At 34.8% G+C, this 275,098-nt stretch overlaps 48 protein-coding genes across 69 annotated transcripts; 26 read left to right on the top strand and 22 right to left on the bottom strand.

Annotated features, from left to right (window-relative positions):
- Positions 1-9,002: 9,002 nt before the first annotated feature.
- Positions 9,003-11,742, top strand: LOC148766624 (uncharacterized). Its single transcript, XM_088827145.1, has 3 exons — positions 9,003-9,184; positions 9,385-9,514; positions 10,836-11,742. Exons 1-3 carry the CDS (start codon positions 9,052-9,054, stop codon positions 11,716-11,718), a joined length of 1,146 nt encoding a protein of 381 aa, XP_088683271.1. The 5' UTR covers positions 9,003-9,051; the 3' UTR covers positions 11,719-11,742.
- Positions 11,743-18,523: 6,781 nt separating this feature from the next.
- On the top strand, positions 18,524-31,661 carry LOC105967547 (transcription factor MYB16-like). Its single transcript, XM_088827149.1, has 3 exons — positions 18,524-18,656; positions 29,488-29,617; positions 30,999-31,661. Exons 1-3 carry the CDS (start codon positions 18,524-18,526, stop codon positions 31,018-31,020), a joined length of 285 nt encoding a protein of 94 aa, XP_088683275.1. The 3' UTR covers positions 31,021-31,661.
- Positions 31,662-62,108: 30,447 nt separating this feature from the next.
- LOC105967544 (transcription factor MYB106) lies at positions 62,109-63,557 on the top strand. 2 transcript variants are annotated; one of them, XM_012992144.2, is made up of 3 exons: positions 62,109-62,267; positions 62,342-62,471; positions 62,571-63,557. In XM_012992144.2, exons 1-3 carry the CDS (start codon positions 62,144-62,146, stop codon positions 63,394-63,396), a joined length of 1,080 nt encoding a protein of 359 aa, XP_012847598.1. In that variant the 5' UTR covers positions 62,109-62,143; the 3' UTR covers positions 63,397-63,557. The 2 variants fall into 2 exon arrangements, with proteins under 2 accessions (XP_012847598.1, XP_088683272.1); XM_088827146.1 differs by having other exon boundaries at positions 62,562-63,557.
- A 705-nt stretch (positions 63,558-64,262) lies between these two features.
- Positions 64,263-68,746, top strand: UCP3 (Mitochondrial substrate carrier family protein). Of its 3 annotated transcripts, none has more exons than XR_001173667.2 (3): positions 64,263-64,679; positions 65,265-65,921; positions 68,383-68,746. XR_001173667.2 is itself a non-coding variant. In XM_012992145.2 (2 exons), exons 1-2 carry the CDS (start codon positions 64,320-64,322, stop codon positions 65,808-65,810), a joined length of 906 nt encoding a protein of 301 aa, XP_012847599.1. In that variant the 5' UTR covers positions 64,263-64,319; the 3' UTR covers positions 65,811-66,711. The 3 variants fall into 3 exon arrangements, 1 of the variants encoding a protein (XP_012847599.1); XR_016035101.1 differs by lacking the exon at positions 68,383-68,746 and adding an exon at positions 66,517-67,950; XM_012992145.2 differs by lacking the exon at positions 68,383-68,746 and having other exon boundaries at positions 65,265-66,711.
- A 1,662-nt stretch (positions 68,747-70,408) lies between these two features.
- LOC105967546 (transcription factor MYB16) lies at positions 70,409-72,418 on the top strand. Its single transcript, XM_088827148.1, has 3 exons — positions 70,409-70,584; positions 70,910-71,039; positions 71,586-72,418. The coding sequence occupies exons 1-3, from the start codon at positions 70,452-70,454 to the stop codon at positions 72,262-72,264; spliced, it is 942 nt and encodes a 313-aa protein (XP_088683274.1). The 5' UTR covers positions 70,409-70,451; the 3' UTR covers positions 72,265-72,418.
- Positions 72,419-74,706: 2,288 nt separating this feature from the next.
- On the bottom strand, positions 74,707-76,357 carry LOC105967542 (Arabinanase/levansucrase/invertase). Its single transcript, XM_012992142.2, has one exon. The coding sequence runs from the start codon at positions 76,202-76,204 to the stop codon at positions 74,855-74,857; it is 1,350 nt and encodes a 449-aa protein (XP_012847596.2). The 5' UTR covers positions 76,205-76,357; the 3' UTR covers positions 74,707-74,854.
- Positions 76,358-76,827: 470 nt separating this feature from the next.
- On the bottom strand, positions 76,828-78,002 carry LOC105967425 (putative F-box protein At3g23950). The gene has a single exon (XM_012992019.2). The coding sequence runs from the start codon at positions 77,962-77,964 to the stop codon at positions 76,828-76,830; it is 1,137 nt and encodes a 378-aa protein (XP_012847473.2). The 5' UTR covers positions 77,965-78,002.
- Positions 78,003-79,013: 1,011 nt separating this feature from the next.
- LOC105967702 (uncharacterized) lies at positions 79,014-81,326 on the top strand. Its single transcript, XM_012992323.2, has 3 exons — positions 79,014-79,422; positions 80,593-80,666; positions 81,012-81,326. Exons 1-3 carry the CDS (start codon positions 79,171-79,173, stop codon positions 81,088-81,090), a joined length of 405 nt encoding a protein of 134 aa, XP_012847777.1. The 5' UTR covers positions 79,014-79,170; the 3' UTR covers positions 81,091-81,326.
- Positions 81,327-82,233: 907 nt separating this feature from the next.
- On the top strand, positions 82,234-87,475 carry LOC105967707 (phosphate transporter PHO1 homolog 10). The gene is made up of 14 exons (XM_012992326.2): positions 82,234-82,632; positions 83,528-84,115; positions 84,320-84,635; positions 84,723-84,771; positions 84,862-84,933; positions 85,242-85,371; positions 85,498-85,618; positions 85,720-85,978; positions 86,083-86,187; positions 86,263-86,307; positions 86,396-86,545; positions 86,622-86,900; positions 86,977-87,113; positions 87,201-87,475. The coding sequence occupies exons 2-14, from the start codon at positions 83,593-83,595 to the stop codon at positions 87,328-87,330; spliced, it is 2,316 nt and encodes a 771-aa protein (XP_012847780.2). The 5' UTR covers positions 82,234-82,632; positions 83,528-83,592; the 3' UTR covers positions 87,331-87,475.
- A 2,006-nt stretch (positions 87,476-89,481) lies between these two features.
- On the top strand, positions 89,482-90,440 carry LOC105967711 (uncharacterized). The gene has a single exon (XM_012992331.2). The coding sequence runs from the start codon at positions 89,570-89,572 to the stop codon at positions 90,197-90,199; it is 630 nt and encodes a 209-aa protein (XP_012847785.2). The 5' UTR covers positions 89,482-89,569; the 3' UTR covers positions 90,200-90,440.
- Positions 90,441-91,215: 775 nt separating this feature from the next.
- LOC148766623 (phosphate transporter PHO1 homolog 3-like) lies at positions 91,216-95,463 on the bottom strand. Its single transcript, XM_088827024.1, has 13 exons — positions 94,741-95,463; positions 94,100-94,499; positions 93,933-93,981; positions 93,770-93,841; positions 93,476-93,605; positions 93,227-93,356; positions 92,890-93,148; positions 92,665-92,769; positions 92,534-92,565; positions 92,239-92,401; positions 91,868-92,146; positions 91,646-91,782; positions 91,216-91,509 (listed from the first exon to the last, which is right to left on the bottom strand). Exons 1-13 carry the CDS (start codon positions 95,330-95,332, stop codon positions 91,410-91,412), a joined length of 2,448 nt encoding a protein of 815 aa, XP_088683150.1. The 5' UTR covers positions 95,333-95,463; the 3' UTR covers positions 91,216-91,409.
- Positions 95,464-95,961: 498 nt separating this feature from the next.
- Positions 95,962-100,340, bottom strand: LOC105967527 (phosphate transporter PHO1 homolog 3). Of its 2 annotated transcripts, XM_088827021.1 has the most exons (13): positions 99,349-100,340; positions 98,763-99,150; positions 98,586-98,634; positions 98,420-98,491; positions 98,189-98,318; positions 97,972-98,101; positions 97,604-97,862; positions 97,402-97,506; positions 97,248-97,292; positions 96,979-97,128; positions 96,599-96,877; positions 96,340-96,476; positions 95,962-96,246 (listed from the first exon to the last, which is right to left on the bottom strand). In XM_088827021.1, exons 1-13 carry the CDS (start codon positions 99,938-99,940, stop codon positions 96,147-96,149), a joined length of 2,436 nt encoding a protein of 811 aa, XP_088683147.1. In that variant the 5' UTR covers positions 99,941-100,340; the 3' UTR covers positions 95,962-96,146. The 2 variants fall into 2 exon arrangements, with proteins under 2 accessions (XP_088683147.1, XP_088683148.1); XM_088827022.1 differs by lacking the exon at positions 96,979-97,128 and having other exon boundaries at positions 99,349-100,079.
- A 3,627-nt stretch (positions 100,341-103,967) lies between these two features.
- On the bottom strand, positions 103,968-108,582 carry LOC105967524 (EXS (ERD1/XPR1/SYG1) family protein). Its single transcript, XM_012992122.2, has 13 exons — positions 107,805-108,582; positions 106,867-107,266; positions 106,687-106,735; positions 106,521-106,592; positions 106,276-106,405; positions 106,043-106,172; positions 105,697-105,955; positions 105,485-105,589; positions 105,349-105,393; positions 105,065-105,214; positions 104,671-104,949; positions 104,421-104,557; positions 103,968-104,318 (listed from the first exon to the last, which is right to left on the bottom strand). Exons 1-13 carry the CDS (start codon positions 108,409-108,411, stop codon positions 104,219-104,221), a joined length of 2,463 nt encoding a protein of 820 aa, XP_012847576.1. The 5' UTR covers positions 108,412-108,582; the 3' UTR covers positions 103,968-104,218.
- Positions 108,583-114,091: 5,509 nt separating this feature from the next.
- LSMT-L (Rubisco methyltransferase family protein) lies at positions 114,092-116,798 on the top strand. Its single transcript, XM_012992124.2, has 5 exons — positions 114,092-114,633; positions 114,777-114,805; positions 114,955-115,166; positions 115,814-116,344; positions 116,432-116,798. Exons 1-5 carry the CDS (start codon positions 114,161-114,163, stop codon positions 116,645-116,647), a joined length of 1,461 nt encoding a protein of 486 aa, XP_012847578.2. The 5' UTR covers positions 114,092-114,160; the 3' UTR covers positions 116,648-116,798.
- A 166-nt stretch (positions 116,799-116,964) lies between these two features.
- Positions 116,965-120,541, bottom strand: LOC105967525 (O-fucosyltransferase family protein). The gene is made up of 8 exons (XM_012992123.2): positions 119,806-120,541; positions 119,128-119,195; positions 118,964-119,052; positions 118,721-118,883; positions 118,359-118,648; positions 117,827-118,031; positions 117,590-117,747; positions 116,965-117,473 (listed from the first exon to the last, which is right to left on the bottom strand). Exons 1-8 carry the CDS (start codon positions 120,059-120,061, stop codon positions 117,200-117,202), a joined length of 1,503 nt encoding a protein of 500 aa, XP_012847577.2. The 5' UTR covers positions 120,062-120,541; the 3' UTR covers positions 116,965-117,199.
- A 2,103-nt stretch (positions 120,542-122,644) lies between these two features.
- LOC105967682 (transmembrane emp24 domain-containing protein p24delta7) lies at positions 122,645-125,564 on the top strand. Its single transcript, XM_012992300.2, has 4 exons — positions 122,645-123,161; positions 123,790-123,999; positions 125,076-125,152; positions 125,261-125,564. Exons 1-4 carry the CDS (start codon positions 122,943-122,945, stop codon positions 125,403-125,405), a joined length of 651 nt encoding a protein of 216 aa, XP_012847754.2. The 5' UTR covers positions 122,645-122,942; the 3' UTR covers positions 125,406-125,564.
- Positions 125,565-126,292: 728 nt separating this feature from the next.
- VIK (VH1-interacting kinase) lies at positions 126,293-129,338 on the bottom strand. Its single transcript, XM_012992329.2, has 11 exons — positions 128,795-129,338; positions 128,475-128,549; positions 128,273-128,389; positions 127,944-128,038; positions 127,702-127,822; positions 127,500-127,579; positions 127,352-127,411; positions 127,140-127,261; positions 126,969-127,054; positions 126,774-126,889; positions 126,293-126,623 (listed from the first exon to the last, which is right to left on the bottom strand). Exons 1-11 carry the CDS (start codon positions 129,098-129,100, stop codon positions 126,497-126,499), a joined length of 1,305 nt encoding a protein of 434 aa, XP_012847783.1. The 5' UTR covers positions 129,101-129,338; the 3' UTR covers positions 126,293-126,496.
- Positions 129,339-130,891: 1,553 nt separating this feature from the next.
- LOC105967686 (plant/protein) lies at positions 130,892-133,660 on the bottom strand. Of its 3 annotated transcripts, none has more exons than XM_088826786.1 (6): positions 133,059-133,660; positions 132,563-132,662; positions 132,364-132,487; positions 131,372-131,467; positions 131,141-131,296; positions 130,892-130,910 (listed from the first exon to the last, which is right to left on the bottom strand). In XM_088826786.1, exons 1-5 carry the CDS (start codon positions 133,414-133,416, stop codon positions 131,159-131,161), a joined length of 816 nt encoding a protein of 271 aa, XP_088682912.1. In that variant the 5' UTR covers positions 133,417-133,660; the 3' UTR covers positions 130,892-130,910; positions 131,141-131,158. The 3 variants fall into 3 exon arrangements, with proteins under 3 accessions (XP_088682912.1, XP_088682913.1, XP_012847757.2); XM_088826787.1 differs by lacking the exon at positions 130,892-130,910 and adding an exon at positions 130,971-130,998; XM_012992303.2 differs by lacking the exon at positions 130,892-130,910 and having other exon boundaries at positions 131,048-131,296.
- A 253-nt stretch (positions 133,661-133,913) lies between these two features.
- Positions 133,914-135,993, bottom strand: LOC105967467 (glutelin type-D 1). Its single transcript, XM_012992065.2, has 3 exons — positions 135,544-135,993; positions 134,334-135,054; positions 133,914-134,246 (listed from the first exon to the last, which is right to left on the bottom strand). Exons 1-3 carry the CDS (start codon positions 135,737-135,739, stop codon positions 134,093-134,095), a joined length of 1,071 nt encoding a protein of 356 aa, XP_012847519.2. The 5' UTR covers positions 135,740-135,993; the 3' UTR covers positions 133,914-134,092.
- A 253-nt stretch (positions 135,994-136,246) lies between these two features.
- On the top strand, positions 136,247-138,324 carry LOC105967694 (11S globulin seed storage protein Ana o 2.0101). The gene is made up of 3 exons (XM_012992313.2): positions 136,247-136,692; positions 137,187-137,907; positions 137,998-138,324. Exons 1-3 carry the CDS (start codon positions 136,497-136,499, stop codon positions 138,149-138,151), a joined length of 1,071 nt encoding a protein of 356 aa, XP_012847767.2. The 5' UTR covers positions 136,247-136,496; the 3' UTR covers positions 138,152-138,324.
- Positions 138,325-138,866: 542 nt separating this feature from the next.
- Positions 138,867-141,692, bottom strand: LOC105967697 (vesicle transport v-SNARE 12). Of its 2 annotated transcripts, none has more exons than XM_012992317.2 (6): positions 141,476-141,692; positions 141,185-141,304; positions 140,240-140,298; positions 139,963-140,148; positions 139,252-139,422; positions 138,867-139,157 (listed from the first exon to the last, which is right to left on the bottom strand). In XM_012992317.2, exons 2-6 carry the CDS (start codon positions 141,279-141,281, stop codon positions 139,005-139,007), a joined length of 666 nt encoding a protein of 221 aa, XP_012847771.1. In that variant the 5' UTR covers positions 141,282-141,304; positions 141,476-141,692; the 3' UTR covers positions 138,867-139,004. The 2 variants fall into 2 exon arrangements, with proteins under 2 accessions (XP_012847771.1, XP_012847772.1); XM_012992318.2 differs by having other exon boundaries at positions 141,185-141,299; positions 141,476-141,615.
- Positions 141,693-143,977: 2,285 nt separating this feature from the next.
- Positions 143,978-150,562, bottom strand: GN (sec7 domain-containing protein). Its single transcript, XM_012992165.2, has 3 exons — positions 150,205-150,562; positions 148,378-149,183; positions 143,978-147,905 (listed from the first exon to the last, which is right to left on the bottom strand). The coding sequence occupies exons 2-3, from the start codon at positions 149,110-149,112 to the stop codon at positions 144,285-144,287; spliced, it is 4,356 nt and encodes a 1,451-aa protein (XP_012847619.2). The 5' UTR covers positions 149,113-149,183; positions 150,205-150,562; the 3' UTR covers positions 143,978-144,284.
- Positions 150,563-152,269: 1,707 nt separating this feature from the next.
- Positions 152,270-153,666, top strand: LOC105967666 (putative xyloglucan 6-xylosyltransferase 3). Its single transcript, XM_012992283.2, has one exon. The coding sequence runs from the start codon at positions 152,270-152,272 to the stop codon at positions 153,575-153,577; it is 1,308 nt and encodes a 435-aa protein (XP_012847737.2). The 3' UTR covers positions 153,578-153,666.
- Positions 153,667-153,709: 43 nt separating this feature from the next.
- Positions 153,710-154,773, bottom strand: LOC105967667 (uncharacterized). The gene is made up of 2 exons (XM_012992284.2): positions 154,217-154,773; positions 153,710-153,985 (listed from the first exon to the last, which is right to left on the bottom strand). Exons 1-2 carry the CDS (start codon positions 154,661-154,663, stop codon positions 153,881-153,883), a joined length of 552 nt encoding a protein of 183 aa, XP_012847738.2. The 5' UTR covers positions 154,664-154,773; the 3' UTR covers positions 153,710-153,880.
- Positions 154,774-157,202: 2,429 nt separating this feature from the next.
- AGO7 (Argonaute family protein) lies at positions 157,203-160,875 on the top strand. Of its 2 annotated transcripts, none has more exons than XM_012992215.2 (3): positions 157,203-157,921; positions 158,147-159,326; positions 159,408-160,875. In XM_012992215.2, exons 1-3 carry the CDS (start codon positions 157,558-157,560, stop codon positions 160,828-160,830), a joined length of 2,967 nt encoding a protein of 988 aa, XP_012847669.2. In that variant the 5' UTR covers positions 157,203-157,557; the 3' UTR covers positions 160,831-160,875. The 2 variants fall into 2 exon arrangements, with proteins under 2 accessions (XP_012847669.2, XP_012847668.2); XM_012992214.2 differs by having other exon boundaries at positions 157,369-157,921; positions 158,144-159,326.
- A 6,190-nt stretch (positions 160,876-167,065) lies between these two features.
- Positions 167,066-168,986, top strand: LOC105967685 (uncharacterized). Its single transcript, XM_012992302.2, has one exon. It carries the CDS (start codon positions 167,650-167,652, stop codon positions 168,721-168,723), a length of 1,074 nt encoding a protein of 357 aa, XP_012847756.2. The 5' UTR covers positions 167,066-167,649; the 3' UTR covers positions 168,724-168,986.
- A 2,341-nt stretch (positions 168,987-171,327) lies between these two features.
- Positions 171,328-172,612, top strand: LOC105967426 (uncharacterized). The gene has a single exon (XM_012992020.2). The coding sequence runs from the start codon at positions 171,449-171,451 to the stop codon at positions 172,385-172,387; it is 939 nt and encodes a 312-aa protein (XP_012847474.2). The 5' UTR covers positions 171,328-171,448; the 3' UTR covers positions 172,388-172,612.
- Positions 172,613-173,381: 769 nt separating this feature from the next.
- On the top strand, positions 173,382-174,409 carry LOC105967427 (uncharacterized). Its single transcript, XM_012992021.2, has one exon. The coding sequence runs from the start codon at positions 173,444-173,446 to the stop codon at positions 174,407-174,409; it is 966 nt and encodes a 321-aa protein (XP_012847475.2). The 5' UTR covers positions 173,382-173,443.
- Positions 174,410-177,159: 2,750 nt separating this feature from the next.
- On the top strand, positions 177,160-178,355 carry LOC105967499 (uncharacterized). Its single transcript, XM_012992097.2, has one exon. It carries the CDS (start codon positions 177,219-177,221, stop codon positions 178,230-178,232), a length of 1,014 nt encoding a protein of 337 aa, XP_012847551.2. The 5' UTR covers positions 177,160-177,218; the 3' UTR covers positions 178,233-178,355.
- Positions 178,356-185,519: 7,164 nt separating this feature from the next.
- LOC105967429 (uncharacterized) lies at positions 185,520-186,422 on the top strand. Its single transcript, XM_012992023.2, has one exon. The coding sequence runs from the start codon at positions 185,520-185,522 to the stop codon at positions 186,420-186,422; it is 903 nt and encodes a 300-aa protein (XP_012847477.2).
- Positions 186,423-186,547: 125 nt separating this feature from the next.
- On the bottom strand, positions 186,548-190,697 carry LOC105967599 (DHHC-type zinc finger family protein). The gene is made up of 9 exons (XM_012992205.2): positions 189,738-190,697; positions 189,541-189,654; positions 188,660-189,070; positions 188,507-188,575; positions 188,344-188,415; positions 188,110-188,238; positions 187,921-188,001; positions 187,628-187,810; positions 186,548-187,527 (listed from the first exon to the last, which is right to left on the bottom strand). Exons 1-9 carry the CDS (start codon positions 189,777-189,779, stop codon positions 186,805-186,807), a joined length of 1,824 nt encoding a protein of 607 aa, XP_012847659.2. The 5' UTR covers positions 189,780-190,697; the 3' UTR covers positions 186,548-186,804.
- A 5,060-nt stretch (positions 190,698-195,757) lies between these two features.
- Positions 195,758-198,966, top strand: LOC105967537 (uncharacterized). 4 transcript variants are annotated; one of them, XM_088826228.1, is made up of 9 exons: positions 195,758-196,409; positions 196,633-196,880; positions 196,968-197,054; positions 197,122-197,458; positions 197,555-197,717; positions 197,827-197,955; positions 198,075-198,269; positions 198,369-198,491; positions 198,676-198,966. In XM_088826228.1, the coding sequence occupies exons 2-9, from the start codon at positions 196,679-196,681 to the stop codon at positions 198,787-198,789; spliced, it is 1,350 nt and encodes a 449-aa protein (XP_088682354.1). In that variant the 5' UTR covers positions 195,758-196,409; positions 196,633-196,678; the 3' UTR covers positions 198,790-198,966. The 4 variants fall into 4 exon arrangements, with proteins under 4 accessions (XP_088682354.1, XP_088682355.1, XP_088682356.1 ...); XM_088826229.1 differs by having other exon boundaries at positions 195,804-196,186; XM_088826230.1 differs by having other exon boundaries at positions 196,174-196,226.
- Positions 198,967-199,025: 59 nt separating this feature from the next.
- On the bottom strand, positions 199,026-201,966 carry LOC105967534 (putative WRKY transcription factor 3). The gene is made up of 4 exons (XM_012992134.2): positions 201,239-201,966; positions 199,990-200,597; positions 199,753-199,911; positions 199,026-199,664 (listed from the first exon to the last, which is right to left on the bottom strand). Exons 1-4 carry the CDS (start codon positions 201,680-201,682, stop codon positions 199,367-199,369), a joined length of 1,509 nt encoding a protein of 502 aa, XP_012847588.2. The 5' UTR covers positions 201,683-201,966; the 3' UTR covers positions 199,026-199,366.
- A 2,741-nt stretch (positions 201,967-204,707) lies between these two features.
- On the top strand, positions 204,708-209,022 carry LOC105967535 (Amino acid kinase family protein). 2 transcript variants are annotated; one of them, XM_012992136.2, is made up of 12 exons: positions 204,708-204,921; positions 205,470-205,688; positions 206,425-206,522; positions 206,890-206,932; positions 207,252-207,313; positions 207,447-207,503; positions 207,762-207,797; positions 207,884-207,961; positions 208,186-208,252; positions 208,333-208,395; positions 208,557-208,660; positions 208,747-209,022. In XM_012992136.2, exons 1-12 carry the CDS (start codon positions 204,843-204,845, stop codon positions 208,840-208,842), a joined length of 1,002 nt encoding a protein of 333 aa, XP_012847590.2. In that variant the 5' UTR covers positions 204,708-204,842; the 3' UTR covers positions 208,843-209,022. The 2 variants fall into 2 exon arrangements, with proteins under 2 accessions (XP_012847590.2, XP_088682781.1); XM_088826655.1 differs by lacking the exon at positions 205,470-205,688 and having other exon boundaries at positions 204,742-204,921.
- A 207-nt stretch (positions 209,023-209,229) lies between these two features.
- Positions 209,230-211,196, bottom strand: ELF5A-3 (eukaryotic elongation factor 5A-3). Its single transcript, XM_012992137.2, has 5 exons — positions 210,818-211,196; positions 210,099-210,221; positions 209,950-210,006; positions 209,783-209,857; positions 209,230-209,686 (listed from the first exon to the last, which is right to left on the bottom strand). The coding sequence occupies exons 1-5, from the start codon at positions 210,938-210,940 to the stop codon at positions 209,585-209,587; spliced, it is 480 nt and encodes a 159-aa protein (XP_012847591.1). The 5' UTR covers positions 210,941-211,196; the 3' UTR covers positions 209,230-209,584.
- Positions 211,197-211,992: 796 nt separating this feature from the next.
- On the bottom strand, positions 211,993-216,772 carry LOC105967538 (Transducin/WD40 repeat-like superfamily protein). The gene is made up of 9 exons (XM_012992139.2): positions 216,577-216,772; positions 216,307-216,440; positions 215,302-215,384; positions 214,495-214,746; positions 214,086-214,158; positions 213,506-213,586; positions 213,344-213,425; positions 212,902-213,002; positions 211,993-212,308 (listed from the first exon to the last, which is right to left on the bottom strand). The coding sequence occupies exons 1-9, from the start codon at positions 216,679-216,681 to the stop codon at positions 212,269-212,271; spliced, it is 951 nt and encodes a 316-aa protein (XP_012847593.1). The 5' UTR covers positions 216,682-216,772; the 3' UTR covers positions 211,993-212,268.
- Positions 216,773-217,538: 766 nt separating this feature from the next.
- On the bottom strand, positions 217,539-219,894 carry MINE1 (homolog of bacterial MinE 1). The gene is made up of 2 exons (XM_012992276.2): positions 219,598-219,894; positions 217,539-218,381 (listed from the first exon to the last, which is right to left on the bottom strand). The coding sequence occupies exons 1-2, from the start codon at positions 219,688-219,690 to the stop codon at positions 217,785-217,787; spliced, it is 690 nt and encodes a 229-aa protein (XP_012847730.1). The 5' UTR covers positions 219,691-219,894; the 3' UTR covers positions 217,539-217,784.
- Positions 219,895-220,302: 408 nt separating this feature from the next.
- RRG (sporulation protein (DUF155)) lies at positions 220,303-224,379 on the top strand. Its single transcript, XM_012992301.2, has 7 exons — positions 220,303-220,844; positions 221,159-221,267; positions 222,101-222,260; positions 222,817-222,965; positions 223,518-223,669; positions 223,799-223,913; positions 224,028-224,379. The coding sequence occupies exons 1-7, from the start codon at positions 220,540-220,542 to the stop codon at positions 224,166-224,168; spliced, it is 1,131 nt and encodes a 376-aa protein (XP_012847755.1). The 5' UTR covers positions 220,303-220,539; the 3' UTR covers positions 224,169-224,379.
- A 564-nt stretch (positions 224,380-224,943) lies between these two features.
- Positions 224,944-226,624, bottom strand: LOC105967636 (DUF538 family protein (Protein of unknown function, DUF538)). The gene is made up of 3 exons (XM_012992248.2): positions 226,282-226,624; positions 226,081-226,135; positions 224,944-225,566 (listed from the first exon to the last, which is right to left on the bottom strand). The coding sequence occupies exons 1-3, from the start codon at positions 226,381-226,383 to the stop codon at positions 225,187-225,189; spliced, it is 537 nt and encodes a 178-aa protein (XP_012847702.2). The 5' UTR covers positions 226,384-226,624; the 3' UTR covers positions 224,944-225,186.
- Positions 226,625-227,427: 803 nt separating this feature from the next.
- LOC105967634 (ERAD-associated E3 ubiquitin-protein ligase HRD1B) lies at positions 227,428-231,125 on the top strand. Of its 2 annotated transcripts, XM_012992246.2 has the most exons (8): positions 227,428-227,771; positions 228,727-229,273; positions 229,361-229,537; positions 229,651-229,800; positions 229,894-230,090; positions 230,187-230,346; positions 230,449-230,602; positions 230,708-231,125. In XM_012992246.2, exons 2-8 carry the CDS (start codon positions 228,741-228,743, stop codon positions 230,828-230,830), a joined length of 1,494 nt encoding a protein of 497 aa, XP_012847700.1. In that variant the 5' UTR covers positions 227,428-227,771; positions 228,727-228,740; the 3' UTR covers positions 230,831-231,125. The 2 variants fall into 2 exon arrangements, with proteins under 2 accessions (XP_012847700.1, XP_088682779.1); XM_088826653.1 differs by having other exon boundaries at positions 227,606-227,771; positions 230,187-230,602.
- A 7,182-nt stretch (positions 231,126-238,307) lies between these two features.
- LOC105967623 (T-box transcription factor, putative (DUF863)) lies at positions 238,308-242,084 on the top strand. 2 transcript variants are annotated; one of them, XM_012992231.2, is made up of 4 exons: positions 238,308-238,696; positions 238,852-238,937; positions 239,478-239,716; positions 239,793-242,084. In XM_012992231.2, the coding sequence occupies exons 3-4, from the start codon at positions 239,480-239,482 to the stop codon at positions 241,881-241,883; spliced, it is 2,328 nt and encodes a 775-aa protein (XP_012847685.2). In that variant the 5' UTR covers positions 238,308-238,696; positions 238,852-238,937; positions 239,478-239,479; the 3' UTR covers positions 241,884-242,084. The 2 variants fall into 2 exon arrangements, with proteins under 2 accessions (XP_012847685.2, XP_088682385.1); XM_088826259.1 differs by having other exon boundaries at positions 238,397-238,737.
- A 594-nt stretch (positions 242,085-242,678) lies between these two features.
- On the top strand, positions 242,679-244,872 carry LOC105967501 (Pentatricopeptide repeat (PPR) superfamily protein). The gene is given in 3 exon segments (XM_012992099.2): positions 242,679-243,131; positions 243,134-243,939; positions 243,941-244,872. Coding segments are annotated over 3 exon segments (2,076 nt in total). The 5' UTR covers positions 242,679-242,782; the 3' UTR covers positions 244,862-244,872.
- Positions 244,873-245,159: 287 nt separating this feature from the next.
- Positions 245,160-247,840, bottom strand: LOC105967710 (Tetratricopeptide repeat (TPR)-like superfamily protein). The gene has a single exon (XM_012992330.2). It carries the CDS (start codon positions 247,589-247,591, stop codon positions 245,327-245,329), a length of 2,265 nt encoding a protein of 754 aa, XP_012847784.2. The 5' UTR covers positions 247,592-247,840; the 3' UTR covers positions 245,160-245,326.
- A 514-nt stretch (positions 247,841-248,354) lies between these two features.
- On the bottom strand, positions 248,355-251,138 carry LOC105967639 (uvrB/uvrC motif-containing protein). The gene is made up of 9 exons (XM_012992252.2): positions 250,987-251,138; positions 250,136-250,526; positions 249,960-250,019; positions 249,787-249,881; positions 249,508-249,680; positions 249,245-249,357; positions 249,070-249,115; positions 248,925-248,965; positions 248,355-248,818 (listed from the first exon to the last, which is right to left on the bottom strand). Exons 2-9 carry the CDS (start codon positions 250,469-250,471, stop codon positions 248,663-248,665), a joined length of 1,020 nt encoding a protein of 339 aa, XP_012847706.2. The 5' UTR covers positions 250,472-250,526; positions 250,987-251,138; the 3' UTR covers positions 248,355-248,662.
- A 988-nt stretch (positions 251,139-252,126) lies between these two features.
- Positions 252,127-258,214, bottom strand: LOC105967626 (appr-1-p processing enzyme family protein). Of its 3 annotated transcripts, none has more exons than XM_012992236.2 (15): positions 257,991-258,214; positions 257,141-257,514; positions 256,920-256,997; positions 256,229-256,284; positions 255,472-255,591; positions 255,303-255,373; positions 255,070-255,163; positions 254,743-254,952; positions 253,833-254,084; positions 253,404-253,512; positions 253,217-253,284; positions 252,929-252,998; positions 252,763-252,837; positions 252,560-252,651; positions 252,127-252,483 (listed from the first exon to the last, which is right to left on the bottom strand). In XM_012992236.2, exons 2-15 carry the CDS (start codon positions 257,450-257,452, stop codon positions 252,408-252,410), a joined length of 1,683 nt encoding a protein of 560 aa, XP_012847690.2. In that variant the 5' UTR covers positions 257,453-257,514; positions 257,991-258,214; the 3' UTR covers positions 252,127-252,407. The 3 variants fall into 3 exon arrangements, with proteins under 3 accessions (XP_012847690.2, XP_012847689.2, XP_088683308.1); XM_012992235.2 differs by having other exon boundaries at positions 257,141-257,527; positions 257,991-258,139; XM_088827182.1 differs by having other exon boundaries at positions 257,141-257,534; positions 257,991-258,112.
- Positions 258,215-259,442: 1,228 nt separating this feature from the next.
- On the top strand, positions 259,443-261,950 carry LOC105967699 (uncharacterized). Of its 6 annotated transcripts, none has more exons than XR_016034823.1 (5): positions 259,443-259,820; positions 260,488-260,577; positions 260,663-260,759; positions 260,873-261,099; positions 261,171-261,372. XR_016034823.1 is itself a non-coding variant. In XM_088826652.1 (5 exons), the coding sequence occupies exons 1-4, from the start codon at positions 259,571-259,573 to the stop codon at positions 261,009-261,011; spliced, it is 576 nt and encodes a 191-aa protein (XP_088682778.1). In that variant the 5' UTR covers positions 259,470-259,570; the 3' UTR covers positions 261,012-261,041; positions 261,171-261,372. The 6 variants fall into 6 exon arrangements, 4 of the variants coding, with proteins under 4 accessions (XP_088682776.1, XP_088682778.1, XP_088682777.1 ...); XR_016034824.1 differs by having other exon boundaries at positions 259,470-259,820; positions 260,488-260,552; positions 260,638-260,759; XM_088826652.1 differs by having other exon boundaries at positions 259,470-259,820; positions 260,488-260,552; positions 260,638-260,759; positions 260,873-261,041.
- On the bottom strand, positions 261,638-263,412 carry LOC105967488 (uncharacterized). The gene is made up of 6 exons (XM_088826648.1): positions 263,152-263,412; positions 262,902-263,031; positions 262,622-262,788; positions 262,274-262,553; positions 261,995-262,161; positions 261,638-261,801 (listed from the first exon to the last, which is right to left on the bottom strand). Exons 1-6 carry the CDS (start codon positions 263,258-263,260, stop codon positions 261,656-261,658), a joined length of 999 nt encoding a protein of 332 aa, XP_088682774.1. The 5' UTR covers positions 263,261-263,412; the 3' UTR covers positions 261,638-261,655.
- A 520-nt stretch (positions 263,413-263,932) lies between these two features.
- On the top strand, positions 263,933-268,006 carry LOC148766622 (uncharacterized). The gene is made up of 6 exons (XM_088827353.1): positions 263,933-264,062; positions 264,165-264,297; positions 264,482-264,648; positions 264,769-265,048; positions 265,146-265,312; positions 267,906-268,006. The coding sequence occupies exons 1-6, from the start codon at positions 263,933-263,935 to the stop codon at positions 268,004-268,006; spliced, it is 978 nt and encodes a 325-aa protein (XP_088683479.1).
- The last annotated feature ends 7,092 nt before the right edge of the window (positions 268,007-275,098 follow it).

Here is a 275,098-nt window from a genome sequence, read left to right as displayed (position 1 = left end):
GTCCATGACACATACTATAGAACCAGTACGAAAAATACAATAAGCCTATTTCCCATATCCTATATGAAACCCTTGTTAAGACTCAAAATACTTTGGGGACATGCTAATGTCACCGAAGAATAATACCCATGAGGAAACTGTTACAAAATCATGAAATTCGACAACAAATAAATGATCTTTGCAAACCCAAACAACAGAAAAACAGATATTGGAACCGATTTAATGATTAGGGAAAACACCGAATAAAGTCGAGGCATAATACCCATGAGAAGATATGTTCAAAATCATGCAATTCTACAACAAATAAACCTTTTTGCAAGCTTAAGCAACACCCAAATGGGTCTGTTTCCAAGAAAATGAAAGAAAAAAAAAAATCAAACCTTGTTGTTTACCCTGCTTCACCATTGTCGAGAAATGGGTTTGTTTATTTTTATTTTTCCTTTCGTTGTATAATTTTTCTGCGTTTTGTTGATTCTTCGTGCTTCGTTGTTTCTTCCTTCTTTGTTGTTTCTTTGTTCTTCGTTTCTTCTCCGTTTCTTCTTTGTCTGTAAATGGGTATAAACTGAACGGTGGTTTTTTTCCTGCACCTTTTTAGCTTCTTTCTTGTTGTTTGATTTTTGAAATGTAACGGGCAAAGAGCGTGTAACACAAACGGCGCGTTGGAGGTTGGAAATAAGTTATGTAAAATTAGTATAAAGTAAAGGGTATTTTAGTATTTGCACATTTTATTAGGGACTGAACTGCATGTTAGACAGTAATATTAATTAAAATATTTTTGTAGAAAAAAAAAGTCAATTAACAGTTAAATTACTGTCTCCGACAGTTAAACAACTGCTGGAGACAGTAATTTAGCAGCCAAGACAGTAATATTAATTAAAATACTTTTTTTAAGAAAAAAAAAAAAAAGTGTCAATGCCGGATACTCGGCGGTCAACAGCAGTTGACCGTCCGGAAAAAAATTTCAGGAAAATAAAGTTTTCCAAAAAAAAAGAGTCAACGCCGGTCTCCGGTGGTGACGGGTCAAAATTGGGGTCAAAATTGAAATTAGGGTTAAAATTTGTTAATGGATGAAATTGGACTTAATTTGGGTGTAAATCATAAAATTGGAGTTGAATTGGGTTTCAATGAATTTGGGGTAATTTTTGTATATATAAAAAGATTTTCCTTATTTGAAAATAAGTTTGAATGAGCTGAATTTATTTAAAATATAAAAAAGTTAGATGTCCATCTTTTAATTAAGTGCTCTTGTATAGGCCTTTTTGTGATTAACCCTAAAATAAAACCTGGACCCAGAACAAGAAAAGTCAAAATTCGTAACTAATTGAAAGTAAATTTAGGCTATTTAGGGGAAAAACGTAAAATCAAGACCAGAGAATGTTTGTGGATTTTGAAAACTTAAAATTAATTATATATACAAATTAAAAGACGAAGAGATCTCAAAAATTGCCCACCACACATACATTGCATTAACTTAGTTCCTTTTGTTTCAAAAAACACCCCCCACCCCCAACTTGATGTAATTTCATTCAAGTTTTCTTACAAAGGTGTTCCAATAGCACTCCACTATGATGCATTTAGTATCTATATCTATGTATTATATTCAATTTTAGTATCTATATCTATGTATTATATTGAATTACTTTTGTCATAAATATTAGTAGAAGTAAACACTCCACTATGATGCATGTTTTTTTTTTTAATACAAATGAAGTTTGCTAAACATAAATTTAATCATCGGAGGGGTTTGCTGATATTTACAACTTATGAAGGTTTTTTTAATAATTAATTAGATATGATCCCCTATTCACTTCTTGTGCATACTCGTATGAGGTATGGATGACGTTCAGACGGTCATGCACTCGAACGTAAAGAAGGAGTTTGACATTTACTAGGGCTTTAGTCGAAAAAATAATTATAAGTTTTTTTTTTGGATGATGATATATATGGCAACGAACCCAACGATTTTTCAAGATAGATACACATCAATTGAAGCAGCGTGGTAGAAGATATTAAAATTAGAACCTGGTCTTCGATAAAGGCTTCCTTCTCTTACGGGATTCCTAATTTGTTCCCCAACCCAATGGATCGGAGTGTCTTTCACAACAATTATTTGATATATATGCATGCCCAAATGGTAAGGAGTTTTTAATTTGTGCGCTTGTGAGACGAATGTGTGCTTGTAATGTAAGTTGACATTTTGCACATCTTGCGCCATTTAATAAAATTTTCCGATAAATAAAATAAAACTAAAAAAAATAGATATGATCTTAAACAACGGGGTTGCTAATTAATGCAATAAACACTCCTAACAGAAATATTAATGTACTAATGGATATGGTCACGTGACCATCACATGCTCAATAATATATGAGTGTGTGTTTAAATTAATTAGGGTGATCGTACGTACTTTGTCTGGGTAATTTATATGAACCTGATCACTCGTCAAATTTAATTTAATTTAATGCATGTGCTACTTTGTACTTGGGTGTTCATAATATTTAATTTATACACCCAGAGGGGCTTGACTTTTCAAAGTGCAACATTGGACTTTTTCTAATTAATCACGTGATTAATTAATTAGTCACACGAATTTTTAATTTAGTTCTTTTTAATAGGGTAAACTACAATCATCTCCTCATGTACGGTCAATTTACGAAAAAATCCCTCTTGTTTGGATAATTACATTTACCCCCTTAACTATGATTTGTTAATACATCCCCACCCTTATGGTGTTAAATTCAACATAATCATCTAGATCTCATACAATGTGTCTAGTTTGTACTCGTTTTGAATACAAATACCGTTTTTGATGCACCACAGTCTAATAGATACAAGCAAAAAAACACATATAATGATCATCTTGCATCAAAATGTGGAGTTCGAATGGGAGAAAACGGGTACAAAAGTGACAATATTCCATATAATCTCGAAGATTCCACTAAATTTGAAACCGCAAGAGTGGACGTGTAAGAAGATTTATAGTTGAGGGGGTGGTTATAATTACCCAAACAGAAGGGGGGTTTTTGTAAAGTAACCATATCTCAGGGATGGTTGTAATTTACCCTTAATAATCGTGTTATGCATGCAATTTGGGCCTAAATAAAATTTTAATCAATTTTGAGTTGTCCGGACTCGGATTTATTTTGTATTCGGGCTTTATGTTTTGACCAGACCCAGAACCCGACTAGTGTGGAGGGTATTTTTATGAATCAAAGCCCTAACTAACTTTGTGCGCTACATAAACACTCGCTTAGGGTACGCGGAAATTAAATAGTTAATTAGGTGAAAAAGAGGTTCTGGGCAGTGTGATTATGATAAGGGTAAATTACAACCATTCTGAGGTATGGTTATAGTACAAAAATCCCCCTCTTGTTTGGGTAATTACAATTAGTACCTCACCTATAAATATTCTTACACGTCCACCATTGTGGTTTCAAATTTAGTGGAATCTTCGAGATTATATGGAATATATTATCACTTTCGTACCCGTTTTCTCCCATTCAAACTCCACATTTTGAAGCAAGATGATCATAATATGTGTTTTTTGGCTTGTATATATCAAATTGTGGTGAATCAGAAACTGTATTTTTACACAAAACGAGTACAAACTAGAGCACGTTCCACGAAATCTAGATGATTATGTTGAATTTGATACCATAAGGGTGGAGATGTAAGAAAAAATCATAGTTGATGGGGTAGATATAATTATCCAAATAAGAGGGATTTTTTCGAAAATTGACCATACCTCAGGGGTCTTTGTAATTTACCCTTATGATAATTAAACTTTGGGTAAATTCTGTTTCCCCCCTTGTACTTTGGCTCGATATCATTTTACCCCATTTTACTCTCAATTGCATCGGTATGTGTCAATTCAATGAAGAGAGCTTGCAACCCGCAAAGTGGGCCTTTTCCCGCTCCATGTCATGGTGCAGATTTTGCGCCCTTATCTCAGACACTGGGCCGAATGTAGTCACATATTCCACCTTCTCAGATTGGGCTTTACGGCACTTGAGCCCGTATCACAACGAATGGTAGATAAATCAAATGGAGAAGTATTTATTTCTTACGTAGCAAAGTAGTTCGTGATAATTTATTGCTTCATTCAATATATGGCTTGGAGTTGGGGCTTGAGAGAGTATTCGATGAATTATTCGTCTATTTTCTTTAGTATGAATTTGATGTAGAAAGTTATATAAAGCAAAATAATTCAAAATTATGTATATGCATGTAAAGAGAAATTTATTTCATGGAAACAAAAAAATACTTGAGAAGCTTTTACAAACTCAGTAAGAGCATATGCATTTCGTTATTAATTCGTCTAATAACTCGTCGGAATTTGTTTATGCATGTAACTGGGAACCCCATTACGCCATATATATATATATATATATATATATATATATATATATATATATATATATATATATATATATATATATATATATATATATATATATATATATATATATATATATATATATATATATATCAGGAATCGCAATACAGCGTACTAAATTTTCTCCCTCGACATTCTGTTAAAACGAGATCTAATTAAACGATTTTTTTTAATTAGTTTTCAAAATGAAGAAGTTTGTTGTTTGAGGTGGGGAGGCGGATGAGCTGCTGGTGCGGCGGCAGAGGTATGGAGGAGAAGATGGTAGGTGTGCGTGATAATTTATTACCATTTGTTTTGACTTTTTTTTATATTTAGTATATTTCTGTTTACATTTTGTTTACTTAAAATACAAATATTATTAAAATAATAATAAGGGTAGTTCAGTCATTTCATGCAAGTCAACGACCAATTTCGAAAAAAGGGAGAGTGTACTAATTTTTTTAGCATAAGGATTTTTTCAGCACACTACAACAAAAATGCCTTTTCGAGATGTATACATATGTCTCAATATATACCATTTTGAGGCACTTTTACTTCTAGGGGCATTTAAAACATATGTCGCATAGTTGTGTGTTGCGTTAGCTCCTGAGGCATTATTTTATACGTCCCAATAGAATTTTCCTTTCAAGACTTTTATATGTGTCTCGATAAAGTAGTTTTGAGGCACACATATAAGCCTTATAAGAATGCTAATATTTATGTACAATTTTTTTATGGGACACTTACTTTAGTATGAGGATATTTATATATGTCCGTAAAAAAGAATAATAGGATATTTATAAGTGTCTTTATATATATTTATACGGGCATCACTAATTGCCTCATAAAACTTTTCTGGGGACATTTGTTTCAAAATTGAATTGGCTTTTTAAGACACTTACAGATGTCCTAACAAACATTTAAGGACACTAAAAATTATAATATGTACAAGTGTCCTAACTAAACGGTAGAAAATTAACGCAAAGCAATATTTTATAAAACAAAATAAAATTAATTGCTAAACATCATTCATAAGTTTCATCTGCATTTCATCAAACGAATAGTGCCCTAATATATCATCCTACTATTTAATTGAATTTTTAATTGAATTTTAAATGCCCCAATAAATTCTATTTTTGGGGCACAATGTAATTAGTGTCCTAATTTGTCATTATATTACGAATAATAAAATAATTTACATTTTAAGTGCCTCAAACAATTATAGTTTTGGGACATAATTTAATTATTGTCCCAATATTTTACTTTTTGGGATACATGGTAAAAATTGTCCCAAACAAAATGTCGTAATATATATCTTTTGTTGTAGTGGCAATTCAAAATTACACAGTGCGTTATGTGCAATTAACTCATATATATATACATATATATATATTATATATACGTGAACGAAAAATGAAGCTCACGTTAATTAATGACAATATTTATATATGCCCACGACGTACGCTCTATGCTCCGTTAAGTGAAGTATTTGAAGCTGTAAACTTGATAGATAAAAGTCACTGAAGCCATTTACTTTAAAACGACGTTAAAGTCGTCGAGTAGGGTAAATTAATAGTAATAATTGAGTTGTCAGTTATATGAATATTATCTGATACGGTTTCTTCTAGTTGAGTTCGATAGAAAAACTCGAATTGCAGAGAAAAAAAACATGTTGGTGAGAATATTCAAAGCTAGCAGAACATATAGTACTTGCTGTATCTGCAGTTAGAATGTTACAAGTCTGCAATAATAATAATAATAATAATAAAAAGAAGAAGAAGAAGAAGAAGAAAGGGTGAGGTAATAATTTGGAGCATAGATGATAGAACACACAAATTGCCAGATGATGATTTGTAAAAAAAACCTGCAGTTTTGGGTAACAATAATATTTATTTTTTTAACAGTTATATGCAAGTACAGGTAGCAATATTTATTTCTGTATATATTCATCTATACATATTGTACAATTGCACTATTAAAAGAAATTAATATATGCAGTTGATAACAGTGTTGCGTCTTTTACTCTCAGTACTAGCAGCCTTCACTTCTCATAAGTGTGGCCATCCTAAACCTCGATAGGTTTATATACTCGGTAAATTAATAATCTCGCTTATGTAATAACATTATATTTCTCTGTCCCGACTCGGTGAGAATGTGCTAAATTATTAACTCGTATATAATTTAATATTTCGCTACATTAGTATAATTTTCCTAGTCTCGACTGATTGCAAAATTCCTTACAAATTAATCATTAAAATATTACTCCCTCCAATCCTAAATATGAGTGGTTTTTTCACCTCGTCAGAAGTCTTAAAATTTTCAATACATATGTTTTGATTTTAGATAAATTGATATTGATGGACCAAAAATACCCGTGTTTACTAATTAATACAGACAGAGTGTTGGATAGTTAATAAGGGTATAATTAAAAAAAATATATATAATTAATGCAACATTAAAATTGCAAAGTGAACAAAAGAATTTGTCAAGAAAGACAAATATTGTGGAACGGAGGGAATAATTTGATTTTTTATCCGCTCATAACTTACATTTGATAAAAAAAAAATGGCGGAATTTAATTGATTTAGTTATCTTCCAATTACTGAGGTGGGAAAATGATTGTTTCATCATCATGTACTTACACTAATAAATATTCGTACATGGCTCTGAATTATGGCAGTTATTCCCAACTGCCAAACGCAAAACATTTACTGCTTAACCAAATTCGAATCTTTCTCAAAATTTTTAGGTTTGGAAGCGCAGGTTCTAAGAAAAGGTGATTTCTCAAAGGATAATATGTGCCCAATCCCTCTATGTTTTTCTATTTCTTGCGTAAAACACCCTTAGTGGTTTATTTTACTTTATACGAAATCCTCTTTTCCGTTAAAAAGGGATTTTCTTAGTTTTTGTAAATATGTCTATTAATTTAAAATATAAAAAACTAGGAAAAATAAAAATTCATACATTAATAAATTATATCATACAAAAATCGTTTAAAAAAAATATTGATGACACCTATTAAATTTTTATTTACCATATTGTTACTGAATAAATGTGTTCAACTTAATTTCAAAAAATAATATGAAATTTAAACAAATAAATTAAATTGTGCATAAAATTCCCTTGTATTGTAGAAAATTTGCACAAAATCCCCCTTTGTTATGAAAAAAATTGCATAAAATCCCCTCTATAGTTAACGGCGTTAACTTTTAACACAAAAGGGGATTTCGTGCAAAGTATAAATAAAACACAAGGGGGTTTTACGCAAGAAGAAAAAAACATAGGAGAATTTAGCGCAAATTTTCCTTGACACAAGGGGGTTTTATGTTGTTTACCTGATTCCCATATGAGGTCAAGTGACACTATAGTTTATTTACTTCCATCCCAATATATATATATATGTTTTTTTTATTAAGATTTTTAATATTTGTGCAGAGATGAAAAATGACAGTTTATAATAAGGAACAAATAGAGTAAATGCCGAAGCCAATGGTGATTATAATAGGTAATTTTACCTCCATTTTTTTAACGGTCTAGATCTAATTCATTGATATTAATGGTAATTAGAGGAGGTATCTCATGTGAGGTAGAACATCAGATATCTCTCTCTAGAAAAATCGTTTGAAAGTTAGTTAACAGTTAGGGTTGGCAATGATTGGACGAGAGCTTACGTAAGTACTTATAAAGATCAATCCAATCAGTTGTTTCATTTCTTGAGTTCTTGTTAAATTAAGTCATTCTTTAAACATCTTTAATTTGCATGTTGCATTCAGATTCCACGATCGATTGCTTTTAAAACAGTTAATTATCATATATATAATTGGTGACAATTATTTTAATATTTTTTTCGGGTAATTAATTTTCGATTGATATATAAACCATGATACTCGATATTTGATATTTTTTTTACACCAACGCTCCTACTAAAATAGGACAAATACTGCAAATTTATTTTAAACTAGCATTTTTTCTCCATGCGATGCACGGGATATTATTTAAAAACTGAAAAAAAAAATAATATCAATTTAATACATAGTAAACAAATATAGTACATAGTAAAATTTAATAATGTAATATTATTCATATTATATATATATTTAGTTTTTTTAAATATTGCATATTAAGATTTATAATCAAAATATATAGATTAAGATTTAACAAATCGATTTAAAAAACATGATAAAAATATTGCATATTTAATATATAGATTACAGAAACACCATTTGAATTTTGTAGGTTTGGCCGGCGTTTCTTTCTTTTATATATAATAAAAATATGCAAAATACTAGAAAATAGGAAGCATGCATGCATCTATCCACATCAGCTCATATGATATACCCCACTTAGCTACTTAATTTTCTCATCTAACCGGATTTGAATTCTGAAACCTAATCATCTTTATTTTGTCCCCTTGGCTTTCACTATTTACTCAACATTTTATACACATGTTAAAAATAAAACAGCTGGTTGTAAAAAAAACAAAAAACATCACCTGCATTTTATATATGTGCGTGTCTGTGTGTTTTAGAGACCTACTACGTACATTCTATGCACACAGTGACACACCATTAATATAAATAGCTAGTCTGTCTATATATATATATAGAGAGATATATTTGGCAGCTTAATAGGTTACATATTACTTGCAGGTAAATAATAAGAGTACGTACTGAAAAATGGGAAGGTCCCCATGCTGTGACAAGGTGGGAATGAAGAAAGGGGTATGGACACCTGAAGAAGATAATAAACTCTTTACTTATATGCAGCAGCATGGCCATGCAAAATGGCGAGACCTCCCTCTCAAAGCCGGTACGTATGTTCGTATGTAATTATATATGCATATGCTTTTTTTTTTTCCGAGAGTGAGGTTTTCACAGTGCACCTCTATATATATATATATATATATATATATATATATATATATATATATATATATATATATATATATATATATATATATATATATATATATATATATATATTGCATGGTTAACGAAACGTATATATAGGGCTTCGAAGATGTGGGAAAAGCTGCAGATTAAGATGGAATAACTATTTGAGGCCAGATATAAAGAGGGGAGAGTTCAGTTTGAAAGAAGAGCAGACCATCATTCAGCTGCATGCCCTTCTTGGAAACAGGTGATAATTAATTAATATTTATTAACGGCTAACTTAGTTATTTAATTTGATGCTACATAATTATATACTCGTGATTTTTAATCGTTGATCTGCACGTAATTATCACACGCACGCACCCTTGTGTGTATATATGTATGATGGCTATTTAACACCATCAATGGTTAAAAATCCTGTGTAATTATGGGTTGATTTGGAATGTTCTTGTCAGCGTTGAAATTTGTTTTTTTTTTTCATAAATTAAAGAAAATGTGGTTAATTAACTGGAATATTTCTAATATATATATATATATATATATATATATATATATATATATATATATATATATATATATATATATATATATATATATATATATTTATATGTATATAAGTCACGTGATTAATTTTGGAAGACATGCAACAGTTGTAAATTGTAATTAACGAAATGTTGGCACAAAAATAGACATGGACTAAATCACACGTCAGTGCTAAGTATGAAACTATGTTGGGTAAATTACACTTATATATATATACCTCATCCGAGACTAGATATAAATCTATCATATAAATGTGAAGGAGGTAGGTAGAGTGCAATGTGTAAACAAAGATATTATTTTTGTAGTATTTTACAAAAGAAAGAAAGAGCAAAATTATTATTTCTTTTAGAAAATATTATAGAAATATTAAAACTACTATACAATTATGAGTTAACTAAACATTGGAGGTTTCTATAATATTTTAAAATACAAGAGGCGTACATGTAATTTGACATAATTTCATGGGCGGACAATTTACTCATCAATATTAGCTATAGAAGTTCCAAAAAAATGTCAGATTAGACGAGCTCTCATCAAATACCACTATATGAGATGCTCAGTGCTACATAAAACCAGTTAAGTCAACACTTATTTTGAACGGATCGAGATTTTTATAATTCTCCGAACCCGAGAGATCGATCTTGCTGCAGCCTGCATGCAGTACGTTAATCTAACGAAAGTTAGGTGTGATTTATCCTCTTATCTAACATAAATGCTCTATATATATGTACAACATATATAGCAGAGAGCTTGCTCGATCGTATTCCTACTGCATGTGTACATGCACGAACAAAATAAATGTGGTTCCATGTGTGAAGTATTAAATGCCACTGTACAAACAAATATTCAGTACGTCAATTAATTAAGTATTACCCAGTTGATTTTTTATTTTTATTTTCTCTTTAAAGCAGGATATATATAGTTAATATGTTATGTTAATATTATCAATTAATTGATTGATTAATGTTATCTTAACTATGAAATGATTATTGGATTTTTACATTTTGTTTCGTGTAATAAATTAGATGGTCGAGGATAGCGCGACACTTGCCGAAGAGGACCGACAACGAGATCAAGAATTATTGGAACACAAATTTAAAAAAGAGATTGTCTAAAATGGGGATTGACCCAACCACTCATAAACCCATCAACTGTGTCCTAATTGGCCAGCCAAGGGACCTTAGCCACATGGCCCAATGGGAGACCACTCGGATCGAAGCCGAAGCCAGGATCGTCAGCGAGTCCAAGCTCGCTATCTCAGACGTATCCGCCACTGCCACCGCCGCTGCACCACCACCACCACCTTTTGTGGACATACTAAAAGTATGGCAAGGGATGACGTGGACAAGTCCCGGAAGAGGCCAAATCATAACGAATAACGATTTTTTCGCCTCAGACAACATGCTAATGACCATCTCGAACGAAGCCACCGCCTCCGCTCCTTCTCCTCGTCCACCACCACCGGGATGGGCGCAACCTTGTTTGGACATGATAGATCCCAAAAAAGACGACAATGTGGTCGTGACTACAACCACCCCTAACGTCGGATTAAGGGCCCACGAAAGCGCATTCCCGAACAACGGTGGAAACGACTATGCGGTTGGGAAAACAAGTGGCAATTATGATCAAGATGTAAAGATAAATGGCATATTAATCGAGAATCCATCAATATTGCAGCTAGAAGATCATATCACCACAGACCCTATAATTAGTAATTCTACTAATTATAATATTGATGGTTACTTAACAAGTTCTTCGAACTTGTTAGCCACCGATCTTCAAGCTAGTATTAATGCTTCCACCACCGGGCCCAACGATGATTTTTTCTTCGAAGATAACAAGGGTAACTACAGCTGGAGTAATATTCTAAACATTGTTAATTCGCCAGCGGATTGGCCGGTTATCTAGACAATAAAATTAAGTGCATTGCAATTTTCATACATTGGATAATGCTGGCGTTATTCCTTATAACAAAGTTTGATTAGGTTCGTATTGAGTTTAATAAATTGTAACACTAGTTATCTTAATTATCAGGTTCAGTATTGATTAATTTCGTCTTCCATCAGCTAAACATTCATTTTTAGCAACGAATTAGTTGTCCGTCTCTAATGTCTGTAACAAAATCTCCTAATAGTGCGTCGTCCTTATTGATTTTAATTTGCGAGATATCCCGAGGACCGTTTGGATAGAGACAATATTTTGTATTGGAAGAGGTTTTAGCTAGGGAATGGTTTAGATAGAGGGCCTAATTAGGAAATTTAGCAAACAAAATACATTCTTAAAGACAATATATATCCAGCAAAATTATGGTAAAACCACTTAAAAGCTGGCCGAGTCATTGTTCGAGCTTATTACATCTACTATCCCTCTCAAACTCACAATTAGCATAAAAAAATTAGCAAATACTCCCCCTGCCATAAAAAAATTAGCAAATACTCCCCCTGTGCTTATAAGTCAAAGCTGAAAACCCCCTCGAAGCTGATGGTGTGTCGGGGAATACGATGCTACACCCGGTGATTTTTACCGGGTGGCTCTTTTCTTGACATGTGTCCTTTTTTATTTATTTTATACTTATATTTTTAAAACCCATTGGGCCATAACTGAACCCATAGTGGGAATCTTATTAATTAGGGTGCCTGGTTATATTCGTGTAGCATAGAATTTCTCATGGTGTGTCTCACTCGTTTCTTCTGCGTTTTTTCCTCTTTTTACCCAAAAATGACAAAAATACCCTTGGGGTTTATTGATATAAGAAAAGCCCAGTCGAAGCTGATGGTGCCCTCTGTTCCGGAATCCGTAACCAGAACGGTGTTTGCACCGTGACTCCTCGGAATGCCGAGAAATCGGTGGGATGGGCAAGACGGAGCCATGGAACGGCCCCGACGCGGCCGAAACGGCACCGGAACTGTGCCGGAACAGGAAAAAAGAATTTGAAAAACAAAAACAAATTTAACTAAAAAAAATACGGAAAAAAAAAACATAAAAGAAAAAATAAATAAATAATATGATGGTGGTGGCCCCGTTAGATAATGAAGATTTCCCTGAATCACAGATCTTTGGCCTCACTCTTCAGTTATATCCTACACAATTCCAGCTCGGTATTCTACTTGGTATTAATATTGCTTATATTTTCATAATATTCTTTGTAATATTTATTTTTTAAATTGTAATAATATTTTGCATATTGTTACTAAAAATATATTTGAAATATATTGTATTTTTTTAACAATTTAATTAAAATGTGTTCGTTCCGGCCGCGACGCAGCCGCGACATTGCAATGGAACTGAAACGGCAGTGTCCGCGACAATACACTGTTCCGTTCCAGCGAACCATGAACAGCAATCCCCCTCTCCAACCCCACATTCATCTTTGTTGATGAACCAAACTATCGGAGCAAACTAGGAATCAGATTCAAGCAACAAACACCTATCAAAATCCGCTACAAAACCAGCAATCGAGTCAATTTGGATCATGATCAATTTGGTTCTAACCGTTTGAACCGGTTTTTGAAAAAAGAAAAAGAAAATTGATTTCCTAGCGCGCTCGCTCGCTCGCTCGCTCTCTCTCTCTCTCTCTCTCTCTCTCTCTCTCTCTCTCTCTCTCTCTCTCTCTCTCTCTCTCTCTCTCTCTCTCTCTCTCTCTCTCTCTCTCTCTCTCTCTCTCTCTCTCTCTCTCTATATATATATATATATATATATATATATATATATATATATATATATTGGTTATCAAATTCAGGGGGAGTTCAAGCAATGACTCAGGGGGGAGTGTTAAGTGTATACTTTTACACTTAATTGTACCTTTTAATTGGAGCTTTTGATGTGTTTTAACGATAATTGGTGCTTAAAATGGTTGTTATTTGTATTTTAGGTACAAATTGAAGAATTGGCAACTTAAGGGGTAAAAACTGCAAATTCAGAGAAAAAGTGGGCCAAAAGTGAAAAAATCAAAACTCTGAAGAATTAAAGACCGGACGGCCGTCCGGATTTCAGAACTAATTCTCGCACGGCCGTCCGGGTCAACGAAGTGGCGCATGGAAGGAATTTTAATTACACAAGGAACCGCCCTTTTATATTTTGCACCCTATTTAAAGGCCAAATAGCACACAATTAGGAATCGATTTTTACACACGCAATCGAGGAGCAAGAGAACGGAGCAACGAAGACGAAGACTTGACGAATCTTCATCATAGTTCTTCCTTTACTTTTATTTCTGGATTTTTATGAACTTTCATATTTTAGTTATGCTTTTCGTTAAGAACATGAGTAGCTAAAAGTTTTTATTCTAGGATTTTGTTGGAACCCTATGTGGTGATTCGAACCTATTTTTCCAATATTATGCAAGTTTAATTTCTTCGATTATTTCTCCTATTTGATCTTATTTAGCGCATGAAAGTAGCTAATTTATGTTGCTATATGTTATTGTTAGAATTGATTGACAGATCGTTTTAATAATTAGAACAAGGATAGGAGAGCCTTCGAGTAGTTTTCACCGGATGAGTGTGTTAATTGCATGTATTATCGTAGACATACAGATAATACCTTAAGTAGCCGTTTACGAGACTTGTTATTTTAATGTTTTATTCATACTAGGTTTGCATAGACATATAGTGAATCGTTTATGAATAATAGACTTATAATACACGCGACAGCGGGTTATGAGTAATTTCGTGTCTTGGGTTAATAATCGGGAATCGTAACTTGCATGATAGAGGTGTAACTGGGTGATGAATTACCGCATAGGGGGAAGATAAAATCCTAGATTCGTTTTATATTGATATTTTCTCGTGATTAATTGTTTTCTTAATTAGTTTAATTATTTAATTGATTTAATTTGACATACTTGCGTAGGCTGGATAAAAATCATAATTGTTAGAATTTGGTACTTAGGATTATGTAATTTGCGTATTCCCTGTGGGATCGACATCCGACTCTCACGAGTCCACTTTTACTACTTGTTTGCGATACGTAAACTTGCGTGTTAGGTATTTAGCACCCAACAGTGAGTTAAGCTAAAATTTAGTTTTGATCAGAAAGTTAAAAAGGGGGAGTTTGAAACACGTGGATTTCCACAATGTGTTTTTAACTCTCTTATTTTCTAACTAAATTTTAGTTATGGAATAAGTAGTGCTTAGTGGGTTAAGCATAATGCTTAGTGGACTAAGTATAATGCTTAGTGGGTTAAATTGAGGATATTATCTTAACTACTAAACTAACCCACTAACTCATGTTCTTGAGTGTTCTTGTGGTCGGTTTTTCTTGCAGATCATGGGCTGAGGAGTGGAAGCTTGGAATGTCTATAAATACCGGCTTCAAGACTCAAGGAAATTTAAGGATTCTAAGAAACAAAAACCGAGAGCTGAAAAGAATACATGAGTGTATTAGTGTGTTTTTAGAATTTGTTGTACGTACTCCACATGAGTACATTCTTTGTAGTCTAGATTTTTAGTATATAGTTTGTATGTTTCTAGATTTGGTTGTAAGAATGATCAAGATAGTGATTCATTCATATGGAAGAAGTTCTTGTACTTCTTCTCTTTGTATTCTTGTAATACTATTTTAATATAAGTTTTACGTCCTTTAAAGGGCAAGTTCACAAGTTTTATTTGTGAACATTTTTAAATATGAGTATTGTTTTTATATTTTCGCTGCATGTTTATACAAGTATCATAACACTTAATATACACTTCTGTATTAAACGAATTCGGGACCATAAATTGTTTTATCAAGATTGAGCTTTAAGGCACTTGAGGCCGTATCACGTTAATTAATGACAATATTTATGCCCACGTACGCTCTATGCTCCGTTAAGTGAAGTCTTTGAAGCTGCAATGCGTTGAGCCGTTGAGCATCTGTAAACTTGATAGATACAAGTCACTGAAGCCATTAATTTACTGTGAATAAATTTATTTAAAACGACATTAAATCTGATACAGTTTCTAGTTGTGTTTGATAGTAAAACTCGAGTTGCAGAAAAAACATGTTGATGAGAATATTCACAGCTAGCAGAAGTACTAGTGCTTTTTCAGGCAGTTAAAATATCACAAGTGCTCTATACATGTTGCAGAAAAAACATGTTGCCAGATGATTATTGGTATACCCTCAGTTTTGGTAAAAAAAATATTCATCTATACATGTCCGATTGCACTGTTGAAAACAATTAATATAACACAGTAGTACTGTTGGGTGTTTTACTCTCAGTACTTGTAGAGTAGTAGCGTTCACTGCTCATAAATGTGACTACCCTAATTTCTAGGCTGTATTTTTTTTTTAAAACATACACACAATATTTTTACAGAGTTCAATTAAAATAACATATGTTTTAAATAATATATATATATATATATATATATATATATATATATATATATATATATATATATATATATATATATATATATATATATATATATATATATATAATATCGATAAATTAATATGATGCATCTTGATTTAGGTTAAAAGTCCAACCCCAAATCAAAATTGACAATTTTGCTTTCACTAAAATATTTATTTTCAATATTAAGACCACAATACTAAGGTGTTGTTTGTAAAAGCTTATTTAAAAGTATAAGTTAGTGATTGTGAGTGAATTTTATATTAAGTGATTAGGGTGAATTACGGCCACCCCCTTGAGGTAAGGTTAAATTACGAAAAACCACCTCATGTTTGGGTAATTACAATCATCCCCTCAACTATGAATTTTCTTACATGTTCATCCTTATGGTGTCAAATTCAACAGAATTTTTTCGGTTCCGTGAAACTTTCTCTAGTGTATGCTCGTTTCGTGCAAAAATGCAGTTTTTGATGCATCACAATCTAATATTTACAAGTCAAGAAACACATTTTATGACCACCATGAATATGTGGAGCTCGAATGGGGTCAAACGAGTACAAACAGGAGAATATTCCATATAATCTAGAAGATTTCACTAAATTTGACGCCGCAAAGATGGACGTGTAAGAAGATTCGTAGTTGAGTGGGGTGGTTGTAATTACCCAAATATGATTTGGGTGGTGGGGGGGGGGGTGTTTCGTAATTTAACTATCCCTCAGGGGGTGGCCGTAATTTACCCTAAGTAATTATTTCTAAAAGTTTGGGGTGTTTGCAAAAAAAAAAAAAAAGCTCATAAACGATTTTTAAAATCTTTTGCAAACACCACTAAATCACATTTAATTTTTGGTATGTTAGAAATTAATTAATTAATATCGAACCAAAGTACATGGGGAAAATCGATGTAATTGAAAGTAAAAGAGGATAAAATAATATCGAGGCAAAGTAAAGGGAAGAAATTGAAATTGACACTAGCGCCCGTACTAAAATACGATAAATACTGCAAATTTATTTTAAACATGCAAAGTAAGAAGCATCTATCCACATCAGCTCATATGCCCCACCAAGCTACTAAGGCTATGTTTGGTAAGCTTTTGGGCTTCTATTTCCATTTTATTTTGGAGAAAGATGTTTTGGGAGAAGAATTTGAAAATTAAATAAAGTTTGTTTGTGTTTTGAGAGGAGATAATTTTTACTATAGCAAGTCAAATCATGTCTGAAAGGTGTTGGGAAAATGTATTTTGGAAGAAGAATTTAAAAGATAAAGTGATTTGATTTTGTAGTTTAGTGAAGACAATTTTCACTGTAGCGGTCAAATCATGTTTGTTAGAGAGAGAAATATTTGAATTTGTTTTGGGGAAAATTTTGAAAACAATGTAAAAGGATAATTTTCATTTTGGGGAAAGTGTGAAAATAATTTGAAAACGTTACCAAACATAGCCTTAATTTTCTCATCTAACCGGATTTGAATTCTGAAACCGAATCATCTTTATTTTGTCTCCTTGGCTTCACTATCTGCTCAACATTTTACAGACATGTTGAAACTAAAACCGGTTGTAATAATTAATAACCAGAGAAAAAAAACATAACTTATATATATATATATATATATATATATATATATATATATATATATATATATATATATATATATATATATATACTAGCAATTTTCCCCGTGCGATGCATGGGTTAGCATTGCGAAAATGAAGAAAAAATAAGTATATGATATTTATATTGTACAAAAAAGTGAATTATATATTATTAAAAAAATTAGTTTTGAAATTTAAATTACTAAAATAACACAAAAAAAAAATGTGTTAAGTCAGATAGCTAGGGGAAAACAATTAAAAATATTAAAAAAAAAATTACCCACGTGTATAAAAAAGAGAGAATTATAAAGAAATTACAAAAGAGAAAAAGCAAAAGACTATTCGAGAGGATAAGGATTTTGTTAGCCGCTTTACAATCTGATTTGCTATGAGAGTAAAAAGCTGGAAACTATAAAATGGAAATATGTCATTAGGGTTTGTTAGTTTGCTTTGTTTCGTATTAAGCGGCGTCGAAGGAAAATTCACACAAAAAACATAATTAATAATTAATAGTCTACTTTTTAATAGAAAATCCCTAAATTACCATTTGCAATACTATTAAACGATCGCCTAGTAATAAATTAATGAATTTGAACAATCAATGATAAAGGGTAAACTTTTGAAAAATAAATTATTGTTTCCTTCAAAACCTAAAGCGTAATATGAGATTTTCTTTTCTTTCTTTTTTTTTGTGGCCAAAAAAACGCCACTTAATATACACGTAGCGACGCACCATTAATATATATGTAAATAGCTAGTCTATATATATATATAGCTAGACTGGAAAATGGGAAGGTCCCCATGCTGTGACAAGGTGGGAACGAAGAAAGGGGTATGGACACCTGAAGAAGACAATAAACTCTTTACTTATATGCAACAACATGCCCATGGCAACTGGAGAGACCTCCCTCTAAAAGCCGGTACGTACGTACGTACGTACGTATCTATAATATGCATACGTACGTCTTTTTCTTTTTCCAAATACATATATATATATCGCGTTATTGTGCAAGCTATATTGTCCGACAGTGAGGTTTTTACAGTGCACCTATCTATATGCATGGTTAACGAAATGTTTCTTGGTTCGTAAAAAATAAAAGAAAATTTTACATCTGCTAGCTGCAATTATATATATTTAACTAGTAATCTAGTAATTAGGATCAGTAACTTGTTTTGGGATATATATAGATATATATATATATATATATATATATATATATATATATATATATATATATATATATATATGGCATAATAATCTAAAAGAACAATAGTCTTTTAGATTATGACGATTGACGACCACAGGATTCGTGTAATAATATATTTTTCCATGCATGTTAATGCCACATAAAAAGGATTTAAGTTATAATTTTCCATACGTGGCCCGTGACGAGGGATCGGAGTTTGCAACTCGATGCGGTTGAACAATAATTTTTTGTAAGTTTATCTCTAACGATTGAAGTTTTTTTAGAGAAGAAAGATGCAATGACGATATATAGGTGGCAATTATGTGTGAAATTAAAATGTGAAGGAGGCAGGTAGAATGCAATGTGTTAACAAAGATATTATTTTATTAGTATTTTACATAAGAAAGAAAGAGAAAAATTATCTTCCGTAATTATTATTTCTTTTAGAAAATATTATAGAAAGATTAAGGACTGGTTCGGTTACCGCTATAAGGTAAATACTGACTAAATAGTAGGGGCTAATAGCATATCCGGTTGACAAGATTCACATTTTCTCAAACCCGCTACTAAAATTAAAGCCCGCAATTAAATGGTGCTATTTCATTAAATTAATAGCACCCCTCCCTCTGAGATTAATTTAATAGGGGTGACTAATAAGGAAAAATACAATTTTATCCTTATAATTATATTTTATTATTGTAAATTACGTGGTTTTATAGACAATTCATATACAATTACTGATTTTAATAAATTTAACAGAAAATCCAATCTAGGAAACCGAACATGCATTAACTAAATAATTTAGTCAGTAGGGAGTTAATCCAATCGCCCATGTAATCTAATCCAATCCAATATATGTAACCGAACGAGCCCTAAAACTACTATACAATGAGTTGACTAAACGACATTGAATTTTTAAAGGAGGTTTCTAAAATATTTTAAAATACAAGGGGCGTACATGTAATTTGACATAATTTCACGGGCGGACAGTTTACTCAATATTTAGTTATAGAAGTTCCAAGAAAATCTCACGAAAGTTAGGTGTAAAACATATCGTCTTATCTTACATAAATGCTCTATATGTACAAGATAGTGAAGACAGCTTGCTCGATCGTTTTCCATACTGTATATGTACCAACAAAATAAATGTGGTTCCATGTGTGAAGTATTAAATACCACTGTACAAACAAATATTCAGTACATCAATTAATTAAGTATTAACTCGTTGATTTTTTTTCATTCTTTTTTTCCCCTCTTTAAAGATGGATAGTTACTGGTTATGTTAATATTATCAATTAATTGATTGATTAATGTTATCTTAACTATCAAATGATTATTGGATTCTTACATTTTGTTTTGTGCATGTAATAGATAATTAGATGGTCAAGGATAGCGCGACACTTACCGAAGAGGACCAACAACGAGATAAAGAATTAGTGGAACACAAATTTAAAGAAGAGATTAGCTAAAATGGCAAGGGATGACGTGGACAAGTCCCGGAGGAGGCGAAATCATAACAAATAACAATTTGTTCGCCTTAGACAACATGCTAATGACCATCTCGAACGAAGCCACCGCCTCCGCTCCTCCTCCTCCACCACCACCGGAATGGGCGCCACCTTGTTTGGACATGATAAAAGTATGGACAAATCCCAAAAAAGACGACAACGTGCTCATAATGAATGTAGTAGTCACAAGCGCGTTGTCGTCTTTTTTGGGATTTGTCCATACTTTTATCATGTCCAAACAAGGTGGCTATGCCGGTGGTGGTGGTGGTGGAGGAGGAGGAGCGGAGGCGGTGGCTTTGTTTGAGATGGTCATTTAGCATGTTGCAGTGCGGACAAATTTTTAGACATTGGATAATGTTGCCGTTATATTCCTTATATCAAAGTTTGATTAGGTTCGTATTGAGTTAAGTACCTAACTTGCCTCGGATAGTCGGATTGTTTTCTTATATGCATAATAAATGTAAGTATGTAACACTAGTTATCGTATCCGGTTCAGTTGTATTGATTAATTATGTCTTCCATCTCTAATTCTGTCGCTAAACTTTCATTTTTAGCAACGTATTAGTTGTTCGCCTCTAATTCTGTCACTAAACATACATTCTTAAAGACAATATATATCCAGCAAAATTATGGTAAAACCACTTAAAAGGAGGCTGAATCATTGTTCTACTACACTTGTTTAGTATCTCATTAATCCGAATTACTGAGTTGAAGAGAAACATAATTATGTGTTCGGATAATCAAAAATAAATGTCGAAAATCTTTGATATAATTCTTAAATCTTGATTGTATCCTTTATCACCTCACGTACAACAGATTGCAAGAAACTTCTGGATGGTAGTGAAAATTCAATCTAAGTTTTTAATATTACAGTTGAATAATATACAAACTATCATTAAAGCCCCAAATTTAATTTTAGAACAATTCTTTAAACCTTGAGAAGTAGAAATAAGGGTGAAATTGTAAGTTATGAAATTATTTCTTTACTTTAAGAGAAATAAATTAAAAAATAATTAGGACTAGATTGCAAATTTTGAAAACTTGAAAAACTTACTCCAGACCACAACAGGAGGGGGTTTTCGTAATTTGACCATAACTCAGGGGTTGCCGTAATTTGCCCATATATATATATATATATATATGTATATATATATATATATGTATATATATATATATATATGTATATATATATATATATATATATATATATATATATATATATATATATATATATATATATATATATATATATATATATATGTATATACATATATATATGTATTGTATATACATATATATATGTATTGTATATACATATATATATGTATATACATATATATATGTATATACAATACATATATATATGTATATACATATATATATGTATATACATATATATATGTATATACATATATATATGTATATACATATATATATATATATATATATATATATATATAAAGATTAAAGGGGAAAGAGAACCTCAACTTGTGAACTAGTACATGCATGGTCTACCGGTTTAATTTTGGCATGCATAAGCCTGAAACCGTTACGCTTCAATTGATTAGGACCTATCAAATATTTAACTTTAATGTGTCTTTTGGTAGTTAGGTGTTCATAAGATTTAAAGACTGATCCCCATATGTAGGGGCTTGACTTTTCAAAACCGCATCTTAGCTAGCTAGACAGGTTCAAATTATAGAGATCCGCGTGTATGTATGCTTAGTGGATGATCAGATTTACGGTTAAAACTCACCCGATAAAGTTCATTAGTAAGTGTTTTTTTTAATCTTTGGGTTAATGTTGTTTATAAATATTCATGAGGACAATGATAAGTCATTTTCTTCAACATGCATGAAGAAGTAGCAGAAGCTGCAGATGGTGGCCGGATCCTCTCACTCACTAATAATTAACAATAAGGTTCCATTTGATATACACCCCTAGAATGGAAAATATATAGCGATAAATCCACTCCTAAAATTCTTCATTTGAGATCCCCTGGAGATGCAAAAGTACTATTGTGCCCTTAAGTGCAATTTTCGCCCAACTGCATTCAGTATTTTCGCCCATATATTCAGCATAATGCTGAACTGCATTTAGCATTTTGGGCCTGCATTTATCATTTTTATAGATTATTTTAATAAAAAATATAAATTCTTATTTTATTATTATTTTATATAAAATAATAATAAATAACGAAAATCCCCCTCGCGTTCTCGTAATTACGAAAACCCCCCTTGACATAATAGACATTTCACGTTTTCGGTTAAAAAAAATCGGTCAACCGTTAGTCAAGGGGGGTTTTCGTAATTACGAGAACGTGGGGGGATTTCCGTTATTCAGACTTACCTCAGGGGGGTTTTGGTAATTTGCCCTAATTTTTAATATTTTAATTTTTTTAATTTTTTTTTTTGATAAATTTACTGTACTGAATTGACTATATATGACTACAGTATACCACAATCATATATATTTATATGTAATCATGTACTGTTTTTTTACCCCAAAATTAATCTACACCAACAACAAAATTCACAATTTAATCTTGATATTATAAATCAACTAACCCAAAAAAAAGAAAAAAACACAATCACATGCATATAATCTTCAAAACATGAACACGCATTACTATCCATTAAAAAACCCATAACATACATATAAATATATATTACTACACGTGACTATAGTTATATACAATTATCCATAGTTATATAAGTGACATAAGTCTGGAGTACTGTAGCATGAATCCAACTTCACAAAGGCACTTCATCGAATTTTATTCTCTGCATGTCATAAAATTATAATAAAAGCAAAACCTGCGACAAAAAAATACGAGTTAAATATCAAAATGGAACATGCGAGTTAGATTACATGAAAAATACAAAAAAAAACATGATTTTTTTGTAGATAAATTTGTTGAACTAAAATCGACTACAAATGACTATAGTATACTACAAGTCCTATATATAGTCATGTATAGTTACATGTAGTCATGACTATACATGACTACATGCGACTGACTATATATGACTGTATATGACTAAATATAATTGTATATTCACCTGACTCAAATCACCCATGTATGTATCCCCTACTGGTTAAATTTCTATTACAGACAAACAAAGCTCTCACACATTAGGCATTTCAAATCATCTTCAAATAAATACGAAAAAAATTACATATGATTTATAATAAAAAAAATCAAATTACATGAAAAATACAAAAAAAAACATGATTGTTTTTGTTGATAAATTTACTGAAGTAAAATCGACTACAAATGACTATATTATATTTATACTACAAGTCCTATATATAGTCATGTATAGTTACATGTAGTCATGACTATACATGACTACATGTGACTGACTATATATGACTAGCTAGTATCACTACAAGAAAAGTGACTTTTAACAACTTGCATTTAACAACATGCGCCTAAAGTCCGTTGTAATATTATCTATTTTACAACGTGTCTTGAATGTATGTTGTCTATAGTGTCAACAAAACATGTTTAGCAACATACTTAATTTGCAAGTTGTGAAAAATACATACAACAAGATGCACGTGCATGTTGTAGAAATGCTCGCATATAACTAGATACAATGCATCTTGTAAATGTAAAAATACATACTACAAGCAGCTTATGCACTTTGTAAAATAATTAAATATAACTAGTCACTAAGTATGTTGTAAAATAATTCAAATTTCTTTTGAAATGAAAAACTAATTATAATTTTATTATAAAAAACTGAAAAATCAAAATTACTTGAATCCCATAGATCATTATGCGTATAGTTATATCCATGTATCATTATTCTGTACATAGTTAATTAATTTTATTATAAAAAAATTAATTATAATTCAAATCCATGTATATCAATTAATTTTATAGAAATAATTATTAAACACATTTTTACTTGTAAGATTAAAATTATTATCGAATATGAAGTTTCATTTTAGCCTATATATAATTTAATAACAAAAACGACTTAAAAATATTTCTAACTTAGCAGTAAAGAATAAGTTGAATTTTTGTTTTCTCCTAACATTCCCTTTTTTTTATATAATTATAATTAGAAAAGAACAATATAATAATTATAAAAAATAAAACCAACCCCTCCACCACTTTCCATGCCCCATTACCCAAGTATTCGACTGGACGGAAGAAAAGAGCAAAAACTGGAACGGTTGAGAAAGAAATCAAGAATACGGCGACTAGGGCATCTCCATTTTCGACAAGTACATACCAAGGTAACTATTCCACCATTGATTTATCCGATTTCTTCAATACCACAACGGCAGTTCCAAATTGTAATTGAGCCATAGGGCGGAGTGGCAATATTTATTAATTAGGGCAAAATTATTACATTTTTATTCTTTGCTGATGATATTTTCTCTTGACGGGACTTTTATTAGCGTATTGATACAATAATTTTGTTTCTAGTTAATGAATTGTTAGATCATAACATTCATTTGTTTTACTGTGTTCGTACTAGATTTAGTACTAATGCTTCACCCGTAGTCGGGTTTTTCTTTTTAGATTTTCGCTTTAGAAAACTATCATTTATTTCTCTTGATTTTTGTAGATGATTTTAATCTTTGAATTTGATTGGTCAAGAAATATTTGGTTAAGGTTTACATCTTTTCAGGATTCATCTTAGTTTGACTCGGCTAAAAGGAAAAAAATGATACCGAGCTTGTATGAGGTATTTCAAACAGATCATCATAATTGGTCCTTGTATATGCACATAGTGGAATTTTGTGTAATTGGTCCTTTTATATATATATATATATATATATATATATATATATATATATATATATATATATATATATATATATATATATATATATATATATATATAGATAGATTGTTCTCTTTGCAACCTTTGTTTTCTTATTCAGGGGATTCCATATTTGACTAGGAATATGATTCAGAACAGGCAATCAACCTTTTAAGGTTTGAAACAATTGTTAATTTGTTGACTAATCATCCATGTTTATTTCAACTGATGTTTTTTCTTGACCGTGAAGGTTGCTATGCAAAACATTTGATGAAAACAAATTGTCAACATGATGAAGTCAAAACTTGTTTCAGCCTCAGGGAGGGTTGAGAAGGGTAGTGTGCTTTATTAGTATTTTAACTTCTATCCATACAGTTTGCTTTTTTTTTTAATTAGTTTTTGTTGAATCGAAAAATTGTAGATATGAAATGAATATGGACCAGTAGAGTGGGAAACTGGTGCTTCTGGTTAAGTGGATATTGCAAGGGCAGCAAAGTGGTTGTTGGACTTGATACAGATGTTCCATAGATCATGTGCAAACAAGAAACTACCTCTAATCCCATTGTAAGAAATTTCATATTATGTTATACAATATAAATATTTGTTACTTAAATTAATAATTTATATCTCAGTCTTAAGTTTAAAAAAAAAAAAACAATTCTTCCATGTTTATTACATTATGTATGTTTATCGTGTCGTTTGTTGCTTTTATCTTTTAATTACATAATTTGTAAATTTCTTGTTTGTATTATAGCTGTAAGTATGACATATACCCAAAATACTGTCAACTGGGGTCTAGTTGTGTTTTCTTGAATCTGAATTTCACGTTTTGGATATTTTTTCAGAGAGATAAAAGAATACTTATTTGCTCCATTTATTTTTTTCTTCTACGGACTTGCTAACTAATTGTTTTAACTTTTCCAGATAGATACTTGCAATGGTTTCTAAAGGCTTCACTCCTAACAAATCTTACAAGCTGAAAATGAGGATTGAAGTCGGACGGCTGGTAATTAATCAAATTATTAGTTCTTATTTTATACATATATACGAAAATTCTTTGAAGTCTTTTATATATCATTCAGCTTAGTGATAATTGATAAGACTCCTAATTCTGAGTTGACTCTGTATGCAGCACTGCAATGAAGTAAGAAAATAGTTTACGGTGTTATTGCTACATAATTCTCCCTATTAAGGTATGCTTTACTTATCAGTTTCATAGTAGCACCATATTGTTAAACATTATGATACAGAAGTCTAGTGTAGTAGCTTTTGTTTATTATTCATTTTATAGTTAATAAATGCGTGAAGAGTTTGTCTCGTGAGTAATAACACCTGTTGAAATTTTTTGAGTAGATTCTGGAGCACTTGACTTCTGTTGATCATAATTGAGTCATGTGGCAAGGCAAATGAAAGATGAGCGTTGGCGGCTGCTTAGAATTAGTCACACGATTATAGTACTCTTGGGGTCCATTTGGATGGAGGGATTTGGGGAGGGATTTGATTTGGGGAATGGATTTGAAATGACTCCAATTTTGGAGTCATTTGAAATCCATCACTATTGCTCCAAAATCAACTAAAAAGGAGGGGTGGGGATTTGAAATCCATCTCCAAATCCCTCAATCCAAACAAGTTCGAGGGATTTGTTATTATGGATTTGAAATCCCTCCCCCAAATCCCCCCATCCAAATGCACCCTTGGATAATTTTGTATTTCAAGGATTTTGATGTATTGGATGGACAATATTGAGTTGGATTTGAAAATCCGATTTCTTTTATGTTTTATTTATTAAAAAAAAATATTTTTTTTTGTGAGCTCAAGTAATACGACAACATGCATCTTACCTTGTAGTTAGATTATCTACAACAGTCGGATGCACATTGTGGAACATTTATAACCACAGTCGGGTGCATGTTGTATCTTGTGTATGACAACATGCGCAAAAGCCTTGTCGTAAAGATTACGACAATGCGCCGCTAAATGTTGTTAATTCCCAATAACAAGATTCACATTGCGTTGTTGTAAATCTTATACAACATACATTTATATGTTCTACAACTGGCAATGCACGTTGTCAAATATACCGAGATTTAACAACATGTTGGTCAACAATGTACCATGACGCGTTGTTGTTTCCCTTTAACAAAACACACCGAGTGTTGTTAAAGGACCTTTTTCTTGTAGTGTATATGACTAAATATAACTGTATATTCACCTGACTCAAATCACCCATGTAAATAACCACTACTGGTTAAATTTTCATTACAGACAAACAAAGCTCTCACACTTTAGGCATTTCGAATCATCTTCAAATAAATACAAAAAATAAATTACATATGATTTATAAAAAAAAATCAAATTAATCCAAAGAAAAATATTTTAATATTAATTGTTCACAGATCTTCAAAAACACAGTAGATCTGGGTTTTTTTAAATAAATGCAGTAAATATATCCAAATCGAACACCACCAATTCCAGATCTGAAATTCACCATTATATCTGACACAATTTAAAATTTTCGAATTCAGTTGGTTTCATAAAAAAAACAATAAAATAAGGTGAAATAGTGATAAGAATTAAGATCTTCAAAAAATAAATTAAAAATGGATTGGCATTCATAAATTAAAAAAAATAACTTAAAAAAGTGAAGTGAATGGTTTAGTACCGACGGTGGGAGGAGCAATGACCGACGGTGCAAGGCGGCGGCGGAGCATCGGCGAATGGCGGTGGTGGAGCAGCGGCGAACGTCGGTTGTGGAGCAGCGGCGCAAGGTGAATGGCGGCGGCGCAGCAGCGGTGAACGTCGGTGGCGAAGCATCGGCAAATGTCGGTGACGGAGCGGCGGTGGGGGATCATTGGCGAGCGGCGCAAAGCGGTGGAAGGAGCAGATCTGGCCGCATAGGGTTTGACGATAGAGAGAAGTTAGAGAGAGAAAGTGTGAGAGAGAGAGAGAGATGAAGAGAGATGGTGGGTAACGGCTGATAAAGAGAAAGTGAGAGAGAGAAAAGTTAGAGAGAGCTCATAAGTTAGAGAGAGAAAGTGAGAGAGAAGGTTAGGGTTAGGGTTTTATGTATTGAATTAAAATTAAAAAGGTAAAACAGGTATTTCAAGTTATCTAGGGGGGTCTCACTAATTAAGATCAGACTTTGGATTTTTAATTAACTAGGAAGGAAAAATTTAGTGGACCTCCTCATATATATTTTCAAAACTAGGGGGTTATCACTCATGTCCCCATTAAAAAAATTAGTTTTGAAATTTAAATTACAAAAATAACATAAAAAAATAAAGTGTACGTTAACTTAGATAAGACAAAACATTTAAAAATATTAAAAACATTAATAGAAAAAAATAACCCACGTTGGTGAGTATAAGAGAGAATTATAAAAATTACAAAAGAGAAAAAGCAAAAGACTATCCGAGAGGATAAGGATTTTGTTAGCCGCTTTGCAATCTGATTTGCTATGAAAGTCAAGAGGCTGGAAAATAGGAAATGAAATAATAATAATAATAATAATAATAATAATAATAATAATAATAATTAATTCTAAAAACAATATAAATATGTCATTGGAGTTTGTTAGGTTGCTCCGTTTCATATTAAGTGGCATCGAAGGAAAATTCACACAAAAAACATAATTAATAGCCTACTTTTTAATAGAAAATCCCTAAATTACCCTTTGCAATACTATTAAATGATCTCATAGTAATAAATTAATGAATTTGAACAATCGATGATAAAGGGCAAACTTGGTAAAATAAATTACTGTTTCCTTGAAAACCTAAAGCGACGCTTAATATGGGATTTTTTTCCTTTTTTGTGGCCAAAAAAACGCCACGGGGGCAGTATGTGTGTTGTGTGTGTGTGTGTGTGTGTGTGTGTGGGTGGGGGGGGGGGGGGGTGGTGGGTGGGTTGGTGGTGGTTGCGGTTGTTATGAGACCTACGATTAATATATATGTAAATAGGTAGTCTATATATAGATATATTTGGGCAGCTTAGTAGATTGCATATTACTTGTAGGTAAATAATAAGAGTACGTGGTGGAAACCTGAAGCAAGGGGTATGGACACCTGAAGAAGACAGTAAACTCTTTACTTATATACAACAACATGCCCATGGCAACTGGAGAGACCTCCCTCTAAAAGCCGGTACGTATATATGTTCGCATGTATTATATGCATACGCTTTTTTTTCCAAATACACATATCGTGTTATTTGCAAGCTATATTGTCCGAGAGTGAGGTTATATATATGAATGGTTAACGAAACGTTATATAGGGCTTCGAAGATGTGGGAAATGCTGCAGATTAAGATGGAACAATTATTTGAGGCCGGATATTAAGAGGGGGAAGTTCAGCTTGCGGGAAGAGCAGACCATCATTCAGCTGCATGCCCTTCTTGAAAACAGGTGATTAATTATTTGATGCTACAATATATACCGGTGATTATTAATCGTTAATCTGCACATACTCACACACACATCCATGTATATATATGCTTAATGGATGGTTATTTAACCCCATCGACGGTTAAAAATCATGTTTAATTCTGGATTGATTTGGAATGTTCGCGTACGTGCAACTTTGTCAACGTTGAAATGTGCTTTTTTTTAATAGATAAATTAAAGAAAATGTGCTTAATTAACTGGAATATTTTTAATATATATATATATATATATATATATATATATATATATATATATATATATATATATATATATATATATATATATATATATATATATATATATATATATATTCTATATGTAATAAGTTTGAAAAGTCTTTGATGAGATGTGAGTTATATTAAATATTCAACCAAAATTCAACAAATGATATATATTTTTACCCTTACTAAAATATTATGTTGTAGGACGACAAATTTCACGGTCTATTTTATGCTATACTAGGTAGATATTTACCATTTATATACACATAAACACACACACCTTCCTTTAAGTTAAGTTTAGTTACATTTATAGTTTTCCATACGTGGCCCGTGACGAGGGATCGGTGTTCGCAACTTGATGCGGTTGAACAATAATATTTTGTAAGTTTCTCACAAACGATTGAAGTTTTTTTAGAGAAGAAAGATGCAATGACGAGGTATATAGATAGGTGGTAATGTGAAGGAAGTAGGTAGACTGCAATGTGCTATCTAAAGATATTATTTTTATTAGTATTTTACATAAGAAAGAAAGAGCAAAATTATCTTCCAAAATAATTATTTCTTTTAGAAAATATTATAGAAAGATTAAAACTACTATACAATGAGTTAACTAAACGACATTGAATTTTTAAGGGAGGCCGTCTCTATAATATTTCAAAATACAAGGGGCGTACATGTAATTTGACATAATTTCACGGGAGGACAATTTACTCATTATTTAGTTATAGAATTAAGTTCCAAGAAAATCTCACGAAAGTGAAAGTTAATTAGGTGTAAAACATATCGTCTTATCTTACATAAATGCTCTATACGTACAAGATAGTGCAGACAGCTTGCTTGATCATTTTCCATACTGTATATGTACGAACAAAATAAATGTGGTTCCATGTGTGATGTATTAAATGCAACTGTACAAACAAATACTCAGTACATCAATTAATTAAGAATTAAGTCATTGATTTTTTTTCAATTCTTTTTTTTTTTTTCTTTAAAGAAGGATATAGTTATTGGTTTATCAATATATATGTTATGCTAATATTTTAAATTAATTGATTGATTATTAATGTTATCTTAACTATCAAATGATTATTAGATTCTTACATTTTGTTTTGTGCATGTAGTAAATTAGATGGTCAGCGATAGCGGGACACTTACCGAAGAGGACCGACAACGAGATAAAGAATTATTGGAACACAAATTAAATTTAAAGAAGAGATAGCTAAAATGGCAAGGGATGACGTGGACAAGTCCCGGAATAGGCGACATCATAACGAATAACGATTTTTTCGCCTCAGACAACATGCTAATGACCATCTCGAACGAGCCACCACCTCCGCTCCTCCTGCTCCACCACCACCGGAATGGGTGCCACCTTGTTTGGACATGATGAAAGTATGGACAAATCCCAAAAAAGACGACAACGTGCTCACAATGAATAATATAATGTAGTAGTCACGAGCGCGTTGTCGTCTTTTCTTGGATTTGTCCATACTTTTATCATGTCCAAACAAGGTGGCGATGCCGGTGGTGGTGGTGGTGGAGGAGGAGGAGCGGAGGCAGTGGCTTTGTTTGAGATGGTCATTTAGCATGTTGCAGTGCGGACAAGTTTTTAGACATTGGATAATGTTGCCGTTATATTCCTTATAACAAAGTTTGATTAGGTTCGTATTGAGTTAAGTACCTAACTTGCCTCAGATTGTTTTCTTAGATGCATTATAAATGTAAGTATGTAACACTAGTTATCGTATCCGGTTCAGTTGTATTGATTAATTATGTCTTCCATCGCAAATTATGTCACTAAACATTCATTTTTAGCGACGTATTAGTTGTCCGTCTCTAATTCTGTCACTAAACATACATGCTTAAAGACAATATATATCCGGCAAAATTATGGTAAAACCACTTAAAAGAGGCTGAATCATTGTTCTACTACACTTGTTTAGTATCTCATTAATCGGAATTACTGGGTTGAAGAGAGACATAATTACGTGTTCGGATAATCCAAAATAAATGTCGAAAATCTTGGCTATATTCTCAAATCTTGATTGCATCATTTATCACCTCACGTATAACAGATTGCAAGAAACTCCGGATGGTAGTGAAAATTCAATCTAAGGGGACTACGAGAACCGAAGCAATGTGTTATGTCCAAATACTCGGAAGTCAAAAAAGCAAGTATAGCAGCGAATTCTCGAATAAAAGTTCAATTGTACTCGGAGGTTCACAAATAAAATTAGGGCAAATTACGGCCACTTCCCTGAGGTGTGGCCAAATTATGAAAAACCTGGCCTCTTTTTTGAGTAATTACACCCACCCTCTCCTTCTAAATATTTCAAGTTGTCATTTGGTCGATAAATGCATCTAGCATTTTACATATTAAAATTGTTGCAAATGAATTCTTTTTTCTTTTGTGTTTAAATATTTCCATGCACAAATTTAGATGAGACAAAGATCATTTCATATAAGTCACGCCGTTATACAATAACCGGCTTCTTATCTCCCCCTTAACGGCGGGAATATTGTCTCATTAAAATGGCAATTGATAATGTATGCCATAAAAGTATCTCACATTAGGAGTGCAAAATATTGCATAGCATAAATAATAAACAAACCACATGATATCATGTTATGTGGCTGAATATAACTTCGTTTGAGAATCTATCAGATTCAGAACTTCAGAACATAAATGGTCAAATTTCAAAACTTTGAAAATTCTTGGACCAAACTGTAAATTTTGAAAATTTAGGGACCAAACTGTAAATTTGTAAAAATTCAGGATCAAAGCTGCAATTTTAAAAAATCAGTGAAAACTGAAAATTTTGAAATATATTCATAATTGCGGATGATGAATGGAACGAGCTGCATATTCTGAAAAATATTTGGACTAAATTGTAAAATCTTCAAATCTAGGGGACTAAAATGATTTTTTTTTTAATTTGAAGGAGTAAACTGTAAATTTCAAAAATTCAGAATATGCATAGGATTTTGAATTTCAACAAGAAAATCAGATCCTTTTTTTTTTTACCCGTTTGGTTTGAAATTCCATCTTATCTAGACCAATAAAAAAAAGGGTTTTTTTGTGATAACGTCCCCAACCAAGCATGTTTATTATTCTAGGTATAGGGGATATATCTCTTTCACCAATAAGCACATCCTTTAATATCTTATATATAAAAGAAAGAAACGATGGGCAACCCTAAAAAATCTTAATGGTATCGATGTAATTAAATATTTTTAATATTTTTTTCTCTACTAATTTCTAACTATAATTTTTAACAATTATCAAAATTAAAACTAAATCCCGAAGAATCCTATCTAATGGTACTTTTGTAACTATTTATTTTTAATATTTTTCGTCTACTAATTTTTTAACTATAATTTTCAACAATTATCAATCTCATATTTTTCATCAATATATCTCAAATCTTAAGAGATAAAGATAGAAATTTGATCTATATATTTGGATTATAAATCTAAATATGTCAGATTTAAAAAAACTAATAAAATTAATGTTATATAAAATATAAATAATACTACATTATTAAATTTTATTATATTAGTATACTATATTTTCTTATTATGCATTAAACTGGTAATTTTTTTTTCACTTTTGAAATAATATCCCGTGCATCGCACGGGGAAAAAATGCTAGTTTATTATAAATAAAAGAAACACTCTTGTATATCCCAATATTACCCTTTACCATTTATACTCAATTCTTAATTGTAACCTTCAATTTTGTCCACAAAAATCCAATTTTGACCCAAAATTTCACAAATTATTCAATTTTGACCTAAATTTTTTTTTCCACAAACATTTTTTTTTCAAAAAAAAAAATTACTGCCGGATTCCGGCGTTGACTTTTCTTTTTTTTTTTCTATCGGGTTTTTTCGTCGGTTTTCGGCATTGACCGGCGTTGACTTTTTTTTTTTTTTTTTTTTTGCTTTTCTCTTTTCTTTTCTTTTGGATTTTTTCGCCGATTTCCGGCGTTGACTTTTTTTAGTGTTTTTTTTTTGTTTGTTTTTTTTTTACGTCCGCAGCTAAACGTTGACCGTAATTGTGCTGTCACTGACAGTAAATTAACGTAATTATACTATCAATGACAGTACATTGACATAATTGTACTGTCGTTGACAATACATTTATGTAATTGTGCTGCCGTTGATAGTAAATTAATGTAATATTATTATTATTATTATTATTTTTTTGTTTGATTGGTTGACAAGTCAACGTAATTATATTACTGTCGTTGACAGTAAAATAACTGTAAACACAATAATATTACTGTCAACAACATCAATATTATTATTTTTTTGGGTTTTTTTGTTTTTTTAAAGTTATTCACGGAGTAACGTAATAATATTACTGTCTATTATTGTAATATTACTGTAAACACAATAATATTATTGTGGTTGACAGTAATATTACTGTTGTTATAGTAATATTGCAGTCAACCACATCAATATTATTATTTTGTTAGGATTTTTTGTTTGTTTGTGATATTCATGGAGTAACGTAATAATATTACTGTCGATTATTGTAATATTACTGTGGTTGACGGTAATATTATGTTGTTATAGTAATATTACTGTCACTCACAGTAATATTAATTCTTTTGGTTTTTTATTATTTTTACATTTGTTGACCGGTCAACATAGTAATATTACTCTATTACACAATAATAATGAGTTTTGTTGTGTTAATATTACTGTGCTATAGATTAATATAGCAATATTACGTGTTAAACAGTAGTTTAGTTTAATTTTATTGTGTTTAACAGTAATATAGTTAATATTACTGACAATCACAACAATATTGTTGTTTAAACGAAAAAAAAAGGTTACAGAAAGAAAAAAAAATATCGAAAAAGTCAACGCCGGAGACCGGCGTTGACCGCCGGAATCCGGCGAAAAAATCCGGAAGAAAGAAAAAAAAATGAAAAGTCAACGCCGGAATACGGCGGGAAAAAAAAAATTGAAAAAAAAAATTTTAGGTCAAAATTGAATAATTTGTGAAATTTGGGGTCAAATTGAGGTTAAATAAAGTTACGGATGAAATTGGAGCATATTTAAGTATGAGGGGTTATTTTAGTCCTTTACAAAAATCTGGACCATGTGTGGACTTATTGGTAAAAGAGTTTTTTGTCTCGATCTCTTTATAAATAAGTACCCATTGATGGGCTTATTTGTAAAGACCCCTAAAAAAAATACATATACATATCTCTATAGATATGGATTTGGAGTGAAATTTACATCACTAAAATTTTGTGATTCAAACTCTTTAATTGAATTGGTCAATATTGTGACACCAAAATCAACGCAATTTATTTTGCTCTTCTATTGGTGCTTGATAAAGCTTATCAACATGTTTTATCATAAAATGGATATGACCAATCATTTTTCATATTTCTCATCTCTCTTCCACTTGTAATGATGAGATAAAATTTATAGTAAATAAGCTTTAGCACCATGATAGTTTTTCATGTCAACATATCTCTTTGAATTTTTTAATATTGTTGTTTTCACTTTCAAAGAATAACAACAAAATTGAACGAGCTTTGTATCATTTCAATTTTAGCTCAGAACTCTTGCTCTATTACAATATGCAATCAAATTTCTTGATTTTGCTATTATGAGTGCAACTTGAGTTTTTATGTTGACATTTCATGATCATAATATAGATCTATAAATTAGAGAATATTTCCTCTTACAATTCTTCATTATATGTATATATCTTCAAGACACATATATCAGTATGAAATATTTTACTTGTCGTTTGCAAAACAACAAGTCAAGATTTAAAGAGAGCAAATTATAGAGAGGATCAAATATCTATCTCTCTTCTTCTTCATAAGTAACTAGATGTAATGTTACTTTTACTTATGTGTTCAAGACACATACCCCAAATTAAGTACTCGTTGCTTGAAACATGAAACAATAATATTTTGCTCGGTGTATTCTAGACACATTTTCATTGTGAAATATTTGACTTGTGTCCTCAAGGCACATAACAATAACACAAATATTTTGTGATATCATGGGACATAAATCGATCTTTAACTTCAATATCCAACGCTCATAGTTACATTTTTTCTTGAGCTATCAAAAATAATTTTGAATTGTGCAATATATCTCAAATCATTGAATTACAAAGGAATAATCCTTTCGAGTATATATATATATATATATATATATATATATATATATATATATATATATATATATATATATATATATATATATATATATATATATATATATATATATATATATAATCTCAAAATTAGAATTTTATTCCTTAAAATTACGTACTCAATTTGAGCCTCAAGATTTCATAGAAATCATTATATAGTACTTGTCATGAAATAATAGTACTATAATTAACTCAAATCTTCATATATATATCATTGAACAACAAACTCAATAGTTCTTTCGAGTACAATATATTATTCAAATATCAAGGTTTGAGTTTTATACCTTGAATTCATGTACTCGATTTAGGCCTCAAGCCTTCATAATTGGTACTTAGTCGTAAAATAATAGTACCTTGAGTGGGAAATACCCATTAACTTAAATATTCAATTTTGAATATTATCACTTAGACCTTGAGTCTAATATATTCAATCGAGATATCTAACCTTCAAATTTAATTCTAGGCCTAAAGCCTTTATATTTAATATTCCTCCACATAAGCTTTCAAGCTTTCATTTTAAACTAGGCTTATTTGAGCCTAAATTTATGAACTTCGAGTTCTTTTTTCGATTGATAGAGCTTTTCAAGTTGCATAAACTAGAGAGCAAGCGGTTTTTTTTTTCTCTTCTTAATATACCACTCAAATCTTCGAGTCACTTGATTGCACGTGCTCGATTTGGGCTTCAAGCCTCAATATATTATAAAAATCGTAATAGTACTTGGATCATGAAAGAATAGTACTATAAATGGGGAATACCCTCTAACTCAATTGTTCAAGAGTCTTATCATTTAGACTTAAAGTCAAATATACTCGATCAAGAATTTTAATCTCGTATGTAATGTAGGCTATAGGCCTATAATCGTCCTTTTTATTTGTAGAACATCATGTTCAAAATTCGCATAAGGGACAGCTCTGGCAGAGCTGAGTATTTTAAGCATATCTCTCTTGATCGAGATTCGATTTCGATAATTCAAAATGTTCCGAAAAGCCAACAGAAAATTCTACAAGTTTCGTATTTTGAACTTTCTGAAATTCGGACAGTATCAGGTCCAAAACAGACATCCAGACTCGTGAATTGCACGAAAATTCACCTACAACAAAATTAAGATGGTTAATATTTTATCAATTCAAAACAACAATAAAATATTTCAAAACAACTCTCTTTTCATCTTTTATGGATAAGAAATTATCTTCCTTGGATCATCTTTACTCGATTATGAAAATAGAACAATCGTGGTGATAACGTGTTGAGAAACTAGGAAATAATATACAAAGAAAAGAGAGCAAATGTAGGGAGAATATGTAATATATTATTCCATAGCTTAAATGTATAATACTTCTCATCTTAATTTGCCGCCATTTTGTAAGCTTTGAACAGTCGTCACTAGTTCATTGTTCATGACCCGGCATTAGTATGGTCTTGGGCCGGGTCTAAAATATCTAGCCCGAAACCGAAATACATCGAACAACTCTTTCTCTATATATAAATATTAAAATATTTATTTGGGCCGAACTTGAATTTTTTTTCTTTTATAGATAAAAGGCCCAATTTGATAAATGATTAAAAACTTTACACAAAATTCAAAACTGCATTTTAGAAGTCTTTTTTATTTTCTCAAAAGAATTAGTCTTTTTTATTTAAAAAAAATACATTAATTATTTTAAACAGTCATTAATTAAAATATTACTATTAATTTATTGTAAAATTAAATTCCTTATATGTCTGCATCTGTATTCTGTGCGCTACACATAAATAATTTAACCTGTTTAATATAAAAGAAATCCTCTTAGTCTCAAAATAAAATAATGGGTAAATTACACACACCCCCCTGAGGTAAGCTTAAATAACTGTAAGGTCCCTGTGGTATTAATAATTACACTCAGCCCCCTGAAACGTAGTCAGAAACTCTAATGGGATAATGAATTGGATACGTTATTCCGATAGGGTTCTAACGGACTATTGGTTTCAGAAAGTGGTGGAGACAACAAAGAGCTATGGGTGATTTAAGAAATGTTCGGAAATGTTCGGGGAGCCATGTCACCCCATAGCTCTTTGTTGTCTTCACCACTTTCTGAAACCAATAGTCCGTTAGAACCCTATCGGAATAACGTATCCAATTCATTATCCCATTAGAGTTTCTGACTACGTTTCAGGGGGCTAAGTGTAATTATCGATACCACAGGGACCTTACAGTTATTTAAGCTTACCTCAGGGGGGTGTGTGTAATTTACCCTAAAATAATATACATTTTCTTTTAAATAGCCTAAGACTTTGGTTAAAATTTCTACAATTAGATTCCGTTTTGGCTAAAGTTATTTAAAACATCTTATAAGCTCATACATCTGATAAGATATTTTAGGAGCTGATAAGCTGTTAGATCTTATTTTAAAAATTATTGTTTAAGGTGTTTGTAATATTAGTTCTTATAAGTTGTTTAGGTGTTTGGAAATAAAAGGTATGTTTATTGTTATAATGACAAAAAAGTAAATGACACCATTATAAATATTAAAGTTATTTGACTCAAATACTTTTGTTCCTAAAATATTATTATAATATTTATAAATTAATTTTACAAATAAAAATAATAATATAAAATTAATATATTAATATAAAATAAAGGTTGTAAAAGAAATGTAATTTTTTTGATGGATGAAAGAAATATAATTTATTATTGAGATAATAAGAATATTCGAGTGTTTTATATACATATAAAATGTAAATAGAGAACAATTTTTTTTGCAATTACTATGATAATTATATTTTAACTAATAATTAATATTGATTACAAGAATACGTTTTTTTGATAAAATATAAATGTTATTAGTATTCGTGTAATATAATAAAGTATTTTAGGGTAATTTCGTATTTTGAGCGTTTTAGTAAATAATCAAGTAAGACCTTACAGAAAAAATGTGGGGTAGATGTACTTCTCTAAAAATATCTTATAAGCTCTCTAATAGCTTATTTTTGGAAAAAAAACATAAGATTTTTCTAATGTTGTTACTAAACAGTTTTAAACAGCTTATAAGCTCTTAACCATCTTATAAGATATTTTTAGAAGCTTATAAGCTTAGCCAAACAGGCTCTTAATCCTACAGTAAAGTAAATAGAGAATGTTAAGTAAATTATATATATATATATATATATATATATATATATATATATATATATATATATATATATATATATATATATATATATATATATATATATATATATTATTATTTCTATTGTATCAAAGTAAGTCATGATAATTTATGATACCTCATCCAACATATATAATTCGATGTAGCAAGATAAGATATCAATATAATTCAAAATATAGATATAGAAAGATAAGAAAATTTATGCTTTCAAGAAAACCAAAAAAAAAAAAAAAAAAAAGCCGTAATAAATTCTTTTTAACTTTTACTGAGTTAGAACATTTCATAATAAGTTCGTTGGAGTTTGTTTATGGAAATAACTTGAGATTAAATCATACATATATATAATATATGTAGGGATTGTTAGCAAGACCCCCTCATCTAGGAAATATAGTTAAGGAAACTCCCCCTCCCAAAAATAATTAGAGAAAACCCCCTTAGTTAGGATTTCACCAAATGTTATTTTTATAATTCCAAATCTACCCTTATTTGTCAATGTATTATTTTGAAACCCTAATTTCTTTCTTATTTTTTCAGCATCTCAGCCCCATCCATTCTCCCCGAAGATCCTGCCCTTTCATTCTCTAGACTCAACGCCGATGAACTGGACCGCCGCCGTGGCAGCCACCGCGGTCAATCCTTCAAGCACCACGCTTCCTCCGCCTTCGTATCCATCGGCGCTGCCTGTGGCTTGCAACAAACCTCCGACGAAGAACTCAAGTGGCAGAAGGAAGACAAATGGCACGTCGTCGCCAAGATGTGTGAACAGCCCATTCATCGCCGGAAAATCTGCAACTCCTCAGCATCTGAAGACGACCTGCCATTTCTGCCGCCGGCTCCGCCGCCTTCTTCGGTTGAGGAAAACTACTGCTGCGGGAAAAGTAAGAACAAGAAGAAGAAGAAAAATAAGTATAGTAACATCCCGAGCAGGCATCACACGAGCACCTCATCGGAGGAGAGCGGGTGGTTCAGCAGCGACGGTGGTGCCGCCTCCGCCGCCGCCGCTGCCGGAGAAGAACATTACAGGGAGGAGACAGGGACATTGGTGGAGCTGAACATGCTCAAAACCTGACGGGTTCGGCCATGGCAGAAGCTCTGGGTGGTGTGGTGACGATGGGGAGGCTGTTTTTTGGTTTTTTTGTGGATTGAACGGATGAAGGCACGTGTAGAGAATTTCGGGCAGGCTGTTACCTTAATCGACTATGTACATGATCATAGTCGATTAAGCTAATCGACTATGCTCTGGTAGTCGATTAAGGTTCACCGACTCCAATTTTTTTTATTTTTTTTTGGATTTTTTGTTTATTGTTTTCAATTGTATAAATCATTTATAATATTTGTATATTTTTTTGTTTTTGTTATATATAGTTGATTTTGTTTTTTTTTTCGCAGTTGTAATTTGTTATTTTTAGTAGCAGATTCTTAATCGACTATGCTTCACATCATAGTCGATTACTATAACTGATATAAAACAAAAATTAAAAAAAAAATAATAATTAAATAATTAAATAATTTCCTTAATCGACTATGAAGCATAGTCGATTAAGGCTTAATCGACTATGCTTCATAGTCGATTAAGAAAAAAAACGGAAAAAAAAAAAAAATTGTTGAGCGTGACCCAGTGATGATGTGGCGGGTGGGGGCAAAGCTGGAAAGCATAATGGCTGAAAATGAGTTTGAACTTTTCTCAAATGGACTAAAATATTTTGGGCCTCCCTCAATTAAAAAAAATAATGAGGGGGTTTTCTCAAAGAGCCCCATATATGTAACACTTGTAATGAATGATGTGTGTTATGTTTTTTCTTGGCATACCCATCTTAAAAACCTTAATTCAAATTAATACAATAAAAAGTTAAATAAAACCTTGACCAAAAGCTATAGTGAACAAGATAAGTCAAAATTCATAACTAATTGAAAATAAATATAGGGTATTTAAGAGAAAAACTTTAAATCAAGACCAGAGAATGTTTGTGGATTTTGATAACTCTTCCTCATATAAAATAAATAATATACAAAATGTCAGAAACCTGTTGGCGTATATCAAGAAACAATGTCACCTTTTTGTATGGTCCTCTTTTTTTTATTCATAATATATATATATATATATATATATATATATATATATATATATATATATATATATATATATATATATATATATATATATATATATTAACCATTAATATTACATAACCCCTCAAACACTAGTCACGATAATGGCTATGATTATGAATTTATGAGTCGGAAATTGGAAGAATATGAAATATTTTGTTTTCCAGTGGTTCATTTGTATGTGATAAATATATTTTTTTTGCAACGTCGATTTTATTGTATAAAAATATTATAAAAAAGTAAAAAAGAAATTACAAAACACATGCATCTACGCTTTTAATATTACAATATACGGGCAAGTAGTTTTTTTTTTTAATTTAAATTTATATATTATGCGACGTAATTAATTATATATATATATATATATACAAATTAAAAGACGAAAAGATCTCAAAAATTGCCCACCACCACACATACATGGCATTAACTTAGTTCCTTTTGCTTCAAACACAACTCCCCACCCCCAACTTGATCTAATTTCATTTAAGTTTTCTTACAAAGGTGGTCCAATAACACTCCACTATGATGCTTTTAGTATCTATATCTATGTATTATATTCAATTTAGTATCTATATATTATTATTATTATTTCATTAATTATATTGCATTTAGTATCTATATCTATATATTCATTATATTGAATCACTTTTGTTACAAATATTAGAAAGCAAGGAACTCAACGATTTTTCAAGATAGATATATACACATCAACTGAAGCAGCGTGGTAGAAGATATTAAAATTAGAATATGGTCTTGGATAAAGACGTCGAATCCACATTCCTTCTCTTACGAAATTCCTAGTCCGTTCACTTATAACCCAATGGATCGGAGTGTCTTTCACAACAATTGTTTGATATGTACGCGTGCCCAAATGGCAACGAGTTTTTAATTTGTGGGCTTGTGAAATGTTGTGCTTGTAATGTAAGTTGACATTTTGCACAATTAATTAATAAAAAATCCGAATTTTTTCGAAAAAAAAAAAATTGGATATGATCTCAAACAACGGGGGTGCTAATTAATGCAATAAACCCTCCTAATCCAAATATTTATGTACTAAGGGATATGGTCACGTGATCATCACGTGCTCAGTATAATATATGGTCTAACCAGACATTAATTATCTATGCAGAATGCTTACAGTGATAAATTATGAGTGTGTGTTTAAATTAATTAGGGTGATCGTACGTACTTTGTCTGGGTGCTAATTTATATGAACCTGATCATAGCTTGTCAAGCTAGTACATGCATGAATGGTCTATACTCTATACTGGTTTTGCCATGCATAAGCCCCTGCTCCTATTAATTAATTAATTAATTAATTATTTATTTATTTAATTAATTAATTAATTAATTAATTAGGGCCCATCAGTTTATAACTCGTTGATATACCTAATTGGGCCGACCCAATGGGCCCCAATTCATTTAACAATTAGGCCCAATACACGAAAGTATTTGGGACCATTACGCGAAAGCCCAAGCACCTTCAAAATAAGGCTTGGGCCCAACAAAATAAGCCCAACTCAATCAACGACATATAAATAGAAGTTTTATTCATTTGTAAAGGTACGTTCTCATTATTGATTATCCACCACGAGTTTATTCTCTCTATTCCCTTTACGATTCGTACATCTGACTTGAGCGTCGGAGGGGTTTCCGCCGGATCAACCCCCGGCTTAGTTCACGTGTGCTTATTTTGTAGGGACCTCAGGAGCATCGAATTGACTAGCTACTGATCAGCTTTGCTCTCCCAACTTGTTTCCTATACTCCCTAGGTGAGCTACACATTAGCATCATCATTTAATGATATACCTAATTGGGCCGACCCAATGGGCCCCAATTCATTTAACAATTAGGCCCAATACACGAAAGTATTTGGGACCATTACGCGAAAGCCCAAGCACCTTCAAAATAAGGCTTGGGCCCAACAAAATAAGCCCAACTCAATCAACGACATATAAATAGAAGTTTTATTCATTTGTAAAGGTACGTTCTCATTATTGATTATCCACCACGAGTTTATTCTCTCTATTCCCTTTACGATTCGTACATCTGACTTGAGCGTCGGAGGGGTTTCCGCCGGATCAACCCCCGGCTTAGTTCACGTGTGCTTATTTTGTAGGGACCTCAGGAGCATCGAATTGACTAGCTACTGATCAGCTTTGCTCTCCCAACTTGTTTCCTATACTCCCTAGGTGAGCTACACATTAGCATCATCATTTTGGCGCCGTCTGTGGGAACGATGCAAACCAGATCACGTAGCCAACAAGATCCTCCTGAGGCATCAGCTCGGAGAGAAAACGACACAGCTAATAACCTCCCCACCCGTGGAGGATCTGGCATCCCACCTCCTCCACGCGCCGCGGAACAACTTCCTCCACGTGCTACGGAGCCAGCTCCTACACGTGCTGCAGACCCACCTCGCGAGGTTCAGGTGATCCCTCCTCGGGACCCACCACTCGCCGATCCACCACTCCCTGCTCCTCGAACGGTTCAAATAACCGAGGACGCGCTCCAACGCATGATAGCGGAAGCTTCTACTCGCGCCGCCACGGAGGCCGTAACTCAATATATCGCCACGATGGGAGCGAACGCTCCCAATGCGATACCGGCACAAGCTCCACCTATAGTACCACCTGTGGCTCCACCGCCAATCCAAAATCAAATAAGCGTCTCCTCCTCTACGTCGGACCCACGGTCCCGAGTGCAGCTATCTACTAACCACAGAGGAGCACAGCCCAGACAGCAACGTCGGCGCTCACCCCTACGGGGGAACGCATCACCACCGAGAGTCCCTCTCTTTAATGAGGGAGAAGGCGAAGTAAACAGCCGAATGTCTCGCCAAAACCCTTTCTCCCAACCAAATAATCAAATGGGTGAAAGAATGCCTCTCCCAACAAGACGCAGTCCTTTCACCACAGACATCCTCAACGAGGTATTGCCTCATGGAGTAAAGATCTCGGGGTTACCTCAATTTGAAGGGACCACCGACCCACAGGAGCATATAGAGAAATTCAGTGCCATGGCGGATTTGTATGGCCCAACAGATGCTGCGATGTGCAAGATGTTCCGCACCACTCTCTCCAAGAGGGCAATGAATTGGTTCAACTCCCTACCCATAGGGTCCATAGACACCTTCGCTCGGTTGTCGACCCGATTCACCAACCAATTCGCCATCAACAAACAATACGCCAAGACCCCAGCTCATCTTTTCTCTGTAGTACAGAGAGATAACGAAACGCTCCGCAACTACATTAAGCGTTTCGTAGAGGCCGTCCACGAAGTCCCCAGTGTGGGGCAAGACATGCTTTCCGGGATTATGCAGCAGAACTTGAAACCTGGTAGATTCAAAGAATCTATCGCCGGAAGACCCCCAGGCAACTTAGAGGAGTTGCTGAATCGAGCCGAAAAATACGTCAGGATAGAGGAAGCCTCTACCCACGCTCCTCCTAAAAGGAAAAGAGAAGATGACCGTCAAGACAATAGGAGACGTGACGACCGACGTCCACCACTTCCACCTCAAAGCCAACCCTCTTCCTCCTACAATAGATTCACTCCGCTAAACGCTCGCCTCACAGAAATCCTTCACGTGATAGAGCAGAAAGGTTTAGCAGAACCTCCACGTCCTATGCAGCCAAACGCAAAGCGAGAAAAATCGGATCGTTATTGTCGATTCCATAAGGACAGAGGGCATACTACGGAAGAGTGTGCACAACTTAAAATGGCGATTGAGAGGCTGATCAAACAGGGCCATTTAGGCGAATACGTCGATAAGCCGCGAAATAAACGCCGTGATGATCCTCCACGCCGAGATAACAACCGAGATCAACAACAAAGACGAGAAGATGGGGGTCACCGACGTGACCTAGATAACAATGATAACCAGCCTACCCGAGGAATCATCTCCTTCATCTCCGGGGGACCGGCGGGAGGCGATTCACATAATGCAAGACGCACACTCGCTCGATCAGCGCGCATGAATCAAGAACGCGCTTCTCCATCCGAACGCGTATATCAAATACGAAGACCTGATCACAGTATAGTCTTCAACTCCTCCGACCTTGAAGGTCCAGAGGAAGACCATGTCGACGCATTAGTGGTAACAACAACGGTGGCCAACTTCTTGGTCAAGAAAATATTAGTGGATGGTGGGAGCTCAGCTGACATCATGTACCTCCATGCTTTTAAGCAGCTAGGCATAGATAATGCCCGTTTTAGTCCCATCTCCACACCCCTGAAAGGGTTCACAGGAGAAGGCATTTTGTCAATGGGAGAAGTGGAGCTGCCTGTTTCTTTAGGGGAAGACCCCTGTCGAATCACGAAACTAATCAAGTTCCTCGTCGTCGACAGGCCATCACCCTACAACATCATTCTGGGGAGGCCAGCCATCCACACATTCAAGTCAGTACCTTCCTCCTACCATCAGAAATGGAAGTTCCCTACTCCCTATGGAATGGGAGAAGTGCTTGGAGATAGACGTCTCGCTCGAGAATGCTATGCAAGGGCCCTACGAGAACCCTCAAAGAAGCCTAAACCGCCCGGAAAGGGAGACGATACCCAAAAATCCGACAAACGGAAGTGGGTCAATGCAATCATTGAGGACAATAAAGAAATCCTCATCAGTGTACCAGACGATAGCATCAAGCTAGCAGCTGTCGAAGAGCTTAAGCTCATAGAGCTCACACCTGGAGATGATTCCAAACTCCTACGCATCGGATCTGATTTAGATCCTGAGACGGAGCAGCAGCTAATCAACTTCCTGCGACACAATGGAGATGTGTTCGCATGGAAAGCCCAAGATTTGTCGGGCATTCCCCCTCAGGTAGCCCTACATCGACTTAACGTCGACAAGAGGATGAAGCCAGTCAAACAGAGGAAACGAACGTTTGGACCCGAACGCAACAAGCATATCAAAGCAGAAGTGGCTAAACTTCTAGAGGCAGGTCATATACGACCAGTTCAGTATCCTGAATGGTTGTCGAACGTGGTGCTCGTTCCTAAACCCGGAGGAAAATGGAGATTATGCGTAGACTTCACTGACCTCAACAAAGCCTGTCCTAAGGACCCATTTCCTCTACCCAGAATCGATCAGCTCATCGATTCGACCTCGGGGTGCGAACTCCTCAGCTTCCTCGATGCATACCAAGGATATAACCAGATCTTACTTACACCAGAAGATCAAGAGAAGGCTAGTTTCATCACTGACCAAGGCATCTACTGCTATCAAGTCATGCCCTTCGGGTTAAAAAACGCAGGAGCCACCTACCAGCGTCTAGTGAACAAAATGTTCGCAGATCAGATCGGGAAAAATATGGAGGTGTATATCGACGACATGCTCGTCAAAAGTGTCAAGGTCTCGGACCACCTAATTAATCTGGATCAGTGTTTCGCCACCCTGCGAAAATATAAGATGAAGCTCAACCCCCTCAAATGTTCATTCGGGGTTAAGGGAGGCAAATTTTTGGGTTATATGATTTCGCAGCGAGGAATCGAACCTAATCCCGCTAAAATCGAAGCAATCACCTCCATGGCTCCGCCAACATCGATCAAGAAAGTTCAACAACTCAACGGCTGTTTAGCATCCCTGAATAGATTCATTTCAAGATCAGCGGACAAGGCTCTCCCATTTTTCAAGATTCTAAGGGGAGGAAAAAAGTTCGAGTGGGATGAGGCATGTCAAAAAGCCTTCACTGAGCTAAAGTCATACCTCGCTTCACCACCCTTGCTCACAAAACCTCAGCCGGGAGACACACTCATGTTGTACTTAGCTACCTCGGCTGATGCCATCAGCGCGGTCCTCATCCGAGATGGAGGAAGAGGTCACCAACCCATATACTACATAAGTCGCGCTCTTCAAGGGGCCGAGCAACGCTATACCAATATGGAGAAGCTCGCTCTCGCCCTCATCAACGCAGCCCGGAAGCTTCGACCTTACTTCCAGTCACATCAAGTAGTGGTTCTCACCAATTATCCACTGAAGCAAATACTAAGGAGTCCCGAAACGTCCGGACGATTAGCAAAATGGGCTATAGAGCTAAGTGAATACGGAGTAGAATTCAAACCCCGCCCAGCTATCAAAGCGCAAATACTGGCTGACTTTCTAGTCGAAATGACCACAGTAGAAGAAAGCACCTCTCTACCTACTTGGTCCGTCAGCGTCGATGGATCTTCTACTACAACAGGAGGTGGAGCGGGCATCGTACTGACAAACCCCGACGGAGACGAATTCGAGTATGCTCAACGCTTCGAATTCACAGCCTCGAACAACGTCGCTGAGTATGAAGCGCTGATAACAGGAATCCGCCTCGCCCTAGCAGCCGGAGCGCGCAAGCTCCTAATCCAAAGCGACTCTCAGCTCGTCGTCAACCAAGTACTTGGAGCTTACGAGGCTAAAGAAGACACCATGGCCAAATACGTAGCTCTCGCGCACACTCTCTTATCTAAATTCGAGAGCTACGAGATAAGACAGGTACCTCGCTCCAATAATATCCATGCTGACAAATTAGCTAGGCTTGGAAGCTCCATGGCCAGCATCGGAAGTCGGAAGGTGACGCTCCTCACCTCACCTCAGCCAGAGATAACTTCACCCACAGAAGTACAGTACACCGAGGAGGATGAACCATGCTGGTTCACTCCAATCCTGAAGTATCTCAAGAAGGGAGAACTTCCAGCGGAATCCACCGAAGCGCGAAAGTTAAAAACGAGAGCCGTTCGCTTCGTCATAGTGGGAGAAGAATTATACAAACGAGGGTTCTCATTCCCTTACCTCAAGTGCCTCGACCCGACCACAGCGGATTACGTACTTAGAGAAGTACACGAAGGCATCTGCGGAAATCACTTAAGCGGGAGAACTTTAGCTCTCAAACTACTGAGGCAAGGCTACTATTGGCCAACGATGCATGAAGACGCGAAGAAGTTAGTCCGGAAGTGTAAACCCTGCCAAGAGCATGCAAATATCACTCACCTACCAGCGGCATTAATGCAACCGATTGACAGCCCCATCCCTTTCGCCCAATGGGGGATGGATTTGGTCGGACCATTCCCGCCCGCCACAGGAGGACGTAAATACCTCATCGTAGCAGTGGACTACTTCACCAAATGGGTGGAAGCTGAACCCTTAGCACGCATCCGAGAAGAAGAAGTCATCCAATTCCTATGGAAGAACATCGTCTGTCGCTTTGGGATCCCACGCTCCATTATCTCAGATAACGGAACCCAATTTTGTGGTGACAAAGTAAAGAATTGGTGCCTCGGCTTAGACATCAAACAGTTCTTCACATCCGTAGCCAATCCACAAGCTAACGGCCAGACGGAGGTCACGAATCGCACCATACTCCAACACCTCAAGACAAGGCTTGGAAGTGCCAAAGGGAAGTGGGTGGACGAATTGCCTAACGCACTATGGGCTTATCGCACAACCCCAAGAGCAGCAACTGGAGAGTCTCCCTTCAATCTAGCTTTCGGAACAGAGGCAATCGCACCCGTCGAAATCGGAGAACCATCTTGGCGAGTCACCAACTACGACCCAACAGCTAATGAAGAGGCTATGCGGGGAAGCCTAGACCTCGTAGATGAGTTACGTGAGATCGCATACATCCGACAACAGATGTATAAATCACGCATGGCCAAGGCATATAACTCAAAGGTTCGCCCTCGCTCCTTTCAAGTCGGAGATCTAGTCCTCCGAAAAGCTGAAGCCTCCCACCCCATCGGAAAGCTTGACCCAAAGTGGGAAGGACCGTATAAAATCACAAAGGTGGTCAACACTGGAGCATATCGCCTCGAGAACATTGACGGAGACCCTATACCCAGAACATGGAATATAGGGAACCTCAAACGGTTCTACGCCTAAGGTATACATCTACCTTACTTCTGATCAGTTGAGATCATCAACCATATTTCTACTAAAGAAAAATTAATTACAAATTGTCACCCATGCAGGCTCCACAATCTTCCACGTCATTCGTCTTGCAAAGCTGCTTAGACATGGTTGGAAATTCCGCACCACATAACAAGGTGCGTTAATGTCCCTCCTAAACTGGGGGGCTAGTAATTGCTACTTACATCAGAAATTCATAATCACATCCCATCGTCTCCTTACAGGTCGAGAACCTACTACGTGAGGATGTATATTAAGCAATCAATGCGCTGCTTGCTCGGCAACACTCCATACCACATCGTCAAGGGTAACTATACTTCTATTAGAACTCAACACACAGATAATCTCATTTACGATTACTAACGTGACAAAATAATCCCACTAGCAGGCACGATCGCATAGCAACTCGCGACAACTCACAACTTCATTTCATGTCTTGGAGTGCGAGAAAGAAAAATCAAATCCGTAGTAGGGTACGTGAAAGCGCAATACGCATCCCCTATGCTTCAATTACTAAGTCTTCAATACAAATGCTTAGACAAAATTCTTTTTTCTCAATTATATTTGACAGGCATAGAAACGCCAAAGGAATTCATTTTACCATCAACGCAGCAAAACGAACGAGTACAAGCAAGACGTGGAAGAAGAAGAACAAGTGTAGTACAATCACTTAGAACAATTTTTATCAAGTCAATTTTTTTTTCTTTCTCGCTCCACCAGTAGTTATTTACCTTTGCCTCACGTAGGCCCATCGCATTAGTCATTTACTTACATTCGCCTCACATAGGCATGTAACAATTCTCCTATGCTATCGTTGAATAAATAATATTTTTCGCTTTACTATCTACGCCTTTACGTCTATACAAATAACCTCTTACGATCATCTGCGACAACTCGAGGAATTTCTACATGGACCTCCTCACGAAGCAAACCACTTGAAGAACCTCCCAACATAGAAGGCACATTCTTCGATGCCTTCTTCGACGTCTTATTCGCTTTAGCTTGAAGTGCCGCAAAGGTGATACCCCCATCTACAAAAGATAACAAACACATAAGAGACATGAGGTATATACTACCACGGAACTAAAAAAAAAAAAAAAAAAAAAAAAAAAAAAAAAAAAAAAAAAAAAAAAAACACAAGTCAAGGCAACAAAAGGATATACAACGCTGACCCTTCGGCTTTGGTATTAAAACCCTCGGGTCAAATTCCACATCACACAATCCCGACTCTTCAATCCTTTTCGCCATATTCGCAGTTATCGTGAAACTCTCGCACGAAGGATTCCAAACAACAGGAACTTCAAAACTGGGAGCCCTCACATAAAAAAAATGGGTCTTCCATTTCCCCAGAGACAACTTCACACTCTTCACGAATCGATAAGGAACGCGAGGATGAAAACAAAAGAAAGGCGTCATATTGGGACGATGTAACGTAAATAACGCCTTGAACAAACTCACGGTCATAGGCAAACCAACTAAAGACAACCTATGGTGAAACGCCTCGAACGTAAGAACTGCAGTCGGCGTTAACTGACTGTACCCTATCTTAAATTCCTCGCAAACCTTCAACAAGGTCGGATGCGGTGTAATCTGAGATGTACACGTCAAGTAACCCAAAAACACCGTATGAAATCCATCGGGTGGTGAATACAAACGGTCACCCTTCTGAGGCAACAACAACTCAACATTCCTTGGCGCTCCAGATAAGCGACGAATAAAGTGCAGATGCTCTTCCGTCAACGCACTATCAAAATCAACTAAGTCCAAATTAATTAGCTTCTTTTTCTTTTGCCTCCTCTTATCAACCTCAACATCACCTGCGGAATATCATCTTCCACCCCCTCGTCATCCGTCGGCTCAACTTCACTACTTGACACCGGATGTTCACTCACCAAAGGAGCTTCATTCGAATCATCACTATCGCTCCCAAAATCTACGACTCGACGCCCATAGCGACGTCTACTAGAATCCACATCATCAACAGTAGGGCAAATATTAATATTGTTACGCATTTCTACATCGTCACTCCACGATTCAATGATTTCTCGCCGATCAAAACTCCCTCCATTTAAAACACCACGCACATCGTCCCCCTCGGAAACTCGCCCTTCAATTACGCCCGAACCGGACCAAAAACCACCCACCGACGCGCCCTCACGCGCGCGCGTCAGCACAGGAGCAACTGCTCCACGCGCGCGCGCGTCTGCCAACGCAGAATAGCCGCGTGGCACCTTCCCTGCATCACACGCGCGGTCACGCGCGCCCAATCTCCCCAGCGCGCGCGCGTCACCAGCCCCCACACCATCCGCCACCGACGCGCGCGCACGCGCCCCGTGATTGGGCAGCGCGCGCGCGTCAGCACTGCCACCACCAACCAGCACGCGCGCGTCGGGACACGGTCCAATCCCGCGCGCGCGTTTCCCCACCTCCGACGCGCCTGCAGCAGCAACTGGCCCACGTGGCCTGCTGTTTCTCTCTCCTCTCTCCTCGTTCTCCGTGCAAGCCGCCGGCTCATCATCTCCTCTCGGCTCCAAAGCCGCCTCGACGCGCGCGCCCACACACACAATTTCACGGCTTCCGGCGCGGCTCAAGCCAGCAGCCCCCCTTTTCTCCCTCATCTGCACAAAATTCCGTGCATCTTCTACTGCGGATTCGATTTCCTCACCCGATACCACAAGTTTCTCGCGTTCTACACCCACCGTCCCAAAGGTTTTTCTGCCCCCTCCAACCGGATCTCGAAGTTTAATTCGTAATGAATTCGAATTACCCGAGTTCGACATCAGAAATATTTTTCCCCAGAGAAGCACTCAAGAAAACAACAGATTTTCTACTCTACCGCAAAAAAAAATTTCCAAGAGAAGAATAGCACAGAAGAAGATTAAGAATTAAAAATACATACCCATATATATTTCGCAGGAGTTGAAGTTTAACGCTTTCCACCGAAAAAGGAGTCTATTTATCTGGCCCTAGTATATTATTTACAACCCTTAAATATATACCTGGCTGCCAAATAAATACAATAATCCCTTATTTAAATTAAGGAATTATTTCACCACCAATTCAATAAACGACGCAATTAACTCTCGACACGACCCGGATACCTCTACACAAGTTCCCATCTCGAATCGAGAGTTGGGGGGCTTAATGATATACCTAATTGGGCCGACCCAATGGGCCCCAATTCATTTAACAATTAGGCCCAATACACGAAAGTATTTGGGACCATTACGCGAAAGCCCAAGCACCTTCAAAATAAGGCTTGGGCCCAACAAAATAAGCCCAACTCAATCAACGACATATAAATAGAAGTTTTATTCATTTGTAAAGGTACGTTCTCATTATTGATTATCCACCACGAGTTTATTCTCTCTATTCCCTTTACGATTCGTACATCTGACTTGAGCGTCGGAGGGGTTTCCGCCGGATCAACCCCCGGCTTAGTTCACGTGTGCTTATTTTGTAGGGACCTCAGGAGCATCGAATTGACTAGCTACTGATCAGCTTTGCTCTCCCAACTTGTTTCCTATACTCCCTAGGTGAGCTACACATTAGCATCATCACTCGTCAAATTTAATCTAATAATGCATGTGCAATTTTGTACTTAGGTGTTCATAAAATTTAATTTATACACCCAGAGGGGCTTGACTATTCTAAGTGCAACACTGGACTTTTTCTAATTAATCACGTGATTAATTAGCCACACCAATTTTAAATTTAGTTTTTGTTTTTAAGCAAAATTAGCAATTGTTAAACTACTTGTGAATGAACATTTGTATACTGTAGGACTCTCATATGAATTCAAATAATATATAGGCCCAACATACGCCAAACATTGCCATAACCGGGCTTTTGGTATAACATATAGGGGTAAATTACAACCAACCCCCTGAGGTATGGTCAATTTATGAAAAAACCTCTCTTGTTTGGATAATTATATATATCTACCCCCTCAACTATAATTTTTTTCTTACATCTCCACCCTTATGGTGTCAAATTCAACATAATCATCTAGATTTCGTGGAATTGTGTTCTAGTTTAATTTGTACTCATTTTGTGTAAACATACCGTTTCTGGTGCACCAGAATCTGATATATACAAGCCAAAAAACACATATTATGATCATCTTGCTTCAACATGTGGAGTTCGAATGGGATAAAACGGGTACAAAAATTGATAATACTCCATATAATCTCGAAGATTCTACTAAATTTGAAACCTTAAGGGTGGACGTGTAAGAAGATTTATAGTTGAGGGGTGGTTGTAATTACCCAAACAAGATGGGGTTTTTTTGTAATTTAGGCATACCTCAGGGAGGTGGTTGTAATTTACTCAACAGAGAGAGAGAGAGAGAGAGAGAGAGGAGATATTGCAAAGGATTCAGGGCAATGACAAGTCATTTTCTTGAAGATGAAGCAGCACAATAGGTGTTGGATGGATCATCACTCTCACTAATAAAAATAATAAATTGCATGACAGAAGGGAGGGTGGAGATCCAATGTTAGCCTTTATATTTGACATGACTCATTTGGCATACCTTCCCATATTACGTCATCCTTACCTCACAACCCCCCAACCCCACCCTACCCCTACCCCCCACCCCCACCCCCACCCCCCCTCCATTTCTTGTCCGTTTCTGATCATTTATAACTTGACACCATCAGTGCTTAAAATAGACGATCACAATAATAAGGGTAAATTACCATCGAGTCCACGAATGTGATACATGATGTACTTAAATTTTAGCCTGCACTCGAGAAAATATAGGACCTCTGTGTGAAAAAATAAAAGAATAGGAAAAAGAAAAAAGAAGAAAAAAAAAGGGTTTTTTTTGCATAATTAATAATAATTGGGGCTTTTTTGTATTAATTTGAATTTTGGATGGGCTAATTAATAAATATTGGGTGGGCTTAATAAATATATAGGTATAATATGGGGAAAATTTAGTAATATAAGGGTGGGCTTAGTTCACCTTCCCAAAGGGGTGGACTTGTCCCTGATTACAACCACCGCGGAGGTATATGATCAAATTACGAAAAAAACCATCATGTTTGGATAATTACATTTACTCTTTAACTATGAATCTTCTTACATCTCCACCATTATGGTGTCAAATTCAACGTAATCATCTAGATTATGTGGAATTTTCTCTAGTTTGTACTCATTTTGGGCAAAAATAGAGGTTTTGTTGCACCACAATCTGATATATACAAGCCAAAAAACACATCTTATGATCATCTTGCTTCAAAATGTGGAGATATAATGGGATAAAAACAGGTACAAAATTGAGAATATTCCATATAATCTAGAAGATTCCATTAAATATGAAACCAAAAGGGTGAACGTGTAAGAAGGTTTATAATTGAGGGGGGTGATTCTAATTACCTAAACAATAGGGATTTTTTGTAATTTGACCATACCCTCAAGGGTTGGTTGTAATATTCCCTAATAATAATAACATCTTTAAAATATGATGCAATTTAAAATCACACCAAGATATAATTATTTAATCTTTCAAATTAATATATTTAATTTAAAAAAAAAAGTTTAATTAGGAGGGTTAAAACTTCGAAAAAAGGAAAAGGGTAATACCGTAATACAAATAAATGAATGAAGACGACGACGTTGCATAGAGACAGTTGTCCAAATTGGCATAGAATTAAAAGCGATAGGGTAACAGGATATCATGTGTATTTCCATGAATGGGAGTACAGAATCCAAAAACCCTCCCACGATCTACTTTTCAACTATTTATTGATCATGTCGTCACCATGACGTCATTCCTCTTAAAAGTAAGATTACGCATTTATTATCATACTCAAGTACTCGGCCAATCTTTTTTAAATTAATTTAATGCTTTTACTTTTCTTCCCATTATTATTATTACTATTACTTTTTTTCCCATTATTATTATTTCATTTACTTTAACAAAATCGGTAGTCAGATGTTACACATGTTTATTTATATAGGGTGAATTTGAACCGTAGATTTGATTAATAATTATCCTAAACACACATACACGTACATGTGCGATATTATATGTAGATCTATGGCTTAAATCTACCAAAATGTAAACGATAGGGGTGTGTACGGGTCGGTACGGGTCGGTTTTTGCAATAATCCAAACACGTACCGATAATATCGGTTTTCCATATTTTAAAACCGTGTATGTCGGTTTTTTTTCGGTTCGGTACTAATCGGTTTTTCGGTTTTCGGTGAACGGTATCGGTATCAATTCGGTTTATTTTCGCTTTCGGTTTCGTTATCGGTTCGGTATAAAACCGGTGTATAATTAACGGTGAATTTTGACTTCTATCACATTTCTTTGAGAAAATTAACAAGTAACAATAAAAAATCAACAAATAAAATAAAAAAAAAATAAAAAAAAAAATAAAAACCTGCTGCCATAAAAAAACAGAATGAGATTACAACTAATAAACTTGATGTCATTAATGTCATCTTCAAAAAAAGTTAACATGTTGCCTAACACAAAAGAAGTTCAGATTAAGTATCTGAGTACCAAAAAAACTTAAACAATGTAGCCACAACCCAAAAGAAGTCAAATTACACCACATATTAATAAGTCTCTAAACGGCAACAGAAACAAGTTTCAAAAAAACTTATATGGTAATTTAAACTTGAGTACTGATGAAGAATTGATTGAATTGTTTTGTATTCTTAAATCGGTTCGGTTCGGTAAATCGGTTCGGCAATTTTCTTTTTCTCCATACACGTACCGATTTTCTCGGTTTTTCAAAAAATATTTACCGTGTATGCGGTTTTAAGTCGGGACGGTATATATCGGCTCGGTTTTTTCGGTTTTCGGTTCGGTTTTTCGGTTTCTCGGTTTTTATGCTCACCCCTAGTAAACGACCAGGTGTAGCATCTGATTTTCCAACGAATTCATCTCCCGGGTGCTTTTTCAAATGAAAATTTAAAAAAATAATTCCATGAATTTATCTTTTCTTTAAAATGATTTAACTTCTAAAATAATTTCTTTCACTAATACACGCATAGTAGAAAAATGACTATTTACTATAATTTTTTTTGCTACGGTAAAAAACCGTAATAATACGTGACAGTCTTAGAGTTCTAGTAAATGCTAGAATTTACCGTAACAAAGTTTTTGTCATGTCCGTATATACCGTATATACAACGATGCAAACTCGTATGCATAGCAAAAGTCATTTTACTACCGCTTATGGTTGCAGTAAAAAATCATTATCACTAGTACATCTAGGATGCCGAAAAAAATGCAAGTTTAAACACATATAATTTATGGATACACACTTATAATTGACAGTAACAAATATATTAGTGTTTGGAATATATTTTTAGAATTTGTGAATCTGTATATAAATTTAATATTTAATATTGATAAATACATACTCATATTTTTTTTAGTACTTCGAGCATCTTCCACCCTTAACACCAATTTTTCATCAAATTCTATTTTTTGTGGTGAAAAAATGGTGTTATCTCCCACCCGTAGCACAACATTCTATATTTTTTCTATTTTTAATAACAAAATAGTGTATTTGGTCTCCCACCAATTCTATCAAATTTTACACCAAATAATAAAATATTAATGTTTCACCATTTTACCATTTATATAGAATAGGATTTGGTTTGGTCTCCCATGGTATTTCACCAAATATGTTATAAAATTATAAGTTTAATGTTAATTGTAAATTTTGTCTATTTTATTAACAAAATATTGATTATGAATTTAATTAAAATAATGATTTTATTAACTATATAATTTAAAATTTATGATAAATATAAAAAAATTATTGAAACATGAATCAAAATCGTCTTAAATTATTATACATATGGCAAATTACGGCCCTCCCTTTGAGTTATGGTCAAATTATGAAAAGTCCATCATGTTTGGGTAATTAATAATTATAACTACCCACATCAACTATATATTATCTTATGAAAATACCCCTCCAAATGTGAATTTAAGGATGTTAAATCGGTAAAATCGAACATTTTCGGTACGCCAACATTTCATACCGTTTATGTTTTTCACCAAGTTTCCATATTCATTTTTTTATAAATAAGGAGTTTATTTATTTAATTTATTTTATTTTTATGTTGATTTTTTTACCATGCATGTTGTCTGTTTTTTTCCCAATTCCCCATGTCATATATACCCACTCATTGTTTTATAATTCAGAGAAGAGATACTGTGTACCCTGTGGTCTTAGGGTCAACGGTGATCGATAATACCTTTTTACTGTTCATTATATTGTTTTTTTACTTATCTACAGTCACATTATATATAGTGATCATTTATATAAAAATCTGATCTAGGCAGCAGTTGAAGCAGAAAAAAATAACATTAGTACTGTAAATTAATTTGAACTTTATTCAATTGTTTATATTGATTTATATATAGTTGATTTCGAACAAATGGTTGTTCTTGTTTGTCGCCGTATTATTAATTATTTTGGCTCGATATACCACGGTAACGGGTAACAGCATATATATACAATAATGCAGAAATGTTATGTATAGATATTCAATAATTTATGAAAGATAAAAGAAGAAAAAAAAATATTAATATAATTATATTAATAGTGATGAAAGTGAAAAGTCAAAATGATAAACAGTTAAAACGTAACTATAATAGTGACTGATATAATTGGAGTACTGGGAGTTAAAATATTATTCATGAGGTAAAATAACTTTATAATTAATTATATAGCAGGTGTGGTTGGTGATGCTCTTATAGATATTTTTCAATGCAATAGCTGTAAATAATAATTACTTACTATATATTTTCAAATCTTTTTTACTGTTTGACTAGTATATATACTCAGTTACTCACAATCACTGGCTACATATATTCTTGAAATAAAAAAAAAATATTAATAATGATTAAAAAAAAAAAACATTTATAGATTTATATGCTGATATTTTGGAAAATTCTGCCAGAGGAAGTAAATGAAAAACCTACAAGTTTCAGTTTATGTTATTTGTTTACCTATATCGGATAAGTTTAGATTAGAACTCGTAAACGTCCAGGAACTGCGCGCGTGTGCGAAACGGACACCATTTCCAGTTTCCACGTAATATTGCATTAGCCATGCAAGAACGAACCCCTGGTTTAATTTTCTACTACGTTTACAAAATCTAGTACTTTCAGGCCCGGCGACGGAGGAACGATAGGGGGCCGGGGCCCGACAAACTTCAATGCTATTCACGCGATGTCAGTACCAGGGGGCAGTGGCGAATCCAGGATTTTTGTCAAGGGTGTTCGAAATTAAATATAGTAAAAAATATAATGATTGGCTAATAGTTTACGGGGGTTCAGGGGCTGCGCCCCCGATTTTTTTTTTTTTTTGAATACTATACACATTAAATAATAAAAAATCTTTAAAATTTTTAAATTTAAAGGGATTATTTTACCATTTTTGGGCAAATTTAGGAAATATTTAGACATAAAATTGGTGAAAATATTAAACGAGTGGTAAACATATTATAGTTGCAAGTGACAAAATGTACGTTTCATTAGCAGATTTTGAATTTTCAAAAAGAAAAAAAAAACCCACATAGTTGTAAATATAGAAAAAAATTGAAATAATACACATATATATATATATATATATATATATATATATATATATATATATATATATATATATATATATATATATATATATATATATATATATATATATATATATATATATATATTCAATATTTAGAATTTTGGAATAATTTATATTATATTTAATATTAAAGAAATGGTAAATAAATTAAAGTTACAAGTAGCAAAATATATGTTATATTAGGAGATTTTTTTTAAATATTAAAAAATACCTACATATTCAACATTTTTTAAAACAATTGAAATATTGAATTTTGGAATAATTTATATTATATTTAATATTAAAGAAATGGTAAATAAGTTAAAGTTACAAATAGCAAAATATATGTTATATTAGGAGATTTTTTTTTTAATATTAAAAAATACCCACATATTCAAAATTTTTTAAAACAATTGAAATATTGTATGTAATTGAAAATTAGGAATAAAAAAGAAACAATAATATGAGAGGTTGAGACTCTCAGGTTTCGAACCCTGTACCTCGGACGAATTCTATAGAGCACTTAACCAGTTAAGCTACAGCATGCATTGACAAAGTTTTACATTTGCAGTTATATAATGATAAATATATAGGAAATAATTTTTTTTTAAAATCAAGGGTGTGCAGTAGCACACCCTTGGACCACACTAGATACGCCACTGCCAGGGGGCGTCTAACCACAATGGTCCATGCACAACCTACATTTTTTTAATTTGTAATATATAATATATATATATATATATATATATATATATATATATAATAACAATTTAAACATATATCTACTTTTTTCATCCTCAATACACAGAATTCAGAAAATTAATTATCCTCACAATCAATTTACTCAGTTACTCAGACCTTCATTCTCATACATAAATGTACCCTGTACAGAGTACACCCATTATTAAAAATAAAAAAAATAAAATAAAATAAATAAATGTACGCGTATATACATTGTAGGAGAATAGTATAAGCATCTCCCGCGAACTCAATTAAACACTCGACTCTCCTCGTGTACTAACCCATCAGTTTTAAAACAGCCGCCGCCCCCCCACCCCCACCCCCACCCCCCAAACCACCCACCCACCCCAGACTCCTGGCTCGTATATTTATTGCAAGAAAATCATTGTTGCCACAGGGGGTCCAGTTCATGTTGGGGATATAAATGGTATCAACCACTTTCTAGGGTTTCTGGTTCGAACCGGAATAAATTTGGAATGCTAGTAAATTAATTATTTAAATTAAATAACTCCCCCCTTCGAGCAATCAAGAGCCATCATGAATTAGGGGGCTTCTCTTTCTCTCTCTAGCTAATTGCCATGCATTCAGTTCCTTAACGGTTCGTCTAGCTAACTAGTACTATTATTGAGTTGTTATTATTTTTCACGTCGGACACATCACAAAAACTCAATAATGTCTGCTCTTCTTGGGAAAGTTGTAGTAACCAATTACACCGTTTCTGGTTTTTTTTATTATTTATTATTATTATTATTATTATTATTATATATATATATATATATATATATATATATATATATATATATATATATATGTGTGTGTGTGTGTGTGTGTGAGAGAGAGACAATGAATCATATACTCCCTCCGTTCCTAAGTGTCTCTTTTCAATTTTCACAAAGATTAAGAAATTGAAAGTCGAGTTAATAAGGTTAAAACATGATCAATGGATTTAATGCAGTATTGGAAATGAAATATAAAGTAACATATAAAATGAAATAAAAATAATTTTAAAAAGAGACAGTTATTGTGAAACAGATGGAGTATGTTCTACTTATCGGGTGTTAAAGATATTTCCTTATACCAAACTAGTAATTATTCTCGTGTGCACGGGCTAGCATTCCAAAAAGTAACAGAATAATTATTACAATATATGAAAAAAAATACATGTTGTAATACGAAATATATTACACTAATCTTGAAATAACTATTTGTGAAATTAGTATTATATATTAAGATTCTAGTAGATCTTTATATGGTATTTCATTATAAAAAAAAATGGGGTAATCTATAAAATAAATTATTTATTTGTTGAAAAAATGGAGTAATTAATATTTAAAAAAATACAAAGATGTCATTAAGGTTGGTTAGGGTTGCTGAACGTTTTATTCTTTTATTTATAAATATACACCGTACACAAGGATACTGTAATATATTTGGTCGTGGAATTATGCCTAAAATAGTTATTGCAAAAGCTTTAGAAAATAAATCATCAAAAATATTTTGTCAAATTTAAGCTAAAATTTAGATTTATTTTGCAACCACATAAACTTATAGATCATTTATCTGCTTGAACTTAATTTGTATTAAAATTTACAAACACTCTCAACTGTTAGAAATTAATAAACTGTATATTATATATACTATGCTGACTTTTACTCATAATCACTAACGTCTAATTTTTTAAAATATTTTGCATATATACCATGTTCAGGGTTAATGATAACTTCTTTATGTAATCACTAGCAATTATCATTTGGCAAACAAAAAATTAATTTCAAAAAAGAAAAGAAAACCTCGATTAATATTAATTAATTAATTTGTTTTTTGTTTTCTTCTAGTTCTCCATGCACCTCCACACCGAATCCTGATGCAAAATCTGAGTGGCCCAAGTTTTAAATACCAAAAAAAGGACAGGTGTAGCAACTAGCAATTGCATCCTCAAATCCACAAATTCTATTTCGTATCTTGTTTTTGAATGTGATATTTTGTTTTATATGCATAATTAATGAAAATAAATATTTATTTATTATAAGCACGTACTAATAGATATCAACTGATATCCTTATACTAGGATACATATGTTAATTAACTTAACACGCATTTTATAAAGTTAAATACAAAACGGGAAAATATTAATTAATTTACACATACATAGTTTGAATATTTGAAAAAAAATTAAAAGATTAAAAAATTAAAAAATAATTTTGAGGAATAATAAATTCACAAGTGGTGGACAGAGTCCCTCACACTGACGTCATAATTCAATAAATGCACCCGACAGTATTATTATTCGAGTGGGTTGTTTAAAGCAAACATTAAATTTTTGTCTCATGAGATTGAATAATGATGATTCACTCTTAACTCTATTTTAGATACACATGCAGGTAGTTTCCCTCATAAATCTTTTAGGTAAACTATTTATAATCTTCCCCATTATGTAATTATTCAATCCCTTATTTATTATCTCTCTCTCTCTCTCTCTCTCTCTCTCTCTCTCTCTCTACATATATATATATATATAGCTAGCTAGGTTCTTGCAAAGATTAATTAATTAAACATATATCATATCACCCCACAAAAGAATTGAATACTGTCTGAAAACCCTAAAATGGAAAGAACAAACAGCAGGGAGTTAAAGAAAGGGCCTTGGACTAGAGATGAAGACCAAAAGCTGCTTGCTTACATTCAAGAACACGGCCATGGAAGTTGGCGCTCTCTTCCTGCTAAAGCAGGTATTAATTATTACTATATATATCTTTTTAATTATTCATTGCATTCTTAATTAAAATTAATTGTTTTTTTCTAGGGCTTGAGAGATGCGGGAAGAGTTGCAGGCTGAGGTGGACAAACTATTTGAGACCTGATATTAAAAGAGGAAAGTTGAGCACGCATGAAGAGAAGACAATTATTCGTCTCCATGCTCTTTTAGGCAACAGGTATATATATATATACATCTATATATATATGTGTATATATATGTACATATGCATATAATATGGTTGTATTTATTAATTAATTTGGATTAGTGCACTCAGGTGGTCGGCAATAGCAGCGCATTTACCAAAGAGGACCGATAACGAGATCAAGAACTACTGGAACACCCGCCTCAAGAAACGGTTGACCCGAATGGGAATCGACCCGGTTACCCACAAGCCAAAGAACATCCCCGGCGGCTCGGCTCAGGCGGCCAACCTCAGCCACATGGCTCAATGGGAAACTGCTCGGCTCGAAGCTGAAGCCAGGCTCGCTCGCCAGTCGTCGTCCAAACTACTTCCGCCACCCAACGATAACCTCCTCCTCCTACATCAGTTCCACCGCAAGTTCAACGCCGCACCGCCGCAGAGGCGGAACCACCACCTGGTGGCCCCGCCGTGTTTGGACGTGCTCAGAGCGTGGCAGGCCACCACCGCGGTTCCCGACTACAGCTTCTTTGGCTCAGCCGCGAACGTAATCGAGTCACCGACTTCTACCCTGAACTTCTCCTGTGGCAGCAGTACTACTCTTACCGTTCCCACAGTCGGTGCCATTATTGAAAATGACGTCATGCCCACGTTCAACAGCTACGACGTGGCGTGTGTGTCGGGGGAGGAGACCGGGTACGCTGACGTGGATGGCAAAATGGAGAATTTGATGCAGCGCCACGACCAAAATAGTAATCTTGCTTATCCAGTCGATTTATACGATTGTGGTGATGATATGACCGCTTCATATGACTTCGCCGCAGATAATTACAACCCTAACCCGTCCGATATGTTCTCCGACAGCGCGGCTGGTGCCCTTGTCGGAGAATTTGACGACAGTAAGAATTATTGGAACGAGTTGCTAAATTTGGTTAGTAGCTCCCCCATGCCTATGTTGTAGGGCGTGACTAATTAATTAATTAATTAGTAGCTCACGACAAATGTATTACGTGTCAATTGTTTGACTAGTTTGACTTAGTTCTTAGGTTTGATGATGCATGTGATTTGCAACGTACTATAAATGTACGACCATTATAAACTGTAACTAGGGTTAGTGTTTCCCTGCAGGAGATTAAGATCTACTTGCATATGTTACCTTTAATTTGCATGCACTTAATTAATTTATGATGATCTTCATATATAGTTGTTTTTATTTTTATTTTTATTTTTATTTCATTATTAAAACCTCTCTCGGGTGAATCAAAGGTATCGATCTAGAGATTCTTACAACCAGTTTTTCGATTTGAAGCTAGCTATCGATTGATCTGTTATTTCACATATCGATCTCCCTCTCTATTATTTATTTGTTTTTTAGCAAAAACACAAAACATGAAATACTATAATCCAAATCGAAACTATACATACATGTTAAATTGATATACAAACATAAAAAAAAAAAAAATCAAGAAATGTACTTAAATATAGTGACAATGGAAATAGATTATACCATCAATTTAATGTCATTTAGCATTATTTTTTGTTTTAAGTTCGTCCTCGTCCCATTTCCTTTGACAATATATTCATTTTATTTTATTTAATATTGCATTATTCGGTATTTGAATTTAATAATATATATTTTTTAAATTTAAAATATAATTATCACTGTATTATATATATATTACAATTTTATAAGTAATATTTTATTCAAATAAGCCTGGCCACATTTCCATTGGGCCTAAATTACAACCCAAGCCCATTTCCATCCGGGTCGACCCATTAAACCGGCCCACTCAGTTCGTGTATTTTAAAGTAAGTAGGCCTAATTATATCTGAAGAAGGGCCGCAATTTAAAAATATCGCCATCACCAAACCAGCAATCGGAGAATGGCCGCCGGCGAAAGTGACGTCAGGAGAATCATGGTGACCTCACTCTCCGCGATGGTGGCGGAAACGACGACGTTCCCGATCGACCTTCTCAAGACTCGGCTCCAACTCCACGGCGAGTCGACTCAGTCAGTCCGTCCAGCGTCTGCGTACAGAATTGCCGTCCAAATCGCTAGAAACGACGGCGTTTTGGGGATGTACAAAGGCCTCTCCCCAGCTATTTTCCGTCACATGTTCTACACTCCGATTCGAATTGCCGGCTACGAGCATTTGCGCAACGTTTTCGCACAATCGTCCGATCGTCCTCTTCCTTTTTACAGTAAAGCAGTAATTGGCGGAATTTCTGGCGCGATTGCTCAGGTAACTATTTATTATCGCCGACTTAATTTCGCTTGCCGGAGTTGAATAAGAAATACTCAGTGCTTTTCATGGTGTGGCTTTGCTTAGTAGAACAAAATTAGGTTATAAGGCCGATTGATTCGATAATAATTATTCTTAGATGAAGAGATGCATTGCTAAGATATACTTCAAATGATCTACCATTGAAATTAGTATAGATTCAAATATTTGTATCGACTGATTGTTTCCCTATCTAATTGGCATGTTAACACCAGTCTTACTTAAGCTAATAACTAGAGGATGCTAATAATTAGTGGGGAGCTTAAGCAATTTATTCCCAAATTCGTTGCTTAATCGATGCCATTGCGTATCCATGTTATCTGTAATCGATGTCTGGTGCTATGAAGTTAGACTAATTGAAATACTATGGATGATTGCTAGCACTTTTACGCGTCGCTCTCTCGAACAAAATTACTGCTAACCATGTATGAAATACTATCAGCAATTCATCTTGTACTGATGGCTAAAAACGACAAGTGTTGCTCCTATTAATTAGTTCTGTAGCTTTTACTTTACGCGAGCGCTTACTTTTGCCTTTCAGCATAGGTAATTGCTAGCCCTGCTGATCTCATCAAAGTAAGGATGCAAGCAGACGGTCTTATGGTCAGCCGAGGTCTTCAGCCCCGATACTCGGGTTTATTTGATGCCCTAAACAAGATTATTCGCGCCGAGGGATATCTAGGCCTTTGGAAAGGCGTGTCTGCAAATGTCCAAAGAGCGTTTTTGGTAAACATGGGAGAATTAGCTTGCTACGATCATGCCAAGAGATTCATAATCGGAAACAAGATTAGTAATGACAATATTTACGCCCATACTCTGTCTTCTGTTATGTCCGGTCTTGCAGCCACTTCGCTGAGCTGTCCTGCTGATGTCATCAAGACTCGAATGATGAATCAGTCTGCTGGGGGTGTAATAACCAATATTAAATATAGAAACTCGTACGATTGTCTTGTGAAAACTGTTAAGGTGGAAGGATTGAGGGCTCTGTGGAAGGGATTCCTTCCTACTTGGGCTAGACTTGGCCCGTGGCAGTTTGTCTTTTGGGTCTCGTATGAGAAATTCCGACAGATTTCTGGGCTACAATCCTTCTAACATTTCGAGTACTAAACAAAAATATTTCTGGCCCGAATGAAAAAAAATATTCTGATATTCTGATATTCTTGGTCGGGCTGATGCACAACACAACACCATAGAGCATTCAAGGTGCGTTTTCTTATTAACTTCGCTCTCTAATGGAACTATCTGTATTCTTGCACTACCTTTGAATCTGAAATGTTGGTCATTTTGAAAAATAAGTTTATCGTATTTTTGTCTTTGGTTTCGTCTATGTCATACCATCTATCTCACTTCATCTAAGCCACTCGGTCCACTACATAACTCTGTCTACATCACCCTCCATTCATGTAAGTGTAGAGAATTTTAGAGCCCAGATTAGAGTTTTGAACTTTTGAGGTATTTATAGGAAAAGGTAATTCCTCGGAGCCCAAATCGGTTAACTTGGGCTTGCTTATTTGGCCCAGTTAGGATAATACTTGGGCCTGTGTCATTAACTCGGGGACTAACTCGATAGGACAAGTCACTGAACCCTTTAATGACCGACTTTATTTGCATAATTAAAGTGACCGTGGTCCAGGGCGAAAAAACTAAAGATCAGATATCTGTTAATTTAAATGAAGATATGGTTTCTTGTTGAGTTTGAGAGAACAATATTTGGAATGCAGTAAACTTTGTTGGTGAGGTATTGATAGCAGTGCAATCAAGAATAACAGTGCTTCTTTTAATTCGTCTGCTGTTTTAGGTAAACCGAAAGCTCCACACGCTATTTCTGCAGTTAGAATTGTTTGGATCATACTGTGTACACAATTGCCGGATTGCATGCAGTTTGGAACCACTAACATTTATTTTTCAAATGTGCTGTGCACTCGTATCGAAATATATTTCCTTATTCATCTCTGCAAGTACGAATGCATAAATAAACCATTCATTTTTCCGATTTTGCGTATGGCAATTAAAGCGCATGTTAGTAGTTGAGGAATAAAGGCCGGGTGAAAAAAATACGTCGATCCCCCACCACGTTTACGGAGACAATTTTGTTAATATATCTTCAATTCCCAACAGTTTTTGTTTTTTAATCAACATAATCGTCTCTATTTGATAATATTAGTAGGGTAAAATTACGGCCAACCCCAGAGGTTATGTCAAATTACGAAAAAACCCCTCTTGTTAAGGTAATTACAACCAATTCCCTCAACTATGAATCTTTTTACACGTCCACCCTTATGGTGTCAAATTCAATAGAATCTTTTAGATTCCGTGGAATGTTGTCTAGTTTGTACTCGTTTTTTGCAAAAGTGCAGTTTCTGATGCACCACAATCTGATATCTACAAGCCATAGAACACATCTTAAGATCATCTTGCTTCAAAATGTGGAGCTCGAATGGGGTAAAATTGGTACAAAGTGGAGAATAATCCACATAATCTAGAAGATTCCACTAAATTTCACACCGCAAGAATGGACGTGTAAGAAGATTTATAGTTGAGGGGTGGTTGTAATTATCTATCACGAAGTGTTTTTTTTTTTTTTTTTTGTAATTTGACCTTAACTCAGGGGATGGCCGTAGTTTACCCTTATTATTATGCATAGAGAAATATTAAAATAAAAAACAATTTCAACTTTTAGTGCATGTTATCATACATAAATGTAGATTACAATTAACTTACACATATCCACGTTTAATACGTGTAACTAGTATTTGAAAATGGATGTTTATTTTTTATTTTGTGGTAGTTGAAAACTGAATATATTTTTTCTAAATTGAAGCCAACATACACTTGTTATTTTTGGACACTAATTGGGACCTTGTTCAGCTTTTCTTTAAAGCACTGTTAATTACTTTGGGCCATACTCTCATAAACAAATGACTACCTAACGAGATTTACGTGCATTGTACTACAGAATTTGTTACAACTGAATACCATTTATATAGCTCAACAATAACCCTGACAAGGTAAATAAATAAATCTTCATATATACAAGGAAAGTTATTTGTGTTAGGTAATATGTGTTTACCTGAAACTTTGTGATAATAGATTTTTTTTTGGGAATATATGATAACTTTGTGATAATAGATTTTTTTTTTTTTTTGAATATATGATAGTAGTACCGATGTATTGCAAAATCTTGAAAAAAAAATATATTGTTTAAATAATATATAGTTTCACCCTGGCTCAAGCCAATATTAATTCATTAGGGGTAGAAATTGGACGGATCGAATCGGAATTATTGCTTTCAGGAGGATTTTGTTTTTCTGCAAGTGAAAAACTAATTCCCAATTTCGTTCAAAAAATCAGAAAAATCGGAATTTCGAAAATTGGATCAGAACCACCACAATTCGGAAAAGAATCAAAATTTTCAGATTCATTTTTGAAATTAAAATCGGATTGATATATTCCTATTTTATCAAAAAAAAAAAATTTGAATATCGACGGAAATTGGAAATGCCGTTCAATCTTGTCACTGCTGAATCGAACCGTGCATATATAAAAAGATTATATCATTTCGTGAATTAAAAACCTCGAAGTTTCTATTTAGTTTTAAGAAAAGTTAATCCCAAATGAAAATTACTTGTATCAGAGGTCCTTGATCAGTCATTTTGTAAATCAGAATGAACGTGCATGAACGACTGGATTACGAGAAAGAAAAGCAACGATCCAAGGACAAACCCCGCGATATTTCAATAGAAAATTGCCCAAAAAGACGTTCGAACCTGTATTAACGGAGAAATGATCGATACATCACTTCAGCTCTTACCACCGTGGGGCAAGTTGTCATTTATTATTTCTATTACAGGTGACAATTGGAACATTTATTTATTTATGGAGATATTGATCGATAATATACAGTTATGGCAACAATATTATTTTAATTTCGAAAGTTTTGATTTTTTCTAATCCGATTTTTTTTATTCGAGAATTACAATTATAAATTATATATTTTTATCAATTCTAATCCGAAATGTTCATTCCAATTTTGATTTCTAATTTTGTTTTTCCCTTTTTCCTTCTGAAAGTGCTAGATCTGATCAGATATTACACAGTATTGAATTTGCATGCAACTTAATTCAATTTGCATGCAACTTAATTAGCCAATTCGCATAATTAAGCAGCAACCATATGAATTTAATTAAGTGGTCCAAATATAGTACTAAAATCTAAATTAATGTACAGTGCAAAGTTATATTAATTTAATAAAAAGTATAAGTAACTGCGAAGACGACGTTGCCCGATCGAGTGGTACTGGGGTGTGAACGGTAATATTAATTTAATAAAGTTGATTAATGAATGTTGAATGGTCCCATAATTAAAATTGTTTCCAATAAAATGGTCCTAAATTTGGTGAAGTACTATCATTTATAATATTTTATTATCTGCACAGATGAAGAAGTGCATGTCTCAGATGAAACTCTCAAGTTTGAAACTCACAGTTAAAAACATAACATTAAGTTATTTAATTTGTTTTCTCAACAACAAATCTACTTAGGTGGTGTTTGCAAATGCGTTTTCTAAGTGATTATGCGGTTTTTTTGCTCATAATCTGTTTTTAGGTGTTTGCAAAATCAACTTTTGCTTTTGCTTCTCTTAAAATAATCTGCTTTAAGCTATTTTTTTAAAAGCACCCCTAACCCTGCTTTTTCAATTTTAGTTCATTTTCCGAAATATTTGCACACACCCCCAACTTTTAGAAATAAGCACTAAAAACTAACTTAAATCACAATCACTAACTTCTGCTTTTAAATAATCATTTGCAAACACCACCTTAATTTAAAATACATTTAAATTGGATTTTTAAAGATTTGGGTACATTTCCCTATAACACGGTTCAAATCCTCCCGCCACTTCTCCTATTTCCCCAATTTGTAACAGGATTTGAATTTTTCAAAAAAATAAGAAAGAAAGAAAGAGCCAGTCATATTTCTCAAAAAAGAAAAGAAGAAAAATTACCATCTTATTCATTATGAAATATTAAAGTCATTACTTATTTATTATATTAATTAATAAATTTATGGATTCGTCACACCGACCATCTCTTAGAATTGCAAGCCGCGATAATGACTTGATCAAGGACCCAAGGGTCATAGACAATGGAGCAAGAGAGCTAATATCAACTGACCCGAGTTCGAATCTAATTGCCATCAATGCACTGTAAGTCCAGCGTATAATTTAGATCCCTCGTGTGATTTTCAAGTTATTGTATAAGGGTAAAAATTTATCCAGTAGTACACTTATACAGTTGGCTTCGAGTTCCTTCGTGTAAAAAACAAAAAAAAAAAGAAGCTTTTTGCATGTTAAAAAGTAAAACCTAGTTGCCATAATTCACCATGCATGGCACCACATTCTTCTCTTACTAAAATAAAACAGATATAAAGTTACATCCGATCCGCATTAAATTCTTGATCGTTATAACTTCTATATATATATATTCTATGAACCATAGACATATTACACACACACCATTCATCTACTCAATAGAGCAAAAATTAATTAAAGCCCACCCGGCCATATATATATATATATATATATATATATATATATATATATATATATATATATATATATATATATATATATATATATATATATATATATATATATATATATATATATATATATATATATCTGCAATTGTAGATTTATAGAATATTATTTGAATTTGTAGGGTAAGTGAAAAAGAAAATGGGAAGGTCCCCATGCTGTGATAAGTTGGGAATGAAGAAAGGGCCATGGACACCTGAAGAAGACAACAAACTCTTCTCTTACATCAAACAACATGGCCATGGTAGCTGGAGATCCCTCCCTCCTAAAGCTGGTACCACCCCTTCTCGTTTAATATTTTTTCTGATGGGAGTACGGAGTTTACATCTCTCGTCTGGTTTGCTGTATATTTAGTTACTTGCATGCAGCTTAAGCTCAATTAAGTAGCATTAGTGGAGTCAGAATTTTAGGTCCAGGAGGGCTGAATGCATTAAAAAAATTATGAGGGGGTCGGTTATGATTTTGCACAATTTTTTTTTTTATGTAATATAATAGAGATTTGAAAAATGTTGTGTGGGGAGCCATGGCCCCTTGGCTCGATACTGGCTCCGGCACCGATTACGGCACTGATTAGTAGTATATATATATATGTATAATAGGGCTTCGGAGATGTGGGAAGAGCTGCAGATTAAGATGGATTAATTACTTGAGGCCAGATATCAAGAGGGGAAAATTCAGCTTTCAAGAAGAGCAGACCATCATTCACTTGCATGCATTTCTTGGAAACAGGTGATTAATTATAATTATATATATATATATATATATATATATATATATATATATATATATATATATATATATATATATATATATATATTATAAATTATGTTTATTCTTTTAATTTCTTGTCTAATAATATAGTAATTTGGAATATTCGTGCAGTGCTAAAATGTGTGGTGGTTGGTTAATTAATAAATACTAATTGACATTGGATATTTTTATATATCTCATGTGATCAAATTTTGGAAGACAATGCAACAGTTGAAACTGGCGAATTGTTGGACTTAAAATAGACAAGAATTAATTACTGAGCTTATGAAATTCACATGTGTTAATTATATGTAATATTATAAATGCTCTCTACGTACAAGCCAGCAGTATACATGCATGTGTGAAGTATTGAATGCCCACTGTACAGCACAAATCTTCAGTACGTCCATTAATTAATTAATTAATTTAATCTAAGGGTTTGTTAATTACTAATATTTTATCAAATTATCAATTTGATTATTGGAATATTTAATTTCTTACATTTTTTTTTTTTTTTTTTTATAGATGGTCAGCTATAGCAAGTCATTTGCCAAAGAGGACAGACAATGAAATCAAGAATTACTGGAACACACATTTAAAGAAGAGGTTGACTAAAATGGGTATTGACCCAACGACCCATAAACCCATGAGCCATGCCCTAATCTCCCAGCCGAAAGACCTTAGCCACATGGCTCAATGGGAGACGGCTCGGCTCGAAGCCGAATCCAGGATCGTCCGCGAGTCCAAGCTGGCACTCTCTAACCCTAACCCTAACCCTAACCCTAACCCGAATTATTATTATCATTATCATTATTACAATAAAACCGCAACCGCCGCAGCCGCTCCTCCACCACCACCACCGCCACCGCCACCGCCACGGCCACCGTGTTTGGACATACTAAAAGTATGGCAAGGGATGACGTGGACAAATCCGAGAAAAGACCATACCATGGTTAATAATAATAATAACGGGGTTTTCACCGCAGATCACGGCATGCTAATGGCTAATTATACGCCGGCGCCGCAGAGTGACGGACTAACAATCCGTGAAAGCGCGTTTCTGAACGACGGTCGAAAAACAAGTCATGAAGATGATCAACAGATGAAGGAAGTTATCTTCTTCGAGGATAACAAGGTTACCGACTACTGGAGTAATATTCTAAACGTCGTGAATTCGCCGATCGATTTGCACCACTGTTTCTAGCTAGGGCAAGATTCATATATGGAATTGGATCCCTTTTAATTTGAATTTGTTTGCATGCAATAATTATTCCTTAATTACTGCTTTTATCTATATATATTAGTGTGTGTACGTTCATTACATTAATTGTCTGCCATGAATAAAGTTTTACTACGTACGTACGTACTGTGCAATAAGCTGTACCGATCGAACATGGCGACGATTAATTAATGGAATAAATAAATAATGCATTAATCATGAAGTAATTGCGTTATATAAATTACTATGATTAAATAACAAAGTTTGATTAGGTTTTGTATTGAGTTATAATTAATAAATTAATCAATCTTCAGTAGTAGTAGTAGTACGTAGTATTGATTAATATATAATAAATGTAATATGTATAACTCCCCATATGTCAGACGACAATCATCATTTGTACACGTGTCCTTATTAATTACTCCTATGTATTAATTTTAAGGCTCATTTACATTTTTGTAACGTTAAAATTTACATATGTATGGTCGTATTTAGCCTCCTATAGTAAAAACAAAAATTACAAAACGCCCCCTATTTTTAACGGCCAATAGTCAAAATATTACAAGGTTAAGAACATGTTTCAAGACATCTTATAAGATGTGTAAGAGCTCATAAGTTATCTTAAAAAGTGTTTGATGTTATTTTTTAAAACAATTAAAAATTCAGTGACTTCCATTGCCATGTATATATGTGTGTGTATTATATATATATATTATCGAAAAAATAATATAATATTTTTCTTGGATGAAACATTTTTTTTTTCTGTGTGTGTGTTTCAAAATGGCAGAGACATTGATCTTGGTTGTTTTAATGGAGTACTGGAAATATGCACAGTTGAAAAAGCTGGGGTTACTATTTGACTCTGTTGACAATTTAGAATTTAGTGGAATATAATGAGTACATTTTGTCAACAGTGAATTGGTAAAGGAATAGTATTAATATTTTTATCAAAACATATAATTAGTTTTTATGTACAAAGTTGCTTAATTACATCTTACATCAGGTGCGGCCGTATTTTGCCCAAAAATAATTGTGGTATAAATATAAAAATAAAAAAAAATAGTTGAAGGGTGATCATAATTATCCAAACAAGAAGGGTTTTTTCGTAATTTTATCTTACATCAAGGTGTGGGCCGTAATTTACCCAATGAATCAATACCTAAATAACAGAATAAAAAGACCTATTCTGAAAGCCCATTCTATTTGGGCCTTCCAATAAATCTTTTCTCCCACCTAAACCCAAGAACACAACATGAATATCACAAAAATCAAACATTTGAGTTCATATGATCAGTGTACACAAGTCCTGTAATATTAATGAAGGGCAAATTACGGCCACCCCTGAGGAGGTATGGTCAATTACTAAAACTCTCTCCTGTTTGAGTAATTACATTACAGTCACCCCTAGACACGGCCACGGGCCGGTTTTGGGCCCGGAACCGGCCCGAACCGGCCCGTTGACGGCCCAAACCGGCCCATTGACCGTGTGAACCGGCCCGGAACCGTGAACCGGCCCGTCCTACCCGGGACGGGCCCGGTTCTTAGATTTGGTGAACCGTGAACCGCCGGGCCGGCCCGGCGGTTCACCCGAATTTAAAAAAAAAAAAATTCAAAAAAATTCAAAAAAAGGTGAATAACGGCCGGTTCACCCGGTGAACCGGCCCGGGTGAGCCGGCCGTTATTTACTTTTTTTTGAATTTTTTTCCCCCCCAATTTTTCCTATAAATACCCTCACACCCCAATTTTGCTTTTTTTTGAATTTTTTTTGCCCCCAAACCCCCCCAATTTTTCCTATAAATACCCTCACACCCCAATTTTGCTTTTTTTTGAATTTTTTTTGCCCCCAAACCCCCCCAATTTTTCCTATAAATACCCTCACACCCCAATTTTTCCTATAATTTACCTATTCATCAAATATTTCAAACTTGTGCTTCTAAATTGACTTTTCATTTATTTCCTTTTCCTTTATCTATTTAAAAGTATTTCTTTTAATTTACTTATTCATTAAATATTTCAAAAAAAAAAAAAAAAAAAAAAAAAATTCAAAATTTCCGGGCCGACCCGGAACCGGCCCAGATAGGCCCGTGAACCGGCCCGAACCGACGGGCCGACCCGGCCCGGTGAACCGTGCGCGCCACGGGCCGGTTCCGGTTCCGGAAAATGTGAACCGTGAACCGGTCCGAACCGGCCCGGAACCGGCCCGAACCGGCCCGTGGCCGTGTCTAGTCACCCCTCAACTATGTATTATCTTATGAAAAGATCCCTCTAAAGATAAATTTAGGGATGTTAATTCGGTAAAATCGAATCGAAATTTCGATATGCCAACATTTCATAGCGATTACCGAACTAAATATACAACTTGGTTCGATAAATAACCGAATTACATAAATTTTATGTAAAAATATTTAAAAGAAGGGGTGCCTGTAATTATCTAAACAAGATGATTTTTTTTCGTAATTTGACCATACATCAGGTGTCTAGAATTTGCCCTAATAATGAATGATCAAGAATTCCAAACAAGACAAGTAAAAAAACATACAAGAATCACACAAAGCAAATGAAACACTAAACAATTTCACAAACCAAAACCAGTCCATCTCCGAAAATCATAACCACCACTTCCTTGAGCAACCGCCATCCCGATCCCGCTTCTCCCGCCTCTCCCGATCCCTCTGTAGTACAATCTCATCTCCTCTGTTTCTCCGTCCATCTGAACCAGATACGGATATCCCACTCCTTCGCAATCCCATCCGCCGTCGCCGGATTGCTCCAGGACAGGATTATCCTGCACCCTTGTCCAATCCTTCAATCCGTCCAACGAAACCGCCATGCCAATACCCCTCCTCTTCCCGTTCGCACCGACGCCTTCGTAAACCATCGTGTACTTCCCGTCCTTCCCATTCTTCCTCAAGACACGAGCGTTGACCGCACCACACTCGTCGAACGAGCCACGGGCCCCCGCTCCGAGAATCTTCCCCAGCTTCACCCACCTTATCCCGTCCCTCGATCGAGCGACCCCGACGGCGAATTCCCCGTTTTGGACATCGAACGAGTGGTAGTACATTCTGAGATCGCCACTACCGTGGAAGACAACCTGCGGTGAGGCGAGGAAGGGAGAATCCCAGTCGCCTTCGGGTCCCGCATCGAGCAACGCTCCGCTGTGGTGATCCCCTTCGATTCTTGCCCAATGCCTCCCGTCTTGGCTCATCGCCAAGCCGGGCAACGACTTGGGAATCGGGGGTGAGTTAGGCAAAGATTGGACCTTTTCGGAAGAGAATCCGGTGTAGTACATCCAGTAGACGCCGCTGTTGGCTCTGACTTTATTGCTGGACATTATCACAACCTCGGATGGCGTGACGCCGTGGGTGTCGAACGCCCACCAGTCTTGACTGCTTCCCATGACCAATCCCACATCGGCATTTGATCGAACAGGTCCCGTGCCCCTTTCCCAGTGGATCCCGTTGCTCGAAACAGCTAACCCGATCGAATCGGAATCCGGATTCTCGCCGGACCGGCCGTGGTACCACATGTACCACCGCTCCTCCTCGTCGCCGAGGTACCTTTTCACGACCGGCGAGCCGATTTCGGCGCTGTCCCAGGAATTGTCGGGGCCCAAATCGAAGATCAAACCCCTCGAGAGCGACGGATTTGAAGGAATCGGTGGAATTGAAGTGGGCGCCGGCGTCGGCGTCGGCGTGGATTCTTGTAGTTGGATTCTTGAATTGGGAAGCGACCCGCTGCTCGAGTGATTCTCCTCCGTTGTATCTTTGTTGGCGTTTGGCTTCGTGGAGCAGTGGGCGAGAAACAGGGGAATGTTTTTGCTCGTGGGTTTGGGGGAAGTGAAATTGAGGAATTGGGGCTTTGTTTGCGGCCATTTTGAGGTTAAATTTGTCGGTATGTGGTGTACTGCTGCTGTGATTTCCATGGCTGCAGAGAATTTTTGAGAGTTCCAAGTTTGAAGGGATAGGTGGAGTGAAAGATTAGTTAGTACTTTGTATAGGTTTTGTACAACCAATAGGATTTTGACACGTGTACACTTGTCTAGTATGTTGTGTATTTTGGGCAATTTTACCAACTACTTTTTCTTTTCTTTGTTCTTTTACTTTTTTTGGAGTTTCAAGTCATTCTAACTACTTGAAATTAAGAATTAAAATCAAAATTAAGAATTAGATATGACTATATGAGAGATGAAGTAAGTTTCTTCATATTGTATAGCATAATCAAATATTATTCCCCAACTTCACCTTAAATCAAATAGTAAAATGTGTACAGAAATCCACGTCCATATTTACTGTACGGATGAACCAGTTAAAGACGGTCTGCTCCCGAAAAATTTAATTCGGAATCTTTTCAAGTAATTATCAAAGAAAAGAACCTTGTGATTGGACATAAGTAAATGAAAATTGTCCCAAATAATTCATCTCAAGTAAAAAAGAAAAGAAAAAGGGTAAGGAGAGTGTACTTGCCTCACAAGGAAGGTATATCATTTGCCTACTATACCAATTTGTATAAGGATAAAATTGGAAAAATCCTTTTGCGGCTCATGAATTATATCTTACTTGAACATAGAGGAATTAACAGAGGAAAGATTTCCCACGTCGAAAGCGTACAAAACGTCGAAAACACATCTTCGTCAAACCACCCTGTCTTAATACTAAAATTCAAGATATAACCCTCGTACCAAAAGTACACTACGTTGCTATTCCACGGATGAAACGCCACCGGAAAGAGAGGACTATAACTCGAAAGCAAATTACACAAAACCCCAAACGAATCGATCTTTCTCTCTCCCGACTCCCGATCCAAACTCCATTCCCCTCTCTCGTAGTCTTTCATCACCCACAATTTCCATGCAGGCAATTTATAATCTTGAACAGAGATTCCACTCATTTCAAAATAGCACAATTTTCCACCCGAGACCCCCAAAACCGCGTTCTTTCCGTTCATATGGTAGGCCCCGTTTGGCACGCTTATGAACCGGCAAAAACCGTAATTTTTGCTGCAAGGATCATATGCCAAAAGGGCTGTCATTTTATTGCAAATCCAATGAAGAACCTCTCTAAATACAACGCACGGTCTTGCATCGAATTCCACTTTAGACGTGCAATTATTTATCACCGCCTTAGAATTCATCCACTCTCCTTTCTCGGAAGAAAATATCTCGAGATTTAGAGAGGATTTAATTATTACTCGTACGACATTGTAACTTGTGATTCCATCTTCGACATTGGAAATCAATCCCGTGGGGCCAGAACTTCTTCTCTTGCTATGCATTGGAAGCGATATAAATTGCTTTGTGAAAGGGTTGGCTAAAAAATACACGGGTTGATGAGAATTCTCTGATCGATACAGAATCAAGTCGTTGTTCGTTGATTCGATTTTCAAGGGCGGAATTTGATCGTGCAGTGAAGTGAGATTTTTTAACGTATTTTTCTCGGTGGAAATGAAGAAATGTGCTCTGGCGGTGTTACTACACTGGAAAACGAGCGCAAAGGGAGGCGAATCGTTGTAACTAGACCGCGAGTTTATGTAACGAGGGAAAAACGAAGGTTCGGAAATCAGAGAGAACCAATTCTTGGAGACACATTTGAATCGGAAGATCGATTTGACGGGGAGTTTGACAAGAATTTCGAGCAATGTTTCGTCTGGAAAATGATCATATGTTTTTTCTTCTCTGGTTTCCATTTTTTGTTTTTGTTTTTGTTTTTCATTAATGGATTCTGTTTCAGACAATGTATCTTCAAGAAAATTATTATATGTACCCCTGCCTGAGACAAACTGGAATTGCTGTTGTGGTTTGCACGATTTCGTAATGGAATAAATGGACAGGGATTTTTGTGTGTTTTTATTTATTTATTTAATTAAATATATGGGATTATGCAGTGGGACTAGCATTTTACGTGCAACAAATTATTCTGTCTCAGTGTTTGTTTTGTCTTTTAATATTTTTAAACAAAAGCAATTTGCCCTACTCATCAACTTGAGGGTTTTTTTCGGGTGGTTAGATGCTATGCCTGATTATATGAGGTGGATTTGAACCGTAGTTCTAATTAAATAATTACCCACTAAACACACACACATACATATGTGTGTGTGTGATCATATGTAGATCTATCGGTTGTTCAAATTCAACAAATGTAAATAATCAGTTGTAACATCTAATTTCCCGATTTTATCTACCTTACTTTAATGATTTATTGAAAATGTTGATTATGGGTGAAAAATGCGTATAAATTTTTTGACTTTCATTGATTTGGATATAAATTTATAGGTAAATTGCACCTACACCTCTGAGATATACTAAAATTAAGGTTCTTGTAGTATCGGTAATTACAGTCACGCCTGAAACATTGTTAGAAATCCTAACGGAATAATGAATTGGATAAGTTATTCCGTTTGTAACGGACTATTAGTTTCATGCATTGGTGGACACAACATAGAGATAGAGGGTGTGACATGACTCTCCTAACATTTCTTAAATCCTTTTTATTTTATATAAGATTTATAAATTTTCGTCTATGGTAGCATTAACGGCCCCGCAGGAAACAAATATAGTGCATATCGGTCTCCGGGACATGATATCTTGGCTTCGATAATTATTTCAGGGGTGTGGCTGCAATTACCAATACCACAGAGACCTTAAATTTATTTTAGCATACATCAGGGATGTAGGTGTAATTTACCCTAAATAATTTTCAACCTTAAAAATAAAATTTATATTAAAAAAAAAAATCAAATTCATTTTCGATATTGCTCTTTTCCTCTTCACACTTGGAACGCCGTCGTTTCACTCTGTACCGCACTCACTCGCGTACTCTACCCTTCCTCCTCCCTCTCCCTCTGCTAATCGCCGACGACTAATTTTACGCACTTAACGTGCGCCGAATCGATATGGCTTTGCGGCTCTCGATGCTAAGAAGCGCCGATAGGAAAGCGGAGTACGCCCTAGGTGGCATCCGGCGTTTTGCCCACGCATTGGCCCAACCAGCGCCGCTAGATACTGCAATCACCCACCGGATCAACACCACCTCGCCACCGTTGGCTTTGCCGGAAAATCATGACGACAAAAACACGAGAGTCGAATTTCCGAATTTACCATATTTTGGTGGAGCCATGGAACTCATGGCTGTTCCCAAGAGGAAGGTGAATTCCGCTTGCATTTATTATTTTTGGCTGAATGTTTAAGCTTTGAAATATATTTGAAGATTTTAGTTTTCTCTGGTGTTACCGCCGTCTGATATTTTCCGACGATTTAATTCTGCCTTCATTCTCTTCGTTAGGGTTTAGGGTTTAGGAAATATTTTCGTTTATGGGGTTAAATTGCCGCTTGATTTAATGAATCCGTGACCTTTGCGTTTTCGATTTTATTAGCTATTGGTGATTTTTGTTTCACCAATGTCTAGTTTAGTACTAAATCTGACTGTTTTTCGTTGTATGCGACTGTTGCTTCTTTAGCATATGTTGTTTCTTCTCTCGCCGACTGTTGGAATTTTAGACGAGAAAATCAATAATTAGAACTATAGTATAATGTCAATATGAGTTATGGATTCTTTTGCTCCAAGTAAATGTAGCTGGAAATGGTGGAGTTTGTTTGTAGCCAGGTCATTCTTCGTTTATAATAGTGGATCTTGCTACAGGTTAAAATGTGTCTTTGGCTGTGGAATATAATGTTCCGGATATTTACACCGATGCAAGATCTATGAGTTCCTTAAACCTTGTTTTAGCTAAAAGTTTACAGATAGCGTTGTTCAAGCATTACGTGACTTGATCCAATGACTTTGGTTTCGTAATTCATATTGTAAATGGTGTGGAACGAGTCCTATATAGAATTTATGTTTCCTGTTCTTTCCATGATTTCTTCCTTTTTAATATGTGAGCTTTGGACATATATTATCTTTGCAAAACTAGAATATCGTAATGTCGTAATCGTGCCATAGTGGAACCCAAAACTATCAAGAGCAGTGCAGTGCTTGAAAAATCTGTTGTTGTCTTCTTCCCTTGTGTTAACTTACTATCTTACGTAGTCTTTAATCTGTGTTCATTTGACTCCTTTCTGATCTATTCCGATTTCCGAGACTTCACAAAAGGGAATGTCTTCGTGCACTTGATTTAGAAACCATATTTATCTAAATCCCTTCTTTCTTTTGTACTTTCATCTCCTATCAAACTATGTCAATGGTTCATCCGACACCCCCATACGGCCATATATTTTTTGGACTCGTTTTTTGTGTTAACAGTCATTTGCTCAGTGCCATGTCAATTGTTGAATGCTACAATATTTGGTACTCAAAGTTGAAATGCTTCTTCTTGCAGACTACTCCACACAAGAGAGGTATTAGAAACGGACCAAAGGCTTTGAAACCTATCCCGGTAATCGTCCGCTGCAAGTAAGTTGTTTTTTGCAATTTCATTTTGTTCCGAAGTTTATCGACTATGTTTTGAATTCGTGACAAGAAAATATTTAAACAACACTATATTTGTGTTTCTGAATTTATATTTTATGCCTACGTATTTTAAAGCATATTCAAGTTAAATAGAGCATGCAACTTAAGAAATGACTCGGCAAAAGCCTTATCCCCTTTATGAATGACGTATAAAAATTTGTTGTTGATGGGGTTTTAAATAAAAGAATCTAGATCCTACAGTGGGCCGTAAATCACGACTGGCCGTTATCTTCTATCTATAACTTCTAAATCTTGGCAAATTTATTACAATCGGTTGTATCTTGGCAGGGCTTGTGGTCGGGTGAAGCTGCCACACTTCTTCTGCTGCAGTGGGATCAAGCAAAATCCTGAAGAGAACAACAGTTAGAATTTATTACTGTGCTCCTGAGTGTCGAAATCTTTTTGCTACATGATTCAGCGTATTCTTGTTTAAAAATTGCCGGTTTTTTTTTCTTTCTTTGGGTCAATTGCGAGACATAATGCCTTACCTGCGGGTTCTATCTCTATAAACTAGACATGTTTAAAGTTGTTACTTAGGTTCAGTTTTTGCTGTTGAATAATGCTTAAGGTAATAATTAATTTTGCATTCAGAGTCGTTTGAAATTCTTAGTTCTATTCCTCTCATGAAATCCAAATCTTTTAGTCCAAATGTAACCTTAGCAAATTAATATTTTATAGTGAAATTCTGAAATTGAATATTTTTACAAAATATGGCAGCGATATTTTTATGATTGGCGGAAATTTGATTGAAATTTAATAGTGTACTTCTGAAATGAGTTGAAAATTGATGGATAAATTCTAAAACAGGTAAGGTCAAATTACCAAAAAACACTCTTATGTTTAGATAATTACAATCACCCGTCAATTATATATTATATTACAAGTCCACTTTTATGGTGTCAAATTTACTCTTAGAAATTGATTTTGTTTAACAATAAAATTACATTTACTTTCCGTTAATTGTAAAGGATTTGTTCGACCCTACACCCAGTTAAAAATACCGTGTGGGTCTTCTGCTGCCACGTGTCTTTTTTTGTATTTTATAATAGATTCCGCGCTAGGGTTTACCTTTAGGGGTTTTAGAAAAAAAAAAAAAAAAAAAAGAACACGTGGCAGCAGAAGACCCACCCACTGTTTTTCACCAGGTGTAGGGTCGAAGGAACCATTGTAAAGAGGGCAAACTACGGCCACCCTTGATGTATGGACAAATTACAAAAAACCCCTATTGTTTGGGTAATTATAGTCACCTTTCATTTTAAATATTTTTACATAAAATTTATGTAATTATATTATTTACCGAGTCAAATCATATTCAGTTCGGTAAACAGTATGAAATATTGGCTTACCGTAATTTTTGTTCGGTTTTATCTATTTAACATCCCTAAATTTATCTCTAAAGAAATATTTTCGTAAGATAATACATAGTTGATGAATGATTGTAATTATTACATAAAAGGAAGCTAAATTTCGTAATTTGACGGTAAGTAATTTGCCATTATAAAAGAGACGCCGTCAAATAAATAATAAAATACAGACTGAGTGTGACGACTGTACGATAGCGTGTCAATACACGGTGGGACGCAAGGTGCCCTACTAAATCTAAAATCCGAGTCATCACACAAGTATTTATCCCCTGCTCTCTCACCCACCTTAAGCAAGCCATGCACTTTCGGCAAACCGCGCCATTAAATATCATGAAGCTCTGTTATTCGTCCACGTGTCGACACTTTGGGTAGTCTCTCCTGCAGGCAATCCTTTTCTTCACCTCACGGAAAAAGCGGTTTGTTTTTCTGGGGAGTAGCAAATTAGCAGCAACAGTCAGTACTTGTGCAGATTTGTTTTCACATAAAACCATTTATCATCTCCCAAAAGTATATCCGCTGCCATTTCCCCCAATCAACTTTTAAAGGTAATTCAAATTTCAATCTTCTCTCTCTCTCTCTCTCTCTCTCTCTTGTGGTTCGTCTTGTGATGTTCAAAGTCGCTCTTCTATTATATTGTAGAGATTTGTGATGATTGTTTGTTTGAATACGAATCGGTTAATGCTTTTTTTTCTTTTTTTTTTTTTTTATAATTATTTTCCCTGTTTTCCGAGTTACAGTGATGATTGATTGCTAATGTGTTTTAGCTATAGCTAGTGATGATTATTGTTTTAGTTGAGCGATTTATTGAATTTCTTTCTGATTTGGTGTGTGTGTGTGATTGTGGATTGCAAAATTTGCAGTGCCAGTTGCATGCAGCTACAGTACTGATAGTAGTATGAGTTTTTTTTTTTTTTTTTTTTTAATGATTTGGTTAATATGGCTCCTGAAACATTGGTTGAAGGCTTGAATCTTTCCCTGATTTGACTGAAAGTGGACTTAACTGGAACAATTTTTTAATTTTTTTTTTTATAATTTGTTAGTCTAAGATAACTATATGAACTCGAATTGTCGTCGCTATTAGATTTCCGACAGTCTGAATGATGACGTACAAACTGAAATTTTAGAAAATATTTAGTCGATATTTTGGAAGTTTTGAGGTCAACTATTTATACCTGATGTAAAATTTTGTCAATGCAGTTTGTGATCATTTACCTGCAGATGAATGACATGTCCATATTTAGGTGTCTAAATGTTTTGACTAAACACTCATGTTCTCAGGAACTTGATTGGATTATATGTACATGTTTCGAAATTGAAGAGACGTATCTCGTTTATACTGCCTAAATTCCTATTTCCTGCAGATTATTATTGCAACGTTAATACCCTAAATATAAAGAATCTCTGTATTAATTTACATTTATTTTTTTGTGGCATGAGCAGTTCCACCGGAGGCAGGGGAAGTATAAAGACAGACTCGAACGTAGTTGTTAAATAGGAAGGCAAAAATGAAGTTTGGAAAAAATCTTAAGAAACATAAGGTACCTGAGTGGACAGAGGCCTATGTTGACTACAACGGACTGAAAAGAATATTACAAGAGATTCGAAATTTCATACGAAACAAGCCAAATACAGTCGGTGATTCCCCGAAGAGGTTATCACTGTTCAGGGAATTTTCTGCTTTAACTCGACATGACGACAATCTCAAGAATCAAGTGGATATTGAGAATCCAGTAATATCTGTTCACACCGTGCAACAAGAGAACTCCAGAAAGTTATACAACACCAAGTTGCTCTTGTCCCCTGAAGAAGGAGAAAGCGAAGAGAACGAGAGAATATTTTTCGAAAAACTTGATAACGAGCTCAACAAGACCAATGATTTTTATAAGGACAAGGTAGAAGAAGTGATGAAGGAAGCCGCTTTGCTCAAAAGACAATTGGAGGCTTTGGTTGCATTAAGAATCAAGGTCACAAACCAAAGCTGTTTGGCCCCGTCGAAGACTAAATCTCCTGTCAGATCAGACACTGTCGGTAATCTCTCAGCATTTTGAGCATTTTTCCGACCAATTTGATAATATAATCGGTGGTGACAGAAAAAAAAAAAAAAGGTGTAAAATGACGGTATACGATTGAGGTTCAATCATGTTTCATTGGTTGAAGTCACCAATAATTTGTTCATTTTTTAAGTTCAGTAACTTAATAATGTATTCATAGATTTGTTCTGGTTTGACACAGAAGTGGACTCGAGCTGTCAAGTTCAGCACTCTGATAGTGTCGCTAAAGGCAATAATCCTCCCACTGAAAATTCTTTACATACCGTAACAAATGAAGAGAATATCGATGAACAAAACAGTTCTCATTTAGACATCCTTGATCGTATAAAAATTTCAAAGACATTCGACAGTCCAATTTCAACGATTAAAGGAGTTCTCAAAGACTCCAGAGGAAACGGTTTGAGTTACAACAAAGAAGAACTGAAAGAAGTTGAAGAAAAGTTGAAGGTTGCATTTGTCGAGTTCTATCAAAAGCTTAGCCATTTAAAAAGTTTCAGGTAGATGACAACGTGCAAACACAGTCTTGATTTCCACAAAATGTCCTGCTTCTTTTAGTAAATATCACAAGTTGAATGTACAAACAGCTTCATGAATCTCTCTGCCTTTCTGAAGATCCTGAAGAAATATGAAAAGGTATGATAGCCGTTGATTTTAATGCTTTTACTATGTTCATAGTGGTCTGAGTATCTTTAAATGTTTTATTTACTTATAGCTTGAACGCAGATAACATCAAGGAGAGTTGCGAGCTTATACATGAAAATTGTGGATAACTCTTATCTTGGAAGCTCGGATGAGGTACTTCCGCTTTTTGCTATTCTTTAATTTTAAGAAGGTACGATGGAATGATATGGTGGTAGAATACAGTATTTTAATGTTTCTACTCGCGAATAGCTTATTAGATAAGCATGTTTGTTTCCCATATAGTAGAAAGTTTGTCTGTTTTTCCAACCACACCCTCCAGTAATATACATGCAAAAGTTTGTGTGTGTGTGTGTGTGTGTGTGTGTTTTAATATAATTTTGAGACTAATGAGACTATATACACACCATATACACATATACAATCTTTGATGAGACTTTAAAATTTTCTTCGGGTGATCACAGGTCATCAGTCTCATGGAAAGGGTAGAGGCGGTCTTCATCAAGAACTTTTTGAATTCTAACCGTCGGGAAGGCATGAAATTGCTGAGGCCAAAACAGAAGATAGAAAAGCACCGTGTAACATTCTTATCGGGTAAGTGACGTGACAAATTACATCACACTTTTATCGTAGATAAATTCCATTTGTAGCTGAAAGCTGAATATTACGCTTCCAAAAATGTCAACTGATATGTAACTTCTAACGGATTTGTGCTACCAGGTTTCTTTTCTGGTTGTTCGATCTCTCTACTAGTTGCTGTTATTCTACTTATTGAAGATCGGAAATTGATGCATAAAAAGGGGGCGACTTCATACATGTATACTATCTTCCCACTGTATAGGTAAGAAAACTGTACTGTTTTTGTCTACTCTATAATGATGCTGGAATTAAATTTAAACTATTTCTAGTATCGTACTGAAATTAAATGTAAACTTCTTGCAGCTTCTATACATATATAGTTCTTCACATGCTTGTGTATGCTGCAAACATATATTTTTGGAGGCGTTACAAAATCAACTACCCGTTCATATTTGGATTCAAACAGGGGACCGAGTTAGGCTACCGAGATATTTTTCTCCTCAGCAATTGTCTTGCAGTGGCTGCCCTTGCCACTTTCCTAGTACACTTGCACGTAAAGATGGACTCGAAAAGTCAACATTATGAAACTTATGTTGAACTTCTCCCTTTAGGCTTGATCATTGTAAGATATGAAGAAAAATATAAAAAAATAGTAGCACCAATCATTTGATCTGTCATTACTCCACGTTTTTCCTAACTATGTTTTTTTTTTCTTTTTTCATGTAGGTTCTTGTTGCTATTACATTTTGCCCCTTTAATATAATCTATCGTTCGAGTCGTTTCTTCCTTATAAAGTGCGGCCTTCGTTGTGTTTGTGCTCCTCTTTATAAGGTAAGCTTAACATGGATATTGTTTATGTCTCGATAGCATTGCTCAAATTTGATTTGGTAATCCATTTTCCTGTAGGTTACACTGCCTGACTTTTTCTTGGCAGACCAATTTACTAGCCAGGTTTTTTTGTGTTCTGCTTATTGTCATTTTGGTACATCTTCGTACTTCATATCATTGTTAAGTAACATGTTCTCTGTTTGATTTGCAGGTACAGGCAATAAGGAGCTTTGAGTACTACATTTGCTTCTACGGCGGGGGAAAGTTTTCTCGAAGGTTGAGCAATTGCAACAGTCATGATGTCTATAATGTCTTTTATTTTGTTGTTGCGGTTATACCATATTGGTTTCGCTTTCTCCAGGTACACAATTTTTTATTTATTTATTTTTATAATGTTTCTGAAGTAATACTGAGACATAATTCATCAATCGTTGAAGTGTGTTCGTCGGTTGTTGGAAGAAAGAGATATCGCTCATGCATACAACGGTTTGAGATATTTCGGTACAGTTGTTGCTGTTGTCATTAGAACAGCTTATGAACTGAGAAAGGGAACATTATGGAAAGTATTAGCTTTGGTAAGCTCAGTTATTGCTACTATAGCAAATACATACTGGGATATTTTTGTTGACTGGGGACTTCTTCAAAGAAAGTCGAAAAACCCGTTTCTGAGAGATAAACTTCTCGTCTCCCACAAAAACGTCTACTTTGCAGCTATGGTAACAACATCAAGTTCACTCTATACCATGTTACTTGATCGTCCTTCGTCACCAACTATTTCGGATTTTACTGCAGGTTTTGGATGTTGTTCTGAGATTCGCTTGGCTACAAGTCGTCTTGACATTCGATGTACATTCATTACAAGGAAAGACAATAGCAACAATCTTTTCATGCCTCGAAATCCTTCGGCGTGGCTTATGGAACTTCTTCAGGTAATCTATCTTATTTAATTACTTCAAAATGAAAAGTAGGATTGGTTTGTGTACTTGTAAAATTAAACTTGATGATTTGTTTATTAGGTTGGAGAATGAACACTTGAACAATGTTGGCAAGTACCGAGCGTTCAAGTCGATGCCGCTTCCTTTTACTTACTACGATAATGAAGATGATGACGATGATGATGATGATGTCATCGATAAGGATGATTAAGTCATCACTGCATATTCTTCCTGAAAATAATATGGAGAATTTTGTTTCCAATTTTATGGAATTCAGTCTTCTTTTTTAAATTTTCTGAGTAATTTCCGAAATAATTGAATTTAATTTTCGAAAATGCTATTTTTCATCCTTGAAATTTCCACCTGTAGCCAAAATCTTTTAGGGACTGTTGGTTTTTTGTCTAAGCAATGACAAGCTATGTAGCACGGAAACGGCGATATGGTGAAAGGGGGAAACGGATACGGGGAAACGGCATGTTCCGAAAATGGGATAGGGGAATTTGGGGGAAAACGTATAAATAATAAAGGTATAGGGGTATATTTTTAAATAGTTTATATAAACATATATAAGTTCTTTTTTTATATATAAATTCCTTTTATATATTTTTATACAAACATATTCAAAACAAGTTTTACTATCAATTTGCAATTGCATTAAATTAAGTGAATAATTTGGGAAACAATAATTTTTTTTGAAATTTTGCTACTCAGACATGTTTATAATTTTTTAGAAATTACAAAGTAGTTGTAAAATGACCCATAAGGTGTTCGATATGTGTCTTCGAATTTCAGACACGAAACATTTCCTAAACGCGGAGACATTAAGAAGTTGAAGTATTCGTTTTACATAGATGACAAGTGATTCACTGCGACTAAGAGAAATTATAATAATAATTATTAAAGTTGAAATTATATAAAATTGGGTAAATTACAATCACCTGAGGTAAAATGTAATTACAAAACCCCCTTTTGTTTGAGATATTACATCCAAACTCCTGCAATTTGTAATTTTTTTACATTCACACCACAAAAGGGTATTAATGTAAGACAGTTACAAATTTCAAGGGGATGGATGTAATTATTGGAAAATCAGGGGCAATTTTTTTTATAAATAGACCTAGGGGTGGGTTTTTTTTACCAAATTGCCCTACCAACCCGATGCCCTACCGTACCGTACCGATTCTCTACCGAAAAATCTCTACCGAATTATTACCGTACCCTACCGTACCCTACCGAAATATTTTGGTAGGGCAACGGCACTTAACATTATTAAAATGGTAATGCCCTACCGTACCGAAATATTATTAATAAATAAAATTTTATTTTAATAATTCAATTTATTATATATAATTGATGTTAAAAGTTTTTATGTTATAATTTTATTTAAGAAATATTTTACATTATGTAAATTTAGAACATATATTTAGGACACTTATATTTTAAAAATTAGTTTTGTACATTTTAAACATGTATACCTTGAATTGCTTGCAAAAAATGATATTCAATTTGACTTAAATAATAGATAATATAAATTGGTAATTACCATTACCACACCCTACCGTACCGAACTTTTGGTATACCGAAATCGGTATACCGAAGTTTTTGGTAGGGTATTGGTAATGGATTTCATAATACCGAAATTTCGGTATTGGTAGTGATTCGAGGGGTTTGGTACGGTTGCCCTACCAAACTCACCCCTAAATAGACCTTACTTCAGGGGATTATGTCAACATATTTACACAGTAATTAATTTTTGAAGGAATTGCTATTTGCGGTTTGAAAATTGCTATTTGTAGTTTATAACAAAACCCCTCAAAAAAATACTTTATCTCTCTAAAACCCCAAAACTTCTCAAAAAAATCCAAAAACCCCCCCAAAACCCGTAAAAGCCCAACTTGGGCGCCCATTCATGCAGTGCACGCCCAAGTTGGGCGTGCAAGCAGCATTTGGGCGCCCGAGTTGGGTGTCCAGTGCAAATTTTTTTTTTTTTAATTGAACGCCCAAGATGGGCGCCCAAGGCGTGTACGAACGCCCGGACACGCCTTGGGCGCCCATCTTGAGCGTTCGAACATTTTTTTGCGAAAAAAAACAGCCCTACAAATCGATTTATAGGACTTTTTAACATGAAATTGGTTCCGTAATCGACCTACCCAATACATATTACACATAAAAAAGTCGAAATTACATCAAAAAATCGAAGCCCAACCCTTCTTCAAGCTTGATTTCGATTTTTTTTTTTTTTGCTATTTGAAGTTTTGGGGGATTTTTGGATATTTTTAAAAGTTTTGGGGGATTTTTGTATAAACCGCAAATAGCAATTTTGTGATCGTAAATAGCATTTCATTTTTTGAATAGAAAAAGAAAAACGTAGAAAAGCGAATAAAGGAGATTAAAATATTCTCAGAAGAAAAAAAAGGGGTTTAAGAAGAGGGGTTTTAACTCCAGCAGCCATGGGAGACATTTTCTCCACGCCTTCACAACCAAACTCCAGCTCCTCCCCCAACGCCACCTCCGCCGCCACCGCCACCTCCGCCGCAAGCCCCACCATGTCTCCTCCAGATTCCCCGCAACCGCATCCACCCGAACCCACTCAGCACCACACAAACGAAGAATCAGAAACCCCAAATCGAGATCCACCAACAGATACAAAGTCTGCCGAAGAATCCAAATCCGAATCCGAATCGCCAATTCAGGAAACCCTGGAAGAATCGATCAAAGGCGGAGGAGAAGAAGAAGTAGAAGAAGAAGAGGAGGAGGGAGAATGTGGATTTTGCTTGTTCATGAAAGGGGGTGGATGCAAAGACACGTTTACAGATTGGGAGAATTGTGTGGAGGAAGCGGAGAAGAAGCAAGACGATATCGTCGAGAAGTGTTTTCAGGCAACTGCAGCCCTTAAAAAATGTATGGAGGCTCATTCCGATTACTACGCTCCCCTTCTGCAGGCGGAGAAGGCGGCCGAGGAGGAGGCCGCCAAGCAATTGGAGGAAGAGAAACAAGCGTTGAAAGACGGAGAAGAAGAATCCACGAAGAAGGAAATCGAGGAAGCTTCGGTCAGCTCTGATCAAATGAAACAGCCTTGATTTCGGTATGATTCTCAAGATTGAGCCTTCTTTTTTTGTTTTGTTTTGGTTATATTGTTATTCTTGTTGAATGGGAATGTGAGGGTTTAGGATATTTTTTTCACTTTGGTTAATCCAATGAATTCGAGAGTTTCGGACCGGAAATTAGTATGCTTTTCGAATAATTGTATTGAATATTGGAAGGAGATTCTTTCAATGCATATTGCTGATTATTAACTTGTGAAATCAATTTTATCTTGGGGGAAACTGTGAAACTATGTCTTTCATTATGCTTCTTCCTTGGGTCGATCGTTTATTAGAATCCCATTCTCGACGTAATTTCTTATAAGCACACTTTTTGAAGGCTGTTACATGTTTCAGCCACCCCCGAAAATCCATGTCAGCAAGAAAATTCTTATGCTTTCTAAAGAGAGCTTCCCGATTCAGAATAGGGTTATTTGGTTCTTGAAGTTGATGCTCTTTCAACTTGTACAACTTGGAAATACGATACGCTAAACAACTAGTCAACTACTACATAGAAGCACTTGTGAAAGACTTTAGATTACTCCTAAACCCCGTTGTAGGAGTTAACCAATAACGAAGGTTTACCTAGAGAAAGACCAAATTTTATAGTATATACTTAAATATACATTTTTGGAATTTGCTTCCTTGACTTAGTCAAGGGTCTTCGTAAAACAAGAACCGAAGAAGAGTCTACAAAGTTGAACTTTGAGCATGCCAATTATGAAAAGAAGATGGTATTTTTCTCACCACATATCCGAAATTCTTGTTTACTTTGTCTGCATATGTTCTATGTTTCTATCTCTGGATGTGTAGAATCCGATTCGTTTTCATTGACCATGTGTTCATGACTATTTAATACTTGTATCCCCTTCGTACAACATGTGCTCTGTCCTAATACATGATCTTCGACTTTTATGTTGTTCGTAGTTGTTATCGAATTTATATTAAGGTGAATTACGCCTACCTTCTATGTACTGTAACAGCAGCTAGATCTCTTCGAGTTTGGGAAATTACACAAACTTTCTTGACAATTGATTTATTGGAAATTTCGTTTCTACCCCTTAGGCTGGGTATAGAGTTACATAAAGACTCGCTTGCGTTCGTAATATAATTAGAAAATAATACTAGAAACCTCCATTAAATATTCCCCCCCCCCCCCCCCCCCCCCCCCGAACCTCTTTATTGGTCTCTCCATCGATATTTTCTACTACTCATCTTTGTCTCCATCTTCATAATAGTTGAACGGTAGCGGCACTGACTTAAAAGCGCGGTAATTTCCGACATTGTTTAGATGCTCGTTCTCCAGCCTGTATATATATATACATATCAAGAAAACTCAAACCAGTTATTACACATAACATTTGAATACAACAAATTCTAACAAAATGGAATTATCATAATTCACAACTACTAATATCATACATATATAATGAATAAAAGTACCTGAAAAAATTCCATACACCTCGACGAATAATCTCCAGAGAAGCCACGAGGGCAACCATCGTCTGTCTGTGCAACGAAAAAATCGTAAATTTCATCGCAGTCTGCATCCATGCTAATCTCAGTAACACATTCAGTACCTGTTGATAATAACAATAACTATTAAATCTCTCGAAAACTCTCTATATAAATATAATTATATATTTTCTTAATTAAAAAGCTTACAATAGCTCCATAGTAGACATTTTTGTTGGAGATAAGTAATTTATCTCTGAGCCATTTGTTCTTAGAGTTTCTCTGGAAAAAACCCCAGTCGATAACAATATCCCAATACGTGCTCGTAAGTGCAGCAATAATCGATGCTATCCATGCAACTATTTCCCAACCAATTCCGTTGTTGAGAGTGTACGCTGTTCTCGTACTAACTGCCACTATAGTCGAGAAATATTTCAGACCGTTGTACCCTTGCATGACATCTTTTTCGTCGTACAGCCTCCTTAGGCACTATGTATAAGGAAAATAAATGAAGAACATATATAGCCTACATTAGTACTCATATTTTTTATTTTTTATTTGTTGGGAATATTTCGACTAACCTGAAGAAGGCGCCACAAGTATGGTACCGCAGCTATAATAAAAGAGAAAGTGTTGAAAACGTCGCTCGTTTTGCAATTACTTTGCCTCGTTTTGTAGTCTCCCCAACCGTAATAGCATATATAGAATTGTAGACTCCTAAAAGCTTGAACCTGAGTTAGTAGTACATACATCAAGAATGTTTATTAATTAATTATAGCACATTTATTTATTTTTGCAAATTTTTACAATAATAATTTAAGAATAACTGAATTATGTATAGCAAGATCATATTAATTTATACCTGGCTTGTAAGCTTGGTCTGCTAAGAAGAAGTCAGGTAGTGTAACCTGCATTCAGTTCATATGTAGATAATTATATATATTTATATTATTCCTAAAATTCCTAAACTTATCAATAACATTTTATTTATTTTTTAATTAATTTACCGTATAGAGAGGAGCTAAGAGGCAATGAAATAGACAGACGAGCAGAAACTTCCGACTCGAACTGTGCACAATTTTTAAAGGGCAGAGCAAAATCACAACCGCGAGCTGCCAAAAAAATAATTAAAAACAAAAAGTCGAATTTGAGTAATATTCTTGGAGATGCTAAATATAAATATATAATATATATTAAATATCGAGATTTAGTAATATTCGTTGAGTTCTTACAATTACTAATCCGAGTGGAACTAGCTCCGTAAGGGCTTTATAGTCTTTAGTGACGGGATCCATTTCCATGTCCAAATTAGCAAGTACACCGGCTAATGCAAGAACACTTATACTGAAACCTATTAGCAGAACTTCTCTATATCCCAATTCCGTCCCTTTTTTGAAACCGAATATAAACGCGTAATTCACTCTGTATTTCCTCCAGAAGAATATGTTTGCCCCGTACATCGCCACGTGTAGTACAATGAACCCGAACAAACTGTCACAGATTATTCAAATTCACTTACATAACTAAGTTTTTTTTTAAATATAATATATATTCAAGAACTTAATTAACCTGTAAAGAGGAAACATGGTATCCATGTAGAGTACTCTCCCCTCGTCATGGTCCGCTTCTAGAATTCGACGTGCTCGTATTATAAGAATTAGGGCTAATATAAGAGAAACTGTGCAGCCAACAAGAAATCCTGCAAAATTAATTAATTAATCTCATATTAATATTATTTATTGAGGTGTTTAATGTTAACCAATTATTCAATCAATATTGATTAATAGCATATATAATAATGTAATCTATTTTTTTTACCGGCGGAGAATGTTATTCGATGCCTTTCCATTCTCTTCTGCGGCCTTAAGATATTCATCCCTTTACTCCGATTTGCGTTCAAGAAATGCTTAATGAATGTACTTTCTACCCTTTCCATCACTTCGCTCACCTATATTCAACAACACAAATAAACACTATATATCTATATATATATATATATATATATATATATATATATATATATATATATATATATATATATATATATATATATATATATATATATATATATATATATATATATTTGATAAAGATGTTGCATGTAAATTTCACCTCTTCAGAGCTGCCGAGGTAGGAATTATCAACCTTTTTCATGTAAAGTTTCGACGCACTTCTTGACGCAATCTGGAACGAAACATTAGATATTTATGTCGTCGAATATGATAAATAATGTAAGATTTGAAGATATATAATATGCCTGAGCAGATATATATACCTTATCGTATTTCTTCATGATTTTCGAGAATGCCATAGTATTGAGAAAACTGTATAAAAAAATCATTTAATTTTTTTAAAGAAGATAGTATTATAAAGAGGATTAGACGTAACTTAGATGAAATAAATAACATTAATTATTATCTATATGCAAATTAAAGCGCACACCTGTAGCTTTTGAGAAGCCTGAGCTTCTGATAAAACTCGACGAAAGCCTTTTTGAGCTGTTCTTCAGCTTTCTTGAAATTCTCCTTGCTGAACTTAAGGTCTGTTTTGTTAGGAAGTTTGAGAAAGCTTTTAATGGTGGATCGAGGAGTTTCTTGGCTCGGGTTAAACCTCATGCGCTGAAGTATCTCTAACGGCGCAGGTCTTGTTGTAGCTGAACTAGACCTCGTTTGATCGTTCATATTATATTCTTGAATCTCTGGATTATTATTATTATTCACAGGTTTCATTTCCATTCCATTATTGAATTTATCATCGTCACCCGATGATGATTCATCTGATGATGACTTCACCGATTGATGGATCAAATTCTCTTCGTCTACTGCATCCATGTGAATTCTTCCTGCACCAATTATACGTGTGTATATATATATATATATATAAGTTTCATCAAATTCACACAAAAAATATAAACAAGAAGTTATTCCCTCCAATTCATAAGAAATTGTCATTCGAAAAAAAATTGATTTTCTAAAGTAACAGATAACGTCGAGCACAAAAGAATTCTCCAATAGGACAGATTAATTTGAAACAGAGCATATATATATATATGTGTGTGTGTGTGTGTGTGTGTGTGTACTTACTGCTTGCTCTAATGGCTGCAGAAGGAGTGGTAGCGTATAACGCAGCTGTGGAAGCTTCAATATCCGAAGCAAGCTTAGAAGTTTCCTCGACACTATTAGCCCACCCTTTCGGATTATCAACTTTAATCCGAAAAGCTATAAGCGCTTCCATCTGCTTATTCAGAACAGCAGCTTCTTTCATCACCTCATCAACTTTCAGCTTATAGAACTTCACCACTTTATCGAACTCATCGTCCAATCTCTTGAAGTAAACCAGCTTGTACTCCTCTCCGTCGTCTCCGGTCATCAGAAACGTCGTCTCCGACCGCTCGTCCCCGCCGTCCGTGCGGACGCTGTTCACCTGGATCACATGATTTTCTATGTCGGACAAGTGCTTGTTGTTGGTCGATGAAGTCGCCGTGAGGCCGCTGAAGGCTCTGTAGAGGCTGAGGCTTCGCCCGAGGCTGGCGGACCGGGCGGCAGAGGGCGGCGGCCGGTTTTTCTGCTTGAAGAGGTGGAAGTCTTTGAGGAGGGTTTTCAAGAAGGCGTAGTCCATGTACGCTTCGTGCCATTCCGGCACCATCTGCGCCGCAAATTCTTTGCCGAACTTCATTTTTGTTTTTCTTTTTTCTTTTTTAAATTAAACAATAACCAATAAATAATAATGGATTTGAGAGGGAAAGGAGGATTTTTCTCAATTCCCTCAAGCTTTGTTTGGTAACATTATATTCTGAGTGATGCAATGTTTAAAATGGAGATCATCATCTATACATACAAAAATAAAAATTTAAGAAGAAAAAAAAAGAGAAAGACTTTGACCAGAGGTAGTCTTCTTAGCCAAAAATGATGTGCAGCCACAAAACTTGTGGCTGTTCTCTCAGTCGTCGAGTAGAGCTGTAGTAGGTCCCGAGTTTCAGTGCTCCTTCCTCCGTCCATCGTTCTTTGTTTTTTGCCTTCCCTTTCATATTTTCTAGTGGTCCCAATGAGTTCTCAATTTACAAACACCTATCCTTAAATCACATCGTACATGTCTTCGAAAAATTAGTATGCTTTCGAACAATTGTACTGGATATTCAAAGGAAGCATATGTTTTAAACTCGAAAACAAAAAACATAACATAATACATAATTTCTGAGAAGCTGCAAAATTGGAATCAACATAACCACAGAGGGAAGAACGGAGAAGGAAGCAAGAGGAACAATCACAAATTTGGAATCTTCCACATAATACTTTTCAAGAATCTTTTCCGCGGCGTAAGATAATTGATTCATAAACAATGTGCAATCAAGTATTTGTATATGAATTAACAGAAAGAAGTTTAATGCATGTGATTGATTATTCACATTTTACAGTTAGTAAAAACTGAATAAACAATCAATCAATCCAAGTATTTTATTGACCCCTTTTTCCCTTCTTTAATATTTCTACTACTCATCTTTGTCTCCATCTTCATCGTAATTAAAGGGTAACGGCACCGATTTAAAAGCACGGTATTTTCCGACATTATTTAGATGCTCATTCTCCAGCCTGCATATATACATAAAAAAAAAAAAACAATACTTATAAGTATATATACATGTATAATATGTATATGTGTATATATATAATGAATAAAAGTACCTGAAAAAATTCCATACACCACGACGAATAATCTCCAGAGAAGCCACGAGGGCAACCATCGTCTGTCTATGCAACGAAAAAATCGTAATATTCATCACAGTTTGCATCCATGCTAATCTCAGTAATACATTCAGTACCTGTAATTAATAATAATAAAATCACTATCAAAACAATTATATCTCTAAAAAAATCTGTATATATTATATATATATATACATACATATATATAATTTTGTATTTTCTCAATTGAAAAACTTACAATAGCTCCATAGTAGACATTTTTGTTAGAGATAAGTAATTTATCTCTCAGCCATTTGTTCTTAGAGTTTCTCTGGAAAAAACCCCAGTCGATAACAATATCCCAGTACGTGCTCGTAACTGCCGCAATAATCGATGCTATCCATGCTACTATTTTCCAACCAACTCCGTTGTTGAGAGTGTACGCTGTTCTTGTACTAACTGCCACTATAGTCGAGAAATATTTCAGACCGTTGTACCCTTGCATCGCATCTTTTTCGTCGTACAGCCTCCTTAGGCACTATTTATAAGAAAAAAAATCAAGAACAAATAGAGCTACATTAATTAGTACTCGTTTATTTATTTAATTTTTTTTTTTTGGGGGGGAAAATTTCGACTTACCTGAAGAAGGCGCCACGAGTATGGTATAGCAGCTATAATGAAAGAGAAAGTGTTGAAAACGTCGCTCGATTTGCAATTACTTGCCCTCCTTTTGTAGTCTCCCCAACCGTAATAGCATACATAGAATTGTAGACTCCTAAAAGCTTGAACCTGAGTTAGTAGGACATAGTACATACATCAAGAATGTTTATTAATTAATAAATTAACAAATTACGATAATAAATTACGAATAACTGAATTTTGTAAAGCAAGATTATACTAATTTGTACCTGGCTTGTAAGCTGGTCTGCTAAGAAGAAGTCTGGTAGTGTAACCTGCATTCAGTTCATATATAGATAATTATATATATTTAATATTATTCTTAAAATTCCTAAATTCCTAAATTTATCAACAACAAAAATAAAATGTGCTTAATTAATTTACCTTATAGAGAGGAGCTAAGAGGCAGTGAAATAGACAGACGAGCAGAAACTTCCGACTCGAACGGTGCACAATTTTTAAAGGGCAGAGCAAAATCACAACCACGAGCTGCCAAAAAAATAAATTTAATTTTGTTTTTGTCGAATTTGAATAATATTCGTGGAGATGCTAAAAGTAAAAAATATATTAATTAACGATTCGTTACCATTACTAATCCGAGTGGAACTAGTTCCGTAAGGGCTTTATAGTCTTTAGTAACGGGATCCATTTCCATGTCCAAATTAGCAAGTACACCTGCTAATGCAAGAACACTTATACTGAAACCTATTAACAAAACTTCTCTATATCCCAATTCCGTCCCTTCTTTAAAACCGAATATAAACGCGTAATTCACTCTGTATTTCCTCCAGAAGAATATGTTTGCCCCGTACATCGCCACGTGTAGTACAATGAACCCGAACAAACTGTCACAGATTATTCAAATTCACTTACATTTAGTAGTAGTAGTACGTAGTAGTAGCAGTAATAATAATTAAGGTTTTTTTAAATATAATATTCAAGAATTAAATTAACCTGTAAAGAGGAAACATGGTGTCCATGTAGAGTACTCTCCCATCGTCATGGTCCGCTTCTAGAATATGACGTGCTCGTATTATAAGAATTAGGGCTAATATAAGAGAAACTGTGCAGCCAACAAGAAATCCTGCAACATTAATTAATTTCGTATGAATATTATTAATTGAGGTGTTTAATGTTAACAAATTATTCAATCAATATGTTTTTTTTTTACCGGCGGAGAATGTGATTTTGTGACTTTCCTTTCTCTTCTTCGGCCTTAAGATATTCATCCCTTTACTCCGGTTTGCGTTCGAGAAATGCTTAATGAATGTACTCTCTACCCTTTCCATCACTTTGCTCACCTATATATTTAACAACACAAATAAACATTATATATTTATTTTGATAAAATTGTTATATGACATTACGGTTAACAAATAAAATCGTTTCATGCAAATCACACCTCTTCAGAGCTGCCGAGGTAGGAATTATCAACCATTTTCATGTAAGATTTAGACGCACTTCTTGACGCAATCTGGAAACGAAACATTACATATTTATGCATGTAGTGTATTGATAAATAGTGCAAGATTTGAAGATATATAATATGTCTGAGCCGATATTTATACCTTGTCATATTTCTTCATGATTTTCGAAAATGCCATCGTACTGAGGAAACTGTAAAAAAAAAATCATTGAAAAAATTTAAACAATATACTAAAGAAAACGTAACTTCGATGAAACTAAATAACATTAATTATTATCTATCTGCAAATTAAACCCCGCACACACACACACACACACACCTGTAGCTTTTGAGAAGCCTGAGCTTCTGATAAAACTCGACGAAAGCCTTCTTAAGCTGTTCTTCAGCTTTCTTGAAATTCTCCTTGCTGAACTTAAGGTCTGTTTGGTTAGGAAGTTTGAGAAAGCCTTTAATGGTGGATCGAGGAGTTTCTTGGGTCGTGTTAAACCTCACGCGCTGAAGTATCTCTAGTGGCGCAGGTCTCGTTGTAGCTGAACTAGACCTCGTTTGATCGTTCATATTATATTCTTGAATCTCCGGATTTTTATTATTATTCACAGGTTTCATTTCCATTCCATCATTGAATGTATCATCATCGCCCGATGATGATGACTTCACCGATTGATGGATCAAGTTCTCTTCGTCTATTGCATCCATGTGAATTCTTCCTGCACCAATTACATACATACATATATTTATATATATAAGCTTCATCAAATTTACACAAAAAATATAAACAAGAATTTAATCCCTCCATTTCATAACAAATTGTCCTTTGAAAAAAAAAATTGATTTTCTAAAGTAACAGATAACATCGAACACAAAAGAATTCATTTAAAACAGAGTATATATATATATGTACTTACTGCTTGCTCTAATGGCTGCAGAAGGAGTGGTGGCGTATAATGCAGCTGTGGAAGCTTCAATATCCGAAGCAAGCTTAGAAGTTTCCTCGACACTATTAGCCCACCCTTTCGGATTATCAACTTTAATCCGAAAAGCTATAAGCGCTTCCATCTGCTTATTCAGAACAGCAGCTTCTTTCATCACCTCATCAACTTTCAGCTTATAGAACTTGACAACTTTGTTGAACTCTTCATCCAATCTCCTGAAGTAAACCAGCTCGTACTCTCCACCGTCGTCTCCGCTCATCAGAAACATCGTCTCCGACCGCTCGTCGCCGCCGTCAGTACGGACGCTGTTCACCTGAATCACGTGATTTTCTATGTCGGACAAGTGCTTGTTGTTGCTCGATGCAGCCGCCGTGAGGCCGCTGAAGGCTCTGTAGAGGGTGAGGCTTCGGCCGAGGCTGGTGGATCGGGCGGCGGGGGGCGGCGGCCGGTTTTTCTGCTTGAAGAGATGGAACTCTTTGAGTAGTGTTTTCAAGAAGGAGTAGTCCATGTAAGCTTCCTGCCATTCCGGCACCATTTGCGCTGCAAATTCTTTGCCGAATTTCATTTTCTTTTCTTTGTCTTTTTTTTTTCTTTTTGAAATTATAAATAATTCTGAGTGATGCAATGTTTAATATGGAGATCAAGTAAACAGATTAAAAAAAAAAAAACAAACCAGGGAAAAAAAAAACAGCTTAGGTATTCTCAACGCAGTGACACTTTGACCATCTCTCTCTCTCTCTCTCTCTCTCTCTCTCTCTCTCTCTCTCCGTTGAATAGTTCTTTGTTTCGTATTTTGAGTGGTCCCTTGTTTACTTCACCCACCGAAATAAAATGCAGCTCCATCATCTTAAATGATCTTATTGCACAAACCAACCTTTCTTGAATACACTCTGACAACGATCAATTATTTATTTCACATTATTATTACGCAAAATTATTCTCCAAATTGAAAATTCATAGAGCATGCAGCTGCACAACGTTGATTTTGGAATTTATATATATACATATTTACTTAAAATATATAAAACTAAATGTGAAATTATTCTGCAGCTATGTTGTAGGGGGCAAATATTTTAAATCCCAATTTTTGCTTACTTGAATACTACCAAGTTTAAAACCAAAATTGAGTACATATTTATCAGTTTTTTCTTACTTTAATACCAAAATAAAAAGAAAAGTACAAAAACACCCTTTCATACAAAATATCAATTATATCAAATTTTTTTAGAAATTACCTATTCAAAAACCAAAAAAAAAAAAAAAAACCCTTTGTTGTAAAAAAAAAAAAAAACCTCCACCATTTCTTCTCCTCTCCAACCCTCACCGCCGCCGTCGCCGCCGCCGCCGCCGAACGCCACCGCACGTGCTCGTAACTGCCGCGACAACCCAATTAAACCCTATCTTTTTCATCTTCCTAAATCCTCCAAAACATCTCCAAATTCAAAAAATCAAAACCTCACAAAAATTATAAAATGGAGTTATAAGACAATAATATGGTAGTATATGTGGAAAGAGAAGCAAGTATCGATGTCTTTTTTGAGCTTCGAAGTCGATTTTGAAGTTTTTTTTTTGAAACCCGTCGGCAATTTTCGACACATACAGGTCGATTTTTTGGTCAATTTTCGACACCAACGTGTCGAAAAAAGAAAAAAAAAAAAAAAAAAAAAAAACAAATTCCGACACCTACCTGTCGAAAATTCTCCAAATTTCGACAGGTATGTGTCGAAAAACACTATAGGTAAAAAAAAAAATTTTTTTTTTTTTTTTTTTTTACCAACAGTATTTTTTCGACACATACCTGTCGAAATTTGGAGAATTTTCGACAGGTAGGTGTCGAAATTTGTTTTTTTTTTTTTTTTTTTTTTTTTTCGACATGTTGGTGTCGAAAATTGACCAAAAAATCGACCTGTATGTGTCGAAAATTGCCGGCGGGTTTCAAAAAAAAAAAAACTTCAAAATCGACTTCGAAGCTCAAAAAAGACATCGATACTTACCTTAATGTGTTCTCCTTTCATATATACTACCATATTATTGTCTTATAACTCAATTTTATACGTTTTGTGAGGTTTTAATTTCTTTAGTTTTGAGATTTTTTAGAAGGGTTTGTTGTGAGATTTTTTAGAAGGGTTTGTTGTGAGGAAGATTTTTTAGAAGGGTTTTTGGGGAGGGAGAAGAAGGAGGTGGAGGAGGGAAATGGTTTTTTTGAGTTTTTGATTATTTGGTATTTAAGAAAGAAAAATAATATTTGTAATATTTTTTTGGTTTTAATTTCATTAAGGGTATTAAAGTAATTTACAATTAATTATTTATTTTTTATTTTTTGGGTATTCAAGTAAGCAAAATTTGGGATTTGAAATAGTGATCCCCATATTGTAGCTCAAGTGGTAGTAAGTAAAATTTGCACATCAGCATGTTCAGGGTTTGACCACTGTTCACTATTTAATATTTATCATTTCCTATTTTTTTTTGCATAATTAAAAAAGAAAAATACAAGGATTGTAGTGAAAAATGCAAACTTCTACCATTCATTTTGTATTTTTACCATTTTGTTTCCAAATCTTGCCAAAATTCTTATAAAATTTGCAAACAATTTTACTAGTTTTAATTTTGTTTATATATTTGTATTGTCCTACGTGTATACTATCAAGAAAAAAAAATTGTGGGCCCCCCTAAACTTTTAGTTCACCATTTTTATTAAATGTTATTTATATTTTTTTTACATTCAATTCCGAACACCTTGACAAAAATTCTGGATTGACCACTGATTTCAATTACCATAATATATAGCAATTATAATCTGGAGCTTTCTTATGAAAATTACTATTTCATAATCTAATAAAAAATGTGATCTATTATAATCATATATAGCTCACGACTAAACCTTATTTAAACACATAAACAAATAATATTTTTTTGATCCACATAAATTCAATTGCATTAACTCAACTTTATTTTACCACAACATGATTTTGACTCACCCAATTTAATCTCAGCAAATTGTGATTATCTTATACGTTTCAAAAAAGAAAAAAAAAAAAAAAAAACCATTAATCATCATATGAACACAACTCGCAAATTATTTTTTCAGCAATTACTCAATTTTTCATTTAAGAAACAATGGAGAATTAAATCATACATCAAAACATTTTTCTTTTCTTGTTAACAAATATGGGCAGTTTAAAATCAAAATTCTTTAAAAGTTACTATAACTGAAGGATTATGAATTATAATTACCAATTTGAATACAGTTGACTAGGGATGCTGACATTCTTTCAATTTACAGCATACAATACAAGTCCAAACTATCAGTTGTCAGAATGTTAAAGCTCAAATGCAAATGCACAACACCTTCACTTATTTTTCTACTGTTGTAGTTATTGAAATAGTCACAAAAAAAAAAAAAGACTTTTAATTTTGTTCTTAATTGTTATCAAGTAGCAACTATCAAATTTTGGCATAATCATCAACACAAATAAACATGCAAAATTATCATAATTAGTCGGTGTAAAATAAAAACATACCAGGTCTGATAATTCCAACTTTTTCGGTACCTCAAATGTTGTCGATTCATCAAAAAAGCCGCACAAGTGGCAGTTCTCGTTTAATGTACGATTTCAGTGATTCAAGATGTTTCGGACAGTTCTCGTTCAAAGTCCTGCAGTTTTTGTGTTTTACACATTCTCAAATTCGGACAGAATCAAGTTCGAAACTGGCCTCAAAGTACTAACTCGTGAATTACACGAAAAATCACCTACAACAACAATAAGATCATTAATTTTTTTTTGTCCACTAAAAAACAAAATATCAAATGAAACGTATTATCTCCCTTTTTTCATATCGAGGGCTGAAAATGTCGCCTATTTTTGATCATCGTCAAGGCTCATCTTCATGGGATCAAAAATTCGTCTTAAATTGTTGGAACTTCAGCTGCACTTTGACGATCGATCACGAAATTTGTGGGTTGAAGTTCGAACTCTATTTGCTCTCTCTTTTCATAGTTGATAATTAGCTGCAACAATATACATAATAATATGAAGATAGGCAAGGTGAGGCCCGGATTAGGTCGCTCTCTTAAGACGAATTTCACGACCCTTCTCAAATGAGGTGCATAAAGGTTTCGATCGTGTCCATGTGGGATACAACAGCCCAGCCTATCTCTCCGCTGTAACTTCAACAAAACTGCACATTTAAGTGAAGTAGAAGCTTAAACCCGACACGCAACAAGAGCTCAACATATTTTCTATATAGTTCATAGAAGATTTTTTTTTATTTTTTTTTTGAATCTTCTCTTATATAATTTGCAAAGCCACGAAACCTTCTTTATATAGTAGAAAATATAGTCACCATAAAACCTCTATTTAATATAGAAAAAAACAAAATATGGGATTTTCGTGAGGCAATATAAGGTTTTGAAAGTTTCAAAAAATCACTCTAAATGACCTCATAAACTGATCAAAGAAAATAATTAATAAAATATTTATTTTTTATTAAAAAACCCCAACACTATATGGCTAAAATTACATCCTGCAAGTCTTTGAAAATTAGTGTGCTTTCGAACAATTGAACTGAAAAAAGAACTAAGAAGCAAGAGGAACAATCACAAATTTGGAATCTTTTTCCTACAATACTCAGAATCTTTTCAATCAAGCATTACATTCCAAGCTCTATTTTGTGGATCAAGAATTTGTGTATGGATGGATTAACAGAAACAAGTTTATTACATGTGATCATTGATTATTCACAGGTTACATATTAGTAATAACTGAATAATCAATCAATCAAAGAATGTGACTACAATATATATAAGTATTTTATTGATTTTCCCCTCTTTAATATTTCTCTACTACTCATCTTTGTCTTCATCTTCATCATAATTAAACGGTAACGGCACTGATTTAAAAGCCCGGTATTTTCCGACATTGTTTAGATGCTCATTCTCCAGCCTGCATCATATCCATAAAAAAAAACACAACTTATAAGTATATATATATACATATATAATATGTATATGTATATATATATATATATATTATGAATAAAAGTACCTGAAAAAATTCCATACACCACGACGAATAATCTCCAGAGAAGCCACGAGGGCAACCATCGTCTGTCTGTGCAACGAAAAAATCGTAATATTCATCACAGTCTGCATCCATGCTAATCTCAATAATACATTCAGTACCTGTCATTAATAATAATAAAATCACTATCAAAACAATTATATCTCTAGAAAAATCTGTACATATATACATATATATAAATATAATTGTGTATTTTCTCAATTAAAAAGCTTACAATAGCTCCGTAGTAAACACTTTTGTTAGAGATGAGTAATTTATCTCTCAGCCATTTGTTCTTAGAGTTTCTCTGGAAAAAACCCCAGTCGATAACAATATCCCAATACGTGCTCGTAACTGCCGCGACAACCGATGCTATCCATGCAACTATTTTCCAACCAATTCCTTTGTTCAACGTGTACGCTGTTCTTGTGCTAACTGCCACTATAGTCGAGAAATATTTCAGACCGTTGTACCCTTGCATCGCATCCTTTTCGTCGTACAGCCTCCTTAGGCACTATTTATAAGAAAAAAAACAAATAAAATAAATTAACTACATTCGTCATCATGCATGCTGTATTTTTATTATTATTATTTTTATTTTTTTGTTAAAAGTTTGAGTTTTTACGAACCTGGAGGAGGCGCCACAAGTACGGTGTAGCAGCTATAATGAAAGAGAAAGTGTTGAAAACGTCGCTCGTTTTGCAATTGTTTTGCCTTTTTTTGTAGTCTCCCCATCCATAGTAGCATACATAGAATTCTAGACTCCTCAGAGCTTGAACCTGAGTTAATTAATACATACATCAATAATATTAATTAATTAATTACATTTTTTCGCAATTTTTTACAATATATAATAAACTAATTAAGAAATTAAAAACTGAATTTTGTAGACCAAGATTATATTAATTTATACCTGGCTTGTAAGCTGATCTGCTAAGAAGAAGTCTGGTAGTGTAACCTGTATTGAGTTCAATTACATATATTAGTTTATATTCCTAAAATTCCTAAATTTATCAATAAAAATTTATTTATAGTTTTAATTAATTTACCTTATAGAGAGGAGCTAAGAGGCAATGAAATAGACATACGAGCAGAAACTTCCGACTCGAACGGTACACAATGTTTAAAGGGCAGAGCAAAATCACAACCACGAGCTGCCAAACAAAAACGTCGAATTTGATTAATTAATAATTGGAGATCATGCTAAATATATATTAATTAATTAATTAACGAGATTTCATAATATCCGTCGAGTTCTTACCATTACTAATCCGAGTGGAAGCAGTTCTGTAACGGCTTTATAGTCTTTAGTAACGGGATCCATTTCCATGTCTAAATTAGCAAGTACACCGGCTAATGCAAGAACACTTATACTGAAACCTATTAACAAAACTTCTCTATATCCCAATTCCGTCCCTTCTTTAAAACCGAATATAAACGCGTAATTCACTCTGTATTTCCTCCAGAAGAATATGTTCGCCCCGTACATCGCCATGTGCAGTACAATGAACCCGAACAAACTGTCATAGATTATTCAAAATTCACTTACATCTAGTAATAATAATTAAGTTTTTTTTTTGAATATAATATTCAAGAACTTAATTAACCTGTAAAGAGGAAACATGGTTTCCATGTAGAGTACTCTCCCTTCTTCGTGGTCCGCTTCGAGAATATGACGTGCGCGTATTATAAGAATTAGGGCGAATATTAGAGAAACTGTGCAGCCAACAAGAAATCCTGCAAAATTAATTATGAGCATATTAAATTATTATCAGCAGTGTTGTAATCTTAACTAACCAATTCAATCAACATTATCAAATTTAATATAATATTTATTTACCGGCGGAGAATGTTATTCGATGCCTTTCCTTTCTCTTTTTCGGCCTTAAGATATTCATCCCTTTACTCCGATTTGCATTCGAGAAATGCTTAATGAATGTACTTTCTACCCTTTCCATCACTTTGCTCACCTATATAATAAGCAAAGACCGAATAAAAATTATATCGATATTTTTTTTTTAAATTGTTATTTATGATGAACAACAGCTACCATTAATAAAATTGTTGAGTGCATGCAAATCTCACCTCTTCAGAGCTGCCGAGGTAGGAATTATCAACCATTTTCATGTAAGATTTCGACGCACTTCTTGACGCGATCTGGAACGAAACATATATACGATATTCATGTCGTCTATGATAAATAATGTAAGATTTGAAGAGATATATAATAAGTCTGAGCCGATATTTATACCTTATCGTATTTCTTCATGATTTTCGAAAATGCCATCGTATTGAGGAAACTGTAAAAAAAAATAAAAAATCATTGAAAAAATTTAAACAATATACTAAAGAGGGTATATTAAACGTAACTTCGATGAAACTAAATAACATTAATTATTATCTATGTACAGATTAAAGCACACACACACACCTGTAGCTTTTGAGAAGCCTGAGCTTCTGATAAAACTCGACGAAAGCCTTTTTGAGCTGTTCTTCAGCTTTCTTGAAATTCTCCTTGCTGAACTTAAGGTCTGTTTTGTTAGGAAGTTTGAGAAATCCTTTAATGGTGGATCGAGGAGTTTCCTGGCCCGGGTTAAATCTCACGCGTTGAAGTATCTCTAGTGGCGCGGGCCTCATCATCGAAGACCTCGTTTCATCCATCTTAAATTCTTGAATCTCCGATTTATTATTATTATTCACGGGTTTCATCTCCATTCCGTTATTGAATTTATTATGATCATCATCGCCCGACGATGATTCGTCGGACGATGGCTTCGCCACTTGATGGATCGAATGGTCTTCGTCTATTGCGTCCATGTGATCAACTCTTCCTGCACCAATATATACATAAGTTTCATAAAATTGACACAAATTAAAAATATGCATAAGAAGTTACTCTACTCCCTCCATTTGGCTAAATTGTATATGTGTGTGTGTGTGTGCAAATAAGTCTAAATATTGTACTCTCTTTCCGAGAATAACGGGGTGTTTGGCTAAGTTTACAAGTGTGTTCAGAAAAACTTATAGGACGTTTAAGAGCACATAAGCTCTTCCAAACTGTTCGGTAAAAAAAGTTAAAAAAAAAAAAAAAAGAGTTGAATAGCTTAAAAGATTTGAAAAAAGATATACACATGCTCCCATCTTTTAATTTAATCTTTTAATTGAAGATCTTAAAAACAGAAAAATAACTTATAAGCTTATTATCCAAATACTTTCAAAATTAATTTTAAAAATAAGACATAATAGTTTATCACACTCTTAAAACAACTTATCACATATATATGTAACAGCTTATCGGTTGTTAACGAATATGCATAAATTGTATCAACTCGTAAAACAACTTATCAGTATATATATAGATATACTTACTGCTTGCTCTAATGGCTAGAGAAGGAGTGGTGGCGTATAATGCAGCTACAGAAGCTTCAACCTCCGAAGCAAGCTTAGAAGTTTCCTCAACGCTATTCGCCCACCCTTTCGGATTATCGACTTTAATCCGAAAAGCTATAAGCGCTTCCATCTGCTTATTCAGAACAGCAGCTTCTTGCATCACCTCATCAACTTTCAGCTTATAGAACTTCACCACTTTGTTGAACTCATCATCCAATCTCCTGAAGTAAACCAGCTCGTACTCCCCACCGTCGTCTCCGGTCATCAGAAACATCGTCTCCGACCGCTCGTCGCCGCCGTCCGTACGGACGTTGTTCACCTGAATCACCTGGTTCTCAACGTCGTGCAACTGCTTGTTGGTGTTGTTCGGAGAAGTCGTCCTGTGAATCAGGAGCCCGCTGAAGGCTCTGTAGAGGGTGAGGCTCCGCCGGAGGCTGCCGGACCGGGCGGCGCCGCCGGCCGCCGGCCGGTTCTTCTGCTTGAAGAGGTGGATCTCTTTTAGTAGGGTTTTCATGTATGCGTAGTCCATGTACGCTTCGTGCCATTCCGGCACCATCTGCGCTGCAAATTCTTTTCCGAACTTCATTTGTTTTCTTTTTTAAAAATTAATAATAAATAATAAATAATAATAACAAATAATTATAAAATAATGGATTTGAAAGAGATTGAGAATTTTTTTCTTAATTATAATGTAATAAGTTTGGTAACATTATATTCTAAGTGATGCAATGTTGAGACTTATGGTGTTTAAGTTTCCAGATTTGCATATGCATTGTCTGTATATATATTAGTAAAAACTAAATAAATAAATAAAAGACAAAGGAAAAAGGACAAGATTAAATAAATAAAATAAAATAAAATAAAATAAAAAAGCATAGGTATTCTCAAAGCAGTCACAATTTGACCATAGGGTCCGATCTTCAACTTTTAAAAAAAGATTATCTACTGATCATATCAAAACAAATGTTTTTTGTTTTTTTAATTCAGGCATCAATTATTTTCTATTTTATTTTAATTTTTATTTTTGAAATTTGCCACCTTTTTCCGGGGCATCAGACTATTCCGTACCTTTAAAGATTTAATTAATTATTTTTTATTTGAAGATTATTCAACAAACCACTATTTACGGACCTGGTTTAACAATATAAAAAATACGTTGGAAACTTCGTTTCTCGACTGTTGATTAGGTCTTAATCAGTGGTCAAGATTGTTAGTTTTTAATAATTAAAATATAATTAAATAGTAATTAAGAAAATTAAATTAGTTATGAAATTTTGACAACACAGGTCAACTAAATGATGGACGTTGAAAAGTACGTTAATTACCATTTCAGACACGAGTCGTTTTTTTTTTTTTTTTCCTTCTCGAAAGTAGGTAGTTTAATTGTTAATGCCATCTATAGTTAATTAACCCTTAATCACATTTAACTACGTACTTTCAAAAGATTAATATTACTTAATTTTTTCTTAGTTACCGCCAAATGTTGACAAATTTTTCCGGGTGTTTGAAATTTTTTATGATTATTTAATACAAAAGAAAATAAAGTAAAGTGATTTCAATCCTAGTTAATTTCCACATTCCATTTAGAGCTTTGAAAAGCATGCAATATTTCTAGAAAAGTAATTATTAAATTAATATATGTGTAACTTTTTTATATATTGTTAAAATACTCTGCTATATTGTATATCTAAAAATTAAATATAAATAATTATCAAGAATCACAAGTATGTAAAAATCATTTTTTTTAATTTAATAATTGTAAAAAATTATAGCAAGATAAGCACAAAGCACGAGACCTGCTGTTGATCCATGCAAAAGGACAATAATAGAGAAATTCAGTGGACTACAGTACATATCAACTCACACCAACCCCTTTTTTTCAAAAAAATACTAATTATTATATTCTTATTAATTAATTATTTTTCATACCAATTATTGAAATATTTTTCAAAACCTTGAAAATTCAATTAATAACTGATGAATCTTCAATAATATTTGGAATTATTTATAACTTTTTTTTTCTCTCATGCAATATTTTCCACATGGGGAGCACATTTTCTCCATAATAGACAATTCGACATGCTTCAATCAATTCTTTGGTTAGACCTAATTTTGTAATCATTGTCTTTGTTCATTGTGGCGAAGTCAGAATTTTATATTTAGGGCCGAAATATAAACTAGGATCCGGGGGTCAGAGCCCCCGAAGAAAAGGTTATAATTTATTTTTTTGACAAATTCAAATGTTAGGAAAAGATAACTTTTTATGACTTTTTCTTGTATTAATTCGGACTTTAGATGAACTAATTAATAAAAAATGGATAGACTTATATTTCTAGTGGGATTTTTTCAGTTGAGTATGAGCTTCAGTACACTGTTATTTAGTATTTATATATCTATGTTTTCTCTAATTACAGATACTTAAATTTACTTTTTATATAAAACTAAACTAATAAAAATTATAGGAGCACAATATAAATGTAAAAATTATATATACATATATAGTAGTAAAAAAAAATTGAAGGGGGGCATGGCCCCTCCGGCCCTACACTTGCTTCCCCAATGTCTATGTGTTCATGTATAGTTGATGATGAATTTATTTTTAGAGCATCATAATTAATGGAAAAAAAATAGCGGTGTTAATTACTTTTTTAATCTCACGATTTGATACCATAAACTGTTTTCTGCATAGGAATTAATTTGCACGAGTTAATTGGATAATAAAAAGCACTCTCATCTCGTGTAATAGCTCGAAAATAATTAATATACAAGGTATCTGAATCGCAATCGAAGTTATAACTAGAATTTATTGGTAATAATAATTTTACAAAAAAAATATCGAACAATATATTGAGAGATCTAGTATGATCCATTTCTCGTATAATTTTCAAGCTATTAATTCTACGAGAATGTAAATTTACCCATGATGATTATATATATATGGCTGCAAGTTCCTTCGTTGCCCAAATAAAAAGTAAATAATAAAAAAAACTATAAAGGATACTGCGATGAACACACACATGCACACATTTAGGGTTTAGTCATTTGAAAAGCCAAATATCAAAAGGGTGTAGTTGGTGATCAGAAATAATAATAATAATTAATAATAAAGAAACAAAAGATATATGAATACTTTGCTTTAAGGAAGGTCTCATGCAAATGCATAAAAAGAAAGAAAAATAATATTAAATGTAGAATCGATCCCCTCAGACAAAATGGCACAGTAAAATATAATCAGTAAGCCAGCCACCTTCTATTACCAAAATTAAAGTTATTTGTCCTTGTGTCAAAAAAAGAAGGAAAGTTACTTGTCCTACTTTTTAGGGTTATTTTTCTATTTACTTTTTTTATTTTTATTTTTATTTTATTTATTTATTAATATCAAGTTGGTGGGTGTCTAGTCATACAATCTGAGTTGGTCCTGACCGTTGATTGGATAAGATTTCGGATTGAAACGATCAAGTCATAGTCATGTTAGGTATCATAAAAAAATAATAATATACAGTGTGCCAAGAATTGTTGAAAGTGGTTTTTGACCGAAGAGTATTTAGTTTTTTCAGTTCAAAGAAAATTGAGGGTTTTAATTTAAACATATATTGGGTGTTCAAAATCTCAAGAGCGCGTGTGATTATTTGATTCAACTTGATCTCAAAATCTACAAAATTTATGTTCAATTGAGTTTGGCTCGAGCTCAAAATTGTTTATATTTATGAAGTTCGAACGAATTCGATCCATGAAAATTCACTTCTAAACGAGGAAACAAACATATGAAGTCTTGATACACACATATAGGGGTGGTTTCGGTACGGTTATCGAACATTTTGTTCAATACCGTGTACCTACCGTATCTTTCGGTATTGAAAAATTCTATACCGTTACCGTACCAATAATTGTGGTATACCGTAAGTTTCGGTACGGTATGATCGGTACGTGGTAATCTACCGTACATCATTTTTTTATGAACTCGGATGATACTATAATTAATATGAATACTAAATAAATGCACAAATACAACAAATTAAGCAAATGAATATGGTGATCGATCAAGCAATCTACATGAATATACATTATACAACCGTAGTAGCATATGTTGCTTTAATTAACTAATGCTTACTAAGATATCTATAGAAAAATTGTAGAAACTTGTAATGAGCAAAAGAGTTTGATGGTTTAAGTAAGAGAAATAAAAAAAATATAAAAAAATTGCAATAATGCGAATGAAACAGAAGATTGTGAACTCAGGGGGAAAGAAAGGGATAATAAAATATGGCGAAAAGTATTACACCAATAAGTGATTAATTGGACTTTGAAACTAAAGAAGTACATGACATATAAACAACTTTAACGAGAGCTAATATAGTTTGCATAAATATATGAAGATAATAAAAAAAAATTATCATTATGTATATCTAATATATATATATATATATATATATATATACATATATATATATATATATATATATATATATATATATCCTATAATTTGATTACATTCATTAAATTCAAATCTTCTAAGATTTTTAAATGTTACTTTTGAAAATATTTTAAATTTTTAGATTATGTACGCTTTTAATATTTATATAATTTTATAAAAAAGTTCTTGTAATTTATTTTTAATTTTAAGTGCAATACATTATTAGAATCATTTTGATTAATCAGATTTTTTATTTTACATGCTTGAAATATGATAAGATTATAATATATATTATTTTAATTTAAAAATTAGCAATATAAAATTACTTTTGTAATATGTTGAGAACCTAAATTGTTTTTTGGTACAATGTCCAAAATCTCGAAAATTTAGTTCGTGTTTCTACGTTTTTATCCTAATTCCACCTCAAACTCCAACGCCCAAGTCAGAGAGCTCCAAGATTCAAAGATAACATTGTGTATACAGTGGGAGGGAGAGATAAATGCATTAATTATGTTGTATCTCATCGAAATCGTCATTTTCTCGGGGATATAAACCTCTATTTGTAGTAGATATATTTGTGGATATATGTCATTGGATTGACTCAATTCAATTAATTGGGTTAATTCCATCGCCCTAAAGATATTCTTTTCAAATTTTAGTACATAAGTCATGGGTCGACACATGCTATATTGTGCTCGTTTCATCAATTACTTTATGCTCGTTGTCGGTTGTCTCTTCTATTACTATCCGCTTATCGTCGGCATCTGGTTCATTATCTCTACTCGTTAGCTAGTCCCTAGTCGTAGCTCTCCAGCTGCTCTCAGCTCGTCAGCTCTCCATGTACTCTTAGCTTGTAGCTCGTTAGCTCTTCAACTCATCTATTTGACAACGAGTTGCATTCTTTGGGCCTTACATTTTGCGGACTTATTATATCTCAATATTTTGGGCCGATTTTATCGAGTTTGATGAAGCGGATCATGATGCGGACAAATGAGCTCAGATCCCATATTGTCTTAGGATCACCTCCTCTGAGCATAACCAATTTTGTTGAACCTTACTTTGTTGAAACGTGCTAGATCAGGTTAGATCAATATTCTATAGTTTTTTTTTTCTTAAAAGAGTGGATTTCAATTTTTTTTTAATTTTTATTACATTTAAAATGTATTAACTAAGCAAAAATATATACTTTATATAATTGCAGGATAAAAATAATATAACCAATTATATAGTTTGTGTTGTTACAAAAATGACCTCCTATAGTTTATATATTACAAAGGGCACCCTTTGTCCATCACAAAGTAAAGAATATAAATTAAATTTTAGGGGTAGGAATAAAATCGAAAATTATTACAATTTTTAGAGGTACCAATGTAAACATTGTAAATTTTATTAGGGAGGTAAAAGTAATTAAGAAAGATGTCAGGGAACACTCTCTAATATGCTATTTAATAGGGGTGTATATGTAATTAACTCTAAAAAAAAAGAAAAGGTTTATTTATAGGAAAGATACAGTTTTTGTCCCTCACGTTAGCACCGATTTTATATTTGGTCCATCGTGTTCACAAAAAATACATTTAATCCCTCATGTTTCAAATATTCAATACTTTTAACACTTTCCGCCAATTTTTCGTTAAAACTAACGAAATGAAGAGTGTGCCCATCAATGACTTAACTGACAGAATAACGGAAAATTGACTGAAATGACCAAAAACATTAAATTATTGAAACATGAAGGACCAAATGTGTTTTTTGTGAACATAAGGAGCCAAATGTGAAATTAGTGAAAACTTGAGGTGTGAAAACTTTAATTTTCCCGTTTATTTATCATCTTCATCAACCTCATCTCCAAACTGTCAAAAACCAACACACACACAGAGTTCAGTGCGCACTGTGCGCAGAAAGTAAAGAAGGAAAAATAAAAATGGCATCTCTCTTTTCAATTACCAATTCTCAGACAAGATGCCACTTCCCTTTCTCGAAGACGAGGCCAACATTCCATCAATTGAAGAAAAGATCACTCTCCGTAAACGCGCTTCTCTCAAAGGAAATTGACCAAAATATCCCGCAGACGGTCCAGAGATTCTGGCAATGGCTGAAGGAAGAAGGAGTTGTCTCCGCGAAAACTCCGGTGAAGCCAGGTTTTGTGCCGGAGGGGCTAGGGCTTGTCGCGACAAGGGATATTTCCAGAAACGACGTCGTTTTGGAGGTGCCGAAGAGGTTCTGGATTAATCCAGATGCCGTTGCAGCCTCGGAAATCGGGAGCGTTTGCTCTGGATTAAAACCCTGGATTTCTGTCGCTTTGTTTTTGCTGAGAGAGAAATTTAAAGGGGATGAGTCTAAATTGAAATATTATATTGATGTTCTTCCAGAGGGCACTAATTCCACTATATATTGGTGGGTTTACCTCAAAATCCATTCTTTTTTTAATTTAATCTTCTTTCTTCAAAAAAAAAATTATTAATTTTTCTTTTATAATTTTTTTATTAATTTTAATTTTGTTTTTGATAAGTGTTGTTTTGTGTTCCACTCCAGTGCAGGTCAGAAGAGGAGCTTCTAGAAATTCAGGGTCGGTAATCTTATCTCGATTGTGCACGTTTATCCCGGTTTTTGAATCGCTATTTTTGAGCTGTAGATAAACGGCATTGTTCGTTTATTTTCGCGAATTTGTTTAATCGGAAACGTTGAATATTTGGAACTCTTGTATTCTTTTTGCAGGAACTCAATTGCTGAGCACTACATTGGGAGTGAAAGAGTATGTACAGAGTGAGTTTCTCAAAGTGCAGGAGGAAATCATACTTCCGAACAAGAAGCTTTTCCCGTTTACTATAACGTCGGACGACTTCTTTTGGGCGTTCGGGATGCTCCGATCGAGGGCTTTTTCACGTCTTCGTAATCAGAATCTCGTTGTTATACCCTTTGCTGATTTGGTAAATTATTTGCAATAAATCTCAATTTTGTAGCTAGGGGAAATCAACCGGTCAATATCAAGAATGAGTTCCATTTAGGGGTGGAAATTGGAACAAAAATTTCGATTTCTGCCGATCCCTATCCGAAATTTTCCGATTTTGGACAATATTTTTCAATTCGAATTCTGAAGTCCAATTTTGTTTGGATTGGAATTAGAATATAAATGAGATTCTGATTTCTGAAAATCCGAAAATCCGATTTTATTTTTTCTCCCCGAAATCGGACTTGCAATATCAAAATTATTATGTATTTTACATTTTAGGTTACTAAAAGTCGGAATTTTCCGAATTCCGCCAATTCCGATCCAAAAATTTTTGAACAAGTTTTCTTATTCCAATTTCTTGCTTTTCCGATTTTTTTTTTTGGAAATAATTGGATTTAGTTTTTCACGTCCGAAAAAAATGTGATTTTTTCCGGAAGTGTTGATTCCGATCCTATCCGTCCAATTCCGACCCTGACTTACATTTGTTGGACTAGCCCTTGCCTCGATAATCCAGGAATTTTTACGCTAATTTCGTAAAATCTAATCATGAAAATTCTAATTTATGTAACTTAATCTAAGAATTTCATTCAATTGTGTTTTCGTTCATCGTTGTATGCTTCACAGATCAACCACAGTGCCAGAGTTACTACCGAAGATCACGCGCAGGAAGCTAGAGGAGCAGCAGGTCTTTTCTCATGGGACTATGTTTTCCAACTAAGAAGCCCATTATCTCTTAAAGCAGGCGAACAGGTCTTCATCCAATACGATTTAAAGAAAAGCAATGCTGACATGGCACTCGATTACGGGTTCATCGAACCGAATTCAGACCGTGACGCATTCACTCTGACACTAGAAATATCAGAATCCGATGAATTCTACGCTGACAAGTTGGACATAGCCGAGTCAAACGGTTTTGGAGAAACAGCTTACTTCGACATTAAATACGGTCAATCACTTCCAACGGGTATGCTTCTGTATTTAAGGCTGCTAGCACTTGGAGGACAAGATGCTTTTCTGCTGGAGTCAATTTTCAGAAATAAAATTTGGGGATTTCTTGAACTGCCCATTAGTCGAGCCAACGAGGAACTCATATGTAGAGTTATTCGTAAGGCGTGCGAATCTGCTTTGTCTGGCTATCATACCACCATTGAAGAGGTAAAATAAACTTGTCCTAGAATACCTTTAGTGCGTGTGTGTGCGCGTGTTTTGTTTTGGTAGATCAAGAAAACGATTTTTTTGCAGGATGAAAAGCTGAAGGAGGAAGGGAATACGAGTGCAAGGCTTGAAATGGCGATAGGTGTAAGAAGAGGGGAGAAAAGGGTTTTGCAGCAAATCGATGAAATATTTAAAGAAAGAGAGACCGAGTTGGATTTTCTTGAATATTATCAAGAAAGGCGGCTCAAAGATCTTGGTCTGGTCGGGGAACAAGGTGACATCATCTTCTGGGAGCCTAAATAGAAGCTTCTAGAAACTCCCTTATGATTTACCAACATTCGAAAAAGACCAAGATTTGTGTAATACAGATTACCAAGTGTAGTTAAAGAATTTATATCTGTAATGTAGTTGAACTATGTAAAGGGAACGCGAGATGTCAAAATATTTTTTTTCCATTTTCGTTGTTCTATTTTTTAGAGTTCTTCGAACCAAAAACGACTTTGCAATGTACGAAACTGGTAACAACTAGATACAATTAATAATGGTGCAACTTGTGTATAGATAAATAGCTCTAGTACAGCGTGTGCTGGTGCAACAGCAAAACGAAAGAAATACGTAAGAACAAAAAATGAATCAATGCATTTAATTACTCAAAAGCTTTCAACGTATCTCGTTTTCTCGTGCAATTTCTTTACAATTCACATACCTAGGCAATATAAACTCAGTCGAAATCTTGCTATTCTGCCAAATCCAAGCCTTTGCTTATCGAAGCGGCATATAGTTTCTCTTCTTTCGGTTCGGAGCTCTATCCGTACACGTGGGCCCGTGGTACAAATAAATTCCCGGTCGTGGGTTTCACTTGAATATAGTTTTATTTCCAGGGGCAAATGAGTCGGCACAAGTAATGCCCTCACACAGGCATTCTTGCGGATTTGAATAGAAATATTCTTCTTCTTTGGGCTTGTTTGCAATAACCCTACGCTGAGCTGGCTGCCCCATTCTTTTCTCGTGAGCTAGCCGAACGGAAACTGAAAACTCGTCCAATGAAAGAGTTCCGTTTTGATGTAAATCCAACAATTCGACGAGCTTTCTTCGGTCCAGTTGGAATGTCTTCTTGAACCCAAGATTCCTGTAATTAAATATCAGATCGTGATGATACGTATATATATCTTATGCATCCACCGTATCGAAATTATAAAAAAAAAAATATATAAATAAATACATAAATTATCACCACTATTATACCTACGATGACCTTCGACAACCCTTGCCATGTTTCCATCATAAGTGGGGACAAATATATCACTGGCAACAGAAACCATAAAATCGAGCGCTGCCATTTGAGACGAGTGATTCTGGAACTGCCGCAAATCGTCTGGAGCTAGCAGCATTTCCTTTTTCACCTGAACTCAAAACAATGGCAATGTGTTACGACAAGAAAAAAAAAATAATATTGTAATTCTCTCGTACGGACGGACTTACGATATTTGGAAAGGCAGCTCTTAGCGCTGCAAGTCTTCGCTGATTACCGTAAATCTCACCGGATGCAATATAGATTTGCGTGTCTTTGTGAAAACCTAATGCTTGTAAAATCAAAGCAGTTTCTTCAGGTGTAAGAGGGCATAAGCCGTTAGATCGCTTCTCTTCAGATAGTATCTCTTTTTCTCTCCACCACGGAAATGCATATCTGAACCGAAAATCCAAGTTAACGATAAAAAAAAAAAAAAAGATGGATGCATCAAAATAAAGGGTATTTCGGCATTTCAGAATCGAGAACTATACAAGAATATTGCAGGAAGCTTATTTCAAGGTGGACATAGAAACTAAAGAATTAATTGTTTTCACAAACTAAGTATGCTTTTGAAAAATTAAATCGATAGACTGTTAAACTGCCGTACAACTGTCCAGCCAATTACATCGATCACACAAATAAGTGTATTATCTCACACTATGGCCAATTGTTCTTACATGAATAAAACCACTCGACAGTGGCTTTCATCAAGAAATTAATTACCTCAATTGTTTAAGCTCCTCGGCTTCTACTTCGGTGCAGCCATGGGTGCAGCCCGAAAAGGCCAACATGTCCATTTCGTATCTCAAATGCAACGCTAAATACGGTCCCTTTTGTTTAATAATGCCGATTAATTTATTTCCTAGTGCCTCGATTTCAGGCGTAAATTTCAGTGCCTGAAAATTGACACGGCATCTAAGCTTCTGAAGCTCAAGAGAAATCCCATTGTTAGCCAATCGTGAGTCCGTTCGGTTGAAATGTATCACCTTGTGCTTATCAAATAGAGGCAGAATCTGCATAGGTCGAATAAAATCTAAACAAATATCCAACTAACTCCGATAAATCGAAAAGGGTTAGTAAAAAACCTGTTGCAAATAGTATTGCTCGTTGGACCAGCTAACAGGTGGCATCGCAAGTGGTTGATATCCGTATCGAAGGCCTAATCTCTTCGGCAATCTCTTTATAATTCGGACTTCGTCTCTTAATGAATCGATGAAATGTCCCACATCGAAAATATCCTCAAAATTGCTGCAATTAAACTAGCCAATTTGAATATGCATAAACGGAAAAAAGGGTAGTTGGTAATAAACTCCATTCGTGATAGATACCTGGGATCAGCCCAAAAAGACGTCTTGTCAAGTCCGGGGACAATCAGTGTAAGATTTAAAAGTCGAGCAATTGTCACCATGTCACAAATCTGAAATTTCCGAAAGTTGAATATTGGATAAAGTTAAACATAAATAAAGAGAAGGAAAAGAATACTAATTCGGACCGCAGAGCGCATTTGATTCAAGCCACCGTTGCAAGTGACTCTGAGAAACCCGTTGCTCGTGTACCTCCCTGCAAATAATTATGAATTGTACGGTCAAGTGTCAGTAAAGCAGTTTTATTTCAATAACATTTCATCGTCACACTGTAAAAGTTCGACGACGATTTTGTTATGCTTCTAGTCACTAGTCACTCACAAGAAAGACCATAAAGATGGCAAGACTCGAAGATTAAGGCAGTTCAACAAGATAAACGATAGTAAGAAATAAACTTCGACAATGTTTTCAATATTCGTTTTCTATCGTCTAACGTGAAAACACGTAATTTATTTCATATAAAAAGACGAAAGTATGATATTCTTCTTTCCCATTTCACTTTTACTATCCTCAAACGAAGAACCCGAGATCTTTTCTTTTTCCCCCGTCTATTGCACATTCCCATGGAGCCACTGCAAATCAATTGCAGTAATTATCCTACTGAATTCTTTCGAACATCAATAAAAATTCAATCAATTTTCAATTTACGCTAATCGACTAATCGCCCCACACCACTCTACATTGTAATTTTCTCAATCATAATAAATTCTCACCACACCAAAGAACAACAACAGGCACATAATCAACAAAGTACCATCTCAAAAAGGCCATTACAACATGAATTACATGTAAAATCGGTTACTCACTAGCCGGAACGAAAGGCGGAGGCGAAGGAGGCAACGCTCCCTCTCGATGGGCCGACATTTTCGTGGGCCCCGTATAACCGGTGAGCACACGGGGGTGCCATAGCTCCCCAACTGCCGCCAGTTGAACCAGACACGTCCATATTAGTATACTAGAACAAACCCTAATAAACCACACTTGTAACCTCGTCCTCTGCATCACTGGCCCCTGCAATGGCGGCAACTTTTCCGCATTTCTCTCCGATCTAACCGCCTCCATTTGCGCCTCACTTCCATCGCAAACAATTCATCTCGGTACAATTTCCACCCGTGTAATTTACAACCCAAATTTTGTAATGCGAAAAAACTGATTTTCACACACGAGGCATTAATTTTGTGCGATTTGGAATGTGGGTTGTGTCCAAGATTCAATCTTTTGGGACACACTGGTCGATTCGAAGGAAAACCTCGTTGATTGAAAAAAAAAAATTGAAATAAATAATAAATAATTTTATTTAATTTTGAATTGGAAAAAATGGGATCCCAAGGAAGAAGAGAAAAAGGGGAATCTAGAGAGAGAGAGATAGAGCGGTGGATTTCACGAGGGAAAACGCATCGAAATTAAATGAAGAGTAATTTTCACGGAATGATAAGTTATTTTTGCAGATTATAAGTGGTAAAATAAATAATATTTTTTTATTTAATATTTATTAAAAAAAAAAGGAAAAAAAGAAGAACTTTGATTATGCTCTTCCCTTTTGGGCATTTCTTCTATTCCGCACTTCCATAAGTTGAGTTCTTGTTGTGGTTTCTTGTTGTTTGGTTGCCTAATGAATATAATGATGAGAGAGAGAGAGAGAGAGAGAGAGAGAGGAGAGGAGAGAGAGAGTGGGGAAAGGAATTACTTTTTATGTATTTTATGATTGTTTTAAGACATGTTCAAAGGGACAAAGATTAAAGATTCATTTTTTTTTTTTATGTATTTGCTGCATTTACCAACCAAGAAAATGTGTTAATTGTTTTTTTAACCTTAAAATGGTGGTTGATTTGGTTTAGATAAGATTAAGGTCTGAATTTGAGAATGATTTTTGGATCTAATAATGTAATAAAGGTGTATCTTGGTTGATAATGCATGGATTAATTAGTGGGTATATTAGGCATTAACCCACTACGATTATTAGTAAGTTTTGAATTATTATCAAGGGAGTGTATCTCCATTAATTTCAATTATTCAATGCAATTCACCTATATTGTATTAGCATCTATTTAGAATAGATGCCTCTTTGCGACAAGTGTGTGCTTGCACGTAGGAGCGGCAAGTGAGTCGGGATTAAACGAAGTTAGATGGTTAACCCGATTATAGTTGAGTCGAGCCTAAATATTAGTGAGTCGGATCGAGTTTGAGTTAATTTTATTCAATCCAGGTTATTTATGAGCTGAATTCAAATTTATTGTTGCTCAACCTGAATAAGGTTGCTATGGGTGTTCATGGGTCGGTTTTACCCGACAACCGACCCATTATCGGCCCGACTTTTGTGGCCGATAATTGCTCACCAACCGACCCGCTCTGGTCGGTCCGATAATTTTAACCGACCCATGTTTAGTTGGGTCGGATATAGTTTCTAATATGATGAAAAGTCGGTTGGCTGATATTACCCGACCAACCGACTTTTTATTTTTATTGCTGGATTTTTTTTTATATTTTTGTATTTTGTATTGTTTTTTGAATTTGAAGTCTGTAATTTAAGATACATGTTGAAACTTGATTTTAGGATGTAGTTTTATAATTGTTAGGGGATGAATTTTATTCAGCCTATGCAAAAAATCTGATTTTTTTTTTTTTTGAAATTTACTGTGGCCGGTAATTTGGAACCGAACTATTTCGGCAACCGACAAAGTCGGTTGCCAACCGTTACCCGACCCATAATAGCTGGGCCGATAATGGTTTTACATTTTTGCAATAGTCGGTTGGTCGGGTCGGGCCGATAATCAACCGACATTCAACCGACCCGACCCATCCCATGAACAACCCTAAAAATTGCCCGATTAAGTTAATAATTAAATAAATAATATATCTATTATTTTAATAGTACGGTTCAATATACAAGTTACAAGTTATAGCAGTATTGGATCATTTTATTTTGCAAACGTAAAAGGTCAAAAATAAAAATACAAGAATTAAATGGTGGCGATTAGGGGTGGTAAACAAGACGAGCCGACTTGTGAGCTCGATGAGCCGGCTCGAAAATAGCTCGAACTCGGACTCAATTTTTTCGAGCTCGAGCTTTTTGAAGAGCCGAGGTCGAGCCAGTTTTTTGTTGTTCGTGAGCTTGCAAACCTTATTTATTATTATTTTTTTTATATATTATTTTCATTTAAATAATGTATAATAATATCAAATATTATCGAAATAAATAAAAATATTAAAATTATATATACAATTACAATTTAATAATATTTGTAACTTTTTAAATCAAGTTTTAATAATAATAAAATAAGATTTAAAAAATATAAAAAAACAAAAAAAATAAAAAAACAAAATGAGCTTGGGGATCGAGATCGAGCTCGACAAAATTGACACGAGCTCAAGCTCGAGCCAGAAAATAAGGAACTCGACGAGCTCGAGCACGAGCTCGAGCCTGTCAAAAGAGGCGAGCTCGGCTCGTTCAGACCACTAAATAGCGATAACTATAATCAAAGAATTACTTTTATTTGTTTTATATTTCTTCATTTTGGACTCTAAATCATTTTTTATCATATTAAGTTATTAACTACAATAAAATTGTGAAAATAGATCCCACCTCAGCCCAAAGGGATTCAAATCCTACGTGGCATAAAACGATTGGGCGGTCCACCATTTCTTACACAATTATGACTCAATTAAAAGAAAAGAAAAAAAGGACCAAATAGAGAGAGTACAAGAAGTGATTTCAGCAAACGCAGGCATCTCTTTGACTCCCTGCATTTGTGATTTCATCTCCCATGAAACAAAAATAACAAGCACACTACCAATTTGGGGAAAAAGATCGAGTTTTTAATCTCAATTCAGACAAATTATCCATCTTCCCGCAATCCCTAAATTCAGTACCCTCAGAAGAAGAAGGGGGGGAAAAAAACCCTTAGAAGCCCTAAATTCGATAATTGTTTTGTTGATCGTTAACATGGCTACCCAAATCCAAAGACGGAGTATTTTCCTCGTTTTAATTTCAGTGTTCTTGTTATGGGCGCCGGTTGAATCGATCCGATTCGATCTGGAATCGGGTCACACGAAATGCATATCGGAGGATATCAAGAGCAATTCAATGACCGTCGGGAAATACCAAATCGTAAACCCTAATGACGGACACCCTCTTCCCGATTCCCACAAAGTCACCGTTCGGGTATTTCTTTTTTTCACCAAAGTTCGAATTTTTATGCGTTTTTCTATTGATTAAATGACTATCAGTTTCTATTGAGCTTGCCAGCTATTTATTTTGAGACCAAGGGTTTGTCTGTGAAGTTTGAATCTACTTTATCTTTTTTATATGATTTTGATCTTATTTTATTCTGTTCTTTGGTTTCTGGACCAATTTGTTGCTGCATGCGTCAATTATTTTATAAGTGCATTTCATTTTTGATTTTGTGTGGTTTTGTGTGTGTGTGTCAATGGGTTCCAGTCTCCCCTTTTATATGTGTGTGTGTGTGTGTGTGTGTGTGTGTGATTTTGTGTGTGTGCGTGTGTGATTTTGTGTACTTCTCCCCTTTTATGTGTGTGTGTGTGATTTTGTGTACTTCTCCCCTTTTATGTGTGTGTGTGTGTGATTTTGTGTACTTCTCCCCTTCTATGTGTGTGTGTGTGTGTTTGATTTTGTGTGTGTGATTTTCTGTACTTCTCCCTTTTTATGCGGTTTTGTGTGTCAATGGGTTCAAATTTCGTTTTCTCGTATTGTATTTATCAGCAAAATGTTTTAAAGAGTTTTGGTGGTCTTTGCTATTGTGAATTTCTTTGAATTTTGTCGAAACATATAGGTGACATCAGCATACGGAAATAGCTATCACTATTCAGACCATGTGACAGAAGGCCATTTTGCGTTTCAAGCAGTGGAGGCGGGTGACTATATGGCTTGCTTTTTTGCTGCTGATAGCAAACCTTCGACTAGTATTACCATTGACTTTGACTGGAAATCGGGTGTTGCTGCCAAGGATTGGACCAATGTTGCCAAAAAAGGCTCCGTTGAAGTAAGTGCTCGTATGCATATGCTTTAATTTTGTGTATCATTCTCTGGTTATATCTGCCAATAATGTATGTCCCGTTTCGGTTGAGTATCGACATGTGCCAATAATGTTGTCCCCTTTCGGTTAAGCTTATCGACTTATCAGAAAACTGAAAAGGGCTAGGCCATAAGATGATTTGATGTGTATTATTTGTATTCACCATGATTTGATGGATAGTGTAATAGGCATCGTTTCAAGAACTACGACTGAATTGACGAGTACAAAATATTCGACATGACATTTATTTAACCAGCCCGGGAAAAAGAAATAATCTTTTTAGCATAATCTCACAGTTTTCAAGGTTTCGACTTTGGACAAAGTGATACGAATATACACTATCTTGCAGCTTGGATTACATCAAAGAAAACAACAATGGATTTTTAGTTCTACGTGATAAATTGAAGTTGTCCTCTGCAATTCCCATCTTTTTTGTTAGTCGACCTCTAATTCCCTCTATAATTTATTCGTTAAAATCCCTTCCTTTAGGCCTTGTTTGGTTGGGGAGATTAGCCATTATTTACTAAATAATTGGACTTTGTTTGATGTTTGGTATCCCCAATAACTTGCCGGGTCGACCCGCAAATATTATGTTATCATGGCTTATTTTGCCTTCTAGGCATGTTTTTATTGGATCTTCCAAGGTCCAATAATACAATTGAGTTTTATTAGATTATTTAATCTTATCTTGGTTAATCTTACCCTGGCAACCAAACGAGGCCTTAGGTTACTGGTAGGGTTGTTCTGTTTCTTGTTGGTTATAAGCCACAGTAAATGTTGGTATCAACTTTGAATAGTGGCCGAGTTTGAAACGAGTTACTCCAATACTTTCCAAGAACTAGTTTTCTTTTACCGATTTTGATATGCTCTTTTCAGAGGAAGTCCGTCTCTCTCGTATCTCTCTATTTTCCATTTGTGAATTAAACGGCTGCTATCTCGTAGAAATCGAGGGTGCTCAAAGAATACACAAATTAGATTATAATTTATACCTTCGTTTTCTCTTCACTTTTAACTTGACCACCTTTGTTTTCCCCTTGTACCAGTTAATGGAATTAGAGCTGAAGAAAATGTTTGACACGGTACAATCCATTCACGACGAGATGTATTATCTACGTGGAAGGTAATCATAAATTAATTTATCTTAATTGATTTACTATGTTTTTTTTTTCGGTTGAAAAAAAAAAGAATTTAATATTAAATTTGCCAATTTGGTTAATGCTTATCTCAGGGAAGATGAAATGCAGCAACTGAACAGATCCACTAATGCGAAAATGTTCTGGTTCGGTTTCCTATCAATCCTCGTTTGCCTGTCTGTGGCCGGACTTCAGCTGTGGCATTTGAAGTCTTTCTTCGAGAAGAAGAAGCTTATTTAATCTACTTTATCTCGTCGTCGTCGTCTTTTTTTTTTTTTTTTTTTTTTCTTTTTCAGAGTACTGTACAATTAATTAATTATCTAGGTAAGAGATGAATTACATTTTTGATTCAGTGTTGGGAATGGAGTTCCAATAAAACTTCAGCTTCTGTTATAACAACTTATACGGACTTCTATTTTTCTTTTTTAATTTATTTGAAAGAACCACTGCCCTTTAGAAGGGCATCTTCACACATGATTTACCAAGTCTTCAAAATATTATTTTACTGCAAAAGCTTTTGACTTTGATGATATTCAAGTTGGTTTTTTGGAGCTACAACTTATTATTTATTATTTGGGTGAATTACGTTCACTCTCTCAGAGGTAAGGTGAAATTAAAAAAAAAAAAAAAAAAAAAAAAAAAAATCAATTATAAGTCAAAACCACTTTCCTTAATTATGAATTTTTTTTACCTGTGTATTTTTTCGGTGTTAAATTTAATAAAATCTTCTAAATTTTGTGGAATGCTCTTCAGTTTGCACCCGTTTTATCCCATTTAAGTTCCACATTTTGAAATAAGATGATCATAACATGTGTCTTTTGGCTTGTAAATATCAGATTGTGGTGTATTAAAATTCCATTTTTTCACAAAACGAGTACAAACTAGAGAGCATTCTACATAATCTATGATATTCTGTTGAATTTGACACCAAAAGAATGGACGTGTAAGAAAATTCATAGTTGAGGGGAATCGTTGTAATCTACCCAAACATATAATATTCTGTTGCATTTGACACCAAAAGAATGAACATGTAAGAAGATTCATAGTTGAGGGGAGTCCTTGTAATTTACCGAAACAAGAGGGGTTTTTTTTTCCGGAATTTGACCATGAAAACAAATCACAATACATGAGGCAAACAATTTTACTTTTCTTTTTTTTTCTTCTTCATATTACAAAGTAAGTAATCAAAAAAATCAAGGTTGGAAAATGGATGAACTCCCAAGTAACTAAAGTGGGACTAAAGAAACTGAGGAGCCTAACAACATTATAATCACAGATACAAAATATAAAAAACGAAGAATCGTGATGCGTTGTACTCGACAGATTCCCGTTTATGATGCAAATATGTGCCAGTGATTATCAGATGGTAGCATTTCCTTTATTTTCTCGAGTTTCTTCAATATCTCCAAGAACGAAGGTCTCTGATTCATGTCCCCTGCCCAGCATTGATCTGTTAACCTGCATACAAATTTCACTACAGTTAGTTACTAGAATATATATATATATATATATATATATATATATATATATATATAATGAAATGCCTGTGTCGTCTAATTTTACTAATAAATTCGCTAAAAACGAAACATTCAGTTATTAGTTACATACTCTTTCAATTCAGGTGTGAAACTTTTTGCACGAAACGCTGGTCTGTGTCCTTCGGACACATATCTGGCAGCTTCATATGGTTCGTAATTCGCCATCGGTGGCTCACCTTCAAGCATCTGCAAATAGTTCAGTTTTAATTTTAATTTTATCAAGAATTTCAATTTATTCTTTATTATGAAAAAAAATCAAAATTACCTCGTATAGTATCATTGCAAAGGAGAACACATCAACCTTCTTATCATATTTCCGGTGTCTGAAGACCTCGGGCGCCATATAACGGTCTTTTGAGATCAAATATGTAGTGTTAAAATATCAATTAGTAGTCCCAAATATACATACAAATTTTCTTAATTCATAATTACTTACAGCTTCCAGTCTCGCCAGTCATTTTGTAGACATCATGAGAATGTTGTACCCTAATAAGCTTGCTCAACCCGAAATCCCCGACTTTTAGATGGTCTGCACTTGTGTTGACAAGAAGAACATTCCTGCAAATATACCGTATTTAAAATACTCGGGAGCTAAGAGGGCAAAACGAGGATCACCCTTTTGACTAGGGGTAGGAGCAACTAACTAACCTTGGTTTAAGATCTCTGTGGATTACAACATTTGGCTCACTGTGGAGATAAGCCATGCCTCTGTCCAAAACAAATTACGAAAATCATATTACCATACGACAAACTTTTTAGAAGCATATTTAATAAAGATGATATATGAACTCCGAACCTGGCGATATCTAGTGCGAAATTGATCGCAGTTGATGGATTGAGCGCCCCTTTTTCCTTCAAATGCTGATGTAGATCGCCCTATATATAAAAAAGGGAATAAAACGGGAAACGGGAAACCGAGGTAGTATTAATATCCCTATTTCATTAAGAAAAAAAAGATATATATTTTTCCAAGGAGGATAGAGAGAAAATTTACTCACCCCTCTCAAGTACTCTGTAATTAACATTAAGGGCTTCCTTTCGGTAACAGCTCCTAGAAATTGGACGATATTTGGATGACGAAGCTTAACTAGCAAATTGACCTCGTGCCTGAAGTCCTGACTGTAATATACAACCAAGCAGATAGGGTAATGAAATAATGGTTAGTATCTGATTTTCCAGCTGAGGAATAAATCGGGAGTTTCACATATGTAAGAATTACATCATAATTTGAGAAACATACATCACCAGTTTATCATCCGAAAGGTTTGGAAGGATGCGTTTGATAGCTACAGGTGTTCCTCGCCAACAAGCTTTTACTATCTCACCGAAAGATCCCTAACCAATATCAGCTGTCATCAGCAACAACAACAACAACAACAACAACAACAACAACAAGCTTTTGATAATAAAAAATCAAAAGTGGTAGTAGACCAAAGACGAACTTTTTTTTACATTTCAACAAGAAAATTGGAAGTAGTTATCTAGAAATTAGTGAAATCGAACTGTATCAAAAAACCGACGGAACCAATTTATTCAACAGTAAGTAGTATTGTGCAAATGAATCCAGACCTTGCCGATGAGAGTCGAGCTTGAGAAGTCCAGCTCAGCAGGCTCAATCTCCCAGTCGCACTTTTTCGGTAAAGGGGGTGGAACCGGCCTTGGTTCAAAATGACTTCCATTTTGGCCCTGCAATAAACCCCCGCCCATATTCGAAGAAAATTAAGAAACTATAGTAAAAAGTATAAAGGCGAAACGAAAAAAGTAGACTTACATAAGACAGCCCACCGTACGAGTTCAATAATTCGATCATCCGAGATCTTTTTGCTCCTTCAGCATCTGCTAATGGCTGTTATTTCACATATATTTTAATGTCATTAAAAAAATCTCAAATCAAATATTAATATTTCATGAATGGTGAATTCTTTTTACTCGACTAAATCATGTACGGAGAAACATGTATTCTCACAAGCAAATCAACAAACACATTACGGGCAATACCCTCGAGAAAATGGAATACTAAAATAATTCAGAAAATTAATCAGAGCGAACAGAATTACAGATGAACAACACGAGGAAAATCAATTAACTCACAGTGTTTTTCCATCGATCCTGAGCGTTGACGTCAGCTTTGAACTCGATGAGGCATTGGGCGACGTCGATCCAGCCGTGTAATGCCGCCACGTGGAGCGGAGTCCGATTGTCGTAGTCTCTAGCGTGCACCAGGGAGCGGTCCTCCTCCAGGAGCTTTCTCACCGCGACGGCGTCGTTTTGGTGGGCGTGCCACAGAATTAGAGACGTCCGGCTCACACGCGCCTTCTCCTTCTTCTTCTCCCTCTCCGCCGCCGACGATGCGTCTCCGCCGCCGGAGCACCCCGAACTTCCGCTGCTTCCGCTCATTCGGCGGTTCGTCGGTTTTTCTTCTGACTCTCGCGCGTCACTTTAATGCGCAACTGAAAAACTGCTTTTTGCTTAAAAGATGCAACAAAAATAGCCGCCCCAATAAAATGGACAATAGAAAATAATATCTTTTTTGTTTTTTTTTTGTTTTTATTTATATAAAATAAAATATTTTCCTTGAAAATTCTAAATATGGGTTGCCTAGTGAATAATTAGAGCCGATTTGAATGTTACTTCCACATGAATCATGATGCATATATATATACACATACTCTTTTTTTGACATCTTCAAAATATTGTGTTTGTGTTTATCAATTGGAATATGTATGGATTAGCATGCGTTGACATTTTAAAAAGTCAAATAAAAACGTTTTCTCTGTGAAATATATGCACCGTCTACGTTTTTACATGATATCTGTCACATGATTGGCTAAAGAAAGTCAAAATAGATATGAAGGGATGTATAATATAATATGAAATCACACTTGGAAAGATTATGATTAACGAGGTCAAACAAGGGTTATATTAGACTTTTACTCAAGATTGAACGAGAGTTTCAGTTTCTTACATGTTAAATTGTCCACTATTCATTCACATTGCTTGAATTTACATACGATTTTGACTAGTCGTACGTGGAAATACAGTAAAATCTCGATAAATTAATACTCGATAAAATTTTAACCTTATTTAATTAGTACTTTTTTTCCGGACCCAATTTGAGGATAATGTGTTAAACATTATATTGTTAATTTTCTTTTTCTATATTAATAGAATTTAGTTAACCCAAACTGTATTAATTTATAGAGGTGTAACTGTACTTAAATCGACTATGAATTAGAGTAAATATATCGAATCACTTTAGAAAGGCCCAACCTAACAATTGATTGGATCATTAGATTAGACCCACGGGGCGGTCCGGTTTTTATGAACCTACTTCCGGTGGAAAACACCGGGTGCCTCTCCTACATATGGCAATAGGAGAAGGACCAGGTGTGTACCACCTAGTTAGCTTCTTTTTTTAGTTATCCGAAATTCGATCATTTTTTTTCTTCTTATTTCTTTTTGGGTAAATTATAATTACCCCTGAGGTATGGTCAAATTATGAAAATCTTTCTTTTGTTTGGATTATTACATCTAACTCCCTCAACTATGAATCTTCTTACACTTCCACTCTTATGGTATCAAATTCAACACAATCATCTAGATTTCGTGGAATGTGCTCTAGTTTGTACTCGTTTTGTGTAAAATACAATTTTTGATGCACTACAATATGATATACAAGCCAAAAATATATCTCATGATCATCTTGCTTCAAAATGTAGAGCTCGAATGATATAAAACGGGTACAAAAGTGATAATATTCCATATAATCAAGAATATTCAAATAAATTTGAAACCGCAAGGGTGGACGCGTAAGAAACTTTATAGTTGGGGGAGGTGGTTGTAATCACCCAAACAGGAGGGGGGTTTTCGTAATTTGACTATACCTCAGGGGCGGTTGTAATTTACCCTTTTTTTTTTTTGTTGAATATATTTTTATTTCTTCAACTCTTCATGTATACGTGATGTATTTGGTCTTATCTAAGTAGCAATCACAGAGGAATAGTTCCACAAATCATCAACCATTCGATCAACTTTTTTTGGTGAATAATAGATTTGCTGGCTTCAACTCTTCATGTATATACATGATGTATTTGGTTTTATCTAAATATCAATCAGAGAAGATTAGTTCCACAAAATCATCAACTATGGCGGCTTCAACATGCTGATGATGTCTTATAGTCGTTGACTTTTTTCATGTGAAGGCTCTCTGTATAAAACCCAAAATACCCAGCTCTCTTCACAATTTTGCAGATAAAAGAATTCACTGTTGAACCGGTCCAAGACCACCGTATATACTTGTAATATTCCAAATATTTTTAGATTAAAAAAAAAAAAGTACGAATATTAAACAGTAGATGTAACTTTAAATATATACAGTATTATATCATTGTTGGAATAAATACAGTGACAATATAGTTACAGGTATGTTTAGATTACCAGAAGTTCCATTTGTAGTCACATCAGGTCTTGCTGGTCTTCAAGAGAGCGTTTGCGTGCCCTTAAATTAAGCTTAAGATTTTCAGGTTGAGGAGGTGTTCGACCCCTTCGGAATAAAACTGCGAGCGCCCTATTCTTTTGACACAGATCAAATACCTGAAACATATAACATATACATTGGTTAACAATGGAAAAAATAGTCGTAACAAGGTGTGAAATCGTGCTGCTTACGGATGATGCGTCTATCTCTGCAACACCTTCACAAGCTTGACCTCCTCCTTGAAGCAAATCGCAGTATCTAGCAGCTTCATTTTCATCTTCAAATACCTACAAGAGATATGACTCGTGCAGAATAAATTACTCGAAACCACTTTGATCTTTACTTCATGAATATAATTTATTGAAGAAACCATGAACGAAGGCCTTTCTGTTATTTGCTTTTAAAGGAAATGGCCAAGAAAACACTTGCAAGTGTAAAACTGTGGACAATTTATTTGTTTATTTTCTAGTTTTTTTTTCTTGAAAACTAGTACTCGTTTCTCTGAGAGGGAATTATACTTATATTTGATTTGCAGTACTTGTTTTCCATTTCACTTTTTTATCCCATGTGAAATCTTAGGGGCAAAGGGAGTATTATGTATTAATTTTATCGTCTAGTTACTTGAACATCATAAATACACAGAGCCATACAGGTTTATGCAATGCTTCTCTTCTACAATCCAGATCTTCAATTGTTTTAAGAAATACAAAGCAAACTGACATAATTAATTAATGTTTTGCTTTCAGGCAGTAATACCACTAGTTTAAACATTATTGTGAAGTAGATTATCTGCATAGGTAAGTACACGTCAACAAAAATACGCTAGCCCATCAAAGTAGATCACTGAGAAGTCTTACAGAGTTGATAACTATTTTACTGTCTTCCTTCTAAGATTTAATACTGCTAAACTAGTCAGGCAATTTATTTTTGTAATCAACTGCGTAAGTTCAAATGGCAAACATGGATAATTTATTCTTTGATCAATTTCCAAATGAGACACAAACAATTCTCTCAAAAAAAATCGTGTAACTCTCTTAGAGAATTTCAATTCAAGACAGCATTGCTGAATCAGAGGCTTAGATACCACTGTCATTGTAAGTTTAGATATATTGTTCATATATACCTTTGATATAATATGAGAATAGCTCAAACATCAGATAATTCACGCTAGTTGAAAACTTACAAGAACACCCTCTCGAACGTCCTCGACAAGCATCTGAAATTCGGTGCTGGTTCCTGACTGCTTTGCCTGGTTTCTCCGTTTTGCTCCTTTAGAAAAAAGAAGCCCGAGCTCCTTTTCAACTTCACTGCATTAAGAATAAACCGTGATCAACTGGTCTCATGCAGAGAAAAGAGGCGAGCAGAACAGAAACTTGAATCACCTGCGATTTCTACGGGTTTTCATTGTACACAGCTGGTTTTCCTGGTGAGTCAGAACATAAACCGATTTTGAAGTCTCTCTCCAAGGGTTTGCCTCCAATACTGAATTTTCGATCGCACAACCACAAGATTTAGGGAAAATCGTAAGGCCTAATGAGAGTTTCGTCGGTAGAAAACGTATATGTAGCACATAAACTCTATCTAGTGTACAAGGAATTGGATAAATCAATATGTATTAACAAGCACAATAAATTGAAGGTAACGGCATCAATCATCATCACCATTTACCCCCCACGAATATTATGCCAAAATCCCCAATTATTTCCACTGAGCTTACAAAAATCACCATTTTAAGAAACGAATTGATTATTTACCAAAAAATGTTGAAACTATGCAATTTCTCTTCTTCTAGAATCACACAGAACAATTCGAAGTTATGATCGATGCCTCAGCTAATTGAAGTAACGAACAACAAATTGGCAAAGGGAAAGTTCGTACCATCGTAGCTACTGCTGTCAAAGGTCTGCTGAAGATGCCTCCGCATGCCGTACGCGCGTGAAGAAACTTGCTCTACGAACGCGTCGGATGTCCCAGGGATCGCGCCGTCCATCCGTAGGGCTCTCTCCAATTCCTCGTCTCTTCGATCATTTTCACCTTCCTCCTTTTCATCTCCTCCGCTCAATTTGCAGTGAGCTCTCGTATGCTGCTTTCTCCCGAAAAAATCATTAGAAATACGAATTTTGGAGAGAGATTTGATGCGTGTGAACGATACGCCCGATTTTCGCCGGCGATGGTGGAGGTGGCAGCGGCCGAGGGGAAGCACAATAGATGGTGATACCGGTGACAGGGAATCCATGACTCGTGTTCTCTCTCTCTACAATTCTTTCTATGTTTACAAATTTCTCTCTCTATGTACTTACAATTACTTGTATGTATTGTTCAGGGAATTTGCAGGTGGTGGTTGGAGGGAGGAAGACGGAAGTTGAGATGCTTGCAAATGGATCTTTAGAGGTGAGATTTTTTTTGGCCTGTGCCGGGTCGGGTCGGGTCAAGTTGGGATCCGATTAAAAGAGTACCGAATGTAAGAGGAATGGGATTTGCTCACTGTGGAAATTGACACTTTGTAGCAATTTTGTTTCTTCTTTTTTTTTTTTTCTATTTTTAATATTTCAATTAAAAAAAAATTGATTTCTATTAATTATTTACATTTTGATTTAAAAAATTCCAATAATTTTAGAATAAAATTTATAATTGAATTTCAAAAATTGGGATTTTTTATTTTCCATTTTTTTCATTAATAAATAGTAGTAGTACAGATACAATTATGAATTAACAAAAAAAAAAAATCATAAATTCTTTCTAAATATTGTTTTATTATTTATTTTATTAACTGAGTAGCAACTGAAAAGAAATTAAAGTAAAATAAAACCAAAGTAAACTCCAAAAATCAACTCAAAAGAAACTAGCCTAATAGTACTTCTAATTTGTCCTAAAAATAAAACCAAAACTAAACTCGAAATAAAGCAACTAGATTAATTTGGTGGTGGGAAGAAGATCTCCTCAGCCTTCCTCTTGGAGGTGAACTTCTCCTCCACATCCGCCGGAACATTAAATGCCGCCTGCAGAACTTCCGGCGACAGCGCCTTCCAAACCGATGTCCGTCCGGCCAAATGAGTGAAAATAGGGCTGCAATTATCACAATAACATACATTAAAAAAATTACTAATAAATTAAATACAAACAGAATCAACCAGTTATGAGATTAGAACTTACTTGGGAGTAGTGATGATAGAGAACCAGTCCATACCCTCAGGATCAGCAATTTTCGAAACAACACAGAACCTCGGCACGATGAATAGATTGCCAGCCTTAAGCCTCGTCTCGAGCACACGTTTCCCATCCACGCCAACAACTTGCACACGGCCACTTCCCCTTACAATGTAAGTCACCTGCAGAGCAGAGTCACAGGAGAAACCTGGAGAGCACATTGCACTACCGTCAAGCCTAACAAGATCTGCACCGAGCCCAACTTCTCCCACCAATGGTAGATTCTTGGTGTTGAGAACCACCACTTTGCCGCCATTCTTGATGTCAACATCCAACGGAGCTTCCTCGCAGTTCAACGCCATTCCGTTGTAGTGCTCGATTTTGGGCTCGGGCATTTTGAAGGTGGCGTCGAGCTTGACTATTCCGTTTCCTGATTGGCTGCCGACGAGTGTCTTGACGGTGCTCTCTTCCAAGTCCCATGCCCTGCCGACAAACTCAGTCGAGAATCCGGTGAAGATTCCGTTGGGGCCGGTCAGGAAGAAGTCGGTGAAGGAGCCGGATTTGTGGGCTTTTGAGGTGTCGCCAAGGAAGAGGATGACTAGCTCGGTGTCTTCCTTGTTGTACCACCATGTGACTACTCCGAATGGGAGGGCTATGGCGTCTCCCTTCTTGATTGGGAGCACTTTTTCTTCCTTTTCGGGGAGGACTATACCTGCCACTCCACTGCCTGTATAACAATTTTAAAAAATTCAATTCATCAAACAACTTGTATGCATTGATTTGCAAGAACTATGTCGTCAATCATACAATAGGGCAATGAAATCATGGAATGAATGAAAACAACTGAAATCATTAAAGCACGTATAAATTGTTGGCGAGCATCATTATTAATCAGATATTTATCTAAGATCACTTTATTTTCGAATCGCTGTCAACTTTCTAGCAAAAGAGGCGCGAATAAATTCATTATTCATGGTGAAGACAAAAAGCATCAAAACTTTTATGCGATCATGGAATTCATAATTTTGGATTCGTGAGATTTATTTAATTAGAAAACAACGCGTGAAAACACAGATTAAAAAAAAATAAGGATTTAATTTATCAGAGCGATCAAAGCAGAAATTAACAAATAGGTAGAAGATGAAGATCTGATCAAATTCGTTCTCGAATAGTAAATAATCGAAAAAAAAAAGACGATCTGAATTCTGAAAATTACCTTGAAGCACATAAGCAACCTTAGCAGAATCGGAGTATCGAGGCAGAGCAAAACCGTTCTTCTCAAGGGCGAGCTTTCCGGCGCCGATGTTGCCTTCGCGGAGCATGGGAAGCTCGTTAGGGCACCACGCGTAGTACGCGCCACCATCTCCTCCGTACAGCTTCTTCGCCAATTGCGGTGTCAAATCAAGCTCCATCTCTCTCTCTCTAACTAAATATCGACTCTCTCACTAAAAAGAAAAAAGACAGAAAGACAAATTCGAAGGACTGAATATAATGCTTGTTAATTGTTATACAAAGGGAGGGCGTGGAGTTGGTATTTATAGAGAAGAAGAATGAGTGTTTGTTCTGAAATTGAATTAGGATTAAGATTCGGATTAGGATTCTGTTATCAATATCGATCACTGCAGAAAGTTATATTGGATTTTTTCTGAAATTGTATTTTATTAGTATTATAATTATAATCCCACCCCACGTGGAACACGTGATCGAATCACGTAACATATTTCGCTTGATTTCAGATAATCAGATCACACAAGATAAAATCGTATTGTAATCTTATTCGGATCAAATTGTAGAATTGGATATAGATTATGAGATTACACAAGATTAAATTACTCTAATCCTATTCGGATCAGGACTCAATTGTATAATTAAATAATATAATATAATTAATAAAAAGGAGATTTCCACTTTATTCCAACGTGTGTGTTTAATTACAGTTAAGTAACAATTAAACACGTTTCTAAACAAATCCGAACGTGGATAAGAAGTTACAGAATCCTAATTCCACAATATCAGCAGATCGAGTTTTATTCGATTACAAACACTATCTGCTCTCTATAAATACCAAGCGGTATGCGTTCCCCTTTGGCATAAAAAGTTGGCAATTCTCAGTATTCACTCAATTAAATTTGCATTAATTCTAGTTTTAGGTTTTAGAGAGAGAAAGAGATGGAACTTGATTTGACACCACAGTTGGCGAAGAAGCTGTACGGAGGAGATGGTGGCGCGTACTACGCGTGGTGCCCTAACGAGCTTCCCATGCTCCGCGAAGGCAACATCGGCGCCGGAAAGCTCGCCCTTGAGAAGAACGGTTTTGCTCTGCCTCGATACTCCGATTCTGCTAAGGTTGCTTATGTGCTTCAAGGTAATTTTCATAATTCGGATCATCTTTGTTTCGATTATTTACTATTCGAGAACGAATTTGATTAGATCTTCATCTTCTACCTATTTGTTAATTTCTGCTTTGATCGCTCTGATAAATTAAATCCTTTTTTTTTTAAATCTGTGTTTTCACGCGTTGTTTTCTAATTGAACAAATATCATGAATCCAAAATTTTGAATTCCATGATCGCATAAACGTTTTTGATGCTTTTTGTCTTCACCATGAATAAATGAATTTATTCGCGCCTCTTTTGCTAGAAAGTTGACAGTGATTTGAAAATAAAGTAATTAGGAACTGGCTAAACCTTATCTAATAATAATGATGCTCGCCAACAATTTATACGTGCTTTAATGATTTCAGTTGTTTTCATTCATTCCATGATTTCATTGCCCTATTGTATGATTGATGACATAGTTCTTGCAAATCAATGCATACAAGTTGTTTGATGAATTGAATTTTTTAAAATTGTTATACAGGCAGTGGAGTGGCAGGTATAGTCCTCCCCGAAAAGGAAGAAAAAGTGCTCCCAATCAAGAAGGGAGACGCCATAGCCCTCCCATTCGGAGTAGTCACATGGTGGTACAACAAGGAAGACACCGAGCTAGTCATCCTCTTCCTTGGCGACACCTCAAAAGCCCACAAATCCGGCTCCTTCACCGACTTCTTCCTAACAGGTCCCAACGGAATCTTCACCGGATTCTCGACGGAGTTTGTCGGCAGGGCATGGGACTTGGAAGAGAGCACCGTCAAGACACTCGTCGGCAGCCAATCAGGAAACGGGATTGTCAAGCTCGACTCCACCTTCAAAATGCCAGAGCCCAAAATTGAGCACTACAACGGAATGGCGTTGAACTGCGAGGAAGCTCCCTTGGATGTGGACATCAAGGATGGCGGCAAAGTGGTGGTTCTCAACACCAAGAATCTACCATTGGTGGGAGAAGTTGGGCTCGGTGCAGATCTTGTTAGGCTCGACGGTAGCGCAATGTGCTCTCCAGGTTTCTCGTGTGACTCTGCTCTGCAGGTCACTTACATTGTAAGGGGAAGCGGCCGTGTGCAAGTTGTTGGTGTAGATGGGAAACGTGTGCTCGAAACAAGGCTTAAGGCTGGCAATCTATTCATTGTGCCGAGGTTCTTTGTTGTTTCGAAGATTGCCGATCCAGAGGGTATGGATTGGTTCTCCATCATCACTACTCCCAAGTAAGTTCTAATCTATTTAATTTGCAAGTGTTTCTTTTCTTTTTTGCTTTAAATATTTTTCTAATGTGTGTGTTGTTGTGATAATTGTAGTCCTATTTTCACTCATTTGGCCGGACGGACATCGGTTTGGAAGGCGCTGTCGCCGGAAGTTCTGCAGGCGGCTTTTAATGTTCCGGCGGATGTGGAGGAGAAGTTCACCTCCAAGAGGAAGGCTGAGGAGATCTTCTTCCCACCACCAAATTAATCTAGTTGCTTTATTTCGAGTTTTATTTTATTTTTAGGCTAAAGTAGAAGTTAAGTTGAATTTCTTTTCAGTTGATTTTTTGATTTTACTTTGGTTTTATTTTAGGACAAAGTAGAAGTACTATTTCATTTCAGTTGATTTAACAAGTAATAATATTTCAGTGGTTTTTCTTTCTTTTTTTTTTTTTTTTTATCTATTTTGCACCACGTCTCTATTCTCACATCCCAATTAGTCTGATTAAGAGTTAATTATTAGCCAAAAAATTAATCAATCCAATTTAATCTAATCTTGTTGCACAATTTGTCAAATTCAATCCAAGATCACAACAAACAATTCAATTCAAACTGAAAACCCTAACCTGAACAGTTGCAGTTGCATAAAAGGATCAAGTGGTTCGACCTTGAAAAATGACCTATGTGTCGACAAAGTACGACAAAGTACTCCAATCAACAGTTGCCACCTCATACCCTCTTTCTCCAGGTGGACTGATCTTCCAGCTCAACCCCACCTTGATTAGTTGATCAAAATACTTCAAATCTAAATAAATCCGACGAGGACTTAAAGCTTAACCTATAGTCAAGTTCATCACTCTAGCTCCAGTTGGCTAGGCTAATTTTCATCTTTCTATCTACAATCATCATACAAAAGTAAGCCAAGCTCGAAACTTGGAACTTTGGACCAAAACTGAAATTTGCGGAAACTAGGAAAAGGCGTATTGTATCATAGCAACTTGAATTAAAATCATTTCAAGGAACAATCATGCTGTACAACATCGTTTTCAAACAATACACGAGCAATCACACCGCACGACACATGGTATAATAAGGGTACACGCATAATCAAGTTTTGCAAATCAGTGAAAAAATTTGAAGTACATGACGACAATAATCGCCAAGATAAGTGCAGCAATCACAGCGCCGACGATCCACTTATTCCTGCTAATCCTTCTAGACATTGAAGTCAATACCTTTTTACTCCTATCAATGGCGCTGTCCACATCGTAAAGCTGCAAATACAAAAAAGCAAATCACACCAAAATCAACCTCTACTACAACCAACAATACTAGGAAATACCACATTATTAGAGGGTTAGAACATGCCTTCTTGTGAGAATGTAAGAGAGTTTCACGTTGCTGCTGCAAATCTTCAAGGATTGACACTCCAAGCTCCTCTGTTTCCAGTGCAGTTCTCCGACTCTCCCTTATTCTGTCACTCGATTGGTTCAGCCTCTCAGTTGACATCGTCAATCTATCCCTTTGATTTGCATTCGCCTATCGATATTAAAAAAAAATATACAGTTATTTAGGAGAAATGCTATGCATGCCAGCAAGGTTTGCAGAGAAAAGATCTTATACATAGATCATAGATGTATAATGTTGGGAAACAAGGAAGAGGTTGAGAAATAGAGAGTAAACATAAAACAACGAATGATTTAAATTTTAGGTGAGAAATATAAGTATGAGAAGAATTAACGCGCTAGCGGTAGATAAGCAAATCCACCATCCTTCCTAATTAATTCTTTTAACCTTCCCTTTAATGTAGGTTAAAAACCCAATCCATGTACGATAGATAAATCTGTTTACATAGTATACAAGTGTGTATAAATGCAGATCCATAGATATTTATATGTGCATGCATGTGTGTGTGTTCTGCACTAAAATGAGTATTCCTAATTTCCTAGGCAACACGACTAGATGCACAACTAATTTACCCGATCCCAGCAAAATTCAACTGCAAGTTTCCACTTACGTATAAACTATTTCGATTAATTGAAAGGAAAAAAACGTCAAGGAAAGACAATCCGGGCATACCTCATGGGCACCAGCCATTCCAGATTCTAAGTCTTCATGGGCGGGCTGATTGGAATTAGGCATAGTCAGTTTCTTCACTTCTCTTTTCAACTTATTCAGATCAGATTTATATTCCCTAAGCTTAGCAAGTAAAGTGGCTTTCACACTTGGCTGCAAACTTCTAGCCTCGAGATCCATTTTCCGAATCTAGTAAATACAAAAATTAGATATTTATCTAAGATTGAGAATCAACAAAATTGCAATTGCGTAGCAATTGCAGTAAGAGGTTGTGCATTACCAGAACATCAGCATCGTCCAATCCTGCTTGTATTACAGAAACTTCTTGTTTCTTTTTCTCTGCAGAACACCGTAACATAAGCACCAGTTCACAAACAGAACAACCCCGAATGACAAAAATATGATAACGGACAAACAATATAGCCTCAGATCATTTAGCAAAAAAATACGTGCTGAATTAATCAATGGCCCATAGATGGAGGATTCTTCATCTGTTTCTTAGAAATAAAAAATAAAATCTAGCAAACAAATTTGACTGTTTGGATTATCACTCGGAAGATATCATGACATAGATACACATAAGCCTCATATTATATTGCTCATATTTAATTCTTCCATCGCTATTAGAGCATAACAAATATGATTCAGGAGAAGAACGTTGAGTTCATCGTGCATCACACCACACAACACACATCCTAAAAAAAAAAATTGTGTCGTCATACTTGATGATTTTTATGTGCCTCGTCGAAAGATAACCATCTTCTATTAACTACACGGTTTCAACTAATTTCTTTCCTCGATGCCAACTATTCAAAAAATCCAGACCCATATACTCTGACAAATTCATAAATATAAATCTATAGATCAAAATAAACTTAATTGAGAAACACCATCCCTCCATTTATTTCGGGGAAATAGCATCAATCACTCAAGAGCAAAATCCTACCATTTCAGATTTTTTCGTGCCCAAACAGAACAAAAAGCATACTCTGTAAATTATTCCATTTCAACAAATCTCTATCCAGAAAAAAGATGCCAATAACTAACACAAACTAAACCCTAACCTCAGCAACATCACAAACAGAACACAGAAAACAAAATTAAAAAATAAATAAAAAATTACCCCCTTTCTGCAGAAGAATATCAACAATATACAACTGACCAGAATCAAATAACCATATATTTTAATTTAGGAAGAGAAAACATTCAATTACTTAACACTAACCTCCATCAGGAAGAACAGCAGCAGAATTGCATTTTCTCGACAAATTTGCAGACAGCTCACAGTACTGCCTTTCATATCCTTCATAAACCAGACTCATCTTTCCTCCGCCACCACTCTTCACTTCAAATATATATACACAAATAATCAGAGAAAGAAGATCAAAAGGCTGATTAACGCTGTGCAACTTTAATTAATTCTACTTCACGAAATCTGAGGATAAAATTAACCGAATCAGAAAACTTCTATACACATATATACATACATGTGCGGAACTTCTGGTATAAATTATACCTGAAATATGTGAGTCCGCAAAATTAACGAGCGAGTTGACTCAGATCACAGGTGAGAGAGTAGAGAGAGAAAATATATATTGTACTGAATTTGGACGAAAAGTTTGATTGCGTTAATCGAGAGAGGGGAAGAAATAGAATAGGAAGGACAAAGTTGTTTTGCTATTGCCTATTAGACCCTTCAACTTCTAAGTAATAGCAATTTACTCCTACAATTTCTGATGGCCAGGAAAAAAGTTCGTGTAATTATTTATTTATTTATTTATTTATTTTTTTCTTTTGTTATCTATATATATATATATAAAAAGACAATACCTTGCTTCATTTTCTGACAAGTTGGCTTGTGTTCATTTTGCAAAATCGGTAGTGTTGGCTTGTGTTCTTTTCCCATTTCATGTTGAACCGTTCGTTTTTCAGAACTTATTCGCTCTCGCACTATAGTTATGTAATTGGCAAGGAGTTAATAATTGAATTTGTTTTACCAATTTTGGATCTGAATGATGTCTAACCTGATCATTTCCAGCATGCATATGGTGATTTATATCTTTCAATTATCTCATCATCAAGTACGTGTAACTGATAGATAGTATTGTGGTGATTTTATAAATTCCACCCATTTGATTTTATTGGTATGTGATAATTTTTGATAATCTTATATATAAATGGAATTACCAGTTGGGTAATCCTAGGGCCATTTCTGAGATTGAATATCGACCATAAAGCATATACATGTACACCACCTCATATGATTTATGCAAAGAACATTCATATATTGCGGATTTTGTGGGAAAAAGAACACATAATTAAGTATAAATTGAGACAAGTAAAAGAGATGGTGTTGGCAGTTTAGTGGGGTTTAGGTTTTTTTTAAGGATCAGAGGGTGTTTGGGGTTGGGGGGTCTCAGGTGAATTGAAATTAAGAAATCAAATAAAATCGAAATGAAGAAGGTAGGATAAGATGGCTATGGTTTTGTTTTCTTCTTTTACATTGTCTTTTGTTCAAATGTAGAGAGAAGTAAGCTATATTAATTGATCGAATTATCGTTTAGTATTGTAATTATTTGAGGCAAAATCTCAGGGCAAATAAGCTACACATTATGCCACTAGCCACATGATTTAATTATGCTCTATTGTGTACAGTAAGAATTCGTTTCTGATTTAGAAATTCAGAGGGAACAAACGTTGGAGAGACGTCTGATGGTGATTTTCAAAATCATTGGTTTAAAGCAAAGGGAAGGTGTTTGCATACCTTATCCGAATAGTAAGCTCACTTGGCTGCTGCAGGTTTGACTCGACACCTATTCAATCAGCTATTTAAGATTTCATTCAATTATGTGGCTACATTACATAGCAGCTTTCAATTCCTCATAGTTGCCAAAATCATTGTCGTTTTAAAAGTTTCAAGTTTTCAAATATTGCCAAAATGGCAACAACATGACATTAATGTCCGTATGATTTATTAAATGTGACATTCCATTGGCAATTTACTATATTGAGAGATTACTATTCTCTTAAAGTTGTAATAATACAGAGATCATTTGGGTTATTGGATGGCCAGATTAGATTAGCAGCAGAAAGTTCCATCGAAGAACCACATATCAAGTTCCGCTAAAAGGTAATATATTTTCATTATTATTTTATTCATGGGACACAAATTTTCTTGATGATAAATTTTGTCTATACATACTCACGAGAGATATATCCCCATTCAGTTGGCAAATTCTGAGCCTGTGAAAATGGAGTGATAGAATTTGGAATTAAGAGGTGGGCTTGCTGAGGAAGGCCAGTTTAAGTTATTCGATCAAAGCGGCGGAACTTTAATTTGAAGTCATTATATTTATTTTATGCAGAATATTTGGAGTATTTATTTTGTGCAACATTTCTATAATAATTATGAATAAATGTATACACTAAAAAAATATATTGAAAATGTATACACATGAAGTCCAAAATTATTACATTATTTTGCAAATTTCAAAACTACCAATATGGATACATGTAATTCATCATAATTTTAAGTATTCTGATTGTAGCTACATATTGGTACAAGTTATCATATTTCAAGTATTTTATTGTTGAATTTCCTAAATATTTAATTACATATTTTTTGTTAGATATATTTAATTCATTATAATATTTAACATATTAAATATTATAATTTTAGAGTGTAATATCTTTGAAATATATTGTGTGATAAGTTTCGAAAATATCCACTTTGCATAAATTCCATAGTGACAAGAGAAAAAAAAAAAAAAATATATATATATATATATATATTATTTAAGTTGGTACTTAAATCAAACAGAATGGACTTTGGCTTTTTACCGAATTCTATCATATTATATATCAATTATCGAAAATAGTATTCCCCGTGCATCGCACGGGTGAAATACTAGTTTAAATAATTTATTCACTCCCAAGGAATTATGAAAAATTAAAAAATAAACGAAAAGATTTTTTTAGTAATCTAAAAACATCAGACCGAATGCAAACTACAACACTCTCAGCATAAAACAAAAGGAGTTAGAAAAAATTAACATTCTGTACAAATATAAGCCACCAGTCTCTGGAAAGAAGATGCTCAACTTCCTCCATCACAAATTCAAGCCAGTCTTCGTATTTTTCGGAAGACAAAAATCGAAGCCAAATCCTACACCATAAAAGCACTCAGTTAAAAGATTACATATTCGAAAATCTCAACCCTACCGAATTAACACCACTAATCTAAACGGTACAAATGTGGTAAATTTTTTCACCGAAGCGAAAAAAAGAAAATGGAAAGAAGGGGTCACGTTGCGATAAACATTATGCTATTCGGTTTGACCGGAAGCAGATTCGCCCAAAACGGGGCTAGACTGTAAAGGCTCCGAATCTAGATTAGGGAACACTTCCGATTGTAGAGATGGAAATATCTTATTCACATGCAGCCATGTTTGTTCCCACACGTTGTCTCCCCCGAGAGTACTTGTCGGAACGAGCACTCCCTTTGTCTTCATAACAAGAAGTGTGTTCTTTAGAAGCTCGGGGATTAATTCCAAAAGCTTCTCACCCCTTTTAACCTTCAGCTTCATATACTTCTCCATCCGACCAATCACGTTACGCCACAGTTTGCAGAAGCTCGATAACTGTGACAGCTCGTTGAGTAAATGTAGGAACACTTTTGTTAGCAGCTTCAGTGCAAGAACGAGTGTCCCTTCTATGTTTCTGTATTCCTTTTGAGTCTGAGGGTTCCCCTGTGCGATTTCAGCCAAGTCGTCAAGCATAGTGAATATAACCATTTCGAAACACTGTGGCCAGAGGCCAAGTGGGAGGTGAATTTCATCTACTCCGGTTAAGCACATTTGTAGAGATAGAAGAGCGTGGTTTCTAACTTCTTCTCTTTGGTCCAGACAAACTTTCCTCAAACCCTGGACAAGCCTCAGCCACATCTCCCCAATATCCTGACACAGTTTCGCAGCTTCTGCTTCGGCCGTACCTTCCCTAGCATCTTGCGCCCACCGCACCAAACAAGAAACGGACCCCGCCATAAGATCGACAGACTGGATCGATCTATCTGTCTGCCCCACACGAGACTCTGCAAATTGCCTCGCTGCATCTGCACAGAGCACGAAATTAGCTGGAGAAAGGTGAGCCCCATCTGCCATTATGAACGTGAGGGCTTCGAATCCCGATTCAGAAGCATCCGGGTGCCTAGCTGTGATAGAGAGTAACGAAGCAATCGTTCGCCAGCCCATTGGAGAACGAATGTGTGTTGCGTTTGCTTTGACTAATCGGCTGACCTCCTGAGTAATCTGCTCGCAGTATTGATCGGCGACTCGTGCGTCGAGCTTGAGAACAAGCTGCAGCGATCTCAGAAGCTCATCTGCCAAGTTCTCCTTGTATGGAAGCAGTCTCTGGCAAATACGAAGAAGTCCAAAAACAGCCTTCTCGACTAAAGCACAAGCCACTACTGTCGATTGAACTATATTAGCTATGTGCTCATAAACACCTTGCCAGAGAAGCCCAATTCTATCACGGTTGTTCAATGTAATTGCAATTAGCAATTCCAAGCAGAAAACTGCAGTGTCCTCATCCTCAGGCGAGGTGCTTCCCTTCTGCGGTCGCCCAGCGGCCCATATGAGTGCTCGTGCAAGCTGTAATAATGAATCGGCATGCAGGAACTTGCTCTCAGTGAAAATACTGTCAATATGGCACTTCTGAATAGTCTGGAGTGTGCGTTGATGGGCAGCCAGTTGTTGTTCAGTGGGCTGAGATCTCGGCTCTTCAGTATCTAGAGAAAGAAGTTGACTGAAACGACCCATCAGGCCCGAAGACCGCCTAGGGGTACCGATAGATTGCATATGAGCGGAAGATAGTGAGTTTGTGAGAGGCTTGCCATGTGAACCAGGATCAGACGACAACTCCGAATCATCGGCTGCATCACTGGCCACACGAGCAGGTAGAAGGCCAAGCTTGTGCAATCTCAAGATGCAGTCCAGAATATTTCTCCAGCCAGTACGGATAAAATCTCCATATCTATTTGCGATAGTGAAAACCGTAACAGTTGCCATTCTAGCTTTTGCATCATCGCCAAAGGCTAGAACGGGCTCCTCCACAGATGAGGGATTCAACAACGTTGTAAACTTGCACAGGGACACTACAAGATCGTCCAAAACATCTTCGAGATGATGGCATGCAGATATCTTTGCAACAGCCAAGAATCCGTCGATGCATGTTTGGTAGACATCCTCGTACTCTGCATGATCGAACACCACAGAGATGGCGGCAATCGTCGGACCAGACATGATTGCAAACATGTCATGGTCGAGGTAGGCTCTGGAATCGGAGACGATGTACGGAGAAGTTTTTCTGGACTTGTGCATCAAATCAATCCATCGGCTAGGAGTCATTTCAGCGAAACCAGCTCCTTGTTCAGGTGTCGTGCGAATCTCATTCTTGCATATTGAGTAGTAAAGCTCCGACAGGAAATCGCGAGGGAGGTCATTACCTCCATTAATATGCCGATTATTCCTGATGAAATCCTCTTCGGTCATCTTTTTCTTCACCTGTACATTATGCTGATCCGTGTTAAGCATTATGAGGGAATAAGACAACAAAAGAGCAGCATCTCTATTGGCTAAAATCAGTGGGGATTGCTCGTAATATCTCCCTGAGAATGCCTCCAGCACTCTTTGTATCTTCTGAGATTCTCCAGGTAGTCGAAAAGTCTCCAGAAAGAGCCTTAATGCGGTATCCAGGTTCATGTCCTGGAAATCAAATGTTCCAGCAAATTCATTCAGAACCTGAACGCAAAATTCATCATGATTTCCAAGAAAATCTCCAACTAGATTTTTATCTAATCCAGCAGTATAGCGGAAAAAGCAAGCAACACTCTGTGGATCAAGTTTCTCAGGCAAAAGATATGTCCCTTGAAGAAATTCTAGCCCTTTCTTAGGATCTCGGTTAAAGTGATCAGCTCCAATCATCAACCTTCTTTTGATGTACTTCCTTCTACGAACAAAAGGGACCCAATGTTCAGGATCACCATAATTCTCACATTTCACCATCCAAAACGGAGTATACTCCTGAAGATTCACAGGCGTTAGTTCAGAACCAACTGATCCATTGCCTATCCTCTCAGCCATTCCCTGAATCACAGCAATAAGACCGTCTAACGCAAGAATATGCATGCTGGACAAAGGGCAATTCACAGGAAAAGCACTCTTTGACAATAAATTGGCAAGCTCTTCGAACACATTACCACACGTTATATCACAATCCAAATTCGCGTACATTTCTACCATGAAGGTTTTCTGCCTACAGAAATCAACTAGAGCCTCCATTGCAACCTCCTGCTGCTGGTACGAAGCTCCAAATCGACTTTGTGAAAGTCTTAAGATCACACAGGAAAAGAAAGCTTCAAGCTGAAGCTTCAGCTCAGTGCGCAAATGCTGATATAGGTTGAGCACAATGCTACAGACCATAGATAGAATCAAGGGACTCATTGACAACCCAAACTGCATGAGGTTACGGAACAATTCGTCCTGTATCAAACTCAATAATCTAGGATGATGTCGGATAGCAGGGCCACCTAATTCAATTGCTGAGTTGATCAAACCCAAGGCAAAAAGAGGTACATCTTCATCAAATGTTAAAGAATTTGCTCTGAGACCCATCCCTGTATGCTCAACAACGTTTAGCAATGAACAGAGAAAATGAAATATTTCAACCATGCAGGGCACACCATAAGGTTCTGTCATTAAATGCAGATCATAAGGAACTGCATCCTTCCCATTATCATTCCTGGGAATACTTTCATCCATCATACCACCAATGAGGCCAGATGAAGCAGAATTATAAATGCCAGATGAGAGTTGGCCATCAAATTCAGAAGCTCCACTGCCATTTTCTGATTTACCGCTGAAGTTATAATCCGTATCCAAACCAGCATTCTGCACAAAAAGTGAAGAATGTAAAGTAAAGGAAGAAAACAAATAAAGAAAGAATGAGTACAAATTCCACATGAAGTCCTATATGCATATTGACAATGCTGGTCCAGCATGGTTTTAGTTGTGTCTTGAACACACATGCACTTTGATGTTTGCAAATTACAGAAAAAAATCAACTAGTCCAATGATTGTTTTACCAAATGCGAAACTACGAAGAATAATCTGATCCAGAAACCCTAATCAGTTGATCTTCTTCGAGACCGCACTCACATGCAAGCACACAAATAGATGAACATAGAAAATGTGAGGTTCTTAACCCTTAAGGTGGTACCTAGAGTCTCTCGCTTTGGGAGTCGAACATACACATTAAAGGTTCATCATCAAGTTATCTAAAAAATTCTCCTACTTCTTCTTAATGGAACCAACAGAATCTAGACTTCCAGAAAATCATAATCAAGAAAAAGCTGATACGTACCTCATTTTTCACTGAACTGCCTCCTTTAACAAGTGACTGTTCTGTGTTGTCAACATCTGGAAGGTGCAAAAAAATGCATCTGACAAGTTCATGCATTGTGTGGCGAGCTATTCGCTGTAATAGTTCACCTTTACTTCCAGCTTGATGAACGACTCGGAAGCAAGTGTTTACAATGGTACAAACATGCTGATTACTCAACATAACTGATGCTTTACTTTTCATGCAAGCCAAAAGAACCTGAAGTATCTTGGTCAATACAACTTCTTCAGATGCAGGGTCAGTTACCTCGAATCTGCAGCAGGTAACAGCATCAACTACCAGATGCATGGCATCATCAACGTTGACAGTATTTACATCGAGCACATCAAGAGTCAAAATCTTGTAAATAGACGACAATGCAACACCGGTAATTGGAGCACCTGTTTCATCTGACCGAATTACATCAAGAAATGGCTGGAGATACAAGGAAGGGTTGACGGATTGCCACTCGTGCTGCCATGAAAATATTTGTCTTCTCAATGTTTTAAGAGATTGAATGAGAGTGTGCTCCAACTGGTCATCACCCGATACATAACGACCTCCCCATCTCACATTTCTCCTCATGACCGCAAGCACAGCTCCTATCTCTGAATTAATCATACATCCCAATGCGGACTTATTGGAAGAAGTAGCCTCACATTCTTCTGGTTCTTCTTCAATTGCATTGATACTAGATTGTAGCCTTAAACGACCCATCGGTAACTAACTTGGACAAACTTTCAGCTTCAACTGGTAATCAGAAATACTTTTTAAGGGACCACGGCAATCTAGAAAAAAATCATGAAAAGTATATGTATTAGCATTGTAACATTGAGGTCCTACAGTCAAATAACACCCTTTCAGAAAATACAGGAAAAGCATAAAAGTAGTACAAACAATGGTGGGTGATTCTGCGTATATATATATTCTCCATTCATAAAATAATGGGTTTTAGATCTGGCATATTGACTCTATTATACAGTATTAAGGATCAGACTTAAGGGTGCAAGAAAAAATGAAGCCCAGCAACAACGCTGCTTTAATCCTCCATCGTCGGGACTTCATTGCTTCGTACAGCAAAATGCCGTGCTAAGATACAGTTCCCGTCATGCTCTACTAGCTACCGGACTAATTTCTACACTTGGTACATATGCTTTCTCCAAGAAATTTCAAGTAATAGCATTACAGCAGTAGGATAAAATAAATAAACATTCATCAATTACATATTCAGAAAACCAATCCAAACTCAGAAATAAATTGCTACAGATCTACCCAAAGATATCAATACAAGTTGATTCACTACTGATCATGGCAGGTAACTCAAGGATGAAATTGGAACTATTCAATCACTAGCAAATGATGATCCACTTCCACTAAAATCCAACTTAGGAAACGAACATCGACAGCCAAATTCAGTCTAATACTACCAAATCCGTGGTTCAAACACCCTAAACAATATTACAACTCGAATCAAAACTTAATACACCGAATCGCAACACAAATTTGCGTCTTAACCTTGATTACACTTTAGCCACAATTACTAACTGTCACAGTGACATTATCTAGCCATCGCCCGGAAAAAAACACCTATAACAAAATCACCCAAATTCCAAGGCAAACCTCATGACTTATTATTACTGTTACTTCAATTTTCCAACCACACAATGCAGTAACAAAAACCAGTGAAGAATCAACAGCTACACCCGAGTTTCTAAACATTATACTATCATGAATGCGATACTCAAATCAGATATCTTCATACAGAATCAGCAGCGGAAAAATCGGATAAACAATTGAACATAAACTCACCTCCGGCGAGCAGAGAAGACAAGTCAAGTGCAGATCCGTGGCTTTGACGGACGAAATTACGGTTCCCGGCGGTGATATTAGAGAAATAAACCGCCGGTAGATTCACAGTTTGACTGCTAGCAAAGAGTAACCAGTTGCTAAAGAATAGAAAGAAAAAAAAAATGGATGAAAAATTAGGAAAAAAAGGTGGAGAGAGAATATGAATATATGATTGAAAGAAATTAAAAATAAATAAAAAATTAAAAAGGAAAGGGGGTGAGGAAAAAGAGAAAGGTCAACTGAACGACGTCGTGCCCTCGTCTAGAAACCTTAAACGGAATTCTTTACATTTTTTATTTTTATTTTTATTTTTCCTTTTCGTTTTTGTCACTTATTTTGCTTTATGTGAAATAAAAGTTATTTATTGCTAATACCTATAATTATTTATTACTACATGGAAAAACTTGCTATTATTTCTACAATAGAAATTGATTGTAAATTTTGAAAATTGTTCATTTTCTTTTAATTTAATTAGGTAATTAGGGGATACATTAGTGAATAATGTATTAATGTCGTTCGTTATACATGATTTTTTTACTGTTATATCCTCATTTTTACTAACTTCTTTTAAGGGTAAATTACGAGGAAAAAAACCTGAATTTAGGTAAAATTATGAAAACCACCACAATTTATCCATAATTACTAAAATACCCCCTAACATTTGTTTCCATCTTATACAATCCCTTGGCTTACGGTGTGATTTGTTCACGAAATTTTTTTGAGTTCGGGGAATATTTTTTGAAAAATATCAATTATACCCCTGCAGACGTTGAGTTTCTTTTATGCTACTTTATAAAGGTAAATATTAGTCTCATTTTACTAACTTTTTTTTAAGGGTAAATTACGGAAAGAAAAATCTTAATTTAGGAAATTTTATAAAAACACTACAACCTATCCGTAATTACTAAAATACCGCTATTGTTTGTTTTCGTCTTACACCTACCCGTTACTGTGTGGTTTTTCACGAAATCTTTTTGAGTTCAGGGATATTTTTTGAAAAATGACAATTATACCCCTACATATGTGAAGTTTCTTTTATGCTACATTTTTAAAGGTAAAAATTACCCTCAAACGGATAATAGTAATACTAAAAAACTGAGAATAGACCATTATATGAAGAATAAATATTCCGTTTAAAGGCCCTAGAGGGTAATTTGAGTAAACTGCAAATACTACCCCTGTGTTATCTCGAAATAGCGAAAACCCCCCTGTGATAAATAAACTAGCAAAAACCCCCCTGTGAAATTTAGTCAAAGGCAGAATCCCCCCTAGCTGATTTTTTAGACTTGAAATGACAAAATTGTCCCTCAAAATGTATTTATATATATACATATTATATGTATATTTATTCTTTTTAATTTGTTTGTTTAGAAATGAAAAAAAATAGTAAACAACTAAATTGATTATTTTTTAAATAAAATAATTAAAATATTTATAAAATATAAGAATTTATTAATTGCAAGACTCCAGGGGTATTTGTGTCTTTTTATATCAAGTCAACCCTCAAATAGTTCCATAGGGGGGTTTTTGCTATTTAAATAATTTTACAGGGGAGGTTTTTGCTAGTTTATTTATCACAGGGGGGTTTTTGCTATTTCGAGATTACACAGGGGTAGTTTTTGCAGTTTACTCAGGGTAATTTCTATCTCTCAAAAGTAGCATAAAGAAATGTCACATCTGCAATGATAGAATCGACATTTTCCGGAGAATATTCCTTGTAATAAAAAAGATTTCATGGAAATCACATTTGAAGGGGCTTGGTGTAAACATTGGAACAAACGTCGGGGATTTTGATGATTACGGATAACTGGTGGTATTTTTCGTAATTTAATTTAAGTTTAGGGGCTTTCTGTATTACCTTTATTTTATGATTTCAATTTAGCTCCATGCACATAATTCACGATCTGTTCATCATCTTCAATTCGTCATCTCCAAATTCCCAAAATCCAGAAACACACACAACACACACTGCAAAATCTCGCTTGCATTAGAAGGACAACAATTTGACGGGCGCACTACTACGTACATGGGCCTGAAGAGGATCTCATCCACCGCCAGCGCTCTTCCCACCACCGCCGCCACCGCCGTGAGGCGCCGCCGCCACGGCGGCCAAAAATGCGGCAACCTCAAGCTCACGATTCTATGCGGCATCATCACCATCCTCGTCCTGCGAGGCACCATCGGCATCTCACTGCTCTCCTTCCCCTCCGAATCAACCACAATCCCCCGCCACGTGGCAGAGGAAACGGATCGGATCGTAGCCGAAATCCGATCCGGCGAAAACGACGAATCCGAATCCGAACCCGAATCAGTAACCCTAACCAACAGAACCTACACATTAGGCCCCAAAATCATCGACTGGGATTCATCAAGGCAAAAATGGCTCCGGCAAAATCGAGGTTTCCCCAATTACGTCAATGGAAAACCTCGAATCCTGCTCGTAACAGGCTCCCAGCCCGGCCCGTGCAACAACCCGATTGGCGATCATTATCTTTTAAAATCCACAAAGAACAAAATCGATTACTGCAGAATGCACAACATAGAGATCGTCTACAACATGGCTAACCTCGACGAAGAATTATCCGGCTATTGGACGAAACTGCCCCTCATCAGGAAGCTAATGGTTTCGCATCCGGAAGCCGAATGGATATGGTGGATGGACAGCGACGCATTCTTCACCGACATGCTCTTCGAAATCCCGATTGCCAAATACGAGCCCTACAACATGGTCGTCCACGGGTACCCGAATTTACTATTCGAAGAGAAATCGTGGATCGCTTTGAATACGGGGAGTTTCCTTCTCAGGAACCGTCAATGGTCGTTGGACTTGCTCGATTCGTGGGCCCCGATGGGCCCAAAAGGTGTGGTCCGTGAAGAGGCGGGAAAAATTCTAACGGCTAACTTGAAGGATCGGCCTTCGTTCGAGGCGGACGATCAATCCGCGTTGATATACTTGCTGGTTTCAAGAAAGGATGAGTGGATGGATAAGGTGTTCTTGGAGAATTCGTACTATTTGCACGGGTATTGGGTGGGGTTGGTGGATAAGTACGAAGAGTATCTCGAGAGCTCTCATCCTGGATTGGGAGACGAGAGGTGGCCGTTTGTGACTCATTTTGTTGGGTGCAAGACTTGTGGGGGTTATGGCGATTATACGATGGAGAGTTGTTTGAAGAGCATGGAGAGAGCGTTTAACTTTGCCGATAATCAGTTGCTTGATATGTACGATTTCAGGCACAAGGGGCTGTTGAGTCCTGGTGTGAAAAGGATCAGAAGTGAAACTACTCGGCCTTTGGAGAGAAGTTCGATCCGCAGCAATATTGTAGATGTAGTCTAATTCGGAAAAGTATTCGACTTTTTTTTTTAAGGTATTCAACATTCTTTGCATTAATTCAACTGAAATCAGAATCACGGTTCATTTGTGTCGTCTCTTGATCGTGTAGTTTAGACGAATTCATCAAACGGCTCGTGGAAAAAAAATGCAGTAGCTAGTTACGAACAGGTACAAGATGCACCGAGTATACGTAAGGAATTGTAAAACTCAATTCCAAGGGTATACAACTATACATTATACAATATACATTATACATACAAAGTTCTGAACCATTCTTTCGTGTTCTTCTAGTAAGCATTTCTGTGTTCACCTTGTGTTATTTATTCGTTTTACTCGAATAACAGGAACCCTTCGACGTGCTAGCAAAATCTCGTTCATTGTGGCAATTTGGAGCAAAAGCTGGTTGATTCTCTGCATAAGCATAGCCAACTATTAGTATAAACAGAACGAACGCATAAACGGGATGAAGCTAGGTAGCACATAATACACAAATTGAACTTATTTTATCAAATCGGTTTCTAAATTTACTAGAATTGATTACGTTACGCTTGCCCCTTAATTAATTATAAAACTCACAATATATTCTTCATACAGAGAATAATAATAATAAAGTTATAAAAGCCAAGAAGAATGAAATTAAACCTCGTCTTTTTCTCTTACGAGAGTCACGAGGCTCTCGTTTTCGCTCTTTAGCTGCACGCGCCTCCGCCACCATAGCAGAATTCTGAGGTGCAAGAACCAAACCAGCAAAACCGCAGCAGCAACTCCTCCTCCTGTCCATGCAAATGACCGAAATGCCCCTTTAGAAGGGACATATTTTCCGACCGTGCCAGCAAATCGGAAAATTCCGATCTGCGCATCTCCCAAACGCAGCCTTATCCATCTCCTTAGCACACCGTCATCGTCACTTTCCGACGACGGCAAGAGCAAACCGATGCTCGGTTCTTGCTCTTGCGAGTGTCGATTCTCGTTGCTAATTGGCAAATCCTCGTGGTTTCCAGGTGGGAAAATCGACGGCGCAGCTGTATTAATGGCGGAAAACGGAGACTGGATTTGCTCCCAGTCAGCAAATTCTTCTGGATTTTCCATGTTATTAATTTTGAAACAGTACTAAATACTTTGATAATCAAATTGTATTCATTTATATATATATTTATTCATTTTTGGTGGTAAATAAATTCAGCATTATCTTGATTATGAGGGTGTGATTAGATCAGTGACTTACTGTGTGTGTTGAGATTTTTTTTTTTGCTGGAAATTAAATATCTTGAAAATGATTTTGATAAAAGTTATAAAGAGAACAAAATTCCATGCAAAGTGATTGAGGAATTCCAGCAGTTGATGCTGATATGTGGGGACAATGCTTTTTCAATACTATATATTTTCAACAAATTAATTTTATTTTATTTATTATTATTATTATTATTATTATTATTTTATTTACTTCTTATTTTTGTAGAATAAAGTGAGCAATAAATGTGCATGAATATTAACTCCACTGTCACATATCAGGCCCTTAATTAGAAGCTACCCATTGTTTTAAGTGGGCTGATTAAACTCTTTTTCTAACGCAAAAGCCCATTGAATTTTAGCCGATCGGCAACAAATATTTTATTATAAATTAATAATACTATATATTATAATAATAATTATTATTATTATAATAGTAGTATTTATAGTTGTTAGTTACTACCGAGAATAAATTGGGAATCTTTGATGTTACACAAACATATCTAGAGCAGAGCGATTCCCACAATCCCATGTCTTAATTATCTCCTTCCTCCACCATTTCTTTATTTTTTCCAACCTTCTTTTTTTCTTTTTTTCTTTTTTTCTTTTATTTTTTTACATCCCGGCGTATCGTTTGTTTGATGCTACACAGTGACACACTGGTGATTATTAACCGTTGATCTACACACAATCACACATACCCACGTGTATGTGTGTTTGGTGAAAAATTATTTCACCACATTAATGGTTAATTAATAAGTGCACGATACATTTTAACATGTGTAGTATCTCAAAGACCTATTAAATCCAGGTGCATGATGATACTGACCAATCCAATTGAGCCACGTGGTTCATAACTCCAAAAAATGAAAAAAACTCTGTTTTGACAATAGATAAAAAAAAAAATTACATCTTAAAAAGGATAGGGCCACAATGAACATGATGTGGTGGATAAGTTGATAAATTCAAGGGCTTTTGCTAATCATATTGTCCCATCAACAATTCCAAAAACCAATAATTTATTTATATTTTTTTATATATATGTAGATAAATCTTAGTAAAATGTAATATATATATGACAATATTGAATCAAAAGGGTATCCAATCTTTTTCTTCCCACCAACCATATGAGTATGTTAAGAAAAGTTGGGCAAAAAGAAAGGGTAGCTTAATAGCTTTTAAGTGGGACTACATTATGGTCAACAAAGGGATTAAAATTTAAAATTAGGGACAATAAATAATAGGGTTATGTCTTTATGACTATGTTAATTACCTCACATTGCATCATCAAATTTTGATCATTTCTTTTAACTAGTAGCCGATGCTGATCAAGTATATTCACAATTTTTGAAACTCAAGTAAATCGGGAAAATATGGTCCCCTGCTAGTCTGCCATGTGTCCAATATGAACATGGGTTAAAATTCGAATGTCAAGTGAGAGACTCGGTGCATAGTAGAATTTTTTTCTCTCAAATCTATAAAGTCGAGGCAAACACTAAGTAACTCAATGATTAAGTCAACGGGAATATCATTCGTAGAGTAGAAAATTCTCTAAATTGTCAAGGAAATCTACCTCAAATAAATCATGAAGTTTAGTATTTATAGTCGAAATAGTCATTTTCGACAGGCTTTCCACTTGTTGGGCTTCAATTTTTTTTTTTTATCTTGTACAATTTCTCAATTCATTTCTTAATTACATCATTTGGGAGTACCATCATTATATCAAATGGTACAAATCCATCAATTATTATCCATTAGTACAAATGAATAAATGAATAAAAAACAATTCTTGACTATTCATTGTATACTATTTGGATGAAAATATAGAAAATGAATAGTCATATTCAATGGGGCATATATAGGAAACTCCTTCATATAATCCTACATTGTCTTCTTTCAATTAGCTAAGTTACAAGAATGAAACTGTGAAAATGCAAGATCTCCTTTTCAAATGTGTAAAAAAAAAATCGATTCTTTAGATGCTACACTCAGTAAAATAAAACGGGTTTATTTTTTGCCATCGTAAATTGACACGCAATCGTACATATAATATAAAACTTAAAACCAAATTAATTCGTAGATCGGATTAGACAGTTTGAGCCTTGAGGTGATTAATGGATGATTAGCAGCACTAATTAAGTTGCTAATCTTCAAAAGCATTAACAAACAAGAAAGCCTAACCTATCCTTTAGTTAGTTGACTTAAAAGAGTACATTAATCAAAGACAAAAGACAAGAACCTGTGCTTTGTGCCTTCTGGTTGTGGTCCTTTTCTTTTTTCCCTTGTGTTTTATATATAATTCAAGAAAGGCACGAGAAAACATTGATTAAATATTATTAAATAAAAAATAATAAAAAAATTGGCAAAATTATGGTAAAGGTCCCACCTTTTGCCTCCTGAACAATTAGTATTCAACCAGCTTCAGAAAACCCTGCTCCAGAACTGCAGAAGGTAAAAAGGAACAGCAGAGCGAAAAAAAAACAGAGAGAGATAGAGAGAGAGAGAGAGAGAGATAGAGATAGAGATAGATATATATATATATATATATATATATATATATATATAGAGAGAGAGAGAGAGAGAGAGATTTTCTGTCTCTGTGGGATTTGGCATTTACTACAGTTTCTTGCGTTGTATACTAAAAACCTCGCTCATCTCTTTCATGCAAATAGGCCCTTTTTGCTAAGTGAGAGACTCTTCACTCTGTTTTCTTCTTATCTCAAAACAAAAACAAAAAAAAAAAAAAAAAAGCCATGGAAGAAGAAAAACAACAAGAACAAAAGTCCAACACTAATAATAATAAAACAAGCAGAAAATGCAGTCCAAGAACAAGCAGTTACAGAGGCAGTGAAACTGCTTTTACCTACCATCATCATCATCACCAGCAGTTGATTCAGAACCCATATGGGTACGGGTACGGGTACGGGTACGGATTCGGGTTCGGGTTTGGTTACACGAATCAATACCAAACTTTCCCTGCTCTGCTTCCCCTGCCTCCCACCATACCTCTGCATCTCTCAGTTGCTCCTTGTTTCCCTCAAAACCATGGATTCGGGTCAAGAACCCATTTCAAGAAACCCACAAGGAATCACAATTACCCTGTTCCACCTGCACCAGGTAATTTTTATTTTATTTCTTTAATCTCTTTTTTTTTCACTTTTGCTCAGAACCCTTTTGAAATGCTTGAGCAATATCACAGTGTAATGAAATTTATTCTGAAATTAAAGACTGAAAGAGTAAATAAAAATTGAATCTTTAATGCAGAAGTGGAGAAAAATTGAATCTTTAATGTTTTATTAGCTGAAGTGGAGAAAAATTGAATCTTTAATGTTTTATTAGCAGAAGTGGAGAAGAGAGTGGTTTGTCACCCTAAAGAAAATGGAAGAAAGATTGTTAGTGATGCAAATAAAAAACAATTCCAAGTTGCAAGAAGACCAGATTCCGGCGGAATCGAAGGCAAGCCGATAACCCTCCTAGCCAATCATTTCCTAGTCGAATTCGACCCGTCTCAAAAGATCTTCCACTACGACATCGAAATCCATCCGAACCCGTCGAAAGAATTCGCAAGAATGATCAAACAGAAACTCGTCGAACAAAATTCGTCCATTCTCTCCAATGCCGTACCCGTATTCGACGGCCGGAGAACCATTTACAGCCCTATCGAATTCCAAGAAAAGAATCTCGATCTCTACATTAGCCTCCCGATATCTCCCCTTACGCCGTCGAAGGTTTTCCGCGTAAATATCAAGCTCGTATCAAAATTCGACGGAAAAGCCCCTAGCAATTACCTAAACAATGGAGTCGAATACGATTCGACCCCTCTTCCGCAAGAGTACATCCACGCATTGGACGTAGTTCTCCGAGAGGGTCCCACCGAGAAGTGTATACCTTCCGGAAGGTCGTTCTACTCGAGCTCGGTGGGAGGTGCGAAAGAAATCGGAGGTGGAGCTATTGCACTTAAAGGATTCTTTCAAAGCGTAAGACCTACACAACAAGGGCTTGCTCTCAACGTTGACTTCTCGGTTACGGCTTTCCACGAGAGCATCGGAGTGATCCCCTATTTGCAGAAACGGCTCGACTTTATGCAGGATCTATCCTGCAAAAGGGCGTTGAGTTTGACGAGCGAGGAGAAGGATGAAGTAGAGAAAGCACTCAAGAATATGAGGGTTTTTGTCTGCCATAGAGAAACCATGCAGAGATACCGAGTTTACGGTTTGACTGAGAAAGTTACGGAAGATCTTTGGTTTCCCGATAGAGATGGGACGAGTATGAGACTTACGAGCTATTTCAAGGAGCAATATGGGTACGATATACAGTATATGAATTTGCCTTGCTTGCAGATTAGTAGACGGAAGCCGTGTTATTTGCCGATGGAGCTTTGCGTGATTTGTGAAGGGCAGAAGTTTCTCGGAAAACTCTCGGACGATCAAACGGCGAAAATACTCAAAATGGGCTGTCAAAGGCCGAAAGAACGGAGGGCGATTATCGATAAAGTTATGAAAGGATCGTTTGGGCCAGCCAGGTTTATATATAAACTAAACTTCTTGCGTTTTTGTTTTCGTATCTCAATAGTTTGCATGATGATGAATTCTTGTTTTTACAGTGGTGATCAAGGAAAAGAATTTAAGCTTCGAATTTCGAAAGAAATGACGAAATTGACGGGCAGAATTCTCCAGCCTCCGAAGCTGAAGCTCGGAAACGGTGGCAATGTAAGAAATTTGACACCTTTTCGAAACGATCGACAATGGAACCTTCTAGACAGCCACGTCTTCGAGAGCACTCGTATCGAGAGGTGGGCGATCATGAGTTTCGGCGGGACCCACGAACAGAAATCCACCGTAGGCAAATTCACGAGCCACCTCTCTCAGAGATGCCAACACTTGGGGATATACCTCCATAAGAACACAGTAGTCGAACCGATTTACGAGCTGATGCACGTGCTCGGAAATCCGAAGCTTTTGGAGTCCAAACTCAAGAAAATTTATAATTCTTCTTCGGGACATCTCCAATTGCTCGTTTGTGTTATGGAGAGGAAACACAAAGGGTACGCGGACTTAAAAAGAATCGCCGAAACGAGGATCGGAATAGTGAGCCAATGCTGTTTGTACTCGAATCTTGAAAAAATGAGCTCACAGTTTCTCGCAAATTTATCTCTCAAGATAAACGCGAAAATCGGCGGATGCACTGTCGCCCTTTACAACACACTCCCTTCTCAAATCCCGAGGCTTTTCAGACAAGAAGATCCCGTTATTTTCATGGGCGCTGATGTCACTCATCCTCATCCATTGGACGATTCTACCCCTTCCGTCGCCGCTGTCGTAGGCAGTGTGAACTGGCCCGCTTCGAATAAATACGTCTCGAGAATGAGGTCGCAAACTCACCGGCAAGAAATAATCGAAGATCTTTGTAATATGGTTACGGAAATATTGGAGGATTTCTTACACGAGCTCTCGAAACTCCCGACTAGAATCGTATTCTTTCGAGATGGAGTAAGCGAAACACAGTTCCACAAAGTGATGCACGAGGAGCTGAAAGCTATTAAAGAGGCTTGCTCGAGATTTTCCGATTATGCCCCTCCGATCACTTTCGCTGTGGTGCAGAAGCGCCACCACACCAGATTATTCCCCACCGAGAATCAGTTATCGCCGGACGAGAATGTTTCGCCGGGGACAGTTGTGGACAGTGTGATCGTTCATCCGAGGGAGTTCGATTTCTATCTTTGTAGCCATTGGGGTGTGAAGGGGACGAGCAGGCCGATTCATTACCATGTATTATGGGACGAAAACAAATTTACGTCCGACGAAATGCAGAAGTTGGTGTACAATCTTTGCTACACGTTTGTGAGGTGTACGAAGCCTGTATCTATTGTGCCTCCCGTTTATTATGCGCACCTTGCTGCATATAGAGGCAGCTTGTATCTCGACCGATCGGATTCGAGTAGAACTATTTCAAGGGATTCGATACCGAAGGCGATGCCTTTACCTAAACTTAGTGAGAATATTAGGAAGTTGATGTTTTATTGCTGATCAAAATTTCCAGTTTATAATAAAGAAAATGGAAATGAATTATTATTTTTATTTATTTATTTTAAGTTTTTATCAGATCATTGTAGTTGTATGTTTTATCAATCTCTGTTCTTGAAGAGTTTTTTCTTCTAATACTTTCATTTATAATTTGAAATTGGGTAAATTACAGCCAACATTGAGTTAATGTAAAATTACGAAAAACTCCCTTTTATTTAGGTAATTACAACCACCCCTTAATTATGAATCTTCTTACACATCTATAAGATTTAAATTCAGTAGAATCTTCTAGATTCTATGAAATATTATCTAGTTTATACCCGTTTTATCCCATTTGAGCTCCACATTTACAATATGATCATAAGATGCGTCTCTTCATTTTTGGCTTACAAAATATGCATAAAAAACTGCATTTTGTACAAAACGAGTACAAACTAAAGAACATTCTACGGAATCTAGAAGATTTTGTTGAATTCGACACGATAAGAGTTAACGTTTAAAAAGATTCATAGTTGAGCGGTGATCGTAATTACCAAAATAGGAGGGGTGTTTTCGTAATTTACACAACTGAAAATATTATTTTTTGCGGGTGAAAATTAAATATGCATAACAGAAACTGAGACCTACCACTGTTGAGTTGACATTAATGAGCTGTATTGTCATTAAAAAAGAAAACAAATATCTTTTTTCAGAAGTGGCAAAAGGGAATTAATTAGTAAAATTAAAAAGAGAGTGAATTTTAGCTTCAGTAGGGCAAAACAGAGAGGAGAAGAGTATCTCAGTTGACAGCAGCAACCATAATGAATGGTCATCCTATTAAATATTTAATCCCTCTTCAGAATGTGTCATTGATACAATAAATTAAATAAAATGAATAGTCATATTCCAAATTGAAGAATGAATACAGAATCTAGGGGCATTATTGGAATTTGCAGAACTACTAGTAGGGAAAAAAAATAGAATTCTAGTCTGGCTACTCTCATAAATATATTTCACATAGAAACTCCCATTCTTAACTCTTTTTTCTTGCATTTATTACTTCTTTTTTTTGTGTTTTAATTTCTTCGATATTAATTTTTTGGATAAATTACGGCCGCTCCATCGAAATAAAGTTAAATTACGAAAATACCCCTGTTGTTTGCGTGATTACAATTACCTTCATCAACTATGGATTTTCTTACACATCCAGTCTTATGGTTGCAAATTCAAACAGAATTTTATAAACTCCGTGGAACGTTGTCTAGATTGTACTCGTTTTGTGCGAAAATGCAGTTTCTAATGGACCATAATTTGATATTTACAAGCCAAGAGACACATTTTATGATCATCTTGTTTCAAACTGTTGAGCTCGAATGGGGTCAAACGTATACAAATTTTGAAGAATATTACACGTAATCTAGAAGATTGAACAAAATTTGACACCACAAGAGTGAACGTGTAAGGAGTTTCATAGTTAGGGGCATGATTGTAATTGCTCAAATATTATGGATTTTTTTGTAATTTTGTCATAACATTAGGGTGAGCTTAATTAACACTAAATTTTTTTTCTTGGTGTATAGTAAAAGCATGGTATTGTCCCGAGTAAGTACTTACTATTCAGCTAGCTGAGCTGCAGTTGTTGCACAGAAACAGCCATGCAGAGACGTACATCAGAAGCCATCACTGATGAGAGAGAGAGAGAGAGAGAGAGAGAGAGAGAGAGAGAGAGAGAGAGAGAGAGAGAGAGAGAGAGAGAGAGAGAGAGAGAGAGAGAGAGAGAGAGAGAGAGAGAGAGTTAGAGAGAGAGAGAGAAAGAGAGAGGAGAGATGGGATATTATGAAGTAAAAAGAAAGCAGCGAGAGGGTGCTTTGTGAGTTCCTCATTTGTCTCTTCACATTTCATTTTCATAAAAATCCATTTTGTGTCTCTTATCAATTTACTAACCTACCCTTTACCCCACACTGCATGTGAATTTTGTTTTAAGTCTCTCTTGTGATCATGTACTATTTTCTCTGTCAGTCTCTCTTATCTGTACTCTGCCGTTTTATTTCGAAATACTTGACAAAAAACAAATTTAGAAAATTAGTGGATGAAAAGAATTGAGTGATTTTACACTATAAATAATTATTCACTAAACACATGTACACATTATGAGTAGATTATAATGGTGTAGAATCACCCGATATATTTTATCGGGTTTAGAATCTATAAAACCCGTACAGTTGAAAGGATAACGTAATTCCAACAAGTAACGGCCCATCAAACGGGGGAACTACGGAACTAAAGCAATTTACAGTAACGTCCATCAATCACAGTTTGGAATCTTGACCGTACGATTATCAGGTTTGGGCCCATCAAGTACCGACTGTCAATTTCTTGATGTGTGATGGACATTGTATTGTCCATTCACTTGCGAACCATGGGATCCCTCCCTCACACACTGATTTTTTTTTTGTATTATCAATAAAGAAGTATATTACTCCAGAAAAAAGATTAAAACAACTACAATTAAAGATTTGAAATTTATTACAAAATAAATTTGTTTAAACAAGATCAATAAATGTTTTATAATAATCTTTAAATCTACATAACCAGAAAATTCAGTTAAACCTTTTATCAAGACAGAATAAAGATATATTTTCAATTTACGGTAAAATTTTAAAAATTAGTAACATAAATAATTTATTCTTGTAGAGAACTGCGCTCGCGGTAAAGTTAAATATCGCAAAACACCATAATAAACATAAAAATCAAAGCTTATATAGAACAGAAGCAAAACATGATTTCTGCAATATTTTTCAAGTAATTGTCAAAATAATAATAATAATAATATCAGAAAATTGACAAACAACTTAAGAGTGTCGTAAAATGCACACATAAAACATCGTAATCGATTAATCTGCACAAACTCAATGAACTTAACTGTTGTAACAAGAAAAAATAAAAATCCTAATCCTTTTCTCTTCATTTACTAAGTTAGGGGCGATGACTGCAGAGGCTTTCAAGATTTGCTATCAAGGTGAAAATTATTTTAATCGAATTGTCAACTAATGCTAAAGATCAAGTCTTACAAAATTACCTAGGGGAGGATTAACGAATTGTCGAATTCCAAACTCGGACCATCAGTTTCTCAGTAGCTGTTGATACTTCCTCTGCGATTTCGTCATCTTCAGCGTCGTAAGCTGTTACAATTACAAGTAACAACTATTAAACGATACGATTATGTAGATAGTAATAGTTATAAGTTATAACTACTAAGTTTAAATTGCTGCAGTAATTTTAATTGGACCTTCAAACCCAATTATACCACATATCCCCGTTATCATTCATAAAATGGAGTTGAGAAACATTAACCTCGTCCCTTTTGTTATGATATTGAGCCTCAACTTTACCGGAGAAGTGTAGCACACTATTAAGTCGTTGTCACTAATTATAGAGTTCAATACGCACGATATAGAAACAGCAGAAAGAAGCCAGGCAAAATATAGACAAAATCAGTCAACTGAATAAAGTCAGCTTCCCGAATGAACAGCCAAAGATAAAAGCTAATAACTTCAATTAAGCGAACTCATATTAAAAATATTTAAAAAAAAAAAATCATAATAAATTGTCGTATTCTTAATATTTTTTGCATACAGAGTTGAAAACATCTCTCTCTCTTTTTTTTTTAAATGTTCCTGGTAAAGAAATTGATCACGCCCCCAATCGGAATTCGGTTCCTCAAACTATTGTTTAATTTGCATAGAATGGCCATATACCACTAAAAAGAGATTCAGATGCATCATTACGATGGCAAATCTTACACACCATATATACATTGATGCGGAAAGTTAGAAAGTCACGTTCGAAAAAAAATTGAGCATATTGTATTACTCATACGAACGTGCACGGGATTAATGTACACAAGACCACAATCTGCAGAAGCCAGAAAGTTGAAGTATTTCTCGTGTATTTGCCAACTCCGAAAATGTTATTTACTCTAGAATCGGTATTTTAATTAACTACCTATATAATCGGGAAAGATGGTGTGAGCTATAAATCCAGTAGCTCTGTTTCACTCCAAGAGATAAGATTTATTCATGCATCTCCACACAGGTTGAAACATAGATGATAATAAAGAGATTAAAAAAAGCTATGATGTAACTTTTTCACTGAAAATCACTTAAAGAGGCATGAAAAAATATCTTCATTGATCCAACAATTAGGTCAATCGGCTTCATGAACACCCAAAAAGAAGATGACGTGGCAGCGAATCATGAATTCGAAAAAAATAAAGTAATAAAATTAACCACCAGTATGAACACAAAACATCAAATTCGATCGCTTTCTTAACATCCTCAGATGCAATCTTCATAAAAGTCTAGATTAAACACACAGTGCAGCACTAAATTATCAATTTGAAAATTAATTGCGGAAAAGAACAGAATAATTAATCCTTGGAACAAACGGAGCAGAGATGTTTGTGGAATTAACGTTCAAATAAAACGAGATATGAAACCCTAACCTTGAGCTTTTAGGATCCAATTTCCCCTTATCCATTCGCGGCGGTGGGGGTGAATCGACGCGCCAATTGTTTTTTGTATAGTTTTCATTTATAAATTATATTTAGAGGGAAAATATTAACTTCACACTTTCATTTAAATTGAGCCCATTGGGATATGTTTTGGGCCGGTTTTAACTTTTGAGACCATATTTTAATGGGTAAATTACAACCACCCCTGAGGTATGGTCAAATTACGAAAACCCCCATCTTGTTTGGATAATTACAACCACCCCCAACTCCTCAAATTTAGTGGAATCTTCGAGATTATATGGAATATTATCACTTTTGTACCCGTTTTATCCCATTCGAACTCTACATTTTGAAGTAAGATGATCGAAAATGTGTTTTTTGTCTTGTATATATCAGATTGTGGTGCATCATAAACTGTATTTCTTCATAAAACGAGTACAAACTAGAGCATATTCCACGAAATCTAGATGATTATGTTTAATTTGACACCATAAGGGTGGAGGTGTAAGAAAAAATCATAATTGAGGGGTAGATGTAATTATCCGAACAAGAGTGTTTTTTGTTTTGTAAATTAACTATACCTCATGGGGTGTTTGTAATTTACCCTATTTTAATTGGTTTTTTGGAAAGATATCCTAAAAAAATTAAATTGAAAATAAATAAATTAATGTTTGCTTTAATTTAAAGAATATAAATTTTAGATTGTGACAGTCAAATCATAATATTTTAAAATTATTTAAAAAAAAATAAAATGTTTTTTATTTTTATTTTAATTAAAATATTTTACTATAACAATTAAATCAAGAAAAGTCATCCATTTTCAAAATTAATCACACAAAACAGAGTTACCTAATTCAGAAAAGGAAAAAAAATTAAATTCTTAAATTCCATGTAATAAATATGTCAACTAAGTTGACGAAAACCAATTTCGTAGTCAATGTTGTATCGCTATATACCAAAAAAGTAAAAACCACTTTTCATGTCAATTTGCTTAGTAGTTAGGATGTACAAATCAAAGATCCACAAAATATCACTATTCCCAATCAATCATTATTCATTACATGATTTTCTTATACAAAATTGCTCATACAAATTTGTCATGAATCTCGTAGAATACAAATAATACCACTTAATTAAAGAGATTAAAAAACTATGTATATATTAAAAGATAAAAACAAAACAAAATCAAATAATTACAAAAAACTGAAATAATAATGTCGTTTCGATTTCACAACTGGAGTTTCAACTTCAAACGTGATTTTAAGTAATTTCTAGTCTGGTTTGGCAAAATTCAAAACGCTCCAACTGCAGTCCTTCGAATTAGCTTTTGAATCCAATTTGAATCATCTTGATATATGTTTGGTGACAAAGTTATGCATAAGTGAGTTACATTATGGATTTTAAATAACTAAAAACATAAAACTTGCGTGCAATGTTTATTGTTTCATGTATATATTTCTCATCCGACATCCAATTTTAGCCGATTCGAACTATATTAGAAAAGCAAACTCACAAATTCCATGTTCAAGTTTTTCTAAATACACACTAAACAATCCCCAAAATCACATTAGAAGTCGAATCAGGATCATTGAAACCGAAACAATCAGGATCATTGAAACCGAAACGACATTTACCACATCCCAAACAAAAATAATGTTAAATCTGGGGTTGCCACGTGTCAAAAAACAAAAAGGGGGGAAACGAGTCAACCTATAGATACAGTGCAGCTGCACACAGATTATAGCGCCACGGTAGTCTTCGCTTTCGGTCTTGGGTGATTCCTCTCCTCCTCCCCCTTCCAAAATGCCGTTCATTTTTGACTCCCTCAAAATCCAAATATAGATTTATTATTCTTTTCTCCTTCTTCACACTCTTAATCACAGATCTCTCTCTCTCTCTCTCTCTCTCTCTTCAATCTCTCTCCCAACGTGACCTTTCCTACGTTTCTCGTGAGCTATAATCTGACAAGCGCTTCTTCTCGTTTTTTTCTTTTGCATCCCCGTACATTATATGCCCTGATCGATTACGTTACAGATGTATTGAATAAGTGTTTTCAGCTTTCTAGGGATTTTGCTTGAAGCGTGAATTTTTCCACAAATGGAAAATGGAGGTGGAGGAGTCAATGCGCGATCTTCGGTTTCGTGGAGGTATGCTTTGTTGAGTGCGCCTCTTGTGTTTGATTTTAGATCTGAATGAGATTTCTCCAAAATATCTGTCTAGGGTTGTTTCGGAAGTGCGATTGAATTGGGGGTATTCCGCTTTTGTTTCTTAGGATTGATTAATTTGTTTTTTCTGGGATTTTGATAAGTGGAGTAAAATTGTGCAAAAAAATGGAAGTATCGAGTGGGTTGAACCCAAGACCCAACTCACATGCATTGGATAGAGATATAGATCATGAGGAAAAAGAAGCGGCCGATATCGAAAAACTCGAATTGGAGACCGTTGTGCACGATTACCATTTTCGCTCCATGAGCGCTCTGGAAATTTTGAGAGAAACTGTCAGGATTCTTCGGTACAATTCGGCAGGGTTTATGGCGATTGTTGCAGTGTTAATCTGCCCAGTTTCTGCTGTGGTTTTGTCTAATGTGTTGGTTAATCAATCCCTATCAAAGTGGCTATCTATACGCCTATTGCTAGTCGCAAAGTCGAGCGGACTCCCTCTCAGGCCTTTCGTCAAACACTCGTGCCAAAAGTTGTCGGAAACGGTGGTTTCGGTTACGCTATCCTTCCCTTTGTTCATCACACTATCTCTTCTGTCCAAGGCTGCTGTGGTTTACTCGGTCGACTGTACTTACTCAAGAAGGAAGTTCGATTCTTCGAAGCTATACGTGATCGTTTCCAAGATTTGGAAGCGCGTGGTTTTCACGTACTTATGGGTGTGCTTAGTAGTTTCCGGTTGCGTCACTTTATTCCTAGTACTATTGATAGTAGTGAGCAGTGTGTTCTTCTTGATTATGGGCTTCCCGTCGGACTTGATTCTTTATCCAGCTATGGTGGTGGGATTTCTATTCTCGGTCGTTTTAGCAAACACGATTATTATCTGCAACATTGCGATTGTGATATCTGTTCTTGAGGATGTTTCGGGCCCACAGGCTTTGCTGAGATCAAGCTCGTTGATAAAAGGGCAGACTCAAGTCGGGCTGTTGATATTTCTTGGGTCCACTATAGGAATGGCGTTTGTGGAGGGTTTGTTCGAGCATCGGGTGAAGACGCTTAGCTATGGAGACGGCTCTTCTAGAATATGGGAAGGGCCTCTCTTGGTGGTGATGTATTCGTTTGTGGTGCTGATTGATTCGATGATGAGCGCGGTTTTCTACTTCAGCTGCAAATCTTATCGGATGGAATCTGCAAACGAGGAAAACGAACCTGTTTTGGAGGCGCTGACTATTCCGAGTGTTCAATGACACCCGTCTTTGTCTTTTTTATTGTTGATTGGCAATGAAAATGTGAGATCTGATGAAAGGTTCTTGAAAATCGAGCATTTTTGTGCAGAGGAGAGGACAAGCCAGAATGTAGGTGAGGGTTTCTGAAAGTTACAGACATGATATTTTAGCATTCCTCCTTTTTTATAGAATTGTTATTCAATGATTTGTTGATAACTTGATATATCTTTACTTGTAAGTTGTGTTCCGAAAAATATGAATAAATTGCAATTGTTTGGCTGTTCGAGAAATGTTCTTTTATTTTTAATTAGATTTTTACACAGTCTCAAAACAATTATACAATGCTGACTTTTATAAGTCATTCAGTAAAGTAAACTTGGTTCGAAAGATTCTCTAAATGAACGCGTTTTTTGTCAATGTTAAAGATTGTTTGATTCTGTATTCGATTTTAAAAATTATATTTGGATTTATTTTGATCTATGATCATTGTGCATATGATTAATATATTTATCAAGATATCCATTGATTCCAGTCTCACACACTGAAACACACACACACACGATCATAGTAATGTCAACCGAACAGGGCCCAGATCTATGGAGACTACTCTCCGATACATCGAAGATAATCGGCACTCAGCCCCGCCATTTTTGGGCCCTTTCACTTCTCTTCGTCTTCCCAATCTCATTTGCCACCCTCGTTTATGAGTTCCTTTTGCAGCAGCCCGATTCATACGGCAAATCGCTATATACGATCCACATTCTGTATTGATGATGGTGAGTTTGTTCGAGTAGATGTCCGATTAGACATGTCCACGGTTCAGAACCTGCTCCGCCACACTTCTAACATCTATGACCTGGTCCCGACCCACCTAAAAGACGAGTTGACAGATGGGTCAAGAGTCAAGGCCAGTCATCAGGTTAACCGGTTCTCGGCTAATTCCAGACCGATTAGAGGTCGAACCCGCCCAGCTTAACTCTAAATTCAAAATTGGTCCAGACCCGAGCATCGAAGTAGTCTTTATATATTTTTCGAAAAACAAAATCGGATCTCCATAAAACTTGATTATGTACCCTGCTATGGTGATGGGATTTTTATTCTCTCGTTTTAGCAAACTTGACTCTTGTAAGTTGTACTCAATGGATTCTGAAATTATGAATTGGCAGGTTTTTTTTTTGCAGTGCATGGGATAATATTTCAAAAGTGAAAAATAATAATTAATTTTATGTACAATAAGAAGTATAATAAAAAAAATTATTAGTGATTAACAACATTAATATTTATACAAATTTAATAATACAAACTCGTACCGAAAAAATTTATATTAACTTAATTGTCAAATTATGAAATTTACAATTAAATGAAGCAAATAAGAATTAGATAGGAGATAAAAATAATAATAACAGTTAAAAAGAGAGTAAACTGCAAAAACTACCCCTGTATAATCTCGAAATAGCAAAAATCCCCCTGTGATAAATAAACTAGCAAAAACCTCCCCTGTGAAATTATTTAAATAGCAAAAACCCCCCTATGGAACTATTTGAGGGTTGACTTGATATAAAAAGACACAGATACCCCTGGAGTCTTGCAATTAATAAATTCTTATATTTTATAAATATTTTAATTATTTTATTTAAAAAATAATCAATTTAGTTGTTTACTATTTTTTTTAATTTCTAAACAAACAAATTAAAAAGAATAAATATACATATAATATGTATATATATAAATACATTTTGAGGGACAATTTTGTCATTTCAAGTCTAAAAAATCAGTTAGGGGGGATTTTGCCTTTTACTAAATTTCACAGGGGGGTTTTTGCTAGTTTATTTATCACAGGGGGGTTTCCGCTATTTCGAGATAACACAGGGGTAGTATTTGCAGTTTACTCGTTAAAAAGATATAGAGATAGTGGATTATAATTGTGCTAGTCGAGATTTGTTTTTATACATGAATGGAAATATGTTGAAATAATTATCAAAATCGACTCTTGTAACTTATACGACTTGGTTCGAAAAATTTATACTCTTTTTTAATTAGGGTAAATTACAATTCACCCCCTAAAATATGGTCAAATTACGAAAAAACCTCTCCCCTTTAGATAATTACAACCACCACCCCAACTATAAATATTCTTACACGTGTACTCATGCGGTGTCAAATTTAGTGGAATCTTCTAGATTATATGGAATATTCTCAATTTCGTGCCCGTTCCATCTCATTCGAGCTCCACATTTTGAAGCAAGATGATCATAAGATGTGTTTTTTGGTTTGTATATATCAGATTGTTGTGCATCAGAAACTGCATTTTTGCACCAAACGAGTACAAACTAAAGAACATTCCACGGAATCTAGAAGATTAAATTTAGTTCGACACCATAAGAGCGGAAGTGTAAGAAGATTCATAGTTGAGGGGCTAGTTATAATTATCCAAACATGAGGGGTTGTTCTGTAATTTACCCTTTTAATTATTATAAAGGAAAAAAAAAAAAAAAACTTGGTTCCAAAGACTCTATATATAAACGCGGTTTTGTCAATATTTAAAGTTTGTTTGACTTTATAATTAATTTTGAAAAATTATATTTGAATTTATTTTGATGAAATGATATGCATATGATTGATATATATATGTCTCCTGTGGTGGGATAAATATATTTCTTCGTCAATCCAAATACATTCTCTCTCACGCACTGAAAAAACAAAAACACACACACAGACGCTAATACGTCGTCGTTTCCGATCAATAATGTCAACCCAACGCCCAAATCTATGGAGATTGATCTCCGAATCATCGCACATAATCGGCGCTCAGCCCCGCCATTTCTCCGCCCTCTCAGTTCTCTTCCTCCTCCCAATCTCAATTTCCACCCTAATTTACCAGTTCCTTCTGCGGCCTGATTCAATTCGCTCCGGCTATGGCAGATCGCAGCTCCATATCCAAATCACTTACCTCATTTTCGCCACCGTTTTCGGGCTCTGCGGCAGCGCTTCTATCACCTACAGCACCGTCCGCGGTTTCTACGGCAAGCGCGTGACGCTCACCTCCTCCCTGAAATCCATTATGGTTTCGTTTTACCTTCTTCTCTCGACGAAGCTGGTCGCGCAGATAATTCTGGCACTGGTTATCTTCGGTTTCGGTGTTTCCATGGTGCTGGCGTACAACGGGCTGCTTCTGCTAGGGCTCGAAATGGACTACGACAGTCTGTATTTTCTAATTTTCGTGATCCTGATCGCCGCCCTAGTTGTGGCGGCGATGATTTACGTAGAAGTCGGGTGGTGTCTGACGACGGCGGTGGTGGTTGTGGAATCGCGGTGGGGATTCGCGCCGCTGAAGAGGAGTTGGCATCTGGTGAAGGGGATGAGATGGGTGGCGTTTTCGAAGGTGGTGGTGTTTTTAATTTTGGGTGGGCTTCTGTCGATGTGGTATACGATTGTGGTGGCTAAATCAGGCGGCGGCGGCGGCGGAAATGGATGGAAAAGTTGGGGGTTTTGTTTGCAGGCGTTTGTTTGTGCTAATATTTTGACGGTGTTTTTGCTTTACAGTGTGACTGCAACCGCCGTGCTGTTCATCCACTGCAGAGCTCTGCACGGCGAAGATATGGCGGCGTTTCATAAGATTGATGATGAGGAGGAGGAGTTTGGTGGGGAATATGAATATCTCCCGTTGCCTTTTAGTAATGTGTAAATTGCCATTGGAGGGGTTATGTACTGTGTGTATTTGCAATTAAGGTGTTTGATTTGTGAGAAATTATATTTTAACCATCGTTTTGGTTTAGATAATGTGAGGTGAGGAGACCCAGATAATAATTGTTCCACGATTGTAATGGATCGGATGTGGTATCTACAACTATTTAAATTGCAGATCACTCCTTTTTCGATCATCTTTGATAATACAATTACAATGTTGTAAGACTGTGTGTGTGTGTGTGTGTGAGAGAGAGAGAGAGAGATATTACCAAAAATCTGAAAAATCGGAAACAATAAATTTTTCAAGAATCGGGAATTTTTGTATTTGAATAGGCGGGATTCGGATTTTTCCCAAGTACAAAGTGCCAAAATACGATATTTCAATTGTGTAAAGTGGGATTGTCGTGTTTTGTTTATTATTTTCTTATTTATTTATTAATGAAGTAATACACAAAAATCGAAAAGGAAAAAAAAAATGAGTTTTGTCAAATAACTAGTTTTTCTTCTAAACTCAAAGCTATCTAATAACTTTTTTAGCGGGTGCAGATTAACTTTAAACGACACTTAAAAAGAGAAAGTCATAGTCGAATTCGTTATATTCCTCTACCATTGATCTCTCTCTATAATAGATTAATAGTACATACATTCTTTGATTAAGTGATTCCTACCACGATCTATCTCCCTATAAGCTATAATAGTATATTTCAACAATTAAGTGATTCTCTAACATGGGAGATCACTTTTTAATTATGTGATTATTTCTTATCAAATATATATATATATATATATATATATATATACACGTTTATACATCAAGCATAGTAGCCTAGTAGGACAAGTTGGCCAATAATCACCCATAGGATCAACAATAATCTACACAACTAATTAATTAAATAAAATAATTATTTCATCAAATAAAAATAATACACTATACTGCAAAATGCTCATTCTTAATTAATAGTCAAACTTACGCTGTGCAAATAAATAAAACTACAACATCCTTTCAACATAATTTTCCTATCTCATTTCCAATATAACCTCATCTCCGATTACAATGTCAACCCACCGACCGAATCTCCGGCGAGTACTCTCCGACACGTGGCGAATAATCAGCGCCCAGCCCCGCCATTTCTCCGCCCTCTCGATCCTCTTCCTCCTCCCAAACTACTCTCTCTCCGCCATAACGTACACTTTCATTTCCCTTCACCCCACCTCACAGCTTCTCTCCGGCCGAATCACGGTCCCGATTCTGTACGCCGCTTTCGTTCTTCTTTTCGGGATTTGCGCCAAGGCTTCCATCACACACACCACCTTCCGTGGATTCTACGGCAAACCCGGCGTACTTATCTCCTCGCTCGATTCGATTCGGGTTTCGTTTCTCCCGCTTCTCGCCACGCATTTAACCGCCAAGATAATTCAGGGTTTCATTGTTCTAGGGTTTGGTAATTCTGTGCGGTTGACGTACAAAGGTCTTCGTTTATTATCCGGGCAGCCGTTCGAAATATATCGCGTATATTTCCTCGTTCTTGTAACAGTCCTGAATCTCCTGATCGCCGCTCTGCTAGCTGCGGCCGTGGTTTACTTTATTTTCCGGTGGTACTTTGCAACTCCGGTGGTGGTTGCGGAGTCGCAGTGGGGGTTTCCACCGTTGAAGAGGAGCGGGTTTTTGGTGAATGGGGCGAAAAGGGTTGTGTTTTCGATGATGTTCTTCTTCGGGATTCTGTTCGGGGTTTCTTGGATCTGGTGTTGGAATCTGGTGGCGATTGTAAGAAGAAATAGTACTGTAAGGTGGGAATACTTTGTTGTGCAGATGATTTTTTGTGTTGGGTTCTGGACGATTTTGTCCCTGTATAGTATGGCTGCAACCACCGTGTTGTTCATCCACTGCAAAGCCGCTTTGCATGGCGGCGTCGAAATGGCGGCGGCGTTTCAGATCGATCTCGAAGATGATGGTGGTGATGACGTGGATGAGGAGGAGGAGCTTGGTCGGAAAATATATGTCCGGTTGCCTTTCCATTAATTATTTTTTAATTTCATTATTAATTGCTATTAATTTTATTTCTACTATTTCAACGCTTATATGCCATGTTGTATATATTATATTCTCTTAGCTAAAGGATCATATAAAATAAATATAATAGAAAATAATATAATTAAACAAATTAAGTCAATAGAGAGAGGGAGAAAATTACATTTTTGTTTATTTTATTAATTATGTCTCCACAAAAAATAAATTAAAATATTTTTTTTTTTTTTTTATTAATTATTAATTATGGCTGATCTTTTGAGCTGCAAATGAGGGTGACCTAAGTATCTGGATTTGATACCGTACGATGAATTAGTACAGAAAATAAAGGGTATGTTTCAACATTTAAATTAGTCCCAAGCACGTACCGCTTAATTAAATAATTCAAATTTTAATTTGTGTTTTATTAGCTACTAATTAAACATAAAATTAAACCACAAAAAGTTTATCACATGTCGATCGGCCATTGGTGCACATTCATGTTTCGATTATAAGTGTAAACGAATCGAATTTGAAAGTTCGAGTAAATTTCTATGCGTTTGAGCTCGAACTCGGGCTTATACTTATAATTGAAATAATCTACAATTATAGTCGTTTTTGTATATCATTGGTTAAATATTATAATACACATGTCGTCTCGGTGATTGTGTATCCTGAAAAATCAAAAGATTTACGACGAAAAGACGTGGAAAAAAGTGACGTGTGCTAGTAAATAAAAACAATACGTGGAATATATTAAAATTTGAACATGCCACGTCATCGATTGAAAAGAGGCTCGTTGATTTGGTCATTTTCATCTAAGTGAAATAAAATAAATAATTTAAAATAATAATAATAATCTCTTACTTTTGGACCTTAATTCAGCTGCAATTGGGCCTACACTTGTTACGACCATATCAGATATATTTAATAATTAAATATGTAACCCAATCTTATATTTACTAATCAACTACTCCAACTATATGTTATTGCACTTTTGACCATAAAAAATTTAATAATGTACTGATTATTCGATTTATGACATTCTATTAAGGCCTAGCTCCTTTGTTTGCGACTGTTAGCATAAAATAACAAATAGTGGAGTTTGTAAAATATTTGGTCGGTAGGATTCAATATTAATCAAGTCCACTATTAAAATTGAAGCCCGTAATTAAGTGCTACTACGTCATGAAATTAGTAACACCCCTCCCCGCGATTGATTTTGTAGAGGGTGACTGAAGCAGAAAATTGAAATTTTATTCTTAAAACAATAATTTAATTTTATTAAATAAAAGATTTAATAGACAATTCATATATAATAAAATAATCTAACAAATTTAATACAACTTGTAATCTAAACAATCAAACATACTATCAACTAATTAATTAGTTAACTAGTAGTGAATTAATCTAATCTAATCTAATCTGGTCTAATTTAATATAAGGGCATCTCCAACCATAGACAATTTGAGATGGTAAAAGTAATAATTTAGCAAATATAGCTTTTGAGGAAGAAAAAACTCACTCCAAAGGGAGAGGTATATTTTAGCTCACAAGTTAAAAGCTCATCTACAAATGCTATATATACCATTTACTATTCATGAAAGCTAAATGATAAAAATATTAAAATAATAGGTTTGTTAGAAAGGGGTGTGATTAAAGTATCAAATAAATAATGAAAAAGTAATAAATTATAATAGAATGGTATAAAATAGATGATATGGTAGGAGTGATAGGTGAAAAGTGGCTTGCTATAACACTATTCATAAGGTATTAATAGATATATCATTACATTTTTTAGCTTGTAACCTTGGAGATGCTCTAAGTAAGCAAAACAAGGCCTTAGACATTTCAAAAATTAGATTGATTATTTTTTGGGCTGGAAAATGAAAAACTGATAGCAAATGAAAATTTGTAAGGAAATTGCTATTGTTTCAAATTTCAATCGATACGAATGAAAAGTGTGAACATATGAAAAATAATTATAGGAAAATATAGAAGTCGTTGAGTCAATGAAGTTAAATTAAAAAAAAAAAAAAAAAAAAAAACCTACGAAAAATAAATAATTAAATAAATATAAAATAATAATTGTTGTAATGACGGACGATCCACGGTTTTGTAGAATCTACACCAAGGTGAATAACACATTGGTATAGTTTTACATCCTTGATTTACACATTATAACACGCACTCATATGTATGTGTGTTTAGTACTTAGTGAATAGTTATCTATATAAATATATGGTTTAAAACAACATGGCGTGTTTCAACAAATGTAGCATCTCATTAGTCGTTGGTCCTTTCAAGAAAGTTGGTTGTTTCTTCCAGCTGATAAAAGTCAACAGGACAAAAAATAAATAAATTAATTAATTAAATAAAATAAATAAATAAATTGTTGTGACGACGAACTATCGACAGTTTTGTAGTACCTATGCCTAATGAAAATTATTATGTGGTTTTACACCGTTGATCTGTACATAATAGCTCACACGTATGTACATACGTGTATTATAGTATTTAGTGAATAATTATCTATATAAACTTACGATTTAAAACAACATGGTCGTCCACGAAAATTCTTCCTTTTTTCGAACTTAGAAAAGTCTACAAGAGAAAAAAAAGTGAAGACGAAATAAATGTTAGCGCTAATAATTTGAAAAAGTCAATCATTATCAATAGATGAATTAATACTTAATACCGAGTCAAATTCCAATAATTCCCGCCATCCTATATATAGATATTATGTTCATCGTCTTCTTAATTAATTCTCCAACAACACAAAAAAAAATAAAAAAAAAATACTATCACGTCATCTCTGATAGCCATGACGTCAGCCCAAAAAACCCCAAACTTCTGGGCAATACTCTCCGACACGTGGCGCGTGATCAGCGCCCAGCCCCGCCATTTCTCCGTCCTCTCAATTCTCTTCCTCCTCCCGATCTCAATTTGCAGCGGCGTTTACCCTTTCCTTTTCCCGCCACCCAATTATAATAATATTAATAATAATAATAATAATAATAATAATAATAATAATAATAATAATAATTCAAATTCAGTTCCTTCTCAATTAATTATCCAATTTATTTACCTCCTTTTCGCAGTCATCTTCGGCCTTTGCGGCGGCGCGTCCATCACACACACCGCCATCCACGGTTTCTACGGCGAACCCGTAGGAATCACCTCCGCGCTCAAATCAATTCCGGTCTTATTTCTCCCTCTTTTCGCGACCAAATTAGTTTACCTGATAATTCTATGGTTGATTTTTTCCTGTTACGGGATTTTAATCGCGTTTGCGTACGGCGGGCTTCTACTATTCGGTGTCCAATTGGACTACGGCGGTTCGAATTTCGTCGCCTTCCTAGTCGTGATGACCGTCCTTCTTATGGCGGCGACGATTTACATCCAAGTGGGGTGGTGCTTGTCGACGGCGGTGGTGGTTGTGGAGTCGCGTTGGGGCTACGCGCCGCTGAAGAGGAGTTGGTATCTGGTTAGAGGGATGAAATGGGTCGTGTTTGGGACGCTTATGCTACTGGCAGTTCCGTCGGGACTTTTGTCGGTGTGGTATTCGAGTGTGGTGACTAAAGCCGCCGCCGCCGCCGGAAGTGGCGGCGACGGAATATGGACGGTTATAGGTTGGGGGTTTGTTGTGGAGATGATTGTTTGTGTGTGTGTGTGGACCGTAGCGTCGCTGTACAGTACGGTGGCGACCACCGTGCTGTTCATCTACTGCAGAGCCGCCCACGGCGGCGGCGGCGATGAGATGGCGGCGTTTGAGAACGGCGGTGGGAAGTTCGGTCGGGTATATGCACAAGTGCCTTATAACGACGATGCTGTCTAATATAAGTGTGGATTTAAAAAGAGTGTCTATAAAAAAATATTTTGTTGTGTTTGATTTCCGAGAAATTTAATTTTGTTTATATTGATTTGTGTAATAAAATAATATTGCTTTGAATTTTGATTATTTCATCTTTTATATATATTATATATATATATATATGTTTAATATATTATGATCTACGTTTCAAAATTCAAATATTGTAGTATTGTACCTTCATTTCCTATTAAATATGACATATCTATATGAACCAAAAAATATAGCCAAATTTTGCTTTTTTTCTATTTTTATCATAACATTAAAGTTAATTGAAAGGGGCTATCTATATAATATATAAATTGAAACCCTCATATCCTAGAATTACGACATTTGGCGTCCATGTAGGCATCCACGTAGACATCCTACTCATTTCACATGTGTCAATTTAAATTCAATTCAATTCAATGAATTATTAAATATCTTATATCCTAATATAACTTATTTTACTATTTATACCATATATACCATATTCAAGCATTTTTCATATAATTAATCCGGATTTTAAAATTATAAGTATTCATTTCCACTAAATCCCCACCAAATCCGCCTGGTGGATTTAGTGTAGTTCATTTCAACATTTAATTTAGCTTATAAATAATCGGCACTTTTATTTCAAAAAAAATTCGGCACTTTTATTAATTATTTCCATAAATGATCAATTATAACAAATCATGGAAATCTTTAAAACAAATTGATTTATTTGTACTAAATCAATCTGGATTTCTTGCACAATGATTACAAATTTATATTAATATCAACATAATATACTTTCCTAATTCATTAATGTCTAAAAGATCTTCTTAAACCACATTCTAAACCCTATAAATACTCAATAGTTTACACTCATTCTCACATTGCCGGATCATATTCATTTTTGATTTGAATGTGTATTTGCTCTTGATACAATTGTTAATTGGTTAGTTTTCTTGATATTCCTTTTTCACATTATTCGTTGTTAATTTTTTTCTATTTCCTCTTCATTTTCTGTTTTTTGATTATTCATTGTATTATGTCTTATTATTTCTCTTCAGTAATATATTGTGGTATGTAAACATTCTGATTTTATTTCGTTATTATTATTTAGTTGTAATTCACTATTTTTCTTTTTAATTCTTATTCATTCTATATGTTTCATTTCAATTTTATTTTGTTGTTATGTTCTTTTTTTTATGTATTCTTGATGTTTATATTTTTTTTGTTAATGGTTGTTATTTTTTTTTTTCTTTTGTTTTTCAGGATATACATAAGATGTGTAATATACGTCAAGTTAACCAAACTGTAACAACTATTATAGATTTTGTGAAAATTTTGAAAATTGTACTTCAATGAAAGATATTACATATATTCCTATGGATTTTGAATATATGAATTAGATATATAAGTCCTATGTAAAAAAACTGATAGGGTAAATTACATGTATATATATATATATATATATATATATATATATATATATATATATATATATATATATATATATGTATGTGTGTGTGTGTGTGTGTGAGATTATGAAATAGCAATCTTGATGCATACCATTAATATTATTGGTTTTGGGTTTTCCTTATTTAAATATGTATTTAATTTTAGGGGCAATTTGCTATAGGTCCTCCTATAAGAGTTTTTATATGTATAAATCCAATTACTAATTCTCTATTTTTATTATATTTATTATTTTTATAGTGTCTAAAACACCCCTAATAAAATATGGAAAATAAAACTCTCTCTACCAAATAAAATTCCCCAAATCTCTCTACCAAATAAAATTCCCCCAAATCTATCTCTTCTCTCAATTTTAATTAAAAAAACACGTTAATTCGTGAAAAAAAAAATTCTGCAAAAATTCAAACTCTCAAACTTCATCAAATACAAACTTCAAATGCAAAACAGCAAACATCAACTAAAAAATTATAATATGTATTATTTAACTGCAAACAACATACTACACTCGACCAAATTCAAACAATAAAGTGCAAAGTCGAATATGCATCATCTAAATAAACAACAAATTGAAAATAAATTGAAAATATGATTAACATCATCTAAAATTCAAACAAAGCAAAAAAAAAAAGTTAATTTAAAAAAAATATACACAGTACGCAAATGCAAAATACAACAATAAAATCTTCCAATTCCAAAAAACAGAATTTTCAATTCTCAAAAAAATATTATTACAGATTGCTATTTGCAGTTTTGGATTGCTATTTGCAGTTTTCAATTTTATGTTTCAAATTTAGTTTGTCAATTTAAATTCTTTTGGTGTTTGGTGAAGCGAAAAATTAATTAAAAATGCAACAAAAAAATATAAATTCACTATACATAAATTTAGAGAGAGAGAGGGAGAAGCAAATAACTAACTTTTTTGTAAACAAGGAGGTGTTTGTTGTCGACAAAGAGATAATCTCATAATGTCAAGGGACCTACACCTATATTCATCTAACAACTTGGATCCCCACCTATATAAGTTTGAAATAAGGGGTGTCTAGCCTATTTCCCCTTAATCTTATATATAAAAGAAAGAAACGCTAGGGCAACCCTAAGAAACCCTAATGTCATATTTGTAAATTTTTTTCAATTTTTATCAAATTTTTATCCCCTTAATATTAATTTAAATATTATTTTCGAATTTTATCATATTTGTATCCCCTAAATATTATTTTAAATATTATTTTTTATTTTTTATCAGATTTTTGTCTACTAAATATTATTTTTTATTTTTATCAAATTTTTATCTCCTAAATATTATTATAAATAATATTTTTTTAATTTTATCAAATTTATATCGCCTAACTATAATTTTAAATATAATTTTCAACTTTTAGCAGATTTTTATCTCCTAAATATTATTTTCGAATTTTATCAAATTTATATCTCCTAAATAATATTTTAAATATTTTTTTCGAGTTTTATCATGTTTTTATTATTTTTTTATCTCCTAAATATTAATTTTGTTTTTTATCAGATTATTGTCTCCTAAATATTATTTTCGATTTTTATCAAAATTTTATCTCCTAAATATTATTTTAAATAATAATTTTTATTCTAATCATATTTTATCTCCTAAATATTATTCTAATTATTATTTTCGTATTTTATCAACTTTTATCTCATTAACATTATTTGAAATATTATTTTCGATTTTTATCAACTTTTATCTCATTAACATTATTTGAAATATTATTTTCGATTTTTATCAAATTTTTATCTCCTTACTATTATTTTAAATTTTATTTTCGATTTTTATCTCCTAAATATTATTTTGAATATTATTATCGATTTTCATCATTTTTTATCTCCTAGATATCTTATATATAAAAGAAAGAAACGCTAGGGCAACCCTAAGAAACCCTAATGTCATATTTGTAAATTTTTTTCAATTTTTATCAAATGTTTATCCCCTTAATATTAATTTAAATATTATTTTCGAATTTTATCATATTTGTATCCCCTAAATATTATTTTAAATATTATTTTTTATTTTTTATCAGATTTTTGTCTACTAAATATTATTTTTTATTTTTATCAAATTTTTATCTCCTAGATATTATTATAAGTAATATTTTTTTAATTTTATCAAATTTATATCGCCTAACTATAATTTTAAATATAATTTTCAACTTTTAGCAGATTTTTATCTCCTAAATATTATTTTCGAATTTTATCAAATTTATATCTCCTAAATAATATTTTAAATATTTTTTTCGAGTTTTATCATGTTTTTATTATTTTTTTATCTCCTAAATATTAATTTTGTTTTTTATCAGATTATTGTCTCCTAAATATTATTTTCGATTTTTATCAAAATTTTATCTCCTAAATATTATTTTAAATAATAATTTTTATTTTAATCATATTTTATCAACTTTTATCTCATTAACATTATTTGAAATATTATTTTCGATTTTTTATCAAATTTTTATCTCCTTACTATTATTTTAAATTTTATTTTCGATTTTTATCAACTTTTATCTCCTAAATTTTAGTTTTTGATTTTTTTATCAAATTTTTATCTCCTAAATATTATTTTAAATATTATTATCGATTTTCATCAAATTCTCCTAGATATTATTTATAATAATCTGATTTTCAGTTTTTACAGAAAAGGGTAAATAAATCTGATTTTCATCCCTAGCGGATTTTGTAACATCGTTTTACAGAATGTCCGCAACATTTGAATTTTATGTCTTCCCTACCTAAGGCTTCTTCTTTTGGTAAGCCGACTTTAGATTTTGTTTCTTATATTCTTCTTCATCCTATTGACTGTGTGGCAATTAGTTTACATTTTTTTTCCATCATGGCTTATAGGTAATTTCATTTTGTTAAATTATGTGTTTCATTAATTTATACCAAAGTTTTCAAATTTTATGTATAACAATTATTTCATTTTATATGTTATTGGACATGTTATTGAAATGGATGATTTGAGAAAATTAACCAAAAATGGGCGGAACCACAAGCTATTGGAAGTCGACCTTCAAGACTTATTGTTTGTATGCGATATTTAATTTATTGTTTCTTAATTTTCCAATTGTTAATTCCAGTGGCAAAACAGCCTTAAAATGAGGCAGTGGAGAAGGGCTTAGTTCCGATGCAAGATGTATAGATGGCTTTTTACGATGGTATGTTGTCGATAGTTTAGTTTTGATTATGTTAACTTAGTTATTAAATCTAATTACTTTTAAGCTCAACATGAAAGACATAATTGATGATTTTTTTCCTGGTTCAAATTTTCAATCTACTGGTATTAGCTGATTCAATTCATACGATACTTATTCAACAGTAAAGTTATGTCCTTTTTTTTTGTGTGTAGTATACTTAATAATGTTCCAGTATAATAGAATTTTGATCATACGATACATCAAACGTTTATTTATATTCTTACAACATCAAAACAATGTAATTTGTTGTCCCGTGCATCGCACGGGTACAATTACTAGTTTAATATAACTCTTCAATACTTTTTTTAATAGAGAAATGCTCAAACTATTATGCACCATTTGAGAAAAAATCACTTTTAATTTTAGTCACCAATTTTCCCAATTATGTCCCTCCACCTTACACACTATCCCCCATTCCCGCCCATGACCCATCAGCGTGTCTTTCCTCTTTTTTTTATTTTTTTATTTTTTTATTTTTTTATTTTTATTTTATTATTTTCGTTTTTTTAACTTTTTTTTCTGTCAGGTATATTAATCGACTATGAAACATATTAAATCGACTATGATGAACTATAGTCGATTAAGGAACCGACTACTAAAAATAACAAATAATAACTACAAAACTGCAAACAAACAATATACAAACTTTATAATTTTTTTTTTTTTTTTTTTTTTTTGGTAATGCAGGAACCCGCAGCCAACCATATAGGTGCACTGGGTAAACCTACACTCTCGTATAATAGCTTGCAAACCATACGAGAGATGTAAACCACACTAGGCTAACAATGTGTGACAAGCTCGACCTAGCGACCGTTGGCAAGGGGATTCGAACTTGGGTCAATTGACCCAAGCTCTCTTGCTCCAACCGCTAGGCCACCCTTGCGGGTTACAAACTTTATAATTGATTTATACGATTGGAATCAATAAACAAAAAATTCAAAAAAAAAAAAAAAAAAAAAAAAAATTTGATGAAGCATATTAATCGACTATGATGTGAAGCATAGTCGATTAACAATCTGCTACTAAACATAATAAATCACAGCTGCGAAAAAATGCAAAATCAACTATATATTACAAAAACAAAAAATATACAAACATTATAAATGGTTTATACAATTGAAATCAATAAACAAAAAATCCCAAATAAAAAAAAAAAAAAAAAAAAAAATTGGAGTCGATGAACCTTAATCGACTACCAGAGCATAGTCGATTAGCTTAATCGACTATGAACATGTACATAGTCGATTAAGGTTTCAGCATACGCGAAATTCTCTATACGCGCCTTCATCCGCCCAATCCACAAAAAAAAAATCCTAAATTTGCCTTCCCATCGTCACCACACTGTTGTCACAACACACCATCACCACCTTACTTTGATATTAGGACGATTTTTTTATTACAAATAAATAAATAAAATCATAAATCGACAATTTTACATCTTTTCGCCGCCGGTGTAGCAATCGTGGCATTCGAACTCAGAATCGCTAACAAAATCATCATCATTTTTATGGTTTTTGTTAAGATCTGCTGACGACGACCCCGATCCCGACTTCGACGACAACGAAGACGATGGCTTCAACGGAATTAGCATCGTTGTTCTGGTTGGTTCTTCATCTTCCAATCAAGAGAGAATAATCTAAAGAATTGAGAGAGAAAAGTATAATAGAGAGAAAAAAAAAACAGAGAATAGACGGGAGAAGAAGAGACGGGAGAGAAGAGAAAATAAGATTAGGGTTTGAAAGAGTATAGTAGAGAATTAAGGGTAGTTTTGGAATTATGAAAATATCACTTGGGTGGAATATTAGCTAGGGGGTTTTCTCTAATTATTTTTGGGAGGGGGTGTTTCCTTAACTCATTTTTCTAGATGAGGGGGTTCTTGTTAATTATTCCTAATTGAAATGTTAAATATTGCTGCAATTACATTAATATATTTTTGACTCCAAACGCGATTTTGTCTATTTACTTATCTAATTTTTTTATCAGACGTTCGCATTGAAATTGTAGTTGTTTGAGTTAGTTTTCTAATCTAACTTGAATCAGCTAGATTGGATGTCCACTATCAAAGTTATATTTAGCATTTTAGATAAGTCAAACATTAAAAAATGTGAGCAGTGATCGTTCATTCAGACATTTCTCATTCGACGTTCAATTTTAATGATTCGAATTGAACTAGACATGTAACTCAAATCAACTACGAATTTCGTGTTTTAAGTTTCGAATTATCAAAACCATGTTTAAAGCCGCAGAAATCACTATTATTAAAACTGTAACAACATCTATCACAATCATAAGTTACAACTATAACTATAAGCTGCATGCAAGTTGAAAATTAAGTAAGCTAAAGTCCACTTCCAAATGTCTTTTAAAAAAGTTGACGCAACTACTTTCAAAAGTCTATGATCAATCAATAAACACATTTTCCGGCCATCCTTTATATATATATATATATATATATATATATATATATATATATATATATATATATATATATATATATATATACTTGATCGTCATCTTCTCGGCCTTCTGCAATCAATCACATTCTCTCTTCACGAACAAACTATATATTACGGTCAATCTCCGATCATCGTGATCGATGTCATCCCATTCCCACCACCGCCGCCCAAGCCTATGTGGAATACTCTCAGAAACATGGCGCATAACGACCGCTCAGCCCCGCCATTACGCCGCCCTCTCGATTCTCTTCGTCCTCCCAGTCACATTTTCCCCACTCATCTACCCTTTTCTCCTGCGCACCATCTCAGTTTCAATAACTCAAACCATCGTCCAAATCATCGTTTATTACCTTCTGGTACACCTCCTCGGCCTCTTCGCCGGCGTTTCAATTACCCACGCCACCTTCCGCGGATTCTACGGCAATCCCGCCACACTCATCTCGTCGCTCAGATCGATTCTGGTTTCGTTCCTCCCTCTTCTCGGCACCAAGTTAGTCTGCCTCGTGTTTCTGGTATGGGCTGTCGGTGGTCTTCTGATCGCGGCTTATAACATTCTTCTGATTATTCTTCTTCTATCCGGGTACGAGAAAGACTACTGCGATCGATATCTGCCCGTCTCGGCACTCGCGATCTCCGTTGTCCTCGTGGCGACGACTTACATCGTGTGGGGTTGGTGTTTGACGGCCGCGGTGGTGGTTGTGGAATCGCGGTGGGGTCTTGCGGCTCTGGGGAGGTGTTGGGATTTGACCAAGGGGGTGAGGTGCGTCTCGTTTTCGATGGTGATCTTCTTCGGAGTTTTGTCCGTGATTCTGTCGGCGTGGTGTTCGGTTTTGGCGATTGACGCAAGCAGAAACGGTGTGAGTTGCTTGTTCGTGGCGCAGCTGATTGTTTGTGTTGGTCTTTGGACCGTGTTGTCTGTTTATAGTACGGCCGCGAGCACCGTGTTATTCATCCACAGCAAGGCCTTCCACGGCGAAGATACGTCGGAGTTTCCGGTTGTTGATGAGTTGGGCCCGGAATATGTCCCGTTGACTCTTGATTGATGGAATTGACCAAGACTTTGTTCTTTATTTTCGAGTGTTTTTTTTTTCTATTGTGATTTTTTTTTTTACGATTTGCGAGTTATTGCACAAGAGTGAAATTTACCCGGGCATTTCAAGTGGCCACATTGTGAAATAAGAATATTCCATGATTGTAAATTTATGGATGTTACATTGGAACACATGTATTTTTTTCATTTGATACATAACAGAAAAAAATTCTAGAAGATTCACAAAGAGTTGATAAAGAAAAGAGATCCAACGGTTATCCTACAATCAATCAATCAATCAATCCCAACAGCCAACTCAAGATTCCCTCACAAAAGAATCCAGCAGGCAAATCACATATTTTTCAAGAATCTTGCATCATTTTTTGTTGACTCCTTCATACCTTCCTATGGTTGTTAGACGAAGAAGACGGTGGCATATATTTCGACACGTTTCTGTCCGGTTCAGACCCAAACAAAAGACTACTCCAATTACTCGACCTATTCATAATCCTCGTCGGGACACGATCGCTGTCTTCTCCGCCAGACGCATCATACCCATCGCTCGTCGATCTCGACAAAGGAAGACCAAGCCCCCCCGGCACATCAGCACCCAACCCGAAAGCGTTCGCCTCCGGCGAACCAAAGCTACTCTCCGGCGAAGAAGCAACAATAATCCCATCCGGGCCCACGCCCAGGCCCGGAATAGCCCGGCCCGGCCTGTAGTCGCTCCGGGCCTCGTGGTGCAGTGGGCCCAACCCGCCCGACGTACCCACCGGCATATCCGCAGGCAGGCGGATACGCCTGCTGCCGCCACCGCCACCTCGCTTTCTGTTGTTTTCGGGCCATGGGCCAGCCCGGCGGCCGCTGCTGCCGAAGCTGCTGTCGGTTTCAGGGGCGTAGGTGGGGCCCGGCCTGGAAACGGGCCGTATGATCTTTGACTTCTTTCTTGCCTCTGCTGCGGCTTTGGTGACTTGCTCTGCGTTTAATCTTGCGAGTGTCCATGGGCTGATCTTCACAGCTGCCGTGTGATTCTTTTTCTTTGTCTGCTGTTGTTCGTCGGTTGTCGTCTTTTTCCCGAGCGAACTAACCGACACGTTGTCCGGAGGTACTACATCGTACTGGCATACGGTAACAAGATTACAATGAAGCATTAACAAATGTTTAGGGGGGGCATAAAAAAGGGGGTGGTTTTGATGAAAACTTTGGAAGAATTTAAACCTGATCTTCGACAAAAAGACGAGGCGGAGTGCACCAAGCGGCTCGATGGAAAGTGTTGAATGAGCTGGCACTGCTTAATCCGGTGACGGAGCTAATAGGAGACATTTGAGGGCTTTGTTGACCTCCAACACCTTGTTGCTCTTGCTCCCTTAGAGCGATTATGTAGTCGTACGTGCTTATTCCCTATTTTATCCAACCGTTGCAGTTGTGAGTTTACGACAAATTTTATTTTTTTTAATTTCGTTATACTGCAAGAGTAAAAAAAAAGGGAGTAAATGAAACGAAATTCCGACCTTCTTGATTAGAAGGATGTGAAAGAAGAAGAGCTGAGCAAGCGGAAGGGTCGCAATCATGGCTAATATCGTGCATACTGCCTGCAAATAAATACGATTTCTTTAAGTAACAATTTTCATCAAACTGCAGTAAGTTTATGATGAAAATTTCGACAATTTTTTTTTTTAAAAAGGAGACCAAATACTCACCACCACAATTACGAACGGAACCATCGTGAAACTGCTTCCCAGCTTGGAGCTTATATCTGTAGCAAACCGTTTCCTCTCGAGAAAACAGAGGATAAGTACAAGTATCCCGGTCGACCATTGAAGTATAAGCTGCAATCAAATAAAACTGTCAATATTTATTAAATATATAAATACGGGCCTGAAAAAATAGATTAAATAACTTTTTTAAGGTGAAATGTCGAAAATACGGCATACCAGTAGAAGGGAAGACACCATTAAAGTAAAGAACTTCCGGTAGTTCCTTTTGCCTATGCAATTGTTTAGCCACTACAAAAAGAAAAAAAAAAAAAAAAAAAAAAAAGGATTAGATTTTTAAATAATAAGAAAATATCTACCAACTCGAAAAACACTTACGTACCCTGCAATGATGATCGAATCGGTCGACGCACTTGTCGCAAACTCTACAATGTTTGCTGTACTTGAAAACCTGCAAAATTTAGTTAAACCCGTTTTTAGTCACATTATCGAACGATCGAAAAAACTTTTAACTATGTGTAATTTATCTGCACACCTCTACTTCGCACAAACTGCAGTAGAACATTCCATCTTCGCTCTGTTGATCAGAAGAATCTTCGTTCGAGTTGCAAAGTAGTGCACAAGGCAGTAAAACAAGAATGCCCGTTAAGAAGCAGTTACGCTTACGAGACGAGGGATTCTTGTTTTCGTGTTCGGTATTGCAATCGGCAGCTGACTCGATATCCGTTTTGCCTCTGTTGTTCGATTCCTCCGGAGTGGCGGCTGCTGCACAGTTGGCATCTTGAATTGACGACGAAATTGATTCTCCTCCACCGTGTTTACACTCGCTCGATTTTAAGTGCTTTTTGCTGTCCTGAATGTTACGGTATTTTTTCGATCGAAATACTCCGGAATCGGCAGGATCGGCACCAGCACACCAAATGTATAGTCCAAACGCGCATATCAGCTGAGAAAACGACGAAGTCGGGGAACAAATATCAGAAGCTAACTAACTAATTGTGAAACACCCGTCGACAATTCATTATAGCTTAGTGCATTCTACACGAATATCGACAAAAAACAAATTTCATCGGCAGATAACAACCGGAAACAATGCTGTTAAACATAATAACAAAAAGTCCGAAACTTGTGGCTATCTTTATATACGACACAAGCACTCCATTGAAGAGAGGCTTAAATGCTTACCTCAACAAATTACGAAAAAACCCGAATTTATAGAGAGTGTGGAAATGCAATTAAACGGAACTAATCGAAGGAAAACAAAAAATTGTCGATTTCAGGGCATAAAGTGAAGATCAATCATAAAGTAAACAAGCATTGTTAAAACCGTAGATCTCATTTATTTAGATACACCCAGTCGAAAGGCAAGATGAATTACAAAAGAAAATTGAAGATAAGATTTGCAATTGTGCTTACAAGAGGAGTGTAAATCCCAATAATTATGTACTGGAACAATTGCCTTCCCACAAAAGGCGCAAAGAATACATAGAAAGCAAACCCCAATGCCAGAAACACAGCTACAGCCACCACCTGCAAACACACAAGCACACACTTTTACACACACTATTACACACACTTTTACACACACAGAGAGGGGTTAGTAGAAAAGATACCTGGAGTGGATGGTAAGGAAGCTGCCATCCATGTTTTCTCATTGTGTGTGTTGATTGGAAGTTACAGTGAAGAAAGGGAAAAAAAAAAAAAAAGAATTCTTGAAAGAAGAGTTAATATACAGGGAAATGGGGGTTTTGTTTCTAGTTCCTTAGTCCACTGTTAATGGCAGCTTCCGCCCCATTTCCATGGCAGAATTTGGATCAAAGCTTCAATGTAGAGAAATCTTGCGCCCCCATTTTCGTTTTCCATAACCACCACAAAAAAATAAAAATATATCAAAGAGAAGTTTAGAATGGAAGAAAAAACCCACAAAATGAAAGTGGGGGGTGGTGGTGGTTGATGAAGGAATTGATCAATGGGGCTAAGCTAAGCACCTTTTACTTACTTGTTCACTCATTACAACCCACCACACCCAAGGCAAACACATTCATGAAGAGAGAGAAAGAGAGAGTTAGAGAGAGAGAGAGAGAGAGAGAGAGAAGAAAGAAAAAAAAAATTAAAAGCTTCTGCCTTTGGGGTTCAAATGGGGATTTGGAGAAATGGGTTTGTTTCTTTTTTTAATTCTATGTCTTCTTGAATTTGCTTTTTGGTTGAGCCAAGCAAAGATCTGTGCGCAATGCAAACCAAGGAGAGAGAGAGAGAGGAGAGAGAGGGGGAAGAGAGAGAAAGTGATAGGTCAGGGGCAGTGCTGGAAACTGGCGTTTTGCTTTCTAAGCCTATAATGACTGACCTTGGGTCCTTTGGGCAAACCTAACTTTAATTTTTTCCCCCTTTTTTTTTTTTTTTTTTAATTTAATTTTAATTTTAATTTTGAACTTCCTGCTTGGTTTGTTTGTTGCATTGCCTTTTTCCATGGCCAAAAATTCAATATCAGATGTCACGGGTCAGTGCTTCACCACCACCCAGTTGTACGTACTCTCTAATCCTTTTTCCCCTTTCTTCTTCTTCTCTCTCTCTGCAGTAATTTCTACTCTAACAACCCCATTTATGGCCTCTCTCTCTCTCTCTCTCTCTCTCTCTCTCTCTCTCTCTCTCTCTCTCTCTCTCTCCATCTCTTTCTCTCTCGGGGATTTTCTTGATTCTCTTTCTTACTGTGCATGTTGCAGTAGAAAAACAGAGGTAATTAACTCCACTCTGGGTAAACTTGTAATTAAACATTACCCCAGCAAGTCTCGCCTATTGGAATACTTATGGCTCGTTTGGTTACCGCTACTACATACTAAATAAGGGCTAGTAACACGTTTTGTTCGGGTTAGCAAGATTCACGTTTTTTCAAACTCGATATTAAATGGTAATATTTCATGAAATTAATAGCACTTAACCCTGAGATTAATTCAGCGGTGGGTGAAAAAAACAAGTAAAAGACCATTTTATCCTTCAAACTACATGTTAATTTTGTAAATAAATCACATATAATACAAGAATTTAGCACATTTAATACAAGATCGAGTTCAGTAAACCGAACCTCCTACTAACTAAATCATCCAAATTAATCCAATATAGGTAACCAATCGAGTCTTTAATTGCAAAATTAGTAGTGAAAGCATACAATTAAAGCTTTTTTTCCTTTTTTTATTTATTATTAAGTCATATTTTGCTATAATAATTAATAGCATTTGGATATTTTGCAGCATTAAACAAAGTATTGAAGCAAAGAACTTTATCTCAAAACTCACGAGGGAGTGGTTAGTACCTAAACCAGAAGTAGTTTGGATCTATACATAGGTGGATAATAAATTCAAGATCTATTTCCTCAATGAATATTATTCTACTAACTATCTGCAATTTAATTACTATAGTTGAATTGAATGGAGTAAGTTTGAAGAAATTGATGTTTGGTCCTCAAGTTTATCTTTTCACCTTTTTATGTCCCCCATTATTCAATCAATCGGTCTTTGTAGTCATTATCTGGTCTCTGGCCTGCAGGAAACATTGCCATAATTAAAACAAAACAAGCCCACGTAAATGAAAATTCATAATTTATTTTTAAAATAGAAATTAATTGTAAATTTAGTTGTTTTTAATATAAAATATGCTATTGCAATTATGCACCAATTAAATTTTGTCATTTTGTATCAATTATGTGAGGTCTTGATAACAAGGAAATCTTGGATGAGGTGGCGGTAGGGGGGTTGGGGTGGGGGTGGGGGTGGTGTTATATTACTATAATACTATACAATTTTTTTTTAATGAAAATATATTATATAGTTACAATTAAAAAATGAAAAAAGGGACCTCGTATGGGGTTTTCCAATGTCTTTTCTCGAGCCAAGATGCATTCTTTTGGCACCTTCTTGTCAGAGTACATCGTGTTTGATGAGTTGTACAATTTAAATATATATACTACTACATCAAGTCAAAACACTACACTCTCATTCCTATTAATATTTATAATATAAACATGTATCAAATATTCTTTCTATTTTTTTAATTAAGCTACTTGTATAATTAATTATACATATAGCATATACTTTTAAACCTCTATAGACTTTAACAAAATTCTATTAATTTAGCAAAATATTGAATTATCGAACTAACAATTTAGTACATTTTTATTAAGTCGGGACGAAAAAGTAATTATTTAAGCAAGATTATTAATTTATCGAGGTTTTACTTACTGTATACAGTATAATGTATGACTATAGCATTCTTGAATTTGCAAAATGTATAATTCAACAATAATATTCAAAATATTTTATGCATATATCTAAGGGTAAAAAAGGAAAAACCTCATTAATAAATTAATTAAATAATTAATTGGTATTGGGTAGATTCTATTTTGTATACTAGAGTCCAAATGTAAAGACAAATGAGCCTTGTACATGAAAATTTACAGATTAGGACATTGACTTGGCCCATGACCCATTACTAAATCAATTTTTTTAATTAATATTTATTATTATTATTTTTTTTTTTTTTGCAAGAATTAATAATTAAACTTCAAATGAGAAGTAATCTAGTTAGGATTGGAGGTCTACCAAGAGTTGTTTTCTTCGGTTGGGTCGGTTGATTATCGGCAATTCTTGGTTCGACCCAACTAACCATTTTTTATTGATATCTAAAATTACTATCACTCAATTCTTTTCACTATTTACATTTTAAAATATTGTAGTTTTAATTTCATGTTAATAGTTTTTTTTTTTTTTTATTAAATATTAATATTACTAGACTTTATTTTGGGCAGGGTCCCCTACTCATTAATTCATGCATGCCAACAATCAAAGCACAATGGTTCCCCTACCCAAGAATGTCTAAACAATCCTACAATCATGTTGCACACATTTATCATCTCTCCCATTAATTTTTACACCAAATTTTATTGGATCAAGTATTTTGTGATATTTTGTGAGAGAGGTATTTGTTAGCCAGCATTTGGCAATAATCGTCCACGTGGCAGAGGTCCGTGTATTTTCAATCCGCAGTCGAATATTGTGGACACTTATGTGTGCTGAATGCACTATAAAATTAAAGTTCGCACCTTTCGTGATATCAATTAAAGTTTTTAGTGGACAAATAAAAAAAGGAAACTTTATTAATAATAACTAAAATGAAAAAAAAAGAAAAAAAAACCATATTTGGAGGGAGATATGGTGCTTTTCTATTGTGGTTTGATGCATTGACCTACATAATCATTTAAATCACATCTTTCACTTCTTTTACTGTTACTAATTTACTTATTTACCCCTTTATAATGATTTCAATGCACTTGTTTTTATCAATCATGCATAATTCAAATAGTGGGTTCCAAATTAATCCAATTACTATTTATTTTCTATTATTTTTGTTCGTTAAAATTTATTTTTCTAGCTTATTTGAGTTATTTGTATACATTTATATTATAATAAAAAAATAGCTTTATAAATAGTCTAAGAAGTGACATAGAAAAATAGGAAAAATTACAGTAGTCACCCCTCAAGTTTACATCGGTTTCACATTTGGTCCTGCATATTCACAAAAAAAATACATTTAGTCCCTCGTGTTTAAAAAATTCAACACTTTTAGTCATTCCCGACATTTTTCCGTAAATACTAATAGAATCTAGCTTGTGCCTCAGACTGCCTTAACTGACGAAACGGTAATACGAAAAAGATGACCAAAGGTATTAAATTATTAAAATATATGGGACCAAATGTATTTTTTGTGAATATAAAGAACCAAATATGCAATCAGTACAAACTTGAGGGATGAAAAAAATAATTGATCCAATTATTTGTTGGGCTACCTGGACTTATCACCAATTTAGCCCACAACGAATTTTTATTAATCTCCACCAACTCCACACACATTACACAATTGGGTTTGGTTTTGAATTTGAATTTGGGGAAGACCAAATGTTTGTTGGGATATTTAATTTAGAATAAACAATATTGATTACGATACTTACCAAAAAATAATTAATATAAATCTTGTTATATATCCTAATCCTTTTGTTTTTCAATTGGCTACAATTTTTGCACCACTGTCACGAAAACGACCAATAAACTAACAAATACAAGAAAACAATTATGGCGTACTGAAATCTTAGGTATCAGTTCTCCGAAGACGACTTTTATTGCTGAAGTTGGTGATTGTGAGTAAAATTTTAGATATTAAAAATCAATTTTATATATTTAATTTATAAGTTGACGTGGTTGCAAAACGAAATTCGTTTTTCCTGTTTATTTTGGCTAATTGTCTCCAAATATTCTTAATTTAAATATAAATAATAAGTCAAAAATATCCATAAATACTCACAAATTGATTATGAGTACAAAAATACTTGTAATCTATTCACAATGGGCTTCTTTTTCTTTTTTTTTGCAAAAAAAGTACCTAATAAATTGGTGCATATTCTTATTATCGTTGACTTAATGTTTGTCTAGTCTTTAATTTCTTGCCAAATTCATTTTTTTTCTTGATATGTAGGTGGGAGGCCGAATTTTCAATTCACCAATTAATTCTTCAATTGGTAGGTATGTAAAAAGTGGGGCTATTTCATTCGTTTTCGAAGAAAAAAAAAAAAGAGAAAAAAAAAAAAGGAAATTGGTGATACGTGTGGTGGTTCGACGATTGTCTTCCAACGCTCAGATCAGAAAATTATCACAATATAAACAAATAGTTTAATTTATTACGAATGTAGATAAGATCATAGTCTATATACATTTTGAATTAGATATTCAAAATTAAAAGCGTTACTTTATTGGAATAGATCAAATATATTTGCGATTGGATTAAATTGCGTTTGGAAAGTAGCCACTTTTTTTTTTCAAGTTGAAAAAATTGAATATTTTGTTTGTGAACTTTATGATCTCATTTTCATAGACTTGTTCGAATTAAGACGATTTATTAGAAATTATATTTTAAGAGTCGTCTGATAATATATTGGTCGCTCTTGACATAAAACATTCTAACATATACTATTAATTGGATTTAGTCCAAATATTATTATTCTTATGGTAAATTACAGCCAGTTCCATGAAGTAAAGTGTAGTTACAAAATAATCCAATTTTTTTTGAGAAATTACGTTAAACCATCTACAATTTGTAAATTTTTTACATCTACCCTTACAAAAAGGTGTTAATATAAGAAATTTACAAATTGCAAGAAGATAAATATAATTGAGATAAATACACTTTATTTGAGCGGGTGACTGTGATTTACCGTTCTATTCTTATAATACATATTTTTTTTAAGAGGTGAACTACTATTTACCCAAAAAAATAATATAAATATTTCATATTTGTAAGACGAGAATTTCGAGGAGAGAAATTAATATTTAATAGTAAGAGAAATAAGGCGGGTAAAAAAACCAACATTTTAGAGCGGGAAACTCTTTTGTGTATTTAGATCCTTCAAACTTTATGTAAAAACTTAAGTTCTGCCGTTTGCATTTATTTGGCTATGACCCTTCATTTCAATACCTTATATATATATATATATATATATATATATATATATATATATATATATATATATATATAAATATATATATATATATATATATATATATTGATTGAATAAGTTAGAAAACTTTTTTGGTGGGTGATAATGTTTTAGGTGTTCCTTGTTTGCTGGTTTATTTTTTGTTAGAATATGTTCCCTTATGTTGTTGTTGGTCTCTGTTTTTTAAGTTGGTTTATAAAAACTATTGCAAACACTTCTTTTAATTAATTAATTAATATATATTTTTTAATCACAGCATTCTAATCATTTGAAGTCCTTTTCATGACTTATTATTATATGGGTTGTTAGGGAATTCTTGAAAATATTACAACCCCCTTTTTTTATTATATAGCTTATTAGCTTCTTTTCTTGATATTTTTCTAACACCCTATTGTTCTACCAAGGTGGAAAAATCACCAACTTTGTTAGAGTCACACATAATTGGAAATTTTGTCTTAATTTTTTTTTTTTTTTTTTTGTATTTATATTTAATTCGACGTTTTTCGGTTCCTGTGGTTTTGGTGGGTGAGTGGTTGTTTTTTATTTCTGGTCAGAAATTAGGCTTGTGAGTTTTTTTCTCATTTGTGTTTGATATGCATCCACTAAAGGGTTTGGTGTTCATCCAATCACAATTCGTATCGTTTTTTCGTTTTCTTTTTTATTTTCTTTGTTTATAAGTTTTAGCTCTATTTGCAATAGCTTCTGCATTCCTTCATGTTCAAGAAACAAAATTTTCTCCATTCTTGCAGTAAGCACTATTTGTTATCAAGCTTTTTTCGTCTGCAGATTTTTTCGTTTCGAAAGCATGTATATTTGCTCGATCGTGTTGATCATACTAATATCTGTTTTGTTTCGTACGTAGAATTCTCAACTTGAATTCCATATATGAATTCATTATCTTTGATGTTTGATGCCAAGAATTCTTGATTTGTCCGATTATGTTGACTAATTCCGAGATGTTTGTTTTACAGTGCGATTGTTCGTTTTTGGGGTTAATGAAATTTTAGTCACTAAATAATGGGTGGCTGTGTTTCGAAGCCCAGAAACAAGTTCAAATCAAAGGCGAAGAATATTTATCATAAGTCGGGTAAACTTCGAAGAAAGATAGCTCCTTCGAGCCCAATTGTCGAACATGTGGACCCCACTGAATACTCTGTCCAAGAATTTGTTTCGGCGGACATTCAAAATGTCGAGACAGTCGATAATGTTGGTTCAGACAGTAAGTTTCTTCATGCTTAACTCTTACAGCTCTTGATTTATTATATGCAGATTATGATATTTAATTTATTTTTATTTAATTTATCAGGAGAAATATGGCAAGAGGAGCAATGGTTCGACTCTCTAAGCGTCCTCGATTCCGAGACTGACGAAGACTATATTAGCGTGGCCGAAGGTAATTAATTTCGGATATTTCTTTATTTTTCATATTGATTTTTACCTCATTTATTTGTTCATTTCAGATGGTTTCACATCCATGGACGACCACGAATGCTACAAAAAAACCGTCGATAAATCTAAGGGCACTTTCGTCATTATGGGAAATAAAGAAGATTACGAAGAAGAAGACTATGTGCATCCAACTAGTGATTCTGCAGACAATACAATTGAAAAAAAGAAATGCTTAGCTCGGATTACGATAATAAATACGAATATTTGTACAGGTTCATCTAAGAAATATTTATACAATCCAATAGGCGGGACCCTCGTACCACGCTCGACCGAGGAGATGCCACCTCACGGTTCTTGGTCCCCCGTTTCGCCTTCCGTTTTTAAGCTGCGCGGAGATAGTTTTTTGAGGCATGCTTTTTTTTTTTTCTTTAGTAGATATACATTAAGTATAACTTCTTTTTATTTAACGTCGTTTTCACGTGGAATTTTATTTTATTTGTGCAGAGATAAAAAGAAATATCCGGCTGCCGATTATAGCCCTTATATACCTATCGGTGTCGATTTTTTCGCATGTCCGAAGAAGATACATCATATAGCAGAGCACATTGAACTCCCGTGTTTCGAATCACACCATCATTTGCCTTCTCTGTTGATTGTAAATATACAGGTAACACATTCGAGTTTTTTTTCCGTTGTTGTTGGATTATAGTTACACACCGAAAAACCGAGAAAACGAGATGACATGGCAATAATTTTTTTATTTTTTATTACGGCAGCTACCTGCATATCCAGCTTCCATGTTTCTTGGAGACAGCGATGGGGAAGGAACGAGCCTCGTAATATACTTCAGAGTGTCCGATAATTTCGATAAAGAGACTTCTCCGAAATATTTCGACACTTTAAAGGTAATAATAATAATACAATATACTCGAAAGTATTTCGAAAACTGCGACACGGGTTTTATTTAGCAAAATATGATCTGTTTTTTTTTTTTTTTTTGACTTGTTTTTTTCTTGGAATGCAGAGATTTATTGCGAACGAGATGGAAACGGTGAAAGGTTTTGCGAAGGAAAACGTTGTTCCGTATAGAGAGAGGCTTAAAATAATGGTGAACCCCGTGAATTCGGAAGACCTTGGTTTGAGTTCTGCGGAGAGAAAGCTTCTTCACGCGTATAAAGATAAGCCCGTGCTGTCACGCCCTCAGCATGCGTTTTACAAGGTACGAAACAAAATCGACCGTCGTCCAAGAATTTGAGCTAACGGAGCAAATGAATTTCGAGAACTAATTCTTGTTATTATTTTATTTTTTCGTTTGCAGGGACCGAATTACCTTGAAATCGATCTTGATGTACACCGGTTCAGCTATATATCTAGGAGAGGACTCGAAGCGTTCAGTCAACGCTTGAAATACGGGATACTTGATCTGGGACTGACAATTCAGGTAAAAAAAATTTCATTTTACACACACACACACATATATATATATATATATATATATATATATATATATATATATATATATATATATATATATATATATATATATATATATATATATATATTATACGTATATAATATATATTGCTCTTGCGTAAAATTTAATCGACTTGCGATACAAAATGCAGGGACAAAATCCAGAGGAACTGCCCGAGAAAGTTATGTGCTGCGTGCGGTTGAACAAAATCGACTTTGTGAACCATGGACAGATGCCGACACTTGTTACTCTGAGTGATGAATAAGCTAGAGTCGAGAATGCAATAGAATATTCGATAACTTTTTGTAAGGCGAAAAAAAAAGCAGCTTATTTTCAGTGAGCTCGAGTTTGTCGAGAGATCGTTTAGTCAACAGAAATTTTCTATTCTTCACTGTACATTTCAACTTTCTTGTTGATGAGGAATTCATTGTTCGTTGCATTTCTTCTCGGGGTATTCGTCGACCGATAAATAAGACGAAAAAAACGAAAACAGCATGACACTTCAAAGATCAATCCATCTTTATTCATCAAATACGAAATGTTTCACAACACAATTAGAATTTCTTTTTCTTTTTACAGAAAGAATGCATACAAACAAAACACTATTTCCCTACTGATGAAATATACAAACTGTCGTCCTATTCGTCTCACGGTTATGTATGTATTTTTAACTGTGGCAGTACGTGTGTATGTATGTATGTATGCCCTAGATCCTACCCTTCGTATAAATATATATGCATTTTGTCCCAGATCAAAAAAATCATCACTCGAGCAAACAAGAAAACAAATCGTCAATAAAAGTATTAATTCCCATCAACCTCACCTTGCGAGAAAAAAAACCACTATGTTATATGTTCTTCCTTGAATCGGAGAAGCGACACAGGATGCTGCATCTCGTTGCTCCTAAATTCAATTCTTCGATTCTCCATTTGTCTATCGAACGACGCGTTTTGTGGTCTCGACTGAGAAGAAGACGAAGCAGCAGCGTTATTGGCTGTGCTGTGGCTGCTGTTTTTAGCAGCAGGTACGTCGTGGTTGTGCTTTCCTTCGTAAGTTGTTATTACAGCTTTCGGATCGGTTGCAGCTCTTTCAACGTGCTTTCGTACGTTGCAACCTTGGCTAGTGCACTTGTAGTAGCTTCTGCAAAAACCCAACGAGCAAAATTGAATAAAAAAAAAAATCGAAAAAGAAATAAATCGTAAAAATCAACAGTTAAATCTTTCTTCACCTTGGATAAGGGTTCCCTTTAACAACTTTCTGCCCGTACTTACGCCACCTGTAACCGTCGTCTAAAAGGTCAACTTCACTCGTCGTCTGTACAATGATCCTCGGCTCTGTGACAGTACGATGCGACGAAGCTTGCTCTGTAGTTTGAACCTCGATATTTCTGTCAATTTTTTTTATTTTTTTCACATTAGCATACGGCATAAAGTAAAATAAAAAAGTTGTTAATAATTAATATTACCTTCGTTTTGATTCGGGTTCATCCTCGTGACTTCCGTTCACTTCGTCACTGTCGCTCGATCCAGTTACACGTTCGTGAGTAAATTGACTAGATTCTTGATCTTTGATCCCTTCGTTAGTAGTCCTGCTATCCAATTCGGAGTTTCCGTGATGATTAATTCCCCCGTCTGGATAATCTTTCGTGCGCTTAGCTGGCGGAGGGTGGTTGTGCTGGCCTTTATATATGATCTCGGTTATTTGAGCATCGAGAGACCTTTCGACTTTCTTCTTGACGGGGCATTTGGGATGAGTGCATTTGTAGTAGCTTCGAGGGTACTCGCTACCCTTCACCTGCTTCTGCCCGTACTTGCGCCAGTTGTACCCATCGTCTGCCGGCTTGTCGACAACCAAGTTAGGGGCGGCTAACTGCAATTTCTGATCGGAGTTGGAAATGTCAGACGACTCCTTAACGATGTTACGGCCTGGTAAGGAATTTATTTGCAGAGTGGCATTGGAATAATGAGGTGGCAGAGAGGCTGACGAAGACGACGGGTATGAAGAATGGATGTTCATCTGGGCTTGAGCCGTTAACTGAGCCAGAAAATGTTGATGCGATGTTCCCATTGCACCCTATTTCAAAATGAAAAAAAAAAAACACAAATAAGGTTACGAGCCTCGTACTTTCAGATGTCTACGACACAGAGCCAGTATAGGGCCAAGGGGGCCATGGCCTCCCCGACATTTCTCAAATTACTATTGATTTATATAAAAATATAACTGTTTTTTGTGTACAACAACCATTAACGCCGAATTCGACCCATTTGGACTTAAAATCCTGGCTCCGCCACTGCATGGACAGAGAGTCTTAATAAATAAAACGAGCTATACGATGGTTTTTTTTTTCAAGACATGATTCAACCAGTTCGATGTTGTTTGTAAAATTAGTTCATTTATGAAAAATTCCCAGCAACATCAGTTAACCGAATTCACAATCAGATAAGCGACACGTTTATATGCCTATTGTATGTTATTACAGAACAACTGCGCGATACACTAGCGTAGTCAGAATTTTAAGTTCAGAGTACCTAATGCATTCAAAAAAATTCTAAGGGGCATAATTTTTTTTATATTTCTATATAAATTTATTTATAGATATTTGAGAAATGTTTGGGGGCCGTGGCCCCCTCTGGCCAACAAACAACAATTGATCAACTTGCAAAACTTTACCCAAAAAAAAAGAAAAAAAAAGGAATTTTTCATGAAATTAATACCTGCGAAGATGGGAAGAACACCGGCGAATCGAGCAAGCTAGCAGGACTGAGACCGGCCGGAATCGTAAACATTCCGTGCTGCTGAGACACCATTAACCCCGCCGGCCGATTCTGCTGGAACCTAAACTCTCCACTCCCACCATCTCCGCCTCTGTTCTCCGCCGCCGGCTGACCGAAATTATGCCTGACGTTGGCGGCAGATGGAGGGGAAGATATGGCACCGGCGAGAAGCTGAGAGAACGAGCGGCAGTCGTTATCAGGGTCGTCGTTTTCGGCGAAGAAGCTCGAAACCAAACTCATCGGCCCAGGGCTCACCCCCGCCGCCGCGCCGCCGCCCATGAATAAGCTGTCGACGGCACTTCTCGGCGGCAGCGTGATCGTCGGCGCCGGAGGCCTGGACGTCGGCTGCGGCCGCCGCGGCGGTTGGAATTCGTTTTCCGCCATTGATTGTGGTTTTGACTTCGATCAAACTTCGATTAATAATTTTTTTTTTTTTAAAAAAAAATCAAAACAAGCAAAAAGTCGTTGCTCTGGCTTTTTAGTTAAGTTTCTATTTTCCGGTGCGGTGTAGAGTAAAATCTGATTTTTGTTGTTTTTTTTTTCTTTTTAAAGTCTCTGATAATTATTTATATATATTTATTGTAGTGGTTGAATTACAATAATGCCCCTGGAGGATTGCGTAATGACAGCTACTTTTGGTATTTGGCTACTAGTATGCACGATCTTTTACTTGGAACATTTGCTTGGATTTTTTTATATCTTCTGTTTGCGTTGTTGCTGCCAAGTAATTTATAAAGTCCAATTTCATGCTCTTCTTTTTTTTTTTTAGTTAATAATAATAATAATAATAATAATAATAATAATAATAATAATAATAATAATAATAATAATAATAATAATAATAATAATATGGTTTTCGTGTTGTTGTGATTGGCAAAAATGTTCCGAACTCAAGTCAAAATTCGTAAAATAACTCGTACTCGTTACATTTTATAGGAGGAGTAATTTTTTATTTTTTATTTTTTATTTTTTTGTGAAAAGGATCCGATTTTGAGCTACTACATGAATAAAATGAATAAAGAAAAGGGCAAAATACACTTTACCCCCTTGTACTATGCCCAATGTAACACTTACCCCCTTTACTATGAAAAATACACTTACCCCCTTATTTTAATGCTCAACTTATTTGACTCTTAACGGTGTTAGTAGTAAAATAAATTTAATATATTTCTAACAATCCCTACTAAATGACACATTTTTTTTTATTTAAAAAAAATATTACATGTACTATCAATAAATTAAATAAATATTTAAGATAATAATATTTTTAAATTTTGATTAAATAAGAAAAATATTATTACTTTTTAATAATTCATAAGAAATGACATCTTATTTTTATTAAAAAAAAAATATCTTTTCATTGTGGATAAATATATTAAATAAATATTTAACATGTATAAATTTTTAAATACAGGATTAAAATATTTACATTAAATATTTATATTAAAAATTGTAATTCTACAGTAATATTTTTTAGCGATACATGCTAATGATTTATTTTATTTATTTGTAACATCAAAATTCACTTAAGCCTTTTACATTTTAGGATTCACTATACGGAATTTAATGTTACAAATAAATATTAAAAATTCAACGTACATAATGTTTAATGAGTTAAATAATTTAATCCAGAATATAAAAAAATAAACTTGCTACTTGGTTGTATAAATAATATATGAATAATTATATTATCTAAATATTAATTTTCAATATAAATATTTAACAAGTAAATTATATTTAATTCAAAATTTAAAAAAGAATTGCTATCTTAAATATTTATTTAATATATTCATAGTACATGTAATATTTTTTTAAATAAAGAAAATGTGTCCTTTAATAAGGATTATTAAAAATATATTAAATTTATTTTACTTCTAACACCGTTAAGAGTCAAATATGTTGACCGTTAAAATAAGGGGGTAATTGTATTTTTCATAGTACGAGGGGGGTAAGTGTTACATGGGAAATAGTACAAGGGGGTAAAGTGTATTTTGCCCTAAAGAAAATAAGAAAATATTTAAATAAGATTAGTAGTATCTTATTACGCTCATGTCAGAGCTCAGTAAAATGATTAATGATGAAAAAACACCCGATATATTTTACCGAATGTAGCGTCTACAAAATCCGTACGGGTGTAAAATGATTTACATGAATTGTGTTGCCATGCATTTAATTCATGTGGGGTTTGTGTATGGCGTACAAACATGGAATTATTTCCCAAACATAGGACACTGGATATTAAGTGCCTTAAATAGCATTATGGCTATTATTTATTTTTTTGTGTCTTAATGACTGTCAGTGCTTTTAAAACCAAGCCGATAGGGAAATTTAATTCAATATTTAATTTACTGGTTGAAATATTAATCACTCGACCAATAATGCATTGTCGATGTTACAACTCCAGTTTAAGGTTCAATGACGAAGCTAGAATTTTATTATTGTGGTGATCAAATATACATTAAGAAAAAAAATAAGATTTAATGACAATAATGATTGTTCTAGGAGTGACAAAACTAGGATTTTGTTATAGGTTGGGTGTTCGAAAAAAAATTAGGACTTTTTTTTTGGATTAGTTTGTAGTTTGGGTGGAGAGAAGAAACATAATATAGTCGATTTTTTTTAATTGAGAGCGAACTTGCCTCTAGTTCCAAGCCGAAATTCATAATTTTCTTATCCAACTTGTTAGACTCGGGTTTTTTTTTTTTTTTTCTCGTATCAATTAAAAATAATTAATGTTATTTTTTATATTTAACTAAATTGTATACGGGCTTGGGTTGTGCACTGTACATGAATTATGCAATCTCAGTTGAAGTGAATGGACAAATTGTAAAGTGCAATGGGCCGAGTTTTAATCAAGGCCCAAATCAGTTTTAACCAAGGTTTGACCGGTTTGACCGGTTTGACCTATCGACCCGTTGGTTCCAATTCGGGGGTGGAAATCGGACGGAATGAACGGGAATAGTTTTTTTGGAATTTTTTTTATTTTTTTGGAAGTAAAAAATTGGTTCCAAATTCCGTTCCAAAAAAAATAGGAAAGCAAAAATTCATTCTGACTTTCGGAATGGCTCGGAATCGGTTGAATTTCGGAAATTACGTTAGTTTCTAATCTTTTGTTCCAAACTCGGATATACACAATATTTTTCAATCTCTTTTGAAAATTTGCAGGAAAGTACAAGAAATTCCGTTCCAATTTCTGGTAATTTTATATACCATTCCAATTCCGTTTCAAATAAATTCGGAAGAATCGTAAATCGGAATGAAAAATACAGTTTCAAATTCGGACTTTGTTCGGATCAGAATTGGCGTATTTCAGAAATTTCATTCCGATTTCCACCCCTAGTCCCAATCGACTTTTGAAAATTATTTTGTTTTTAAGTTAGGGAATTAGCTAATTTAAGTTGAAATATTCTTTTTTTTCTTTTTAATATTAATTTTAATTCCATCATGCTGAGCAAGTATGTATGTATGTGTGATGAGTTCCACTGATTTATTAATGAGAGAAGGTAATTAATTAACTTTAAATTTCTCTTAATTTCAAAACACAATGGATCAACACAACCACCAATCCACCACCTCCGGCGCCGTCGCAACCGCAAAACCACTCCACTGCATCGTCAAGCTCGGTGAGCTTTTCTGTATGCTTTTATGTTTTTCATCGATTTTAGCTTGTTTAAATTATCAATTAATCATGTTAATCGGACCCCTTCAATTCAATCTGTTTACCCTAACGCATGACATTTGTTTCTCAAATTTCATGTTTTGCTAGCATTTTTTTAAGGATTGAGTTCAATTTTAGGTACTGATTAAGTTGAGTTTAGTTGGGTAATGATAGTGAGTCTCCAAATTCACTTGTTGGAAAGGTTTCTGGAAGTTGTTGTATACTATTGTGATGACTGTTATATAATGAGATTAAACTTCTTGTGCAAACCTTCGATTTCGTCTCGGAAGTAACGGTGAGGAAAATATTTTTCTTGCTTCAAATCATACTTGTCGATTTAATTTTTGGCAAAATCCGAAACAAAATCATCCGAGTACTATTTCATTAATCATTAATTTGATGTACTTTATTCGATATATTACACATTTAGCTGTCTACTTGGGGAAGTCGAATGAGATGCTTTCCGGGAACGTGTAATTTTAGGCAGGTGCTCGTTTCTTCTTTGGTATGCAGGGGGTGCTGCAATTACCTATAAAAATGAGTTGGAGACGATAAACGGTGACAACCTTAATATACTTTCGTCGCAGCTGAGGCAAGCGATGATTTTAGGGCCTTGTCATGGGATGGATTGGAGCAGAAGGCCTGGATCCTTGGAAATCCCAACTGTTGCCGATGATTTTGATGAACAGTTACAATTGGAATCTAAAAAGTTTGTTGTTGTTCATGGTGCAGGTTGACATTTTAGCTCGATTTGATTATGATTTACTTTATATCATTTCCAATAGTTTAAGGTGTCGTTAGGTTGATAAGATTAAATTGGACCTTATTGAATATTTGATTAGTCCAATAACTTTTCGGTCCGGCACGCGATTGTGGAAAAAATGGCTCCAATCTTTGCTAATTGAGAGATTATTAGTTGAACCTTCCATGGTCCAACAAAATAATTGTTTTTCATAAGATTATTTACTCTTATCTTGGCTAATCTTATCTTAGGAACCAAACGAGGCCTAAGTGGTTAAAAAATGTATTATCTTGACTGAAAGGAACGCATTGCCAAAATCATGCAGAACTTTACACCACTCTAGATACACGATGAGTAGGTGTGAGATTAGATACAGGGGATTCTAATACCTGAATATGTTAAATTGGCATGGAACTAGTTGCGCAAATCGCATTTTTACCTTTTTCTTTTTCTTTCTTCATTTTGTCATATTTCTGTTGCACTAAATGAATTAAATCGGGAACCAGATAGAATGTGTCCAATTTTTCTGTGTTTTTATGCTGCCTCAGAGTTAATGCCCTGTGGCAGCACACTTATTTTCTTGCTAATGTTTGAAGTATTTTCTGAGTTTGCACGGTAGTACAGAATATACATTTATGATTCTCGGCAATATGCGTAGACCTATGATTGTTATCATTGTAAAACATCTGTTACAATAGACCAGTAACTCATGATTATTGTCTTCAGGTTCTTTTGGCCACTTTCAAGCAAGCAAGTCAGGCGTTCACAAGGGTGGATTGAACAAATCCCTTGTCAAGTCTGGTTTTGTAGCTACAAGAATATCTGTAAGACATTAAATAACCCTCCGATTCTGCTATATTCTGTCTTGTTATCTTTTGGCATTATTTTCGGGTGATTTTTTGAGATAAATAACAAAATCATGATTATCTTTCCCACTATTTTTCTGTAGAGATCTACCTAGTAAGAATTTGGTCAACATGATCAAGTTTTTAGGTTGATGTACAATAAATTATTGCTTAGTCCTAGCTGCAGCTTTACATGTTGCTACGTCGATTTAAAAAACATATTTCACTCACAGTTCTCCTCCATACAAAAAGTAAATTATCTGTTAATTCCCCCTATTATTGGTTGTAATGACTGATTACTGGTATTAAATTTGTCGGAACTCTTTATTTTCTTTGATTGCTTCAGGTCACGTCCCTCAATCTTGAAATTGTCAGAGCGCTTGCGAAAGGTATTAACTTTCCTATGCATTCAACTGACATGTTACGTTTTCCTTTTCTTCTTTTATGCAATTTTTGGTCTCGCCTTTTCATTTTGTTCTGGAATATTCGTCTAGAATGTAATGTATTATTTAGTGATAGATAGGAGGATTGATCTGTAATTTCATGTTCTTCCCACCTTCCACTATTTTTTTATGTTCCGTCTATATGTTTTGTACCGTATGCATTCCTTTAAATATACAATATTTATGACCAATCGACTTGAATTTCTTCAAAAAACATTTGTACTATATGTTGTCCTTTACATATCTTATCTATGTCTTTCTGCAGAGGGTATTCCTTCTATTGGAATGTCACCATTTTCATGTGGCTGGTCAACTTGTCAAAGAAATGTTAGAACTCATTCAGATACTATTTGTCCATTTGTTGAAAATTTTCTTCTACATATGTGGCAACGGGCAATTAATCCTTCATGGATATTTCTTCATGACGACTCTTACTGAACGGTACTCTGTTTTCTCACAGTTATCCACAGCAGATATTTCGACAGTGGTTAAAGCTTTAGACACCGGATTCATACCTGTGAGTTTGAATCCCTCAATAGTAAACATGTTGAAAAACATCAAATGAATATAACCAAAACTGCATATGCTCAACTCTCCTACCTGGTTGGCAAAATAGTGTAATTTCTCTCAGAGCTTTATGGTGGAGAGTTTAATGGCATCAATTCTTGGCTTGTTTTCTTGATTTTAGTGTACTCTCGTTGTTTGATTACGGTCTTAGTTTAGTGCTCTTGACCAGTGATGAAATCTGAAAGGGAGGCTGTTGTTAAAATTTCAGGTTCTGCATGGTGACGCCGTACTGGATAGTTCACAGGTTTGGCATTGCTGTATATGAATTATCAGAGAGTTTCCTAGTGTTGAGTGTCGATATGCTCCCTAATTCATTCAAATCTTCACCAGGGTTGCACTATATTAAGTGGAGATGTAATCATTCGTCATCTAGCTGAACAATTAAGACCCGATTACGTTGTTTTTCTGGTACACACTGTTGGCTGGTCTTTTTATTTCCGTTTTTATTACGTTGTTTGATAAATTAGTACAGAGGTAAACCTAACCCGACTGCAACACATTAACTTTCCTCCATTTATATCTTACGATATATATGTCTAAAAATGTAATGCACACGACATAATAACGATGTCAAAAATCTTAAAAAGTTATTTATATTGAACGCATGAAAGCATATTCGTTGCTCGTAATAGACAGATGTTTTGGGCGTATATGACCGCCCACCAACTGAACCTGATGCGACGCTTCTTCAGGAAATTGGTGAGTTCTTATCACACAGTGTTGCAACTCATTCTAAATAGAATATACTTCTGAACGTTGGCTTCACTCGGTAAATACAGCCGTGAGTGAAGATGGGAGCTGGTCTGTGTTAAAACCTCAATTACAAGACGTGAGCAAGCAAGGTCAGTAAAAGATTATAACCCTCATTTTATCCATGTGATTATCACTTGCTTTAGACCCCCGAGTTTTGTCTTCCTCAAAAACACGCAACTGTGCAAAATATCCCGCATATTAACCAGATGGCTCGTAAGAACTTTAATATCCAATGGATATTTTGAAACAGTTGAGATAACTGTAGCAGCTCATGACACGACTGGTGGCATGGTCACCAAAATATCAGAAGCTGCGATGATTGCTAAATTGGGAATTGATGTCTACATAGTCAAGGTAAGTTTTTCTCTTTTTTTTTTTTTTGAAGCTCCTTCAAAACAAAAATACGTGTGTTGTGCTCATTTGTACCGCCATGTATGCAGGCAGCTACGGATCACTCGATGAGGGCTCTCAAGGGACAGCTGAGACAGAATATACCCGACGACTGGCTCGGAACAGTCATCCGCCTTGCCAAATAGAATATGCAATCGAACAACATTTGAAATTTACAATTTTCAGTTGCCTGGTACTAACTTCTGCCATTTACGTGTTGTTTGTAATGTACGGATTTATTGATGAATAACCCAACATACTAGTTCCATTTTACCGTTACTGTACTGATTTATTGAAGAATAACCCAACATATTAGTTCCATTTTACCGTTACCGTACTTATTTATTGAAGAATAATCTAACATATTAGTTCCATTTTACCGTAACATATGAATTACAAAAGGCTATATTGCAAAAAGATCAAACAAATAATAAATCTAATCGGGAGGTGTCACCTTCGACACTTGTGATAACTAGTATGAACAATGAAACTAGAATAAATTTATCCGAAAGTAAAGAAACCAACCAACACCATAAACAAAATAACAATTTACCAAAGTTGGCAGCATATCAATTTATCCCCACACCATAATAAACAAGATGAGATTCGAACATCTTTAGGAAACGGAACAAAGAAAAAAAAGAAGAGTAATTCAAAGAAAAGAAAAATACTTAAAACATAAATAGTAAAGCAAATTATCCCAGTAAAAGGAAAAGTGGTCTTCTTAATAGTCGAGGGCATAAAACCATCATTTTCCCAGTCTCGAAAAACCGGGAAAATACGACGGCCAATAGTCCCTCCCATCATTCACTAATCTATAAAATTCATGTCGTCTCATTTTAAATATAAAACCATCAATCGACTCGATCCCACAAGTAAAGGGAACCTCTACTTGGGACCAATATCCTTGAGGGCATTGATTTGTTCCTCTCCCATGGCAGACATAACACTCACAACGAGGTCCTTCCCCTCAGCAAACCCTTCCTTGATCTGTATATCCCACCAAAAACAGAGATTTTATGAATATTAATTTAATGTTTATTCGAATAAGAAAATGAATATGTTGAAAAACGAAATATCGCAGACCTGAGTAAGGAGAGCATCATCAGTTGGAAGCCTGAGGTCATCCTTAGTGCTACCATTATCAGTCAGCAAGCTCACCTACATATACATATCATCGAAAATTAACAATTATACGAGAAACGAAAATTTTAGTAGTTTTAAGTATTGAAGAAGATAGAGTAGCCACGTACGAATCCATCCTCAGAGATGTCGATAAGCTGGTAGTCAGTACGGTTAACATGTGGAACCTGAATCGAGACGAAAATATTTTTTAGTGTTAAATGCGATAAAGTAATGAAATAGCAACAAATATTATAGAAAAACAAAGAGATATACATACATCACAATTGTGGGAAGAGGGGACAATATCTTCGAGCTTCTTGGAAGTGAAGATGTCGATTGCAACAAAGTGACATTTAGCATGTCCGTGCTTTCCAGTCTTGGAAGTTGAAACTTCCACAACCTGAAACAATTAACAAGTATTGTAAACAAACGATGTTGGAATAAACATAAACATTTGGAATAATTAAAATTCATATTTTGTAACAATACAGAGTTCCAAATAATCAGCTTTTCGCGAAACCTTCTTAATTTTTAGACAATTAAGCTATATACCTTAACGAATTAAAACTTAGTTATCGAAAATTGTTTAAAGCTCAAATCTTTCCGAAAATCATTCACAAATCACCGAATATACATGGCTTAGAAGTAATTCTTCCATGAGCACAATTAAACCAAACAAATAAATTACAACAGTAGATCTATTCCATCACATAACAGGATCAAAATTCAGATATACCGTGGTATAGAAATCAATTCCAAAAAAAAAAAAACAGAAACAATCAACCACCAATCCAAATAATAAAAATATTGTTCATCCACAACAAATCGAAGCAAACGACGAACAATCATCAGGCTCATATATACACACAGATTGAAATCAAATCTAAGACATCTCATCGCCGATGAGTTACAGAAATCAATAATAAAACAAGATGAAATCGCATCTAATCCAAACAACAAATCGCCGAAAAAAAATTAAATCAGAGAGCAACAAACCTTGCAGGGGCGGCCTTTGATAACAATGTAACCGTTCTTGCGGATAGTTCCGGCCTGCTGGGGGTAGGTCTTCGATGCGCCGGCGTCGGCCTTCGACTCGAAGTGATGCTCCTCGTCCGACATCCTAGGCGGCGATTCTAGAGAGAGAAACAAACGGATTTTTTTTCCTTTAAATGTGGTGGCGAAGACCAAAGCTGAGTGCGGGAGAACTATCTATCACTGTGTTATTTTTTTGCATATATAGGGTTTGAGTTATCGAATCAATACGGGAGGGGTAGTTTGGGGTTTTCGCATCAAGGAACAAATTTGGGCCGCTGATTGACGTGGTGGGGCGGTTGACGGTTGCGATTTGCTTGCAAAGTTTGCGTCAAAACGACGCAGTGTTCTGTCTGAGGTGGGCTCTTTTTTTTTCTTTTTTTTTTTTTTTTTTTTTTTTTTTTTTTTTCGTGTTTATCTACATATTTAATATTTAATTAATAGGACCATTTTAAAATTGCGAGAGGGGGACTAATCGAGTGCACGCGCCTTACCGTGGACTAACGTGGTGATTGACTCAACTCGAATCGGATTCAAAATCAACCTATGGAATGAATTTAAAGTGGATCCGTCTTGTAATAGATGGGATCCATTGCATCTTTAGTTCAACTTATCTGATTTAATATCTCAACTTATGAGTTGAATACTTAACTATTCCGAAATCGGAAGATTTCAGTGGAATTCAGAATTCGAAATTTTTCCAATTTTTTGTCAACTTAAATATAAAATACATAATAGTATTGGTATTTTTAATTGTAATATTAGAGAAAAAAATCAGAATTTTTAGAATTATTTCCAGAGCTTTAATCGGATCAGAAATTAGAATTTCGCATATATTCCAATTCCTCTCCAAATAATTTTGGAAAAATCTGAAGTCGGAATTTCGGAATTCAGATTGCAAATTATTGTTCCTAAATCAAAATTATGTATTGGAATCAACGAAAATCAGATATTTTGTTCCAATTTCCACCCCTAATTGTAGGTTAATAAGGTCAATTTTTTTTAAATAGATAAGTAGTTACCTACTAAATTTGTTATTTATTTACCCCTATGAAGCATGATTTATTTCTAATTGTAAACAAATATTTCTCATCTCATCATCTGATATCTAAAATTTTATAAGAAAATATAACACAATATTTCTCATTTGAAAATTCCTGTGATCTAATATTACTGCTATTTGTTACAAAATATGACCATCAATTTCTACTATTCTAGTATACAAATCACAGAAAATCGAACTTCCAAAATACAGGAGTAGTTTACGACACATAGCTCCACATCTAAAAAAAAAAGAAAAAAGAGTCGAAAATATCAAATATATGGAGATGCTAATGGGTAGATATTTCTAAAGTTGATGCTGAAAATATTGCAGCATTAGCAAAGTGACCTTTTGTTGCTATTCGTCTCGTCGTTTACTCCATCCGATGCATAAATATTTGAGGCTGCTCTTCTCTGTCACACAAGAAAATAATGCTTGCTCAACTCAAATAAAGTGGAAGAATGCATATGCATGTATATATTTATTTGTGCCCGAGATTCGTTTATGCTGCCTAATACGAATTCCCCGTCTAAAGCTTACTTCAGCGCTTTAAGGGGTAATCGTGTAAGAGTAAATATTGCAGGTTTATAGCTCAGATGAAAATTCTAGAACTGGATTTATGAATGTACTACTCCAACTTGCTTGTTAAACCGAAAGACTGTTTTCAGACAATTTACTTTAACTATTTAGGAAGATATTACGAGTCCTAAGTCAACACATACAATATGAACTCAAGATAGCAGCATAATTCGGTCTTTAGAAAAGGAAAAAAAAAGCCCGAAGAACTGCCAAAAATAAGGATGGACTTGAAAAATGGTCTTTAGAAAATATCTATGTGTGCATTGTGCAATACCATCTAATGACCGATGTAAGAATTGTAACATTTGCAAGTAGATATAATAGGTAAACATAAAGTAATACACACCGGTAATCAACTAGAAAAAAATGAGGAAAATGAATTCGTAAGACCTAAAGAAACAAGATATCTGAAACGAGCGTAACAAACCTTTCATTAGCCTCCTGGTAAGTATAACTCGATGCAACAGCCAAAATCTGCCCCCCATGGTTATATGCCAACGATGCAATACTATTGGGATATCTAGGCAACTGAAAGTGAGGCGGGAAATATATGAGAACGTAGTTGTAACTAATCAATTTTATAGACAGTACCAAATTAAATAAATTAGTGTATGATAGAGATCTAAATGGTGTTTGGAGAAGTTAATAGTTTCAATGCTGAAAATCCAAATTAATCTAAAATCGTGGAGAATAGATCGTATGCACATGATGCAGTTAAATTTTCATTAGAGCATGTATAATTACTATTGGCACAGATGTAAATCTAACAAATCTCCATTCATTTGTCATTCTTATGACAACTGGTTGACGCGTATATCAAGCACATTTTTATCATGCAATTTCTCCAGAAGTGAAGAACTTAACTATACCTCCATTATACGTTTCCTATTAAGAACGTCCCATATTGCAGCATGGCCCTCATTGTCACCAGTAACGAGGACACCATGCAATCTGAAAAGGGGAAATATATATAGTTACGTGATTCTGTGGGCCCGTGATAGCAAAGTTAAAAGTGAAAGTGAAACACATACGATGGATTAAATGCAATGTCGTTCACTGCTACAAGATGATGTCTACCATTCTTGTTCTTTGGATGGCATCTGAAGGTGTATCTGCAAAAGTCCAAGATTTGAGTGAAATATATTTTCAATACACCAATATGTTTTGGATCTGAATTCTTATATACGGTATTTATTTTAGGATAAATATTTAATAATAAAAATCTCCATTTGTAGAAGAAAATTAAATCTAAAATTTGATCAGAGAGCATCAGTTGAACTAAAGTACAAGAGTAATTTGAGAATGAGTTCGCCCATAAACTTCATTATTTGCTATAGGGAATTCTGAGGGATGTCAGTTCCGGTAGCATTTGCATGTCGAAAAACTCGTAAATTAATTGCATTTGTCCCCTTTGGAAGATAAGATCGAGAATATCTTCTGGTGAGTGCATATTCTAATTTTAAAGATAGTACTTCCGATATAGTATAAAGTTAACCGAGGCTTATAAAACATGTGTTGCTAATATGCGTTCTAGTAAAAGAAAAGTCCTAAGGCATACCGATCAACAATACAAAAGTTGGGGATAATTTAAATTTTGTAACTTATACTGACCCCTCATTCTTCGAATTGGATTTGCTGAGATATTCCAAAGTAACCTGTCCATCAGTTGATCCGGCCACAAATCCTGCATAAATAGGCATCATCATTTATATGAATTCAGAGGTCAAAACGACAAAGAGGATGTTTAAGATACTTATAGACTTCAATTAAAATATGTCTAACAAGTCCAATAATGATAAATATATGTAAAGATAGCAAGTGCAATTTGGCAATGGCATCAATTACCAACAGTTCTGTTCCAAGAAAAAATCGGAACAATGTGGAAAACTAGTGACACGTAAACCTACTGTAATCAATTGTAAAAAGTTTAAACAGTTTTGTGAGATCTTTTGAGTTCTCAAACAGCTAAAGATCATTGCATCATTTTACTGAAGTGTAATTATAGCTGTTATCGCAATACCTTCTAAATTTAAATTTGAACGGACACATTTTATATGGTTGTCCATACAATGTTCTTTCGCCTGAACCGATCCATCTAAGTAGCGCAAATCATAAACATGCACTGATGACTTGAGAGCAACCGTCAAACTGAAACCAGAAAGTGACATAGATTCAACCTCCATGCCTAGATTACTCAAGCATCCCGAAGAACTAGCAGAGCGTGCATCTGAAAACTTTACTTTTCTATCCCAACCAGCAGTGATAATTTGACCTGCAGACAAGGGAAAAGTGTATTATGATTTCTTTGAAAAGAAAATATTGTAAACAGATAACACCACCTTGAATATGTTGATTTCACACAAAATTTCTATCTAATATAGTTTGTAAAAAGGAAAAAAAAACATTTGTCCGATTTTCACATCCAATCGTCATCTCCAACTTGCAAGAATTCAATTTATTTGAGTAAACAATAATGGAAATTATAGCCCTCGGTAACATTCATTAAATCCCAAATGCAGACGCTTAACTCATCTGCTGATTAAAATTTATCCTTCATAATTGGAAGTGTCATGGATTTAAACTCTCTTCAACCAAGAATCCCTAAAATTTTCAAAGACCATAAGAACGATCATGATAATATTTGAAGTTGGATGCACGTTTATGGAGAAAGGCCATATATTTGCTCAAGAGCCAGAAAGGCAGGAAGTGATCTGGCAAGGGCAGGAATTTTGATGCACAGTTCCTTCAGTAACTCAGACAAACAAGCGGCACTGCATCACGGTTTCTAGAAAAATATAAGTGAAATTACATGTTACTAATATCTTACATGTTTCCACAGAATATTCAACACAGGTTGCTAAATCGTCATGATTTCCTATTGCTTTGCTGTCTCCCGCACGCATATCATACCTATGAAGTTTCAAATCAAATGTGTCAGCAAATAGGATATTATCATTACAAGATGGAAACAAAGAAAGTGAACTGGCAAATACAAGAAAGATTGTCTCGGTGGCACAGAGTAGTAAAAAAAATAACGTTCAGATGCTTTGATAGTGATCCATCCATTATCCTCTCATTCGACAACGTGCGTGAATTGAGTATATTACCAACTTATGAAATCTTATTTGGCCTTGAATTGGTTAAAAATCAAACACAATAGGAATATTCTTCACATAACTAGTTCAGAGCATTAACAAATGTAAATATTTAAAATGTTGACTAAAATCTGAATTTAAAGCTATCTGCAACATTTCACTTTCCCTCAACATAAAAGACCAAAAACATTTCTAGCTCACTTACGGTGAGTATTCTATTTTTCTTCGTTACCTTTCAGAGGATCTACCTACTTTACTATGTTGCTGAAATATAACCGTTTACATACGTTTACCAATGCAACACCGTAATCCCTTCTCAAAATTGTAGAATAGCAAACATAGCAACCTTCAAAAGCGGGATCGACCTAAACAATAGGCAGCTTGAGCAGCTCCCACCTTACCGAAAAAAATAAAAGAAAAGGCCGTGCGTAGTCGTTTCTCAAAATAACCCGTTTCTTATAATTGATATAGTATGCTGTGTTCGTTATCCGAGTTTCTCTACCCCTCCACAAACTTGAAGCCCATGTACCATCCTTGTTGATAAGTTAATGCCAAGGCCAATTGATAAATAATAAACTATCTAGGGGATTAATGTGGTTTCATTGACGATTACTTAACGCAGAGGTTTCTGGAAAACAATTGAGCTAGCAAAGTAAAAAAAATGTTGAAAAATCTAACTACTTTAGGCACAAACAAAATTTAGGGCAAAGAATCAGTTGTTACAGAAAGCTGCAAACCTGAGAATAGAACCATCGGAATCAACACCGAGAGCCACCGACTCACTCTCGAAACAGCAATCGAGAAGCGCCGCCCCTTCGCTGGGAGCTTCTAATCGGAGCTCGCATTTGTCCACATCGTAAAGACGAAGACTCTGCTCGGAAATATGATATAATATGCCTCACTCTTAAATTCCAAAATTAGATCATATAATTACACATAATTACAGATAAAGCGGTGCGGAGGTAACGAGAGATTAGTAGAATAGATTTGCCATTAGAACCACTTACCGAATCCCATGAGGAAATTAAGAGATTGTTCGAATTCGGAGCAAATCGAACCCTGGAAATGGCGTCCCGAATCGGGTTATTGAAATTCAAACGAGACCCGTCCATTGTGGAAGGGAGTAACAATTTTTCTGGAAGGGAGAAAGGGACAGAAAGGAGAGAGAAATGGCGGCAAAATTCTGCAAGTGTATTTTGAATTTAGATTGCAGAGAGATTTGGGAGGAGGGCTGAATCCTGAATTCCTGATCGCTTTAGGCCCGTTTTTCAAAACAAGCAGGGCCAACGGGCCATAAATCGGGCTCATGGCCCAACTTTGCAATCAATTTTGGGCCTGAATTAGCTTCTCCCTATACGCATAATTAATGTAGCACTGACACGGAAACGGCGATACTGAGAAATGGTGAAGCGACGTGTTCCATGGGTTACGAGAACTTGGGGAAAATGTGTATATATTAGAAGTATAGGAGTATATTTATAAATATATTATTAAGCATATATAAATTCTTTTTATAAATTTCCATACAAGTATATTTAAAATAAATATTATTATCAACTATCAGTTTGCAATTGATCACGTAAAAGCTACAAAAAATATTTGAAAGCTCGTTATTTAAACATGTTTTTAACTTTTCATAAATTGTAAAAATAAGATGTCTGGTAAGTGTCCAGGAATGTCGGACACGTAAACGTTAAGAAGTTGAAGTTTTCATGTTACGTATTGCATAATTAATGGTTGATCGCGAAAATGTTTTGGGTAAAATTTTCATATCTAGGTCAAAAAATTATTTCTGATTTCCATCTGGTTTTAATTTTCGGAAAATTTCAACTTTTCTCGAAAATTTACATTTTCTTATATAAATACATAAGAAAAAAGGTACATAAACAAAATATTCGAAGTTGTTGGAGCTTAATTAGTATTCAATAAAGTCTAATGATGCCTGCATATTCATCAAGCACACAGTATCTTCAATGTGTTATCTCAAATATAACATTAGAAGTATCATCCAATAACCAATTCTCAGACAACCTAAAAAAGTTTCCAAATATATACAGAATATATAATTCTGCTCCAGTGGTTTACATCACCCAAAGAACGAAAATACACCACCGTCGCACAAGCAGAACAAATAACAATTGAAAACATAACGAAATCGAACGAACAAAGATTCCCCCTCTTTAACTCCCAAAGCGCATCACCTCATTGGGCACATTTATTCACTAGGAACATAAAAGTCAAATTTCACGTCAACCGAACCAGAACTCTCTCCAGTGTCTTTGTACTCGATATTCGTGATCGCCCCAGTTTCATCGTCAAGTTGATATTCCGTTCTTACCCTCCGCACAGGCACAGTCACAGAATAAATAGTGCCTAAATCTGGATCAGTCGAGACACTCAACTGTACCTTATCCTGCGATTCAATCTCCACAAAATCGGACAGTGCACTGACAACATTGCTCACAATCTTCTGCTTTGCCTCTTCGCTGACAGCACATCGGTCGGAGAAGAGAATCATCCTCAAACGTTGTTTGGCAATGTTTGCGTTGGAGTTCCTTCTTGATGTGGGAGATGGGAATATTATCTTCCACGCAAGGCTTACGCGGTCGAAGAAGTTCATGTTAATTGCGTTGAGGAGAAAATTTTCGACTTCTTGGCTGATGGGGTTTTCCGAAACTTTGTAATCACCAAAAATTCCGATGGGCCGTTTGGAGTGACAACGGGTGCTATGAGGATCAAGAACTGTACGGGAGCATCTTGGTATTGACTCGAACACACTAGATGCACCGTTTGTGAACACGTTGCAATCCACCTGTATGCGATGAATGTACATGTCGGAAAAAGATTCAAACTTTATATCTCTAAAAAAAATTTATGCCAAAAAACTCATAATACAGTCAACATGAAGTATACGAAACTCAAAAGAAATGCCTTGTTGTTAGCTGAAATGTTAGTATGGACTAACACGACTGTCAAAAACTGATATCTGGTGAAGCTTACTTTCAGAAACATGCAATGGGTATCAATCTTTTGAGAGCTACAGAAGAGTTGATTGCAATTAGTACCCCCTGTGTTATATCGAATTGCTAAAAAACTACTCCATGTTATTTTATTAGCGAAACCCCCCCTTAAGATTTAATTTTAGTTAGCAATTAGTACACCTGTTTAGGGGGTTGTGTGCTACAAAAAGGTGTTGAATCATAGGGGTGGTTTTACCAATAAAATAATATGGGGTAGTCTTTAGCAATTTGATATAACACGAGGGTACTAATTGCAATAAACCCAGCTACAGAAGTATGAGATAAAGTTTCCACAATAGCCATTGAAGTGATACGAAAATAGAGCTTATGTAAAATTCCAATTTTCCAACTAGCGAATGTTCATGGCTTATGTAAATAAATGTAATCTTGTCTCGAGCCAGTGATCAATTAAACTGTTTCGCATATAAAGTAATAAAAGGAATAACATCGATTTAGGCCATTTCTCAATGCCGAGACAATATTTTGGTTAATACAAGCTAAAAATCTGCGACACATAATATTTCAGCTAAACGACGACATGGTAAACCCGAGCGAAATTATATAAACTGTATATATCACATGAAGCTTTAATCGATTAATAAACGAGCATAATTTAGAAGCCACTTCATCGATCAACCTGGAAAGGAATCATCAAGTGGAACTACCAACAAAGAAGGAAATTAACACATCCTAATTAAGTTGCTTCATGTATGACAGTATGTGCAACAGCAAGAACACGGTAATTTCTCGCGTAGAAAAATAAATAAACGTAATCGCCGAATCATCATTGTAAAGCTTATACCCAACATTCAAGAATATAATGTAGCCCTTCATCCATATTCACAAATAATTTTGACATATATAATTAAATGCTGAAAAATAGAGATAAATCTCCAGAACAACAGTATTGAAAACGAACCCAGCTCAGAATAACAAAAACGGAAAAGCTAGAGAGAGAAACATCTAACGGTAATAGGCGCTGAAAAATGGAGAATGAGTTGAACAAACCTTGGAAGGGGGGAAATGCGATCTTGTGCGAAGGGGGTTGAATTTGTACGAACTCAGAGCTGCGGAAACCCTAAGATCTCCTGAAATCGCCATTGTCGAATCAATTTGTAGCTTCCGGGGAGATTATTGCTGGATTCGCTCTCTAATTCACTAGGGTTTCTCTTAACTGAATTTCGACATTCAATAGTGGGACTGTGGACACTGTGTTGCGTGTATTACATATACGACGTCGTTTTCCAATACTGAAGGAATAAAGAGGAATTGTATACTTTTTTTTTTTTCTTTACAAATTCAATTAGATTTAAACTTCTATCAATTAATTTAGTGGGAGCTTGGAAAATTTTATTAACTTAGCAAAATATTAAATTATCTAATTAATATTTCAGTACGTTTTTTTAATCAGAATCGTAAGAAATTATTATTTAAACAATGTTATTAATTTATCGAGTATTAATTTTATGTACGGAGGTTCTACTCATTATTAAGTGGTTCATTTACATATGAATTGTTAATCAAGGCAAGTAATTTAGGAATTTTTTTTATTTTTTTAGGATTATTTGTGTAGATATTAATGCAAAGTAAAAGAACAGGTGAAATAAATTCCAAAAAGAAAAGGTGAAATTATTTATTAGAAAAAAAAATATACAACTTTTTGGGGTTGAAATGATAAAACTATAAAATTCGAAGGGCTGAAATACAATTACCGTAACTCAAAATAAAACCTTAAAGCATGCATCAGCATTTCATCGAACACATGGTAGCCAATGCCGAATAGGTATCCCCAATTGAAAAACCAGTCGTCGTCTACATCATCGAACAACAACTATAATTACAATCAACCAGAGAAACAGAGCACCATAGAAATGGCGGTAGTACTACACTGAAGAACAGAGAAAAAAAACACAAGAAATCAGACGAATTTTGCGAACTTCACCCCAGTGAATGGGGAGATGGAGAGCTTCCCTCATAGTCGCCCGCATCGTATCAGCATCCAAATCCATCAATAACCTCAATATTAACCATAACCCACCTCTTAGATCTCCGTATTCTCTGTTAATTTCGGAGCGCAGAAATTATTTCTTGAATTTCAGGTCATTTTCTGCACTCCCATCCGTATTTCCTCGCGATGCCGAAGAATTTGATTACAGCACCCATGATTTTAATCGGAACGGGGTGTTGGAGGAGCCGTGTTTGGAAAACGAGGAGGCTGGAAAAATCCCAGTGAAAGCTTTTTTCCTCTGTACCAGGTTCATCTACTGTTTCATATAGCTTCTGCTTTTTTTTTCTTTTTCGAATAAGAATAAAAAATATTGTAGGACCGTGGGCTTATGTAAATTGTGGTTGGGAAGAGTTAATTGTGCAATTTAATGTGAGATTGCTGAGTGTTATGGCTGTGATGTCTTGATAATTGACTGAGTGTTGCATCGGTTTTTCTTTCTTGAGTTTTTGTTCTGTTGTGGAATTCATTCGATTTCACCTGCACACGCCACTTACCATTTCCCCATTCGTGTCGGTTTTGCATCTCGATTTTTCTGTTCTCTCAGATTCATGGTTTTGGCAGTGTGGATTTGAAGAGTATGCAAGCTGAGAATTCAAGATATGTTATCCCTCAAACATCGCGCTCGTCGAATAGTATTGCTCTCAGATTTCGCCGCCCTCCCTGGCAAACTGTAAGACCTGTTCACACACACACACACACACACACACACACACACACATATATATATATATATATATATATATATATATCAATGCTCGCTTGCTTAAGTAAATTTGGATGAGTTGCAATCCATGTCTTTCTCCATGCTTTACTTCTTTCCTCGTTCAACATTAGTTCAAAGCTTCATGATATCTAATATTTTGTTTTTCAAGAATATAGTCGGGTTTGACAGCTCAATTACTTTGATTCGATTATGCAAGGAAAAAAATGGCACATTGCAGTTTGTTCTTCACCTCATAAAAAAAATAGGAGGTCGATTAGTTGTTACGGCTGAACTTTAGTATTGACACATCACAGATATAACTATTTGGCCCTAGACGACTTGGATTCTTTGGTTAACAAAAACAGAATCACTTTGTCGAGTTACAGCCTTGGGAGAAAGGTTATCTACATTTACTATGTATTACTGGATTTCATATTGGCTTCTAATCAACCACACGAACATTGTCTTTGCGTAATGCGTCAATTCTTGATTGTATCCTTGTCCAATAAAAAAAAAATTGGAATGTTTGCTTGTTTAGCAAGATATCTTTTGACATTCCACGAAGCAGCTAACTCTAACCTGTCTTTAAGCAATAGCATTTATTTCATTAATCAAGTATGTTGAATACGAGTACTAGTGTTTGGCAGTTAAAAACTTCACCTTCCATTTGAGGAACAAAAGTCGCATTTCATATTCTATTTGCTTTGCCTTATCAAAGTAAGATTGGTTGCAATTAATCAACACCGTAATTGTTTTTGTTTTATCTAAAAAGAATTCCTCGCTTCAAAATTTGATGCCAGGGAGTTGAAGTTATAGAGAATACGAGCTGCTATCAGTACATGGTTGTGTACCAGTACGGTTCCGCTGTCCTTTTCAACGTGGAAGATCACGAAGTTGATCTCTATTTGCAAGCTGTTCGACAACATGCTACTGGATTGCTTACGGAGATGAGAAAAGATGGTAAGGGGATCTTTTTTAAGTATCTATATTTGTTATCTACATGAATCTTTATATTAATTTTCAAAAAATAAAACAAAAATTGAATCTTTATATTCCTTTGGGTAAATATTTTGTGTCTGCCAGACATTGAACTAAATCAACCTTTTATGTACGAAACAATATATATGATGTTATTGGGTTGACTACTGAAAATATTATATCTATACAACAGAGACGGTTCGTATGCATAGAAAAATGCCATTCCATTCGTTCTTAATAAACCAGTTTGATCCAGTTTGGTTTAGAAAATTTTAATGATTACACAGTGAGGAAACTATTTACTGAGTTCAAAACCAAATTGAGGGTTTGTATAAGGCTAAAGGAAAAAAAAACACACGAAGAAACTAAACCTGAATATTAGTTCAATTATTAAAAGTCCAGTATTTCTGGTATTCCGATTAGGCTATCCAGATTTATGTATCAGCTGCTGAAATAAATTCAATTTTCTCGATTTTTTTTTTATTCACATTCTACAGTATGCCATTTTTATACAAGTTCATTTTGGTTGTTGCATCAGATTATGCTATAAAAGAGAAGCCTTTGTTGGTCGAGGATATGCAGGGAGGTCCGGATTACATTGTTCTGAAGAATCTAGACACCGACAGTATCCGGATAATCGGTAGTGTTCTTGGACAAAGCATTGCTTTGGATTATTTCGTATCCCAGGTGAATAGTTAGATAACGTCACAGCATTTCCACTTTTTCTGCATTTTATAATTTAGGGTAAATTACAACCACCCCTGAGGTATGATCAAATTACGAAAAACCCCCTCCTATTTGGGTAATTACATCCACCCCTCAACTATAAATCTTCTTACACGTCCACCCTTGCGGTTTCAAATTTAGTGAAATCTTCTATATTATATGGAATATTCTCAATTTTGGACTCGTTTTATCCCATTCGAGCTCCACATTTTGAAGCTAGATGATCATAAAATGTGTTTTTTGGCTTGTATTAACAAATTATGGTGCATGAGAAACTATATTTTTGCACAAAACGAGTACAAACTAGAGAACATTCCATGAAATCTAGATGATTATGTTGAATTTGACACCATAAGGGTGGAGATGTAAGAAGATTCATAGTTGAAGGGGGTGGATGTAATTACCCAAACAGGAGGAGGGTTTTCGTAATTTGATCATACCTCAGGGGTGGTTGTAATTTACCCTATAATTTATAATTGTACATTTTATAATCTCTCTCTCTCTCACACACAGGTTGATGGTATGGTTGAAGAATTTGCAGGTATAAATCGGGGAATGGAGAAAACAGGAACTTTCACAATGAACCGGAAAAAGCTGTTTCAGCTTGTCGGGAAGGCTAACTCAAATATAGCTGATGTTATTCTTAAAGTCGGTCTTTTCGAGAGGTAATTTACAATCTAATATTCGACTTTGGTCACATGCTCTTCGTGTATATAAAGATTTCATTTATAATTTCTTGAGCTTTCGACTTTCGAGTGAAATGCATGTCATCATTATATTGTGCACTACTTTAGATCGGAAATTGCGTGGAGAGATGCAAAGTACGCACAAATTCTTGACTACCTTCGCGAGGAATATGAGATCACACAGAGATTTGGAAACCTCAATTTTAAGTTAAAATTCGTGGAGGTACGTACACTCGTTCATTTCAATTTTTTTTTTTTTTTAATAATTAGTTTGTTATTATAGTTGTTAGGGGGTATTATTACTGAGAGATGAGACTATTTATTTATTTGGCTGCAGCACAATATCCATTTTCTTCAAGAAGTACTTCAAAATCGGAAATCGGATTTGCTGGAGTGGGTCATCATAGTGTTGTTGAGCATAGAAAACGTGATCTCGTTGTGCGAGATTGTTCGGGACTCTATAGGAACTTCGGTATGAAGATTGAAGACAGAATACACACAAATTCTTTTTTCTTAATTATTTATTTAGCTTAGGTTTACTATCTTATTGAGAGAACAAATTCATTATGTTAAAAAAAAACACCAAATTTCCTTAATTAAAGCAATGCATTTTTCTTTTTTGTTAACAATTGATCTTTGATGTGGATTTTGATTGAGCTACGTCAAAGAATGTGAATTACATTTTGAAATGTGTGTGTTTTTATATGGTTTCTATTGTTTTTAGGGTACCTTACGGTTGTCCCCTGAGGGAAGGTCAAATTACGAAAAACTTCTTCTTGTTTGGGTAATTACAATCACCCCTTAATTATGATCCTTCTTGAGGTGTTAAATTTAGTGAAGTCTTCTAGATTATGTGAAATATTTTTCAGTTTGTACCCGTTTTACCCCATGTGAGCTCCACATTTTGGAACAAGATGATCATAAGATGTGTCTCTTAGCTTGTAAATATTAGATTGTGGTGCATCAGAAACTGTATTTTTGCATAAAACGAGTACAAACTGGAGAGCATTCCATAGAATCTAGAACATTATATTGAATTCACCGCAAGGGTGAACGTGTAAGAAGATTCATAGTTGAAGGGGTGATTGTAATTACTCAAATATGATGGGGTTTTTGTAATTTAACCTTACATCAGGGGTGTCCGTAATTTAACTTTTTTTTTTTTTTTTTTTTTAATTATTGTGCTTCATTTTGAATTGATGTATGTGAATTTTTCCAGATTAAAACATGTCTATACAGTAACCAAATCTGCAGCCAAACAAAAAAAAATTATAGAAAAATTATATTATTGGCTCTCATCTCATTGAGTAATCTTGGATTAAAAACAAATCCAACCTATCAAGAACTAAACCAATACATCAAACTCCTAACATACCAAAACAAAAGTACACTAAACTAGATTCATTGTTCAGACAAGAGACGACGAACGAGACTACCAACAGCCAAAATTTTCGACATAGCAATGTCCTACTAATGTCTGAAAAAAAAACGAGACATCAAAATTCTTCGACTCTCACAGCTTCACGAGGTACAACATAAGCATCTACCGGCCTCGATTTTTTAACACCGGCTGTGAAAGAAACTTTTTCCGACTTGTTGCCCTCGACAGCCACGTTTGTTACCTTGACCCAGACTAAGACCTTCGTTTTCATGCCTTCTATGCCCATTAGCTTACCCCTTAGTAGAATGCATTTGACACGAGTGGCGTATCTTATTACGGACGAGTCTTTGAAGCTCACTTCACATGCAAAGGGCAAGTGGACTACTAGCTTCGACTTCGTCTCGTCGAACTCGTATCCCGTTATATTCTGAGGGAAAATGCCAGCTGGCAGATTGTGTTGTCGCAGGAGATCAGACAAGCTTCTTGGAGGCTGTCCTGTTTAGGAAAACACAAAAATAAAAATTAAGTATTTCGTCTCAAAGTTTTTAGTAACATTTGCTGAATGCTATGGAAATTGGAACGAAATTTTTCGATTTTTCCATTTTTTTTTAATGGAATTGGAATACATTATAGATTCAGACCTCCAATCCGATTTAATTTCCGAAAATTACATTTATAATATGAATATTATTACGTAATTCATAATTTCATATTATAGGTGACTGAAAATTTGGAAATTCCAAATTCCGCTGATTCCGGTCCGAAATTTTCGGTTTAGGAACAATTTTTTTTTCCGAATCTCAAAATAAAAAAATTCCGATTTTTCTGATTTTTTTTATGGAATTTGAATTAGTTATTCACATCCCAAAAGTCCGAAAGTGCTAATTCCGATCCAATCCGTTCCGTTCGATTTTCACCCCCGAGCAGTAAAATTTTAATTTTAAATACGCATATAAAGATTGTACAAAAAATAGGAGATGATAAAAAACAAATAAAAGCAATTACAGACCTTTAAGCTTGTTGAATATCCATTTAGCCTTCTCCTCAACAACGTTAGAAACAGTCTGCAATTAACAACAGGCACAAACAAATTTCAACCGTCAAAGTTAACGGAGGGTGAAACCAGAAAATAAAAAATGTGGGATCTTTCTAAAATAATTTTTTTTTTTTTTTAATTTAAAAAAAATGTGGTAAGAATAAGAGTAGATACAGTTAGGTCTTGAGTAATGTTGTTCAGCTCTTCCTTAGCTTTCTTCGACAGCCAAAAGCTTCCAGCTTTTAAGCTCCCCATTTTCATAAGTGCTTTCTCCATTCTCTCTCTCTCTCTCTTTTTTTTTGAGAAGTTATTTTGCAGAGAAATCTTTCAGCCCTAGTCACGATTCCCGATAATGGGTTGTGGAATTTCTGTTCATTTCGGTGGAAAGGTGGAATTCTCGAACCCGATTCTATACATCCTTTTTCATATAAATATGCATTTTCAAATGTTTTTCAATTTGCCCATTTTTCTTAGGTAAGAAATCTGAAGCCACAGATTTTCTAGGTTTATTTGGTGCTATACATGAAATATATTTGGTGATTATTAAATTAATCTGTATCGATACGCCTATTTATGTGTGCTCAGTAGAAAATTATTTTACCATATTAACGATTAAATTTTATTGGGTGTATTTTATCGAGTGTAACATCTCGATGACCGAAATTATTTCATCTTGTGACATTAGGTGGAAATTGGAATTGAACTTCTGAATTTCATCAATTCCGACTTTTTTTTGGAACAAAATCGGATTTGTATATAAAATTACCGAAAATTCCATTTTTATGTCAGATAAGGTTCCTTTCAAAATACATGATTTAATTTTATGATATACTTGTAACTATATAATATAGCTTATGTTATATTTTATATGACAAATACAAATACCGATGGGCCATAAATTAAAACCTTAGAAAAAATTAATTATCCTAAGAAACTTTCTTTTGTTTTTTTCCTTATCAGGAAATCTTTGTATCAATTTGTTGTTCATAAATTTCGTTTTATTTATTGCATTTTGTCGAACTCTCTTTTGGATGTTCTTGCATTTTCCTGTAAAAAAAACAAAATTATCGTTAAAATTCACATCCGAATTTAGAACAAGAGATCATAAATTGATGTAACTTCCGAAATTCCGTCGATTCCGACATCGGAATGAATTTTTGCATTTCAATTTTTTTTGTAATGGAAATTAAAACCCATTTTTCACTACCGGAGAGAATTGATTTTCTTCCATAAATTCATTTTCGATCAATTCTGTTCTACTTCTACCCTACCTGATATGGATCATTATTTTTGAATTATGAAGCAAAATTGAAAATTGTTGCAGTAAAATTGGAATGATATTTAACACACTCCCTAAACAAATAGCAGATGGGCTCAGCCCATTCGTAATAAAATGGACTCGGGCCATTTGAGTTGGAACCGCCGGGTCAACTCGAACGTTCAATGTCTCCCTTCATTGCCACGACAAAAATGGTGACTGTAGTCTAGAAACATAATTAATCAGCTATTACCCAATCACGCATTGCCACGTAATCTCCAACACCTCACCCACCCACCCCAACCCCACCCACCGGTAAATATTAATCCCTCCCTAATTTTCAACAGAAGACATTTTCTCTCGTCGAGGAAATTTCTGCAGGTTCTTCTCTCCGTACAATTCAACAGTAAGCAGCAGCCTTTGATTTTTCTTTTCAATTTGTCTCGACGTTAGTTTTATCTGAAATTTCTTGTCACTTTTGGGGATGCCGGGATTCTGATCATGCCATTGGTAGATAAATTCATCCGAGTTTAAAATTTCAGGGTGATTTTATTCTATTTATTCAAATTTTAGGGTTCTGTCGGATGCAACATGATTTTTTCCTTTTTTTTTTTTTTAATGTTTGTTGGAGAATTCGCCTAATTTTGTTTTTTCTGTTTTTTCACTTACTTGGAAAATGGGCATTTATACGTTTCCTGGTATATATTGGTATTGAATTGACGTTGCGATTCATTGCGATCGTATCGTAAAATATGTTTCGGCTCGAAATTCGAATAGGAAATGTTGGTAGGTTGAGTTGAACAATGTGTAATTAGTTGTTTTACGTCGTGTTGCTTGCATATAGTAGCATACACTCGATATCAGAAGATGTTCATTTTGTGATTAACGATTGTAAAATTTGTTTAGCTTGAAATTCGAATGGGAAATGTTGGTAGGTTGAGTTGAACAATGTGTAATTAGTTGTTTTACGCCGTGTTGCTTGCATATAGTAGCCTACACTCGATATCAAAAGATGTTCATTTTGTGATTAATGATTATGTGTCGAGACGAAAGGGGTACATTTTAGAATCTCGTTGTACACATGTTCATCGAAAGATGTTTTAGTATGATGAGACGATGCCAGCTAGTATGAACGCTCGTCGGTAGTTTATTTATATGGAATTTCTTAATAACAATTAATCGGACCCGTAGAAAGAAATTTCATAAATAGTTTCCTCTTATTAATATTTCGAAAGAATCTTATGAAAAAGGTAGTAGTATAGATCAATTTGTGGAATTTACCTTTTTGGTGATAGTAGTAGAACGGTCGGTTATACTTCAATATACAGTCGGTTAATTAATCGAATTCTATCAATAAACAGGGAACAAGTGACATATGATGAAGTTGCAAACGTACGCTGGGTTTAGTTTAATTGCCACAACCGCTGTTATTTACCATGCCTTCAATAGTAGACGTCAGTTTTACCCAGCAATGGTTTACTTGTCGACTTCAAAAATCAGTTTGGTGCTGCTCTTGAACATGGGCCTGATACTCATGTGCTTTATGTGGCAATTGGCGAAGAAAATCTTCCTCGGCTCACTCAGAGAAGCGGAAGTCGAAAGGCTGAACGAGCACTCATGGAGAGAAGTCATGGAAATACTCTTTGCAATCACTATTTTCAGACAAGATTTTTCGGTTGCGTTTCTTGCCATGATTACTGCTCTACTTCTGATCAAGGCTTTGCATTGGTTGGCACAAAAGAGGATCGAATATATCGAAACAACTCCATCTGTTTCGAAGCTTTCTCATATTCGGATTGTTTCGTTCATGGGGTTCCTCCTTGTTATTGACTGTGTTTTTCTGCACAGTTCTATCAAGCACTTGGTAGAAACCAGACAGGCTTCGGTTTCGCTCTTCTTTTCGTTCGAGTAAGTTATTTTATTTATTTATTATATATTCGTAATGCAATTCATTTATAAGAAATTAATGTTTTATAAAACATCGTTATCTTTCAGATACATGGTACTGGCCTTGACGACTGTATCAACCTTTGTGAAGTATATATTCCATGTCAGAGACATGTTTATGGAAGGACAGTGGGAAAAGAAAGCCGTGTACACGTTTTACTTGGAGCTTATCAGAGACTTGCTCCACTTGACTTTGTGCATGTGTTTCTTCCTCATCATTTTTTTGTAAGAAATCTTTCCGCCCTTTTTTTTTGCCGCATTAGTTAAGGTATGTAAATTATAAACTGTTTTCTTTTTCATTATACTATCTGAATACCAAATTGTATCGATTTTGATAGGAACTACGGCGTGCCTCTTCATTTGATCCGAGAGCTTTACGAGACGTTCCGTAACTTCAGAATCCGTGTGGCTGATTACATACGCTACCACAAAATCACTTCAAATATGAACGATCGTTTCCCAGATGCAACTCCCGAAGAGCTTGACGTGTAAGCAAACATCACTCTTCAGAAACTTCTTTTTATTTACGGTTCGACCGATAACTCTTGATTCACATCTGTATATTGTTTCTGTCTCTGCAGAAGTGATGCCACCTGCATTATATGTCGCGAGGAGATGACAGTTGCTAAGAAACTCGTCTGCGGGCATCTTTTCCATGTCCACTGCCTCAGATCATGGTTAGAGAGACAAAATACATGCCCTACTTGCAGAGCCCTCGTTATACCGCTTGATAACGGGGTTTCTACTTCTGCTTCAAGGGCTGATGGCCATCATCAAGGTAGGACTTTCTGTTTGTGAGTAGTGACTCTCTCTCTCTCTCTCTCTCTCTCTCTCTCTCTCTCTCTCTCTCTCTCTCACGTGGTTAGTGGGACAGGAACTAGCACAAATGGTGCATCTTCTCAAGGATCGAGTGCTGACCGGGTGCAAAATGATAATGTGGTGAGTCAGCATCAGGCTAGACTACAAGCTGCTGCTTCTGCTGCATCGCTGTACGAGAAATCTTTCGTTTATCCATCTCCAAATGCTCTAACGTGGTATGTATCCACATTCTTTACTTTTCTACCGTACTTGTGCGCATCGTCTTCTTTACTTCACAATGTTAATCATGACGACATTTTCCTACACTTAATTCTTAGTGGATTACCTCAACAATATGCAAACACATCTTTCGCCTGGTCAGCACAGTGTACATCTGTTCCTCCACAGTTCCCGTGTATGCATGGAGAACTTGAGTCGGGATCAAACTCTCAACTGGCTTTACACAATAAACTAATTAAGCACCAGATTGAGGTTACTTCTCTTCGACTAATTCTTCCAAGAACTTCAGATTTTAGTTTCTTTTTTTTCTCGAATACCTGCTGATACAAATATACCCCTGGTTTTTTTTTTGAGCAGTTTATGCAAAATCAATTGCAGCTTTTACGGAAATCGAAAGGAGAGAAAACAGTGGATCAAGTGTCATCTGATATCAAGGGTAAGTCCGTACCATCTTCATCTTCATCGGTAATCGACTCTTAGTGATAATTTTTAGCATCTATCTAAGAGCTACAGCTGAGAGAGAGAGAGAGTGCTTTAAGTTTTGCATTTTTTCGTCCCAACGAGTATAATATGAATCAGTACTTAGTTCGGAAAATCCGATGTAATTTTCTGTAAATTAGCACAAGAAATGTTTACGTAAGCCATGCTCGAGAGCGACGAACATGGAGAAATGTTATATAAGTTGATAGGATAGGTTTTCACAGTTAATCTTTGACAATTAGATGAGATTCAAATTTTAATTAATCAATGAATTACTTAATGGGCCTTTAGAAAATTTTCTTTCTTAATTTGGGCTTTTATTGTTTAGAGTTTTAATGAATTGGTCAAATTAATGGGCTCGGCCCATTATGAATAAGATTCAATTGGCACTTCTATTTTGAAATGATTTCAATTTCCGATCTGATTAAGTTCCAAAAGTTCCGATATTTTTTTTTCGAATATTGCGCTTAAAATACCAATATTATTATTTACGTGAGAAAAAATTGGAAATTTCCGAATCCCACCGATTCCGGTCCGAAGTTTTTTGATTTTGGAACATGTTCATTCGTTTCAATTTCCATTTTTTTTTTATTTTTTTGAAACAATATATCTAATTTTTCACTTCCGAAACAAATTGAAATTTTCCCGAAATGACTAATTCCGATCCGATCTGTCTCATTTATACACCTAGACAACAACAACAACGTTAAAAAAAGAGAACAGTCTGGCTTTATCGGTGAAGCAGATAGCTGGGTGGCTATTTAGATATGGATAGGGAAAAAAAAAGGTGGGCACATTCGAGGGGTAATTTCGTCCAAATAAAGTAGGAGAGATTCTTGGGCAACCTCAGCCGCCAGATTCGCTTCGGAGAAACCCGAGATTCGTGGATGATATATATCCACCTCGGGATCCACGAGTTGCTAGATTTTCTTTTAAGATTAATTAGGTTTTTTCTCCTTTTATTTTATTAATTTGTTTATTCAAATGAGAATAAACAATTAAATATATCTAACTATTATATATATTTTCCCTAAAAAAAATTAAAAAGAATAAACACATCTAATATCGACTCATTGGAATTGGGTAAATTGAAATTGTACCGATTCAATTAATGACCAAATAATAGGTTCAAATTGTACGATTGATGTCTCGCAAAAGATAACCGAACGGTTTGAGCAAGTGAACATGTGTCAATTGATACAGGTTCGAATCATCTAGTATGCTTATAATAGGCTGTTTATTTACAAATTATTCTAATTTAATACAATACTAATTCTTTATTCAGTGAAAAAAAAATACAAGTCACAAGTCTCTTATTTCATAATTATTGTTTTAGGTGGTGTTTGCAAATGCTTTTTGAAAGTGATTATGCGGTTTTTTTTGCTCATAATCTGTTTTAAGGTGTTTGCAAAATCAACTTTTACTTTTGCTTCTCTTAAAATAATCTGCTTTAAGCTATTTTTTTAAAAGCACCCATAACCCTGCTTTTTCAGTTTTAGTTCATTTTCCGAAATATTTGCAAACACCCCCAACTTTTAGAAATAAGCACTTAAAACTAACTTAAATCATAATCACTAACTTCTACTTGTAAATAATCATTTGCAAACACCACCTTAATTAAAATAAAAATAAAAATAACAAATGTGGTGTATGAATAAAGACATTTTCTAGGAAATTGCAAAAATATATATGAGCCCAAAAATGAGCTGATTTGTCCCTATAATGTGTGACTTTTCTTGTACAACATGACAAAACAATCTCTGTTAAGACTCGATAGATACAAGACCCAAAATCAAGTCATGGTATATATATATATATATATATATATATATATATATTCCAAATCTATAATTAACGGTAGATAAATTGAGCTTATCACACATGATCAGTCTAGTGTAGTCCGCGTCTCTCGTATTATTTGCAAGTTAATATACGAGCATGTAGGTTTACTTAGTGTAGCTATATGATTGACTGCGAGTTTTTTCAGTAAAATCTATTACTAATGTCCTTTTCTCCCATTTCCATTTTTTTTTTAAATTGAAAATTTGATTTTTTTTTGGCACATAATCACTAGTTTTATTACAATTAAAATATACTTTTAAAAATCAGATTTAGAATATTAGTTATATTTAATTTAGAAGGGCCCCACATCATCAAGTTTAGAAGAAAGCTTGACACATATTTCCATGAAAATGACTAGAGAGATAGTGGGCACGCCCCCATGCAGCTGGTCCACGCCGATCACATTCACAAGAATATAAACAATTTAATTAATTAATTTCACAAAAAATCTTAAATTAATTAATTAATTAATTAAAAAAACTTAATATATTGATTGACTGGCTACCTAATCACCCGGTCAAGGTTTAAGATTTGGGAGTTTTGATTAGTTTTATGATGGAGATAGATAGATGCAAACATATCCATGAAATTGAAATGTATGACCAAAGTGAGTAGGTGCAATCACTGTCAACACACATTATATGTGTGACATCCCACCTATTTTTTTTCTCAATTTATTAGTGCATTTTAAACTTAAATCATATATTATAATTAAAACTAATTAAATGTATTATTAGCCTGTGATTAAATTTACATATTGTTTACCATGTAATGTAATATGGGAATTTTTTTCATGCCTGAAATTTATAATTATATATTATTTTCTTGTATCTTGTAATATTTCTTGTTAGAGGTTCGAATGCATCGATCGGACTAGATAATTGTATCATTTGGGTCAGATGCACAATTTTTGTATTTTTATATTTTCTTTTATCATTTGTTCTGCTTAATTCAGTAATTAAATCAGATGTAATTGATATATTTTTTTTACGTGTTTTGGATTATGCCGTATTAGAGCAACTCCAATGGAGGCATTAAATGATGTATCAAACTAAAAAACTACCACTTTGATGCTCTAAAATAAAAAAATCCTCCTCCAATGGAGGCATTAAATGGAGAATTATTTTGATACTCAACCACCCGGAGGTGCAAAAATAATCCCTGGAAAATAAGGTATCAAAAATATAACCACCCAATTAACCTATCACTATTTGACACGTGGCATTTAAAAATATAATTATTCATATATTTAAAATTTGATAATCTATTTGATACTTGTGGTTGGAGTGAATTTTTTTTCAAGAAGTATCAAAGTATTATATCAAGTATCAAATGAATATTTAATGCTCCATTTTGATATCTCCCATTGGAGTTGTTCTTATATATCTAACTATTTTCTGTAACTTGAAATCACTTTGGTGAATGTTGAAGGAAACCTAAAAGTAAATAGAAAATTCCTTAAATTATTCCACAAAAAAGGGGGGATGGTTTTTGGAATAATAATTTGAATAAATATTGTGCAATTTAAAGACAAAGCAGTTTTCTCCTCTTTAGTGCATGAATGATATGTTGTCTGAATAAAGGTGCAAAAGGATGAAAATATACACTGTTGAACCACACTTTTGCTCATTTACATGTGCATCTACTTATTACCTCATGTTGCTCTAGACTAGGTCTAGCTATCAACATGACAAAATCCTAGGGGTACCGGAAATCGGAACATAATTTCCGAATTCCGCCGATTCCAAACCGAAAATATCCGATTTCTGAACCCTTTTTTTTCAGACTTCTGATTTTTCCGAATTCTTCTGGAACATAATTGGTATTGTATATAAAATTATCGAAAATTCCATTTTCTGATCCGATTTTAATTTCGAATAATTCAATATATAACATTATTTAATATAATTTAATTTGAAGGGGGTCTCTCACTTTAATGAAGGTGTATATGATACTTAAATAACAATCAATGAGGTTAGGCCATGCTAATATATATGCCTATAAATGCCTTATTCTATGTCTCTGATTCTTGGGGGTTTTTATGTAGGCTTTTGAATGCTTACATTATGTCACATACATAATTGTACAATACCACGTGCAAATATTGATTGTTCGGGATTTACGTCAAATTTATTTGAGTCGAGCTTATTTAGTGTTAATTTCGATCGAAATTGAGTTGTTTTTATCGAACTCATAAAGTTTATGAATCGAGTTTGAGCTTACTTTGGATTCAACCCGAACTATACAAATTAAATGATTAATTTAAATATTAACATTTATTTTTATATAACCAACGTTGACTGGTCGTGAGGTTTAGACACTAAATTTGAGACGGTCAAAGTCGGTACCCGAGAAACGGGTGCCAATTGTCATATATCAATTGATTAAAAAAAAGTTAGTACATGATTTTTCTAGTTTTTTGTTAATCTATGAGAGAAGTAGCAGTCGTTCCCGTGTAATAGATAAATTTCGCTCTTGTTTAATAGCTCGTAACTCACACAGAAGACGTAAATTATATTAGGCTACTATGTGTGAATTCGGCTTAGATGTAATAACTCGCAAATCACACGTAAAATAAAACTCTCTGGGATATCTATATGTAACGAGAGTTTGATCTAAAAACTACTAGCACGAAGTTCGAACTCGAATCAAATAACGTTTCATTCTCTTATTCCACCTATTAGATTACTCCTTGCGATTGTTGACACATATTAGAACAAAGCTGAAAATCAAATCTTAGCCCTTTATTGCAAGTAAATGTGGGCGGTTTTTTCTTAAATTTTTCCTTTTGTCATTTTATTTTCCAGATTTCTCATCATCAGAATTTTATGCGTTCTTATAAAATAGGGAAAATTACAGCCACCTCCCTGGATAAGGTCAAATTATAAATTAAAAAAAAAAAAAAAAAAAACTTTTTTGTTTGGGTAACTAAAACCATTCCTTAACTATGTATTTTTATACGAAAAATCCCCTCATTTAATAGATAAGTTTGACACCATAAAAGTAAAAGTGCAAGACAATACATAGTTGAACGATAATTTACCAAACATAAGGGGAATTTTCATAATTTGACCAACCTAAGGGGGGTCGGTCGTAATTTATTAAAAGGGTGAAAACCTAAAGTCCATGTACAAGGTTTTTTGAAGTGGGCTTTTTTAGTGGTTGCCTCTAATTGGATCCAGGACCGGGTCCGAAAAAAGTGAGCTCCGAATTTCAATTAATTCATCAATTTAATTTAAATTTTATTTTTATTTATATTTATTTTTTGGGAAATTCTTGAAATGTATTGATATTAATATTCGTAATATGAATTAATGATAGAAATAAAGCATTGACCAACATCAAATAAATATGTTGGCCATTTTATTATGTACTGCAAAATGGTACCACGTGTAGATTCTATCCCCATCATTAATCATACATGCTTTCTGTACAATAACACTACCCCATAAAAAAATACAATATATATTATTATTTTTTAATACTTTTCTTTTTTATAAACAGAGCATCAACCAATCATATTTCTATAATAATGACAATAATATTGATATTACATATAAAATGATTTGATGGAATAATTGGAAATTAGACACGGAAGCTTGGATAATATTTTTTGAGATTAAATTTTAATTTTAAAAATTGTTTTGGGAAAATTAAAATTGGATTACAAAGTGCCGTTACATATAATTATAATTCTGATCCGATTTAATTTAGTTGTCAGAGCAAAGTAGACCGATTCCACCTTAGATTATTCAAGTAATTACAATTAGGACCGAAGTTGGATTGCTTGACCTGATTATTTTGAGTCGAGTCTAATTTTAGTAAATTGTGCTGAATTTGAGCCATTTTATTGAACCCGATTCATTTATAGACTGAATTTGAGCCTACAATGGTGTAACCCGAATAAGACCCGACTATTTAAATTAATAATTAATTAAATAAATAATGTATTTCTTATTTTAGGCTCAACATATAAACAAAGAGTTAGGAATACATGTAGAATAAATATTTTTTCATATTGAACTCTGATGCATTTTTTTTTCATATTAATTATTTAAGGATTAAACACTTGCACCATTAAACTTCTTTTATTTTAAGGAACATACTATGATTTTTATTTTATTTTGCGACCATAGTTGTTTTTATCTTATTTTACTCTTCAAGAATATTTTAGATTTTTCTCTTCGCCGGTGAATGTTTTTATTTATTTTTTACTTGAACATGTTCGATTGTAAAATTGCAAAGTCTGTAATTGTTTGACATAAGTCCGATATAAACCCGAAACCCGAAAAAATCCACAAGCTGAGCTTGAGCCAATAGCAATGAAGGCCGATAGTATATGAACTTGAACCTATCGTAATAATCCCCGATGATATGTGAGCTTGAGTTAATCCAAACTCGACTCACATGACCCGATTAACCACTCTAATTACAATCTAAATATAACGGTAATTATTCTTTTAAAAAAACCATTAACCTTAAAAGTTTTAAAAAGTAGTAGAAAGAAAGAAAAAAAAATCCTCAAACCCTACCCATAGTGACAGTAGTGGGGCCCACATCTTGTCTGGTCCATGACATTAGCCAATAGAAAAGCTAACTAAGAATGGAAAATTAAGATCACATTAATTAATGGCTAATTAAATACTAATTTTCAAGATTGACAACTAGCTTAGAAAAGATGGCAAGTTGGTTGTGTTTGTTCTTTAGGGCAATGTATCATGTAATTACTAGAATACATCAATAGTTTAATGCAATTCTTCTCATACTTAATGACAATTAATTAATTATATATATTATAAATGTCGTAGATTATGCTTATGTATTTAAAATTGGGTGGGCAGTTTTATATTACGGTGTTAAATTTTCATTAATATCTGCACGAAAAGCAATGAAGGAAGGTGGAGAGAATCTGGGGCCATATTTGTTTATTCAAATAAATTAAGATAATGTTTATTTATTTTATTTATTTAATATATATTTTTTTTTTATCAAGAAGAGAATTTTGGGGTGTTAATCTCGATTTTGATTGAAGTTAAAAATTCAATTTTGTTTGAGAATATAAATGAAATATTGTGTAATAGAATTTAAGGGTAAATTACAGCACCCGAGTTAAGGTCAAATTACGAAAAAATCCCTAATAATTGAGTAATTACAAAGATTCTCTCGATTTTGTAGCGTCAAATTTAGTGAAATCTTCTAGATTATGCATAATATTCTCCGATTTGCACCGTTTTATTATATTTGAACTCCATATTTTGAAACAAGATGATCATAAGATGTGTCTGTTGACTAGTAAATATCAGATTGTGATACATCAGAAACTGCATTTCTGTACAAAATCGAGTACAAACTAGAGTACATTCCACGTAATTTAGAAAATTACGTTTATTTAACACCATAAGGGTGAACGTGCAAGAAGATTTATAGTTGATGGGCTGATTGCAATTAACCCAAAACAAATAAATTTTTCGTAATTTGATCGTACCTCTTAGATAACCGTAATTTACCCTAGAATTTAAATATGATTTTAATTGTTTCTTTTCCAAACACATTTTGAAGAACTAACCAAACATACTCTAAATGGCTATTTCCTTTCATTTTTTTCTTAAAAGGTCCAGAAATTCTTTAATACTGTATATCTAAAAAGAAAATCATGTGAGAGAGAGAGAGAGAGAGGAGAGAGAGAGAGAGAGAGAGAGATTTTGTGTGTGAGGGAAGGAGGTTAGAGAGAGAAGGTGAAGAAAAAGCAGAGAATAAAAAGAGACCGGATGTTGACAAATTTGTTGTCACTGTTCTTAGAAGGTCGTTTTTTGTGTGTGAAGATTTCTTATCTGGGATCTCTCTCTCTCTCTCTCTAAAATAAAAAATTACTACTTCTTAAATTATATACAGTTGCAATAAAACATTTCTTCCTCCCATTCTCTCTCTAAAACTTGCTAATTCTTTTTCCTGCTAGAGAGAGAGAGAGAGAGAGAGAGAGAGAGAGAGAGAGAGTCACAGCAGATCGAAATCTCCAATCTCTCAGTTGAGTTTTGATTGAGGATCTAAGCTTCCTTCTCAATGGAGTTATTTAACTGTCTCTTTGTTTCATTCGACGATTATTAATTATTAATTATTAATTATTAATATTATTAATTATTAATAATATTAATTATTAATTAACCTCTGAATTTTCACAGTTCTTAATCATTTGGAGATACTGTTTCGTAATTCAATCCATCAGCGTCTTCTTCGACAAGAAGCGGTTTCCCGATGTGGGTCTGAGGTAATTTATCAATTATCAATTATTATTGTTTTTATTTTTTTAAAAAAATCAGTTTCTAATTCTTGAGATTTACATGGTTTTGACTATTATTACCTCATGGTTAATCATTTAATTAGTTGAATCATAATTATGTGAATTAGTGTCTGCTTTTGAATTTCGAGTTCTTGGTGTATTGTTTGTTGGGATAATTGGATTTTATTTATTTATTTATTTATTGCAATTATGTATATAAATATATAATTGCTGATATTGGAGGGTGTTTCATTTTGATGTGTGATCAATTCATCTATGTAGGATCTTGTTTCTATTTTTTACTTAAATCAATGCCTATTTTTCGATTGCCAGCTTCGGAAAGAATTTTTTTTTTCCGTGTAATCTTTAGTTCGACTACCAGATTAATATGGTCTAAAGCCCGACTTCGATCGTATGCTTCTTGATTTACTATTGATATTGTATATGTTGCTTTATTTATGACAATGCCGATAAAAAAAGTTATGTAAAAACGAAGGAAAATTCAACGATTGGTAACATCTTGTTCAGGGATGGGAACAAAAGTACATTGCAAAAGCTACCTTCCCGATAATTACTTAATGAGGGATCTTAACGAAGATTCCAGCAGTAGCAGTTGGCCGTTACCTTACCTTGATAAAACGACGACAAACGGCCAATATTACAGCCCTTTCGTTCCGAAACCTATAAATATCGATAATTATCCAGTGCATGGCAAAGATGCATTGAAGCAGAAGATGCTCGAACACGAGGCCGTTTTCAAGAACCAGGTATTTCCATTTCATTTCTTTTTTTGTTGATTTAAAAAAAATAGTTCATTAATTTTTTTTTTTTACGGGCATCCAGGTTTACGAGCTCCACCGCCTCTATAGAATACAACGGGACATGATGGAAGAAGTGAAAAGAAAAGAACGGAACGGGTTTCGAGCTTCGATGGAGCCATCTTCTTCGTCTAGCCTCAGAGTATCTCAATTGCCATTAGAAGATGCTCGAAAATGGCACGTCAATTCTCCTATGAGTTGTACGAAAGCGTACAACATCACCAAGCCCGATCAGTTTCCGTTCAAGAACGGTTCTTCTTCTTTGAAGGAATCCGAGCCGTTCGATTCGAGACCTCTGAAATCGAGGAAGAAACTGTTTGATCTTCAACTTCCGGCCGATGAATACATTGACACAGAAGAAGACGAAAAAGCACCTGAAAAAAACAGAGTATCTCAACCTAGGAAGTTGTCCATTGGTGGACAGGTGAACCACGTTCGACTGGCCGATCTAAACGAACCCTTTCGGATTGAAGAAACGAGCGCTCCATCTTCTGTTGACTTTCTCAACCATAGTAGAAGTAACCTCAGTTCAGTAACTCACGGTCTTCAACGAGATAAACTGCCTATAGCTTCTCCTACTCGAATACATCCGACGGGTCGTTTTTGGGAAGATCCATTTGTAGCTTCTCGGGCTCCACCTGATCCAGACCCGTTTTCCAGTTCGACCCGTTTTGCCACTTCGTGGGCTCAATCCATCTCATCGTGGGCGAAGCCCACGAGTAGTCAAAAGATAACCGCATTGAATCCGGTTTTTTTGGGAGGTAAATTAACGGCACCGAACGGATTTTACCACGGATCTGCCTCGGGATCGAAAGATCTACACGTCAACTGCAGTAGGGTTGAAAATGTAGCTTCATCCGACCGCTCGACTAACCATGGTTTAGGACGTTTTCTTCCAAAGTTCGATTCCAAGAATGCAGTGGATATTATTAACTTGAACGAGGTTGCTCCAAAGAGTAAGCACGAAGACCATCTCTCTGCATTGCCTTGGCTTAAATGTAAGCCCGGCCGAGGAACAGTTACGGATCTTAATCAACCGTTCACTCCAAAAGTTACGTCGGATTCGAGCAATTGTGAGGTGGCAACGAAAAACGAGACTGCAGAAACTCAAAGTGTGAAGAAAATTCTCGGGTTTCCAATTTTTGGAGGTGCATTAAAAAACGAGCAGTCACACAATAAAGAAAGGAAGAATATAATAATCGATATAAATGTGGAATTATTTGAGGCAGACGAGCAGATAGCTGTGGAGAAGCCCTCTGTTAGAGACTACATTGATTTGAACTCTTGTGTGAGTGACTCGGAAGATCCTTCGGTACCTTCGTACGAGAGCAAGACCGCTCGTGTTTTGGATATTGACTTGGAAGCTCCTTTTCTCATCGAGAATGACGATGACATCATCACCCCCTCCAAAGAAGAAACGGTCGGAGCAGATTTATCCACGCAGTTCTTGGGAAACGAAAAAGAATTATTACGGGACGAAGTTCTTGAAAATGCAGCCGAAGCAATACTCGCCATGTCATCATCTTGTCAGAAGGCCCATCTTCCGGAAGTTTCTTCAGCAGAATCTTTCCTCTGGTTCGTAGATGCTGTTTTGTCCTGTCCACAGCAGGAATATTCCGAAGAGATGGATGAATTCGAGGCGATGACATTGCAGCTGCAAGAAACGAGAGAAGAGGACTACATGCCAAGACCGTTTGTACACGAAGTGGAGAAAACCGAAGAAGGAGCAAATAATAATAGTAATAATATTTTACAGACGAGATCAAGAAGGGGGCAGTCGAGGAGAGGGAGGCAGAGGAGGGATTTCCAAAGGGATATTCTTCCAGGTTTGGCTTCACTCTCGAGGCACGAGGTGACTGAGGATATTCAGACGTTTTGCGGGCTGATGCAAGCCACGGGCCATCACTGGGTTTCGGGCCTGACAAGGAGAAAAGGGTCGGGTCGGGGCAGGAAACGAGCCGTGGTCGAACCCGTTGTGGAGATACCGGTTTGTGCTATTGAGGGCGGTGGTTTGGAGGACAGTAGTTTGACTGGGTGGGGGAAGACAACTAGGCGGCCACGGAGACAGAGGTGCGGTTCCGGGAATCTTTCTGCTGCTGCTGTCGTGTTGACTTAATAATGAAAGAGGAAATTCGTTATTTTTACCGGTCTTTTTTTTATCAACTGACGGTGTATCGTGGTTAAAAATTGTCTTTGTAAATGTCATTTTTAGCTTAATTGTAATTTTTATGTCTTTGGGGTTATTACCTATATGTATTGTTTAGGAATAATTCACTTGATTTGAGCTTTTGATGTATACAAGTTTTATATCACCTTATAGAGTTTTCGTTGTGTGTGTGTGGATTCGATGGGTCCGTTGATTATCGTTCGATCGGTCGTATACAAGATGAACCAACTTTTTCAAAACTCAGAATCGTGTCATCGTCCCGACTTTTGTGGGACATAAAGTGTTGACAACTGGCTACGTTAGTCGCAAACGTGAGTTGTTTGTTTGTATTATCGGCCATTTTTTTCCTTCTATTTTAGGGCAAATTACGGCCAGTCTTCGAAGATAAAGTCAAATTACAAAAAAACCCCTTCTGTTTAGGTAATTACAACCACCCCTCAACTATATATTGTTTTACACGTCCACCCTTACGGTGTCAATTTTACCAACTGAAGGATATGTTTTTTCATAAGAAAATACATAGTTGATGTGATAGTTGTAATTACTCAAACAAGATGAGATTTTTCGTAATTTGACATTATCTTAGGGGTTTGGCCGTAGTTTGCCTTATTTTATTTATTGTGTCTGCTTTCTATTGGGGCCTATGCTATCTATATTTTCTGGTTTGGATTTGATGGGTGCATTTTCGTAGATTAAACAAATCTATCTCATGTTTTCCAATTTTGCCCTCACAAACAAACAACCGCCGTTTATAACTACCGACAACATGGCGGGAGATTTAAACCTCATACATCAAACAGAAAAATAGAAGAAGTGAAACCTGTAACCAGAGATGAAATTCGAGCACCATGAGATTATTTTCGCTGCTACACAGAAAAATCCATCGTCCGACGGTTTCAAAACCCTACTCCCAATTCACGATCTCTACTTCTGCACCGTTCCACAACACCGAATTCGGCTCGATCCAATCGATTTCAGAGAACCCCTCTTTCTGCCTTTTGAATCTCTGCAGATCGATCTCTTCCCTCCAAAAGATGCCCGCCCTTCTGATTGTTTGCGGCGGAAACGATGACCCTCTACTGAAAACTAAATTAGTCGGTATGTATGGCTTATTCGGGCATGTTAACAAGGCGCGGTTGCTGTTCGACGAAATTCCTCACCCAGATTTCGGTTCGTGTAAAGTGATGATCAGGTGGTACTCATGAATAATCTTTACGAGGACATTATTGCGTTGTATAAATTTATGAGGAGGAGATTTTTAGTTCCTGATAATATGATTTTCTCGATCGTGTTGAAGGCGTGCACTGAGTTGAGGGATTTAAGTGAAGGGAGGAAGCTGCGTTGTTACATACATCGGATTGGGAGTGCGGTCAGCTTCGTGCTGACTGGGCTTGTCGATATGTATGCAAAGTGTGGAGAACTCAATACCGCTCGCAAGGTGTTTGAAAGAATTCCTGAGAGGAATATGGTTTGTTGAACCTCAATGATTGTCGGTTATGTGCAGAAAAATTGCGCGAAAGAAGGGTTACTATTGTTCAACCGTATGAGGGATTGCCTTGTCGAAGCAAATGCTTATACTTTAGGTAGTATAATAACAGCATGTGCAAAATTAGGGGCTTTGCACCAGGGCAAATGGGTGCACGGAACTGTGATCAAGAACGGGATTGTAATGAATCCCTACTTGTTTACCTTAATTTTGGATATGTATGTCAAATGCGGTGCTATTAAGGATGCCCGGTCGATTCTTGATGAGTTTCACATTATCGATCTTGTTTCTTGGACAACCATGATTGTGGGGTATGCACAAAATGGCTTCGCCGAAGAAGCATTACTCTTGTTCATTGACAAGAAATGGCAAGATGTTTGTCCTAACTCAGTTACATTGGCAAGTATACTGTCAGCTTGTGCGCGGTCTGAAAATCTCAACATGGGTTCGTTAGTTCACGGCCTAGGTTTAAAACTAGGGCAAGAGGATGCCAATGTAACGAACGCGTTAGTGGACATGTTTCGCCAAGTGTAGTAGAATAGAAGATGCTGCTTGTCTATTTGAGTCCATCATAGATAAGGATGTTGTCTCGTGGAACTCGATTATAAACGGTTATTCTCAATACGGATATTCTCACGACGCTCTTAGATTGTTCAACCGCATGAGGTCAAATCGGGTCCCGGCCGATCCAGTCACTATAGTGGCTCTACTATCCGTTTGTGCTTCTCTTGGAGACTTTCGAATCGGCTCTTCTTTTCATGCTTACTCTATAAAAGAAGGTTTTTCTGCGTCTACTAGTGTATATATCGGAACATCACTTCTGAACTTATACGCCAAATGCGGTGATGCAGAATATGCTTGAGCGGTCTTCGATGACATGGCGGAGAAGAACGCAGTGAAGTGGAGTGCAATGATTGGCGGTTACGGAAGGCAAGGTGACTCGAACGAGTGCATCGAACTTTTCGATAAAATGGTGAAGGAGAATATGGGGCCCACCGATATAATTTTTACGACGATATTATCTGCTTGTAGCTATAGTGGGATGATAAATGAGGGTTGGAGATATTTCGGTAGAATGTGCGAATATTATGATTATACCCCTTCGATGAGGCACTACGTGTGTATGGTGGAAGTGTTGGCTCGTTCTGGAAGGCTCGAGGAATCTTTGGAGTTCATAGAGAATATGCCGATTGAACCCAATTGTGCTGTGTTTGGATATTTTCTTCATGGATGCGGCGTGCATTCGAGATTTGATTTGGGGGATTTGGGTGTAAGAAAGATGCTTGAGCTTAGTCCTGATGATCCAGGGCATTATATGCTTATGTCTAATTTGAATGCTTGTAGAGGGGGGTGGGGGCAGGTTGGTCATTTCAGAGATTTGATGAAGAGTAGGGGTTTGAGGAAGAAGATTGGGTGTAGTCATGTTGACTTATGTGGTTAATAAAATTACAGTCTTTAAGCAGGGCTGAAAATCGAACGGATCGGATCGGGCTAGCACTTTTTTGGAAATGAAAAACTAATTCTAATTCCGTTAAATAAAAAACCGGAAAAAATTAAAAATCAGAATGAAAAAATTGGAATGAAAAAACTTGTTCTAAAATCGGAATTTTTTTAATCCAAATCGGCGGAAGTCGAAAAAATCCAATTTTTAGTAACCTAAAAATATAAAAGATAATAATTTGGTACTGTAAGTGTATTTTTCGGATAAAAATCGAAATTGGATCGGAAATCGGAGGTCATATGTGTTCCAATTCAAAATAAAATAAATTGGAATAACCGGATAATGGGATTCGGAAATCAGAATGGAAAATATGATATCCATACATATTTTACACACATTTGTAAAGCAAAGGTAGAGAAACTATCTTGTATATTTGTATATTTCATCAGGTGTAGCATCTAAAACCTACGACTCCGATTCAATCTCGATCATACTATAGCCGTGGACCTTCTTCACGGCCAAACTTCTCATCTTTGACTTCACCATTTTCGACTCATTCCACTTACCTCCTTCTGCGTACACATTAGACAACAATGTGTAATAACCCGAATCATCCGAATCCGTATTTAAAATGTCTTTCTTAATGCTATCAAGAAAGTCCATTCTCTGATGAATTCTACATCCATTTACCAATGCACCCCAAATGCTAGCATCCGCACCAAACGGCATCGAGTTTATAACTTCGTATGCTCCATTCAAATCACCCGCTCGACTCAACAAATCAACCAAACACGAATAGTGCTCGTAGTTAGGGATAATACCGAAATCCCTAATCATCGAATTAAAGTAAAACTTCCCCTTTTCGACATATCCAGCATGACTGCAAGCCGAGAGAATATTCATAAACGTGACGTCATTCGGTTCGATTCTTGATTCCACCATTCTATCGAAAAGAGAGATGGATTCATCTATATAACCGTGTATTGCATACCCCCCTATCATTGAACTCCAAGTTACAATACTTCTTTCGGGCATAGTATCGAACACTTTTCGAGCGGTACGAAGGTCCCCACATCGTGCGTACATATTCGTCAGAGCCGTATCTATATACATATCTCTTCTCACACCGAAAGTGATCGCTTTCTGATGAATCCATTTTCCCTTATCCATAAACCCTAGATTCGAGCAAGCTTGAATTGCACTCAAGAATGTCACTTCATCCATTTCGAGATTTTTAGCGTACATTTCGTCGAAAAGAGAGAGTGCTTCCTTCGAGTACCCGTTTTGAGAAAACCCGCACATCATAGAGTTCCATGTCACCACACTTTCTTGACGGGCATCTTGGAATATTCCGATTGCCGAATTTATATATCCACATTTGGAATACATGTCGATGAGGGCATTTTGGACAAACTCGTTTGGGGGGAGAGTTTTGGTGATACGGCAATGTATTTGGCATCCCAATTCGGAATGTCCAATAATTCCACAGGCAGATAGAGCACTGGCCAGAGCAAAGGAATCCGGGAATATTCCGTTTATCAACATTTCAAGAAAAAGTGATATTGCCTCCTCCGGCATATCTTCCCTAACATAACCTGATATAAGAATATTCCACGATACGATATGCTTGTCTTGAGTATTATCGAAGATGCGATGGCTGTATATTAGACGGCCACAATTAGCGTACAAATCAATCAAAGACGACCTCAAGAAATCTTTATCGAGGTCGAAATTATTTCTTATAACATATCCATGAACGGACTTACCTTCTACTAGCAATCCCAATCGAGCACAAGAACACACAACATTCATTAGGGTAACGCTATTGCTTTCCACTTTACACGCTAGCATTTCGATAAACGTACCTAATGCTTCTGAATAATACCCATTTTGATTGTAGCAAGAAATTAATGCCGTCCAAGAAGAAACACTCAGAGAAACACCACCATTACGAAACAGCTTTTCGGCACTGCATAAATCACCGAATTTTCCGTACATTGCAATCAGGGAACTCAGTAAAGATTCATGATCGAATCCAATATTTCTTCTTAATACATACCCATGACATGATTTTCCAGCTCTATAGAACCGTAATTCACCACAGGCCTCGGCTACACCGAGCATTGTCACGGAATCGATTTCAACGCCTTCTTTTACCATTTCCCCGAAAATCCCCAGTCCTTCATTTGCTTGTCCATTATGGATATGAGTGGATAATATTGAACTCCACGACACAACATCTCTCTTTGACATAGCATCGAACACCTTCCTAGCATTATACAGACACCCCGTTTCGCCGTACAAACTCAGCAGTGAGGTCTCGACTACGGGATCGGACTCGAACCCGGATTTCAAAATCCTCGCGTGGACCTTTTCCCCCATCATCAGATCATTAACCGCAGAACAAGCCCTCAAAACTGAAGGAAAAATAAACTCGCTCAATTCCGTAGCCCTCTCCAACATGTCTTGGTAAACAAAAATGGCTTCTCGGAACAGGCCATTCCAGACATGGCATTTGATCAGAACACCCCACATGAAAGAGTCTGGTTTCGGAAAGGTGTCGAAGATTAGCCTCGAAGATTGCACGGAACCCATTTGTGAATATGACTCAATGAGTTTGGTTGTTGGGAGAGTGTCCTTCTGGAGCCCACCGACAATCAAATGCGCGTGTAGTTGGGTAAGAGATCTTAAGGTAGTGCAAGCTTTGAAAAGGGGCATGTATAACGCCATTGTTGCTCTGGGTTTTCGAGCTGTAAACAAAACTCATTCGGCCCGTTTTTGTTGAGAATGTATTATACAAGCAAGTAGAATCTTGAAATGAGGCAACACGGAGACGAAGAAGAGAAGATGGGTTCAGTTGTGGTGGTGGATCTCGTCACCTGTTGTGCGAATTTGAGCGTCTCCGATCACCCGCCTCCGCGGTGGCGCCAGAATGGGATTTGAATGGGTTGTGTTGGTGGTTCTTTTAATTACGACTTTATTTGAAGTATGGCCTTATTTGATGTTTAATTAATTCAAAATAATCTTTTTTTTCCAGGCAGCCCTTGGGGCAAGGTCAAATTACAAAAAATACCCCTCATGTTTCAATAATTACCACCACCCCTCAACTAAATTTTCTTACACTTGAACCCTTATAGAGTCAAATTCAATAAAATCTTCTAGATTCCGTGAAATGTTCTATAATTTGTATTCGCTTTGTACAAAAATGCAGTTTTCTGGTGCATATTTACAAGCTAGAGACACATCTTATGACCATCTTGATTCAAAATGAGGAGCTCGAATAGAATAAAACGGCTACAAATTGGAGAATATTTCACATAATCTAGAAGATTCCACTAAATTTGACACCGCAAGGGTGAACGTGTAAGAAAATTCATAGTTGAGGGGATGATTGTAATTACTTAAACATGAGGGTTTTTTTCCATAATTTAACCTTACCTTCCGTAATTTACCTATTTTTTAATTGGCCTTATTTGCTGTTTGATTAATTCAATTTTTTTAGGCAATTCGATAAAAGTATTTAATCTGGTCCAGGTCAAGTCATTTGAGATATTTATGTACACAAATTCAGCTGCCAAAGAAGATAATAAACTGCTCAAATTACAGATGAAATTACAGAGGATGTATGTTTTTTAATCCTGCATATCTCGAACTCGAATCTTACGTCTATACGATGTCCACAGAGTGATACAGTTATTACACGTCTTTAGATACATAAACCGAACTTTATAAAGCAAAATCTCAAAAAAAAAATAAAAAATTGTCGAAGTCCGATAAAAGAAATGATCGGGCATCAATAATTTATGCATCTTTTCCATCTTCCTCGTCTTGTGGATCATATGGTAGTTCATGTCGAGGCTGGTTATATTTCTCCCGCAGCTGTTTAATCGGGATGAAATCTCCAGCAGAATCCATTCCAAAAAACAAGAAAGATGCGTAAGGATGATCGAACCTATCCTGGAAATTATTAAAAATCACAAATATTACCACATACGGATTGCAGTAAAAACCAAGGGCAACGAATCCTGTAGTAGTATTTTCAATCCATTATGATATGACTAACCGTTTCTTGTTTGTCGGGTTCCAGTAAATTCTCCTCAGCAACTGCAAGAAAATCCCATTTGCAAATCACATTCAACGAGATGAACAACGAGAAAGTGATTTTTCTACGTAAAATACGAATAAACATAATTAACAGAAATGCTCACCGTATGCTACTAGAAGGTTGGGATCTTCTTGTATGTTAACTAACACCTGCAAAACAAATAGATTAAAACTAACTGCACGGGATTTCTTTAATTTTCTCACCGATTAACGTTAATGCTGCTAATTATCACTTAAACGGAGGGGCCTATCGCGAATTTATGATGAATTTGTTTAAACCTGATAGAAGGGTTGATCTGGACCACGAGTTAATTTATCGATATTTGCACCATCCATCCATGATTTTGACTCACAGCAGACTGGATCCATGCCGCAAATAACTGCTTGATAACCTGTTGCACAAAAAATGAGGCTTTTATATAAAGCGAACATGGAGTAGATTCTCAGTTAGAAGAGTAACATTATTCAGTAATTATTATATTAACTTATCCTGGTATCCCAGTATGTACTTCAATTTAATATTTGAAAAGACGAGAATTTACCAAATATCTTATGCTTCAATTTCTGGCCCAAACGGAAAGCGTACTGTGCGTTTTCATACGCTTGGGCTTTTAGCGACGCAGTGAAAGACTTTGCTTCAAGTCTTGCAATTTCATCGCGCAACTCAGCAGCCGAACCGTAATTCTCACTCTCGATTGCATTCTGTAGGTCTGCACTGAACAAAGAAGTCGAAACTTTAACGACTAAGTTCTGATATAAATTCATCTCCCCAAAAATATAAAATAAAAAATAAAAATTGATGAAGTAAATTGGAGACTTACCGTAGACGTAAAATGCTTATAGCAATATCTTGAGCTTCACCTTTGGAAGAAGGCCCTCTTCTGCTTTCTCGGAGTTTGATAACCTCCAATTCAACCTTTAAATAAAATATATTAAATTAAGTATGCATAGATATCGATGCACCTTATATGTATACCAATATAGTCACTCAAACCTCGGTCAACTTGTTCCTCAACTGCTGCGCAATTTCGTACTGCTCCACATTCAAAGCATACTGCAACATATACATTGTGATAAGCCAACCAACGAGTTTTTTTTTCCAGCCATGTAAAACTTGTCGAAAAATAGCTTTTATTCTTTATTATTATAACTATTACTATTATCTCGAACCTGAACTCGAGTAGCCAAGTCCAGCTCGAAGAAAAACATGAGAATATCTTCGTTCGCACTTTCACTATGCTCGCAGCTAGCATCTAATTCCGATCCCTTATCACTTCCGTTAAACAGCCAACGTGCTTGAACTCTCAAACTTCTAGGTTGAGATACGTGACACGGTCCCACAAAGGAAGCGTCTTTTTCGACAGAAGAACAAAGGCACGATCTTCCGGCACCGAGAACTGCATGGTGTTCCCTCACCACTCCGAAATTTCTCCTCCACAAATTGCTCGATTCACAAACAACACTGCATCTAGAAGTTACTAACGTGTTTATCGCCACTTGCACCATTTTACGAGGCCTTTCTTTTTTGCTACCCCGATCACTTAAAATTGTTGCGTTCCGACTGCAGTAAATCAAATGTAACAACGGATTCAAGTGGTAAACAAAACTTCCGACGAAAATCGCATTAATCGAATTACTACTACAGAATGAGTATAGCCCTAGGAGAATCTCCAACACTATGAATCCAATTCTAATCAGATAGCTCAGTTCCCTAAAATAAATTACAGCGCCGACGAGTTTCTAATTCAACAAAATTAAATAATTAAATGTTAATTACTCCAAAATATCCCAATTTTCTGCAACGATTGAATTGGTATTCTCCTAATAATTGTTCAGAAGAATCAAAACGCAGAATCATACTAGTACACAAAAATCCCAAAGATAACAAACAACATCAAAATTACCCCCCTAGAGAGAGAAAAACAAAAACCGGAAGACATTGTTTTGAATTCCAAAAATTCAAATATACAACAAATGAAATTTGTAATTTGCATGCAAAAGGGATGCTATTTGGTACTCACTCTGTACAGCAGTATCAGCAGCAGCGAAGAAAAACCGGTTTTGATTCAGTCGAGTTTTGGTGTTTGAGATTTGTGGGTTTTTGATTGGTGTGTTTCTCTGTGAGTCACACACATTCTCTTGGTGCGTAAATTTAAGGAGAAAATGAAAAATCTATGAAGGGGACAAAATACAGTTTTGGTCCCTGATATTTGCACCGATTTCATATTTGGCCACCTATGTTTATAAAAAATACAGTTGGTCCCTCGTGTTTCAAAAATTCAACACTTTAGTCATTTTCGTCAATTTTCCGTAAGTACTAATGGGTCAAGCGTGTGCTCATACTGAAGGAGTAACGGTAAATTGACAAAAATGACCAAAATGTTAAATTATTGAAATAGGAGGAATCAAATGTGTTTTTTTTTTTAATATGGGGATCAAATATGAAATTACTACAAACTTGAAGGGTAAAAATTATAATTTTCCCAATAATGAAGAAACCTTTTGGGCTCAGTTTTACCAGAGTTTCCCAAAACAAAAAGAAAAATTATAATACAAAAAATAAAATATTAGAGCATTTTGATTAAGAGAATATATTATGCCTACTCCGTATTATTTTGAACAGAGGATTGAAATTGAAACGGAATTTCCGATTATGTCAATTCTTATCTGAAATTTTCCGAATTTAGGACAATATTTTACAATCCGAATTTAGAAATTCCGATTTCTCCGTACTTATTTTGATCGGAATTGGAATATACATGAGATTATGATTTCCAGTCCCATTTAAGTTCAGAAAATAATGCTTAAAATTCTGGTTATTTTTTTCCCACATAAAATTACATTTAAATACCAATATTATTATGTATTTCATATTTAAGGTGATAAAAACTTGCAACTAGTTTTTCAATTCCGAAAAAAACAGAATTTTTTTCAAAACTGCTAATTCCAATCCGATCAAACCGATTTACACTGACATTCTATTGTTGATCATTGACCAAAAGAATATGAGCACCTAAATGGGAATATTAAGCTTCATTTCTTCCTCCAAATAAATTTATGTATGTTTAGCTTTTAAAAAAACTTCTCCTACAAAATAATTCCGAAAATTCCCCGTTTTTTCAAGTACCATTCACCCGGTACAACGAAAAATAACATCATTGAAAAAAACAAACAAACATCACTTCAGTATTATTTTATGTTCCCTACTAAAATATAAACAAATATTTCTTTCAATCTCAACAACAGTAAAATCATATCATCCGAAAATGAGATATGCACAGGACACAGTATATACATATATAAATAAAAAAAAAAAAAAAAAAAAAGAAAAAAAAAAACCCAACAACAACAACTTATTACAACCAGACCAAGAAACAAGTGTGGTAACAAAAATATATTTATATAAAAAAGGAAAGTGCTTTTATTATAATTACATCATCTACTATGGTCGTTGATAGACATATTTTGTCCTTGGATCCACAATAACTCCCTTCTCTCCATTCACTTCCAAATCATGCCTGCACCAAAATATTCGATAATCGGACATTCTTTTAAATATGAAATCGGCAATTGTAGAGAGAGAAAGGGACTCACTGGAAAACGAAATCCGGAATAGTTAATTGCTCGCGCGGAACATATCTGAATAGCTGCAGAAGACGATCAACATAGACCACCTTTTTCCACACCTAAAAAATACAATTGGCGATTTAATAAGCTTTTGAACTTGAAGATACATTACATTTGAAATATAGAACTGTTCTTTGAATTTTTATTTTTTTATTTTATTTCAGGCATACCAGATTATCTACAAATAACTGCATTGCAAATATCGCAGATTTGAGCCCGAAGGTGGGATGAAGGACGTATATTGCCTACAACACACAAAGATGAGATCAGTTGACAATTAAGTTTGAATTTGCACAAAATATGTTTTTCGAAATTCGGATGAATAGTCTCTCGTACGTGAAGATTACGTTGATGCTTTCGACCAAGTATTTGCTCTAACCTCTTCATCCATCCTAGATCTGGTTGCCTGTAGACTCGAATTGAAACGAACGGGTTTTAGCAATGATTTTAGGCATGGTATTTCAAACCTTAAAACAGTCGTAACACAACTTTTTTCAGTGAGAGCAAAATCAGGGTTTCGGATTTCGGGATAAACAAACACTGATTCTCAAATCAAAGTAGAAATACACGAGAGCAGAGAGAATAAGATGCCAAGAGTAAAAGATGTTGAGGAGAAATACACACGTATGTAAGGATGCAGCCGAGTGGAAATAAACAATGCTGTAAGACTTCTGTATCAAGGGCTCAAACTCCTGAAAATACAATCCACAATAAAAAAAAATTATCGACCGTAAGATGACAACTGTAAGTGGAAGAAATGTTAAAGCAAAGCTATGAGGCATTAAAGAATATGGGAAGTCATGGAATTCACCTTTACTACGTGCAACACAAATCGTTCTAGATCAAGGCATCTCAACAGAAAATGTGCTCCAACGACCACCATCACTGGGCGACCTTCACTATCAACCCCGCCTCGGTAACTGAAATAGATACAAGACACACAAACTATGATCTGCGTGTTGATACTGAGATACTGCGTATAAATATATGATATTCTCAGCCTAGGCATGGTAAATGTCGAGCAATCAGAATTCTTGCTTTCCTTGTAATGAATATGCAGTTATGGAAGAAGTAACATCGAAATCAGCACAAGCAACGGTATCGTAAAAATCAGCATCCAATTTAATATATTTATCGAAGTTAGGATTTAACAAAACTGTGATAAAATGACACAGAATATAAGTAAAGGCCACGAATTACTGTGCATGTAAAAGTTCTCCGTAAGTTTGCATCTTCTTACACTATTCTCATTTCAGCAATTTCAGAAAGATTGAGTGAATTTGCTTTAGCAAGATATCTGGAATGAAGCGAATATTCTTCAGCAGCAGACAGGGGAGGACCCCCAAGGTCACCATATCCAAGCATTTTAGCAAAATTCCAACCACTTCGAGCTTCGGCAGATTTTTCCCACTGCTCTTTGCGTTTCACGTCTGGATCTTTAATCAAGGACATAAAAGCAGGATCCAAATATGAATCCAAGTATGAGGAGTTCCTGTTTAAAGATAAAATCATTGAGATTGGTCCAGGGATGTATATATTGTAAGCGAACCAGTTTGAGTAGAGCATATAAAACTGATTCTTGAACACGTGGATATACGATTAGCATTTGCTGATATCAGAAGCATAACAAGATACATATATAACTACTTTAGCACAATAAATATGCAATTCCAGATCATAATAAGGATCAAGGAAACTAGAGAGTTTTCTATTGACACAAATTCTAGTGAACCCTACAGGATATCACTTCGAAAATGCAGCTTACGGAGAGAAATCCAGATAATAAAAGCTGGGTTCTATTCAAATGCCATGAAGAATTATGTCGTCATTGGTATAAAATACAACATAGAAGGTACCAAGAATGTTCGGTCCAGTGCAACGTTAACCCATAGTAGATGTACGTTTCTATATCCCAATTTTTAAATCACATTATTTGAAGCCTGAAGGCAAAGCCCATGTATGGGAGGTTTCACAACTATAGTGCAAAAAAGTTTGAATGAACTGAAACCAGGACAATTAGAGCATAAAAACGAACACGCGATAAGATAATGGTAAATGACTTAAAAAAATGTTTTATGTAGTTTGTGTTTGCATATGGTCGGTAATGATAAAAGGCAAGAGGTGTGGGAAAAGTACTATTCATCACTAACGTTCTCGTCAACGCCATACTACTCATTGGAAGTTCAGTTGAAATTTGAGCAATTCTGGGAGCATTCTTCTTCAAATTAGGTAAAGGCTTTATTCTGATTTTGCGTTCATCTATGACCGTCTCGCCATTTTCATCTCCAACATCTGCAGGAAGTTTCAAAATAGCTATTTCCTCCTCTTGCTTATCCCTTGGAAAGTAAAGTGGAAGTAATCTACAAGGAGAGACAGCAAGTGAACATCAAATTCCAACCGCAGATAGAATTATTGCAGCATTTACTCATAACAATTCCATAACTAGATGTAACTAATTGATAGGTGCATAAACAAACCTTTTATATATCTCCGTGTCAGATGTTGTTGTCGTACAAAATACAACTGCATGTATTTTATCCTTTTGTTTCTCAATAAATCGTCTTACAGTTCCTAATCATAAATCAAAGATTGGAAGCATTTACAAAAGGCTCTTCATTCAGGATCATTGAAATTAAACAAGCGTATAGAAATTAAAGAAATCAAGAATATGACTGGAATAGCCAAGAAACAGTAAGAGGAACTTTATTACTTATTGCCACATGCGCAGCTGGTTCTCTTGGATAATTTTTGGATTCCGTGTATATACAGCCAATAGCAATGCTGCATTCACATTGTAAAACAGCTTAATCCAATTTAAAGATAATCCACGACATGAGCAAGAATAAATATATAGATTCAAAGTCTGGCTATTGAATCACCTCTGCATCTCATTTTCAATAAGAAGTTCAAGGCAAGACCGGTAGCAATGACTCAAAGCATTCTCTGCAGCAGTATGATATTTTACTGCATACTTGGGACCAACAGTATGTATAACCCTCCTGCAAAATACATGGAACTCCACTTTTGAGTAAGAAGTTAGTGATTAGATATAATAACGGACGCTTAGATGTCTCTTGACTTCGAAAAGCTACGAATCAACTGGGGAGTACAACATCAAAGCTTATTTTTTTCCCTTAATTTTTGCCATTTGAGTTTTTCCAAAGTTTGAAAGAAACCAATATTAAAAACTCAGAAAATGTTGCATCTAGTTCGACAAGATAAGTAAAAAATGAAAAGTATGCACAAAGGAACTAAGCTACTCAACCTTCATTCATATTAATTTGTCTGAATATCTTTTCAGCTCGATCTAAATTAATAATCAAACCAAGCCCAACAACTGTTTTTGAAGCTCGATAAAAATTAACAATCTTGAACAGTAATACGTTCAGCTCAACCCTATTCATATATACCCCTAGTCAATGCACGGATAGGAAATTATATCAGCTTCCATATCTGAGTGTCATCTTTAATCAAATTTGCTTGGAAATTTTCCACATTTATTCAAGAGGTTCAACACCTCAATTGAGAATCTAGGTGTATACAGAAAGTATCCATGAGATCCAATGGAATTAATGACTACCACAACACAGTTCAAATATCATAAGATTTTAATATATATTTTTTTTAATATGTTACCTTGCAGGAAGGTCATATGCACGAGTAACTTTTGCCATCCCTGTTCGGCAACCACCCTATAAAAAGATGAAAAATGATCATCAGATATATCTCAGATTCTCACATGAAAAGTTTCAAGTCTTTCGCATATTTCTATGTTACACTTCAAAATGAGTTTTACATAGTTTCTAGCTAATCCAGAACTTTAAAACCACCGCCCGGACTCCTACCAAAGGTAAGTCCCAAAAACTTAACCAACAATAAAATCTACAAAAGGAATCACTGCAGTAGCATATCTCCTCCTGGACAAGAATCTTTCGCTTTCCTATTCTTCCTTAATGAACTACTGGTTTTCCTTATGTGACAATTGAAATACATCGAAACGTAGTCCAATGGACTCACCTATCTCAGTTATATGATATATTCTTAATTTGGAACAACACTAATCATAATACAAACAGTTTAGAAGAACAATAATGTTGTTAATTATAGTGTGGATGGAAACATTAATGTGCAAGTGTCCCAAGCAACATAAGTCAACCTAAGGAGCATCATAGGAGTACCAAATTCCTGAAGATACTAATAATCTTTTAAATCTTATACAAATATAGTTACGTGATTTTCAAAATGGAAGTTCATAAACAGGTATTTCTCAAACTTATAACATTAACACAGAAAATCTCAGCTTAAAAGTTAATATTCCATAGCATACCAGTGTTGCACATTCTTCTGCAAGGCCGGGTCCAGCTGCAGCATGCAAACCAGGACTGCTATGCGCTTCATCTAAGTTCTGCGAGTCATCCAAAAACATGTTACTTTAAGGAGAAAGGTCCATATACACAAATACGCTTTTGAATGATTATAATCAAGCTTACAAAACAGACATCAGAAAATCACGTCGCTCAAGATAATTATAACTCAACAGCTACTCACCTCGTTTGTTGAATTCACTACAGCATCCACCTCAAGATTCCAAGGGTTCCCCCTCCAAAGATACACCTTCGAGTTGATTTCATGATCCAGGGGGAATCTAGATAGCATGCCATTTCCACTACTCCCACCCTCGGATGAAGCTGCCAAAGGGTCTGGAAAGTACGAATTTGGAGAAGCGGGATCTTCGTTCTCATACAAGTATCTGTATTCTGAATCACTCCAACGTGGAACTTGATCGAGTGTCACTATGGATTCTCCACTGTCTGTCGGCAAACCGCCTCGGTTAGTGGTTGCCGCCCCAGGCCGATACATAATTAATCTTCACCTCCTTTTACTCTTCGACCACCATTAAATACACATCGCCGTCACCAAATCTAGTAGAGTATGCTAAAATCTCAATTTAAAAAAAAATGTTCAAAAAATATAGGAACTAAATCATCCCAGAAAATGAAAATTCCAAAATTAAAACATGAATGTCAAAATCATTTGTGAGTAGCGGTAACTCTTCCGAAACCCAGGAAAAATCACAAAATCTTCAAATAACTAATTCGAAAGACAATTTTGGATTGAAACTCAATTAGGCCAAAATCATATCAAAAGCTTATCGATCATTCAACCAGACAGAGCACCAACGGAATTCGTTAAGGTTCAAAATTCTAACATAAGAAATTAAATAGGGGAAAAAAAAAAGCGCATCCAGGCAGGCAAATCAAACGTAATAGAGAAAACTAATTTCGACAAATAAAAACTTCAATTAAGATGAAAACTTCGAAAATTTGAGCAAAATGTTTCATGTTTTGTATACAAACAAACATACAATCAATAAATTAGTGAATTGAATTCCAAATACCTATTATCTGAGATTTGGGAATAATTCTAGAGAGAGAACATTATTCCGATGACAGGAAATGGATAAGCTCAGGTCGGGCAGAAAATCGACGGGTCGGGTCGGGTCCGGTGATGGAATTTCTGTTATTTTATTTGTTATATTATTTGAAGAATAAAAATCCCCGAATTTAAGTATTTTATTTATTTATTTAATATATATTTTATATTATTTACTAGGGTAAATTCTACTTTCCCCTTGTAATTTGGCTCGATATCACTTTACCCATTCTACTCTCAATTGCATCAATTTGCCCCATTGTATTTGAAAAATTGTCTCAGTGGTCCTCGTTGTTAGTTGTCAGTAGGGTTGTAGGGGTGCAAGTTGGAACAGAATTTCCAATTTCCGCGGATTCCGAGAAAAGGTCCGATTTTGGAACATTTTTTTTCATTTCAACTTCTAAATTTCCGATTTTCGATTTTTTCCGATTTTTTGGATTGTAATTGGAATTATATAATATAAATTTGGAATTTCCGATTTCCGATCCTATTTAATTCAAAAGTTAATTCCGAAAACTTCCGATTTTTTTCCGAAAAATACCCCTATAAATAATATATATTGTATAATACTAATTTTCCAAGAAATACACCTATAAGTTTTGTTTTAGAATTTTGACATAATAAATTGTGGTTAGAAGTTTTATTGGATATTATGCAGTGTTTATTTTTATTTATTTTTTAACTGAAATTTAGTAGTTATTTGTTTTACTTTTATCGACGTGGATATTCTTAATTTTGAAAAGTTATGAACATTTTAGAAAATTTCGGCTAGGTTTTGAAATTTTAAAGCTTATGTGATTTCCGATTTTTTCCAAATTTTCGAAATTTCCGGATCTTTTGGAATTGGAATGAATTTTTAGATTTCAAAAAATTTGGAATTGGAATAAGAATTAATTTTGTACTTCCGAATTTTTTGGAAATTTTCCGAAAAATGCTAATTCCGATCCGATCCATCCGACTTTCACACCCTAGTTGTCAGACATTTGACTTTAACACCGTTTGGTTTAAGTTTTTAAATTACGAAAATACCACCCCTACCAGTTTAAATAATTATTAAAAAACAGAAAATAAATTAAAAAACAAAAGAAAAGAAATTAATAAAAAAGTTCAAGACAACGAGAAAGCATAGTCCACGACGGCAGCCACAATGTATTTTTACATTTGTTTATTAATTATTTAAATTGGGAGGGGTGGTTTTTTTTTTGTAATTTTCAGACTTAGATCGAACGGCGTTAATGTTAAATGTCTAAAAACTAACGGCGAGAGCCATATTAAGACAATTTTTCAAGTACAGGAGGAAATCAAAACAATTAAAAATAGAAAATGTAATGTAATATCGAGCCAAAGTATAAGTGGAAAGTTGAATTTACCCTATGTTTTATTATGTAACTAAAAAATGAAATTATTATAATAAATTAAATGATACTTAATTTTGCCAACTTTTTTTTCCTCAATTGAGGACCGTTAGTTTGCTGCTGAAGTCCTTGCAGTTTTTTTCTTATCACTTTCTGTGAAACACAATCCTCTGTGCAGTGCAGTGCAGCGATGGTTTCCTCTTTGCTCAATGCTTCTTCGATTCTTAAGCCATCGCCGGCAAATTCTTCCATTTCCGCACAAAAATTCGGAATTCCTTTTCAGCCTTGTCAATTTAAGCCCCTTCCGATTGTTTCCGCCAAAAATGGCGGAGGATTTTCATACTCGCCGCCGCCACTTGTACAGATTGCGATTCAGAAGTCTCTGATTTCTGTAGCTGCTGCTGCTGCATCTATTGCTATTGTTTTTTGGTCCGGACCAGGTGATTTTTCTTCTTCTCTTGGCTTTTCGATTCTCCGATTTCTGAATTAGGGATGTATTAGAAACTATACTTGAAGGATGTGTTTGAATGGCGGTGATAATCAATTTGGGGAATTAAAATTAAAATATTTGTATTTGAGAATTAAAATTTCATAATTTGGAAGAATTAATGAATGCAGTTGTTGTTGATATTGACTGAAATTTGTGTGAGTGCCAAGATTGTTTGAAATTTTATCCAGCATTCCTCGACTTGGAGTAGAATTCCAATTTTGTTATAGTCGAGTTTTCGTTTGATTTTTGACGAATTCCGATTGTAGTATTCCCCATCTTGGAAAGACCGAATACACGGCCAAATATGATTCTTTGAGTACTTCCGATTTTTAATTTTATTCAATTAGGCTATTACATTTTACCAACCGTATACGTCAATTCCGAACGGGATTCCTAATATATATCCAAACTTTTCTTCTGGATATTCGATTTGAACGAATAGTGAAATAAACGTAGCAAAAAGAATTTGGTTGTTTGCTCGTCTGATAACGAATTATGTGACGATGCACAAGTAATATTAGGAAATATGAATATGAGAATTTTTTTAATTTTACTTATGTTTTCGGGTGATGAACATGGCATAGGAGCCAGAAGTTATTAAAATATCTAGCTTGCAGCTCAAGCTGGATTTCTTTCGGGCTACACCGGTATAGAATCAGTTCCTGGTCCCGAGTTGCCTCAGGTTGATTTTCTCAAGCGCTTTAATGGTACGTTTTTCTTGTAAATATTTTTTTTTTAACTAAGCTGCATTTGATTTAATCTTGAAGTTACACGAGATCTCTACCATTTCAGAAGAAAATCAGAAAATGTACGCGGAGAATGACGCGAGATTCAAAGAGTCCCCCATCCTCAAAAAGTTGCTTGAGCAGTCGAAATTAAACAAGGAAAAGTAAATTTTTCGACACCTATTTATCTTTCTGTTAATAATGACATATCATTCAAACGAGTATCTACAAATAAAATCAAGACTTACGCCATTTTCTCGATATATATAAATTTCAGAAACCGACAAGAAACTCAGGACAAGTATTGCATTAGAGGAGCTGAATGGGGAGTTGGAGATTGTTCGGCCGAGGGGATGTCACCCGAAGATAAGGAGAAATTCATCTCTGCGTTGAAGAAGAAAGCTGGCATTGAATAAAGTCTGCCACTTGTGTGCTTTGATTATTAGGTAACATAGTAAACCAGTTGATCCAAATAGACTTCTGAATAACCATTCATATATACGAGTCGGTAATTTAAAATTTTATTTTTCAAAAAAATTCACGACCGGAGTTATATGTTCTTCTTGATTTTCCAGATATGCAAAAGATTTTACAAAAGGGCCATCATATAAAGTTCAATGGACATGTGAATCAATCTCGAGCTGTCGTTGTCGAAAAAAAAAGTCAAAACATGGAAGTGTATAAAATACACTCTCAAATGTATGTTCATAACTTTCGTTTTTGCAGTTATTTCCAGTAGAATTTCAAATTTTAATAAAATCTTTAGATTTTTCTCTATTTTCTGGTGAGTTCCTTTGCTCTATAGGTTTAATTCGTAGAATTTGGCTTTTTACTATCAAAGAAACTAAATTGTATTCGAACATCAAGACTCAAATTTGTAACAATTCAAGGTCAAAAGTTTTATTCAAGCATCATAACTTAAGTTTATAACTAAACATTGTCAATTTTTTGTAGTATGAATTTATTTTATTTTATTAATAAATAGCACAAGATGTGCAAAAACATGACAAATATGTAAAGAACAAGAAATTTATTGCTCTAATCATGGTGTACGCTTCGCTTACACAACAAGTTCCACATAAATCTCTACTTGTAGAGTGCAACAATCTTCAACAAGAAAACCATTTTCGGGATCACGCAGCGTAGCAAAACTTAAGAATGCTCGTTGTCCACATGTTTTATCCGAAGATGTAAACCAATGAGAAACTGTAATACGAACAAATTTATGAGCTGAACATATTTAATAATATAGAAAATTATTCTATGAACTAGAAATATGTATTTTTAAAATTATAAAAGGTAACAGGGTTATCAATAACATCAATTAAGAAATAGTAATTCATATACAAAAGGACTTGAGGAAAAAGAAAACTTCTGTTAAATGGAATATACAACTTACGTTTTTTCGAGCTTCGAACTACGCCAGGTTTGCCTTTTAAGCGCATGTAAAACTTTGCCTTTACTTTTTGATGAGTATAAAATGTATCGGCACTCGCACAAACCAACTTCATTGACAATTCACTAGTCTTTGAATTGGAATCTATACTTGGATATAACTTCATTTTCCTAAGTTTACATAGATAATTAATAACACAATGGAAAAGAAAAAGACCAATTCATGAGAATAGTTCAAAGATATAATAGATAAACATTAGAAAAGAAGGGAAGATAAAACTACCAATTGACATTGGATATGGTAAATTCTTGAGAAATCCAAACTTCGTTTTCCAATTTAGAGAATTCTTGAATCTTCCAATCACGTATATGTTCATTCTCTGTGTGTTTGAGGAGAGTGACATTCTCAATAACTCGGTGTCTTTTAATGACAAGAACTTCAGCTCCAAGCACAATGTTGTTATCAATAAGGTATCCATTTGATTGATCAACCAACACTTTTTTAGACATAAATTTGGGAAATCCCCATTTCAACTTCGTTTCTTTAAAGCGCCGCTCATTTACTAAAGAAAAAGAGTTAGCTAGCATCAACAATTGTTTATAATTCGAAATAACAAGAAATATATATTACCTCGTAAAAATTGATATTTGTTTAAAATCTGATTATAAATAAAGATGGTGAAAATGGCGTTAATCTCCCAATCCACAGGCAAAGAACTACTTTCAGCCACAGCCAAGTATACAGAAATATATTCCTTATTCTCGTACTCGTCCCCATTAGGGTAGATTATGAGTCTCCTATCCAAATGCACAAACAAATACACAAAGTTCAGTTCATTCATTAACACATAAATGTATGTGAATCGAAAAGAAAAAAAAAACGACATCATTAAGAGTGAGTAACAGCACACCATTTGTAGTCTCCTGCTTCAAATTCCCTTGTTTCGTATTTATCAATCCCGTAATGAGAAAATAAAGAGAAAGATTCAATCTTAGTCAGAAAATGTGCAGGCGAAGCGTCTCTTGTTTCTAAGATTTTTTCTACAATTAAAAAAAAATTAAATAAATAGATAAATAAAGAGTTAAGAACATGACAATTTACACATAATGGGGGTGGTTATGGAAAAAAAAAAAAGTAATTGAAGAATATAATTCTCAAACCCTTGTTATTCTCTGGAAACACAAAGAAATCGTCTTTGATACACTTAAACGTACACCACCCTAGAATCATTCCAGAGAACAAGCTCAACACTTCGGCCAAATGATTCATTTTGGCACAACAAAAGCAAGAAAATAAGAAAAATACACCCAAAAAGAAATCAAAATATCTCTATCTTGAGATTTGTTTCATACTCTTAACGTATCACTGTATTTTTATTTATATATATATAAAGTGATATCTTGAGTTACTTGGGCCATACAACTTATCATGGGGTAAAATAGATGGAAAGAAGTAATAAATATTGTAAGATATATATTTATTTAAACTTTTTAAAGGGATTTTTTAAAGGTAAAACGGATTTTAAGGGATTATTAAGGAAAGTAAATATTTTAGTATTACTATTTACAATGTATTATGGCATATATAGATTACATGATATATTCCACCCAATAATGTAGATCGCCTTTATTTTAATTTACAATTAGGTAAGATTTAAAAAAATATTGTTTCTTAGAATATAATATTTTTGATAATTATTGTTTTTTAGAGAATAGGTGTGTTTGACTTCTTCCGGAATCACGTGGATTTTTTTAGATTTGGTAACAATATATATATATATATATATATATATATATATATATATATATATATATCAAAACATGAGCAGCAAGATATAGTGAATCAGAATGCATGATAATTGTATTTCTTGATATCTTTTGCGTTTATTTCATTATGCTTAGTTTCTTTGGTTTATGTCCCCAGATGATTTTTATGGTGGGAATGTCGGCATCAATGTTGTTGTCTAAATATCTCGAAGAATGTGAAAAGCGAAACCCCTTTCGAAGAGTAACGGCAGCTCATCGAAATTCCGTTCGGACAACAACGCCTGTGGTGCTTCCGGCGACTACGGGTTTGTGATCAACACTCATGAAATTACTTTTTTTTTCAATATATATAGACGTACAAGTTAACTTTCCTTTAATTTGTTCGTTTTACTTTGATAAATCCTTAGAATTTATTATGGTGGAAACAAGAGACGCTTCGCCAGCACACTTTTTGACCAAGATTGAACATTTCTCTTTATTTTCCGACTATGGCATTGATAAATACGAAAGCAGAGAATTTGAAGCCGGAGACTATAAATGGTAATGATGTATGCTAATTATATCTCGATATGTTTAAGGGCTTAGCCCTTATGATGTATTTATAAGGGCTTAGGGCTTATGATGTATTTATAAGGGCTTAGGGCTTATGATGTATGTGTACAAACTTATGATGCTTAGGGCTTATGATGTATGTGTACAAACTTATGATGTTGCATTTGGACAGGAGACTCGTAATTTATCCCGATGGGTACCCGAGTAAACTAAACGACCGTGTTTCTGTGTACTTGTCTTTAGCCGAGACTAGTTATTTGCCAGTAGAGTGGGAGTTTAATGCCACTTTCACCATCTTTTTGTATAATCAAATCTTAGACAAATATCTATGTTTTCGAGGTAATTTATTTTTTAATGAAAATAGCAAGTTTCTTTTAGTTGGTTTTTTTGTTATTTCTTTTTATTCACACTACAATTCATGTTGGAGATGATGTTCACATTGTCACTCTTGTTAACCAGAAAATGAGCGGCTCTTCAACAAAACACAGTGCAAATGGGGATTTCCCAAATTTATGTCTAAGAAAGTGTTGATTGATCAATCGAATGGATACCTTGTTGATAACAACATTGTGCTTGGAGCTGAAGTTCTTGTCATTAAAAGACACCGAGTCATTGAAAATGTTACTCTCCTCCAACCCACACAGAATCGACTGAAACGTCACTGGAAGATTCAAGAATTTTCTAAATTGGAACAAGATGTTTGGATTTCTCAAGAATTTTCCATTAGAGATATCACTTGGTATGTTTCTCATCAATTTTTTTTTTTTTTTTGCTATTGCTAATTTCATATGGATTAAATTTATCTATTAAAATCATTTTTGTAAACTTATACTTAGGAAGATGAAACTGTATCCAAATAAAGATTCCAGTTCAAAGGGCAGTGAATTGTCAGCGGAATTGATGTGTGTGAGTGCCGATACATTTGATGCTTACCAAAAAGTAAAGGCGGGGTTTCACATTTGCCTAGAAGGCAGATCTGGTGTTGTTCGAAGCTCTGGACAACGTAAGTTGATCGTTCAATTTCTTTTATAAGAATTTACATATTTAACCTATTTTCAACTGATCTTTTTCTTAACATCTTTTATCTACACTCTGGATATAACTTAGTATTTTTGAATTGACATTACTAATTTTTGTAAACGAGAAATAATTTTATTTATTCGCACGTTTCACTTTAGAGCAAAATAATAATTTTAAACATGAATTTGTGCTCTAATTCATTAACGACATCTTTTGATCGATAATTTGATGTGTTTTTAAATATGTCTGAAATGTGGTGTTTGCAGTTTTTCATTGGTTTACATCTTCCAATAGATCTTGGGAACATAAGACATTCATAAGTTTCGCTACACTCCATAGTCCCAGAGAAGATTTTCTTGTTAACGATTGTTTCACTCTTCAAGTAGAAATTTCTATGCAAATTACTATTGTGTAATATTATGTTTCAGGACATATTTTTCATGTTTTACGGGACCTTATTATTTCTTTTTTTTTAGAATCTTAGTTTAGTTACAAATTTAAATTCTGATTTTCGAATAAAAATAGTTTCCTTGACAATAGTGTGTTCTCACCGTTGCCATTTATTTACGTGACCAATACGCATGCATGCACTATAATTATGCATATATTCTCAAATTATTAAAGTAATCTATGCACAAGAATTCAAATTCTTAGGATTCCTAATTTATTTATATCATATTTTTATTGTATGCTTAATAATAAACTATTTTTGATTCTATGGAACTTTTAATTACTTTTTAGCATATACCAATATTATATATATATATATATATATATATATATATATATATATATATATATAGAGAGAGAGAGAGAGAGAGAGAGAGAGAGAGAGAGAGAGAGAGAGAGAGAGAGAGAGAGAGAGAGAGAGAGGTAATTATATTGAAATTGTACTTTAAACACAATTTAAAAAAAAATTAATATACCCGTGAAGAACTGTGGGTTTAGGTCTAAGACGGGTTCAATTTTTTTTAATACCCGTGAAACCCATCCCGCCCCGCCATACAAAACGACGTTTTGTTTACATTATATAATATAATAAATTAATAATATGAATGAATAAATAAAATATCTCTAGTGTATCAAATACATAAATAAACTAAACTATAATTGTGGAAGTAATAGCTACAAAGATTATGAAAATCTCTAAGAAAATGTAGGAAAAAAAGCATATATAAACAACGGTCAACACACGGCAGGAAAAAAAAAAAAAAAAAAAAAGGAAAAAAATGGTGTTGAATGAAGGTGAATAGCGTTGGTGATGCTTGAAAATGCTATACTTATTTTATTTAAATTATGTCTTTTAAGTTCTGAATTAGTTATTTTTAGTTTTATATTAATTTTTATTTACTCTTGACATTAACATTATTTATGTTTGGTTTCAATTTAAGATTTTAGGCTATTCATTTTAGTTTCTAATCATTCTCTCGTAAAATTTATAAATTATATAAAAAAAAAATTGCTTTAGACGATAACGGGGTTCGACCCGTAAAGGTTGGGTCCTACTACAAACCCGCCATGGACCCGCCTATCGTAAACCCGTTGAAAACCCACAAGTTTGGTTCTTCAAAATCAAGAACCGTTGTTTGACGGGACGAGGGTGGGTTTCATAGAACCCGCGGGTTTATGGCCCGCGCACACCCCTAGTAATAGAATTAATCCCAATGGTTAATTTTATGCTTTGATAACTTGTACTCTCCTCTACTAAGTTAGGGTTGTACCTTAATTACCCATTCCCAAATTAAGTACAACGATTACTACTATCCCAACACTCCTAATCTCACTTAGAAGTAGAAAGTTTGAATCTTGCACACTCCCATAATTCACACACTCTCGAGCTTTATAAATGTCATTTTCTTCATTAATTCTTAAACATCACCATAGAAATCTCTCACAATATCACCATTACACCGGTCGATCCTTTGCAACGAATTAAAACACTCATATAATTCTCAAGCTCAGTTCTTGATCAAGGTTTCCTTCTCCGTTTGGTTACTTCAACCGAGAGACGGAGCGAGACTACTCGAAGAAATTGGTGAATTCTTGTCTATTTTCTTTCAAGTTCTTAAGGTAAGAATTCGATATTTCTTGCTACACTATGACTCATCACTAATATATTCTTATAATTCTCTACATATATTGAGTAGAACCGAACACCCCTAAGTCTTACAGTCCAGATGAAATAATGTTGTTTGGTAAAAAATAATTTATGAATAAACGGAGGGGGTATCATTCCACAAATTAACACGGGCTCGGAAAATTGACGTTTATTATCGAGCTTGACGCTAGTTTTTTCAACCGGATCCGAATAATGTTTTTCATGCATTTTTATGGGTACTTGAGTGTTTCGAAGATCTTATGTTTAAAAGGTAAATTGCTAATTAATGAAAAGGAATTAGATAAATCCTTAAAATGATCGACTATGGAAATGCTACAATTTATTGTCGGGCGTTGTGCTCGAAATTAAAGTAATTATACATATTATGCCAAGTTAATTATTTTTCATGAAATGTTTGTTACAATCGGAATCTTGCTAAGTCTCTGATCAAGGCTTGTATAGATGTTTTACGGTGTAGGTGTGAGTTCGATCCCGACCGACAAGATTGATCCCACGGCTCCGAAACCCGATCCGACATCTCAAATGGAGGAAGTTTGGATACTATTATCTTCTTGTTGATTTATCTGCTTTAATCAAACTTATATAATTTAATTAACAAATTATTGAGTTTTATTTTTTAACTTATAGAACAAAATTAAAAAATAAACAAATATTATTTGAACTCTAGACCTCCGTACCCTAATCGCATACACAATTCACGTTATGTTTTCTTTTTGATAAATTACATAATGTATGTTAACTAGGGGTGGAAATCGGACGGAATGGATAGAAAATAGTTTTTTCTTTATTCTTTTTTACAGGAATATTTTTATTAACATTTTCTATTTTCTGATAAAGGGCTAAAAAGAAGGCCCAATACCAAGTTTTTTCTTTATTATAATAAAGGGCTATAAAGAGGCTCAAACCTAATTTAAAATTGGCCCAATAGTTTAATTTAGTAACTTTTATTTTTGCAAGTTAAAAAAGGTTATGTAATAAATAAAACAAACATAAAAGTTCACAAATAAATTTCTTCCCACCACACACACGGAAAAAAGCATCACTAAAAAAAAAAAAAAAAAAAAGCACTAGAAAACCATGGAAGGTTTCTGGGATGTCAAGAACATAAGTACTGCTACTGGAATGATTGAAAACCTATGCAACATTGGTGAATTTGTACAAGGCCAATGGAGAAGCTTCACAGGGCAGGAAACACCGGCGGCGCCTGCCCCGCTCGTTCCGTCGGTGTCGGTGCACTTACGGCCGGTTCGGATAACCGGAAAGGTGAAGCACGTCGTCATGGAAATGCCCGTTCGTGGGATCGGGGTGGAGAAATCGGCGTTTTTGGTTTTCGCCGGAGCCGCCGGTGGAGGCTTCCTCGCTACCGGATGTGCTCAAGGGTCGCAGATGCAGATGGCGGTAGGGGTGGTATTTATGGCGTTCGGAATATGGCTAGGGAAGACCTCCGATGAAGCTACGACCATTACCTCAACGACAACCGTCGAACTCTTCACCGACGACGGAAAGTGATCGATCATGTAGTACTATATCGAACCCCCGTTTATTTGTGTGTTAAGCTGCTATCTATCTATAGTTAATTAGTGATCGAGTAGTATATCGAACCCCCGTTTATTTGTGTGTTAAGCTGCTATCTATCTATAGTTAATTTAAGTTTAACTTTATATTTGTTGTTTAATTTATCATTAATCATTTGCATTGCTATATATATATATATTAGTTTAATTAACTGTGCATGCAGTGTGTTTATTTTTTTAGTTATAGAACAAAAAATTAAAATAATAATAATAATAATAATAATAATAATAATAATAATAATAATAATAATAATAATAATAAAAATAATAATAATAATAATAATAATAATAATAATAATAATAATAATAATAATAATAATAAAGTGAATTAAAATTCCCACAAAAAAACCAAAAAAGAAGATAAAGTGAATCAAGACTTTCAACACACACCTACACACACTGTTAAAATTACAAAAAAGAAGCATAACTTACCAGAATATGTTTAGTACCTATATTTGGCTAAAATGTTCAATATATTAAATAGGATGTTGCTTATATTGGAGCATGCAGAAGGGTGATCAGATCATTGTGGGATAATTTAAATTATCTCTGTGGGCTTCACGTGATGTGAGAGAGAGAGAGAGAGAGAGAGAGAGAGAGAGACTTGGATAAATAAAAATTATATAAAAAATATGCGTTTCTTATATCAAAAATTTATCATATAACGTTGGCTGGTAATATAATGTCTCTGAGTTGACATCCGTAACACCCACCCTCTACAAAACCTATTTTCCGATTTTCGCCACCTTTGCTTGAATATTACGTGACTAATATGCATGCATGCACTATAGTTATGCATATATTCTCAAATTATTAAAGTAATTATTGTATGCTTAATAATAAACTATTTTTGATTCTATGGAACTTTTAATTACTTTTTAGCATATACCACTATTTTATATATATATATATATACAGAGAGAGAGAGAGAGATAGGTAATTATATTGAAATTGTACTTTAAACACAATTAAAAAAAAAAAAAAAAAAAGTGTGAAGGAAAGAGGAATATATTGGTAATTTCAGAACAATCATATCTTCCTCGGGACATGAATAATCAAGGGGGAAAAAAAAAGAAAAAAAGAAGGGGGGGGGGGGGGGGGGGGGGGGGGGTGGGGGGTTTGAAACACACAAACACACATACACACACATATATACCAAACAGAGAAAATAATCATTCTAACGTGTTTTAACCTCCAAATTGGGAAACTGCTAGCTAGCTAATACAAGTCTTGTGATAATCACATAAGGGGAAAAAAGGTGGGGATAGAAGAAAGGTTGCAAAAAGCATATATATTGGTATATGTAGAGAGAGAGAGAGAGAGAGAGAGAGAGGGCATGTTTGTAATATATGAAACATGGAAAAAGACGACATCCGGCAGCCTTGGTACAGAGACAAACACTGAGAAGTGAGGACTATCAGTTTGAGAGAGAAAGAGTGTGTATGCTCCATTGTTTGTACAGAGTCGTTTGAAAAAGCCACGTGGAATTTTTTATTTTTTACCACAGATTACATCAAATTTATTATTATATAATTATATATATATCCTTTTCATTCTCACACACACATACATACATATATATATATATATATATATATATATATATATATATATATATATATATATATATATATATATATATATATATATATATATGTATGTATGTATGTATGTATATATATGTATGTATATGTCTATTACGTGAACGACATGCACTATACTGTCGTATAATACTGGATAAATTAATAATCTCGCTTAAATAATATTTTTTCTTGATCCTGACTCGTTGAAGATGTATTAAATTATCGGTTCGATAATTTAATATTTCGCTAAATTAATAGAATTTGGCTAGTCCCGACCATATTAATTTATGTTATATGATATTTATATTTTATGCTTACTAATAAAATATTTTTCATTATGTGGATTTTTAATTAGGTTTGAGCATCATTAAGGTATATATATGTAGCATTTATAGTTTCAGACATGGTTACTAATTATTACAGTATATAAAAGTAACTAGGGATGGAAATCGGAACGGAATTTCTGAATTCCGTCAGGTTTCGATCCGAAAATATATGAATTTGGAATTTCCGAAATTCCATCTTCTATTTTCTCTGATATTTTTTGGAACAACATCTAAGTTGTATGCAAAACAAAATTCCGATATTAGATCATAATGTTCCAAAATAAAATCTGGAATATGAAATATGGAAATTTAAGTTGTTAGTGAAATGAATTATTTAATATTAATATCTCCAATAACATTTTTTTTTCTTTTCAAAACAAGTAATCAAAGTAAAAGTCAAGAAAAGAACTTCATAGTTGAATTGAATGCATCATAATTCGGATAGCATGTATGCTATTAGAACACTCATTTTATCAATTGAATATTGAATTTTAAGCACAATTTGCTTACTTGTTATCGCATATAAAAACGTTAACTATTAAATGAGTTTGATAAAAATGTCTCTTAAGGAATACTAAGTTACTAACAATTAATAGAAATGATATATGGCACATCAATTCAAGGGGTCGAACCCGGTGCTTTTAAGTGGCAAAAGGATTTTAATCCAATTGGGCACAACACTATAAACAGAAATCTCCTAACCATAAATCTATATAATAGAATATGACGAAAACTAAAATGAAAAAAATATTAATTTAAAATTAACATGTATCATAAACTTTCATATTAATTATTATTATTATTACTAGTAATCTACTCGTGGTTAATTATATTTTGAAGATATTATTTTATAATTATTTGTAGAAGATAAATCGACCTTGATAAGAAATACTGCACAAATTATAACACATCATATTTAGTGAGAATTGATCGTCAACGGAATAAAACATTAAATGAATCATATAAATTATTAAATCTGTACATAGACCAAACTATAAAATATAAAAAAGTTAGAAATAAGATGAACATATATTATTGATAATGGTAGTCAGGCCCGGCCCAAGCCCGAAAAATTCGAAAATTTAGGGCCTCCAATAATTATAAAATCTTTATATCCATTTTTATAGATAAAATTATCAAAAAGTTTCTGCTGTTTTAGCTGCATTTGTATTGGTACAGAGTTCTCGTGTTCGATCTCTTTTGACAGCAGAATATTTTAATGAACATTTTCTATTTTCTGATAAAGGGCTAAAAAGAAGGCCCAATACCAAGTTTTTTTTTATTCTAATAAAGGGCTATAAAGAGGCTCAAACCTAATTTAAAATTGGCCCAATAATTTAATTTAGTACCTTTTATTTTTGCAAGTTAAAAAAGGTTTATGTAATAAATAAAACAAACATAAAAAATCACAAATAAATTTCTTCCCACCACACACACGGAAAAATTGGAACTAATTTTTTTTCACCCGATTTAAAAATATATTATGGATTTCAACTTTGTCGGAAAAAAAATGGCTGGGATTGGTACATACATACAAGGGTAAATTACGGTCAACCCCATGAGGTATGGTTAAATTACGATAAAACCCCTCATGTTTGGGTAATTACAACCAACCCTCTCAACTATAAATTTTTTCTTACACGTCCACCATTGCAGTGTCAAATTTAGTGTAATCTTCTAAATTATGTTGTGTATCCTCTAGTTTGTCCTAACATACGTAACAACCCTAATTTTCGATTTTTTGATCACACTCGGCAAGAAAAAAAAATGAGTTGACATTTATAACACCTCATCCTCTAAGAACCCTAATTTTTGATTTTTTGATCTAATTACGCTTAAGAATCATTAAGGCATATATGTAAGCATTAACACTTATAGTTTCAGATAGGGTTACTTCGTACAAGAATTTTCCATCACTTAATCAGATAATTCCTCGCAATTTCATTTAAGTAACAGACTAATATATTTTATTTCCCAAAATAAGATAATGATACTGCGCTATTAATCAAGCCACGTTATGCATGTTTGTATGTGTCTTACACTTAAAATGGTGATCATTGTTAGGGGCGGAACCAAGAAATTTGATTAGGGGAGGCCAGATTTTGATGAAATAATCCAACGAAAGAAGATTATATTTTTTGGGGGTTCGGGGGCAATGTCCCCGATTTTTTTTAGAGTAGTTCATTAAAAAAGAAAAAAAAAAAGAAGAAGATAAAAAATATGTAATAATTTATATATTTTATGTAAATTTGTATGATTTTAACAATAATATATTATTATTGTAATGATAAATATGAAAAAAGTTTATAAATTTACTTGAAAGAATACAAAAAGGTTAAAAAATTGAAGGGTCAAAACTCATATTTACAAAGGATTGAGGGGGGTTGGGTGCAAAATCTATATTTATATAAATATTACTCAAAATTACTAAAAAAAGAAAATTAAATCTTGGGGGTACACAGGTCCCTTGTCCCTCTTATGTTCCCCATTGATCATTGTAATAGTCTAATAGAATTAATCCCAATGGTTAATTTTATGCTTTGATAACTTGTACTCTCCTCTACTAAGTTAGGGTTGTACCTTAATTACCCATTCCCAAATTAAGTACAACGATTACTACTATCCCAACACTCCTAATCTCACTTAGAAGTAGAAAGTTTGAATCTTGCACACTCCCATAATTCACACACTCTCGAGCTTTATAAATGTCATTTTCTTCATTAATTCTTAAACATCACCATAGAAATCTCTCACAATATCACCATTACACCGGTCGATCCTTTGCAACGAATTAAAACACTCATATAATTCTCAAGCTCAGTTCTTGATCAAGGTTTCCTTCTCCGTTTGGTTACTTCAACCGAGAGACGGAGCGAGACTACTCGAAGAAATTGGTGAATTCTTGTCTATTTTCTTTCAAGTTCTTAAGGTAAGAATTCGATATTTCTTGCTACACTATGACTCATCACTAATATATTCTCATAATTCTCTAAATATATTGAGTAGAACCGAACACCCCTAAGTCTTACAGTCCAAATGAAATAATGTTGTTTGGTAAAAAATAAGTTATGAATAAACGGAGGGGGTATCATTCCACAAATTAACACGTGCTCGGAAAATTGACGTTTATTATCGAGCTTGACGCTAGTTTTTTCAACCGGATCCGAATAATGTTTTTCATGCATTTTTATGGTTACTTGAGTGTTTCGAAGATCTTATGTTTAAAAGGTAAATTGCTAATTAATGAAAAGGAATTAGATAAATCCTTAAAATGATCGACTATGGAAATGCTACAATTTATTGTCGGGGGTTGTGCTCGAAATTAAAGTAATTATACATATTGTGCCAAGTTAATTATTTTTCATGAAATGTTTGTTACAATCGGAATCTTGCTAAGTCTCTGATCAAGGCTTGTATAGATGTTTTACAGTGTAGGTGTGAGTTCGATCCCGACCGACAAGATTGATCCCACGGCTCCGAAACCCGATCCGACATCTCAAATGGAGGAAGTTTGGATACTATTAACTTATTATCTTCTTGTTGATTTATCTGCTTTAATCAAGCTTATATAATTTAATTAACAAATTATTGAGTTTTATTTTTTAACTTATAGAACAAAATTTAAAAATAAACAAATATTATTTGAACTCTAGACCTCCGTACCCTAATCGCATACACAATTCACGTTATGTTTTCTTTTTGATAAATTACATAATGTATGTTAATTAGGGTTGGAAATCGGACGGAATGGATAGAAAATAGTTTTTTCTTTATTCTTTTTGACAGCAGAATATTTTTATTAACATTTTCTATTTTCTGATAAAGGGCTAAAAAGAAGGCCCAATACCAAGTTTTTTCTTTATTATAATAAAGGGCTATAAAGAGGCTCAAACCTAATTTAAAATTGGCCCAATAGTTTAATTTAGTAACTTTTATTTTTGCAAGTTAAAAAATGTTATGTAATAAATAAAACAAACATAAAAGTTCACAAATAAATTTCTTCCCACCACACACACGGAAAAAAGCATCACTAAAAAAAAAAAAAAAAAGCACTAGAAAACCATGGAAGGTTTCTGGAATGTCAACAACCTAAGTACTACTACTGGAGTGATTGAAAATCTATGCAACATTTGTGAATTTGCACAAGGGCAATGGAGAATCTTCACA

Source organism: Erythranthe guttata, chromosome 12 (assembly GCF_056151865.1).
Source record: "Erythranthe guttata isolate IM_541 chromosome 12, IM_541, whole genome shotgun sequence".
Taxonomy (NCBI): domain Eukaryota; kingdom Viridiplantae; phylum Streptophyta; class Magnoliopsida; order Lamiales; family Phrymaceae; genus Erythranthe; species Erythranthe guttata.
This window is presented reverse-complemented; position numbering and strand designations above follow the sequence as displayed.

What these genes read in the sequence shown, in the direction of transcription:
- LOC105967623 (XM_012992231.2), top strand. Translation starts at nt 239,480, where the DNA reads ATGGGAACAAAAGTACATTGCAAAAGCTACCTTCCCGATAATTACTTA. An exon ending in AGGCCGTTTTCAAGAACCAG is followed by an intron (nt 239,717 to 239,792) that starts GTATTTCCATTT and finishes ACGGGCATCCAG; the next exon opens with GTTTACGAGCTCCACCGCCT.
- LOC105967425 (XM_012992019.2), bottom strand. Translation starts at nt 77,964, where the DNA reads ATGGAAACCAGAGAAGAAAAAACATATGATCATTTTCCAGACGAAACA.
- LOC105967599 (XM_012992205.2), bottom strand. Translation starts at nt 189,779, where the DNA reads ATGAGAAAACATGGATGGCAGCTTCCTTACCATCCACTCCAG. An exon ending in GCAGTTTGTGCGAAGTAGAG is followed by an intron (nt 188,576 to 188,659) that starts GTGTGCAGATAA and finishes TAAATTTTGCAG; the next exon opens with GTTTTCAAGTACAGCAAACA. An exon ending in ACATCCTTCTAATCAAGAAG is followed by an intron (nt 187,811 to 187,920) that starts GTCGGAATTTCG and finishes TGGATAAAATAG; the next exon opens with GGAATAAGCACGTACGACTA.
- LOC105967499 (XM_012992097.2), top strand. Translation starts at nt 177,219, where the DNA reads ATGACGTCAGCCCAAAAAACCCCAAACTTCTGGGCAATACTCTCCGAC.
- LOC105967636 (XM_012992248.2), bottom strand. Translation starts at nt 226,383, where the DNA reads ATGGAGAAAGCACTTATGAAAATGGGGAGCTTAAAAGCTGGAAGCTTT. An exon ending in ACATTACTCAAGACCTAACT is followed by an intron (nt 226,136 to 226,281) that starts GTATCTACTCTT and finishes TGTTAATTGCAG; the next exon opens with ACTGTTTCTAACGTTGTTGA. An exon ending in GATATTCAACAAGCTTAAAG is followed by an intron (nt 225,567 to 226,080) that starts GTCTGTAATTGC and finishes TTTCCTAAACAG; the next exon opens with GACAGCCTCCAAGAAGCTTG.
- VIK (XM_012992329.2), bottom strand. Translation starts at nt 129,100, where the DNA reads ATGAGCGGAAGCAGCGGAAGTTCGGGGTGCTCCGGCGGCGGAGACGCA. An exon ending in AGGATCGATGGAAAAACACT is followed by an intron (nt 128,550 to 128,794) that starts GTGAGTTAATTG and finishes GTGAAATAACAG; the next exon opens with CCATTAGCAGATGCTGAAGG. An exon ending in TTACAGAGTACTTGAGAGGG is followed by an intron (nt 127,580 to 127,701) that starts GTGAGTAAATTT and finishes TTTTATATATAG; the next exon opens with GGCGATCTACATCAGCATTT.
- LOC105967546 (XM_088827148.1), top strand. Translation starts at nt 70,452, where the DNA reads ATGGGAAGGTCCCCATGCTGTGATAAGTTGGGAATGAAGAAAGGGCCA. An exon ending in ATCCCTCCCTCCTAAAGCTG is followed by an intron (nt 70,585 to 70,909) that starts GTACCACCCCTT and finishes TATGTATAATAG; the next exon opens with GGCTTCGGAGATGTGGGAAG. An exon ending in CATGCATTTCTTGGAAACAG is followed by an intron (nt 71,040 to 71,585) that starts GTGATTAATTAT and finishes TTTTTTTTATAG; the next exon opens with ATGGTCAGCTATAGCAAGTC.
- RRG (XM_012992301.2), top strand. Translation starts at nt 220,540, where the DNA reads ATGGGGAGATGGAGAGCTTCCCTCATAGTCGCCCGCATCGTATCAGCA. An exon ending in GCCGCCCTCCCTGGCAAACT is followed by an intron (nt 221,268 to 222,100) that starts GTAAGACCTGTT and finishes ATTTGATGCCAG; the next exon opens with GGAGTTGAAGTTATAGAGAA. An exon ending in TACGGAGATGAGAAAAGATG is followed by an intron (nt 222,261 to 222,816) that starts GTAAGGGGATCT and finishes TTGTTGCATCAG; the next exon opens with ATTATGCTATAAAAGAGAAG.
- LOC148766622 (XM_088827353.1), top strand. Translation starts at nt 263,933, where the DNA reads ATGTCGGCATCAATGTTGTTGTCTAAATATCTCGAAGAATGTGAAAAG. An exon ending in GAAGCCGGAGACTATAAATG is followed by an intron (nt 264,298 to 264,481) that starts GTAATGATGTAT and finishes GCATTTGGACAG; the next exon opens with GAGACTCGTAATTTATCCCG. An exon ending in TGTTCGAAGCTCTGGACAAC is followed by an intron (nt 265,313 to 267,905) that starts GTAAGTTGATCG and finishes TTTACGGTGTAG; the next exon opens with GTGTGAGTTCGATCCCGACC.
- LOC105967697 (XM_012992317.2), bottom strand. Translation starts at nt 141,281, where the DNA reads ATGAGTCTGGTTTATGAAGGATATGAAAGGCAGTACTGTGAGCTGTCT. An exon ending in TGGACGATGCTGATGTTCTG is followed by an intron (nt 140,149 to 140,239) that starts GTAATGCACAAC and finishes TGTATTTACTAG; the next exon opens with ATTCGGAAAATGGATCTCGA. An exon ending in TCTTACATTCTCACAAGAAG is followed by an intron (nt 139,158 to 139,251) that starts GCATGTTCTAAC and finishes TTGTATTTGCAG; the next exon opens with CTTTACGATGTGGACAGCGC.
- LOC105967537 (XM_088826228.1), top strand. Translation starts at nt 196,679, where the DNA reads ATGGGTGGCTGTGTTTCGAAGCCCAGAAACAAGTTCAAATCAAAGGCG. An exon ending in CGATAATGTTGGTTCAGACA is followed by an intron (nt 196,881 to 196,967) that starts GTAAGTTTCTTC and finishes TTAATTTATCAG; the next exon opens with GAGAAATATGGCAAGAGGAG. An exon ending in CGCGGAGATAGTTTTTTGAG is followed by an intron (nt 197,459 to 197,554) that starts GCATGCTTTTTT and finishes TTATTTGTGCAG; the next exon opens with AGATAAAAAGAAATATCCGG.
- LOC105967535 (XM_012992136.2), top strand. Translation starts at nt 204,843, where the DNA reads ATGGATCAACACAACCACCAATCCACCACCTCCGGCGCCGTCGCAACC. An exon ending in TAGACACCGGATTCATACCT is followed by an intron (nt 207,504 to 207,761) that starts GTGAGTTTGAAT and finishes TTAAAATTTCAG; the next exon opens with GTTCTGCATGGTGACGCCGT. An exon ending in CCGATTACGTTGTTTTTCTG is followed by an intron (nt 207,962 to 208,185) that starts GTACACACTGTT and finishes TGCTCGTAATAG; the next exon opens with ACAGATGTTTTGGGCGTATA.
- LOC148766624 (XM_088827145.1), top strand. Translation starts at nt 9,052, where the DNA reads ATGGGAAGGTCCCCATGCTGTGACAAGGTGGGAATGAAGAAAGGGGTA. An exon ending in AGACCTCCCTCTCAAAGCCG is followed by an intron (nt 9,185 to 9,384) that starts GTACGTATGTTC and finishes ACGTATATATAG; the next exon opens with GGCTTCGAAGATGTGGGAAA. An exon ending in CATGCCCTTCTTGGAAACAG is followed by an intron (nt 9,515 to 10,835) that starts GTGATAATTAAT and finishes GTAATAAATTAG; the next exon opens with ATGGTCGAGGATAGCGCGAC.
- UCP3 (XM_012992145.2), top strand. Translation starts at nt 64,320, where the DNA reads ATGGCCGCCGGCGAAAGTGACGTCAGGAGAATCATGGTGACCTCACTC. An exon ending in TTTCTGGCGCGATTGCTCAG is followed by an intron (nt 64,680 to 65,264) that starts GTAACTATTTAT and finishes CTTTCAGCATAG; the next exon opens with GTAATTGCTAGCCCTGCTGA.
- LOC105967467 (XM_012992065.2), bottom strand. Translation starts at nt 135,739, where the DNA reads ATGGAGCTTGATTTGACACCGCAATTGGCGAAGAAGCTGTACGGAGGA. An exon ending in GGTTGCTTATGTGCTTCAAG is followed by an intron (nt 135,055 to 135,543) that starts GTAATTTTCAGA and finishes ATTGTTATACAG; the next exon opens with GCAGTGGAGTGGCAGGTATA. An exon ending in TCTATCATCACTACTCCCAA is followed by an intron (nt 134,247 to 134,333) that starts GTAAGTTCTAAT and finishes TGATAATTGCAG; the next exon opens with CCCTATTTTCACTCATTTGG.
- LOC105967682 (XM_012992300.2), top strand. Translation starts at nt 122,943, where the DNA reads ATGGCTACCCAAATCCAAAGACGGAGTATTTTCCTCGTTTTAATTTCA. An exon ending in CCCACAAAGTCACCGTTCGG is followed by an intron (nt 123,162 to 123,789) that starts GTATTTCTTTTT and finishes CGAAACATATAG; the next exon opens with GTGACATCAGCATACGGAAA. An exon ending in ATGTATTATCTACGTGGAAG is followed by an intron (nt 125,153 to 125,260) that starts GTAATCATAAAT and finishes TGCTTATCTCAG; the next exon opens with GGAAGATGAAATGCAGCAAC.
- LOC105967666 (XM_012992283.2), top strand. Translation starts at nt 152,270, where the DNA reads ATGGGCCTGAAGAGGATCTCATCCACCGCCAGCGCTCTTCCCACCACC.
- LOC105967429 (XM_012992023.2), top strand. Translation starts at nt 185,520, where the DNA reads ATGTCATCCCATTCCCACCACCGCCGCCCAAGCCTATGTGGAATACTC.
- LOC105967544 (XM_088827146.1), top strand. Translation starts at nt 62,144, where the DNA reads ATGGAAAGAACAAACAGCAGGGAGTTAAAGAAAGGGCCTTGGACTAGA. An exon ending in CTCTCTTCCTGCTAAAGCAG is followed by an intron (nt 62,268 to 62,341) that starts GTATTAATTATT and finishes GTTTTTTTCTAG; the next exon opens with GGCTTGAGAGATGCGGGAAG. An exon ending in CATGCTCTTTTAGGCAACAG is followed by an intron (nt 62,472 to 62,561) that starts GTATATATATAT and finishes AATTTGGATTAG; the next exon opens with TGCACTCAGGTGGTCGGCAA.
- LOC105967634 (XM_088826653.1), top strand. Translation starts at nt 228,741, where the DNA reads ATGATGAAGTTGCAAACGTACGCTGGGTTTAGTTTAATTGCCACAACC. An exon ending in TCGCTCTTCTTTTCGTTCGA is followed by an intron (nt 229,274 to 229,360) that starts GTAAGTTATTTT and finishes GTTATCTTTCAG; the next exon opens with ATACATGGTACTGGCCTTGA. An exon ending in GGCTGATGGCCATCATCAAG is followed by an intron (nt 230,091 to 230,186) that starts GTAGGACTTTCT and finishes TTAGTGGGACAG; the next exon opens with GAACTAGCACAAATGGTGCA.
- LOC105967427 (XM_012992021.2), top strand. Translation starts at nt 173,444, where the DNA reads ATGTCAACCCACCGACCGAATCTCCGGCGAGTACTCTCCGACACGTGG.
- LOC105967686 (XM_088826786.1), bottom strand. Translation starts at nt 133,416, where the DNA reads ATGGATTCCCTGTCACCGGTATCACCATCTATTGTGCTTCCCCTCGGC. An exon ending in TGACAGCAGTAGCTACGATG is followed by an intron (nt 132,663 to 133,058) that starts GTACGAACTTTC and finishes TCGAAAATTCAG; the next exon opens with TATTGGAGGCAAACCCTTGG. An exon ending in ACGTTCGAGAGGGTGTTCTT is followed by an intron (nt 131,468 to 132,363) that starts GTAAGTTTTCAA and finishes TATCTCTTGTAG; the next exon opens with GTATTTGAAGATGAAAATGA.
- LOC105967667 (XM_012992284.2), bottom strand. Translation starts at nt 154,663, where the DNA reads ATGGAAAATCCAGAAGAATTTGCTGACTGGGAGCAAATCCAGTCTCCG. An exon ending in TCGTAAGAGAAAAAGACGAG is followed by an intron (nt 153,986 to 154,216) that starts GTTTAATTTCAT and finishes ATGCTTATGCAG; the next exon opens with AGAATCAACCAGCTTTTGCT.
- MINE1 (XM_012992276.2), bottom strand. Translation starts at nt 219,690, where the DNA reads ATGGCGATTTCAGGAGATCTTAGGGTTTCCGCAGCTCTGAGTTCGTAC. An exon ending in CGCATTTCCCCCCTTCCAAG is followed by an intron (nt 218,382 to 219,597) that starts GTTTGTTCAACT and finishes CATCGCATACAG; the next exon opens with GTGGATTGCAACGTGTTCAC.
- LOC105967426 (XM_012992020.2), top strand. Translation starts at nt 171,449, where the DNA reads ATGTCAACCCAACGCCCAAATCTATGGAGATTGATCTCCGAATCATCG.
- LOC105967710 (XM_012992330.2), bottom strand. Translation starts at nt 247,591, where the DNA reads ATGGCGTTATACATGCCCCTTTTCAAAGCTTGCACTACCTTAAGATCT.
- AGO7 (XM_012992214.2), top strand. Translation starts at nt 157,558, where the DNA reads ATGGAAGAAGAAAAACAACAAGAACAAAAGTCCAACACTAATAATAAT. An exon ending in CCCTGTTCCACCTGCACCAG is followed by an intron (nt 157,922 to 158,143) that starts GTAATTTTTATT and finishes ATGTTTTATTAG; the next exon opens with CAGAAGTGGAGAAGAGAGTG. An exon ending in GGATCGTTTGGGCCAGCCAG is followed by an intron (nt 159,327 to 159,407) that starts GTTTATATATAA and finishes TTGTTTTTACAG; the next exon opens with TGGTGATCAAGGAAAAGAAT.
- LOC105967524 (XM_012992122.2), bottom strand. Translation starts at nt 108,411, where the DNA reads ATGAAGTTCGGAAAAGAATTTGCAGCGCAGATGGTGCCGGAATGGCAC. An exon ending in ACCTCGGCAGCTCTGAAGAG is followed by an intron (nt 106,406 to 106,520) that starts GTGAGATTTGCA and finishes CTTATTATATAG; the next exon opens with GTGAGCAAAGTGATGGAAAG. An exon ending in ACTTGTGGCGCCTCCTCCAG is followed by an intron (nt 104,950 to 105,064) that starts GTTCGTAAAAAC and finishes TCTTATAAATAG; the next exon opens with TGCCTAAGGAGGCTGTACGA.
- LOC105967626 (XM_012992236.2), bottom strand. Translation starts at nt 257,452, where the DNA reads ATGTATCGGCCTGGGGCGGCAACCACTAACCGAGGCGGTTTGCCGACA. An exon ending in GACACGGAGATATATAAAAG is followed by an intron (nt 254,953 to 255,069) that starts GTTTGTTTATGC and finishes CTCTCCTTGTAG; the next exon opens with ATTACTTCCACTTTACTTTC. An exon ending in AGTATGGCGTTGACGAGAAC is followed by an intron (nt 254,085 to 254,742) that starts GTTAGTGATGAA and finishes ATCTTTAAACAG; the next exon opens with GAACTCCTCATACTTGGATT.
- LOC105967707 (XM_012992326.2), top strand. Translation starts at nt 83,593, where the DNA reads ATGAAGTTTGGAAAAAATCTTAAGAAACATAAGGTACCTGAGTGGACA. An exon ending in AGCCATTTAAAAAGTTTCAG is followed by an intron (nt 84,636 to 84,722) that starts GTAGATGACAAC and finishes ATGTACAAACAG; the next exon opens with CTTCATGAATCTCTCTGCCT. An exon ending in CCGTGTAACATTCTTATCGG is followed by an intron (nt 85,372 to 85,497) that starts GTAAGTGACGTG and finishes TTGTGCTACCAG; the next exon opens with GTTTCTTTTCTGGTTGTTCG.
- LOC105967534 (XM_012992134.2), bottom strand. Translation starts at nt 201,682, where the DNA reads ATGGCGGAAAACGAATTCCAACCGCCGCGGCGGCCGCAGCCGACGTCC. An exon ending in TGTTCTTCCCATCTTCGCAG is followed by an intron (nt 200,598 to 201,238) that starts GTATTAATTTCA and finishes ATTTTGAAATAG; the next exon opens with GGTGCAATGGGAACATCGCA. An exon ending in AAAGGGAACCCTTATCCAAG is followed by an intron (nt 199,665 to 199,752) that starts GTGAAGAAAGAT and finishes GGGTTTTTGCAG; the next exon opens with AAGCTACTACAAGTGCACTA.
- LOC105967538 (XM_012992139.2), bottom strand. Translation starts at nt 216,681, where the DNA reads ATGGACGGGTCTCGTTTGAATTTCAATAACCCGATTCGGGACGCCATT. An exon ending in TTCAAATTTAAATTTAGAAG is followed by an intron (nt 214,159 to 214,494) that starts GTATTGCGATAA and finishes CTATTTATGCAG; the next exon opens with GATTTGTGGCCGGATCAACT. An exon ending in ATAGGAAACGTATAATGGAG is followed by an intron (nt 213,003 to 213,343) that starts GTATAGTTAAGT and finishes CCTCACTTTCAG; the next exon opens with TTGCCTAGATATCCCAATAG.
- LOC105967685 (XM_012992302.2), top strand. Translation starts at nt 167,650, where the DNA reads ATGGAAGTATCGAGTGGGTTGAACCCAAGACCCAACTCACATGCATTG.
- LOC148766623 (XM_088827024.1), bottom strand. Translation starts at nt 95,332, where the DNA reads ATGAAGTTCGGCAAAGAATTTGCGGCGCAGATGGTGCCGGAATGGCAC. An exon ending in AGGCTTCTCAAAAGCTACAG is followed by an intron (nt 93,982 to 94,099) that starts GTGTGCGCTTTA and finishes TTTTTTATACAG; the next exon opens with TTTTCTCAATACTATGGCAT. An exon ending in TCTTAGCTCCTCTCTATACG is followed by an intron (nt 92,566 to 92,664) that starts GTAAATTAATTA and finishes AACTGAATGCAG; the next exon opens with GTTACACTACCTGACTTCTT.
- GN (XM_012992165.2), bottom strand. Translation starts at nt 149,112, where the DNA reads ATGGGTCGTTTAAGGCTACAATCTAGTATCAATGCAATTGAAGAAGAA. An exon ending in GCAGTTCAGTGAAAAATGAG is followed by an intron (nt 147,906 to 148,377) that starts GTACGTATCAGC and finishes CTTTTTGTGCAG; the next exon opens with AATGCTGGTTTGGATACGGA.
- LOC105967639 (XM_012992252.2), bottom strand. Translation starts at nt 250,471, where the DNA reads ATGGTGCAAGTGGCGATAAACACGTTAGTAACTTCTAGATGCAGTGTT. An exon ending in TGAGGAACAAGTTGACCGAG is followed by an intron (nt 249,882 to 249,959) that starts GTTTGAGTGACT and finishes TTTTATTTAAAG; the next exon opens with GTTGAATTGGAGGTTATCAA. An exon ending in ATTGAAGCATAAGATATTTG is followed by an intron (nt 249,358 to 249,507) that starts GTAAATTCTCGT and finishes TTTGTGCAACAG; the next exon opens with GTTATCAAGCAGTTATTTGC.
- LOC105967702 (XM_012992323.2), top strand. Translation starts at nt 79,171, where the DNA reads ATGGCTTTGCGGCTCTCGATGCTAAGAAGCGCCGATAGGAAAGCGGAG. An exon ending in TGGCTGTTCCCAAGAGGAAG is followed by an intron (nt 79,423 to 80,592) that starts GTGAATTCCGCT and finishes TTCTTCTTGCAG; the next exon opens with ACTACTCCACACAAGAGAGG. An exon ending in CCGGTAATCGTCCGCTGCAA is followed by an intron (nt 80,667 to 81,011) that starts GTAAGTTGTTTT and finishes GTATCTTGGCAG; the next exon opens with GGCTTGTGGTCGGGTGAAGC.
- ELF5A-3 (XM_012992137.2), bottom strand. Translation starts at nt 210,940, where the DNA reads ATGTCGGACGAGGAGCATCACTTCGAGTCGAAGGCCGACGCCGGCGCA. An exon ending in TCAAAGGCCGCCCCTGCAAG is followed by an intron (nt 210,222 to 210,817) that starts GTTTGTTGCTCT and finishes TAATTGTTTCAG; the next exon opens with GTTGTGGAAGTTTCAACTTC. An exon ending in ACATCTCTGAGGATGGATTC is followed by an intron (nt 209,858 to 209,949) that starts GTACGTGGCTAC and finishes ATGTATATGTAG; the next exon opens with GTGAGCTTGCTGACTGATAA.
- LOC105967547 (XM_088827149.1), top strand. Translation starts at nt 18,524, where the DNA reads ATGGGAAGGTCCCCATGCTGTGACAAGGTGGGAACGAAGAAAGGGGTA. An exon ending in AGACCTCCCTCTAAAAGCCG is followed by an intron (nt 18,657 to 29,487) that starts GTACGTACGTAC and finishes AACGTTATATAG; the next exon opens with GGCTTCGAAGATGTGGGAAA. An exon ending in CATGCCCTTCTTGAAAACAG is followed by an intron (nt 29,618 to 30,998) that starts GTGATTAATTAT and finishes TTGTGCATGTAG; the next exon opens with TAAATTAGATGGTCAGCGAT.
- LOC105967699 (XM_088826651.1), top strand. Translation starts at nt 259,571, where the DNA reads ATGGTTTCCTCTTTGCTCAATGCTTCTTCGATTCTTAAGCCATCGCCG. An exon ending in TGTTTTTTGGTCCGGACCAG is followed by an intron (nt 259,821 to 260,487) that starts GTGATTTTTCTT and finishes TCTAGCTTGCAG; the next exon opens with CTCAAGCTGGATTTCTTTCG. An exon ending in TTTTCTCAAGCGCTTTAATG is followed by an intron (nt 260,578 to 260,662) that starts GTACGTTTTTCT and finishes CTACCATTTCAG; the next exon opens with AAGAAAATCAGAAAATGTAC.
- LSMT-L (XM_012992124.2), top strand. Translation starts at nt 114,161, where the DNA reads ATGGCATCTCTCTTTTCAATTACCAATTCTCAGACAAGATGCCACTTC. An exon ending in ACTAATTCCACTATATATTG is followed by an intron (nt 114,634 to 114,776) that starts GTGGGTTTACCT and finishes ACTCCAGTGCAG; the next exon opens with GTCAGAAGAGGAGCTTCTAG. An exon ending in TTATACCCTTTGCTGATTTG is followed by an intron (nt 115,167 to 115,813) that starts GTAAATTATTTG and finishes TATGCTTCACAG; the next exon opens with ATCAACCACAGTGCCAGAGT.
- LOC105967694 (XM_012992313.2), top strand. Translation starts at nt 136,497, where the DNA reads ATGGAACTTGATTTGACACCACAGTTGGCGAAGAAGCTGTACGGAGGA. An exon ending in GGTTGCTTATGTGCTTCAAG is followed by an intron (nt 136,693 to 137,186) that starts GTAATTTTCATA and finishes ATTGTTATACAG; the next exon opens with GCAGTGGAGTGGCAGGTATA. An exon ending in TCCATCATCACTACTCCCAA is followed by an intron (nt 137,908 to 137,997) that starts GTAAGTTCTAAT and finishes TGATAATTGTAG; the next exon opens with TCCTATTTTCACTCATTTGG.
- LOC105967711 (XM_012992331.2), top strand. Translation starts at nt 89,570, where the DNA reads ATGGGAGACATTTTCTCCACGCCTTCACAACCAAACTCCAGCTCCTCC.
- LOC105967488 (XM_088826648.1), bottom strand. Translation starts at nt 263,260, where the DNA reads ATGAATCATTTGGCCGAAGTGTTGAGCTTGTTCTCTGGAATGATTCTA. An exon ending in GTTTCCAGAGAATAACAAGG is followed by an intron (nt 263,032 to 263,151) that starts GTTTGAGAATTA and finishes TTTTAATTGTAG; the next exon opens with AAAAAATCTTAGAAACAAGA. An exon ending in GAAGCAGGAGACTACAAATG is followed by an intron (nt 262,789 to 262,901) that starts GTGTGCTGTTAC and finishes GCATTTGGATAG; the next exon opens with GAGACTCATAATCTACCCTA.
- LOC105967525 (XM_012992123.2), bottom strand. Translation starts at nt 120,061, where the DNA reads ATGGAGGCGGTTAGATCGGAGAGAAATGCGGAAAAGTTGCCGCCATTG. An exon ending in GAGGAGCTTAAACAATTGAG is followed by an intron (nt 118,032 to 118,358) that starts GTAATTAATTTC and finishes TTTTCGGTTCAG; the next exon opens with ATATGCATTTCCGTGGTGGA. An exon ending in GAGCTGCCTTTCCAAATATC is followed by an intron (nt 117,748 to 117,826) that starts GTAAGTCCGTCC and finishes TTTTGAGTTCAG; the next exon opens with GTGAAAAAGGAAATGCTGCT.
- LOC105967542 (XM_012992142.2), bottom strand. Translation starts at nt 76,204, where the DNA reads ATGGAAATCACAGCAGCAGTACACCACATACCGACAAATTTAACCTCA.
- LOC105967527 (XM_088827021.1), bottom strand. Translation starts at nt 99,940, where the DNA reads ATGAAATTCGGCAAAGAATTTGCAGCGCAAATGGTGCCGGAATGGCAG. An exon ending in TCATGAAGAAATATGACAAG is followed by an intron (nt 98,492 to 98,585) that starts GTATAAATATCG and finishes TTTCGTTTCCAG; the next exon opens with ATTGCGTCAAGAAGTGCGTC. An exon ending in CAGACCAGCTTACAAGCCAG is followed by an intron (nt 97,129 to 97,247) that starts GTACAAATTAGT and finishes CTACTAACTCAG; the next exon opens with GTTCAAGCTTTTAGGAGTCT.